At 39.8% G+C, this 243793-nt stretch overlaps 2 protein-coding genes across 11 annotated transcripts; one reads left to right on the top strand and one right to left on the bottom strand.

Moving 5' to 3' along the window:
- Window positions 1-6332: 6332 nt before the first annotated feature.
- ZFAND3 (zinc finger AN1-type containing 3) lies at window positions 6333-141503 on the bottom strand. Its single transcript, XM_030235827.2, has 7 exons — window positions 141303-141503; window positions 108362-108402; window positions 106424-106450; window positions 53557-53736; window positions 42760-42825; window positions 26008-26178; window positions 6333-8936 (listed from the first exon to the last, which is right to left on the bottom strand). The coding sequence occupies exons 1-7, from the start codon at window positions 141371-141373 to the stop codon at window positions 8782-8784; spliced, it is 711 nt and encodes a 236-aa protein (XP_030091687.1). The 5' UTR covers window positions 141374-141503; the 3' UTR covers window positions 6333-8781.
- A 165-nt stretch (window positions 141504-141668) lies between these two features.
- LOC108962386 (uncharacterized) lies at window positions 141669-208360 on the top strand. Of its 10 annotated transcripts, XR_007777085.1 has the most exons (5): window positions 141669-141806; window positions 142345-142526; window positions 148930-149290; window positions 189477-189580; window positions 206842-208360. XR_007777085.1 is itself a non-coding variant. In XM_030236415.2 (4 exons), exons 1-4 carry the CDS (start codon window positions 141669-141671, stop codon window positions 206880-206882), a joined length of 465 nt encoding a protein of 154 aa, XP_030092275.1. In that variant the 3' UTR covers window positions 206883-208360. The 10 variants fall into 10 exon arrangements, 4 of the variants coding, with proteins under 4 accessions (XP_030092275.1, XP_050828104.1, XP_050828103.1 ...); XM_030236415.2 differs by lacking the exon at window positions 148930-149290; XR_007777083.1 differs by lacking the exon at window positions 141669-141806 and having other exon boundaries at window positions 141988-142526.
- The last annotated feature ends 35433 nt before the right edge of the window (window positions 208361-243793 follow it).

Here is a 243793-nt window from a genome sequence, read left to right as displayed (position 1 = left end):
CATTCTTCTCACACAGTTGGAGGAGCAGTTATCTAGCAATGGAATTACACAGTATCCAGAAACTGTAGTTCACCGTTAAGCTCTCTCAAACAGAAAATTACACCAAGAAATCCATAAACAGTAAGAACAGCAAGGGTCAGACTGTCTAACCGTGAAGAATTATATAGTGTGGGAAGCCTATTGCCTTTTGGTTTTTTCTGCTGTTAATTCCCCAATCTCAGCTCACATGGAGCTTTCTGAGAAATCAGAAATGTGTTGTATTTGAAATGCATTGCAGTATTAGAATTCTATTTTGGCACGCTTTACACTAAACTGTGTAATCCTTATAGTAGATATTTAACTCTGATATGTTTTATCTGTGGACTGCTCTCAAAATGATTGATGCTCCTTGCCGTTACTCTGGAAAGCTGCTGAATGTTGGCTGAGGGAAACTGATCTGTGTTGGTGTTAAGTGACTGAATCAGGGCTGGTGTGAAATAAAAGCATTAATCTTTCTGCCTTGCTGGACGTATGCAGACTGCATAAGGCCTAACATTTGTTTCAGTTCCTGTGGAGTGATTTAAATTCCATAGGCTTGTTGAAGTTCCTTACCCACCTTACTGCTACCAGCCAAATCTGCTGAGAGAAAGCCACCCCGGAATGCACAATTCAATTGCAGGTCAGCATTGTGTTCTTTAATACATCACATCTCTTCATAAACAATTGTATTGTTTTGCAGAACAAACACGTTGGGAAAGAGGATGTACAATGTACAGCTTGACTGCCTTCAGGGACTCGTGGATGATAGTTCTGTGACTTCTGAGATCTTTCAGGGTCTGGGGCACAGCACAGAGCACCCCTCCAGCTGCTGAGCCAGGGAACCACTGCCACAGGCTGTGCTGCTGAGGCAGCAGAGTTGGCTTTACCTTTATTCTCCACATGGAGAAGAGCAAAGGCAAGGAACTGCTTCTGATTCATGTTAAGAAGTCTTGACTTGGGTCTGCCTGATGTGTGGTTTCTATGTCAGATCTGCCTGTTTCAGTAGTTAACAGTTGTCTTCATGAAGCTTGGTGTAAAGAAACCAAACAAACCTACAGTATCAACTACATGCTAAAAATCTTAAAGCAGTCACTGTGATTGATAAGTGTTTAGCATTACTTGGCAAATGAATGATAGCTTTATATTTTATCCACAGAATAACAATACTGGGTTAACAAGAGGAAGAAAGAACTAAAGCAGAACAAAGAGACAATTTTTTTATTCTTGGTCTGGAGGGGTGTTTCGTACTTGCAGAGGTGCTATTAAACACTGCCTGTGTATCTCCAGTGGCTGCAATATCAAGCTAACCTAAGGTTCCTCAGATGGAGAAAGTCCAGAGTTAAGAGCAAAGAATAAGGGGGTTAAATTGGAAGTAGAACACAGCCTTAATGTTATTTGCTACAGTGTATTAAAACAGCTCTAGGAGTTTCATATACTAAAGAGCAGAAATCATTTAACATTTGAAAATTATGTTTTCACTGCAGATGACAATAAAAGCCCCAGCACCTTTGGATATGTGATCTCTTCTCCTGTTGTCTTCACACAGACTCTGTCTCTGAACATGACAGTCTGATGTAAGAGTGGGGATCGTAGTCGATGAGGGGGAATTTGCAAAAGGGATGATGGAGAAAAGCTTATGGAAATCACAGCAAATCAAGAAATCAAGGCTGGCAGGGGTGCTAAAACAGGCTGATAAATAGGTATTTATTGGATAGTAAGTTTCAAACAGCACGTATTTACCTGCTCCCAGGAATTGCTGCCTTAGGGGCAAAGTATTTCTGTTAAGGTAGCAGCTGGAATACAATCAACATTACCTTGCTGATCCTGCACAGGTGCACGCTCCCATCATCCCTCAGAGCTCTGTGCTCCAGGACAGGGGGATACACACTATGGAAAAAGATCAGAACTGCTGGCAGTCACTCAAGCCTCCCACCTGCTCGAGGGGAGTGTTCTTAGTGGAATTGTAAATGAACATGATGGTGGTTCCAGGACCAAGATTATAGTAGTTGACAATGATTTAACTGCAGTTACTATTAAATAGGCAAATATTTAATATTTGCTGAGATATGGGGACAAGCTACTTTCCCCCAGAACACAAGCCAGACAAGGACTGATAGTACACATGTGGGTGTGCAGAAAGTGAAAGCTGGCTTATTCCAGCAGCATCATTCTGCTGCAGCCATTTGATGTCCCAGAAGATTCGAGTGTATATAGGTCCATGTACAGGAAACACATGTGGAACTATTATTTTTGACAGACCTAAGACCAAACAAAAGAAAACAAGGGGTATACAGAGTGACTTGAAAATAGTTAGAAATTCTACAGCTATACACCTAACTGCTGCTTATCTGGTGAGTGTTTCTATCTATAGAGATGGAGGGGTGGGTATGTGTAACACAGGGTAAAGTCTGCTTGCAGACAAGACAAAGGTCACACCTCTCTCTGCTGTGCACATGACAGACTACCTAAATGATGCAAAGCTCATACAGGAGGATGAGCTGAAACATTTCTAGGCAGCCATCCTTTTAACACCCTAGTGTGGACAAGAGTTGTGCTGGCCAACAGTGATTAATTTTCATTTTAACCTACTGGAGCTCATCATCTTCCTCTAGCTGCTGCTAAGTGCAGCGTGTTAAAAGACTTCTGCAGAAACTGGTGTAGCTGAAACTTCCAGGAATCTAAAGCAAATGTAGTATAAACACTGCAGAAGGAGGAGGTGGGGAAAAAAAGACAAATTATTGCTAGAATGAGTTTAGCTTAACTTTAGCTCACACTCTTCCCTCCCTCCTCTGAGTCTTGCATTTAATGTGCTCCTTTGAAAAGCAGAGATGAGACTGAGTATTTCAGGAGTCAACAATGAACCTTTCATTGAGCTGGCTTAAAAGCAGCAGTGCTGATCATGCAGACCCCTTTCAAAGGAAGATACAATGCTGTGCTTTTCTTTATTTTTTAGGATTTTATTAGGATTAGCTTTTTGATTCAAAAAGATCCTGAAGATTCTGCAAAGATAAAGACACTCCAAAATTTTCAAGTGTTCCTTCCAGGAGCCCTAAGGAGAGCTCCTTCTGGAGTTGCATCTCTGATATCCGTATAACTTCAATACTTTGCCATCAGAGATGTCAACTTTTTTTTTCTTTTTTCCTAAATAAACTTTAGTTAGAATTTGGTTTTCCATCCTCCTGAGCATGCTGGTAGAGGGAAGGAAAGTGTCTTCTGCGACTCAGAAAAGAATAAAGGGGACTCAGCAACAAGGAAACAGTGGGCATTACCTGTCCTTTTGTGTGAAGGGAGAGCCACAGACAGGAGTAGGTCTCTATAATTTTATTCTCATTACTTACACAGTCACTGCACCGTGCTACAAGTTATTAACTCAGAGTATCCTACTGCATGTTACTGGCTTTGCACATACCTAGCAGAAAGGAACATTCTGCTTATGGTTAAACCATTGCCATCAACACTAGCTACTATGTGAAGAACAAAACCATTTTGTAAGAGGATGCAGTCATCATCATCATCATCATCTTTAAAAACTATATGTAATTTCAGTAATCTCTTCCTAATGCTTCAGATGCACATATTGAATTTGAAATAATTTACAATTAGTCTTATAAAGTTCTGCTTGTTTTTCTTCCGAAGAAAATAGCAGCATATTGCAAAACAGGCAGGTCCAGTAGCAAAATATGTAGTTATTACTAAATAATCCATCAAAAATGTTTTCCTATTATGATGGTGCTGTTTCATATCTTTGCATATAACGTCTGTTGCAGAACTGACTCAGACAAACTCTACACAGGTATAGTCACAAACATAAAGCAAAATGGTTTTCTGTAGTACCAGGTGAAAAAAGGTGGTGCTGTCTGGCAAGTAATTACCTGCTTCTTTGCTATTCTATGATCCAGTCTGACTTGAAGAGAAAGGCAGATGTGATCACTAAGCATTTGTCACTTTGCCATCCTGTGCCTCCTGTTTTCGTGCCTTGTTTTGTCCTTACTCAACTTCAGAGTGGAAGATGAAGCATGCAGAGTTTTATGGGAAGATGTTTGTGAACAGAATCATAAAACTGAAGTTCAAAAGCCTCACAGCCCAAAATCCAGAACAGTGAACTGTGTTTGCATTATGTTTCAGTTAACTGAAGAAAGAGGCTGCTACTGCAGTAAAATACAAGGGAGGTCACTTCTGTAGACCAACACTTGTATTTTAATCTGCTTGCACTAACGTGCAGGGACTTGTAAGAACAATGAGGTTGATGGGTTTTTTTTCAGTGGAGAATACTGAAAAGCCAAAAAGAGGAACATTCAAGCAGAAATACTTTAAATGCCCAGCTGCACATGCTGACTGCTTCAACAAAAAGGAAAAATTAATGAAGATGAAGAAGAGTCCTTCTCACTGACATATATCAGGAACATTATTTAAGAGTGGCTCTTTCCAGCAGCAGTGATGTTTGTTCTCCCAAAACAGCTGCTGCTAGTGAGAAATAAAGCCCATTATTGCACCAGTTCACCATGTAAAATGTGCACTGCAAATACTTTTGAGCAGTTCAATCTTATGCACTCTTTTTTCACTGTGATCCTTCTGCAGTAAAGTATGTACAGACACAGCCTTAACTAACCATAATCTTATGAACTGGTTATACTAAAACTACATCCTTACACAGCAGCTCCTGCCACCACAGCCTTTGTGTTGAACCAGATATATTATTTTTGTTCTTTATGCAGAATTCAAATCATGTAATTGAGTAACAAGATAAACATCTGGTACCACTAAATATAGTTAATTTTTTAAAGTGTAGTCTTAAATGTTTACACTGGTTTCCAGGAGAATATGAATTTATTTTGAGTGTGAACTGGCTACAAGCTCATAGTTACATTAAGGGATTACTTTGCTTAAACCTTCTCTTGGCTGTTCCTCTGGTGATGGACAATATCAGTAACTACAATACAACAAAGAGAGAGAATGTTACTACACTTTGTCAGGGCACTTAACTGTCTACACATCAACTGTGAGGACAGGTGCTGTCAGATATTACACTGGTATACTTCTTGGAGTCTATTGTAAAATCTGTGTTTTTATGACACAGTTAATATCAGTTTTCCTCCCTGGTGAGTCTTTGTACTGAAATAATCATTGTAAGATTAAAAAAAAAAAAAAAGGTGTTCTTATCCCCTAGAGATTTATATCTAAGATGTAGCATAATCACAGAAGGAACTGCTGATTACACAATGAACTGAACACCACAGAGAGTACAAAGCCAAATATAAAGAGGACATTGTATTCACTAGGCCAGGGGATTGCAATTTGTCCAAAAGAAAAGTCATGCAAAATTTAAGTTTTGAATGTATTTATCACCTGCCACTGAGTTGATAAAAGCAGCTAATATAACTTCTGGATTGCAGGAATTGCACCAGGACTCTTTTCAGGGTGTTTCCTGTGCACTACTGAGGAGCAGTTCATGTTCTCAGGTACCTCACATTACAGATGTGCTGCTGCTCAGTCAAGACATGGAGCTGCTTCAAAACAGGACAGGTACACAACAACATTCCCAGGCAAAGTCTTATTTTTCCTAGAAGCCCTGTCTCACGCCTAGACACAGGTTTGAAACTGGATGGAAAGGCAGAGCTGTTTTATGTAACTTACCTTTACTAGAACACAGTCATTTTAGGGAATCATGCAGTTTTATAATTTAAAGTATCAGAGGAATTTAAGAAAAAACAATGGGTGAATGTGACCCATGAATTAGGCACAATTTCAATTCCAAATGATTTTTAATTTAAAAAAAAATATTAATTACACATTCTCTCTCCCTCTAATACAGTAAATTGTGGGGTTTTTAATTAGCCTTGCATTTTCAGCATCTAAATGTTTAAGAAACAATAGTTATTCCTCTGTTTATCCATTATGAATATAGCTCATTCTGATCTGGAATACAGCCACTCTAGGTGAAGCTGTCAAAGTGCATTAAAGAACATTTAAGACATTTAAGTGCCAGTGATACGGTGTACAGTATGCATTTGACTTGAAGAGTATGCACAACTTAGTCCTTTGATTACTGTATCTAACTTCAAAGTTAAATGAACCAAACTGGCTACAGCAGGTTTGCTTACAAAACAAATCCCTCAGTTCAAACCCAGCAGAAATACTATCCTTCCCTTCCAAACCTGCAGAAAATTCTGTCCACCCTTCACCAATTGTAAATTCACCTTGAAGTTACTGACCTAACCTTGGTCTTTTCCCCGTTCGTATTTCTTACATGAATTTACAGTAGAAATGGTGCAAAATAGCAAGACCTGTTAGAATAGGCAGAAAGGACTTCAAACTTTAATCTGATTGGTTTAATTTCTTTTAGCATGAGGAAAAAGAATAAAGTTACAAGATTCTTTTAATATTTTCACAATGTTAAACTAAAACTGAGCTCTAGGCTACATGTGTAAGTAAATCTAGAACAAAAAGGGTTAAATAAGATCTTCTTTTAAGATACAAGAACTTAAGCTTTCTTTACGTTTAACAAACTTCACAGAACAGATACTGCAAAGGAACAACCCCCTCCCCAACTTTTTGTTTAAAGTGAACATTGTCCATAATTCACATGAACTTTAAGTAGTGTCCTCTCAAGAGCCACCTTGAAACCGTCTGTGCACTTGTAACGAGATTAAAGAGAATATTAAGGAGGAACAAAATAGCATCTTCAGTATTAATGCAGAAAAGTCTTGTGTATCAATCAGAATGCCCATCAAATGCTAGGATAGGATTTTGTAGGAAAAGAAAGTGCGTATCACAGCAGCCGCCAAAATCCATGTATTTATTAAACTCCTCATGGCAAATGTAAATAATATCCTTGGACAGTTCCTCTCACCAGGACCACTTCCTGGAAATGCAGCCCATTACAGAAGCTTTTGCTGCTGGTTCATATTCTTGAAAAAGAACAAGGAAAAAAAAACAGCTTGTCTTCCAGACAGCTTGCATTTAAAATGATGGGACACTTCTGATTGGCTTCATGGTTAATGCTAATACAGTCAGATGCTGAGTGTGTGTGTGGAGAGACATATATATATGTATGTGTATATATATATATGTATTCTTTTTTTAATTAGTTGTCTAATTGTTAAATGTTCCTAACTGGCTACCAAAGTAACAGTATAATTTGGCCTATAAGGAGTTAATTACCTGTAACAAGTAGAATGGAGGATGACTCATACAAGCTGGGGTTTTCCAAGTGACAGGTTACTTCACCCCCAATGTTTCACATCTGCCCAGTATTTGAAGATGAGACAAAGTCGATCCCTCCCTCAGGTTTTCTTACAACTGTACCCACTTGTTAATAACTTACTAATCGACTGTGAAGTTAAACTCATTCAGGATTAAGCTGGGCAACATCAGCACGAATCATTTTTACCTGCAGAAGCCCTGTGTGCAGCAGGAGACAGCCCGGTTGTGGCGTTTGCTTTTATGTTTCCGAAGTGGCAAAGCTGGTGCGGCTCGGCTCAGCTCAGCGTGACACACCGTAACACAGAACCGAGGCTCTAACCAGATCCAGGTCATGCATTTCACATCCCCTTGCTATACTCACTTTGTGGGCAGGGATTTTCCTGGGCGCGTTCAGCTGCATAGAAGGAGGGCTGGTGGAGCCCCTTTGATTATCTCATTGACACTCTGAACGTGAGGAACACAAACTCATTCTGACAAAGGGTGTTTGTATTACAGGTTGTTCCCCAATACTGTTACTGAATTCCATTTGCTACAAAATGTCCTTTTTTCCCCAATATGTAAGTCTAGCTACAGAAAGTCAGTCTGTAGAATCCAGCCATGGCTACTGTGCTGTGAATTAGCCTTATTTGATCAATTATCAGATACCTGCACTTAGCAAAAGGCAAACAAGAGCCAATCAGGTTTCGGCCAGTGGGAATGGCTGCACTGCTCAAGGTATGTGGAATCTGTTCACACAACGCGTAGAATCTCTGTGGATGCCATGTAAAAAGTTATGCACCATTTACTGCTCCAGGATGGAGTTGGCTTTAAAGAGAGATCATAATTTAACAGAGAAGAAAGAAAAAAGAAGAAGGAAAAAAAAACAACCCTGATAGGTTCTTTATAGTAAGATACATATAAAAATTTTTCATAAGAATCTCTGTCCCCCTTTCTTTTTGGCTTCCTGGGAAGAACCGGAAAGGTGTTCCTACCCCAACAGAATCCCTGATGCTGGTGACACTGCCTAAGTCAAAAGCCACATGCGATGAAGGCACGAGTGACCAGTCAGGTCTTCTGGGCTTAAGCAGCTGCAGTTGCTGCTCCGAGTAGTATTTCACCTCCTCAGGATTCAGTAGCAGTGAAGAGGTGAAAGGCTGCACATTAAACAGTTTGTCCGAAAGCCATGTGCATAGCAAACTTTTACACCAGCTTCTATACAACTATTTATTTTAACTCTGCAGCTGGAATGTTTCCAGCATAAGGCTTTTAGAGTGACTCCAGCAATAACAGAAGCCTTTGGATTTTTCTTGCTTTGTTTAAATCCACTAGCCATACTCAAAAATAATATTTCTTCATGTTTTATTTTTATACGGTGGCTAGCAGGCACCTTAGTAACCAGCCAGAGATAGATTTCAACCACCATCAATCCCTAAACTACAGTACCAGGACGGTTGGCTAAAGGAAGGAAACTGATTGGCTGTAGTCTGAAACTTGCCTAGTACAAGGTGTCTGGCTGACTTTGTCCTAAATAAGGCTAACATTAGTGAACTAAGAGAACAGCATTTGGTTGCAGTCTTGCACTCAGGAACATCCTTCGCCAATGCGTTGGCAAGATCTCCCTACTTTCCGATCCAGTTTCACCATTTTCATGATGGCCTCCTCGCGCCCGCGGCCCATGTGGTCGAACGTGCAGTCGTGCTGTTCGGGCAGGCGGTGCAACATGCAGAACACGTAACCTGCCAGAGGGAGACAAGAGACATGGTTAGGGACTGCTTACAGAGGTGGCATCCCACCTGAACCACAAGTGAGTAACCCCCCCCCCCCACCGCTTCTGAGGGATTCTTCAGTTCTCAAAAATTCACACCACTTTAAAGCTTTTACTTATTTTCTTACAGGGTAATGAATATTTGATCATTTACTGCCTTTTGTTGAGAATTTATCAACACAGTCCCAAAGCTAAAGTCATATGAGATTTGTGGGGTTTTTTTGCCATCCTCTCATCTTATACAGGAAACCTCCAAAATCATCTAGGCTATGTACATCTACACAGTAACAAAGCTAATGCTTTTGGGTTTTAATCCCAAACCTTTCCTGAAATCTTTCCTACTTTTGAGTGGACTTTGTTATTTCTGAAACCCATGCCTGTGGTACTCTAGGGTGAGCTCCCAAGCAGATTTTCAAGTCAGAACTGTTAAATTTAAGCACTTTTTTTCCTCCTCACTGCCAGTGACAGCAGGAGAGTTCATTGAACCTTCGCTGTCCTGGTCTTCAGAATCTTCTCCCCATGAACCATTGTGACACTAACCACAGGGGGGAACAAGCATTTGACACAGGGACGTGGCATGCCACTTCACTTTGCTGTGTAGCTGAGAAGTTGAGGTTATTGTCTCTTTGTCTAAAGCTCCTTGATGTTACTCAGCTTTCCAGGGAGCACGTGACTTAGAAACATGCCAATACTTTTCCCTGCAGGTGAGGAGGGCATCTGCCATAGCCACCACTTTCTAGTCTACAAAGGAAATCAGCTTTTTCCTTCTTTGTCCCTAACACTTTGTAACAATAAAGAAACTGCCTCAAATTTCCCACCTCCAAAATGAATGTTAAATAGCAGTAGATGCTATAGGAGGAAGAAGTCACACAGATACTAAGCTCACCACTCCACTCTATACAAAACCAAGTATGGTTCATGTAATATTGCCTGTGCTGGGATATTTTTCCTGCCCGATGGTGTAAAGAGTAACACTCTGCCTCTTACTTGAAAGCTTTAGATTACTGCTGCTCCTTAAATGCTTGAAAGATATTCAACCCACAAAATTATAATATTTGAGAGATGGAAAAGGATAAAAATGAGCGAGGGAATGATTGGGAGAGTGTTTTGTGCACGTATACACATATACACATACACACACACACACACACATACATATGTGTATATATGTGTAAAGTAATTTAAGTTCCTGGACTATAAAATATCAATTGCAGGAGAGAACAAATTGCTACCTGTATATTAGAGTGATTGTTAAGAAAACAGAGAGAGGAAAAGTGTCATACATGGAATTTTTAAAAAGTGAAAAAAAATTGATTTATCTTTGCTCTTTGTTTCTGTAGCACCAGGCTATGCAAAGACACAGCTATTGTCTGTGTGTGGCTTTGAAACCTATTTCTAGGAACAAAGCCAAAAAGTCAAGTTTTCTGCTTTGGTATGTACAATTCAGAAATATGTATGGACACATGCAGATTGAATTGATAAGTATCTCACCCCTTGTGATCATTGCCTCCACTTCAATCTCAGTCTGGGTCATATCACACTCAAATGTGACAAATATCCTTCCTGAGGTGGCAAAAATTCAAGGTCTGATTGTTAAAATGAAAATATCCCTGTACTATAGTGCCAACACTGAACAGGCATTTCACTCAGTTTTCTCTCACAGAAAGCAGGGTCTGAAGGCTTCCCTTATCTCTTGAAATAAGATGTCAGATTGATGAACCAATGGCAGATACAAGAATCATAAATACCTACCTGGATGGGCTCAAAAATCAAGTTCATCACCTTATCTGCAATGAATGTCTAAGAAGCAGATGCAAGACACCACGAAGATATAGACTGGGCAGGAGGTGTATCAGCCCCTTCTAAATAAAAACTGGTTTTAAATCCTGGCAGTTTTACAGGTCCTTTCCAAATGTTTAAAAGTGTATGTAGAAATGCCATCTAATGTTACTGAAAAGAGGTCTTGAAAATTTATACCATTTTCTGCACTGCTTCATCAAGACCCTTTGACAATTCTGTAAATGTAGTAAGGAAGTACATATGCCACATGATTTATCACTTTTGAACATGACCTTTCAATTGCCCCATTTCTCCCCCTTCCAAAAGCCTCATGCAGACCAGCACAGCTTCATGATGTTCCTTTCTACCCTGCCACCCCTAATACAATCTATCCTCTGCTCTGCCTGATCTTTATTTCATTTTTGAACACCTTTATTTCTTTATAGAGTACCTGTTTTCATGCAGGAAAATCTGTACTATACACTATATTTATTCCACATGACACATTATTTTTTTTCTGTTCATCAAGGATTTTTTAATGCATTCTTGAACAAAGTTTCAGTAACTGCCCATAAAAGAATGGCAGGTGATTTTCATTTTTCCCAGAGTATGGGAATAGTATGTCTAATTCCAGCAACTAAATGATCTAGACCTGTTATTAATATATTCACATATGTATATATATTTAAATATGTACTGCTAATTAGAACAGATAGTGTCTAATGAAAGAATATCCAAGCTCATTTTGAATGTTACAAAAATAGTTCTGCATATATTGGCTGATTCAAGGAACTGGTCTTATTCTGGTTGAATTAGCAATGCAGATTTCCTGGAAGCTCTATTTCCAAAAAGAGAATTCAGATCTTTAGTCTCATTGCTACAAATGCTGAAGTCACTTTAAAGATTGGAACTTGGTTTTTTGTAGGTTTTATTTAAAATTTAAAGGCCTTTAAAACACTGTTATTCAGCAACTAATTGAGTGACATTAGTTCTGAACATTTTTTCATTAGCTCAGAGTGGGTATTTTCAATTAGGTTATTACTGCTGTATTCACTCCTTGTTTCTTCAATGGTTTGAAAATCAGAATGGACACTCTGTGGTCTGCACGTGCACAAGTGCCTGAGTTGCATCAAGGCCATCAGATTTTACAGCAGTTCCATTACTGACTTGTGTGTGCTGGGGCAGAAGGCCAATAGATGCATCTGTATTTTGATCCTTAATGCCAATCCATATTTAGAGGTGAAACCTTTTCTCCTGAGAACTCTGCTTCTACGGTTACAAAGTAGGTTAGATAAATGATCTCCTGCAGTGTATATGCTGTGAAGTTCATTATGGGATGGTATCAAATATAGGCTGTGTCTCTTAAAAGAATTTTCTGCAGAAATGCTTCTTTTAGCACACTATAACTAAAAGACAAAATAAATAACTTTTCTGCTAGTGTAAAGAGCATTGCAAAAGGGAATCCATCTGCCAACTGAAGTTCATTTGCCCAAGTCATCAACCTAAAATATGCCAGACTTCCACTCCCAGAGCAGAAGATTTCAATCTAGTAAATGTAATAATACATCTCACAGCTCTGCAATTGTTTTCTGATGTTAGAAGTAAACTATGAATCACCCACTCCTCAGGTCTCTAATGCAAACATCTTGGAAAAACATTATGTAGTGCCTCAAAACATTTGAGCTCCTCTGAGCACCACAGAAACTTCTACACAATACATCATAAAAAAAAAATCATTTCCATTTCATCACCAGAGCAAAAAATGGCTAAAGCCATAAAGCAGAGCACCGTCCCTGCCTTACAGAGGAGTCACTCAAAGGAAGCCCAAGACTGCACACCAGAAACTGTGAAGCTGTTTCATAGTTCCTGAGGAACCTGATGGGAAATGGATATTGGAGAGAACAGAAAACAGAACAGGCTTCTATATTCCAGACCAGAGAGTTATCACAGACCTACAGTGTGCTGTGTGTGGGTAATGAAAAACAATTGCCTTTTCTCCATTTCTACACTCAAGAGCCCTGGTACATTTTTGAGTTTCTGAATGCTGAGCTGTTCAAGTATCAATGCTGACATGGAAAGGCAAAGCCCTTCGTTACCAAGCACCATCAATCATCTTAATTGTTCACTCTAGACATTTATCCTTTCATTGCAGGCACCAGCTGCTTTGAAGGTTTAGCCTTCTATGCTGCAGTGACCCCTTTTGATACATTCAAAGAAACTCCCACTGGTAGGTAAGAGAAAGTGGAGTCAACCTTCCCATAAAACCCTGAGCCTCTGATACTTAAAAATCATCTTACCTATCCACTAGGATCAGTATTTGTTATTTTCATTTCCAAGTCAACAGGCAGAAGTTCAGAACTGTCAGAACTTGCAGCTTACACCATTTCCAAATTTTATTTAATAAACAACCTATGTTTGTATAGAGCCCTATACAAAGCCTATTCAAAAGCAGTCCTAGTAATGACACAGACATAATCCTGTGCAGAATTCTGTGCTGTGTGCTTTTACTTCACATTCTTCACAAGATATTTTACTTCTCTTGCAAATTTGAAATTTTAATCAACAGATGTTCAAACAGAATTTAAAAACACCTTGTGACTTAAGAGTTGAAGATACTGCAAAAATTCTCTACCAAAGGTTAGAAGTAAACTGTGTAAGGTTAGAAGAAAACCAACTACACCGAAGGTGTATTATCTAACACGGTATTGCATGAGTCTACAAGCAGATTTCTGTTCAAGAACAGATTTTAACATCTTTTAAGCAATGAACATATCTTCAGGCTATCACATAGCACAGCCAAACCAGGCAGATGAGCCTGCAGAGAAGATCAGCTCATGCTGCTGCACTGTTCAGAATAACTGCACACCATTCACCCCCAAAACAACATTTACGCATTTCCCCCGTAGCCCTTCCAACTGATGATTTAAATGTGCTGCAAGATGATTTAAATGTGCTGCAAATTATACTAACAATAAAACTATTTAGAAGTAAGTGTGGGAAGGAAATTTTTTTGTTTGTTTTTTTTTTAGAGACATGAAATAGGTAAGAAAGGAATGCAAGAGTAGAACAAATAGCTACCAAGACACAAAGCAAGATGCTAAGGGCTTCAGCACCTGAGAACTGCAGTATGACCCAGCTTGCTTCCCTATGTTTTGGAGGCCTTTTGGCAAGAACACGCGGTAATGGAAAGACGGGACCGTGCGCTACAGTCCAGCCAGGCAAAGCTTCCAGGGCAGCTCATACGCACTGCGCTAGGCAATATAAACATATTCCAGTCTGCTGGTCTCTGGTATTATTCTCTTTTAGACAGCTCCATTCTTGCATCTACTCTAATTAACTCTCCTCTCTCTTCTGTGGGAATGCTCTGCACTAGCATTGTCAGCTTTCATTACACAATTCAAGGAAATTTCAGGTTTACTGACATTTTCTGTAAAACCAAACGAAATCCCAGCAACGGGGGGATTTGGAATGAAGTTTTGGAAATAAGTGAACTAAACTATTCTGTTTCTCTTTCCCAGCTTTGCAAGTTGACATGGACTTTGACAAAGTGATAAGCGTATCTCAGAGTAACTTGGCTGGGAATCTTGTCATTCGTTTCCAAGGGGAAAGAGGAACACACTACAGTATGATGAAGCTTTTTAACCAGATAGATGTATTTATTAAAATGCCACAAAATTGAGGTAGTCTTTTCTATCCTTTCCACTGCAAATTGAGTGGATGGGGAGTGTTAACCTCTAGGTGCTCAAAGTCAGAAGTCTTTAAATATCAATGCACATTGTCTTAAGCACTGCCCTCTCAAAGCACTTCAGTTCCATGAATCCTCACAAACAGCACACAGCTGTATAAGGTTCACAAAACATACAGGAGATTGAAGTGTACTTTTCCTATTAACTTATTTTTCCAACCATTTGCTATGATCCCCGCAACTAATTTACAGTATTTTCTTCTTCATACAGATCACTGATACCTACTCACAACTACTAAAATGATCAACAGCTGAATCAGAGAGGAAAAGGAAAGAGGTGGTGTAAGACAGTGAGAATTTTTCTTTTACTCTGGCAATCTGTCCCTGGGACTGGATGGGCACCCTGGGACTTTCATCCTGCTCTCAGTCAGCAATTATCTCAGGTTTCATGCTGGAAGCATTTAGCTCTGTGATATCTCTGGTGCTACATAAGAGTGCTCATGAGATCCTACAGATTCATTTTGTATTTCTACTACTGGCTTTATACTTAGGAGAACAGAAAGAAGTAAGAATTTTTTTTCTGTTCTTCCTCTATTTTGCTCTCTGCCATAAAGAGGGTAAAGCAATGTGTATGTATCTGCATTAGAGACAGGAAAAGCATTTGTGGAAAGGACTGCCCAAGAAATAAATGGAAGAAGTTGTATACCAAAGAGAGAGGACATAATACTGTAACAGCCACTGGACAGGTATGGTTAAAGATTCTGCAAGAATTCTTTCAGCTACAAGGAAAAGACTCTGTATTTCCAAGTTTGGTCACATATACCCTGTATTTCAAAGTTGTTTTCTGTCTGTTTTCTTTAAGATCATAAGCCTGGGAAGCTGCTTTAGGAAGCACACAAGAGATGCAGTTTGGCACTGTGGAGACCCTGTAAACATAATCTGTTTTATCCCAATTCGTGCCAATTTCAAATACACTTTCCTATTTATCTGACTACTTGCACAGAAAGATGTCAAACCATTTTTTCCTACATGGAACGTGACAAATTTTGAACAGAGAATTCATATTACTTCAGGACAGAGCATGTGCTGCTTTTTAGGGGAATTTTTTGGATCAACAATTCTTAAGGATATTCTACACAAGGCCCTATTCTATTCCTTGTCTTTGGAACTAAGAAGAACGACTCAAAGTTTCCTCCTGTTTCTTTGAAGACATTGTATTTGGAGTGGAAAAAAATTAGATATGGCACTCTTCTAGATTCAATTCTTACTTTTGCTGTAGTGAACACTAATACCAGAGAAGTAGGGAAAATGTTTAGGAACAGAGCTGAGGTTTTCAGGAAATTATTTCTGAATTTCAAATAATCCCTCCTAATGAATCAAATTCATAAATACAGCAGATATTACTTTGTAATAGAGTAAGCTGCCATTAACAAATGTTTTCTATGGGTCAGCAACTGAGTACTGCAGGTCTCTAGTCAAGACTGTGTCCCAGTTCCATCATGTACCAGAAGAAGATGGTGGTTAAATAATTTGATTTGGACCAGGTATTTTTCTTGCTGTACAGAACTCATGCATTTGAGAGTAAACACTTCCACATCCCAACTTCTTCACCCACAATGGATTTGTAAGTTAAGGCTATTATCTACTGGGGACAGACTACCAGAACAATTCAGGTCCAGGATTACTCCCACAGATTCACCATGCAATCAATACTTCCTTCTAAACTGCTTCAGAGGCCTCAGAGGTCCCTGACTTACACAGTGGTGACAATGGCATATGTAGGCTCCCCTTCTGACCTTATACACTGTCCCTGGCTTTTGGTCTCAGCTTTCATCCACAGCAGTGAGGCACAAGCAGCAGCTGTGACACCACAAGCTTACTCTGCAACCAGCACCACAGCTGTTGGTGCTCTTGTGTAATCTCTGCAGAACTGGGCTCTGGTCCCAGTTCATCTGTGACAAAGGATGCAACTTCCCAGAAATTAGCATTTTAATTTGTCATGTAATCTGTTAATATAACTGGAAGAAAAATTTTTCACCAAATACTTGTGTGACTGTTGAAACACAAAAGCAGGGGAAAAAATGCCAAATAACCAAAACTGGTTAAACTTTAATTTAACAAGAGAATTTTTGGAGAAACCATTTCTCTCCAAACAACTTAGAGCATCAAGTGAGGTATCAGATAGTGAATATCAATGATCAACTTATTTGAAGGAGGGGAAAAGTAAGGTTCAAAATTAAAAGTTTAGACTTAGGTAGATGAAGAGTTTCCTTATTTAAACAATTGCGTGATTTTGCAATGGCACATTCAAGAGGAATTAGTATCACTGCTAGACTTGTAAAAGGAATATTCACTGCCACATTTGCACGACCAAGAACACACTGAAATAATACTGCACCTCCCAAATCACTCCTAGTTTCACAAGGTTATGTGGGAAAATGAAGGCAAAGAACAGGATGCACAGTAAAAAAGCAGAATTATGTCAAAAAGGCCTCCTAGTGGTCCAAGGCAGCTAATGAAGTAGAGGTAACTCCCAATAATAGGTGACACTATCACCTATCACTATCACACTATCACTAAATGCTAGTAATGCTATACAATTAAATATTCCATGGGTTATACCAGCTTATCAAGAGGCATTTGTTTCCTACTCAACATCTCTAGATTTGAGTGGTGTGAAACCTTAATTTAAGTGTCCTGAGAAATGGCAGGGGGATGACAGAGCTCTCCTAAGGTCAGAGCTGGGACTTGTGCAATATTTAACACTTTAAAAAGAGCTGTGTGAGCTTTAGTACTTCTAGAATTCTCTACACAAAACCCACCTGAGCTTATACACTTCTCCCAGAAGCTGAGGATTTAATTAAAAGCCGAGGTGTACCCAGAAAGTTAATTAAAATAGCAAGCAATACCTAGTGATTCAATAATGTATGTGTGTAATTTTGTTTAGCCCAATGAAAATGCAGGAAAGATAAGGCTACTAACAAAGAACTGGAATGAATAATGAAAGGGTCTGTACTAAGATCCAGTATGTGTTGCATTAATTGTAACAGTTCTCCTGGATTCTGCATGTACTTTGACCTCATCACATGCTGAATACAATTCCAGGTTTGACTTTCAGTCTATTTCCTGAGTTGTATTACTTATGCCCTGGGTTTCAGTAGCTTCCTAGAGGTTGCACCATAGTGATCTACAGTCTGAGAGCAGCTAGGCTTGCTGGCCAAACAAGAGAGAAGCAGCTCTACTTCTTTTAAACCTAAATAAAATGTGTTTTATGTCTTCATTCCTTATTTACACCTTCTGTTCAGGGTCTCTTAGATTACACTTTCTGCTCCATGAAAATCTTCTGTTACTGTAGCCTCTTGCAATCTGTGTCAAGAGTAATTCTTCTTCTAATCACAGGAAAATAGACCTCCATTCAGAAGTTCCATTTACACCACAAAGGAAAACAAATGCTTAGAGCAATGTACATTACCACTAATCCCTTTTTTTCTTTCTTTTGGTGTAGACTTACAAAACATTCCTGGCTCCTGCGTGTTCAGAGTGTGGCAGGACCCCCATAAATGATTTGTGCCTGTAACTTGCAACACTTTCATCCACTCAGGAGTGTTTAACAGCCCTGAACACCTCTGTAAGCATCTGCATTTCAAAATGTATAAAGATACAGTAAATAAATATATTACCTTTAAAACTTACTGAATATTCAGATGTGATTATAATATCCACTGATGCAGTTTCTCAGCTCTTGAAACTTTCCTCCAAGGCCAGTAATACTTCATACTAAAAGGCCCTGACACAGACAAATACTATTCTTTTTACTTTTGTGAAAACTGATGCACACTGATCTTAATGCCATTTCCTTAGAACATCAATACCCTTAAAACATCCACATTAAGTAGTCTCAAGTCTCCGTACCTACCTGTAACACCTTCTTATAACAGAATTATGAATTTAGGACCACAGATGGTATTTTTCTCTAAGATAAGATTTTATTTAAGGGCATTCCTTAAGGGGAAAATACTCTAGCTCCTGGAAAGAATTCTGACTTTTCAAGCAAATTTAGACAATTCCTTTCAATTATCCTTTTTCTCCTCCCAGTTCTGGTGCAGCAGTTGTGGCTATGTTCTTTCCCAACTTCTTCCAGTGAATATCTTAAGACTTTCATCAACAAAATTCACATTCCTCCCTACCTAAGCCTTACCTTGTGGGTCAGTTAACTAGCTGTTAATGTTCCTTCAGGATTCATCAGATTATTATGGCATATTTTTGGGCCTTCTGTGTCTACTTCAAGTACCAAGTACTAGTAGAATCAGTACTTCTGTGTACAGCTGTTTGTTAACATATGGACAAACATGTTCGAATAATTTTTAAGGGGGACTTATCTGTCCTTTTTTAATAAGAAAAAAATGACTCAGAGACTGAGCAAATACTTCCCTAAAGGTACTGGAAAAGATATAAGATATTCTCAGATAGATTTTTATGTTCAAGTTGACTAGGCCATGTGTCTCTTGTGCATACAAGACAATTAAAAAAATGCATAATCTTTCACTTTATGGATACACTTCATTCTTCTGTAACTACAATCCAGGTATGTAGGGAGGAGATTTAATGTGGCACGCTTGCAAAATGCTGATTTTTCACCTAGTACTGCAGTTTCTATTTGAAAATCCCCAGAATTATATTATAATTATAATTATATACTGATGGGCTTACCACATCAGTAATGTCAAAATAAAACCACTTTTTGTTTCTAGAAGGAACACCCTAACTTGTTTTACTTAAGGAGAACTTGGCGACTTAAAAGATGAGCAGCCCATTTCAATTATATGGACTGATTGGGACTACAGGAAGGTAAGGAACAGGCTCAGTACACATTACTAAATCAACACTGCAAAACCTTTGGTAGCACAATGGAAGAAATCAAAATCAGCACATCCTGTAAGGAACCCATGTTAATTGAACAAGCTGGAGAATTATATTGGAGCCTCTTCAAACAGTATTTCATGATTCCTAATTATAAGGAGCATGAACTCCATTAACACTTTTAAAGCTGTGGACAGCTTTTCTGAAACCTAGACACTAAAGCATTTTTCTGAGTCCTACACTTGCAGTCTATGATGCACCAATTAACCAACTACTTCTTCATTTCCACTACTTTCAGAATACATATTAGTCAGAAAAACCAACATTAACAGGAGTTAACAGCTCCTATTCCCCATCAATTGAACTAGAGTCTTGGAATAACATCTTCATAAAATACAACAAAACAAAACCCCCCCTGATCTGAGTTCAAGTTCAAACTTCAATAGACTTTGTGTTTTGTTGGGTATTTTTTTAATACTTGCAGCAATATAAGGTAAGATGCTGGACATTCCTGAAATGGCTGAAGCAAAAGAACTATTCTGGGAGCAACTCCCTTAGGAGAACAGCCAGCACAAGACAGCTGAATGTGGCACATCTTACAGGCTGACAGTAAGACTCGCCAGGGCTGTAGTAACCAGTCACTAATAAGATTTATTTTAATACTTCTTACTGAACTGGCTGACTCATACTCTCCAGAAGCAATGTGCATATTTCATCTTAATCAATGGAAGTACATCAGTTATACCAAGACATAATCATGCCCTGAAGCCATTTTGGCTTGTACCAGATAAACCTTATCCATCTAGAAAGTGAATTTACCAGCACCATTACAAATTCTCCTCCACAAAAAAAGTTTCCATGGAAATGGAACTATGATTTAATATTTGACCAAGTTTTAAGAGAAACATTAGTTTCAATACATGTTTGACAACTTTGTATAAAGATGGAGCAGCTTATCTATTCAAATTTGTTTCTTTTTTCCTGTCTTTCTGAAGATTATTTCTAAATTAACTGAGTAAATCAAATCACTCCAAATTTATTTTGGCACGATCCAAACAAAGTGCTTCATCTCCTGTGTTTATGGACCAGCAGTTCTGTTATCCAAGTTAAGAATCTGCAGCTGCTTTTCTTCCACTTTTTTGATTACTCAATGACAGTGAGACTTGCTTCCATTTTATCTGTAAGTACAGTCTCTGCTGTGTGGATGTATTTTGTTCCTGCTAGTGCTTGATAGAAGTCTGTTTTTCTCTCCCTCTTATCCCTGTGCTTAGACCAAAACAAAAAAAAACTGACAGTAACACCAAGAAAAGAATTTCAACAGATTGTTACAGATTTATACAGAACTAAACGAAAAACAGGAATGGGGAAAAATAAGCACAGTAACTAGGAAGGAAATTTATGCCCTTCTAAAGGAGCAGGCTGTGGTGGGCCATGTGCTTCACCCTCAATTCCAGGTGCTCAGCAGCCTGAGGTGGCTCTCTGGCTCAGTTGCAAAGCTTGACTCTTGTTTCCTGGCTCAGTCTTACTGCTGTAGAGGCCACTTGTGAACTGCATCCCTTCCAATCAAAAAGCAGACAAACATCAGTACTTGCCAACATCTCCCAAATTAAAATTGCAAACAACCACATTGTGCCTTCACCTCTGCCTGAGGTTAGTGCTTGCAGCAGCCTCCCCCAAGAGCAGCAGCGAGGGCACAGCTGTTAGGCCAGATGCATTCCAGGAAATTGTAGGTTCTTTCAGCATAACCTAGGCCAGTAAAATTCCAAGAGAAGATTTCTTATCCACACAGGCAAGAAATATGGCTAGCAAGTGTTTGATCAGAACACCAAATGACTGAGCAATTATTTTTCAAGTGTGATCAAGCTGGAAGGTCTCAATGTCTTCCTGTCCTCTTAAGTACCTCCTCTGGCCCAAGAACAGGAAAAACATTACAATTCCTATCTGAGAAGCACACAAACAAATGGCACTGCTGCTGGAAGCTACAGCCTGGCTTGCTTTGCAGGGCCTGTTATCTCAGCCACCCCACTGGCTGCCAAGAGGCAGGTGGAGCCTGAGGTACAGACACCCATAAAGATGTGGCCAACAAACACCAAAGTGTTCTACACAAAAGCTGCTGCAGAGCTGGCACACTACACTAATTTTTCTTTAACTGCTGACTAGAAGTGGATCATATTTCTCATGCAATTCCAACAACAAGATCACTACAGACTTCTGCGTGGTGGCTTGGTACCACAGACCCAGTGTTACCAGAACTGCTTTTTACTGTAAAACTGTAAGTCTCTTTCATAAAATTAAGTTTTGCTTTCTGTGCAAATAATTTCTATAGATTAAAATTTTACAGCTCAGTCTAGTCTTTTAAAACTGTACATAACTTTATTTAGTAGCAATATACACCTAGTCAAGCAATTAAGGGCAGGCCTAGAAATTTATAGGCCTGCAACTAATCAACCTGCCTTTTTTACAATACATTTCCAGAACTCAGTGTTTTATAGCTACTTCCACTTACACATTCAGAGCCCCTAGTTTTGAACCAACTCTCTGGTAATCACCCAGTTATGACACCAGTGAGGCAACCACTTCCTTTTCAGGAAGGAAGGATCACAGGCAATTGATTTCAGACTACTTGCAGAAATGCTGTATCAGAGTGTAACTTGAAGAATATGATTCCTGCAATTCTTTGATGATAAAACTGACTCCTAAATTTATTATGAAATAAAAAATATTTCAATACAATCATTACCCATTGTAAGACACTGAACTATTGGAAGGGCCATCCAGCCCAAACTACAGAACACTGCTGTCTGCAGGACTTGCCTAGTCTTACTGTCACCTACAAACAGTGCACAGGAAGCTGATTTTGTTTTAGTGGTGCTGATATAAAGGTTATCCTGTCAGAAGCTCAAAATGAGAATTCATTTTAAAATTTCTCTTTCTCACTGGAGCTTGCAAAGTGCATCAGCAATTAACAATTCCTATCACTTCTCCCAGATTGCTGTGTGAAAAGGCTCAGAACTCGTCTTACAAATTGCTTTTTTGAAGATCAAAGGGAAGCTGAATTTGTCTTGTGTGTGCTCTGGATGAGTTTGTAATTTACTGGAACTTTCAGAGGAGGCTTGGCAGCTCACTCGTTTGACAGCCCCGGGGCACAGGATTCAGGGGAGCTCTGTGACTCTTCCCTTCTGAGTTCCTTCCTTAGCTTTAATTGGCACCTCATTAGAAATTAATGAAAATGACATCCTCTGTTCTTCCTGCTCCGGGCATAGAATGCTACAAAAAGGCCCATCACAATTCATAACACATTCAATTTATACAGCAATGGCTCTTAAGCATTATTTATGAGATGTGAATTTCTTGTCAGCAGTTAGTAACTTGAACACAGCGGAAGAAGAATGAAAGAAGATCTTGAGAGTATGTGTGTATGAAAACAAACAAATCTTTCTACATCTGAAAAATGTTGTGTTTGAATTGCTGGAACTCCCTTCTCAGTAGTGAATTGTTGTTCTTCACAGCAAAGCCCTGCAGCACTGTCAAATCTGTCTAAAATTCCATGTAGTGTCAAGAGAACGAGCTCAGCAGCATCACCTTCCTCTGGACAAGGCTTACAGGAGACAGGAGAGCCAATACAGCAGCCTCCCAAAGATCTCTGAGCTGATGTAAAGCACCAGTCACTCTCTCTGTCTCCTTCTGAAAAAGGCTGTTCCTTGTTGGACAAGTCCCAGTATTTGCAGATATGTCTACATTAAAACCTTGTTCAGTATGTATATATTTTCCTTTCCATTATGTCTCACTAAAAATCTCACTGGAGGAATCACCAGGACAAATCATCAAAAAATAAGATGATTTCCAGTACTTTAAACATTAGGACTAGAAGATGTGCAACGGCAAACAAATCGTTTGTCTTTGGAGTGAATTTGGATTTTAACAAGACTGTTTCAGACACAGCTTTGGATCAACATTTTTATGCATTAAATCCTTTTTCCTTACATCCAAGCAAACACACACACTTATCATTCTGAAGATGTTGTCTGCCTTTTTATTGATCCTGATAACAGATTTTCTCTTAATGTTTAAAACTGGGAGGAGTTTCCCCCATTTTTTCCCCATTGCTTTGGTTCAGGATTAAGATGCCAAGAATTTAATATCAGTGGTTCAAAACTCAGATCAAACAATGTTCTGTGCTGATCATTACTTTTGAAGAGTATATGTGCTTATCTTACACCAGTTGATTCTATCTCATCACCTCCACCTGACCACATTCATTACCTGTGCTTCACATTAGGAGAGAAAAGTATAACCCAGTCCTGTGGATTTAGGAAATATTTTAAACAAATGACAATTTGACAGATTTGTTCTACTGCATTTCCCTCATGTCCTCTCAGGGGTTTTGAATGGGCTTGTCGTTCATGACCTAAAGCAACCTAATTTTACAGACAGCAGGGCAAGCTAGCAAGAATGGTTTCTCAGGCAGCATCTTTAAAACTGACCACACATGCTGCTGAAAATTGGTGAAGCAGTTTGGGTGATGTGAAGCTGAGGTGCCCAGTGTGGCTCAGTGGTAGCATTCATCTTGCTTGTTATTAATCTGACTATTAAAGGTAAGTGGCACAGGGCATGCCCACATTCACATCACATCAGAGCACAGATAACACACCCTTACTGCACACAGTATTAATGAAACACCGTAACTGCACAGAAACCAAAGATTTCCAGTTTTTTCAGCCCTCTTGGATACATGGAAATAGACTCCTGCCTTCTATTTTCTCATTAAAAGTATAGAATAGAAATGTTTATAATACAAACTATAAACTGTGTAGGATGTAATACAGGGATGCAAATTTTCATCTCCTCACTTATTGCCGAGGAATTCAGAATTTTTTTCACATTCATGTTTTATTAACATATTTTATGAACTTTAACAGAAGTACTTCCATAAAGCTATATATACCCAGTAGAAGAAAATGAAAGAATAATTCCTACAACATTTATATTACAAAAGTATTGAATTATGGAACCACTGCATGAAAACTTGAGAGGAACCAACCAAATGTATCTGTAGTCCACTTTACAGGAAAAAAAAAAAAGGCAGGTCTTATATAATTTAAAAAACATTACTGATCAATGAAAGGGCTTGTTAAAAGTTGCTTTCCACTTAATTGCTCTTACATAGCTCCAATATTGCAGAATGCAGGAAAGATTAATGATGTTACATAGTGGTTAAGCAATCATTTATCCAATCCACCCCAAAATTCAAACTCTCCCAGTATTTGGGACCATTCTGCTATTTCAGACAGGTGCCTGTGAGCAGCCCGAGTTGTTGTATACTTGACGACAGCAGACCAAGAGCAGAAATTCCTGCCTTTACCATCTGAGCAGAAAGAGCCATACCAAAATGTGTCATTGATAGCCTTGAATTTCTTCAGTTTGATAAAAACGTTACCAGACACTTCAAAGTATCCTGACACATGATTTCCATAACAGGAATTTCAGCATTACAGCTTTCGATTTCATGTTTGGTGGCTTTACAGATAATGTAAGTTCTGTGCCAGTGCTCCAATATCAAAACAAAGCCTTATCTCATGTTCAAAAGAGCACAACACAACAGTAATCTCTAGAGCCTGAAGACAAACAGATGCTGAAGAAGAGACCAAAGCATAACCCAAAATCTTTGCAGCTTTCTGTCCCTTCTTTTCACTTGGCATTTGGTATTCAGTATAGGATTAACTGTCTTTGTAACCACCTTAGCCCACCCTTCCTCTCCACACTGCTGCTAAGGACATGCCTTGTCTCCAGATAATGTATTAACACAAGATTTTATATTTCACAGGTGCAACTCACAGGTGAATTGCACCTATCATCTGCACAGATCCTTTGGAAATTAACCCCTGCCTGAGACACAATGGAGTAACTGAAACAAACTTCTCCAAATATATCAATAAAAGCACTGTCAGACAGTCCAATGCAACCTTCGATACATGATTATATGAAAAAATACTTAGCAGGTAAAACTACCTCATGCCATTATCACCGGGTCTAACAAGCACATTTAAACCAGTTAAGAATGCAATTGTTCCATGAAGGAGAGAGCATCTCCTTTGGAATCCAGTCACATTAATTATTGTTTCAGAAAGATTATTTGCATTTAATATGAAACCCTTAATTAGCTGCCTGCATGGGATTATTGTCTTCAATTCAACTACCTGAACAGTGTCATCAACTTTGGAAAAGCCAAGTTGGATGATTTTAAGTGTATGGTGAACAATAAGTCTTTCCCACACAAACTAAGCATGAAAATGAAAATATTTTCGGTTAGAGGGAGGTTTTGATTTAAGTTTTTAATATTTATGTAATTATAACATGCAGAAGCAGCTACTGACCTATGTTCCTTTACACTCTATAGAAACCTCTGCATATTTATTTATGTGCTTTGTGCTTCTTCTCAAGTGGGTATGATGCCCTTCCTGTCTTCAGGAGAACTTCTGAAGCTGAATTCATTAATATCTGCCATCTCTTGAGACAAGGCAGTACAACAAGGGCAAAGTTTTAAAGGGGAAATTTGAGGAACTAATTATAACTTTTTGCGACCAATGGAAGTTATAGCTTCTGTTTAAAGCATCTTTGCAAGGTGAAAAATGCAAGTGTTCTCTGTATTTCCATGTGTGACACAGACCAGAGGACGGCTGCATTTGAAAGCCGGATGCTACTGCCAAGCTGTACTCACCACAGCGACATGATCCCAGCTCCTGCTGTACTAGTTCCAGTTTTGTTTGGCACTGGAAGCATCGACGTCTACTCTTCTGTTTGGATCGACTGGTTTCTTCAGGCCTGTCGTTACTGTCATCCAGTAGCCGTGGCCGTTTCACAGGAGAAGCCTCACTCTCCGACTGTGAATCTGTTGTATTCACAACAAATATTGTAGGAAAAATATTAGACTTTCCTTGCTGAGGCATCCCTTTAGACAGACTGTAGATGTATATTGCTTTCAGCTGGGGTCACCACCAAGCAGTGTGATACCTCCCATCCTATTGCATATGCATGTTTTCTTAACAACCAAAATGAGCATCAAGTAAAGGACAAATTATCTTTGTTCCCTATAAGAACCCCTCCTGCTATCATTACTGAGTATAAAGTGAACTGATTAGCTTCCTTCCAGCCTTGGCTGGGTCATATGAAGATCCATGTAGAGCATACACCATCTTAAACAATTGCAGGCTTCATCTGTCATCTCATTTGTTTTCCCCTGTGCCGCCTTCGGTGTCCCCACACCAACTGACTGAAGTGATGAAAAACAACTGAGCACAGGTTTGACCTATTTCTTCCTTGGACAGGAGAGGGATTTTTCAAGCACAGCATGTAAATTGTATCTCTTATGACTGAAGGCAGTACATGAAAGCACCATACCGTGCTTCCCTCTCCTTCCACATGGATAACAATTTAAATGTAAATTAGTATACACCAACAATACAACCCCAAACAAAATAAGCATGATCTGTACATACATCCTATAAATTCCAAATGTATTAGTCAGAATACTATTTGCATTAATAACTTCATAAATTTCAGCTTGTAAGAAAATGGTGTGTGAAAAGCCTCTAGGAGTTAAAGTTTACAACAGTCTTACTTCAGGTAGATTAGTGCCTTTATTTTTTCCAGCCTTTCTTTTTTTCACAATGGAGAGTGGACTGAGAAGGGCTCTAGAGTAGCACACGGAATGCACATTACTGACCGAACAGTGAGACGCCCAAGCCTTGTTTTCGTGGCATGTCAGAGACACAACATTTCAGTGGATCTGCTGCTCTGCAATCCAAGTCAGGTCAGAAAAGACATTTTCCCTTCCTAGATCTGTTCACAGCAGAATAAGTGCTGTATTTCTTTGTAATACAAGCAAATAAATCTAATCCCAACTGTACTAAAAATTAAATTGTTGGTTGCAGTGCTGCAAGGAGCTGCTGAAAGACATTACTGCAATCAGTCAGTATTCTACTGTATGATGGTGAGCAAGTGAAAAAAAAGCCCATTAGCGGAGTTAAATCCCTTTACAACCAACATTAATCCCACAAATAACAGGCTAAATCTATCTTTTTGGCAGGATGGTAACCAACTGAACATGTCTGTACCATTATTCTAACATTCCATTGCTTATGTCTGCATTGTGCTGTCCTGGATTAGGCAGGAAAAGGTAACTGCCAAGGATACAACATTGTCTATAACCTTATTGTGTCAGCTATCTTACCTGAGCCACTGCTGATCAACATCATGACTTTCCTTGAGTAAACACCTAAAGAAGTCAGACTTGGAATACATGGTAGCTTCTCCCTTTGGGGACGCTCTGCTAACTTCTCCTGGTTTCTCACATGCAACACAGACTAATTCACATTTCTTACCTGTGTTCAGCCCTTGTGTCACAGTGTTTTTCCTGTTGTACCCCACTCTTCATGGCCATTACAGATAAACACCTTGCTTCACTGGGGCCTACTTTATTTCTGTCATACTGCTCTTAAGATATGCTGAAAATATGCCTGGCTTTCCAACAGTATAAAGCTTCTGTATCTCACATTTCATAGAAGAGTGAACTGCTTTCTGCACTGCATACAGGTGATAAGTTTTTATTAAGCTGCAATGATTTTATCTGATATGTGCCTCAAGACAGCCACCTTTTTGATCAGTGTCACAGATTACAATTTACACCTTACAAAATACATATATTTGGCTTAAACTAACATTCAGTACATAATGTACTCCACCTCTGCATGCCTGGCTGTGCAGGAGCCTTGGCAAGGAAAATAAAGTAGTGCATAATGCATTAATACAGCTATGGAACAACTAGTCCTGTCTTAAATCTCTGAAGAAAACAGTTCAAGGGAAAGATCCTCTGAACAGACTGCCTGACTCCCTGAACAGACATCCCAACTCATATTTCCAAGGTCAACAGTCCTGTCCCATGGACACTTGTTTTCAGAGTGCCTAGAACACCAGGCTAGGCTGGAGTGTAGAAGGACACCCCCTCCAACAGGCAGATTCTGTCCTGTGACCTGACTGAGCGTGCAGTAAATCCTGCTCCAGCCCACCTTGCTGCCTCACATGGAGGATGTATATCATTTGCACTTTGTTCATTACTCAAACAGACACACTGCCATTATGGAACAGCTGCCTCCCACACATCTTTGCTTTTGGAAATATAAGCCATTCTGGTAGTTCTCAGAAGCAAATTTGGTATTCTGAATTACGCTGATGGAAACATAGAGGTCTGCTGATCCCGAAGTCTAATTCATGGTGTGAGTCAAGCAGTGCCTAAGAAGTTAATGAAACCACAGGCCTTAATAGATACCTCAAGTCAGGTTAGTAGTCCTACAAATGAAAATACTTAATCATACACTTTCAGTTAATTGGTAATGATTAACTGACCATTAACATGAGTTGGTCATTATCATTGAAATTATAGATATCTCATTTTTTACAATGTGTATCTCTCTGCCATAAGCTAAAACACTCAGCACTGAAATAAACTCAACCTGGCTCTCAGGGACAGCACCATCTCTCTGATCACTGATTGCCCAAGGCCTTGAACTCAGGAGTCCAAGCTAATACTCAACACAAACCAGACCCACAGCTCACACACTTCCATCTTCCCAATGAGCAAGGAGAAAGCACAGAGCAGAAATAGACCTTTTAGGTCTAATTTCCAATTTAGTCCTGTGTGCATTTCTTCCAGATCACGTTCCTTTTCGTGATACTGACACATGCACTACAGGACACAAAATACATCTTCCAGCACCTGGAATCTTGCAACCTTAAAGTTCAAAGATCTGATAGCAAAATGAAATTGTCATACATAGCTTTACTACCTGGAGTGCAACTGAAAAAAAACCCCATTGGAATACAGGCTGAAGTGCTGCAACTAGAATCAAGAGTAAATGCCCAGCATGAACATTTGAGCAACCAAAAAAGGCTACAGAGAAGAGGATTCTCTCAGCCAGTGACTGACAGGGTCTTTTCTCAGAAAGTTGGTTAATTCAAAAACAGTTACTTCTTTCTTTGCTTGTAAGAAACATTCCATGCTCAACTTACATTTTATTATTGCACCTAAACCAAGAAATACCCAGACCGAGAGAAAAACAAAAATGCTCTTCTTTTACCCATAGATGTCAAAAATCATAAAACTTCTCTGTGAAAATGAACAATAAGGATGAGAAATCCCCAAAATTTCAGAAAGGGACCGCTCAGCAGAGTAACTGCCATTGACACATTCCCACTGCAAGTTTAATTCTGAGTTAAGAAGCAAGGATTCTTCTAACTGGTATGGTTAACTGATGGTGGAGATCCTTCTAATTGTGTATCAAACTCCCATTTGAAATGAGAGAACAAAGAAGTTCAGTTAGGCAAGGCTGAAACTGGAGGCTTGTCTGGAGTCAATAACCAGAGCAGTGTTCTTAAAATTATTATGTCATGAACAGAGACTGTCCCTGTTCTCATCTTCATTACTCATGCTCTCCCCTCAAAATTTTTCCAAAAAATGGCACCTGAGCTGATTTTCACTCCCTTGCTCTCCATGGAGAATTTGCAAGCTGCATGCAGATGGCTTCAGTTACCATCATGATGGCTCCTCCATGGCATTTTGGGTGAGAGTGGGATGCTCTAGGCCCATCAGAGACATGGGCTAACAAAACTTAACAGGGAAGTAGGAAGGATGGAAGAGATGGGAAAATCATAAGAAAAAGAAGATCTCTCCTCTGCTGCTGCTTTCTTCAAGATGAATCTGTTTAATCTCTGGTTTCATGACAGCTTTTGAGGCACTCAATCAGTTTTTTTCTTATCATAAAGAACCGATCATACAGACTGGTGTTTATGATCTCAGCTGTCTGTGCAAACACCAGAATAAGCAGTCTTTAATGAAGTCTCAAACATTACTGCCATCTCCTCTGAAACTATTTTAGAAGCAGTTAAAACCTCTGTCCATGAAGAAACTTGCATAGTCACAGTCAATAACAATGTAACATGGATTAACTAAAATTTGAGCTATAGCTTGTTGCCAATTTCTAGGGGTTTTTTTCCTTTCTTTTTTAAATTCATTATTCTGTTCTTAGATGAGGGATTACTTAACTGCCTGGCATGCTGATTATGCATTAAAAATTTCATCTAGAAAAAACTGCTTCTATACAAATCTTCCCTATCACATTTACCAGAATCATAATTCAAAATAATCTCTTTAGTTCAAATGAATCTAAAATTAACACAGTTGTTCCAAAACCCTTTTGTTTGTTGACTATTAATGAACAGAAATTCAAGATTAACACCTCATAAGCCAAGTCTGACAACTGTGACCACCTCAGCCCCTCCCTGTTGCTGCACAGTGCTGTGGAAAACGATATTCTGAAACTCTGATATTTCACTGAAATGAACATCTTATCTTGTCTTCTCACGCAATCAAAACTGCATCTCATGGCTGTGCACCTCTTTGAAAGCACTAACACTCATAAGAAATGTATTTCTTTTGTGAATTCACCTCAGATTTTTTTAAAAACACACAGACAGATGTTTCAAAAATATCTTACATAAGCCCTTTGGTAATATTTAACCACACAATCTCTTTTCTAGTATCATTGCAGGGCCCTTAGCATCATTATTTCACCGATTTATTTTTTTCCCCTCCATAGAGTTTAAAAGCAACAGCACTAAAACTCAATGTCCCTAAACAATGTGGAATAGAGAGACCACATGGGAACAGTCTCTGTAGAACTCACATCCCATCCGTTGCTTCTTTGCCTCAGGAGGCTCTCCATGAAATCACACTGGAGACTATAAATAACACCCATAAGTTGTATTACATAAGTTATTATTTCTCATCCATCAGCAAAACCATGCAACAGTAGTTGTTTCCAGCTCTAATGAGTAAAAAAAACCAATAAAACCCCCCCACAACTTTCAGCCTAGCTGTTTAAGACACATAAGTGGAAGAATTGCTGCAAAATGTTCCAAATGTGAAACATTACTCATGTGCTTCAAACTCTTGACAGAAAAATTCTCCTTCCCCCTTTGCAACAGAGCTAAGAAAAAGGATTTCATTACAGACCTGAAGTACTGGAATAATTAAAAAAACCCCAAAACAAACAATTAAACAAACAAACCCTCAAAAACCAAAAAAGCAACTAAGCATGTATACTGCTTTGGGTGTAAGTGTTATTTTCATGTTCAACAACAGCATGGCTTCTTTTTTCCAAAATGAGAGCTGGCACACATGACAGGTGTTGCTAGAAAAGAGGATATACATATACAGGTATCTATGTATGTGAGTGAATGGGTATTAATTATGATTTCAGGAAAACAGACAAGTGTGGGGGCATAACCACACATACAGTTTGGGTAACATTCCACTTGCACGTAAGAAAAGGCTTTGTTACTGTAGGGGAGACCTGACACTGGCACAAGTTGCCCAGGTGGGTTTGAGGAAGCTCCATCTGTGAAGGTACTCAAAACCTGACTAGTCACAGGCCCCAGCTTTCTCTAGGTGACTCTGCTCCAAGCAGGGAGGTTGGATCAGCCTCTGAGCTCTCTCCCACCTTCAGCCTTTCTTACTTCTAAGATTCATGGACAGGAAAATAAAATTAAAGATTATACACTAACTCCTTCCCACCATTCACATTTTTTGTTCCTTAAACACATACTGTCACCTGGAAAGAGGAAGTGTAACTTAATGAGGGTGCTAACTACCATCTCTAATGAAACAGAAGAGACTAATCTAATGAATGTTGAAAATGTATGAGAAATAGTGAACTACATAGGCATCTGCACGTGTTTTAGCTAAGCTATAATTAGAAAAAGTGTGAAAATGGCTATTATCCTTTCCTGTCAATAAAATTCATAATTGTTAAATTTTGTGAAAAGCTAATTAGTTTTCGTCTTGTATTTAGCCTCTCATACTACATCTGTTTTATATTGAAATTTTTGCATTACTTCCCCCACACTCTCTGATGTCTTTAGTTAAATGAAATGTTAATTTATTTCTCAAACATTTTACTTTTATACCAGATTGATTCAAACAAGCACATATCTAAATGTATTCAGGCACCTGTACTGTACAGTTCCTTTGATGGATTAACTTCAGGCATTTCAATTAGTTAGAACATTTCCTAAGGCAATGGCCACCTCTACTGCTGCTGGCTGACAGAAGGAATTTGTTTGTTCAGAAAACTACATGAGTGGGGTTCCCTTCCTGAATTACACCCATGGGTGAAGTCTGCAAACCTCCAGAGCCACAAGAGATGAGCTTGTGAAGAGAGAACAGGTTGGACAGTCCAGGCCTGCTGTTCATCTCATGCTCTAAGGGTAGACACCTGAAGAACATGTTTAAGAACAGCTGCTGACAGCATCATACACACACAGGGACTGCTGGTGTGTACAGGCATGAGGCTGAATTCCCTTGATTACTGGGGGCAATTGATGCAGGGTAGAAGTTTGATACTAGTCTAAGGATGCTAAGGGAAGGTGTTTTAGGTGGTTGGTGAGGGTTTTTGTAATGGCTCACATGCAGCATCTCATCTTCATATATTCAGACATAAATAATGAACCTTGAAAAGGCCAGAAGAGAAAAATGGGCCACAACACTACACTCAAAAAAATTGCAAAAAATATTTTATGGTGTCAATTTGAACATCTTTTCTTGTTACTAAATAATGTCCTTTAATAATAACAGGGTCAGGGCTGGGAGAGGGACAAAGGCTGATTCTGGTGACACTTGAAGTTAAAGAATAAATGACATCCTAAGTGGCCTGAATAATCAGAACAGGATTATTAAATGAAAGGATAATGTACACTACAAATATCTAAATGGAAGAACAAGACACAAGTAGAAAGAAAAAAGGCATAACACTAATACACTTTATGAAGAACCTATGAAGACAAATCATGAACATCCTGGCCATTCCTCAGCACCTGAAGACTACTTAGTAGTACTCAAATATGCATATTTACATATCTGAATATGTATGCAGAAATACAAACAAATAAGCTCACTCTGGTCCTGATAAAATAGGAAACTTGAAAGCATTCAGCAGTATCACAGTTTTGGTTTTGCTGACTTTAATGAGAACCTTCTTATGCTTTGTGAAATTCTCTAAAATATGATTAGCAAGAATAGATAATGTTATAAATATTTCATATTTGCTAGTCAGCTCCAGCGTGCATAAATGAGTGGTGCTGCTCTGCTTCCAAATCCTAGTGGTATACTCCAGCTATGTCCTCATCAATCAGATTGTATACAGTATTCAGGAAGGTAATTCTTCAAACTAATAGCCTAAAACAAGTTCTATATAGAAAATATTTGCTGTGTTATTTTTCATTCATACACAGAGTTTTCCTTAGTAGACCCTTCCCCCATTGGTATAATCAGGGTTTTCTAAGGCTAAGAGAGATATTCAGAAGAGGAATTGTAAAAAACTCCTGCCTGCTAGCAGTGGAAAAAATACTTACCAATATTTATCTTTCAAAAAACTAATTTGTCTTTTAAGTGGAGAACTTCAGTGATGTCATTGGTAACAGAAATCTTGCAATGAGAGGCTATAGCTCCAAGGATAGTACCTGATTAATGTCAAGGAAAAAAACCCTAAGAGCTCTTATATTTTGATAAAAATTCTCCTGAATGCATTTGTGAGAAGGTACATTCTGAAATGTACAGCTAATCCATCTTCAACTTGGTTTTAATTCCATTACTTTAAATAAAGCTTAATAATTTATATTATATACTTTATATTCTGACTGTGTTACTTTTTCTAGCAATTTTTTTTTTTTTTTTTTTGGGGGGATGGGGGAACAACCAACCCTGGCACAGGACACAATTCCTGTACACCTTGTTGGTGTCTACAGTACACCAGAAGTCAGGCTGGTTTACCAGGTAGTTCTTACTGTTTGGAAAGGAGATTTTCAGGAAGCTTCTACATAAACCTGAACCAAAGACCAGGGAGAGGAAGAACAGATCAATGATACCTGGAGGATGCAACAGTACACGCACTGTCTTGCATCCTATATCCAGCTCCTTTTCAATCCTCTTTTGCTCCAAGATGTTGGTGTCATTAGTTATTAGTTATTCCTCAAAATTCATGTTACAGAAATAATTTGGAACAGAAAGAGAATAAAGAGATCACTTGTATGTTCACAGAGCTGTCACGCAAACAACTTCCTCACTTTTTTGGAAGTTACACTTTCCCTGGGTATGTTCAACAGACTAAAGAATACTTCCAAAAGGCTTTTAAAAACCTTTATCTATTTTTGAAGTCCTTATGAAAATTATAATCTAAATGAAAACACTGGAAACTTGTTCTTAGAAGTTGTCTGAGAAGATGCTCACTGAAATAATTAGTCAGAATAGAGAATTTCACAAAGAGTCAGATGAAACCTTTGGGGCATTCACATCAAAAAGTACAGCAGGAATCTGATCATGGATTTGTTCCCTGCAAGTTACATGTATTTTAAAATAGTAAAAAAAAAATTGAATAAAAAGTAAATGTTAGTGTCTATTTGTTTCAAATATATTTCAGGCCAGTTATTTAACGCCTAATTTACTTTTAAAAATCTCCAGTGCAATTAAGTAACAGTTCTAAAATTATAATTTATAAGTTTATAATTATGAACTTAAAATTATGTGTATCATTTGCTAAAGCATACCTGTAAGGAAGATGTCTGATCTGAACAGATCAGATCAGGGTGTTGACTGCTGAGGTAAAATCAATTCAATTCTTCAGCCTGACAGGAGCCAGGTCTTTAAAGTTAATGATCTCAATTATTCTTTGTGACATTCTCCATATTGTCAAAATCAAAGCAAACCCTAGGCTCCCCAAATCCTCTTCCAGTAGAGTGCAGGTGAGAAATGCAAGACATACAACCCTGATTTCTTTACCCTTGACATTAAAGGAGATGTGCTTTGTTTAAAGTTATGAGATGCAATTTTTCCAGCAGCCTCTGGTTATAAAACAAGGAGATCAAAGCTGTTGGGAGAGCAATGTTAAGTAAGGGTAATAGATGTATATTCTTTCATAGTATATACCTACTGTCAGAGATCACTTAATTGACCATAGAGATCTTGAGAGTTCTGAAAACTAAACATGGCATGAAACCACTAAAAAGTAATCAAGGTAAAGCTGTTTCATTTTAATCAAAATATACATCAAGGACATAATATTTGCTTTCAACAAACTGAAGACAAATTCTTTGTCACAATTCCCTAAGACTTTGGTAAAAAGAGGTGGTAATATCTGAATTTTAAAAGACAATGACCTTTTAACTGCATAGTTTTGTATCTGGCAACAATTTCACCAACCAGACTGAAAAACATCAGCCCATAGAGAAAATGCAGTGAGAAAATGTTGAGGGCAGCAGCACATGGTTCTTCAGGACAGGAGAGTCTCATTTACAAAAGCACAGGTCATTTATCAGCTCATGGCCCAAGAGAAGGCTGCTGCATGGACTGCTCTCCCAAATCTTTGCTTTGCATTGACCATCCCAACTCTCCCACCTTTCCAAGAGTCTCTCTCCTGGCTCTTCTCCACAGAGCTTGAAGTGCTTCAGGCACTAAATGCTTGCCTGTACTTCCAGACTTCAGTTCTCATTAAGTGCTAAGAATGCTACTGAGGTTAGACTAAGTATCTCTAAAGACTCACATCATATTTGTTTTCCATTAGTGTCACTGAAAAAATTAGGTTGGAAGGGATTTCTGGAGGTCATGCAGTCCAACCTCCTGTGCAGTGCAGAGTAAAACATCAAAGAAATTGGATCAGGTTGCTCAGGGCCTGGTACATTTTCAAAAATTTTCAAAGACTAAGACATCACAGCCTCTGCGGGTACCTGTTCCAGTGCCAACTAGAGGGGAAAAATCTCTTCCCTTAATCAGCCAGCTATACTGTTCCTAACACAGTTAATCCAGACAGTGTTTATTCCTATCATCTAGTACCTTTAGTTTGACATTCAAAATAATTTCCTTATTGGCTGACAATTCAATGTGAACTCCTCTCAAGGATCATCCTGTCCTATTGACACAAGTACATTTTCCTCCAAGTGTTCTTTTTTATGGGATTCGGAATTTGGAAATGAAAACAGATGAAAAATTTGAAAAAAAAGCAGCAAAAAGAGATAAAGACATGTGAAAGCTGAGAAACCCAATAAGTCTTAAAGGGGTTATTTGGTGAAGAATAAAAAAGTTTCAAGGGCTTATCTGAACTGCACAAAGGATAAAAGAAGATGAATTTGGGTGATTTTAGAGGATAAATAAAGATAGTAGGAATAACAGTTTAAGTATTTGGAGGACACTTTCTGTTAGGATGCTGAACTTGAACTGACCTTAGAGAGCTGGGAGTACTATGAGGTACACAGAGGTGTGTGTGTGTGTCAGCACCTGTTGGGAGGGCACACAGGCCAGGAGGCCTTTCTTCCCCAGCCACAGAGAGATTCTGATTATTGTGTTTTAGTTCTGTTCTACTGGGTTGGGGTTTTTTCCTCCCCACAAGGGAAAAAATGGTTGATTCTTATAAACTATGAACATCTGAATAACCAAAATCTACCTGAATTATTGCACATTTCTGCCACTCCTCACACCAGCACATACCAAATCCCCCTTTCTCCATGATGTAGTGTCCTGGCTTCCACTGGAATTTTCTTCCTAGTAGCTGGTAGAGTGCTGTGCTTTGGATTTGGGATGAGAATAATGTTGATAACACACTGGTGTTTTAGATGCTGCTAAGCAGTGTTTACATAGCTTAAGAGGCTTTTCAGCTTCTCACCTCACCCCACCAGTGAGAAGGGCTGGAGGGCACAATAAGGTGGGAGGGGACACAGCCAGGACAGCTGACCCCCACTGTCCAAAGGGATGCTCCATACCTTATGGTGTCATGATCAGCATATAAACCAGGGGGAAAGCTGGCCAGGGGCAGCTGCTCAGGAACTGGATGGCAAAAGTTGGTTATTTCTCTCTCCTTTTTGCTATTTTTCTTTTTTTACAATTTATTATTATTTTAATTATTAAACTGTTCTTAAACCCAGGAGTTTTCTTTCTTGGAAATCATGTTCGACTACCTTACATGGTCTTAAAAGAAGTGATCTCAGTTAGTGTGGTTTTTGGGACTATAATGCTATAAAATGGGAAACATTAATAAGCATGTAAGTTTTCATGTTTATCTATTTATCTTATTCCACAACATTAATTTTATTTCTTAAGGCCAACAGTCCTTTCAAGAATGACTACACCAGACTGGTAAGAAAAAGGAGCTAATTCTAAATAAAAATTACTGGCATGTCTGTTCAGTATTTGTAATTTATCTATACAGCATGTGATAGAGGGCTTTCACAGCCATGATACATTTTTAATCCCTTTGGCCACCTCAGCTATCTAGCTTCCTCACTTGTTGATCAATGCAAAGAAAAGGTACAACTAGGAGCCACTAAGTGTGAAAGTTAATTTCAAAGTAATCCTGTGAAAAGTTTCCATTCATCTTAGTTTAGTGTACTTTACACAGCAGCAAAGGTATTCCTGTCCTAATACCGTAAAATGATAGAAAAATAATCTATTTATTTTATCCTGCCTGTGCTGAATAGACAGGGACAGGAGTCACCGCTTTCATATGCTGTCATGCTGCTGCATGCCTTTTCATTTCTGAATGCTGTGTTTTTTCCACAACTTGGAAGAAAATTCTCTTCAAAAGTAAACAGCATGAGTGATTAATGTATGAACTATGAAGATGCTTACAAAACTTCTCTTTAGTTCAAAGCAAATACAGACTAAAATGCAAGGCGGTTTTTTTCACTGCAGTTTATAGTAAAGCGATGATTTAGATGTCTAGCACAGAAATGTGCTAGACTGTGATAGATAAAAATCAAGAAAGACTTTTTTACAAAAAAAAAAAAATTACCAATTATTGTGTGCTAACAAGCTCTTATAAACCTTCCCAGGAACAGCTGAAGTTTTTAAACTCAGAGGCAAGGATCATCACAGCTATAGCTGACTTTTAACGAACTTTTTGATGTATTGACCTCAAACCTATCTCTTTGGATTCTCCAACTAGCTCAATTAGTCTAAAATCGTGGGATGCCCTTCAGTGTTAAAAAAAAAGTTCAGGTGAACCATATCCACTATTTTTAATGAACAAGGGTGGCCTTTGTAAAGCTGAGAAAGGCAATAGTGGAAATAAATCACAAAATTAGAGCAAGTCCTTAATTTTGTTTACTGCTATGACTATTATGATCCTTACCACTAGGAGGATTTTAATCTACAATAATCATAACACTTTGAGAAGGCTATTAGGTAACCAGGAGGAGAGGAAACCAATCTGTCCATCCAGATAGACATGGGAGCACAGAACAGATAATCCAGCCTGTCACAGAACTAGGCAATAAGCTGAGGCAGTAAAAAGCCATCACCATACATCATCTGATCATGGTACAGTGTCATCTCCCAGCCTCCATCAGCTCCTGCCACATCCGTGCCAGTCCCAGGCACTTCATCCTGTTTGTAATTGCTGATGAGCAGCAATAAGGCCTCCATGCCTCAGCTCCCGTCCGTTCCACTTCAGCACCCACCTATTAGGTTGTAACTTTTATTTACAGCTTTGCTTGATGTGCTGCTCTATTAGTGCAGCTGGAAACTGAGCAGAGGGAGGGGGAAGAGCATCCCTAATGGGCACTATTATTGCTAGGGCTGGGTGATTTACTATGCTGCTCAAAGGCTGTTCTATCATCACTTTCCTGTTGGTGAGAGAGCTCCAAGAAGGCTGGATTTCAACACAATGCCCTCCAGAAGTCAAACACTAAAGAACACCTCAATAGTCCCTTGAAACACCAATGAAAAACAGACCCCAAAGTTGGTTTAGTGCTATAAAGCCCTCTTTGGTAATTTTTTGTGTGTTTTTTTGCTCAGGAGCTTAACACTTTAGAGCAATTAAAAAAGAAAATCTAATTAGTGGTGCATGAAGTCCTTTTGTCCTTACTCAACACATAAGGATTGATTAAAAAAATGATCATATCAATGTAATGATTTCCTGGTTTTAGCTTAGGCTCAAAATCTGCATACTTCTATTTTCACAACCTGACCTTCCTATAACTCCTCAAAGGCTGTCCTCTCAATTGTGGTGGTTCAATCTCAATGCATTTGGATTCCTGGCACTGTTACAAGTAAGCACATATCTTAGTACAAGAACATCAAAAAATTCAAAACTTCAAAAAGTATCACAGCACTGTTTAACCACTTTACTCAAGCAGTGAAATAATTATTTCCATCTTCTAGGCTCAAATTTTAAACTAGAAAACACACAGAGAAAAGAGATATATTCTCATCTTGTATAATATAAACACCATCACACCAATCTACAACAGATATTCTCATAAAATGTGAGCTATTTACACATATAACTATACAAAATATTACAGATGCACATCTCTGATGAACTGCTACTGAGAAATAAAGTACTTAAAACCTCACCAACTTTATGAATATAATGTATGAATTGATTGTATCATTACCACATTTTATCTGCCTGTTTCTACCACCTTCTCTACTGCACAATTAAAAATTAAGTGAGCACACTCACACAGTTCCATCACTTTTCCCCAGGTTTCTTAAAGCTGCATAAAAATGTTATAAAATCTGGCTGTTTAGAGTTGTGTAGTAAATCATCATTAAAGCTGTACAGCAGAAAAACAAGAGTAATATGTTACTTGGTACTGCACTTTCCCCAACATGGGCACCTGACACAAATGGGATGTGGATGCCCTGTACTAGAGGAAGCCCATCAGTACCTGCCATCAATCATCACATTACCCAACCATTAGGAAACAAATCAAAATGCATAAGAAGCTATACACTGGGCCACACAGTCCCATCTTTCTTCCTACAAAATCTTCAGACTGCCAGCACTCAGAAGCCTTTGAGGCATCACCCAAACTAATAACTGCAAGGCTTTATTCATTTTTTTCACTATAATCCCTGTCCTGTGGGTACACTGGAATAAAAATACCTTTACCACAGTGATGATTCTGGCAAACAGGAGGAAAACCCCCACTATTTGGTGGCATAATACTATTTTTTATCAGAACAGCTCTTACAGGATGCAGGTTGACAAGTACATTAGGTACAATCTCTTTTTTTCTATTAATACATTTCCTTTACCTTGGCAGATTTATTGTTTTGATCTTTCTTTGATTGTTACACTCATGCTGATAAATATGAAAGGTTTGTCTCCTTCCTTAATATTCTGATGGAAACTTACATATAAAATAAGTAGGTCAAATTTCTAATTTTCTGTCTCAAATGCTGATCTAGGGAACTTTGGGGAAAAACTATGCTTGAAGGGTGTACAGAAGTACAAAGATAAAATCCAATGCAACATTTTTTCCTCAAAGCTCTTCCAAGCATAAGAAACGTCGGATACTTACAGAAAATAGGCTTGAAAACAATGTGTAGTGTTGACAAATACTACTTGCATCATTTAAGTAGCTTCCTGGGAAGCTGAAGTGATTCTAGTGTGAAAGAATGTGCTGGTTTTGGCTGGGATAGAGTTAATTTTCTTCACAGTAGATAATGGGGCTGTGTTTTGGCCTTGTGGTTAAACCCTGACAAATGCTCACCTACATAGTATGCTGCTCATGTCTGAAGATGTCACAGCACTTCTGGATAATATTTTGTAGCCAATGTTTTCTTGACAATTCCCATGACAACATGGTAATTTATTTTAAAAATGAAAGTTTGCTGAAAATTCAAGATCTGGAGAAGAAAACTGATTCCTGGTACTAGGTTTATTTGTGTAAGGGACTATAAAGATAATATGTAGATTACTGAGCAAATAATGAAAGAACTTCAGGGGAAATTGAAGTAATTCAAAATCAGTAGATTTAGCTGACCAAAGATTACACTTGTGGTACCAAATTAAGGCCATCCCCTCCTTTTCTTGCAAAACACACTAAATGAAAAACATAAAAGCATGTACAGACCAAACAAGAGCACAAACTGAAAATAAAAGAACTACTGAGCAAAGTTAGCCAAGACATTTTTTCAATATGTCTTGTGGTTTCATCTGCTTTACTCCAAGGAGCTTTTACTGGTGTATTTCACACTCCAAATAATGAACTTACATTTCTTTTTGCTAAGCACACACACACAAAAAATTCCAACAGTACTCTCAGTTTACTCTATCTGAAGCACCACAGCAAGCTTTTAAATTACTCTGCTATGAACACCAGCTAAACATTACAACAGCTAACATATAAAGAAAATACAATTTAGAAATACCATAAGCAAAGCAGATTTGTTTTCAAGGCATATAGTGGTAAACATTCCATCTTGTTTAGATACATGTCCATGGCTACACAGAAAAGAAAATGCAGTCTCCCTGTTTGGAAGAACTGTCTTGCAGTTTCAAATTCAGTTCTTTGGCAAAAAACACTCACTATCACAGATTATCATGAGCTATTTGAGAAGTCTGCACTTGGACCAAGAGCAAGCTAACGCAGTTTCTCTGTAACCTTCCTCACTGCAGAACAAGCCAACTCGTATCACCAAGTTGTATCATCACTTGTATCTGCTGCAAGCTAACAACACTCACCTATGGAGTAACTACAGTTCAGCTCAAACAGTAACTTGAAAGACTTTTTGAAAGAATGACTTCAGAGGAAATTTCCCTGTAACTCCTTAAAGAGCAAGGGCCCTTACTCAAACTGGAATACCCTTCCTTTCTGCACATCAATGCAAATATAGGCCAAAATTATTTTGGAAACACAGACTGCAAGAACATTACCACTACCTACACACCCACCACTCCCCAGGAGATTATGGCTCCCAAGAGTGGTCCTGATGGAAAGAATCGTGTGAGTTCTCCTTAATCTGCACAAAACCAAAGCCTGCGGAAGATCTGAGCCAGTGCAGGTAACTTGGCTGCCTGACTGACTAAGTGCAGGTGTGGTTCTTCAGGACAGATCTGATTGAGAAGCAGTGACTTCAGCCTGGTAATGACTTAGCATGTCACTCCTAATACCAGCTCTGTGAGACATTATCCATCTACATCCTGCATATAGAAATAAAGGCATCAAAAGGACCCAGAGCAGGTAAAATTTAGTCTCAAAGAAAAGATCAGCTGTCAATACTGCATCTTCAATCAGGTAAATTCAATGTACTCGGAACAGTTTTCTACTCAATACTTTGCATTTCAAGGGCAGGATTTCCAGAACACTGTCACGATCATTAGACTTAAACTGATTACTCCTAAAGGTCTTGTTTTTACAAAGATTAACTGAAAACAGAGTGTATTTATAGAATTATCTTTAACAGGATTCTCAGATATACTATCTGCCATACTAATCCTTTTATACATACATTTCTGTCAGCAAAGCAACAATAATTATTTTCATTTGGCATTTGCCAGGTATGGTTATTGCCCTTTACTATTAAACTATAACTGCTACATACAATGCGAAACCTAATTTCTTTATCCCACAAAACACATACCTGAGTCACAAGATCTTTTGGTTGGTGTGGTTAACGAGGCATGAGCTGTACCTGTGCATGGCCCACCTGGAAACAGAGAAATTGTATATCTCAAAACACCACCTATATTTAACATTTACAATCACATCAAGATTATACTTTAGAACATAAAAAACATAGAGGAGCACTTGTCTTTGGAGAGCACATATGGAAGTAGTTCTACTCTCAGTACTTCTTTCCCAGCTGAATGTGAATGTCTTGTTGTAAAAAAAAATAGATGAAAAGTTGGGACAAAGTTACACTTTTAAAATATACTTTATAAATATTTCAAGAGGCATTTTTAGGAAAATATACACTGTAACTGCAATGCCAGAAATGTATTTAAGTGACCCACAAGTAACACAAGGGACAAAGTGATCACTTCTCTGATATCAAATCTTGCTACTGACTCCATTGAGGTAACAACTTTGCCTCTGATCTTGTTCTCATTATGTGTTCTAAGTGTGGCACAAGCATATGCTAACAAGCTCTTTCCATGTTTAAGGTTTTTCAGCTCTGGACTCTTGCCCACTCATCGGGTATCTGCTTGGTAGTAAATTGCTTTCTGCCTTTTTTCTTAACATGCATCATCGTTGAGGAGTTCTCCAGAGATCTTGTTAAAATAGCAACCAATTGAGTGTACACAGTGACTTGCAGGAAAAATAAATAAATAAAGATAAACACCATGCAGAGAAGCCAAGACAAATTGACAGGAGCACTGCCATTGGTAATAACACATCATAGCTTTGAAAACTGAATATTATAAATGAGAAGATGCTAGAGAGCCTGAAATTGAGTTAGACCTACTAGAGTTTGGCTATCAAAATACCAATAATCAAGTTTGCACTAACTGCTGGTGATATAGTAATACTTGCTGGCAATACAACAGAGCTTAATATAACAGGATAACCTTTAACATTATGTCTTCATGCACTGAAAAATATTAAAACTACTTCTTCCCTTTTTTTTTTGCCCCCCAGTCTTTGCATATCTGGGAAGCAGCACTGTGACTGTGGCAATGTTTTCCCCTTTGCCTGACTTGTTAGTAAACTGTTTCTTTTTGCTTCTTTCTGGGATACTCCCCCTTGAAGCTTTCCTTTATTTCTCTTTTTCACTAAGTTTCAGGTCTCAGGCACTTTTGTCTACCCTGAAATACTCATAGCATTGTAACTCTTAAAAAAATAAAATAATTCTGCAGTTGAGGGGGAAAAATGTGAACTTGTTTTGGTGCACTTGATTTCAATGATATCCACTTGGGAGCAGAATTTTACACTCTCCATATTCTAGAGAAGGACCAATAAACTTGATGAGTTTATTGTTCTCTCAAGAAGTTCCTCCAGCAACACGCACCATTTCATACCTGCGCACGGGGCAATCTTTCAGTGTGTGGTTACAATGGCCAAGAAGCCAGTTCTTGGCCTGCAGGCCAGCACTGAGGGCACTCAGCAGGGCCTGGTCAGAGGTTCAGCAAAGCATCAGGACATGGGAAACTATTGAAACTGACATAACAAATTGCTGCTTGTAATAGGCAACAGTGGAAGTAGCTGGCAGATGTTACAGACAGTGTTGCAAGGCACTGTTGGATTCTCCAGGCTGGTAAGGAGGGAGCTGGTGAGAAATGGCTGAACTGCACAGGTAAGGGGAGGGGGGTGGTGGGGACCTCTGTGCAGGGTCAAGAGACAAGCTTGCTTTTACAGTGAGAAGGACTGGGAGTCCCAGGGTGGGTCCTTTCCTAGGCAAAAATAAAGCACCCGGTATCACCAAAGTGGCATTGGCTTCAAGCCTGACTGCACTGGCAAGCAACAACCTCTTCTCAACAACTAGAAATGGTCAAGTAAGCTGAAGTAATTTTTTGCACCATAATATTTTCAATTTTTTAATATTCTGGCCTAGAAAAAGTTATCTTGATCTATGTTAGCACTACTGCTGCAAAAGGCTCAAAAGATGCTTAGTGTAGGGGTTGGTGCATTTTTGGGGAAGAAAATCAATACTGGAACAGAATCCTTACCAAGTTTTCTAGTGAAACCTTCTGCATATTCAAAAACCTACAAAGCAGGTCTGTTAAGCCAGTCTCTACTTTCAGATACCAAGTATTTGGTTTCAATATAAAATGTGTGTAAGCAATACATTCAAGAGGGTACAGAATTTCAATGAACTGATTTTAAATGCAGCTGCCTCTTAAAATGCAGCAGCTCTTCTGTAAATAATTTTAGTTACATTCTCCCAGTTTTCACTGAATAGACAGTGAGAGGCATCATCACTGTGGACTAACAAATAAGACTAATCCTTTCAATTACTGTAAAGTAAATATTTACAGTAGCTGATACTTTCAGCATCCAGCAAAATGTAAGAACTTTATTTCTCACTCTCTAAAGTACAATAAGTTGGTATGCATTCTGCACTTCCCTTTGTCAGAGTTTTCCTGTTATTTATTCTTCCCTCATTAGGTATGGCTTTCATACAGCTTTGATTTGTATAGCACAGCACCAGAGTTTCAAAAGAGTATCCTGGGATTTGCATGCATGTACACTAGTGCCTAATAACCAGTGAAGGCAGAACGTACTTTGCTGCATTTCCTTCTGCTACTCCTTTTGTTCCACCATTAAAAATGTCATGCATAATTCAGTGCTGTGGGCTTGGCTGTGCAATTCTATGTGGAAGTCACTACATGGAATATTTTGGTATACATAACTGCTAATTCCAGCATCTTTGTATTGTTTGAAACAGGACAGTATATTTCTCACAGCTTTGATAAAAATTCTGTGTGTGAAAAAGAAAAGGGAAGTCATAACAATGGAACACCAGTCTATCTTTCTATTCACAAAGGTAGACTTATAACTTTGCATGATTCAGGATGTATCTGTATTTTCATTGCCAAAAAAGTAAATTTTTTAGGGTTATTTAACTGTGCTATATAAAACACTTCAGTGCACAGTGAAAGGCCACACATGTCTAGCTTCTAACATAACCCACAAGGTTGTAGAACTCTTTTTGCTCAGCACAAACAAGACATTAAAATGGAAGAAAAGAAATATCTTTCAACTCTACATCCAATTAACAGATAACACAACAGCTTCTGCTCCTATTTTTTCCAGTGTATGGTTTCTGACATTTGCAACTCCTCTTTCAAACAAAAGCAGTCACTGCCCAGGGGTAATGTAATCCCAAGAGAAGATGATTATAAATGCAAAAATACTAAAAGCTGCTCAAGAAATTAGAAGAATTGTGAGAATTTTGAGAACCCTCAAGTTTGCAAATTCAAACATAGAATTAACAAAGGACAAAATAAGATAACTTGAACCTGAACAAAGGACAAAATAAGATAACTTATCATATATTAATACAATAGGTCTTGTTAATGTAGCTACTATGTTTTTGGCTTCTGATATCCACAACTTTCCGTAACTTACTGTTAGCTGTACTCAAAATAGATTGATTAGACAAACCTAATTTCTGTAATTATCCAAAGTAGTACAATTTTATATATTGCTTATATTTCTATGGATACATTAATATTGCTATTATTTACTATTGTAGACTAAATTCTAAATTCTGTATGTTTAAATTGTCTTTTAGAATGCCCTTCTGCATTGTCCATCTCCCTTCCTGAACTATGTTAACTGCAGCCAAGCAGTATTTGTCCTGAGGACATCTCTGAGTCAGGGCAACTTGCTGCTTCCCTTCCTGAACTCTGTAAAGTGAAGTGACTCCACTCAGTCGGAGCCTCCTATGCAAGAAAAAAGTTCAACACTAGGGTGTTTAACCCCCTCTTCTTGCTGTTTGGAGAAGCACTAAATTTGAGCCCAGAGGACACACATCAGGTGGGTTTGAACAGCACTCAGAAGCACACTGTGCAGAGAAACAGATGCAGAGTGGAGCAAAACTAAGTTAACACATGAGTAAAAAGTCTAAATTACAGTAATACACTGAAACAATTTCAGATGCACAAAACCTGCAAGCTAGATAATGAACAAACATGAAAAATAAAAGGAACCTGAATCTCAGTAACATTTGATCACAGTAACATAAAGACAGAAGAACTCCTCTTTGAGCTTTTGTTACTGTGATGGCTCCTGCCCAGATAAGCCACACTGACCCCTTGAATGCAACAGGCTGGCAGAAGGTAATCTGTAAGAGCTGAATTTCCTTGGACAGCGGTGCTCTAGCTAGGACAGGAACAATTCCATGGCTATTTGCAATACAGGAAAGAACCCACCTTGGAAAACCTGTCCAAACCAGTAACCTAGTTGTACATTTCCTGAACTGGGAGAGACATAATCTAATTAATCTACACAATTGAGTATGAAGACAGTCATTGATTATGAACACCAATACATAAACAAAAGGAAACAAATCTCTAAGTTCAGTCTGCACAGACAGGCTATGCCATTTTTAAGGAAAAAAGGCAGAAGAGCTTTACAACACTTCAGAACTGCTTATTTGCTGCAGAATGGACAAGATGCATGATCATCTAAGTGATGTAATTACTACACAGACAAGAGGATTATATGACATAAAAATGCTTTCTTTTTAAAATCTAATTTTATAAATCAGCCTTTAGGTGCTTTTGTGGCTTTTTGTCTGCATGAAGCTTTTGAACAAGGAAATGAAACCTGGACTGCTTTGTTGCTGAATAGATGGTAAATTTAACAACTATAATGAAGTAAAGGGAGACAGGATTTAGATTCCATCTTCTCCCCTATTATTGTGTTACCTGCTTTTCCTCAGTAACAGATGCTATATTCTCTTACTTTGTAGATATAAGTTGAACCGTAAAATGTGCTTTTGAAACCAGCAGTTAAATAACATTTTTATAAACAATTTTATTGAACCTCAATAACTGTGCAGCTCTAACCTACATTTTTCCAATGTGACTGTGTTTTTATTTTGTGTTCCACAGGGTCCTTTCACGCTAATAAATGGCACTCTAGGATACACGGTCTACTCTGCATGTGAAGTGACTATAAATCAGAAGGAACAATTAACAGTGGTAAAACATCCCTGGTCTTCATTTATGTTTCAAAATTATCATGCCACAGACGTGGAAAGATGTGCTCATTTCATAAATCTTTGTGCCAGACCTTTGCTTGTCAGAAAACACAGATATGATCTTTATATGAAACTGAGACTGTATGGAATAGATGGAAACTTACAGAAATACCTTCACCGAAGAAAAGATGATGATGATGACACTTCTTATTCAAATTTCTAACTGCCTTTATGTTCTGTACTGGCACCTAATACTTGTGGCATTTCTCAAAAGAAATAGCCCACAACTCAATATGGTTTTACATTTTCAAGCATTCTTACAAATTCCCAGGAAAAAAGTGCATGCATTGATATTGACATATATGTATTTTGTGATAAATATTAAAAAAAGTCAGATTCAATGATAATCAAATTTAAAAATTGAGTTAGTTAATTTTACATTAAAAACAGTACCAAAAGACTATTTGTAAATAGGTTCTAATGAAAACAAGGCTAAAAATTAAAAAATCCCAGACAATGCAAAACAACTTTTACTGTTATCCAGTTTAATAAAAGCAAAAGCCTGAGAAAATAGCTAGTTCTTGTTCTGTGGCATAGAAACCCAAAGATGTCTACATCAAAAACCAGACAGGTGCTTATCTTGTATTAAGGATGTGTCCACTCTTGCTTTGATACAAGACACAAAATTGAGTACAATGAGAAAGAACACATGACAATCTTGTGAGTTGATAAAGAAAATTAGAATTATTCACCATCACCCAGCTGCATGTTTCTCAGTTATGTTTGGGTATAAGTTTAATTTAATACTGAGTCATGTGGGTCACGTAGGTTTCACTGTAGCCCAGCACAATTTTACCAGTTACTGCATTCTTTTGAATCAGAGAAAAACACAGAAATTGGTATCATTGAGAATAAACTAGGTTAGCAACAAAGTAAATTACTTTCTACAACCATTTGTGACAAGCAAGACAAAACCAGGCAGCTAGCTTGGTCTGTTTATACATTTACTAGTTACAGAAGGGGCTATGCATATAACCTTCAGTCAGAGATTAGCCAAAGCACAAAGCTCCCCATTGACTGACTTAGGAAAAAAACAAACCAAACTCAAAACAAAACAAAAACAGAGCCCCCACCCCCCAGGAAAAAAAAACAAAACAACCCAACCTGAAAAAACTCAAAACAAATGAAGACAGGAAGTACAAAACTGACACCTACTGCAATAAGCAGCTGAATTCTTAAAGTCAGGTCATTTAAAAAAGTATACAATGAATAACATCCAAGAACAACTGTCATTTTAAAAATCACTCTCAGCAAAAAGCACAAATTGAAGTTAAGGATGTCATCATAATAACTCAAAATATGAAGTATTTTCAGAGCAAACATAGAAAAGCTGTCATCTAGAACTCTACTCACAAACCCAGGCAAAATACAAAAACCATGAAGTTGTTATAAATTGGTAGAAACCTTTTGCATAGTGTCAGAGAAAGGGCCATTCAGCAAGAAAGAAGCAAAGAAAGAATGCACTTGTTTATCCATTCTTCACAAAGTTATGTTGAAAAAAATGACATATATTTTTATTTTATTCCAAAGAGAAAAAATACCATTACTTTTTGAGTGCTATAGCCTATGTGGCTTTTTACACAGTCATGCTTCAGCAAGCAATAAAATTCAGAGTATAAACATCCAATAGGCGCAGTAGGAAAAACAATCTCTCACCTTTCTGCCAGATATCACTTATAGAAGCCTAGTGCACCTTTGTCTCAGGACCAGTACACTTAATGTACATTAACTTCACTAAAATTACTCCATCATTGGGAGTATTTCAGTGCTTCCACAGCACACAAATGCTTAATAAAATAAGCAATGTTATAAAGCATTTTCCTAATCTTATCTTGCAAATTTAAATGTTCAAAACAAAGGTGTTTTCATTTTGATGTGCAATGGCTCAAATTCTGAAGGGTATACAGAAACTAGCCAAAATTTAGAGGCATCCAGTCATGAAATACCTTTGTATTTGGCATCTAAAATTCAGCCCACAGAGAGGTAAGGTGTGGTGAGTGATCATCACCATTTTTCTGGGCTGAAATCTCCAGTGTATTTTCTGACATTCACAGAAGTAACGATCTTTGTTTACCTTCTTATAAATTCTTCAACACAGGAATAAAGAGCATTTAACTCTTATAGAAATAGCAGATATTCCTTTTGTCCTTTTTCAATTGTGGTTCTTGCTATTCAAGAAGGCCAAGAAAAGTTAAGCACACAATTAAAATAAAATCCTGTCATCCGAAGCTAAAAACTACTGAAATACCAAATCTGATCAAGCTGCCACAGTCAGTGTTCTTCACATTGACATTTCTCCTGTCACATAACAACACAGTTAATTTCAAACCTGCACAGAACCAGCTTTAGCTCTGCTCATACAGTGACAGAAAAATGATGTGACAGCCCCAAAGAAAGCATTGAAGGCCTGAAACTAAGCAAAATTATTCCATGTGCAGTGTGACCTTTTCTCTACCAAAATACATAGAACCTTGCTTAATAAGCTGCCTTTTTTTTTTTTTTTTTTTTAAAGAATGTTGGTGGCTGAAGGTAAGGACATAGAGAAGTGAGGGCCATTGTCAAATCCATTTTTTCCTGTGTGCTAAAAATAATCAAAAACCTTGCCCACGCAATATGAAAAGGAAATCTTTGACAGAGGAACTGGCTGATATAGTGACTGATGATAAAATAACTACCATTAAGAGCTCCTAAATGAAAGGAGGACATGGAAGGAAAAATGTGAACAAATTAAACTTATCTGCACATAAAGTAGCAGCAAAACAAAAGTTAGACTAATTTAACTACCTGTTAAGAAATGGATCAGTAAAATCCATGCAGCTGTAAACTAACTAGAGCTATACCAATATCAATATTACTCTTTGTCTGCAAGTTTATTTCAGAAAATTTACTGCAACTGGTGAAACCTGAAAAGTTTTGGATAGAAACAGACAACTCAAGAAGTATATGTGAAGGGGGGAAAAAAAGGAATTCCATAGAATTCCCCCCTCACAGAACATAATTTTTAAAAAATTAATGATTAGTAATATATCATAAAAGATCAAACACATGTGAAGGAGGGGGAAAAATACTGAAGTTCTGTCATTGTCTCTGGGTATAAATTTATAACACACTTTTGTTGACTGTAATATTGAGAACTACCTTTCACCTATAAGGGGAAAAGATATTAGAAGGCACAGCAGCCATTGTGGTAGGTAACTCTTCAGAAGTGAGGCTGGTGGGAGATGGAAAGTCACTACAACCTGGCTGCATATGTAAGACACTCAGGAATGCAAATGCAACTCTCACATAAAATCAGAACAGTAACAAAAAAACACACAAATACTTGCATGCTGTCAAACTGAACTCTTGCAAAATATAGTTTAGGAAATTTTCTCTTATATAATTCATTTGTGATAAAAGGAAATAACTACTTAAAGACAAGTACAAAAACCCCTTCACTTTCTCTGATACAGAGTATGAATCTTACCACATGATTTCTATGGTTTTCTTCAGTTGTTCTAACATGAATGACTTTAATTGCCTAAATGACTTGCTGCAATTTTGTCCCCTCTGTTTACCCTGTGAATTCGAGTACTGTGGCAAATGCCTTGATGCAAGACTCTCCTCAAAATCTTGAAAGGAAAGAGAGGTGAGTGGAATGAAATATGAGGATCCTCCCTGATTAGATCAATTTTCCCACACTTGGATAAGGATGACCACAGTGACCCCATACAATGATTTCTGGTGAATTACCACAATTCCATTCGGAAGAGAACACAGCTGTACGTCATCACATGCAGTGAGAAGTATCAGTCTTTGAAGAACACAGCTGTCCTAAGAGCAGAGCATATTTTACAGAATATGCTGCAAAATAAATAAATATTGCACAGAAAAAGATAACCTCAAACTAAAATCTAAAAGACATTTAAGTCTGGGCATTCTTCATTAAAGGAAAGAATCTTGCACAATGAGGTCAGTATCCATCAGAAAATCTCCATCTGTACATAATTATTTCTGATAAATGATATTAAGCTTCATTAAAGAGGCAGTGAGAGGGGATGTGAGAGAAGGCAGAGCTGTAAATAAATCTCTCCACTGTATTTCACTTAAAAACATCCCAGCAGGAAGTCATAAAGAGAGTTTTTTTAATAGGCAATATTTTCAAATGCTCTGCAGGCTGTACTGCCTAATATCCATCAGGTTCAGTGTATGCTGACAAGCTTGCAGCAATTCTCAACAAAGGACACTATTTAATTTCTTTGCCGTTTCTGTAATCACCTTCCCACTTACCAAATCTTTCTCAGTCACAACAGAAACACTTTGTTGTAACACAATTTCAGTTCTACCTGAACAAATTTTCAGGAACGGTGACCCAGTAAGCACTACAGAAGCACCCTGTGACACTGGCTAATAAGCGAGTGAGGCGCTCTAAGACCCCTGCACTGTGAAGGCCCAAATGTGATGCTGAAGCATAATTTGCTTTCCTGAATTCCCCGGGAAGCTTGTTTTAAGGCCTTGTTTTTACAGCAGGCTACAGGTTTCCCCTGAAGAAGCAATGAACAGAAGGAAGAGATGGAATGGTGGTCAGCAGCAACTGTGTACACAAAGCAGAGACAAGAGTTACATGGGCAAGTTTAGTCTTATGACAAGAACTCATCATAGAACACCCACATTTGAGCACTTATATTTCTCACATTAGTCTCAAATAAAGAGATACAACAACATCACAGTTTAAAAATTTTACTTTAGTTAGTCCAATACTTTGTCCACAGGCAACCTGCATAATTAAAAACTCTTCACACCTGTACACAGAATAAATACTAGGACTACTCAGCAAAACCATCCTAAGCAAATAGTTAACACAACTGAAAGCGAGATGTTTTAGTCCTAGTGCTTTGTCAACATTGTTATTTCCAGCAGTTTACTAAATGTTCAAGAACCAGAGGAGCTCTTGCAAATTTTCTACTGAAAACCAAGCATTTTCTTGCAACGTGTAGATCTATTCACTAGCCACAACATAAAGTAATCTCAGCTCAAGGGGGGTTTCTCTCCATTGAGCACCTTCTAAAAGAAATCTACAACTGGAGAAAAATGTACCTACAAATTACACACTGGAGCTTAGGTTGTAGAATGCAGATTTTACAACTCAATATATTAGTTGCAAGATGAACTTTATACAGAGGTTTAGAATAATTTAAAAGTCAATTTTATCACACTGTGTTTGCTAAGCATTCTAACTTACCTTCAGGGAGAACTTTTGCCTGACAGTTCAATAAAGACAAAAGATAGGTCATGAAAGAATAGATAAATTATCACATGAAAAAAGTTATACACAAGTAGCAATCTAGACAAACACGCATTACAGTCAGTGTCCTGTATGGCTACAGTAATTAAAAACCAACATGTTTTAAAGTCAAATTTCATAAGATACTGGTATTGATGCTAGAATATACATACATACAAATTTACCACTAATGTGAGAGGGAGTTTCTCACAATTAAATTCTTTCCCACGCATCAAACGGCTTACATACACATGAAATACAATATATCAAATGTAAAGTTAGTTAAAAATTCCTATTTGTTCTTCAGTTAAAGCCATCAATGTCTATTTTGTGAATACCTTCTAACCTTCCTCTTCACCCCAAAAGCCAAGCAAATAATTTCCAGAGGAAATCAGTGAAACATAAACCTGAGAACAAAGCAAAAAGTTTATGCCTCCTTTGCTTCCACTTAGGACTCGTGCACTTACATTCCTCTTTGCTCGGTGAAGTTACATTCAGTTCTGTCAAAAGTTGCTGGTTGGAGTTAGCGGCCTGCGTGGTTAGAGAGGTATTGCTGTTGTCACTGTTCGTTTCCCCAGAGAACAAATCTGACTGGCTGTTGCTTGTGCTGGGAGTAGAGTCATCATCTGGCTGTTTCTTCTGGAAATCTATCAAAACCAAGATTTTATGTGTCACCACACTTGCTCACTCTAATCATCAAATTTTATGCAACAACCCCCCTGTAATAAAAATAAGCTCAAAACACTGCCAGAGGTATCATCACTTTGATAAACACTAACAGTGGCCTTTGAATATTTATTTCAGATTTAAAATAACTAAAAAGTTATTTGTTGGAGAAAAAGCATTTTCAGAATTACACAAAGGTTTTGTTTCCCCAGCCACCCAAGAGCATTCAACAGAAACATAAAGGGAGCAGACATCCAGTGAGGGAAGAACCAAGGCATGTAATACAGCACTATGGGAATGTCACACTTTTCACTGCAATTATACTAAATCCCATCAGAAATAGTTTTGGCAAAGCCACTGTAGACAGCTACAGTGCCAGATTAGCATGGAGAGCTGGTGAGGGATTGCCTCTGCATCATTGGTTTATGGCTATTTGGGGTGAGAATGTGTGGGAGGAAGTGGGTGGAAGCTTGGGGTCTGTTTCCTCCTTCCTTCACTTACTCCAACACTGGCACTAAAAGTTGCCCACTGATCTAAGAGCAGAGAGTTAGGTATGGAAAGTAAATCACTAAAAGACATTGAAGAAGTGTACAAACAATTTGGCTTCAAAGTCTTCTTTTTTTATCAGCAAATGCCAAGTCACACTTGTCTCCAAACTGCCCCCATAGTCCAAATCCCATGTGTTTGACAAATGCATCCTCTGGCTTACCTTGCCTCCAAACCAGATCCAGGTTTGAGGGGAAATATTTTCAATTGCAAATTCCCCACTGAAAGCTTCTTCCCACATGTGCAATCCTGATACATGATTGATTATAGCATTAGTCTACCAGCTACACAACTGGATTTCAGTCTGGCATGCTCTGCCTCTGAGAAGCGCACCTGCCAACCAAGTGAATTTTGGTTTGCTTAGCATCCAGTTCTCTCATGTCTTCCTTGTAAAAAGACAGCTGAAGATGAAGTGCACCACCACTTGGTATCTAAGTACATTTTTTCTAAATTACATACAAGGGCAGAATTTATCCAATACATAAATAAACAGATAAATCAATATTTGGTTGCTCATTATTATGTCATGACAGAGAAGAAAACAGAGCAGTCTATAAATATTTGCAGATGATGATGTGTTAGAAACACAGGTTGCCAACATGACTCACTGGGACTGGGAAGCACTACAGTCAAACAGTCCCTGAATGCTGATTTAGGATTTAAGTGATTTGCCAGAAATTAAGCCTTAACTTCTGCTGGGAAAGAGTCAGCCAGAAGTCCAGATAGGAGAAGAGCAAGCTCAAAGCCAGGGAGGAAGAGGGGGAGGATGAGGATGAGGAGGGAGAAGTAGGCAGACAGGAAATCATACACCTCCACAATACAGCTCTGAAAAACTAGTAGGAAGCTTTTTGTCAGGGATGAGTTACAGGACTCAGGAAGATGTTCTACTCAGGCCTCACTAGGTATCAACAAAGTCTAACCCACAGTGGGCTTCTGGATTTTATTTGTGTGTTTGTGCAATCAAGAAGGCTTCAGACACTTTTCTGCACCAGCCACAATCAGGCAGCTGCAGCAATTTTAACAGTTCAGAGCTTCTGCAGCAGCAAAATCCACCACGGCAGCGAAATGCTCTTTGCCTCCCTAAACCCATGACCTCCTGTTCAGAACTAACTTTTACTCAGACTGCAAATCAATTAGCTTTCAAAAAAGTTTTAGCCTGCTCAGTTGAGTGGAACACAAGAACACGGCCTGCCCCTGTTTTAGCCCCTTCTTCATGACAGACAACAGTACTTGAGAAAAGCCTTAAGACTGATGATCCCAAGCACCCCAAACACAAGAACTGTAACTGAAGCTTGCCTTTGCATGTCATCCATGTACTGGGGGGGCATTTCGCTTCTGTAAACCAGGACTCTCATTAACACAAATAACTTGCAGATCACCTTGCTCTTCCTGCAAGCACCATAAAAGTTGGCAGTATTTCCAGGAGAGCGGAGCCTGAATAAATCCAGCTAAGCCTTAACTGCTTAACAAATAAAACAAAAATACACACATGATACAGGCTAGACCCTGGCAAGTTTTGAAAGGTAAGCTTTATTCTGATTAAAATCAGAATGCAATTCTGTTGACAGAACAATGACCTCACCTAATAATCTCAACAAGGAAAAACCAGAAAGAGGGTTGGCAAGACATTAATCACCATCTGCAGAAGTTCCTATTTAATTGGAAAGGCATGAGAAACACATTAATTTAATTTTTAAAAATTTTTCCTGAGACTTTCACTATACTAGCAAAATCTGTGCCAAAAGGCACAAGAGTCACCCAAAGTCCATGAAACATGCACTGTCCATTCCTAGTTAATGAAATGCATCTTTGCAATTTTTAACACAAGTCTTCTCCATTTGTTAGAAAAGATGATTTCTTTTTCCTCTCAACATTGTCTCCCTTTGTCCACTGCCTTCAGGTTTGGTGGGTTTGGTTTTTGGGGCTCTTTGGGGTGGCTGTGGTGGGGTTCTTTTTGTTAAACTGAAAAGTATCCTCTTGTTAAAAATATGGTGGAGTCAGCATCAAAATAACACATGAAAATTTGCTATTTTCTGTAAATATGAGAAAATAGTAGATGGAAAGATCTATCAATAAAATGCATGAAATACTGTCAATAAACTATCACTGCTTGGTAGAAAAGCTGCTAAGAATAAGCAGCTGTCAGCTGCTTCAAGCTCCAAAATCCTTTCGCTTTGTTGAGTTCAAGAATTACACACCCAGGATCTCAAATAGTTGAGCAAGAACAGAATATCTCAGAGCTTTCATGCTCTGAGATATTAATGCTAACACTTTTATTTTTTGTTGCTTAGTATTTCTTTGTAAACAAAACAGCAACTATGTGAATGGACAGACATGATTCAGTCACTTCATATTCTATATGTATACAATGAATTCTAATAGCTTAGACTAAAGGAAGGCAAGAAGTTGCATTTGTTTCCAGACCTCAGGTAAGACCTTCTTTTGCAGGACAATCTTTTGCCCATTTTTATTAATAAGATAACATTAAGAATGAAAGCCATTACCTTTACAGCTTCTGATTCTAGCCCATAAAACTGGAGCTGCCACACAAAATCACTCTTTCTGCACAGTCCAAAACCTTTCAAGGTCAGGTGTCCAGTTACTGTTACCAGGTTATGGTGAGCAACCTGCAAGAGCCCATCTTCCCAGCATATTCATTTCACCCATTGCCTCAAGATCAAATATTTAGGACATCCAACCCCTTCCACCACCTAAAAAACTTGATTCTATGACAAAGAAATCAGACAGTCCCAGTTCTAGTACATAACCTTCTTTAGCCATCACTATCGAACCAAACACTGAAGAAAATCTTGAATTCTCGACTTTTGCTTAACTAAGGGCTCTGTGACTAAGCAAGAAATGACCCTTCACAGCTTCTGGCAACTTCTGTGATTACAATCAGTTAAAACTTAAGGCAATGGTAAGTATGAACATTATCAGCATATCACAAAGGGTTTCTTCTGATGAAGACAGACATGTCAAAGTACTACATGAAATGACTTAACACTAAGCCAGACTGTTTCTTCATTTGAACTCCTGCTATGACACAAGAAATCACGCCGTCTCCAAAAATCTCCTTTAGGAGATCTTATTTTCAGAGTCTAAGTTACAAACAATTCCTATTCTCTGACCTAAAACAGATGTTTCATTAAAAAGAATAAGTTCATTCAAATATATGATGGAAGAGGGTCAGAGTAAACAGCATGCTAAGGGGAGAAAATCAGAGTCTTTAAAGTAATTATTTTAACCAAAAGGTAATATTATACTTCCTTACTCTTCAATCCTACAGTTCCCATAACATAGCAATGTGAGCAAGCAAAAAGGTTATTTAGAGAGTGCTAGCTTCTTACACGGCATTAAATGCACAGTCTGCATGATTTTTTTATTCCCAGAGCAACTCGTTCTTTTACAGATGTTGGTATAACATCAAATGTCTCCAGTCCATTAGTATCCCAATGTACACAACAGACTTACAGTATTCTTCTCAGAAAACAATTCCAAAATTAAAAGAAACTGCTTTCTAAGAGTACTCCATGGGAAGTAACAAATGTTACGACATTGAAACTGCTACCGTTAAATCTTTAAGTTATGGCTTTTTTTTTCCTTCATGTGTCTGTTCACAGAACTGAGAACAGAGAGGCTGCTCACATATGGCCAGGGAATAGTACTGAAAAGCCCAAAGATTTTATTTACCTGTTGAGAACTCTTCACTAACTTCTCTGGTTCACAGCTTACTGAAGGCATTTCAAGTGTCATTCATACATAACTACTTTTTGCATAATAAAATAAGGTGAGATGGATAAAACTTTCACTTTCAGTACATACTGAATGTAATCTAGAGTTCAATAATGGTCTGGCAATAAAACTCCACTTGGAAAGAAAAGTTTTTGCTTTTATCTTTTTAAATAACATGCAGACAGAAAAATGGATTAGCCCACTTGGAGAATAAACACGGATATCTGGCTATTAGGGGAATGCACCATAGAATACGCACAAGCACTTGCATTAAAAGGTGACAAACAAAGTCATAAAAAGGTATCAGAGGTATGTATTAATTATAGTAAATTATATTTATAAATATATAAATAAAATATGTAAGACTTCAAATTACAAAATTACAATTGCAGTATATTCTTGTATGAACTATCAACAGATCTCAAAGTTTTCACAGTACAAAGTACTAAAAGAATTAAAGAGTAAAAATACTAAAAAGGTGATTTCCTGTAAAACAACTTTATTTAGAGTTATGAGCATGTATGATACAGGAAAGCTATTCAGCCTCTTAGGGGTTTTATTCATAAATACAACCTTTTCTCTTTTTTTCAGCTTTTTTCTTCATGAAGAAAAACTGAAATGAGTTCTTTGTGCTAGGTTATCCTTTATGATTGCTATACTTTTTAAATTTGCAGCACATTATTAATACGTTTCAAGTAACACAGCTTTGCATATATTTAGTTTTTCATAAGCATTTCATTGTCTTTTAAAATAAGCAGAGAAGTATTACAAAGGCAAAACAAAAAAGATGCATCTGCAAGGGTGGCAAACACTGAGACAACACAGCTGCAATTACATGCATTTATCACTCAGTAATAAGGATCAAGGTATATAACACCACCTTATTTGTAAAATGTACACAATGTATCAATATTTTGGGGATTTAGCTTGGTTGGGGTTTTGTTGTAGAGTGTTTTGCTTGTTTTGGTTGGTTGGGTTTTTGATGCGTGGGAGGAAGTTTGATGATGATGTGTTTTGACCAGGTTTTATCTCAAAAAAGACACTCCTTGCTTAAAGATGACATTCCATAATAAACCTTATTTCCCTTGGCTCAATAAAATGATTCTTCCCCAAAGTTACACAAGAACCTCTAGATTTGACTACCAGATTTTGCCTATTATTTAGCAAGAAAATTCATGAATAGCTAATAAGCAAAGACTATCAAGACAACAAGCATAAGATTGTTAGAGATGACCTTCAACTTAAGATTCAGGTCATTATTATATATGCAGACATGTTTTTAAGGAAGGAAAATGCAGTTTTGTACAAAAGAATCTACAGCAACTGTATTAACCAGGCTTATAACACATTGCACGACAGACATGAAAAAAATTGCCGTCTTTTACAGCATATGATCCCATCATTTTCAAAGCAGTTGTGAAATCCTAAATTGATGAAATAGGAATTTCATTATCATCTACAAAGTATCCCCTGAGAATGGCTACCCCACAGAACAAATACTCCTTGCTCTGCCTGATAATGACAATTTGCTTACTGTAGCTATTTCAGTACAGGAACAAGGTCACTGAAAACTTCTGTACCCTGGTGTCACAATTCCCATTCTTACATAATGTAGTAGGCTTACATTATTCCAACTAAAATTACATTATTCCAGAAAATTCACCAACATAAAAGAGAATATTATTGACGTTTACAGGATCCAAAGTGCTGAAGCCATCTAAACTCTTATTTTAACAATCCACTTGAAATTTCCTGTTAGAGAATCCCTAAGATCCACAATTGGCATTTATACTTCAATTTCTTATAGAGCACATACAATGAAAAAGCTCTACTTGAAGGTACTGTTACATTGCAAAACCTAAAACCAGTGAGGGGCTGGCTTATACAGCACCTGCATCTGGTAAAACTAGGACATGAAGACAATTTAATACACAACTAATTGACATTCTATGGATTCCTGAATCTGTATCAAAGGGTATTGGTAATAGACCAGTGCAAGGGTAAAGCATGAAATTTAACTGAGGAAGACAAAGAAACCACTCCATCATGACCGCAAGAAATATTTGATTTTTCAAAGATACGTGGAGTTGGGTATTTATTAGGAAGGGCATATACTAGAGTGGACTAGTAAGAGTGGGAGCTTGTCAAGGACTCTTACAATGCTCCTCTGCTAAAGATGGCAATCTCAACAATTTTACCAACTCCAAGAAACAAGACAAGGAGCTCCACTACATAACAGCCAGGAAAAGTAAAATTCTGAAGCCATTTGAAGACCCATCTGGCACTTAAAAAGAACAAACATTTAACATGATCTGAGGGTAATACAGCAGAGATATAGCAGAATTAACATGGGAAAATTTTTTAAAAGTACCTGGGGAAAACATCTAAGCAGCTGTGATCTGTATAATTTGCTCTCAAAGACAACTTGGAAAACGTGTGACGTGGGCGGTTTACAACAGATGAGACAATTCTAGAAAATGCTCAAAAATGCAAACATAAAACTGACTAAGAGCAGCACACAACCCATAAAAACTGCACCTCTATTATTCCCCTAAATTTTGGTATGTTTATCACTAGAATTTTTCAGTGTTACTATGTTACTATCCCTTCATGAAACAACACATTAGTAAATGTACAAGTTTGAACTAAATTCAGAGTGATGAGACATCAAAACTCACACTCCTAAAGGGGGAGAAACATTTGCTCTGGTGGAGGAAACTGACCCATGAACCCATAAACCAAGCACTTTGCAAAAGCAGCAAGTCCTATGAAACAAACTAATGAAGTGAACTTTTCAAGGTGCGTTTATAATAAATGAGAGATCTTGAAAACTGGATTGTTAACTGACAGAATTTAATTACAACTCATATTTATTCTGGACACATAGGAACTATTATTTTAATAAAAGAAATGTTTCAATTAGCTTTTCTTATACTGGAGCTATCTTTCAAGTCACCTTACCGTGCCCTTTCCAATATCTAGAGAGAACCTTCCAATTTCAAGACACATGTCTATTATTTTTTAATTAATTCCTTCAGTCTAATTTATGTGATTCCAATTAACGTGTACATTTGCCTCATTTTCTGTCAATAACAGTCACATTTATGGTTCAGGCATTCCCAAATGTTTGACTATGCCATAAATTGACAGGATTTTCACAAGGGACCAAAGGCCTCTGCAGTAGATTAAACCTTGCTTAGTAGTAAACCACTCATCAGTTCCCTCGCCCTTATCTTCAGTTAGGGCACCTTAATAACTACCAATACTGAAACTCTCAAAACATCTCCCAGAATCACTTATTTATCAGATTCTTTTCCTTTGAACAGCCCAGAGGCTGTTCTAGAAGAAAAGGGAGAGCAGGCACTCCCATTTCCTGGCCTCATTTTCCCAGAGCTAACCAAATACTTTGAAAAGTGTGTCTGTAAGGAAGATTTAGTATTTTCTCACTATTTAGGTTTTACCACCAAAGCAATGAATAATGAAGTATAAGGGGTAATCTTCCTACTCTTCTCAATCTTACTGCAACCTATGCTTCTTGTTGTAATACAGGTCTGCCTTTCATACAAAGTAGCTACGGGAAAGCCTGGAGAGCAAACTCCCAGTCTGACCGTCCTCAGTTGTTGGGGCAACAACTTGGCAATGGTTAAGAGTTTATATGAGCAATCTGTAGCTTCAATAATCTACAATAATATGAAGAAAACTGAAGGAATGTTTTAATCATACTCACTGAAATCTATCTGACACCTTGCTGCCTTAACCTCAAGCTCCAGAGCTTATTAGCTATGCAAGGAGTCCAGAAGCTTAAGGGAGTAGCTGTAGAATCCCACTTACTATCCCCTCCACCACATTGTATAATCATATAGAAATGCTGGAGAGTAGTGTTCAACCTGCCAGCAACAAAAACGAACAAACAAGCAAAAAACTCCAACAAAAAAAAAAAAAAAAAAAAAAACCAAACCAAAAAAACCCCAACAAAAAAAACCAAAATCCAACAAAAAAAACCCCCAAAAACCAACAAAAAAACAAAATCCAACAAAAAAAAAACCCAAAAACCAAAACCAAGAGCTCAACGACAAAGAAATGAAAAGCTGACTTAGGTTTACAAATCCCAAAGCTCAAACATTGCGAACTCTCCCTAGTGGAGGTTGCCACAAACCACCATGTTACATTAAATTTTGACTAAGGAACACCATAGCTCAGAAACCAAGTCTGTACTTAAGCATACCATGCTGATTCTCAGTAAAGTTTAAATATAAATATTTATTTTCCAGTCTTTTAGGAACAAAAATATCAGACAGAGACATCGAATGCCTACATAAAATAAACATTGCTTGGGTCTCTCTGTGAGCAACAAAACATGATGAAGTTTTGAATTAATAAAAAAGTTTCTTTATTTCTTATTAAAACTGTCTTTTAGAAGAAGGCATTAGAAGTGTTGAATATGAGTCAAAGATAACAATAATTTTCATTATTAGCAAATTGGTCCCAAAGAAAAAAGCTGAAACACATCTCAGCATTTGAAATTGGTACAAAATGGCTACAAAAAAGTAATCTTTTGAGTTAATATATGAAGTTCATGGATTTTTAAGTGTTTTCTTACCTTAAAAATGCTGACTACTTTGTTATTGAAAGAAACTAGAGAAATGTAGAAAAGTAAAAGGAATAGAAAAACTGCTCTGCTCAGAATGTTGGATTCCTGTCCCCTCAGTGGAAAACACAGATAAATACACTGCTACTCAATTCACCTTATTTTTAAGTAACAAAGACATGAGAACTTAAAGCATCTCTAATGATGATGAAGTGATCCTTCTGCTTGTCAGTGCTGGAAGGATCATTGCTGAAATTGCTTAAAACACCACTCTTGTCTGTCTATGTCTGTATCTCCATATTAAGACAAAGTACAATAAAAGAAGTGTAAGAAGAAAACAATCCTTTTGCTTCTCATATCCATGATTTGTCATTTGATGCGATCTGACTTCCTGTGCTATCACTTCCAAGCTAACGCAGATATGGAAAAATAACCTTTCACCAGTGGAGTTTCCAAAGCTCTGGCTTGCAAAGGGTTGTTAGCTAGCACAATAGGCGTGGAATCCCTTAAAGGGGAGTCTACAGCACCAAAGCACCAACCTGCAAATCAGAGCAGTGATGTGCTGACCTTGAACAACGCATTAATTAAATGCTGGTAATGTTGGGATCCTGCACATAAGAGCGGGCTTCTGTAGCCAGTCCTCCATGTCTAAAGTTTTGTTTCTCTGAGTTTAACAGTGTCACAGTCATGGAATTAGGACTCCTACTCATGAAAATGTCCCAGATTTTTTGCTTTTCAACTGGAGCCTTGGAGAAGATTTACAAGGTTTCACAGGTTCTTTATTAATGACATACAAAAAAAAGCTAAAAGCATTTTGAGTGTTCAGCCTGGATGGAGGGGATAAGAGCAGGTTTCACTATGCTGAGAAAGAACAACAGGAAAAATCATTATAAAATGCTTACTAAATAGAAAGGAAAATGAAGATCAAAAACGTTATTCTCACACATTCTGCTAGTTTGCTACATTTTCTGAAGCATAATGGGCACAAAAAGCAAGGAACTAAAATATGTCTTCAAGAAGCATTTTAGAGCATTCTTGTTATGCCTAAACAGAGCTAGAAATAACGATTCTACAGGCTCTTTGGGAGCTCACATGCCTGATTGATAGATTAAACCCAACCCTAGTCAGCTGATTTAAAAAAAAAAATCTTTGAAATAATATGTTTCTTGGCATTATTACCCTACAAGACAAACTGTTAACAGCAACCCTTCTCCTCCAGTTAAGGTGTCTAATTGCGCTTCAAGTACAAGTAATTATAGATATTTCTTTGGAAACTAACTGAGGACTGGCACATGAAATCAGACCAAACAGTTAAATATGAATAAACCAAGAAATTAATGAAATTTTAAAAACGAGCCAAATGATTGCTAGAAGCTATGAGCTGTTTCATGGATACTGTTCTGGTTACCTGCTTAAAGCATCAACACCCATAGAGCCTATTCCTACAGCCCAGCAAAAATGGCAAAATGCAACCAATCCCAGCAGCAAGATGGGAGGAGAAGTAAGTATGGGTTACCTGAAAAATTCAGAGTGAAGGGGGTCAAGCAGCCTAAACCTCCCCCCATCATACCCAGGCGGGAGGAAACTATATATGTGATTCAGTTATCTTTTTAAAAAGTTCTCTTAGCTCTTCAGTAGCAGTGGCATTCCCACCATGAAGGGTCCAGTCACGGTGTGACCAAGCACACTGAACTGTAGTATCTACCACCAGAGGGAGGTGTTCTATTAGGCTGCATTATCCAAAACCTTCCTTCCCTGCATTGATTTCTATTCTAATCATCTTCAGCAGAAAAAAAAGCTTCCTTATTTCTGTAAAGACACTTTTAAAGCGTCTCTTTTTATGTATATCAATTTTAGAATAAGTAGTGCTGTGGCAAATTTGATTATTTAACAGAAGCAACTTGGTAACTAAATCCATTCTTTTCATCTCAAACAATCAACAAAATCTTGATCCTCTTTCTGACACATAAAACAAAGACAGCAGAAATTCTCGTCTTCCGTATGACTGGGGACCATTACAGATTTTGTTTCCAAAACAAAAACTTCTACTTTCTTCAGTGAGAAGGGAGAAGAAAAAAAAAAAAGAAAAGAAAAAAAGGGGGGAAAAAAGCAAAGTGGCACCACCCTGCTCTGCAGCACATTATCAAACTTGAATGATAAATTTAAAATTAAATAGGAGAAAAAGAGATATAGTTGCAGAAGCAAGATTGATGTCCTTTCATCTTTGGTAAATTCTGCTGTATAAATCTGTAGGAACAACCAGTAATGTAGATTTTTAAGAGACAAAGGAGTGGTACCAACAATGTCTAACTGCAAGAATTTAATTTTGATAGAAGTTTGAGAGGACTGAGGCAGACACCTCTGGAAAAACAAGAACATTCAGAATGCCAACACTAGCAAAAAAACCTGACTATAATATACAGTGCCTAAATGGCTCTCTTGAAATACCCATTTCTACTGACTACTGTGAGCACCTCACCTATGCATGGAAAAAAAAATTCATCTCACAATCCTGCCATCTTGCTTTACAATTTCTCCTGTTCTGCCTAAGTAATAAAAACCAACCCCCTGTTTAAGGAAAAAAAAAAGACAAGTGTTGTATGTTTCCTACAGAGCTGAACAGATAATACATGCAACACTCAAACCAGCAAGGAGAAATGCAGATGAAAAACAGAGAATGAGGACTTCCTCTATCACTTCAAATACAGGGTACACCAATATCAGTCTTCAGGAGTAGAAATCTGTCATCCATTACATTGACTATTTCTAATTAAAGTCTGCAAGTTCTTCAATATATGAACACTAGATGGTAACTTTTAACAGGACAATCCCCAATGTTAAATCTAATCTTGCTGGAGAAACAGAAATACATCTACGAAAAAAAGGGAGGGAGGAAAGCATTTACCCATTCAATACATTTGGCTTGGAAACAGTGACAGTAACTAACTTGTAATGCTCTGTGACTGATGTTCCAGTGTTTGTCCTCATCTAAAATGCTTTAAGGTAACATTTCAATCCTGCCTAATTGTCTGTGCATTAAAATATCAGAGGCAAACAACTTCAGAAGTTACATTTCTGAAGTACAGATTTCATTCTCATAATCATATACTAGCACCATAGTGACATATACAGAACCAGATACATTTTAATGCCTAAATATAATATAAACTTCAACAAAAAATATATTTAGCACAGGTAAAAATGAAATAATTTTTTTTTCTACATGGGACAGGAGCAATGGAACCATTAATTTTATTCATACTATGGACTTGGGTTATCTCGAAACAGTGGTTAAGTGCACAAAAAGATGCTTTATATGTTTATTCAAATAAAAAATAGGCTGCACTATATAATCTGGAAGATAACATCAGGAAACATCTGTCTTTCTATTAGTAGTCCAAGGTTTCTGTAAACATTAGTACATTGACATTCACAGCAAGTAACAGTGGCAGCTCAACTGAAAGCAGAAGTAAAATGAAGGGATTTCAGGTAATTAAATCAATCCAGAATCAAATATTTGCATTTTTCTTTTCCTAGAACTAAATTCCAAGCTGGTGCATGTTTTCTCCAAGACTTTTAATTAAGAAATTAATTTGTAGACCTGCATCCTAACTATACTGATATGCCATAGAAACTCAAACTCTGAATCTTAAATCTTGTTTCATAAAGGCAAAGGCAAATCATCTGCAGATCTCCTGCACTCAATTTCACAGACTCAAGAGAGATGCTGGTTATGCCCTATCCTCTTCCTGCCAAATTCAGCAATGACTAAGAACATATTAGCACTACAAACCTTCTCATATGAAGCCCATATATTCAATTCCATCAACATACTCCCTTGCTAATTAATTTGTGACCTCTACAACGCACTCTGGGACTTCAATCTATAATCTCCTCCAGCTTCCAGTTCAGAACATAACTCAATCTTGACTGCAACACTGGTCTGGCTTCCTGCTTCCTTCATTTCCAAGTTCCCCAGGCTATACTAGAATGTGTCAGCTACATCTGAGATAAACAGTATGATTACAGAAGCTGAACTTTCAATTACAAGATTTCAAGACCTCATATTTAATTTAAGCAAGAACACTCATTTTTATGTTTTGCAGACATTTACAGTAACAGCTGTGCTACTTCTGCTTTGCCTGGTCCGTCTCAAGTTGAATTTTGCTATATTAAATTACCAACAAACCAAGTTCTGGTTGTAATGCTACTTTAATTAGCATATTAAAATTTGCACATTTAAAAGATTTTTTTAAAAACAGAGACAAATAAATTAGTAGCTCAGAAAGGACCATGGTGGCAGAGGTGGCAGATGAAATCCAAGCATCTGTAGTATATTCAACTGGGTTAGTTCAAGCTGCTTTACATTGAACTGCACACCGTTTAGAGTGGAAAATGCCACATGCTGTATGACTGAAGGTCAAATTAGTGTTTACTGTTGAGTGATCTTTTCAGCATTATCAAATACACTTTCAAGTACCGTTAGTTATATTTTCATAACCATTTTTTAAGGGTATCCAACTGTCTTTAGAGATAGAGAACAGCTATACATAAGGAAAATTAAGCTACTAGCCCAATTTCATGCTGGAGAGGCATGACAAACTTGGGAAACCAACATACATTTCAAATTTAGGAAGTGTTTCTTTGTTGAGTATTTTTAGAAATTTTGAGAACAGCTTGCCCTATTTGCTTAGTCTGGCACCTTGGTCACAACTGGTGAGAGGGTGCTGATTAGTCATAGCTTTGGCTGGCCCTGTACAAACATTATTTTATTAAAATAATTAATTATTTAGGAATTGCTCACTTGTGCACAGGAAACAGTATGAAGAGAGCAAGCAACGTTGCAGCAAAAAAAGGAGCTGAGGAAAGAATGACAGAAAAGAAATAATACAGTTCCTAACTGTATACTGTGCGAAGAACTCAATGTCACAAATCAAGTAATATGAAAAATCAGAAAATAGCAATTGTGCTTGTGAATTGTAAGTCTTGTTGCTTTTATCTTGCTTAATTATCTTAATCCTTCTAGACAAAAAAATCCTGTTTTTAAAAAACATTTTTGAAAGGGAGATCACCCAGCCCTTCTGAAAAGAAACAGCACTTGTAACATTTTTATAAACATAACACAATACTTAAGTAGCTTGTTACTTTGCTAACAGCAAAGTGACTAACATAACTTTAAATGTAGTAATGCCACAGCTGACATGTAGAGCTTTTCAGTTCCTGACTTTTGCTCTCCTTTTCCAGAGAACCCTGAAGTAGCTCATTATAATGTATAGAAAAATTACCGCTGTCTGATTCTTGAGCTACTTTCTCTTATTCTTGCTTTATCAAACCTGAAATCTCTTTCCTTCTCCACACTCCCTCAAAAAAGTAGTTTTAGAAATGTGAATCTTATGCTCCATGGTCAATTTAAAGATGATTTACACAGTCAGTATTTCCCACCAAACTTGCTTTACAAGAAAACTACACAGTCATATTGATTCTCCTGGCAATGCCAGGAGAAAAACTGCATCAGTCTGAAAATCTGCAGCAGCCCCTCATGTTGAAGACATGGCACTCACCTGAAGTATTTTCAAACTAGTTTTCACATCAAAATTTGGTAGCAGAAAAGTAGTGACTTTTTTAAAAGCATTACAGTCACAAAGATGGCTAGGACCAGGCTTGTCTGTAAAATGCTGGATTCTCAAGCTTTTTGTTTAATTCATGCTAAAGACTGAGGCAGACATTGGCCATTGAGGAGTGATAATTGTATGTGCCCAGAAATGACATTGCCAGCAGCTTCTAAATTCAAGACTTGTGTTTGTGATTTTCTGCATTAGCTGCATTCTAGGTTTCTTTCAGTGCTGTAAAAGGTATTTTTATTGTAGTGATACATGTCTTTTCAACATTTATTTTTAGGGAGCAGTATCAGATGTTAACCTGATGGACACTTCATGCATTTTCTTTCCCCTCCTTTTTGATAATATGCCCAATCAAATGATATCTTAAAGACATTATACAAGAGGAAAGTTAAGACTACTGTAGGTTGTATTTGCATTGTCTTCTCACGTGAGCAAAATTCGACGTTCCTTTTCTTTAGGTCATTCTCTTACTTCTGTTATCAAGCACAAGGGATAAAAAAAACCCCATGGCTAGAAGCAAATTAGAGCAACTTTATTCTCAACCTGCTGAGAGAGCAAACACATTAACACCAAGCAACTGCAAAGCAGTCCCAATGCAGCTGAATCCTGTCAAAGCAGAGCATGCCAGAATTATCACATTTAAGAAGATCTGAAAGTTCAGTAAAGGTACAGAGCTATTTTTCTGCTGTTCTCAACTTGTTCTCATAGTTTCTTTAGGGAAACAAATCTCAGCCTGCTATTGCGATGCTGAGAAAGGAGAGTTTCTATTCTCTTTTTTACCTGTTCAGTGACAGCAGAATGAAAGGCTTTCATCAAATCTCATGTGGTGAAGAACAGAAAGCTGTAGCTTTCCACCTGATGCCTGATTAGTACTAAAATATCTTCAAAGACATCTGCTTTTAAAAATAGAGGTTGGTAGCACAGCCTCTCTACATTAATACAAAATTGCTGTCTAATTGAAGTTCAAATGAAAGTGATCCAGAAGTGCCAAGCTAAAACTACTCTGCAGACTTTTGTCTTGCTTACAAAGTTTTACCATTTTTCACAAGAAGAGGAGACAAACTCTCTAGATGTGTTATGTCATGGATCTATCACTGATGCCTAGAAGTTCCCTGGGGACCTACACTTGCTCAGCTTTTCAGAAGCCGTCAGATGTGTAAAGTCTATAACTATGAATTTCTGAAAGTTTTAAGTAAGAGGTTACAAGACTTGTTTAGGCAAAATGCAACATCTAGTCTGTATTCATCTGCCAACAACGTATTTCTGGAAATACTATCTGAGATAAATAACTAGAATTTGCATCAGAAAAGTAAAGAACAGTTGCTATTTCTTGCAAATGTTCAAAGTATATAACAACAACTTATGAGGTTTGTTTAAAAACACACCAGACTAATGAATAATTGAATTATGAAGTGATTAGAAATCTGTAGATGCAAATGAAAAAGCAGCCAAGATTATAGCAATTTCACATATTTTATCCAACTAAACTGTAAGTGCAACCAAAATATATTTATTTGATATTCTATTCAGCAACTACATATAATGAGAGAAAAGACAATAAACAGAGAATGATTAGCTTCACCATAAGAGAAAAGATGCTCTTTAGGTATCATGAACCTGAAAGTAATTTTATCAGAAAATAAAAATTAAAAAGAGATATTGCAATAACAGCATGCAATTTACATACTGCTTTTTAAAATAATACTTGTCATCTTTAAGAAAGCACTCAATAGTCCTAAGCTAATCAAGATTCAAAATTATTAGAGGAATATATATATATATATATATATAAACACCAAGCACTCACTAAACTATTTAAAAAACTAATTAAGTAACAAAAATTTCTAACAAAAGCACATCTACAAACAAAATGCATCTAAGGTAAATCTATCTTAAATCTAATGGTATTTATGCATTTATGCTGCTCTCCTAAAAATGATTCAGTAAGAACAACTTTTGTGAGGAAACCCAGCAGGTCCATTATCATTTCTGTTGTCCCTGCAGAGACAGCAGGCTGGGACCCATTTCCTCCTCTAAACTCTACCACATAGTCCCTCTTTTCAAATGCAAATGTTGTGTGAGAGCACAACTATTTAATTCACCCATTTAATCCTCTTAATACTTTAAATATGCCAGAATATGGTCACAATGAAGAAAGCTTTTCTCTTGTGGCACAGTATTACCTTTATCTACTGTATTTTAGTATCTATTTTTCATGCTCATTCACACTAATTAGGGCTTTACTGAGCAAGAAGGTAGCAATTACTGTGTTCTCTAGCCAGCATAACATTGCTTCTTCTAATCAACATGTTATAAAAAGACAAGACAAAGAAAATGACAAAAAAAATCCTGAAAACCAAAAAACATCAAGTTATTTTAATCAAGTACCATGACAGGCAGTTATTATCAGACACTGTGATACACAGTATACTGTCAAACTACATTCTTAGTAAATACATGAGCTAGAATTAGAAGACATGCCACTCTGCCCTTTTTAAAATAAAAATCCATACTCATATGCAAAATCTGAATTTTCTCAGAAGTGAAAAGAAGAGCAAAGAAGTGCAAGAGAGACAACTTGCATTAGGCTTCAAAAATCTCTACTACATAAATTATTTTAACTGACTTCATGACATCTTATTACTGATTAAGAAATCTTCCCCTTCAGTATCTATTATTGGTTGCAAAGTCTCTGCTAACAACAGTCTTTATATAAATAATACAAAAGCAGACAGCTGTGAAAAATTTTATTCTTCAAAACTTCATATTGATTTTCTGTGACTTCACCTATTATTATATAAATTGCTTTAGCTACAGAATTACACCAGGATTTTAAATCTTTGTATGTTCATTAATATTTTATGTATTTGATTAAAAGGGATTTTAAAATTATATACTTTCAAAGTGTTTTATATACAAAAAGTATGCTTTAGGAGATTGTGTGTCAAAGAACTCTGCAATGGAACTTTAAGATGTTGAGGAAAACAAAGCCTCCAAAGTGCATTTTATTTCTGTTCTCTTAATTGCACCAGACTCAAAAGAATGAGGTAACTTCCCAGTTGCCATTCACTGTTTCATGACTTACACAATTCATCTGCAGATTTCTGGAATTTGAGAGCAATGTAACTATTCAGAACATCTTTTGACATTTACATTTAACATAGTCATAACATGTTCACAGCACTTGCTGAGTTATTTTCTAATAAAATAGAAGGAAAGGGGAAGGAAAGCCGTTTGGAAAACACACAAAGATTTTGATTCTACTGATAAAATTCTTTGTGTAAACAAGTTATTGAACGTGTCTGACATTTGATGTCAATACTTTGAGATCTGACCAGCAATTTTCAAGTTATAAGCAGTAAATAAATGGATATGAGTCAGACATCAGTTAAACATTAATCAGATTTCAGTTAAAAGTATTTAAGCAAAGAAAGGCTTAACTGGAATTAATAGCTTTTCAATATGGAACAAATACTTTTACTTGTGAAGTAGTTTGCTTCTGAGTGCTAGAGCCTCAAAGATCTTTGATTTACGCACTTGTAATTTTATGGTTTGCTATTTCTATGTTAAGTGTTAAAGTCTAAATTTCTCTTGTTCAAATCTTCCATAGTTCAAAATGTCCTTCAAGCCCCAGTGAAATTCTGAACTTATAACATAATCACTGCATAGCCCCAAATATGTATCAGGCCTCAGTTTATAGGGTCAGGGGTAAAAGTCTGGAATAAAGGAATATATTAATATATTAAAGGAATATATTATTATATTCTTTTTTCCTGCTTGTTTATTGCAAGAATAACTATTTTTGTTTACACAATTCTCTGATCTGAATTTTCATCTCAGATATTTAAATGCTATTGATTCCTCATAAATATGTATTTGACAAACCAGGCATCGTAGAAAAATTACATAATTTTGTTTCGGGTAGTGAAGAAAATTTGTGGGAAATTCCAAACTTATTCCACATCTTCAGATCTGGTTTTTTTCCTACTTTCATGTCTTACTTTTTAACATTACTTTATAGACTTAGTTTTGTAGATAATTAGTGGATGCACAGATCTATATCTATATCCATGTATCATCACATTGTAAGTAAATAAAAAATACAATACCCTTAAGTAACTACAAGCCTAATAGCCCTCACAAAGCTGGGTTCTACCATCTTCCATGTAAAGACACCTAAAAGTCGCTTTTGAAATTGTGATTTTTTTGGTTCCTAATGGACAATTTGATTGCACTTAAAGGAGCACTGCTTTCACCTCCAATGGACTCCACTGATGGGAAACCATAGTTACTGCTGTTATTTTCTCCTGGCTAAAGGAATTTTTCCCATCTCAGTGGCACAGAGTGTTGTGGAATTGAGCAGATCTTCACTTTTGATATGGCTACCAAAACTGTTGGAATCATATTCAATAAGGCCAGGTTTAAAAGTGTTCTGCTGGAGATGGCACTGACATAGTGGCTGACAGATCTCTGGAGTAATAGAAGATTTTTTAACTATAAAAGTCAGATAGATAAAATGGAGGTTCACCAAAACCTGAAATGAGCTCCCTCAGGACAATGAGAGACACACAGGTCAATTCATTTCTCTATATATGCAAAATATGGTTTTTATATATATTCCTTCTAACATGTAACATACTTATACACACATCTACCTGCCCAGTCCCATCCCTTCCCCAAAACCTTTCAAACAAAAAACCACTTACATAGCCAGCACAGGATTTTTACCCCTGGCAAAAGAACAAGGGAACTGTCAGCATGAAAATATCATACTTTTTCAGCACTGTCAGGGAATGATCAAAACATACAGTGACACATGGTAAAGAATCCTGCATAAAATGTTATACAGATATGCCTTAGAGCTGACTGATTTGATTTTAACTAATGGGCAAGATGGAGCAGTAGACACTCCAAAGATTTTGAGAGGCAATAAAAAAACCACAAAGAATTTTATCATTTATAAGAAAATCTGAAGCACAAAAGTTGAACATAAGCATTTCTAGAAGGGATTTTTTTTTGTATTCTTATTTTGGATATTGGTTTGTTTTTCACATTTTCATAACCATCAACATTTTATCAGCAACAATGCAATAATTACTAAACAGCAGAAAGGAACTCAAAGTATTTAAGGTGGATGTTGACCATTACTTTATAGTACCACTGTCAAGTGGCCTACAAACTACTTGGAATAGAACATCCCTGGTAATAAAGCTGATTTTATTCCTGCATCAGGAATAGGTTTATCTAACTCTATCTGTACAAAGCATTGAGATATTGGGTAAGAAGAAATACTGCATAGGGATAAAACAGAGAACACAAATTTTTGTGAGAGATGGTAGTGAAGATCCTGATCATTGTTAAAAAATGCTTGTTTCACCAACATACTGACCAGTGGAAGTGGGCCAGCAGGTTTGAAGAGAGAGATAAGTGGGATCAACCACTGGCTGCCTGAAAAGCAGCACTGAACAGCCCACAAAAGACCAACTCAATATATTCAGCCAAACATATGAAAAAAAAAAAGATTCTGAAGAGAACATCTCTGGGTGAAAAATTTACAGTCCTTCACGGTATAAGAAGACACAGAGAGCAGAATGAATAGAACTTTTGGTAAATTTTAGAAGACTGGGCCACCCAGCTTAGAGGATACTCATTTGTATCAAAGCACTTGGGAATTATTCAGCTCTCCAACACTTGTGTTCTGGGTGATGTTGAACAAGTCACTAATTTCTTTCAGCTTTTTCCATATGCTGGTCATGTCAAATAAGTTTGTAAACTCATTAACACAATGATTTGTTCTCAAAATTCATCTACAAAGGATGCTCCAGAATGCTAAATTAAAATGAATTAAAGTCTGAAGTCTTTGAGCATAGGGCTAAGTATAGTAAAGTCTCACATAAATTTCTCCAAGATAAGCCTGAGATTAAACTTCACACCTCCAGTCACTACACTTTAGTTTTCCTACATCTAGCACCGGCCTCCCACTCACATTCAGCAGTAGATTTCCAAAGTAGTATTTTAATAAGAGCTTGGATATACAAAATTACTGCTTCTCTCCTTATTATTTACTATTGTTTTTACTGCTTAAAGTAGTACAAAGGGATTTTCACCAAAAAAAAGATTCTTTGTCTTAAGAACTAGAATCAGAATTTCCTAGTCTAAAAAAATACACCACATTAATATGCAGCAAACTAGCTGCAGCCCATCAAATTAAGCTAGCACACCTGCATATGAGTACATTCATTAAAAAGCCTTATTCTAATAACCCATCTATATACTGACTTTCATGGACAAATCACTAAAATTCCCTACACTGCTTATCTCAGGTAGGATAATGTTTGATCAAATCCTAAAAGATTTTCATTTTGGAACCAATTGTAAATCTCAGCATGGGATTATATACAACTTCAACAAGACAGTAACATGCAAGAATCTGCTGACATACACTTGTTTAGATTTGCAGTATTTTCCTTTTGGAGGTCGGAGCTCAAGGAGAAAGGTTAGTTGAAAAAAGAAAATTTAAAAAGAAGTGACACTTCTTTCCTACAAATCATATTGATATGACTATATATGAAATATGACTTAACTGCTCATGGCATTTCTATTTACCTTTAGAAATTTCAAGACAAACTGTGCTCTCTGCTTATAGGTGCTTTTCAGTGCATCTACTGAGTTGCAGAAATTAATGCAAAGCAAGAAAGCAGCTCTGTAAACCTGCTGACAGCCATTTAATGGGAGAGGTGGCAAGTGGTGGACATGTCCTGGCAGTGTGCTTAATGGATACACAAACACCCACAGTCGTCAGCCTAAAGTGATACTGGCACAGAATTAACTGAGAGATGCAAAGCACATTTAACAAAGAAACCCAAAGCAATCTGGACAATATAAGGCCTTGTAAAGGTTGGAAGAAGGAAAACAAGATGCATTTCTTCAAGGAGTTGGCAGTCTTTAATTTCACAAGTCACTTTACTTAGCCTTGTCGCTTCAGTGCAGAAACCACTGCCTCTGCTTTACAAAGCAAATGCTTTTGTACAATCTTTAAGTCCCCTGGACAGAGCATGTCACAGAACTGCTTGAGTTAAAAGCAGATTTTCATGTTAATAACACTGCCACTATATCATATTTTCTTCAGACACTTCAGAACGTGGCTGTAATAGAAATCATAGTCTCTCTCTCACATTGCAACCATGTCAAAAAGCAAACCTCAGCCACTGTCAGACCTTTTGCAATTACTGACAGAAAAGCAAATCAGTATATTGAATTATACCAACTACTGGCGCTGGGAAATAGAGAAACCTACAAACAACGATTACAAAAATCCCAAAACACAAATTAAAAAAAAAAAAAAAAACAAAAACCAAACACCACAAGACCCTTCTACACAGTTAAATAAGAAAAAATCCCAACCCAATTCTTTACCTATCCATCCTGCAGTAGTAACCAGCTGCCCAAACAAGTCAGGGCTGCTGTTTTACCATACAAGGGGAGCTGCAAACAAAAGAGAACACGCAAAGGCAAAACTGCAGAGAAGCGAATCTGCAATGTTACAGAGAACTTCAAATAACAGAATAAAATCACAAATTCAGTCTTCTGTAACATTTCTGTGGGATTCTGTCTTAGTGGTGACTAGACATACAATCAAACAAAACTATTTTATGATCTAGTATAAAGGGCAATCATCCTCTTCATTAGTATTTTTAAGCAACTTTCTGTGGCACTTCTTATTGCAGAGCAATGAAATTTCAAGTGCATGAATCCCTTGCAATAGCAAAAATTAGGAAAATATCATGCTCTCTTTTCTGGGACCTGACATTTCCCAACACAAACCTGAAGTGAACTGTAAATCCACTACTCTTTTCCTCCAAACCTTCTCTTTAAGCCATCTGTACGCCAAAAGCTAGAATAAAATCTGCAAGTCCCTAAATATTATAGCAGGATAATTAAACAGCATTTCCTTAGGTTTTACAATTATGCAGCTAACGGTAAGCCTTGCCATCCTCCCTTATTATGTAAAACTAAAAGAAAAAAGACACAGTATGTAACACTGCAATAACAAAAAAAGTTCTCTTTAGCTAAAGTAGAACTTCTTTCATTTTTAAAACGTAATTTTTGTAATTCAGTTAATCCAATCTCTAGTTGAGACTGAATAAAATTATTCCTCAAAGAAGAAAAAAAAATCCTAAACCTAACCCACCCTATTATCTGCATGAGCCAGAAGTCTGAAATTCTGTCCAATGAAAAAATAACCAAAGTACTTTCCATCCAAATGGTATCCAAAACAAGATGACGGCATCATTAAAAATTTCATCTTGAAGAGATAAACATGCCAAGGTTCAGAAAGCATTTCTTCCAACAACTGTGCCTGTTTAAGCAGCTTTCCCTGTGTGTTCCTCAGGCAACTGTCCTACACCAGTATGATAAAACACACCAGAATACTGGATGTGGAAAAAATACACCACCTCCTCTCATCCTAAAGAGCTGCACATTTTTGTTGACAATTTTTTTTTATTCTGGTCAACATCACTTACTCTCCAGCCCAGGTCCACAAAAGAACTGAGGGTGGGTGAGGAGGAAACAAACAACAGTGAGTCCTTGAAACTGTATCAGTTGCAGAAGAAATGTACTTGAAACTCTGACTTCAGTTTCATATATCTGTAGAGTAAGCAGTGATAAATTTTCAGAGCAGTTGTGTTCTCAGTATCCAAAAACTGGCTGCAAAATCAACTAACATAGCTACCTTTGCTTCAGCAGCTATGTGGGAAATTCCTTAAATTATACCCTCTACCTCTAGAGGCATATATCCTTTAGTATCAATAAATGGTTCCACACCTGGGATAGTATGTAAACATCCTAGACCTATCTCCCTCCCCTCTATGCAGCTCCATCAATTTACTAACAGCAAAACTTTAAAATACCTGTTATCTTTTGGTATGATAATCTCAACTAAGATTTTCAATATATTTTCCTTAACTCTCTAAACTATAAGCAAGTACTACTGTCTGACACAGTCAAGTATTTATAACAAACATACTAAATGCAACCACACATCTTCTACAACTTTCTCTTCTTCCATTTCTTTTAGCTAAAGAACAGAGTTATTTTCTTTGTAGCCAGACATGTATTTACTAGACATATCAAGGGAATCAACATTTTAGGCAGATTTAGAAGAGGGAACATAGACAATGCTTTTATCCGAAAAGATAAATAAATTATAAATTAAATCCTCCTGCTTGAGGAAAATCAGTTGCCAACAAGGGTCAAAAATAAGCCTCCCTTTGCTATCAGTTACTAGACAGTTGTACATTTTGTGTTCTAGATAATTTTTTTGCTACTTTTCTTAGTAAAAATCCTGGATACCTCCCACTTCAGACAAGATTTTAAATGCAATGCAAGTCAAGTGTAATTTCCATGATATTCTGAACTTCTCTTGGCAATAATGAAGGGAATTCATAAATTTATTCTTATCTGTCAGCTTTCACTACCATATTAGTCTGGTTGGGAGGCACCTCTAGGCATTGCCCTGTCAAAAATATGTAAGAACATGCCATTAGTACTGGTTCCTTTATTCTAAGATGCAGATAACAAAAATCAAGGCATCTCTACTTACTCCTAAATTAATTGTCAGACAGTTTAATAACATATTCTTAGTTTGAAATTAGTTTAATAATTTCAAACGAAGAATATGCTAACTCTATGCTATTCTATGTGCAACTGAATGCTAGCTCATGTGCAATTTCTCTCTCTCTTGTGGTCACAAAGTTATTTGTGAGGTAGTGAAATACACTGAAATACAGAACTCATCCAGGTGTTTGCATTTTGATGGCCATCTTGCCCCTAGTTCGATCTGCTGTGTGGCCAAAATCACCACATCCACAGAAGGAAATATCAAATGGGGCTCTCTAACTCAGTTTACCTAAACCAGTCCATATTGATAGTGAAACTCCATAGTGAGTTACATTTGAGGTAAATTGACTTCAAATCATCTACACATAGAAAGCTTGATTACCTACAGCTTCAGATGAAACTTCCAAACACTTAGGCAGGAACCAGCCACTGAGAGGGTACAACACTGGTCCAAATACAGACAAACTTAATAAAATAAAAACACGGCTGAGCAAACTGTACAACTCAGTAACTGAAGCACTTTGAGGCATAGTTGCTGTTGGACAGGCAAGAATGGGGAAAGCAATACCTAAAGCCTAATAAAGCAATCTATACCACCATGTGTCTAATTCTATATGACCTTTAAGATGATGTCCAAACCAAAATCTGAAAAAAGTCAGTTTAGAGTACAAAACATACTAGATAAAAGCAGCTATTAAATCAGTAGACAGTACAAGCCTTCTAAAAGGGATTTACAGAAAAAGTAGTAACCTGGAACATGACATTATATCTCTAGAGAATGGTTTTATCTTTGATATAAAAAAATTGAATACATCATCGTGTCACTTCACTGTCTGCTGAGAAATCTGTATCCTGTCGTCTGTTCAACCCCAAGAACACTAGGAAAAATTTCAGCAGTGAGTTCCATAGCTTTTGAGAGGTTATGTGATTTTCTGCTCTTGCTTTCAGGTTAGGCAATTCTTACAAAGGTGTGGAATTTTGTTTTCCTCCTATTGCTCCTGCACTGTCAGGAGACAGGAGAAAAAGGTTTAAGAAGAAATATACATTTTAGAATTTATCTTGAATCCCGGTATGCACAAAGTAGAAAGAGGCACTAAAGTGTTTTCAAAAGCAGGAACATTGATAAAGTGGATTTAATCAGATCAAGCTCTCAGACACTATTTTTTAAGCACTGAATACATAGCTGGCTGGGTACACTATTAAACAACTTCAAACACCAGCTGAAGGAGCTCTCTAACGAAAAGACAGCCTAACTGCATAAAAGCCCAGTAGGAAAAACAGCTTATTTTTCCACTACTCCTACCTGCTTGTCCACAGAACCCACAATAGAAGTCTTCACTACTAGCCCTGTATTTATTTTACATATTGAAAACTAATATACACAAAGTTGCGCAAGTGGAACTTCAGAACTATTTTGTGTAAAGTCTTGCAGCTTGGGTTTTATTTCTTAAAAGTGACCTGTTGTTTTGATTGATTTAGGAAGTTTTACTGCTGAGAAAATAAAGTCACAATTATTTAACTATTCTGAATCTAGATAAAACATTTCTTAAGTTTAGGAGCATTGTAGCAACCACTTGCTTTTTACTCTCCTTATATCCAGAACAGTGAGAATGACATCCCTATTATTTTTCACCATGTCTACAGGAGTTGTAAACCACATATATCCCCATTTAATTGTCAGCCTGGGATACCCAAGCATGTTCTCACTGGGTATGGTGCAGTACTTCAGTTTCTTCAACTATTTTACTTATCTGAGGCCAACAGATGCTCCTATGTTAGCTGATAGAAGTAAGAATGTAAAGATCCAAAATATGTGTCCCAACTATCAATGCACAGTCTAACAAATACAGTCAAAAGAAATTATTTTTAAACCATTAGCAGATGTAAATTTAGAGATGGAACACTGTGAAGTTTACAGCAGAACCCAGGATGAATATCTCAGTTCCCTAACTGTAAAGTCATTCCTGCTCTCAAGAATCTCCTGTACTGTCCAAGCCATGGGAGACACATGGAAAGCAAGAGAATTAGCACTCAGTAGTGAGAACAGAATTATCTCTTGAACATATGCAAATTCATTACCATACTACCACTATGTCCAGTGCTGGCTGCCACTTGAGTTAGGAATTCTGTCTCCTGTGAAAAAACTTTGGGAGAGAAGTTCTCTTTAACAGTGACAGAAATTTTAGAAGTTGTTATTCTTCATAGTTGGTGAAATGTACTTGCAACCAGCATCATGCAGAATTAAAAATCCAAGTAAGCAAAGCAGTACAAACTTCTGTTAATCATCCAAATATTTATCACATTAGTAATAGGAAGCCTGGGACAGATGAGGAAGCTGTGCTTTCCTACATGGAAAAAAGAACTTATAAGACCACAACACAGGTCTCAAAGCACAGAAATTTGCTTTGGCAGGCTGCTACAAAACCAACAGAGGTAAAATAGAGATTTAAAAATGTTAAATTGTTTCATCTATTACTACTGACAGCAGTGTTAAATTGTTTCACCTGTTATCTCCAACTATATTTGGTGAGGTAGGAGACACGTCCTGCTCTCAGCTGATATAAGGCTGTGTTTTGGAAGAGACACCGTGCCACAGAGACAAATTGTGAAATACCATCAATACTAACAAATACTAGTGTGTGCAAGAGTGATTATATAGGACACTGCTTCTGTCACTTTCACGCTGGACATAAGCAAATACTTTCCCCGTTGCATGACAAAGAAGACATTAAATAAAAACAACTGTTTTACCAATGATGTTTGTTCATTGTGTTGGAAGGCACATGGTGCAGCTGCTTTCCTACTCATTTCTACTACTATGACTGTAATGTACAGTAAAGGAAACTCTGAATAACAAGTGAGAAATAATCAATAGCAATTTACCTTAATGAGTTGACAAGCAGTATAACCAATGCTTCATTCTCACAGAAACACCTAAAAAGCAGACCTTGAAGCACTTAAATGTCTTCTATTAGACACCTTCATCCCCATTATCTTTTATTAGGAAATAAAAAAGTGAAGACATACCTGAGAATTTGTTCCTATAATTTTCTACAAAAAGATAATTCAAAATAAAGGACTGGCAGACATTACCTGATATTCTTGATAAGTAGTTTTATTCTTTAAGTATTTTAGGCCAAATAAATACAGTATATTTTTGCACTAAAATTTTGTTCAGTCAGAAGATAAAATAGATAACTGAACAATTACACCATCAGGATCCAGCCTAAGTAATGCCATACTGTCTTCCCCAGTTGCAGAACTTGCACATAATTTGAAGTCACAGAAGCACTTCCTATTCCTCCTTCAAGAAGCAGATATTTTATTATGCCTAATACAATCATCAGCCTATCTGGAAAAGGGCCAAGGCCATGTCCTCTCTCCTTAAGAATCAGACAAGGGTAACACTTCCCACCACCCACGATCAGTGATTACCAAGTGGCACAGCTACCCTGCACGGCTTGGAGAACATTCCCATACGTAATGCACAGTGGCCAGAATTTAGTATTTCTAATGCCACATATCAAGTCACTTGTGGATCACATGGATACACTGTTGTGAGGCTCAGGGAAGAGACTAGAGCAATAAAAACATGTTTAGGTAAACACATGTAGTAATTAACATCCTTAAATGGAAGATAATGTTATTTTTTTCACCCAAAACCAGCAACACGCTATTCCACGTAGCAACTTCAGTGTTTCTGAACAAATAGAGACAACAATGCATTAATTTAGGATTAGTTTACTATCTCATGCAGCCAATTATGTGGACAAATTCACTAGTTTAAAACAGTTCTCAAGAATTATTTCATACTTCACCAAAAATACAGGCTGTGTTTTTACTGCTATTTTACCCGGTCTTAATTACTTGATACAGAAAAAGAGAAAATAAAGTTCCTTATAAGAGATTATTTTCTCAATTACAAAGCACTTAAAACTATATAGACAATTAAAAAAAAAAAGGAACTACTGAAAATTAAATTCAAATTTATGCCAATGCTAGATTTTATGTGTATCAGTCCCTTATATATTTCACTTGCATGCATTTGCATGATTAATAGCTCAGATTCAATATGGGATAAGATAAACCATGCTCACAGCACCTCTCTCTATATATTTATATTTGTGTATATGCACACATACACCCCACCCCCTACTCCCCCTCCCCATATGGATGGGTTTTCATTTAATTCTAGATATAGGGAAGAAGTGAACACTATTTTCATTATAACACTTCCAAAGAGACTTTGTAGCTAAACCATTGATTTTTCCCTTCAATATATGTCAGCTTGAGGGCACTTTTCAACTAACACACTGATCCCTGAAGCAACTTTGATTTTAGAAAGTGTTTTTGTATAACAGTCAGCAATCAGCTTCTCATGAGGGCTCTCATTTATGGTGCATGACTTCATTCTGGACATTTTTCAAATTAGCTGACACCAAGATGCTACAGCTTCTCATAATGAGGAAGCGCTATTTATTCCATTAGCATATGGTGCAGCCTTTCTGCTGTCCATCGCAGAACATAAGAGTTGCCAAGGGACGCTACCACTTCATAATTATTTAGAGCCTCTCAAATTAACACCTTCATCCCCATATCTTGTATATGGACCTAATTTTTCTGAATACCATATGCTGATAATTTCTTCCTGAGGATCTCTAGATAGCCTGTGACCTCAAACACCTCCAGAAACACATGTAAAGGCAGATTACCAGGATTTTTAAGAACTCTGCAGCTTTTTATTCAACTACCCCAAGACAGGCAACCCAGGACAAATCTAACAATCTTCAACTAATCTTCTAACAAATGCAAATCAGTCAAGGAATGAGACAAAGGCAACTCCATAGGCACCTCAGGCATCATTTGCAATGAAGTTCTGTTTCAACTCAGTTATGAAGTAATATGCTAACCCTTCAAGGCTCCACAAAGACCAGGGAATGAATTTTGGGACTTAGTTTGATTAAATCTGGGTTTACATTTAATTTAAAGAGGGTATTTTCTTAATCGTGAGAGCCTTTTCACACTTTTCACACTTTTTCAGATTGTTCTAATTGTTTTTTTGAAAAAAAAACAATTAGAACAATCTGAAACAAAATGAGTGAGAAATTTCTCCACCGTCCCACATGCCACTGCAGCAAATGCGAAAACGTGTAACAGCTGGCCAATTTAACTTACATTCTCAGTTATTACACCCTACCTGAGGTCCATTAAATTCTTTTCTACTGGAAACACAGTATAAAGTACTTTGTATCCATAATGCTAAGGATTAACCTGACCTTTCTATAGGGCATGATACATTCTTGCTCCAAGTCAGTAAAATACAAACCCAAAATTATTTCAGCTGTTCTTCTAGTGTCACATTCTAGAGGAACATCTTTTTTAAGTGACTTGGAGAGTGTCAGTCATCTACCTTATTGTTCCTTTATGAGAAACACCATGGAGTTAATGGATGATAAGGGAAAAAAAAACCAAACAAAAAAACCAACCAACCAACCAACAAACCCCAAAACCTCAACCAACCAAAAAAAAAAAAAAAAAAAAAATCAACCAAAAACCCCAAAAAACCACAAACCAAACCAAACCAAACCAAAAAACCTACAAAAGCACATTGACAAATCAAATTTCTATTACACAGTCGTAAAAACTCGGAATTGAGAATCCTGGTGAGCCCTTGAGGGAGACAAATAGACATTAGTACTCCTTCACATGACTGGTATCTGTGCCCATTGTATGCAAATTATATACAACTTTTACCTATTCTTATAAAATTGCTTCAATAGCTCTGGAAATGACAAGACATAACACTGGGACACTGCTTTTAATTCTCTGCTTGGAAAAACTGAGAACTTGGCCAAATATTGATTTTACCCGAGGAAACTGCTTGCTATATGACAAGCTACAAATTCTTTACTTTGTATAGCACAATAATTGTATGCAAATTAAGATGATTTCTGAAATCCATCATTACAGCTAACCTAATTATTTAATGCATTATAATCCTTGTAAACAACACAGATAATGAATAGATGTTTTTTATCATTAAAACCTTAAATAAATCTACTCCTGCTTCAAATTTTGGGAGGTATGAGGCAAAAATTCTCCTGTTGCTTCCTGTCATGTGGCCTCTAACACCTGGACAGTAAAGAAACAACAAACTTTTCATCATTTTCAGGAAGTACACTTGTGCTAATTGAGCTCTAAGACACAAAAGTTAAGTGAAACGGAATACTGCTATGCAGCATAGAATGGAAATTCAAAGATATATTTGGTTAGTAATACCATTATGCATTTAGATATATGACCATGTCGAAGCAAACAGAACTCCAAAACAATACTCTTTCCCTGTAATAACTTCTACACACAACAGCCCAGGGAAAAAATGAACATTCCTTGAAGCAATCTGAACTATTAAAAACCTAATTATATTTTCTTTCCTTCTTCACAAATGTTTACTTTGGAATGGCAAGAGTACTTAGACTAATTGCTCATCCTGCTCCTTCCCTCTCATTCCTTCAAACACGGGCAATGGGCACAAACTGAAACATGTGAGCCTCCATCCGAACATGGAGAAACACAGGAGCCAAGGGAACAGCCTGAGGTTGTGTCAGGGGAGGGTTTGGTTGGATACTAGGAAAAGGTTCTTCTCCCAGAGGGTGCTTGGGCACTGGAACAGGCTCTCCAGTGAAGTGGTCACACCAGCAGCGTGACAGCGTTCAAAGAAGCGTTTGGACAATGCTCTTGGGCACAGGTGATTGTCAGGGATGTTCTTATGCAGGGCCAGGAGGATGATCCTTGGACTCAATGATCCTTGTAGGTCTCTTCCAAATCCATATATTTTGTGATCCTGTGAACACTTTTCACTATGACAGCAACTGAGCACTGGCACAGGTCGCCCAGGCAGGTTGCAGTCCCCATGCTTGAACCTATTCAAAACCATCTGAACACGGCCTTGAGCAATCAGCTGTAGGTGGCCCTGCCTAAGCAGGGGGCTTGGATCAGATGACCTCCAAAGGTCCCTTCTGACCTCAAGCAGTCTGTGATTCTGTGAAATATGCAGCAGTCTGACCAATGACAAGAATCCCTCTCAAAATAAAGCAGTTCTCATAAATTGCAGATAGAGTTACCTGCGGTACTAAGACTGTGTTCCTGATGCTGCTGTTTGAGAACAGGAACAAACAAAAGATTTGGACAGCATATGGAACACCAAATCAGTGTGAAAATCACAGGTGGTAACAACCTGTAAATAACCACAATCTAGAGGTAAATATGATCTCAGAAAATGGCTGCTGTAAGAGAAGTTGCAGCCCAGCTGATGGTGATGATCTGGCCTGAACTACATTCAACTTCAGCATACTCAGGATGCTCTACAGCAATGCTGATAGTCCAAACCCTCAGGGAGCTACAGAAAGAGCTGAAAATAGCAGTCATCACCATACTGCCAGTAGCACATGGAACCCATCCAAACCTTTATCCTGGCTTCTCAGAGAGGAAATTCAGGTGAGATGTCAGATCTTATCTTTGTGATAAGTGTTATCTGCCAACATGGTACTAGAAAGCATCTGAAGAAAACCATGCAGAATACACCATAAATTGCCTAAAGCAAGGGTAAAGCTCACCTGCATAGCACAGAGTTCCCCAGAGTCAATTCAAGTCTCTGTGATGGATTCCTACAGAAACTAAACCCACAGCAAATATTATCAGTATCTTCTCTAAAGGCAAGCTATACTCTGGTGATGTAGCTTTCACTAACAAATATAGAACAAAGGAATGTATTTAGCAACAACCCTAGAGCACTTACCTTGGGGAAAAAACAAACCACCCATAGCAGATTCTAATCAGATTGCTTGCTTAATTTCAGGCATTATAATAAGAGAACTATATATGAAACAATAATCCACACTAAGAAGGTAAATTCATTGGAAAATGTCACAATTGAGCCAATACAAGCAGCATTCAAGAACACCGTGTATTTAGGGCAGACAAGCAGCTAGACTAGAACACAATCCCACTAGAATCTCACATAATGCCACGGAGAATTGAGAGAATGCCTGAGAGCTTGCTGAATAAAACATTTACCATGAAGGGCTGCCAACAGCTTGGAAGTCATCTTCTGTAATATTTAAATACACTTTAAACACACTGGGCATAGGTTTTTGCAATCCTTACAACATTCCACAATAAAGATGACTTTAGTATTAACAGAGCATATCTCTGGATTTTTCTTAAGGATACCATGCAATATTACTTAATTTCTCTCATGAATTTCAAGACGTTTCCCTTTTGTTTAAAAACATTCTCCTTTTAAAACTAATTTTATGGGGGTTTTGTTTCACATCCATTACACTGAAGACTAACTCTCATTTTTGCTTTGTAATAATGACAAGCATTAAAAGTATATGGAGTGTAAGGGTAAGATTGAAGCCTCTCCCCAATGCAAATATTTGTGCACATTTACACTCTGGGACAAAATGTATTCCAGCCCATATTCTACACTCAAAACTAGGGTATTGATAAATTAAAGGAAGTGTATTCATAAAACATTTGTTTTCTTCTCACATAGACACTATTGCATAGATATAATCTAGTATTAACCATGAATAATTTTGTTTAGTTCAGTAAATGCAATGTATAGTTCCATTATTATTCTCTAGAGCTACCATATTGCTTTGAGATTTATTGCATGATTTATTGCATCAGCCACTGTGATGACAGTGGCTGATGTCCTCTTTTCCATCACTATTCTCCTATTTCAGCTAATGAAAATTTTACTTTTGAAACAGAATTTTATAATCATACAGATGTAGTAACTCTTAACTTATTAAAGCAATTACTATCTGCTAATTTTTTTTTGTATTGTGCTATCAACACAATAAAGACAAGTACCATATATGAAATGAAGAAAAAAAATTAGAGATAATTTAAATGAGAAATTCACAGCAGAATGCAAACTCCACATGGAAACCATGTATATTGAAATATTTAAATATTGTGAAATTAGTTTGAAAGCTATCAAAGTAGTGCAAGATCTATTGTAATCTGCTGCTCAAAACTAAATAGTAAAATGCATGGTTTTACTTATATTATTGTTATCAAGGGAAAAGCTGCTTTAAATGATGCCTTTTTATGTCTTTAGATTGGAGATTTTCTTAGAGAGAACGAAAGTCTGACTTCATACTGTATGTCAATGTTCTTATGCAAATGGAAACTGTCTTTTTCTTCCCACTTGGGTAACGTACATTTTCTATATTCCACATCTGAATTTCGCCTTCCAAAAGAGAAAGCCTGTTGGCAGCTCAGATGTACATTCACACACAGCAGAGTAACTGCATGCTAGAGACAACACCAAACAGAACTCAGTGAGGAAATTTCTAGTTTAATTTGCCTAAAACTATTGAAATAGAGATCTATTTCTAAGAACTTGAACCAAAACTCAGAAAAAAGCATCAAAACCAAATTAATTTTCCTACATCAATGCAACAGAGGCAAAGGAAAAGGCCTGTGTCACATTAACAAACTAAATTTCTACTAAGAAGCCTCCTAAATTGAGAAAAATGTGGTTAATGGAATCTCTGCAAGAGTCAATGGATTCCACTATGGCCCCTACACAGGACAGTACATCAACAGAACTAATATTATTTCAGTAGTATCTCCAGCATTATGGTGCTGCCATCTTCCCTTTTTTGTTTTCACCTCTCAATTTTCCACTCATTCACTGTCAAGCAATGCAGCTGATCAATTCTCATCTCACTATTAGCAATGGAGAAATTTTCTACTTAGAACTGTTGAGGTAGTAGAGAGCACACTTCAGACCATGGTGAACCCTCTATTTTTAAACAGGTGCATGATGTTCTTAGATGTTTAATGAGCCTGTCACCAGGGAAAGAAAATAAATTATGCACAGAATATGCATAAAGTAGAGAATGTTCTCTTGCAAAGGTCCATCCAGACCTCCAGTAAGAGGTGAACACATTTTGTTGCTCTGTCAAGTGTTTCATGTATGTTGTTAGAAAGTAGATGAAAAGGTATTTTACTGATTAAGCATTCTCATTACCTACAATGACAAGTAACAAGAACAAAACGATTGAGTAGTTACTCCTAGAAAAGAGCGTATCTTCAATCAATGAATAAAATTTGAAATGAGGAATGCATCCTCTTTCTACTGAGACTGGGATAGGTGTCACTTACTTCTACGGCAAAAGCCGAAACAGGAGGCACTTAGCATCTGAGAAACTTATATAACTAGAAGGGAAACTAACATAAATAAATGGCTGTACATGCATGCACACAGTCTTCTTCTCTCTCCTAAGACAGCCACAACCACATAATATAACTTGGAAACCAGAAAAAAAATCTATTTCATCAAATTATGACAAATGAAAAATCTTTGTAAAGAATCTGCTCTCAGAGTTAAAAACCAATATATTCTGCCCTAAGAAAAAAACCAAGCAACAGTTTCAATGGTTTGCCACCATCAGTATTTCCAGAAGGTATTACATTCAACACAGTTTTACAGGACAAGCATGCCTTTTACAGCCTCAGGCAGAAAACCCTTCCCCACTGCCACCTAGACTGAGTTCTGCACTTCCACCTCTCTGGTAGTTCCTTGTCTTGCTTTGATAAATGCAAGAAAATCTGAACATTTACTAGAGGAGTTTCTGTTAGGAAAGATAATACAGGAACAGTTATTTTTAAAGCAGCTTGCTCTCAACAAATCCAAAATATACTATATATGGGGCCATCTGATCAAGAAAAAGAAAATACCCTGATGTGCACGTGCATACATACTTCAGAAGCATTAGCTCAACATTTTTGCTCACAACATTCCAGGTTTTATCTTGTGAGTAAAAAGCCTGCATCCATACAGAAACTTCAGTGAGTTCTGTGTGCCCTGCTTTAACCTGCACTCACATTTTTTCATAATCTCTTCCTCTCTATGACACCAGAAGTTAAAAAGGAAGAGAGAAAATTCTACATCCAGGTATAAAGAGGGAAGTATCTGTAAGGCAGTATTTCAAACCAGACATACATTTGTCATCAAAACATGCCTCACTGTCCCACACCATGCAAGGAACTCCCCTTAAAAGCCCACATGAGCTCCACATTGAGAAGAGGAACCAAAACTCATCCTTTCAAAAAGCAACCTAAGCCTTTTTCCATACAATCTATTCAGCTATGTATTTCCCTTTCCCATACTACTTGCTCAGGATCACAACCTCAGACAACATCAATGTTCATTGAACTATGCCAATAAAGGAACAGTGTGTAAGCACGGTGAGTCCTTAGACTGAGGTCGATGTAGCACCAGACCCCTCTTCCCCTTTCAATGTTAAGAAAATTTACTTTGTGCCTCGCTTTTATTCATACAGGACACAGCTCTATCTTTCACTGAAGCACACAGAAATTACAATGGCTAGTGCCTAAATAGTGGAAAATCCACACAGTGAAATTCCGTAAACACTTTTGCCATGGTAAAATGAAACTGAAATTAGCATCCAGGGGTTTTTTCAGTTTTAATAAGATGACCTATAAGATTCATTATTGTGACTAGAGCACAAGGGAATAAAGATTTTTTTCAGACTTTTCATCACAAGCGGCATCACATGGTACCACCAACTTATGCAGACTCAATTGTTTTTAAATTTACTAAATACTGAATAGCTTTGCTGTGCTCCAAGAGAGTAGTGTGATTTTCCAACCTAGATGCCAACCCTACATAAGTAAATACAGTACCATTGTTTAATGCTTTTGAGAAATTTGACAGGAATGGTGTGAAATACTGGCCTGTTGAAAATAAACAGCAATGCAAATTATGTTTAAATCTAATCCTGAGATTTAATATAAATTCTCAAACTTTTATTTTTATTTTACACCATTCTCTCATCTCTTTAGCCCTGTGGATAGAGCTCTGAATATTCACTGGCTACTGGCAGAAGAAAAGCTACAGATCCAATTCTCCCAGAATGTCCAGGGGAGACAGATACAAGCTACTGAACTAAAATTAAAATTAAATATTAATGATTTTCAAAAGGGAGCATAGTTTCTCTACAGATTCTCTTCCAGTTAGCTTCTATACCTTTCACAATTTGTCTGTCAGTACCTAGTAAATTAACCTTACCCTAAATTTTTAATCATGGAGCACTCCCATATCTCTCTCTCATACACATACACACACACACACACACACACACACACACATACACACTATTGCCAGGTTAGAGTTAAGATTAATTTTCAGTTTCTTTGGAAAAGTAATAAGCATACATGCAGAAAAAAACACTTACTCCAAGCATAGCCCAGTACATTTCAAGCGTGAACATATCTGAATGCTTCAGTCAGAAATGAAAAGAGTTTTGAAATCTCATTATAAGAGTTAAAGAAAAGACCCAATCAATTTAAACACCAGACAGCACAGATGCAGAAAAATCCTTAAAAAATGCAGCTTGCATTTACCATTTATATCTACATGGAAAAAGGTGACAGGAAATGACTTACCAGGTTAACAAAGTATAAAAATTTTTAAGGTGTCACTTATTTTCTCTCAGTGAAAAACAGTAGGAGCATGCTGCTCAAAATGCTAATGCACATCTGCCTCTCAGAGAATCTTCACAGTATTGGTTTTACAGTTCCTGAACACTGTGGGTTTGATTTCAAGAATTTAGCTACCAGAGAACACCTGATTTGAAAGGAACACTTTCCACTGATCATACAAGACAGGCAATGTATTGTATCCTAGGGTTTAAAACTGCTTCTCAGAAAGCTATCAGAGAAACAGATGCTTTCCTTTAACCACTTTGTACTGCACTCTGTAAGGTATTTCCACAGCGACAGATGTGTCATCTTCTGAACTAAACCAGGAAACAAAAAAGGTGGAGGGACAGGGACATTACAAAGAACTGTCTAGTATAAGGGAACTGTTTCCAGCAGACACCTGCAGACATGGCAGCACAAACTACTGCCATCTGGAATACAGACATCCCAAGCTCAGTCCCTCTTTGGATGAAGGCTTTTCTATTCAAACAGATTCCCCATTTTCTTTTGTGCATTTCTGTAGATCAAGTTGAATAATACAAACTTTCATGCAAACCTTTAAAAAGAAAATAAGGTAATGATTCACTCTAAGTTGGGCACAGTCACAAGTACCTTCTAAGGCAGGAGCTGTGGCCTACAAGGCCAAGTTAGAAAAAGCTAAGTTAGACTGACAGCATTACAAGAATGCTTGAAAGAAGACAAGTGCAAGGTAAGGTACATGCCTCAGATTCTTCATGCTTATTCGGGGCCAAGCTACACCTGATATTCTGTGATGGTCTCACCTCTGAGAAGGAAGGAAAATAATTAAAAGGAAAAATATAAAAAATTACAATCAGCATTACCTATAACTTATTTTAAACCTAGAAAACTCACACTTATGTTTTGTGCTTTATTGGTAAACTAATACATTGAAAAACATTATGTTATTATTTAAAAACCTCTACAAAATCCTGTAGGAGCAAATCTAGCTCAAGAGCAAAACCAGTGTTTGACAACATGCCTTTTTTTTTGTATCTGCAGTGCCATTGTCAGATTTTAAGCATATGTATTTCAGCTCCTCTTGGTATCTCGTTTGGTAGACATCAGTGAAATCAGAGTTTTCCCTTTGTTCTTTGAAAAGATGAAGCAATTCCTTGAATCTATTTGGCTTTAATCCTCAAAGCAATTTCTACAGCCCACACCAGATGCCAAAAAAGGGTATGAGAAAAAAGAGAATGAGAAAAAAGAGTATGAGAGTATGAGCATCATCTACAGATGGACTAGGCAATCAAAATGGTTTTACTACACCATTTTGGTGTAGTAAAGTACAAAAGGTTATGGCTTCTGTAGAAGCTCTCTTCATAAGTGTAAAAACAGCAAGAGTCAGTCCCACTATATGAGCACACAACTTGGACTTTCAGTAGAAAGTTTCCAACTACTGCTTTTGTGATCTAAATTTGAGTAGTATCAGCCAGATAAAGAAACTAACCCTAATCCCAACTTTCCCATCTCAATCTATCACTCCATCCTGTCCATGACTCCACTTTTAATTTCTGGTTAAAACCAGCAGTTTGCACAGTTGTAAAAGTCTCAGGCACAACACTATTAAAACCAATGTAAACCAAATTTCATTTTATAAATCAGCCAGTTGTGTATCATTTGAAGACATTAACTTTAACCAAATGCATTAAAAGAATACACCTTATACGATTCTATTGTTACTTTTATAAGAGAGCAAGCAGATGACAGGGCACTAGAAAAACTCCTGGAAACCCACAAACTGAAGATTATTTTCTTTTTCCTCAGCTGTCATGTGCTGGCCATCCCACTAGGACAAAAAACCCATAACAAATACAAAATATTAAGAGTAAATCCCCACCTGCCTAAGGAATGCAGCAATTCTGAAATGCTCAGCTTAAAAACTATCAAAAACCTGAGTGCTTCTGTCTAGGGCTGGTAACTGCTGAATTGTTTTCCAGTCACCTTTTCTGTTTCTGTAAAACTGTTGAGTGGTTTACTTGTACACATCATCCCCCTTGGCAGGAGTCTGTGCTCCACCCCTTGTCAAATGCCAACTCATCTACATTTATACCTAAGCTTTGTCTCAGGGCTGTAAGCCTTCAAGTAGGATGATTAAATTATCTTAAAAGCAAAACAAATAATTTCTTTCCACATCATGAACCTCTAACAGGTTACGCTGAGCACTCCAGCTCCATCTATATGAATCTACCTCTTTGCTTAAGTTAAAAGCAAATGCTTCATCTCAACTATTCTGAAATTTTTACAAAGTATTCAATAGAAACAGAATTATAAAGCCTGTTTATCTTCCATAGGCAAACAGAAATCCCTTATCAATAACTTCTAGTTAAGGCTGCTCTGAGCTGAATCAGAGCAAAAATCTATAGTGAAAGCATCTGCAAAATGCCAGTTCCAAATCTGCACCCCGTTTTGTAAAAAGGCTCTGTTCAAAGTAAACAAACCCAACCACCATGATTGACATTTAACATCAAACAGCTTTCCCACCTTTCCATACAGGCATTATCATGTTCACTCAAGGCAGAACTCTGAAGAGTTGTTTTCCCTTGGACTTCTGACACAGATGGATAAGAGTATCTCCCCTTCCTCAGGAATTTGCCCTTTTCTTGCTATGATTTCCACTCATCCTTCTCTTCTGCATTCCCCTGCTGCTTTGAATGCTTCACAAGCACTTTTTCATACATGAAAGCAAAACTAAATCATACATTGATTTTATATTATAATCCTTCTAGTTGAATTCTACTTCAAGAAAAGTATTTAAACAATTAATTTTAATCTACCAGCAATATGATTTTTTTCCATTATGTTCCAATCTGAAGACAAGAACAAATCCAGTAACAGAATGTCAACATTAATTTAAGAGGAGGAGAAAAATTACTTAATAACACTGCAGAAGGATACCATTCTTCAATAGGTCATGGAGGCATAAAATTTTCAACATATTCATTCTTGTACCACTGTATATTCCTGCTAATAGGCCAGGCACAACTGAAGAATTGTTAATACCTTGCTGCACAAACTTAAATAGTGGAAAGAGAAACTACCTTTTATAGTCTGTTTCCCTGATCAGCAGTAAAACTGGGGAAAGAGGCAGGAAGCCTCCTACTTGCTTTCCCTTGAGCAAAGGGCAGAAAATGAGTTGCAGTTAACCATGAAATGCAACTCCATATTCTATTTAATAAGTGATACTAAATACTACTATAAACATGTTCTAGTGAAGAAAGCTGGGCACCTAGAGAGCCAGAACAGCACAGAAAAGCAACAAGAATAATTTGCTCCTAGTTTCATCCAACCAACTGGAACCTGCAAGTACACTAAAAACTCAGGAAACTTTCTCTTCAATAACCCAGTTATGGAGAAGTGTTTTGTAAAGGTGCTCGTGTCCTTACTAGAATACAGTACGCCTTGCTGAATGCAATATAAGGCACAACATAAAAGGAAAGAAGAGTTTTCTAACACAAGGGAGGGGAGAAAAAAAAGTCTGTTTTAGACACAGTAAATGCCATGTCCCTTTAACTTCTCCACCTGCCCAACCCTGAGTCTTTCAGAGAACAGGGAACCAGAGAGAGAAGAAGGTGGCCCAGACATATGCTAAGCTAAAGGCCTTCCACTGAGAGTCTAAAACCCAAAGCTCCTTTTGGCTAAGCAAAAAGTACAGCTGGGTAGAAGCCAGCAAACACCTCAACCCTTGCAGTTAGATGCTTACACAGCTTCTACAGCTTCTCAGCCTCAAACCTGACGGAGAACACACAACAGAACATGGGATTTCTCCGCCTGCTCAAGTATACAATCTCACTGTAACATGATTTTGCTCAGTTTTCAGGGCCTGACTTCCTTTGAGTTTCACTAAGAAAAGAGAAATGGAAAAAACAGGTTGAACCTGGCAGCTCTAGAAAGAGTTTTCAGATTTTAAACTTAAAAATGTGATTCTAATCCTGATTCACAAGGATGCATTTTAACTAAAATGTTTTATTATTTGGTGAACATGTTTAAAGACTGATCTTAGTCACTGTTAATATTTAATAATGAAATTTAGAACTTTTTGTTAACTAAAAAAACTACCTACATACACTTACAAAATAATTAAGCTTAGTATTTGTCCTGTTTGTTGGACACTTACTGTTTTTTAGTTCATTTGTCTATTCATGGTTTAGGAATACAGCAAACTGGAATTTCATAGAAGGTTCACTAACCCAGGAACTTAAAATTGGTTACTTAGTTGAATAAGAAGTTATCTCAAATGCTTTGTATTTATTTAGAGACACTACTACTACAGCAAAAACTGGTTTTATGATAATAAAATATTAGTAAAAATTTCACAGAAATCATCTTTAACTTGAATTTTTATAAATTATGTGTCATCACATCAACACAATTATCTGCCTAGCTTTATTTTTAATAGAAAGTAGCTAGACTCTAATTTGAACACTTTGCTAAGTCTAACTAAAGAACAAGCTGCCATATGAGAATACAAGATTTAGTACTTTAATTATTTTCTGAAGTGTCCTAAAGGAACCTACACTCTCAAGTCCTACTGACAACATCATCTTCAGAAGTCTGCAGTGAATGAGCCATGAGTTTCTCTTCCTTGTAAGTTAAGGCACAATTAATTTCTCAGGCCCAGGTGTGTGGATGGAGTCACAACTGACCGCTCCATCTGCAGGGAGTTACTGCAGCTTGCTCTACGAAAGGAAAACAGTTTCAAATCAAAATAATTACTCTTGCTCTCCTGTAAATGGACATTCTCTACTTTGCTGCAGTACCTGCAGAAAAGACCACAATTAGTATCTTAAAATTCCTTTCACCAAGGCATGGTCAGCTGTACACAGTGCTGCTCACAAAGTCAGATGTTTATGCAGTACTAACTCACAATAAATATCTTATAAATCAAGTGCAAAATAGCTTTCTTTCTGTCAAAAAAAAAAAAAAAACTCAAGTGGAAACAAATACATGAAACCTGACCTTTACATGAAGAAAAGCTCATTTAGTTACTACCAAGAAAAACTGGTTCTGTTACAAAAACTTTCAGCACTCTGCATTTCTAAATCTATTAGATGAATATTCCTATATATTCTTTCTCAGCTAGAGCACACCAGGACCCTGTCAAAGAAAGATAAAGAAAAAAAAAAAAGTAGGGGAAAAAAAAAAGGACCAGAATGCTGCACTGGAGACCTACTGCTACCCACAGCTCACAGATACATTGATTTGGAGAATATTACCTGTCATCTTGATTTTGGACTCAGACATACTCCTTTTACAACTTAGTTGTGCATAGATTTAAGAGCTCAATTAGAAAAAAAAAGAAAATATTCATACTGGAACACTAGCTGCAGCCACATATCAGCTATGATTTTCATGTGCTGATTATCAAAACAAGTCACTGCTATGTCTATCTTACATTAAACCTTTACAGTCAAAAGTTTCCAGCTATACAATAATTTTAACTGTTTTGAAATAATAATTATGAACACTAACAGAAGCAGTGCAGAATGAAGAATAATGTTTCAGCAATTTCTTACCTGCGCCAATTGAGTAGATGTCAACATTCATTATATGCATTTGCATTTTTAGAATTATTTACACCTACCACAATTTTCTCTAGATATTACTGAGTTTCTAGGGAAAAAAAGAAGCCAGCACTGTCAAACTCTAGCTTTCAAATTGCTCCTCAAAGTGTTTCAGCAGATGGCAGTTCTGCTGAGAACTTAAAGCTAAGCACTGACTTTGCTGAGACACAGAAAATGTCATGGTAAAAGACTGCATTCACCTACACTGGGATCAACTTTCCATTTCTTCACATATTGCAGGGCAAGACAGGTCAACAGAGGAGAATGAAAGCTTGTCTATGAAGACCAGTAATGCCATACTAAACATTGCTAGAACACAAAGGTAAATAGCACAGTGTATTTCCTTCTCAGCCTGGAAATGAGCCAGACTGGTATTTACCTCCACAAACACCCTCTAAAGTGTTTAAAGTTTTAGGGTGTGTTTTCCTATTCTGAAGCAAAACACAAGATGGAAGACCAAATTCCAGTGTCTTTTATTAAAAGAGCAAAGCCTGTAACTTACAGAATTACCAAAAAAGAAATGAGTCTTTTATTGCTGATTGAGCTCACCACAAACAACTTCCAGTGAATACCGTGTCAACTTTGAGCAATCATATGAGACGTAAACATGTACTTTTGGTCATTTCTAATACTTACCAACTTCCCAAGACATCTATTGTCTGCTCATAATTTGCTCTCCACTTTTATGGGACCTTTTCCACAGAGCTGGACAGAAATGCCCTAATCTCAAAATATAAAAGCTCCAGTTATGTAGGAGCTGAAACCTAATAAAAATGCTACCAATGTTGCTAAACTATTCATGTAGATAAATGCACGTAAATACAAAATAAATGTTTAGAAAGCTCCAAGGTTCTTCTTTATGCACCGGATCATTAACCTTGCACATCATGAAATTTATCTGTTCGCTTGTTCAAGTAATGAACAGCTAGGATGTGGGTAACATTAGCAGTTAAAAATATACGAATCAGAGCCTCCTCCCACATTTGTCTGATCAGAAGCCTTAATGCACAGGCGAGAGAAAAAAATCTCGCATTATGTTCTGAAGACTATTACTAGAGCTGCTTTTGTTGAAGCAAGAAAAGAGCAATCTCAGAAGATGGACTCTACAGAAGACCATAATCAGGTTGTTCATTCAGCTTCAGCACTTCTGATCAACCATGAGAGAACATTTGTGCCCAACCTGACTGCAACCCAACAGCTCAGAATCAACACCCCTGATTCATGGTTTCCAAATACTTTGGCCCAGTAACATGTTAATAATTTCACATAATTGCATTTATTTATACCAGAAGATTAGGGGTGGCATTGCAGGATAGCAAAATCCTACACTGAGCTTGAAAAAGTCAAGCAGTCTGAAATAAAGAAGTGCCCGATCTAATCAATTTTTTACACTTATGATCTGACCTCTTTATTTAATTTTAAATTACTTTCATAATGCATGCAAGTCACAGAGCTTCTCTTTTAGAGGACCCTTAACTTCTTTACTGGATAGAATGAAAGACATTCAAAATGTGCAACTGGAATTTTACAGAAAACAAAGCAAAGCTGAGCTCCTTTCTGCTCTTAACTTTGTTTTAACTCCAAGGACCATTCCAAAGAAAAATCAAAGACAACTAAATTCTACTTACTTTCTCTGCCACAGAATTTAGAAGACTTTTGCAATGTATTTATCATATTTATTTTCAGGATGTTCAAAGTTATTCTTAGGTTCACCAAGAGAAGCATTAAATACCTTTGCAGTTCCACAGAGTTATGGAGGTATGTATTTTTAATACTTAAAGCATCAAAAAATTTTATGTCTTAGGGGAAGGAGATTAAGAAAGGACTGCAGTTACAAGGCTTCTCAAAGTTGATACCAAATATCTTTGGATGTTTAGCATATGTGCTTTAGATTCTTATCTATGTACAGTGAACAAGAGTATCACCACCTCTGACTCATACAAATGTCAAGATAGTAAATTACTTATTTTCTTGAAGCACTAGGGGGCTAATGAGTTCTTTAAAGAAATTCTCTAAAGAAAATAATTATTCTCTATTCAGCTCAATGTGCAAATGTCATCCCTATAATGTTGCAATTAAGAAGACATACCTTAATAGTACTTAATAGTAAAGGGGCCTATTAATAAGAAATCCTACCGACCATGGTGCATTCAGAACCCGAAGCATCCTCACATCAGGATAGAGCAGCTGTTTAAAGGAGAAATTTTCAGCAAACAGAGCTTACCTAGATGTTATTTAATGACTTGTGATTTAAACCAGGAGATTAGGCCAGTAATCTTGTGCTTTACTGTACTCTGATCCTTTTATCATAATTAAAAGACAGTTACAATGCATACACACAGATTGGCTTAATTATTACAGCACTGTAACCTGTCTCGTCATTTCCTTAATCTTCAGTGCCAGATTTAGTCAACAGCCTATGCTTTTTCCAAAGGAAAGGAACAACATTTTACAGGTTGAACTACCAGAGATACAGTTATTTCAGATGACTTTTCAAGAAAGGCCTTATCTGTATCTTCAGCATAGGATTACACACACACACACCTGCCCCCATAACAGTCATCTACTTAAAATTAGGGATAAAGATATTCCCACTGAAAGTTGGTTTAAGCTACTTTTTTCTCCCTAAGAGTTAAGTGATATTTAATCACTTATTTAGTAAAGGACATTTAATCTGATAAAAAGGAAAAGGATTATCTAAAGGAGTATTTTTCCCCCAATTCTTGCAAAGTCCAACAGTTAGTCCAACAGTTTAAATTTTACTTTTTAAAAATTCCACCTCATTCAGTGTAAAATCATAACTTTTTTATCTCTGAAAACAATAGTCATTAAATTTCTCATTTAATTAATACTACATGGAAACTCATTCGTAGACTGTTGGGCCTTTTTTAAAAAGGCAGGAAATTATAGTTGTATTGACTAAATCTGCATGAGCAGTTTGCCCTCTGGTGACTAACTTTGTGAGAATGTTTTGCAATACATATAAGAAGACTGGTATGAATAAACAACAACAGTCATGTTTGCAGGCTCCATAAGAAAAATCATTAAAAATTTTAAAATAAATGGTATGCATTGATTGTACCAGTGAAGTATGATTTCCTTTACATTAAGAGAGAAACAAACTGGACTCAAGATAAAAGTGTCAAGAAGATGAAGAACAGAAATTCAACCGCAGAAAAGACACATACAGAAAAGAACTGAAATTCCAAAATTTTGCCTAAGACTTCTGAAGGCTAAGACTAAATAAAGGAACAAAAGGTCCCTATTTGCATACATTTCTCAAGGGCATGAAAGGCAAGTCCAAAATCAGGCTGTCCAAAATCAGCAGAAAAATAGTATCATCTCTCAGTAAATGATGAGGAACAGAAATGCAAGACAGAAAGAATCCCAACTTGTCTAGTATCACAAAGAAATCCTCATTGACTGTGAAAAGGAAATCAAGTCAGGATCTTAGCTAGATCACATTTCTTTCATATGAAATGGGTAAAAAACTGAAATGTCATCAGTTACATTTCATTCTATTATCCAGATCACATTTGTCCCATACACCTGCTTTCCCTAGCAGCTTAAATCACCTTAGCAAACAGCTGTACTTCCCTTACAGCTAGATGCTCAACAAAAAGGTCTTCACAAGGGAGGTTGTTCTTGGTCTTGCCCTGCTTGTGTATGCAAGGACTGTTGAAATGTTGTGAGTCAGCTGCCATGACTGTTCACCTAAATTCTTTCCCACTGTCCTTAGCTAAGAGTTGCTGTTGGACAGTAACTAACAACTTCCATTTGGAGAGGCTCAAGTGGGAAAGAATTTAGGTGTAGATGGACAAGTTAATAGTAATGACAGAGGAAAGGAAACGCTGGGGGTGAAATCCAAGAAAGAATTGCAAAGTTGAGCTAACTTCCTAAATCACTGTTGTGTCTTGCTCGAATTCACCAGGAGGTTTTGTTAGTTTAAAGATCAGTAGAAGCTGGATAATTTTTGAAATGATCACAAATATTGATCATAAACACACATCTTCCCAGCTACCTCAAAATAGTACACCTAGCACATAGCCTTTGCACTCTAATAAAATAAATGGTGTCTCTAGACTCCTTTCCTTGTAAAATACCTTCTGAAATCAGCTCTTTCACCATCTGGCATTCCTCCTGCTCTCTCTCAGCCTCTTGTGTGGCAGTACAAGGGAAAAGAAAAAGGTAGCTGCTAGTCCTGTACAATTTTGATGTGGCATTAACAATCAGAATCCTAGAAAACATGCAGTCAGCTCGACAGATATCCTTATGAATTTCTAAATACTCCTCAGGCAGTAGTGCCTAACATCTCCAATGGCAAACTACATTTTATCTAAAAGACAAACCATGAATCTGTGTATTACTTTTTAAAGGAATGAGTTGAATGTTTCTAAAATGTGTACTCTGATATTGCCCTCTCTTCTCAGGCAGAAAGAGTTTAATATCCTCTTTTTATTCCCTGAAGGCTGCTGGTCCCACTCAGAGGTGCCATGTTTTATTTAAAACATGCTCTCTCTCAGTAACCACTTGTTCTAATTGGCAAGGCAAGGCTGGCTCCCCAAAGCACATAGCTCGTTAGATTCAGTTTGGATTACAAAAACACGATGAAACAAACTGCATCGAAATGTACAAATTAACAGCTCAGGAGTGCACGACACGGACATGGAATTAGATTGTAATATGGAGCAAACTCCGCAGGGAGGCTAAGGAACAAATCACTACTGTCTTTATAAACTATAGAAGGGTTCCAAATGAGCAAATACACAATACAGAGCACAGACTTTTCCATAAATCAAGCAAATTGCTAAATTAGAAAAAAAAGAATAACATTTCTTCTTCTATCTTATGCACACATTTGTAAGGGAATGGAGTCATAAAAAAGTTAAATAAATTAAACCCGTGGGTTGCACATCCTCAATAGGTAACTCCACTTTCATGCTGGCAAAGTGCAAACATCATGGCAATTAAGTTGTATTTCCAAACATTTTTTTTACATCAACACAGAACCTATACACAAGGGACTAAATTACAGCTGGTGCTTCAACGAGTCATTTGGAAAGGTTACGAGTTAGAAGGGGAACAAGATAATAAAAAAAGAGAAAGAAACTGGCTTTACCATAAAGAAAAAAAAAACATACCAGAAAACAAAGCTATGAAAAATTAAAAATAAAGTAAGTCTGAGGAAAAAAAGGGCTTGAGCACTTTACTTTGCTTGTAGATCAATCTGTAGAATGGGACTGGAAATCCACTGAGACAAAAAGAAAACACATGAAAAACATCAGTGATGTTAAGACTCTTTCACAGTCTTTTCAAGTAGCCAGTACTGAGAAAATGTCATATTTTTGTGTGAGTGTATTTTATTATTTTACCAAATGAGCCGCAGTCTACTAGATTGAATTTTGCAAGATGCAATCCAACAACCACTAATGTCATACAGGGTAGTTTGCTGAGAGGATTGATTGACTGTAAAATGATAATAGTTATTAATTAAAAGGCATTCAATTTTACTACACTGTGTTGGTGAAAAGACCCTTATGCGACAGGATAATGCTCCACTAACTTAAAGAAGCCATAAAGAAGAAAAGAGAAAAAGAAGAACCTGTTCTACCTCAATACACAACATCTGAGTGACAGTTGTGAAAGAAATTCTTTCTTCCACAAACAATTGCACAGAAACTTCATGAGTCTGTCCTCCATCAGTGCTTGCCCCTTCCCACTATTTCATCCAGGGGAACTTAAAGGAGGATGAAAAGGGACAAAATAATTGAGCACACCAAACCAGCAGCTGAGCCACTGGCCCTGTTGACACCCTTCACTGCACTGCTGTGTACACAATGCCTCCACACAGCCAGGTCCCGGGAAGGTGAGGGTTGTGCCTTCTACTCAGCGTCTTCCACATCTTTTTATACAATGAACAGCCAAATCACATCAGTATTGACACTAAGCAACACAGGAGCACTGTAATCTGCAGCTTCCATGCCATGACAACATAGTTATGGATACCTCAAGTTTTACTAACCTCATTCAAAGTGTGATCTCTACTTCAACTCCAGCAAGGCTAGAAAGCTTCAGGTATCCCTATCTCCCAAATTTCCAGTTCTCTTATATATACTAAGACTTAGGAGGGTACTGTATAAATATGCTACATGATTTGGTTGATGTTTACTTTTGACACATGTAAAATGATTAGTCCTAAGCTTAGATCATACAACTGTATTTAAACAAATTAATTTTCTCCTGATTTGTAACCTTTAAGAAAGGTTAGGGTTTAAAGGAGTCAACTAAAAATCCCTTCCCTTTCCACAAAATATTGCCCTGTTTTAACAATCCAAACAAACAGAGCTACTACTCAGATTTTTAAATTTTTTTAAAGCCAAAGTATAACGCGTACTAACAGAGTAAAAGGAATGATTGGGGTCAGCAGTGCGAATCAAGCATATAAATAACTGAAGCAGTTTATCCAATTTTTTTTCTTAATTCCATTTCATGAAATTAAGAATTAATTCCATTTCTTTTTCAAGCTTAGCACACATCTCACATTTCAAGCTTACTAATTATGCTAAGACATCTTTTTTCCTACCAAGTTTACCCATTTAGAAATTCTTTGGGTACAGAGTAAAAGAAATTGAACGTATGCCAAAAAATATCAATGGTTATATCCGAAATGTTACGTTCTTTACTAGAAGGTGCTCTAGAAATATGAAACATTTTTGTTGCCACTGTTAACAGCTATACAATATTCCAAAGAAATATTTAGCTGCAAGCTTGACTGTGTAATAGAAATTAAAGATGAAGCTTGACTACTTTCAAGCTCTAGTCAGCGAGGGCCATTTTTTGTAGCAAGCAGTCCATGTACTTCAAATCACAAAGATGTGAATACAGCAGCAAATGCCAACCTAATGAAGCAACATTTTGAGGCACTGGCTTCTATTAAGAGCCAACAAAGGGAATACCATATCGAAAAAAGAAATGTCTTGTGTAGTGGTAAAGAAAACTAGCTCTTAGTGATGTTTTCAAATTTCTGGAAACACTTCTTGCTGCTTTTCTAACAAAGTACTAAAACTTGTGGATTCACATCAGAACTTACAAGTGTATGAAAAATACAAACATAATAGATTTGTATCATTCATTTAGGACTGAAAAGTATGAAAGCAATGCTGAATGAAGCATAATTTAGTAATTACCATACAACAGGGTACAGAACAAAAAGCATAATTTGAACTTGCAACATGCAAGATGCACCTGCTGAAAACATTTCCAGTAAGCAAGCTGAAAGCTTGACTAAGAATCAAACCAGCAGTTAATTAACCGCAAAATCTATTTAGGCAGGAACACTGATTTTTGCCAGCTCATGCCTACAATAGGAGTCATTACTGCCAGACGTGGCAGCAATAACAGACAAGTTCTAAAGAGTTCCCAAGATTTACAAAAACTGAGAGAAAAGGAAATTGTACTATTCAATAAGTCTGAGACACAAAAACCTGCCAATTTTGTAAGCTCCAAAAACTGCAAGAGATTTGAGCATGACAAAATAAAGACCTGCTCAACAAAGGAGGAAGTTTAAGATATGCAAAAATATGAAGTAACTCCATAGTCAGATACCTGAGTTCAGGCAATAGGTGAATAATCTGACACTTCCAGATTCAGATGATACATAGTACATATTAATGCCTATTTTTCTTTTTCACTCCTTATTAGATCTTTTCAATTCAGGAACAAAAAAAATACTATCAACGTTTCAAAATTTCATAAAAACCTAGCATAGAGTTAAGGATACGTATTTAAAATACAGATGCAGATCTAGCAATACTGACTTTCTGCTAGTATAATAAAGATTAAAAATTTCTAATTTTTTACTCATCAAGAATCCAGTAATTAAAAAAACATGTTTTACTTCAACCTAAAAATGAGACCAAACTATGAGCTGAAGGCCCTAAAACTCAGACAATTCTTGGGTCACATGGCTGAGTTATTTTTTCAATTTCAGAGACGCTGATCTAGTTACTTTACACAACATGAAGATAAATATTGCACAGCTGGATTAAGGATAGATACCCACCTCTAGAAGTTTCAATTACAAGTTCAGACAGAATGCCTGTGATTTCGATTCACAAATCCATGAATACTCTAACCATATTTTACCTTCTTCCAGTTTTGCAATTGCATCTCTCCACCAAACCATCCAGTGCTGCACTTACCTTCAGCTTTGTACACTACTGAAAAAGCTGAAATCCATTTCCTGTACCTCTCTTTCTGTTGCTGATAGAACGTAACACAAATTAAGCCTTCCAGGCTCACAATCAAATGGATTAAAGACAGACTGCATTTTTGGGGGGTGATGTAAGTAGAAAGTGCAGTCTTATCATTTTATCTATTTAAATTTTTGTTCTTACTCTGCAATAGTTCATTCTGTGACTGTTCCCAGAGGTTCCAATTAAAATTGAATTCTTGAGGTACCAGGTGCTGTTTCCATGAATGCAGTATTCCTGCCTGAAAGATTCTACTTTATCAAGTGGCATTTCAAAAGGTACTCAAACAATGTCCCTACCTGAAGTTGATACTAGAACATCCATAAACCTAATGGGAGCAAAGATAGGTTAATAAGGAGTACTTTTGAAACTTTTAACTCATCACTGTCCTATAATAATCACTCAGAATTCACATTTTACCATATTGAAAGAAGAAATGCTACAGCATTTTTGAAAGATGTGGTGTCATTAAGGGAGATACTGTGGCCATAATTTACATTTTTTTACTTACCAGCCTATATTCTGATCAAAAAAATAAACACCAAAAAAACCTCTGAAACCCACACCACTTCACTGCATTTGTATTCTAGATGCATGGGAAGTCTGAAGCAACTATGTCTTCACCATCTAAAGAGCATATTTATTTGAAGCACTTCAATATGTAGGGTTACACTTGTTCTGTATCTGGAGCCTCTGAGGCATTGATAACACATGGTCAGCACTGAATTGGAGACAGAGTGTTGTGAAGTACTTTGCAGAAGTACAATTAACTTGAAATTATTTCAGAGAAGCTCTTGAACATTTTAGAGTCTGTTGCTTCTACATGGTTTAAGTAAAGCAAGTCAGGTATTCCTTATTGGAATAAGCAGATGGTGTGAAGAGGAGGCAAAGACAGCTGAAGAGGGTAGCTAACTTCAAGCTCTTCTGAAGTATTTATCAGCCCTTACCGGCAAGCTAAGAACTAGTCTGTGGCAAATGGACAGCAATTTTGTGGTTGTACAGAACAGCTTAGTGAACTTTCTGGATCTAGATAAGAACACTGGGCAGTTAGAGGCAAAGGGCTGCATGTATCTGTGCAGTATGTGGCTCATTCTTGCCACACACTTATCATTTCTTGCCAACAACTTATCTCTGTAATACCTACTCTAGTCACTAATAGTGAGCACTATTTCCACATTTAATGTAAGAAGAAAGTACAAAAGATAGCCAAAACAAGGAATGTCAGTGTCCCTGCCATATTATATGGTTGCTTTTGCAGTTTGTCTCATCTTTGGACAAATGTGGATGAAAATTCAGTGAATTTATTTTGATAATAAATTTAGAAAGCAGAAGCACTTGGTCAAACAATAAGGCAAACTGACATTACCCTTTGCTCCAATTCTGGGCTAATTAATCTGATTTATGTCAAACTTGATCATTTCTTCCCCAAGGGATAGGTGTCATTGTTTAGGAATGGTATTCCCAAATTTAGTGCCCCACTGAAACTCCAAACCACAAGCTGCTCCCTCAATTCCCCCTCCCTTAGTGGCAGGCTGGAGAATTGAAGGCACCAGGGTAAAGATCTCAGGCTGAGATAACAACACTTTACTGGAAACAGCAATGAGATAAGAAAAGGAACACCAACAGCGACAATATTAGTAACAAAAATGTACCAGAGAGGGCAGTGGTTCACATGCAAAATGCTCAGAACTGGCATTACCCAACCCCTCCCTCTGCCAGACTTTTTTGACTGTGAGGAAAACCCTTCTCCCTGGAGGAGTGTCCCTTTCCCCCACCCCTGGCAATGAGGTGAGATGGTACAGAATAACCTTGTGTAACCTACACAAAATAACCCTGTCTTGGCAGAACCAGAACTATGGGGAAGCCAGGAAATGCAGAAGCAAAGAAGACTTCATGATCATGTATTTACAAACTTGTTGATAGTTCAGAAAGTCTGAAAAACCTTCTAAAATAGGGAGGTTCCATGAGTAAATTATACTATACTTTCATCCCTTTTCATCCTGGTGGGGCACTTGTTTCACTCCTTGAGGACTTGTTGCCCTTCTCCCCTGATACATGTAAGAAAGGAATGCTTACACAAATCTAAGGGTCTTTCCTGCAGTGTGTGTCTCAAATCAATTTTTTTTTTTAAAAGGAAGACTGGATTCTTCCATCTAGAAAAATGAATAAAAAAAGTAATTTAAAGAGTTACTAACCTTTTTCATTGTGTGGATTTCTTTTTTCTGAAATAAAAGAAAAAGGAAATGATGGTCAAGAGAAATAGTCTTTTGAAATTTTCCCTCTGCTTCAACACATTTGAATAAAAAACCTGCCATTTTAAAAGAGAAAAAAGAGGAACTAGTTTTCACATCCCTTCTCTGGAGTGCCTGAAACAGTGAAAAACATCTTTCAACATCTTACTTGGCTAAAATCTTTCTACCTGTGGTGGTTCAATTTAGAGAAACAGGAGTACATATATTTCTATATCTATATATACATAGCTAGAAATCCAGTATAGAAAATATGCTAAAAATATTTCAGTAACATCAGGGGAAAAAAGAAAAAATAGAAAACCACTTTTATGTTGGAATGATGACACTGAGAGGTTTTGAGTTATGACTCCAACAGAGTTGGAGTAGTTTTAATACTACTTGTTGAAGGAACCATAGTTAAGATCTAAATAAGATAGACTTGTCATTTTCCACAGTACCTTCTACAGTACCTTTATTCCAACCACTAGCAGTTCTTTAAGTTACTGAAACTCTTACAAAGACTTGTGTCATTAAAATAAACAGGCTCTAAGGAACATCTTCAAAATTTAAAAACATAAGCTCTCCCACCCCCACCCCACCAATCACACAAGGTCTCATCTTAAAATTTTACAGCAGAGAAAAATTAACTTTATCAGAGGTAATGGCATTTCAGAAAAATTGCAGAATAGAAGCCAAGAACTTTTCTTTTCTTTAAAAAGAAACAAAATTCCAAACAAACAAACAAAAAAAATCCAAACCAGTAAAAACCAAAAGAAAAGATGCTCTGCCTAATGCCTGGTCCTGCTGGCTGTGAAGTGTTGGGTACTGCTAAACTCAGCAAATGAGGGATGGGCTGTTTTGTTGTCTCACAATCAGAACTCCTGCATTGCTGATTACAAAAACACAAGTCACTTACAGTGCTAATATGACCGTAACAGTCCTACTGAGTCAAATCAAAGACTTGTCTGTGACTGTGGTCAGTAGGGAAAGAGTACAAGAAATGACTTATACTTTCTTCAATATACCATTTCCAGAGACCCATGCCTTTGGAAAGCAGCCAGAGAAATACATTTTGCTGAACAACATTTTAGCAATCTTTATTTCCCAGGTATTTGTTTAATGAAGTGATGCTGAACCCAAGATCTGAAATCTAAGTTAAAATTCTTTTATTCTTTTTTTTTTTTTTTTAAATGCTAAATAAGTTTTAAAGTTAAAAAAAAATGCTGGACCTTTTAAAATTTTATCTGTTGCACCAAGGCAGTTAAAAATCATCAGCTATGACAGGACCTTAATTACAATTAAAAGCAAGCTTACAATACTAAGTAATACAAAAAAAATAATTCAGAAGGGCAAAGCTAGAAGCTGCTAACAGGAAAAGGTCAAAAACAATTCCTAGGATTTTACACAATAGCAATGACTTTACAATAAGAAAATAATATGAAGTAATTAGAACAGCTTACCGCTGACTTACTGATGATTTACTATTCAAGGGCTGCAAGTTAGAGGAAATGGAACAAGGTGTTCTATACCAACTTTTCCTTTTAATTTTTTTATCCATTCTATACATCAGAAGTTATTACAGAATAAATCTTACAAAATTCCAAATTATAATTCAGACTTATGTGTTGTAGAAATCACATCATCCATACAAGAGCTGTGCTGGCAATGGAGCTCTGTAGTACAAGGATGTACCTAAACTCCCTAAACTTCAAGAACTAAGTTTGATAGGTACATTTACACAAGAGGTTCTTGATTAGCAAATAAAGGAAGCACTTATGTGAGGAAAATCTGATTACGTGTACACACTGAAGGAAAAGAAACCCATGCACAAATCCTAAGGGAGATGCCAACAATGTGGTTTCAATAATCTAAGGGAAACACAAAACCTTTTACTGCACTTACCAGCAAAGCATTTGGAACAGAGATTCATAGTCTTGCTGGACCTGGGGCAAAAAATAAAAAAAAAAAATAGAGCTAAAAAATTCATTGTATTTCTAATCAATACAGGAAAGTTTGGGGGGCAATGTAGCAAGGGTAGAGAAGGTAAGAACTTAAATGGCTAGGAATCAAAGTTAAGTGGCCAGAAGTGGCTGAACTAGAAACGAGAGTATAGAAAAAGACTTTGTATGGTAATCTCTTTCCAAGAGTTTCCAAATTATGACTTCTACACATTTATCTCATATATGAAAATAAACTTACTTTACCATTCAATGTATAAGTTACACATTCATCACTCAAATCTTTGTATTGCAATGTGATAATACTGATGGATAGGAAGCACCAATACATTCCATTTGAACAGTAGACTCCCCTTGGCCACAGCTCTGCAATCCTGACAAATCCTGAATACAATACAGCAATGGAGAGGTTAAAGTATTGTACTTATAAGGACACAGGCAGATGTGCTCTTGAAGTCTAGATGGAATGGTTTAACCAGTTATTACATCAAGCTGTTCATTACTACCCTCAGCTGCATTCAGCAATAATTTAAAATAACCCGGCTGACTTTGCACTGACATGGACTAGGACAGTTCACATGATCCACAAGGGTGGCTCAGCTTTGAGGGCAGTAACCTTCAGCTGAGAGAAAAACAGCAGGAGAACAGCAGCAATATCTTAAGCCTGCCAGATGTCTACAAAGTGCATATGCAATTATGCCACAGGTGTCCAAAGCTCAGAAAGTCAGCAGCAATACAAAAAAAAAAAAAAAAAAAAAAAAAAAAAAAAAAAAAAAAAAAAAAAAAAAAAAAAAAAAAAAAAAAAAAAAACCAACAAAAAACCAAAAAATTAAGCTTATAAGACCTCTCTAGGGCTCCCATGAAAACATCCGAAGCAATATACTACGTTTCCTCCAGGTTTACAAAAAGTTCTCTTCTAACATCACATCTCTCTTACAAAGTGACCTGGGGAGTATTCTCAGAAGTTCTCTATGTGTCGGATTATTTTTAGGTAAGAATTAACTGGCTTCTGTGCACACTGCCCAATATTTGATTTGCTCAGCATTCCTGAATCATTATTTACATGCATTAACACCAGCCTGGGCAAGTCTGAAAGCACCTATTAACAGGCAGGGTTGCACCAAAACTGTCCATGCCCATAAGACCTTTTTTCCTCCCCAGGGCAGCCTCCAGCTGGAACGTACAATTTAGCCAAATTAATTGCACCTTTCTCTCTAGAAAAATACATACAAAGAAACAACTGAGACTACCAAACAGTTGTTTTCTACCTCCAACCAAACAGGAAGGGAATTTTGAGAGGAGATCTGAGTCTAACAACACATAAATATAAAAAACTGCTTGTTACCTTGAGACAAAAAAATTTGATAACTTTTTCAAAGCAATTGTATCACAAATGAACACATATCAGAATTATAGATTCCCCCTGACTGAATTTGCAGATGGTTATTTTAAATTACTTTCTAGTAACAAAGTAAATCCAGACCTGGCCAATCATATCTTAGTATCAGTCACACCAAAACATTACAGATGCTTTTCAATTCATGCACATCTGAAAGCTGGTTTACATCAGGCTCAAAAATTCTACAAGAACACATATCACTGGAGATTTGAGACATAACCATTTGCCAGCTATAGCAACAGCCACAGACACATGACAGCTAGTTTTAAACACAAATAGTATGTGCAAAGAAGAAGAGTTAAATCCCAAGAAAAGAAAAGCAAAACAGCATTTGTAGCCATATAAATATATCTTCAGATTGGTAGATACCCAAAGATTCGATGTGTTGACAGTCTACACAGATTATCTTCCTTCAAGAGAACTGCAATTAAAAACAGCATGGTGAGTCAATACCTACAGCATCAGAGTGCTGCAGTTCAGTACTCACTGCTTAAGGGTTAGACCTTTTGGAGCAGCTCAATATGCCAGGCAGAACCTTCTCTGCAAAGCCACTAAGCCCCAGGGGCAGCAAAGAAAAAGAAAGGCAGGGTTCAGCTGGTTCATACTGATGACATTGGAACGGGCAATGACAAATGTTTTCAGTGGTATAATCAACCATCTCGGCTGTTAAATATCAATCCAAAGCCTCATATAATATTTACTTATCAGCACAGCAACAAGGGAAAACACAGACCCAAACACAACACAGAGCTCTGTGAAAAAGAGAAAAAAGGCTGCCATGCACATCTAACCACAAAAACCTCATGAAATTTTCTGGAAGGACAGCACTATTGGACAAGTGACCTTGTAAGCCAAGTAACACTGTTACAGTTTCAAGGATCACCTTCCCTTCAATTCTTGTATACGCCTTTTCAAGGCATCCAAGTCGGTCTGAAGCTGCTCCTAGGATGAGAACCCAAACTTTGAGTCTTTTTTTGTTAGTTTCTTTTACATAGCCATTTATGTGAGAGCAGATACACACAGCAACACTACACTAGAACTAAGGAAACAGCAAAGACAGAGTAACAGCACTGATCAACAATCAGCTTCTTATGAAAATGCAATATTTAATTAGAGCAGAAGTTTTATAAAGAAAATGGATTACACAGTGTATGGACATCAAATTTTGTAGGTCAGTGTATCAGCGTATGTCAAGTAAAATGTTTGACAGCCTTTTGCTATACTGTAAGTCACTCCTCTCGCTGCTAAGATCTCCTTTTTTCAGCAAGCAAGGGTTCACTCACCAGACTTAAAACTGAGCAAACCTGCATACTGCTGTTTTCTCGCAGACTACATGTTAATCATATCACTGGTTTAATTATTTCTCAGTAACTCCAGAATTCACCAGAAGCTCATAGTGCCAGGGAGGAATACAAAAATGTAAAATTTCTTTGTTCCCAACAACCTTCTCAAATATATCATACATCTGCAATATCTGTTATTTCTAAGGACAATTTTATCTGAAACACTCAAAGTTCTGAAATATCAAAGTCTTAATCACAACACAGCCTTCTGTTTCCACTTCATAGGAAAAAGAGGGTCAGGGATGACTTTTAGGGAAGGCAATACAATTCCTGTTTCTAGGAACACGTAACAATACCATGACTGTAGTGGTGTATAAGGCACAGCAAAGCTAGAATTCTAAGTTAGTCCTGGCAATGAGAATTGCATGTTTTAGACTGCAAGTCTTTAGGCTGCAGCACTTCTACACCCTTCTGACGTAGCTGCCTTGGGATATGCTTCTGAATCAGTTATCAAATCACCACAGTTTTCACCTGCCTTTATTATAGTAACTCCTAGATTTCCCTCATAAAAAGTCAGCTTCATGTTGAACAGCACCTCATCCAGAATTACTCACAGTATACATTTTATATGTACAATATCCCTAGAAAGTCATTTTTATACAGATAATTTATAATCTCCACTTGTACATAATTTAAGCTGGCATTCAGAAAGACATTCATATTTATAGATAAATCAAGTCAAATAGAATGGCATTATCGCTGAGGCAGAATATATAGTTAAACCCTCTTTGGAGGTACTTCCATCTGTCAAAAAGAAACCATTTAACTCAAGTGTAACACAAAATTGTTATGTAGATTGGAAACCACAAGGTGAAGCAGACTCAGAAGGTCAAGTGGCAGACTAAGTTAAATGCAGAGGATACTTCAAGCCCAGAGGCTACAGAATGATTGCATGCAACAGTTCTGCAGGGTTTGGTCTGAAAATAGTGAGGGTATTTAAACTGCCTCTGCTGCCAAAGGAAAAAACCCACTGCCTCAACAACATAGCCATGAAAGCAACAGCTATGACACAGGGACTTTGAAAGAGAAGAAATTTACAAAAATGGGAAATCCTGGAAGTTCTAACATGTTTATACTTTAAGCAGGAAATAAGTTGCATGTAGGGGTAAAAATAAAATGCGCATTTGAGGCTCTCCAAACCATCATCCTTTACTTGCGCTGTTGCGCCTACAACTCGCCACAGCAAAGGGAACTATTTGAGCATTCAGACACCTGCAAACAAACCACTATAAGGTCCCAAGCTCAGAGAGATGCATACCTGCATCTCCAGTCAAAGGTGCATAATGCAAACTGAGAGCCAGCAATGGGTATTAAATAGAAAAAATACTTCAAATCCTACGTGCTCATATTGTGTACCACAATTGATATATAACTAATTAAGAAAAATGAAGAGATTGCCTCCCTGATTCCATTTTCATATGGTACTTCCATTACATTCTTATGAAGGTGTGAGGTGGCTTTATCTGCCCTAAGAAGAGCACTTGATCTTATAAACTCAATTTTATGCTCTATCCTATCAATTACTCCTTTTATTCCCTGCCATTTTACAGTATTTCACTGCAAGGTACCATCCAAATCAACACACATTCTGTTCTGTCTTCACTAGAAGTTTGGTTTTCCTTCTCTCTCTTCCAGTAATTGACTACCAATACAAAACCACATTCAGAGAATGCAAGTGAATTCTAGCCCTAAATGACAAAGATACAGCTGTTAGATGAACAGCAGCTGATCAGAATAAACAGAATCAAAAGACAATCTCACTCAGAAGATTCAAGAAGAAGTCACATGTGGAAATTTTGTGCAGTCAGAGAGTTAGAAAGAAGAATATCAAAACTTGACTGATCTCAAGATACTCTCCAAAAACAAACTTCTGCCAAGAAACGTAGGCACACCTAATAAATAATGAAGGTTTTGGTAACAGAATCCTCCATTTTCCAGCAGATGGTCAGGTGCTTCATAGCTTCCGCATCCCATCTTTAAGACAAAAAACAAAAGGAGACCAGAAAAACTAAATCTAATACTAGCTTTACTCTACACAAGTGCCAAAGGGCAGTACAAAATGCTCAGTTTCACCTGTATTAGAATGCCACCTAGACTTTTTAAGGTAATGGTGAATTACTATTATTAGTGCAGATGCTCACCAATGGCAAGAATTGTACAGCTGCCTTAGAGTCAAAATTCTACTACTACATACAGGTATGAATTCTCAATGCCTGAAAAACAACACTAGAATAATCATAATTCTTTAAACTAATTGTTGTTCATATGTCTTTTGATGACGGAAGAATGAAGATTTTGGAGAAAAAATGCTTTCATGCAGCATATGCGCACTAGACATTTAATTTTAAAGACATTAAAAACCATAGATGCTAATTAAGTATGGCTATAAAATCCCAGGTTCTGCATTTTTATTGGAAAAAAAGCCTTCCAGCATATCTAGTAATGGTTTGTTCCGATTCAGAAGTTGCTATGACTTGGTAGCAGGAAACCGTATCTACTTCAGTGTCCCTGTAATTGCACTGGTGATTAAATGCAGCATGTTAAATGCTTCTTGGTCCCCTTCCAGCACAGCAATTACAGTGGGATCACAGTGCCACTACAGTACAAATCTATCTCAGCCTCTGAATGATACCTGTCCAACACTGTCAGGGGCCCTATGTTTGAGAAAGATTAACATAGTATGAATCATGTCATTAATTAGTTAAAACCACAAAGATACTCTCTATATGCTCAGCACATACTGTGTCATGCATTTTGCAACTTAGGACGACTATACTCATGTTAAATCAATGCATTTGTACTATTGCAGTTAATGATCTGTCACCATTTCCATTAGAAAGCAATTTTCAAAGCCTTAGACCTCTGCTAAGAATTCACTGTGAGCTGAATCCTGGCACAGGGCAAAAGCAAAACCACAGCAGATGCATTTACTTTCATCCAAATAAATTAAAAGGATTATTTATTATTAAAAGAAAATCGATCCAGTTCTGTATTGCCCTGACACTTTTCATCATTCTTTCAGAGCATCTAATGCTTCACCTTGTACAGGAGGGAGGTTAATTAGGCTGTGTTAGTAAGATCCTCAGTTGTTCTTTGAAAGTTCTATATATCCTGTACACTACCTTCTGAAAAAAGCCATTTTTACTTTTCTAAACCAGAAGTCACCTCAGTGATTTCATACGTGTTGTATATTTGATATTTATAGGTCCTTTGTAATTTAAAATCTTGTTACGGGAATATAGGCAAGTTTTTTGGGGCAGTTTAAACAATTATTAATATTTTTAAACTGAGGTAATTCAATTATTCTTCATAAATTATGCATGCCAAATTCCTTTCAAATAAAAGAGCAGAAGTGGAGCATGGCAAATGCAGGTGGACCTACAGAAAACTTGGCAATGAGAAAGCCACATGCATTCAGAAACAGATTTTTAACTGAACTAAGATCTGAAATTAAATATCCCATGAATGCACTCAAAATCTACTTCATCATCTGTTCTATGCCTATATGCTCAGGGTTAAGAACTTCAATTAGAAAAGTGTTATCAGTAACATTTTTTACAATTACAGCTACTATAGGGGGTTGTGCTTTAAAAACGTCGGTATTCTGGGGCTGGACTTCTCATTTTCACTACCAACAATTTAAATGTTGCTTATCAGCTGAAGATTTTTAGTAAGCTGCTGAAAATGATGCTTCAGTCAGTGAGCCACACATTCTTACCTCAATCTGAAATGAAACGGAGGGCAAACTTTATGAACTTTACAGCATACTAGTGGAATGTCCTTCTGGCAGCTTTCCACACTGGAAAGATAGGCTGATGTGCTGATACCCCAATGAAGTAGCTGGATCCTAGTTTATTATTTTTTCCAATGGATACACTAAAGCATCCTTTTTAAACTCTATGACTGAAAAGCTTTTTATGCTTTAAATACATAAAGACACTGAAGTGCTCAGTTGACAATTAGTCCAGAAAAGAGCACAAACACACAAGTGGTAAGATGGGAGAATGTGGAAAATACACAGAGCAGTAGCTGAGTCTTACAAAACACACAAAAACACTGATAGAGTTTCCACTGAAAGCCTTCTCCAACAATTCTTAAAATAATCTGCAAAAGAATCCAGTGCATTTAAACGAGCTAAGACAGGTTGTAAGATCTGATTCATCTGGGTTTCTAGCTGAGCTTACAATGTCGTTGCCCTCCATTTAGTCAAAGCTAAATGGTTCATATTCCCATGAATACACAACTCTATGCTTTAAAAAAACAATCTCAGCAGCAAAATCATATACCAAACATTCCTCTGATAACTCTTCAAAACCTTTTTCAAGAAGATGTGTAGCCTACTATTTAAAGGATAATTAAAGTTTGGGATTCTAAGAGTTGAAGAAGCCTATAGTGAAGTAGGAATAAAACTTGAAAGTTGTGATCTACCCACCTTCTACCAGTTTCTCAAGGATATTATTTTGCTGTATATTGCAGGTAATAACTAACATTGCCCTATGACAACACAATCATCCTCCTGAAATTTACAATATGAGATATTAACTTTATCTTTTTCTTCAGATCAGACACTCCAATAAATGTTCTGCTGATAAGCACCACTCAAAAATCTATTCCATTTCTGTTATTCCTTTTATTACAGGATCAGTAAATAGATACTAAATAGTAAAACATTCTTAAGAAAAAAAAAAAAGGCAACTGGAAGAAACCTCAAAAAAGAAACCATTTTGTCCCTGGACTTAAAGGTATAGGTAATTACATATCAAACCTTGCCAGGGAACCTCCTAAAATAATTCCTGACCTGAACTGCCAGATTTAGCATAGAAAGTAGGAAAATGTTTGATTCTTGCTGATTTCTCTTCTGTGTTTCTCTTCAGTGTTTCTCTTCTGTATACAGATGCATAGCAAAGCATTAAAATTTTTAAATCAAAGTTCTTTTTCTATGGCACAAGTATACTTGGGATTGCCTGCCATTATGATGGCTTCGAATGGTTAAAATATTTGAATTCTTGGTGTGGGGGGAGAGGGGAACAGCTTTGCAAAGTATTTCCAAGACTGCAGGGTTGATGTCAAGCAACATTTAAAAGTACAAGGTACGTGAACTGGTTTTAAAATGCTGTTGTTGCTTTAGTATTAACAAATCACACCAATAAAGTCTGGTATAAATATTGTGCCATGTGTTTTCTCTCAAAAGCTAGCAGAACACCAAAATTATAAAACAAGGTACTTTGTTGCAGAGCTCTACGTTTTCTGCCTAACAAGCCAAACAGTAATCAAGCAAAAAGGAGTTTCAAGTGTTGACCATCCCAAACATGGAGAGAGAAGGCACTTGAAGGTGCACTATATGCAAAAGATCTGACAGAATGAATTAGAATCCCAACCATTATTTTGACTATTCATTTCTATGAGTTAAAAACACAGGAAGCTAGGTTCAGAAATAAAGCAGCCAAAACCAAAAGGAAAGAGTCTCCCTTTGACAAGGCAAGAAAGATTATTATTCTGAGATGGGTAAGGAGCTATGTGCTATTTAGTATTGACAAGGCTGTCCAGCAGGATCTCTCACCTGCCTAACAACCCCAAAAAGCAGCAATGAAAGACATTTTGCGAATGAAAGACAAACTCATTTTTATGGTTCTCTGTACTCCTTGGTTATTGAATACTTCTGGAACTGCACACCATGATAGAATTGTGGCACTTCTTGAAAAGCAGCTGAAGAATTCTGACAACATGCCTGCAATCCCATCTTACTACATTGTTCATAAACACATCTGAAAGAAGGTACCAGTATGGAAGTTAGCAGGCATTTTTGCATTTTTCCTCCTCCCCATTTAAAACAGGTTTCAGTAGTCCCCAAAAGTTTACCTGGATGTTCACCATGGGAAATTCACTTCCTTTGATCCTAGCCTGCCTTATACCCAATTGTACAGTTAAGAAGCAATGGGACTCTTACTCTGGTCACTGCTGCCTCCACACCTAACTACACACAGACATTTTCAGTTCTCAGGTGTGAAAATGCAGCTATGTCTCATAATCCTATTTTAGAAAACAGGAGTACTTCAGCTCATCCTCAAGAATTTGAATTGTATTAAGATTAGGAGCAATCTGCCTACACTAGGAGCAATCTGCCAGTTAACTAAACAAAACATTCCTCAAAGCAGATCTACTTACACTCTCAGAAAACAATTCTGCCCTGCTGTTACAATAGCAGAAAAATAAGACTAAGAAAGTAGGAAAAAAACCCACATAAAAAGTCACTTTTAAAATTGGAATGAACCACTCAAGACTATCTTACTCCTAGCAAAAGCAGGTTTACATGTTCATCTTGGTCATTCCAGAATTTTGGTCAATTTACGAACAGCTCTCAGGTGGACGCCTGTCCCTGATTTTTTATCAGGTATGAGAGGCTCCCACCCTCAAAAGAACCATCCCAGAGTAAAGAAACAGAGTGTAACTCTCTTGCTATACTGCAGAAATGTTTTGAACTAATGTCTTCACCAACACATTATACAAAGTCTTGGCTCAGAATAACACTTTGGATGTTTAACCTTGAGAAGAGATATCCTTTCATAGGCACTTTGGAGTTTTCTAACAGTTCAGCATCATTCCAACCAATACAGCATTTCTAACCAGAATAAAACTGCTTATAAATAATTCCTTCACAAAGTTTCTGTGTTAGACATTCAACTTCTAAAGCATCTGAAAAAGTCTAAATAAAACAGGTAAAATTTAGAACAACAAAGAGTTAAGGAACAAACCAACACAAACATGTTTGGTAACACCACTTCAAAAAGCAAACAAACCCTCAAAAAAAAGTACAATTAGGCAGATAATAACAAAGACTTACACAAAGCAAGACATGAATCTGAACACAGAAAAAGGTGTGATTTTTTTTGTTTCCCACATGTGCACCCAGGCACAAATACAGGTAAAGAAATACAACAGCAGTTATACACTAACCACCATCAGTTCAGTGAAAAATGATGTTTGACAGGCTGGGACCTACAGCTCCATTGATAGCTCATACAAAGCAGCATCCTCTTTTCAGCAGTGTTTGGTACAAAGCTGCTTTCTCAGGAGCTTCTAAGACACAGTGGATACTGGCCATGGTAAGTGTCTTCAGCCCCAGGATCCTTCACTTACTGAAGGGGTTTGCTCTATGAAATATCCCAAATCAGTCAATTCAAAAACAAATCCAGAAGTGGGAGGTGTAGGAAATCTGCACAATTAAGAAATCCAAAACGAAGTGAAAGTGCTTGAGAGACTTGAGTAGGTTTTTTTTAGGGGGAAGGGGAACATTATTTTGGGTTTTTTGTTTTGAGGTTTTCTCAAGCTGTGATTAAAACATTAAACATGAAAGATATTTTAATATCTGAAAATCTCAGCTGCTCCCTGCATCTTCAACACAATTTCCAAGACCTGAGCTTGACCCAGGGAATGCTGCTCAGTGCCATTCTTTTTTTCAAGTAAGGGATTTTGGAAAGTTAATGAGTTAATGTTGTAGAGTTCAGTAACTGAACTGCAAGTAAATATGCTCTTTTGGTCAAATCCTATGATTCATGTGCCCAGGAGGAAGAGATACCTTTACTCTACTTTATCAAGCTATGTTATCTGAAAACTCTTCTCAATTTTATTTTGAATAAAAAAATGCTTAAAATAAATTTAACCAGGCTAATGAAATACACATTAAAAAACAGATTGTAATAAACATCCTGAGTATATGACTCAAGCCAAAACGTCCAGAATTTGTGGTTGAAAAATAGGAAACAACTTTAAAATAATGTCATGCATCACAGTGTCTATGTCTTGCATTTTCCAGCATTCTGAATGCAAATACATGATCTCTAAGAGCAATTACAATAGAAATAGTACTCCAAGTTTCTTCAGAAAGAAAAAGCATCTTAAATAGCCCACTACAATTCTAGAGGGAGATAAAAAGTTGTTCACTAAATGCGGATTTTAAATCTGCCTATCACTGATAGTATGAAATACTAAAATAATATTAAATCTTCTTATTACCTACAGTTAGCTTATGTATCTGGCTGCTGTTCTTACAAATTGGTTCTGCTATAGAAGAATTAAGTTCATTAAGTTACTGAAGTAAAGTTTTTTCAAAACACAGATGAAGAGTACCCTTATGCATTCTTTTAGTAGACAGTATTCCAGTCTTTGCTATTTTCTTTTATCACATGTTAATTCAAGTTAACATGCAGCTTACTGAAAAAAACGGACATACTACCAATCTATGTTTATTAACTTCTTCACAGACAAAAACTGAAACTTTTCAAACAAACACCCAATAAAAGAAGAACTCTCTGTTATGGGAAAGCTTACTGCATAAACTTTCCACATTTAACTTTCTCTGTAAATAACAAAACAAAAGGAAACAATTTAATAAAAGTATTTTGAGTCTTAATATGTAAATGTTAATAATTATACAGATGCCTTTCCTTGTTTCTTTTACATAGGCCATCATCTTTCCACTCTCTTTTGCAGCCATATGGTCACTACTACTGTCATGGCATTGATCAGGGAGTCAACAGCATAACAACTGAAACACAGTGAGCGCAGTACACAAAAAACAACCTAGACAGCATCAGTGCTGAATTGAATCTATCAGACAAGTGTCACAATGTCCTAATGGAACACTGGCATTTTTATGCTAGATTATTCTGAGTTTCTTATTTTTGCACCTTTCAACTCTCTATAACTTTTCAAAATATTACACAAAACTACATTTCTCAAAATTCTAAAAGGAAGCAACAACATTTGTTTCCACATATTCAGATTTTGTAGTTAATATAGTTATCCCAGCCAAACACTATTATTTAAAATATCCAAGTGCTGGGGTTCTTGTCAGAGTCCTCAATTGTTTTGTTTCTGACTGTGACCAAGAACTGTTCTCTGTGAATGTTCAACTGCAGCATGCCTGAAAATCAATCCCTTATATTCCATTATGAGCATCTGTACCCATAGAAGTAGAGAAAGATCAGTGAAAAGAACAGATTCACAGATACATTTTAAGAATCTTTCTCCATACAGCCTGTCATTTCAGGCTTAAAGGACTCACTGTTAGAAATTTTAACTGACACCCATCACTATAAATGTAGCTGCTGTTATCCCTGACACAGAACAAATTATTCCTTATGCTGTCAATCAGCACTGCTCACAATCTACTACAAGCATATTCTAATCACTTTCGCATGGGCTAACTTCCAGCTACCACCCATCATACCTGGGGACTTGTTAAATCACTCCTAGGATTTGTTAAATTGGAACCAATGGCATAAACATCAAACTCTGTTATTTACTTGATTACCACCTGAGAAGACAGTCAGATCTACAACAAAAATACTCTCTAATCAGAAGTTTAATCTTTATTTTCTTAAAGGTATTGTGGTGAACTGGGTGCAAAAGAAAGGTGTTGTGATATGCATGCAACTACAGCCACCTTCAAAAGTATATTGTATATAGAGTTCCTAAAATCATTTTTTTTCCTGAGAGAGGTTTATGGAATGAGCTCAGCATGTGTTAAATCAAAAGCATTTCTAAGAAAGATAAGCTGAGTCCCAGAGTGTTCCCTATACAGGAGGTTATTCATCAGTAAATATTCTACCTGGTTTTTTTGAGCACATCCTATGAAGAACTGGCAAATTGTTCCAGTAAATCTAATTGACCTACTAAGGGAAAATGGACCAGACTCCAAATATCAGTTTAGTTCTTGGCTGGAGTTTAGTTCTTTTTAAAGTCTGGAGAACTTAAAAAAAAAATTAAAATATCAGATAGCAATATGGCAATAAGAAAGCAGCAAAGGAAGTTGGGGAGAGATTGCTCATCTTTTATTAGATGGTGCTCACTTCCCCTTAACCTTCACACTTAACCAAGGTCAGAAAATTAAATTTACTGTTTGTTCAACAAAAAAATGTTAATGACTTTCAAATATACAAATGATCTAAAATCCATGGGTTGTACCAAGCACCCTTAAAATGATGTGGCATCATAGAAAAGTACCCACAGAGGTAGGAATTACATAATGCCTATCTGCTGCATTAACAAAATCTGTACTCCAGGTCTCTGCTAGTTTGCACTGAACATTTATAATTCTCTAAGTACTCTAACATCTGCAAAACATTTTACAACTCAAACTATCAGCCCACATGGGCTTCTGCTGTTGTAAACACTGAATCAGCTGAACTACTAGAAATACTAAAAAGAATTTAATGTATAAAGGAAATGCATTACAGAGGCAGGCTACCACACTCCAGCACCAATGGGTGAGTCACAACAGGACTTACAGCAATTTCAGAAGATCTTCCCTCAGCTCTACAAAATCCAAGTTAAATACATAACCTGCTTACACTTGCATTGCAAGGCTCCAGTGAATGCCATCTGCAGTGGGCACTACTATATGATAATTTTGACTGCAAATGCCCATGTCTGCAAATAAACCTATAGGGAAGAAATACCACTCACCAAAATTAGCACTCAGTAATCAAATACATTTATTGATGTGGTAGTCTTTTGTGTTATTAGAAGGGGAAATGCTGAATACTGTATTAAATGAAACTGGATCAATATAACAACTTAGCATATTACAGGATTCAGTATCATGTAAGCAAAACAACCCAGAAAACATACCCAGTATAGAAAAGTAAATATCTGCAATTACACAAGCGTGTATCTGTTTGCCTCCTTTTTACACTGTATTACAAGAACCCTGGTCTACTTTTTTCTGCTTTTCTTTTGGCACAAAAAACTAGCAAATCAGAAGGTGAGAGAATGAACACATTGGAAGATATTATTACCAAGGAAAGAATCTATAAAAACAAATATGAATATTTACTATATTTAAATAGAATGAGAGAGTCATTCACAAAATACTTAAGAAATGCTGAAGTGAATAAAATCATAATTTTTACTCACTTCCTTCTCCCTCAGGAAAGGTTTGCAGAAACTCCCACTTCTGCTCTTGAGACTTTAGTAACTTCAGCAGAAGCAAAGAATTAGTTTGACAGGCCCACCAGATCTACTGAAAAATTTCAGTCTTTAAGTGTCTCTATAAAGGCTAAAACAACGACAGAATAAAAGCAAGTGAGACTCTTTCTGTAGTCCCTTTTGAAAAAAGTAAGTGGCTCAGTATTTTCAAATGGCTGGGGCTTCAGATTCCAGAATTTTATTTTCCTCCAAATTTCATTTGCAGGTTGTCTCAGAAGTTTAATTATTGGACTTTCTAAACATAGATAAAGCTTCTGATTTCTGTGCATCACATAAGGAATTTTGTTTCCCTGTATCTTAAAGTTTAAAAAAAGGTAACACAGCTTCTTTCTAAAGTCAGCTATGACAGATTAAGTGTTCAATTTACTAAGAAAACACAAAGGTCCATGGCTCCAATGAGATATATAGATATACAGAAATATATGTACACACATCACAGAATAATCTGAGTTGGAAGGGAACCACAAGTCCAAGTCTTAAAGTGAATGGCCCACACAGGGACTGAACTCACAATCCTGGCATTATTACCACTATGCTCCAACTAAGATAGAAATCTCAGTTCTATAGATAGACAGATTAAAAAAATTTTAAAAATATATATATATTTGTATACTGTTAATGTTGTCAGTTTGTGGCTTGTGAAATGTGCTCTCTGGAAACCTGAAATTGACTAGAAACCATAAGCTCAAGCAGTCAGCTCTTGGATTTTGTAATGTAAGAGTACAAAGCAATATAAAGATATATTGCTTAAAAGTCATTTTCTCTAGACAACTTTCTAAACACATATTAAACCTTTGCACTTAATATAAAATGCCTTAAAATTATGAAACAATGTTCTTCCCTGTTACAATACTCACTCTAGGAGAAAAAAGAAGAGGGAAAACCCTCTTCGAAAACAAAAAACAAAAGCCACCCAAAAAACCTCAACAAAAATCCACAAATCCTCCTATTTCCCCATCTATCTTATGCTATTTTTGCTAATAAAGCCTATTTTCTTACTATTTGTGAACCAGAGACCAATACTTTGCTAAATCTTCAAGATGCAAATAGAATTCTAGCTTGCATTTAACCACATCACCTTTTATAGTTTACCCACCAGCTACAGGAACCATCACAGTAAGTAGTTTCAGAGGAATAAAATTTATATTCAGTTTTGTATTTTTGATACTGTGCAAGAAAACCATAACTACACTGCAGGTTTCATTTTTCCTTTGTAACACCTATACTAAAACTGGTCACACAATGTGGGCAAGGTTCGTTCCTGTAATACAGTGTGAACATTTCATCCCAGAGCATAGGGTCCAGAAGCCTCCTCAATAATAGTGACAAAATGGTCCAAAGGAAAAAAAAAGTTTTTGAACTACCTGCTTCTTACCTCTGAGCTGCCAATGGGACAGACTGTCATATCTGTCTCTCCATGTTCTGCTTTTTTGTTCCCTAAAGGTAAGTGTCTAATTTTTAACCATCACTTTCAGCTGGAATAGAAGTATTACATCTATGGTTAAAAAAAAAAAAATCCTGTGAATTGGAATACTCAGTTGAATACTCTGGTCTTCATTCTTCAGTGTAGTTCCCTGATGCACAAAGCAATGCACTTATACATCAGGCCCAAAGGTTTCAAAAAATTTTATCTTACTGCTGAAGGTCAGTGACTGCAGCTGTACTTCTGGCATTTATAGCATAATAAGAAAAAAAAGCATGATTTTATAGAAGTGTCTCAAATAATTCAAAGGGTGCTTAGGGGAAGGCAAAACACCTCCAAAAACATTAGCCTTCTCCAAAAAAGCTGTTTTGTATGAAAGCTTTACATTCTGTTAATACCACATGTAATTACAAAAGCAGAATTTATGTGGATGGAGTAATACGGGTTTTTTCACTACTGACTCATCTTCCAAGTTACTGAGGCTTTTGAAACTGTATTAAATCTAACATCATAGCCTGGAACATCAGAGCTTACAGCTTGTCTGGACTCACAGACTATTTCTCACCCAGTCTAGGTATCCACATATCACAGAAACTAGAGGGGCTTCTTTGGGTACATTTATTATAGCAAACACTGTTGGTAAATGCAAAAAATATTCCAAATACCTTTCAAGCTCACAGGATCAAATGTCAAGCATACATACTAATGACAGCTATTGTCCCTGCCTCTTTGCCCTGCCACCTCTCCTCCAAATTTAAAAAGGAAGTATGGGAATTTGAAAAACTGCTGATTCAGGATAACCAAAGTTAAGTATATTTTAAACACCTTTTCTTTTCCTGTTATCATCATCTAAATTATTCCCCTCACACTAGTCAATGTGTTCAGTAATCCTGTCTTGTCCCCTACTTCAAATAATTTATTTGATCACTCTGTTCAGGAAAAATCCTAATGCTACCAGTGCTGCCAGATTCCATGAGATACTCAAACATATTGCACAATGAGGCTGCAGAGAAAATCTTATACGAGTTAAAATGCAACAGAATGGACCCACTACATTTAGGATTTCCAAATTCTTCTCTCAAATTTGTAGACCATTTTGCAGGCTGTAAACATGCTCATGCAAAAAATACACAGAAGAAAAGTTACTGTATCTTTTTGAAGCACAGCAAATACTTGAAGGAATTTCCAGCTCAAAACTGAAAATAAGTCAAACGATGCAAAAATGTGGTATACTGCTACAGGGTCTGTCAGAAAAATAGTCATAAATAGAATGTGAGTATAATGCTGATGAAGTATTTCTTCCAAAAGAGTTTTCAATCAGAAAAAATAGTAGCTTACCGTGGCCGTGGTGTGATGCATCTTACCAATGGGGAAAACATTTATATTTTTGTACACACACAAGATGATCTCCGCCAGTAATTAAACACATAAAAGAGTAACCAGTAAGAAGTAAAAAAACCATAGCCTTCCTTATGAAACTATTAAATAATTATTGTGAAGTTACAATGAAAACAACTGCACTCTTGTCCACAGCCACAGAAAAACATTTCATATGGATATTCAAAAATATTAATGTCACTATGTATTTATTACTTATTTTCAGATGTGCAAACCAGGGACAGAACCATAGATGCATCTTATTTCATGGCAGTCCTTTAAAACATTCTGAATTTTTAGTACAAGACTGAATGTGAACTACAGATTGCATATAAAACAGTTTTTGCTCTGTTGTATTGCCAGTTGGGGAAAAGATTAAAATGTAAAACTGTATTATTTATTCCTACATGTAACTCCTTTCAGAGTTGTTTAAAGCTGGTTCAATATTAAACAGGTACATGTTTTCTAAAAGAAATGGACTACACACCTACATTTTAAATGCACTTAGGTCAAGTCATACATAAGCCTATCCAATGCTGACTCTGCCACTGAAGTAAATCATCCCACTAAGATATTCATCACAGTTCTGGCTCTGGATTCAGTCCTACAAACCAACAATCACTGTTTGATTGCATTACGTAAGTATGGACAGTAATGTAACATTTTCAAAGGCTCCTGAGTGCCAAGGCGGTTTAATGCACAAATAATTTAAATGATTTGAAATAATTTCTTACATTTAGATTTTCAGTGAAGGACACTCAGTTACAAGAACTATGTTTGGTTTGTTACTCATGAAAGATAATGAGGTTTTTTGGGTTTAAACCAACCACTTTATTTTCAGGGCATCTCTAACTGGACAAAAGACCCTCCCAGGAAATCACTCAAAACTCAAGCTGCACAAGGAAAAATAAATACAACAGACTCTATGACTCTATATCAGAATTCAGTTGTGTTTCCATCAGTCTTTAAGCTTTTCAGTACTTGAAAGTGTACATAAACAACCTCAGCAATAGAAACACGGTAGACAAGACTGCAAGACTCTCTAGAATGAAAATACCCATTGTTTCATGATTTCTATCAATGTAAAGTAGTATTTTTCCATTTTCATGCTCCAAGGTGTAGTGAGAACTTCTAGCTGTTTTTCTCACAAATCTCTTTCGACCTTACGCCTTTCAGCATCATCCTCACTCCTCTTAATGACCTAAGAGAGGGAAAACAATGCTTGAGTTCTTTCTTACCATTCGTCTCTCAAAGATGGAGTTTGATAATATCCATCCACTGCAACAAAAAGTTGTTCTGTGCTTCCTCTGAAATTGAGCTCAAATAACTCCTCACAGGTTGTACAGTGTGCAAGCAACCCTGCCCTCTGCTCTTACCCATGCAAATTTTGCTCCTCTAAGTAGAAGTCACCATGCAAATTTTGCTCCTGTAAGCAGCAAATTATATATCCAGTAGAGATCATTCAGCATTCTTCATACACACCTTCCATTCACAAATCTCCATTTATGTTTCTGGTATGATAACAAATAATTTGATTTTCAATCTCCTCTGCATTTTTCCCAACTTTTTACTTTTGTAGCTGAACTCATTTGTATCTCTACTAGATGCAGGTATTTCCTGCTCTGTGTTGTATCACACTTCTTTTACGTGCCTTGGAAAGCAATTCCATTTTAGGATTTTGAACTACTCTAGTGCAAAACACACTGATTTATTAACAGTTGATAACTCTGCATAATGTCAACTTGACAAATTGTTTTTCCAGTTTAGGGAACTTTTTGTGTTCTAAAGTACAAATAAATATTTTCATGTGATTGGTGTTCCAAGTTTAGGTTTAGTAGAATGGAAGTATTAAAAAAAACAGTATTTATCTTACATTTCAGTCTCTCTGTGGCAGCTCTGAAAAGCAGGACATACATGGTTATCACTTGCAAATTGTAAAGAATCACATAAAACTCAAGAAACAAACAGAAGCTGTTCTTTTTTGAAAAACCCAGCATTTCCTATTTATCATCTAAGTAATGCAGCAGTATAAGAAAATGTTCTTCAAGAATCTAGCAAAACACAAACAAAACCTGCTAATCTCATTTCCTCTCAGCATCAAACTAATGAGAAATGCAACTAAGTAAATACTATGCATGCTAAATGACAGGGGGGTTAGTTAAGTGTTTAGGTCAATCATCAAATGTGCTATCAAACAGCAGTGGGTCTTGTTTGGAAACAACTTTGACATAACCAAATCTGTTCAGCTAATCAGTGACCCATAAATCTAAACTCCCAAATTTAAACAGACCAATCTACATCAGGCCACTTTTGCATTTTAAAGATACAAGTTCTGTTAATTCATACAATTAATTGAAGAGAAGTATTTCAAAACTACATAAAACCCATCAGCAGCCTCTTTTAAGTAAAAAATCAGAATCTCTCAAACATCTTAAACCTTACCCTCCGATGTCCTACTGACTCCATCAAGATTTAAAGCAAAATTGTAAAAAGCATTGGTGCTTACCATTCTGTAATGTGTTTCTTGCTGTCATAATTCAATTGCACAAAGCAGTGAGGTTTTTTTCTAAAGAGTTTTAAGCCGTATGTGGAGAAGTTTGCAGTGTCTACATAATAAGATAGATCAGACTTTGTGACTAGCCACTTGACAATTTCCTTATAAATTTATAACTAAAGCCTTTATGCAAGTGCAGCAGAACTAAAATTTAATGGCTGAAGGACAGACAGAACAAGGTCACCCAAAACTATTATATTCTTCCGTTTACAAAAATAAAAATACCTAGGTTTTTCTTTTGTACTTGGAGAATTTAGAAGAAAAGGCAGTAAGGGAACTAAAGGAATAACCAAAATACTGCTTTATCCTCTCCCTTCCTATCTCCTTTAAAGTTTTGCCAGCCTAAATTTATTCTTGAGTGTAGATGTTTGCAGACAGTCTTTCTCACATGGTGCCTTGGAAGCTGAGTCAGGAGCTCTTATTCCACTGCTGTTCTGGTGAAAGCCCCTTAAGTAAGACCACAGCTACTACAGAAGGCAGTGTGAACCAGCTGTAGGGGCAGCCCACTCTTCTCCACTATGTTTGCAATGGTCATCTCTGATGGGAAGTGGAGGAAATAAGCTGCTGCACGTGCCCTTCAGGGGCTGACAGGTCAGGGAACAGCACTTTTTAGAAAGGGAGTCAGTCAGATGTGAAGATGGGATGAGACCCCCTATGGAACGCATTGTGCATTTCTCCTATTTCACACAGCACACTTCCCAGGTCTCAGACAACTGCATTTCAATTACAAGGGTAAAAATAATTCACAATGCACATTTTACTTTAAAGTTCAAGGGTTTTAAACATCTAGTGAAAAAAAATTATCCTTCATCCTACATCCTTCACCCCAGGATAGGAGAAGGAAACCCTTTCACAAGGTGATATTTTGGCTTTTCCATCTTCAGTGATCCACACTACTGTAAACTGTAATCTTCACAGCTGTCATTTTCACAAGGTAGGTTTTACTATTTTCTAAGTGTTAGAAGCAGACAGACTAAAATTACTTACATGAACAAAAACAAGGGCATCACAGCACTCAGAGAAACTGCTATTAGTCTCACCATTTTCCTATTTTAGAATAACATGGAGAAAGTGTGGGAACAAGCCTCAACTTCTTATTTTCCTCTAATAATGGAGACTGAGGGAATAAATCAAAATCAGTACATTTATTCCATCCAATTCCAACAGTGGGAAATCAGGGCCAAGCTAAATATTTTATTCTCATGCATGCAAACAGCAAAGGCTCTTTCATTAGAGCAGCTTTTTATGCATCTCTGAAGGCAATCTGAGGCAAAGGAACAGTAAGCAAGCAGAGTGATCATTAACAGCAAGTAACACAAATGAGCCCCGAAACCTTACCTCATCCTGAACTCTCATCCAAGCTATGTGTAACCTTCTCAGTACACAAGAACAACAAGCAAGTTTTAACCACTGGGCCAGGTTGCAGCTGCAAACTGCAACTCTACTGCTTCATTAACTATGTCAAATTAATGCTGAATCCTAAGCACAAGCCGGAGTTGAAATGAGCTTTAAAAATTAAGCAAGCAACAGTATCAGCCCATAACTCTTCAATCACCTCTAGTTTTCAAGTAAAATAAAAAAGAAAACCTGGTATTTCCACGATTTTGCCTGACTTTAGGCTTATATTCATAAAACTGTGCACCTTCTTCAGCTGCATCCTTCACACATGGAAGACCCCTTATGAAAGGAACCCACAGAATCTTTTGTCACTCTCCATTTACAATAATACATGACAGAAGTCTAGGAAATTTAGTGACATGTAACAGAACTAAAAAAAAAAAAAAAGTCTTCACTATTAGCTATTAAACTAATGAACAGCAAATTTGTAAATTACTAATTTCATGTACATTGTTTTCTTGCCCTCTTACTTCCCCAAACTACCCAACATCTAACACTGTGCAAACAGTGAACTGGCAGATAACAATTTTGGATTTTCAGCTAAGCATCATTTTTCTCCAGTCAATTCATGTAGATGATTTTGCTCTGTTTTGGGAAAGTAAAATACTACCTATCCCCACTCAAAGAAAATGTTTACACTTGCCTAATTCAACTAGACACAAAGCAATTTCAATATATCTCTAGCTTTTTTCTGATGGTACCAATTGATCAATTCAATCTTTTGTGGTAAGGAGAATACCATATTTAGTGTTTGCTACATATCATGCCAGAAATAGGGGTTTCTGAACAACATACACATGAAAATAGCTGAAAAAATACAGAAACATTAAATCAGGCCTCCTGTCCTAGCAGATAGAACACACTTGTCCTTCATGTCACTGCTGAAACCATGATGACCTAAGGGTATGGGCAAGACTGATTTTGGGGACAGAGGTAATATCTAGGTAATACTTAGAAAAAGCAGATTAGCCTTCCCATACACTGAAGAAATGCCTGTGCCTCCAAAAGCTGGTCTACTTCTTCCAAATTAAGTAGTCAGCTGTGCTACTAAAAATGTAACACTTACCTTCAGAATTTGCCCTGCAGAACGATGAGGGACAAGAAAACTAAGCCAAAGAAAGTTAAGCACCACTGATTAACCAGCTAATAATCCTGAGAAGAGGATCATGCTCACCATTTCCCATACCCTCTTCTGTAACTGCCTTCATAGACACCCAAAGAACACAAGTCCTTGAAGCCTCTATTTGTGTCAGAATTCTACTAGGTAACCTTGAAACAGTACAAATCCATTTGGACCATAAACTGAGTTAAATACACACTCGTTTTTTAGTGGCCTTAAATAGTCTTAAAAATAATAATTAAAAAATAGAAAATATAATAATAGTCCTCAAAAATAATAATTTTAAAAAATCTCTTTATAAAAATTTGCAAAAAACACTTTGCTAGCAGACGTCAGCCACTCTAAATCAGCAAACTGAAATAATAAGGTCAAAAAGAATGCTAATAAGAAAGCAGCTAAATCACTGTCTCAATGGCATCTAGGAGTGTGATGGAAACTTGATCTGAAGGGAGGGGGAAACACAGAAAGCAACAAATAAATTAAAACAATCTCTGAAAGCTGCAGACTTAAGTTTCTCAAAGCACTGGTCCAGTTCTGTTTACCTTGGGATTCTAATTGCAGCAGTTTCAACACCAACCAATACTTTCTGCTATTTGAATTTCAGCTGCACTTCGGCTCAGGCAACTGAACTTTAAATTGTAATGCTGAAGTTCTTGTTATACCACTGAGTGACGGCATTTTCAGTATAATATAATGCATCAATTTGCTATATAATAATATACATCACTGTAATACACATCAATGTGGTTTTGTTTTTACCTTTTGAATCTCTCTTTGCAAGTCACTTGAGCAGAACAGGAAGTGTTAATTATTCACCAGAAAGATTTCTGGTCTTTCCTGAATTAGTCACACAAGAACTTTAATAGTCAAAGGAGAGACTGCATCACAGAATAATGGATAATAATGGGGTCCTATCTTCATCAAGAGAGTGCTGCAAAACCACCTGAGACTCAGAGATGTGTAATGCAGGCAGTTCTTGCTCTTCTAATTGCATAGCAACTCTTCTGATTGAAAGAGATTTCCTCCACCCACCACAAACACTTCCTTCTAAATGAACCACCTGGGAAACAACATGTCAATGGGTCAATCTTGTCCTACAGCAAGTTCTGATTTAAAACAAACACCTATTTCTAAATGAAAATACTCCTAGCTCCTAAATAGTCCTTGATACAACATCTCTCATCCAAGGCTCATAAAGTACTGTGGAATTGAATGAAGAGGAATATATGATCACAAATGAAAACAGAGTCCATGCAGAGAAAAGCAAGGACTGACTGTCACACAGTGCATCAGCTGCAGAAATAGCAATAAATCCTTTCCAAACTTAAGTGTGAGAAGGAGACTTCTATTAAAAAAGGAACATCCTACTACCAATATCTTTACAGGTTAATAGTCTCTAAAGTCTTGTAATAAAGAGATGTTTCAAAAAAAAAAAAAAATCAGCACAAAAGCAAAATGTCTAAAGCAGTACCCAAGAGAATGTTAAACAGGAACACATCCAGTGTCCTAAATAAAACAACTGCTAATAAACTACAGTTAAAATAAGAGAAGAATATACAACAGTGATATTCAGCAATATTTAGTGATATATTTGGTGATATACAATGATATAGTGATATTCAACACTATATGCAGAGGCATTCTAACATCTAACTTGATGATAGATTCTGGAAAGGAATTATACTCCGAAATAAATATGCTAGGAGTTACAAACACTCCATGTATTTGACAACACCAGGATTACACAAGCAGCAGAGTTAGTCCACTTTCCTAAATTAAAAGGAGTCAACCTGCTCCATCTTAATTATTATTTCCAAGGCAAGTTTAATTTCAATTATTTTGCCAAGACATACTAATCACAAAGCCTGAATGCCAAGAAAAATATATTTGAAGTGTGTAAATATTATTGTTAATTGCTTTCTTTCAGAACTTCAAAAATGAGTCAGCACCTAGGGAAGGTACTGAGTATATATGGACTAATCCTAAAAGCTCTAAGTTATAGCAAAAATGATCATTCATTCACACATCTATGTACAAAAATTAAAAAAAGACCCAATATTTCAGCTTCTTCAAAGAATTTAAAATGTAATTTTAAATTCTTTGAAGAAGAAGATTGTAAAATTCTGAGCATTTTAAAAATTAATTGTAAAATTCTGAGCATTTTAAAAATTTAAATTACAACTGTTTTTTCCTATTAAAATGAAGTAATTATACTAACATGCTTGCAAATTAAAACTAGAGAGAATCTTCATTATGGAAACACACTATATGATAATTGCTTAAATTCCTTCATGGAAGTACACAGTCAAAAGTTTATTCTAAAAATAGAGATGAATAGATTTTAAATTCATAAACACGTTGACAATTCAGGGGAACATTTGAAACCTATCCGCATGAATAAGCAAGCATTTGTCAACACCCAGACAATTTTGGAAACCATCACTGTCCATTAGTTCACTGAAGGAGATCACTAAGGAAAAGGTAACAGTAGAGCATTAAGCAATGAACAAGCATTACTAACAGCTTGTCCTGAAAACTGATGTCAGCAATACCCAACCTAGAACTCTTCTTCCTTCAGGTAAAAAAATGCATTTCACTGGGTAACAGTGGATACTTGTTAAAGAAAAGTTTCAAAGACACTTAATTGATTTATCAAAAAGCCAGGCACCTTAATATTGACATTATCTTGGACCAAAATAGCACCTAATCAATAGTTAGAGGACAATACAATTTCCAATACTGAGGGACTCTTGCTAAATCACAGCATTTTGCATACTTTATATATGCAGTTTCCTCTGCGACCTCTGAATAATTAGAGATAAAAATGCTGCAGTTATGGCGACAGAGCTGATGTCAGTCACAGTCATATTGTGAAGGATGGTTGTGTTTTAGCAATTAAGTCAATGAGGACATGACCTTGGATTCTGCTTTTCCAAGGGCACAACTAAGTGGTTATCATGAAACTAGCCTGCTTTTCGTTTTTTTAAATACTTCTTGAAATCCAGTGCTCCTTTCTCCTCCCCCTTCCATAGATGCTTAGTATTTAAATAGGACTTTCAACTTAAATAATACATTCAACCAAGCAGAAGTTAAATATATACATTACTAAGACAGGCCTTCAAATAAACAACTCACCCAACATTAGACACTATATAATCTAAAGAGCCATAAACTAAAGACAGTAATCATCAACCAAATTCTTTTTCTCTGTTTGTCTGACTGCTTATTAAAATTATTTTAGGAAAACTGGTTTTTATCTCCATTCAAAATTTTTCATTACTTTCAGTGAGTCTCTAATTACACCACACAAACATTGGAAAGCCAACACTAGCCAAAGTACATTTATTAAAGGACATAACACTGATGAAAGTAATATTAGAAAAAAACTTCCTTAACACACTAATAAAAATACTACAATATTTACAAACTGAAATTAATCTTCCTTGCATTGACTTATATTGTTCAAGTTCAGCGCATGCAAATGGTGGCCAGATTAAACAGATGGAATCAAACAGGATACCTAAAAGTTTTTCATACAGAGCATGGAGCAGCATTCTCTGCTGCAGGGAAGACGCCAGATGACACACTAAGTGTAAAAATCCATCGACAATTTTCTAACACAACTTCTCTGGACAGGCAAGTACTGCACCCACCACAATGCTACTAGTCAGATGCTATAAACAGAAAGTGAACACACTGTATTCACACCTGTTAACATCTTCCTTCTCCTCCTGGAATACTGCAACTCTTCAACTACTATATTTTCCTGAATACAGGTAAGGAATAACTTAGAGTTAATGGAGGTATTCATTACAATACATTGTTTGACATTTAAGATTTCAAAAAAGTGTCAAAAAAACTAGAAGTTTAACCCCACACTCTTTAAGTATATAAACTTTCCACCATTTCAAACAAAAGACCCATCTCTATTACAAAAATAGCTTTACATCAAAATCTTAAATTAGAAGATAATGATTAGGCATTTTTGCATAACCTAAAAATACCAACCCACTACTTCTGTACATTAATGTCAGCCATAGCCTGAAACCATTGTGGTCATTCACATAAATGTTTCTCTTGTCAGAAGCATTTATTATTCAATGCATATAGTATCCTACACAATATTTTGTTATGTGGCCTTATCAGTGTCCTGAGGAGATACCACTTTAGTATCTGTAGCTACTCTAACCTAAGTTTCTTCACAGATCTATCATTGAGAAAAGTTGATTCACGCTGCAGCTACTGCCTGATTTTCAATTCTTCTTCCAAAAGCAAAAAAGGGATTCCATCCTAGTGAGCCCTGCCTGTTCCAAATAGACAGGAAATATTTCTGACACTTCAGTTTTAAAAGGAGAAAAAAAGAGGGAGAAAATATCAATGGAATTCACTAGCCTAAAGTGAATATGAAGTTTATCTTAACCCAAATAAGGGTTTCAACATAATCAAGATCAGATACTATCCAACACTCACAAGACATTTGTCATAATTTTTAAAGTACAATGCTAATTACATCAGTCAGGCTTACATATTTGAGGGAAAGCATGAACAAAATTTTTCACTTTGAAGAATATAAGCAGTAATTGGCTGAGAAAGTATATCACATTCATAATTTTTACCCACCGGCTGTAAAGAAAGCCTGTGCCTATTTATATTCACTAACTTCAAATTTGAAAAGAAATTAAAATCCAGTAATGGCATAGCATGTTAGTGAAAACATTCAAGTCAAAACCAGACATCTCCAATAAATACATCAATCAAGGATCATTCTCTCTAGTTCACGTTTTGCATCACTGATATCAACAGAGTCGTGAGGGTTCCACCGTGAAACTTCAACAGCTGTCCCACATGCAGCAACAATATTAAATCAAAATTCAACAGAAGTGGTAAATTGTTTGAAATTTATGGAAATAAAATCAGCAGCAGTATTTCCCCAAAACTGATACCTATATAATAACGCTCTGACTGACTGGGCCTGTCGTCAGAAACTTTTGATAACCAAAAGCATCTCCATCAAAATGAAGCATTATACAAAACACATCTATGGTACCATACAACATTTTACTAATTAACATTAAGACAGGTATTTCCCAGCACTAATTCTGGAATAACTGCCAGCACTGCCCAAACAGTAATAGCTTTGACTAATCACAGTTTACAGAAGACACGATAAAGTTCTGTCACACAGCAAGACAGAAACTGGGAAGGTGACCTAGACACAGTAACTTTTAACTCCTCCAAGTTCAAAAAGGAGGACAATCTACTTCTTCCTTGTTTGTTCCACTTGCAAGAACAGCAGCTACAATAGTGAATTTCATTCTGACTGATGAGGAAGTTACAATTAGATTAAAAGGTGTTGGATATGCCTGTCTATAATTAACACAGCACCCATTTAAAATCAGAAAATATTTATAAAACATTTTATATACAGATTTTGAATAAATTCATGGTTTAAGCAAGAGGGCTTTTTCCTCAGATTCTGGCTGCACTAAGTTAACAGACATTTTTAATCAAGCAGGACTATTTTTGGGTCTTCTTAAATAAAACGCCCTCAGACACCAGCTGTTTGAATTTATTCACTCCTTAGAATTATCACACAGCAAGTTTAAAGGAAACAAAATCAATTACTTTTTTTTTCCCACAGAGAGAATGGTTAAATTATGAAACATCTTCCTGCAGGATATTCTAAAGGTCAAGAGTACATATGGCCTCACCAATTCATTATGCAAATTTATTGAAAAATAGGTAAGACCTACTAAGCTGTAAATCTATAAAACAGAGGACAACCTTATGTCAGACTGCCAGAAGCAAAGGAGGTATACCGAGATAAGCATCACTGCATGCTTGCTCCGTCCTTTGCTTATTCCCTCAGCATCACTTATCACCCAAATCAGAAATAGGGCTGGATCTATCTTTGGTCTGATCCAGAACAGCTGGTTTTCATTAAGTAACAAAATCTCCTTTCTGTTTTGTCTATTCCATTAAGTACCGCAAAAGAAAGCGTTGTTTTTACATTCCTAGAAAAGAGCTTATTACAGTTAAAGTATTAAATCCAGTTCATCTGCTTTTACTTCAAGTGCAAATAAGCCCCATTTCACAAGGTAAGCTTCTACAGCAAATGGAAAACTTAGCAAAAATGTGGTACCTTGCAACTGCAGTTGCAAGAGGCAAGAGCTCACTGTACAAAAAAGTGGATAAAATTTATATTTTTTGACTTTATTTGACATGTCCTTCTAGTTGCATTATGACTGACAGAAATCACAACTAATCATTCTTTATCCAGCATAGTTTTATTCAAATGGAGAACATGACAAAGCTCAATACCTCACCACCTCTCTCTCCTCAGGCAGAAGTTTCTCTATCTCATAATTCTCAGTATCGTCTAAAATTAGGATCTAGGCAAATAATTTCAGTGCCTCTCCAACATCCCTTATCATACACTGTAGCACTTTGTAAGAAAGTTGTAAATAAATCAATTTCTCATCAATCTTTGTTTCTCAGTTAAATAATCTGTCACTTCTATTTCTGCAACAGACCAATAGATATATTATTACAGCAGTTAGTGCTGGATTTAAATATAAACTGCTTCAAGTTCTTTTACCCAAGAATTTAACAGAGTATTATATAAGTTCATGCATTATATTAACAAATTAGAATATTAAGGTATTTTTAGTCTTAATCTAAGAGCAAAATAGAGTACACTGTCTCACATAAACTGACAAATTCACGGCTTAGTCCAGCATCTGATGCAAAGTGCCAGCCAGTGAAAGCCTGCCTGAGGAACTGCATGATCCAAGCCCAGTGAAAACAGATTCTCAGAGGGAAAGATACATATTTCAACAGTTTACTCAAGCTTCATTTAGGAACATCTACATGAGGTTGCAACAACAATTAAAGCAAAATTAGGTTTAGGCAGGCATTATGCATTCACAATGACCTACACTGCCTGTGAGATGAGACAGTGTTTATTAAAACCGAACACTGAGAGTTCCTATGGAATGAATAGTGGTGATCACCAAAAAAAGTAAAGAAAAGACTAGTCAGAAAAGAGGCTTCTAAATGGCACATATATATAACCATTGTTTGTTTAGAAGCTAAAAGCAAGCTTTGGTGATATACACTCACAAACTCATCATGCTTAAGTTAAATGATTCACCGTTTCATCAAATGTTTAATTTTAGCAAACAAAATTGAGGAAAGAGCCAGATTGGCATGACAAGGATCTGATGATACAAAGGTGACTGAAAAATCCAGGCTCAGAAATAAACTCTGAATTGGGCCTGCACAGAATGCTTGGGGCACAGTGTCTCATCACACATACGATGCATGCAGTGCCAGAAAAAGGCAGACCAAATGGCAACATCCTGCAAAAGCCCTGCTGGCATGTTCTCAAAAAATATTGCTATCAGTTTTAGCTGACTACCATACCTTATAGTTGCCAGAACTAAGATGAGATGAAACTAATCATACTGTGTTTTCAATCAACTTCCTGCTGGCTGCCACCATTTCAAGAATGGAATTCATTTGTTTTATGTCTATTAACATATTTCCTTCTTTTCTGGTTCTCAGGCACTAAATGCAGTGGTACAGTATCAGTCTGGACAATAAAAATGATAAGCAGCAGTCACTACAGTACAAATAGAATTGTAAAAGTATTACCCTCTCTGACATACTCTTTTCACAGTATAGGCTAACACCAGCTTACAAGTCCCCTCTATGGGACTATATATAACCATTTAACAGTAGTATCCCAGGCCTCTGATGGTTTCACTCACAAGGGAATCCTTCATGGAGATCTTTAAAAGTCAAAGGGAAATTGCCAACATGTAGGCCATTAAAGAATCAGCCTCGTCTCTAATAAGCAAAAAGGCTTAGCTGGAATATAATACATCCAGTAATATTTTAATGTATTTATAAAATCTTCAACCTTGAGCTCATATACACCATAAGGGAAAGGCTTCTGAAATCCAGTAGTTTAAGAAAAAATAAACGTTACACAATTCTATAAATATCTGGTCTGTTAACCAGGAAAATAAGAAAGCATTTTCCAGGTCATAAGAATCAGAAGTTAAATACAGCATACTTCAGATGAAGAAATATAACATAACTTGCATACTGAACCCTTTCCAATCTTTGTATACTAAGACTATTCCAGTAAATAGTGAGATGGTTCCTAATGACTGAAGTTGAAGATATAAAAATAGGGAGAAAGGAGAGCAAAATATTTCCAAACACTAAATTGTATGAATTTTTCATAAATAACATGACTACTGATGAGGTTTCCCAATTGAGATTATCTGGGTAAGTGAAATGACTCTGTAAAATACCAAGATCATCTCAGTGCTCCATTTAAACTTTACTCGAGCAGAAATAACAGACTGGAGATTCTAAAAAGAAGGGCGAGTCTGCAGATTTAAGGATGGATACCATGATCTTCAACAAAAGGCAAGCAAACGTTAGTTGTTGACCTTAAGCAGATGTTTCAGAAGTTCTTAACAGCCTCACTCAAAAGTATCTTCTTTCAGCTGTTCATTTTTCAGTCTCTTAGATCTTGAAACATCAAGAGTTTAGTAGTTTTCCAGTCTCTAGAGGTTCTTGAAACTTAGAGGATCTGAATTTCTAATATAAACCCAAGTCTTCTAAAAGAAGAACCCCTCCAACTTCAATGCAATAGTACATACTAGTCTGCTCCTGTAATCTCTTTGCATGCCATCACTATCAACACGTGTCTCTGGAGCTACTTCTATCCCTGTTCAAACAATGGGCAAGCTTTAGCGCAGTAACCTATAGCTTACTTCAATTTCAATAATTCTTTCAGTCTTTTCCTTAATATTTCCTGTCATTATGGCTTACTGCAGAAAGCATGCATCTTACTATAAAGAGTCCTATAAGCATTACATAAAATCAATTTAAAAAAAAACAAAGGCATCATCTTTTATATTTGGTAAAATCTAGACCTTATTGTTTGACCCACCAGATACAAAATTGCTCTGCTGCTTACCTGGCTTGGGCTCACTCAAGAAGAACTGTGAAAGGGCTCTCAACCATTGCACTGACAAGGACCCAAAAACATAAGGCAATACTGCTCCTCTACACTTCATTACTTACAAATTCAATGGAAACTACTACATCAAATTACAAGTTTCATAACTTTTCATAGCTTTAAATGTACTGGCCCTGTTGTTCCAAAACGTGACTTGACAGACATTAAGATGACATGAAAGTCACAGGTAAGATGCTGTCTTAAAACATGTCATAACCCTACCTAGAGCAAGGGTTGCTTAAGAACTCCTGAGAATGCAACTTCAATAGAAGGGCATATCTGCACTGATTTACCAGACAATCCGTTCAAGCACTAGCAAGGCCTAGGTAAATAAGGTCATGTAGTCACTTAAGCTTTTTCAGGACTGAAAAGCACAGCAATCAACTCTGGAAACTGACAGGACCATTTTTTAAAAGTGGAAAAATAGATACTTATTTTGTCACTGTGTATTGAAATGCACCTGGCAGACACTTGAAGAGACTGAAAACAGGCTAATCCATTCACTGTATTAGTGGGAAAAGTGAGGGCTTTGTTCCACATTGCTTTCTTTCAAAATTATGATACAAAAACACCCCTGCACGTATAGCATTCAGAAGGAAAAAAAAAAGGGGGGAGCAAAAAAAACCATTTGATATGTGCTTGTGCAAAGGAAGCATGTTTAAAAAAAATCAGCTTTAAAGGCAATGGTTTTTCTTGAGAGCCTCCTGTAACCATTAAGCAGATCCTTGAACACAAAGCACCAGATTTTCTTCTCATTATCAAAACATGCTGAACTAGCCAAGAAGTCGAGCCCAAAGAAAAAGTTCACTTTCAACTTTCTACGATTCTCCCATAAGTATCATGTTACAGAAGTCAGTGCACTACATTAGAGATAGCAAAAACTTGTTCTCCACTACTTTACAAAAAATATCAGACCCAAATATGGGAGCCTAGCATAACAGAAATAAATAATTTACTATGTATTTATAATCTGTCTTGCAAGATCACTCCCAACAGGGCCATGGCATTTGTTGCAATTCAGGTTTCTGTCAATACTAAAAAATGGGATTTCGTTTAAAATCCTGCCACTTCAAAGAACCAACCAAACATACAGTGACATCACTAAATCACTCTTATTGCATCTTTTTTCTCTCAGCCTCCACTTCCCCAGAGTACCTTAAATTGCATGACATAAATCCCAAGAAGGTACTATCACAGACAACTGTAAATCTCAGATGGGCCCTCAATAGTCTATTTAGTCACATACTCTATGAATTTTCCATAAATAAGAACATTAGGGACTAATGTTGCTGTGATAGACACGTAAGACATTTTACAACGATGTGATTCTACTAGAATACCATCTCCCATGGTACAACTGATTTTTTTAAAAAAATCAGTAATGGAAATATCTTCAACAGACACGACCCTAGAGGTGGCAGTTTAGGAAGGAACAGATTTACTTTTTTTTTTTCACCTTTGGCAAACAGGCATGACCCCTACTTCCTTCTTCCTAAAAGGGTATCAGCAAGCAGCTAACAAGGGCCTTATCTATTATGGACCACTTCGCTTTCATAAGGTGGAAAAAGAAGTATGTTTTTGTCCTCAGCCTTTTTTCCTCATTAGTTATGCTGCCCTGCGTGAATCGCAGCGACAGCTCCCGGTTCCCGGGCACAGGGCAGGGATGTGTCAGGGACACCCGTCAGGGCACCCAGGGGCCCGCACTACTCATCTGCGCCTTTGAGGAGCTAAAGGCAGGCCCCGGAGCGCAGCCCGCAGCCCCAGAGGAGGGGCGGCCTCTCCAGGAAACCTGCGTGCCCGGGGAAGCGGTCAGGCCTCCCCCGCCGGGCTGCCGGGAAGGCCGCGGTGTCCGTGCGGCGGGGGGGCCGCGGGCGGCTCCGGCACCCCCTCCCCCTCCGCGCCCGGGGGCAGCGCAGCCGCCTCCCCCCGGGGCACCCGCTGCCTCTTCGCCAGCGGCCGCAGCCAACACCGCGGTCCGGGCCCCCCGGAACCCGGCACCCACAGGCACGGCGACACCCCTCTTCCGAAGGGGGGAAAAGCCCCGCGGCCCAGCCCGGCAGGGGCTCGTGGCCGCCCCCTCCCCGCGGCGAGCTGCGGGCTCGGGCCCCGCGACCGCCGGGGGTTACGACCTGGCCCGTTCCCCCCCGCGCCCGGCCGCGGCCCCCCGCCGCCTCGCCCTTCGCCTGGCCGCCCGCCCCCCTCCGTCCCTCCCCGCCCCAGCCCAGCCCCGGGCCCGGCTCACCCCCAGAAGCCGCAGGGGCAGCGCGGGGGTAGGCTGGGCGCCTTGCTGCGCTCGCTGCCGGCGTCTCCCATGGTGGGGCCGGGGCGCGGGGCGGCGGCGGGCGGGGGGCGCGCGGCTCCCGGCCGGGATTCCAGGCCGGTCAGCTGGAGCCGGGCGGCACCACTGGGGAGGCGGTGGAGGGGAGGGCGCGGGGGGGCCCGGCCGCACCCTGCCGATGGGGCGGGCAGGGGAGCGGAGACGCGGCGGCACGAGGACGCGGAGCTCCGTGCGACGGCGCCGCCCGCCCACCGGTGCCGGTGACCGCCCCGGTACCACAGCGGCGCGCGCCTGCCCTCCCCGGAGCGCCGCTCGGCCCCTCGCGCAACAATGCGTGCCCCCCTACGGCACCGTGGCTCCCCCCGTCCTGAGCGCGATGGTTTCGTCAAGCCACCGAATCAGCTGGGAGCGGCATGTACCACAGCACATCCCCGGGGGAAGTTGGGGCGGATCGCGTGCGGCAACTGGGTGAGAAGCGAGTTTGGAGGGCACCCATAGGCTCGAGAAGAGAATAGGATTCTCAGTAACAAGTCCCAGGCGGGGCTGAGGCCCGCAGAGCTGCCTGGTGCCGCTGCCTTCTTTTGTCTCTACCCATATGTTGGGCACACAGTGGTACAGCCAGGGACGGCCGGCGGGGTGGGGGGGGGGAAATGCCGGTGCCTCTCGCACATGCGCCGACGGGCCCCTGACGCGGAAGTCTGTTGGAGGGAGCGGGTCCCGGGGGCCGAGCCGGGCCCGTCCCGGGCTGCCGCTCCCGCTGTGCCGGGACCTGCTTCGCCGAGGAGGGCTATTCAATATCTTTCACTTGTCCTGGTTGCTGCCAGCGCAGTGTGCCGGGGCCAGGCCGGTTGTGCGCGCTCGGGAGCTCTCCCTGGAGGCCGGGCGGCTCTGGGGGGCTCCGGTGCGGTGCAGGGTGAGGACAGGGACTTGTTCCCTTTGGGCTCCGCTTGGAGAGAGGTCTGGAGGGCCCCGAGGGCGACGCTTGGTCTTCTGTTTGTCTTCTTAGCTTGTAGATGTTCGTCCTCGGTTCCCTCAGTGCGAACAAAAGCCGTGTACGTGTTTGACGTACTCAGGGTTCTCCTGGCCTGCGGTGAACACCAGCAGCTGCGTGAGGACGCGGGGCTGTGGGCTGGCCGCAGCCGGGAGAAGGCAGGCCGCGCCGGCCCCGTTCTCTGGGACCTGCAAGAGGTAAGGGATGGCATGGACACATGAAGAACACAGCTGGCACGGTCATTACTGGCTGCCGCCCTTTGACGGACAGGAAAGGAGAGGGGAATTTCCAGCACCTGGACTCGAGGGCTGAGTAATGGGGATTGTACTTCTGGTTTAGCCAATAGTATTGAGCAAGTTACAGCCTTGCACTCTCTGTACCCTGGCTTTGTTTGTGAAATGGAAATAGTGCTGACCACCCCCACCCCTCCCTGCCAGAAGTTTCAGATATGAGTGGGAAATGTGTAGGAAAATACTGGTGTGGCATTAATGAAGGGGAAATTTTGATCTATTCCTGATTGCTGTTGCCTGTCGTATACTTTGACTTTTGCTTTGCACTTAAAACCAAGGTTATTAAACTTTGAAAATAATAAACATTCTTAACAAAGTTCAGAGTACGTGAATCTTTGTGAACAACTAATTAATTCTGACAAAGATATTATGGCTTTGGTATTAAGCTTCCTAAAGCATCTTCTGTCAAATAAATTAATGACAGAAAAAAAGGAATGACAAAGTACATATACACACATGCTTAAAACTTTTTAATAAAGTTGGAATTTAATTGAAATCATGCAAACAAGACTTCTTGTGAAAAGGCTGGTTCATGACAGTTTACTAATGGTGGTGATTTTTTCAAACCATTCTAGTCTGGGGTTACCTGGCTCCCAACTGCAACTCTCTGCCTTCTCAGGAGTGTCTGTGGCTGCAAACCACCATGTGCACTGACCAGCACCAGGGCTGTCCCTTGGCAAAGCTCTCTGAGGACAAAGCTGAACTGCTGAGGCAACACTCCTGAGGGTATCAAGAGAAGCGAGTATGTGCAAAAAAAGTGTCCTATGCCTTGTTAACTCAGCCCTTTGAGCCACTAAGTCAGCTGGAAACTGAAATGGTCCCTTTCGTGCTGGTTACCTGCACTATTACCAGAGGCTCTAAACTGCCCTCAGATAAGAAGTGGCTTCTTAAAGATGATCTAATAGGTTTTATGTCTATAATTTCTATTAAGGTAAGCTCCTACTGAGTTAGCGTTCAACTGTTACAAATGTTGTGCAGAAGCAGTCTCTCTACTCAGTACTTCTGCATCGCTTCAAATAAACCTTGGCTTCCATCACCTGGAGGGAGCCTAGAAGAAAGATGGAGTCTGTTTACATAGGCATGTAGGGACAAGAACAAGGGGGAATGGCTTTAAACTGACAGTGGATTTAGATTAGATAGTACAAAAAGAATATTTAACTGTGAGAGTGGTATGGCACTGGAACAGGTTGCCTGGAGAAACTGTGGATGCTCCACCCCTGAGAGTGTTTGAGGCCAGCTTGGATGGGGCTCTGAGCAGCTTGGTCTAGTGGAATGCATCCCTGCCTGTGGCAGGGGGGTTGGAATTAGATGGAATTAAATGATGTCTCTTTAAGTCCCTTCCAACCCAGGCCATTCTATAATTTTGTAAAGTGATGTTGGGATTATGTCAAAATTCCAGTTTCCCAAGCAGTTCAGATTTTTAAAAACCCTGCAAGGGTGTGGTACTTCACTCCAAAGTTAAACACAAGAAAAACATGAATTTAGGGACAATGCTGTTACACAAAGCAAACACTTATTAAGCATGCTGCCAGTGAAGATACACAAACAACTAACTGGCTGCTACTAATGCCCTAAGGAAGAATAATCTCAGGGACACACATGATAGGCTTCAGGATTATAGTACAGTTGAATACTATGGGATCCAGAAGAGGGAAGGATGTGCTTTGATTTCATGCCATGTTTGTAATAATGTATTTGGCCTTTTTTAAGTATGACCTTTGCAACACTGGTTTTGTATATTTGTGATATTTCCTACTTTGTCTAGACAACAGAAAATTACCAATGTATCAGTTCAGCATTGTTTCCTGAAAATTCAGTATGTTAATCTGTGTGTGTTTTTCTAAACCCTTTAATGTTTTGATTTGTGTCATGTGTCTGCTAATCACATCCATCCATTTGCAACCACCAGAAAGTGTTTTTGTGTTGAAATGTGGCAGCAAGGGGAAGTATGGCTGAGCGACGCTTCTTTAGAGGCTGGCAAGGAGAAAACTGGTTCAGCTGATCTAAAATTAATGCTGTCATGAACAGGGCATTGCAACCTCCATTCAGATCCAACTTCCAACAGATCTCCTCTTGAGCCAGGCCTCTGGCCCCTGAGGAGTTTCTGTGCTGATATTTTCTCTGGCTTTTTTGATCCAGATTCCAGGCCCTGGACGCTTTCTCAATAATGTACAGGCATCCACAGACAAATGGATGAACAGCACTTAGGAAATACATAGAGGAATAGGTAGCATATTAGTTGGTTCCAGGGCTGGGAATATTCATATGCAGAAAGTTATCAAATGGTCCAGATACAGCAAAGCATGTTTCAGCCTCTGGAAGCAAACATGCATTGTAAACATACATTAGGTGGGGGGAAAAACCTCCTGAGTGATGGGAAGGTAATTTGGAGAAGAGTGATGCCTGGAATAGTGAGCAACAGTTTTAAGTACATAACAAGAGAAACAACTCATGCTGTTTTAGTTCTGTGCATCTGAATGCATGAAAGAGATGTGGAAGGTGCTAATCCTTTTTAATGAGTGACCCTGCAGCTATTCTCCAGGCATATTTTTGCAGACAATTCAGAGAATACAGAGAAAAGCAGCCAAAATACAGGCTGCAGATGCTGAAATACTTGAAAAATCTAATGTTTACTGTCTGGCCATTTGGGGAGAGATTATAATCATACATTCTTACTTAAAATTGTCGCCAAAAATAGAAGGTATTTACTAGCAGGACACACAGAATTTAGTAAAAAATAGAAACATGTTTCTAAGGAGATAAATACTTAGGACACATGCAGAAAGTGTTCTCATGGTAAAGTCTGATTTTAACCTCTCGCTGAGGTTCATTTCTAGCTCATTCTCAGCAGGACCCCATTGCAGGATTAGATGACATAATAGACCTCACAAAATCAGGAGGCACAACTCCACCAAATTTAGAAGCATCAATTAAATACCATTGTTTCTCAAGAGCTCCCTTTTTTTTCTTACTATGCTAGAAAAGTTTGTACCTGTATATAATCAGAACATTTGGGGGTGGTTTATTTTAGTATAAACATGATTGCCTGACTGAAATACATGTGCACTACCATAAAGTGGAGCAGGTGGAGAATGTCACAAGTATTGTACATTTTCCTTCTCATCTTGAGATCTAAATTACCATGAAATGATAAAAGTGACTCGTGATGCCAGTTTGTTTGAGAGACTCTTGAACTGATTGAAATAATCACCACTTTTTAATTCCTATTCAATTGGCAGATATTCTTAGTGAAGTCTTTTCTTTTGGAAGATCATTCTTGTTAAAACCTGTACTGAGGCTGCAAAATAAAATGAGCATGTGGGAAGGGGCAGTGGAGAGGACATGTCTGAGCTCTAGCCATAGCAAACAATAAAAGTGAACAATTATGATGATTCACTAGAGCCCAGGGCACGGACTGCAGACCGTGAAGGCATTAACCTGCAGCAAGTCAGCAACATAGATCTGATCCCAGAAAAAGTGACTGATCCATGCCAAAGGCTGGCTGAATCAGGACTGAGGCTGCCAGGCTTGCAAGTGCCTGCTCTTTGCTGCATAGCTCACCTCATTTTCTCCATTTGAAACACATACCTTGGGTTTTCTATGCACCTGGCCTGGCAGGGTGTGATCCAGCTGAATGCTTCAGCCTTTGCTTACTCATTCAGTTTAAGATAGGTGTCAGTGCAATCTGTCTGAAGAGAGAAGTGCCCGCACCTTAGCCTCTGGCTTGGCCTCAATGAATCCAGCTCAGTTTTCTTTGCTGCTCCAAGGAAGTCTCCAGATTAAAAAAAGCAAGTGAGCTCATCTTGGCTCTCAACATTGCTTGTTGACAAAGCAAAAAAAGAAAAAATCAAAATATCAGCCATGAATTATCAATTTATGAGTCATGCAAATTAGGAGGTTTTTGTAGCTGTGTCTTTTTAAAGCATAAAACATAAGCTTGAAAACTAAAGGACAAGTTTAAATAGTTACAACACAGAAATTGGAGTTGGGACTTTGACATTCTTCTGGTTCTTTTGAGTCTCTCTGTGCCTCAGTTTCGTTTTCTCAAATGGAAACAATAATCTCATCAGCACTCTGGTAAAGGAGTCTTTATTGGATGGTGATTTTAGAATGAAAAACTGCTGCTGTTGCTATTACTGTGACTAAGAGAGTGACATTTCTTTGCAATTAATGGCTGGATGGAAGGTCCAAGGTTAAAGAGAAAATTCTTAACCAGTTGCAATTTGCATTATTATGACTAACCCAGAGGCAATTAATAACACTATTTTTTTTCAGACATGTATTTCTTCCCCTTCCTGCCTCTTATGTAATCTAGGGCACTTGGAAAAAAAACAAAGGTGGAAAAATTGGAGTGCAATTAAACAAACATTCTAGGCTAGTCTAAAAATGTCAGATAATGTATTTCAAATTAAAAAAAAATCAGAACATTAGATATGATTTAGTAGAAGGAGTGAGGATGACTAGAAAAAAAATTGAGTAGTGACCTCACACAGTATGGTGACAGCAACTAATACTGGAGTCACTCACACAAAAATAAACCTGCAGGTGTTAAAAGACGTGTAGATGTGGTACTTTGGGATATGGCTTAGCAGCAGTGCTGGATTGATCATTGAACACAATGATCTTAAAGGTCTTTTCCAACCTAAATGATGCAATGGTTCTATGTTTTGTATAAGTGAGACTTTCATTATTGTTAGAGAAGCCATGAGGCTTATGAATCTGTAATGATGCTGAATTTGTCCTAGACATCTAGGCATTTCCTGGTGCTGGATGGCAGACTCAGCAAAGACCAATCTTAGCCTTTGAATGTTCTTTTTAGCAAATGATATCCAGTACTTCTTAAAAAAAAAAAAAAAAAGGTCAGCATTGTGACAACAATTTTACCAGGAGGAAAGCAGCTTTGGAAAGTGAAACAAGCTGCCTCGGGTCACAAGAAGGCACCTGCAGATCTAGTAATAGCATTCCCATTGCTCAACTCCCAGTATAGCAACCGATGCAGAGTCTGTGCTGTTCTGTGCTGTCTTGCAGAACTCATGCCTTGGGTGCTCCTATAAGCACCTCCCAGGACCTGCTTCTTCTGCCACAGTGTCCAGGTTTGCTTAACAGTGGTGTCTCATATCATTGCTGCAGCTACTTGGTTTATAGATTGCAGGGATAAAAAAAGAATAAAGCACTATACATGTCCTTCCATTTATAAAAGCAGTTTAGGCCGAAATAATATGGTTAAATGGAAAGGTAGAATATTAGTAATATTTATATATTTTTTCTGTTTTCTTTACCTGTCTTCAGGAATTTCGTAATGCCTTGTGCAAAGGGATCTTGTCTGCACCTATGTCTTCTGAGTCCTACTGCAACACAGATAAAGAAGCATTATAAAACTCTCATCTTGTATAAATATGAAAAAGTTCACCTTCATTAGATTGGAAGGTGCCTGCCCCTGGTAATCTGTTTGAATATAAGCTATTTCTGCTCTTTCCTCTACTGCTCTGAAGATGTCAGCCCCAGGGACGCAGCAACTGAACATATTTCTTGGCACCTCGATAGGTTTATTAATTCTCTGACTTCTGACCTGGTGTTTCTGAGCATGGCTGAGATGAGCAGTAATTCTCTCATAAACACTCCAGTGTCAGAGAGGCTTAATTGCTTGGCGTCATGAGAAAGTGTTTGGTAGTTCAATGACAAAAGGTCTTAGAGAATGTGAAATGAGAGCTGACAGTTCTCCCTTGCTGCCCCTGCCTGCTCCCCTCCATAATGTATCCAGCATTTTGCTTTTTCAGGGCTGTGGCACCAACGTTAGCAGAGCAAACCCTGATCACGCCGTTTATGGTATCCATGTGATCACAGCAAGATCAGAAGTTAGAAGTCATAAGTGCCGCTCGGGTAATTTTGTAAACAGCAGCAGCACCAATTTCTTTTACAGCAAGGAAAAAAAATACATTGCAACTGGAAATGAAGAGCATACAGAGCAGCTGTTTCAAATTTGTCTGATCCTGTTATAAAACAAGTTTAAAGTGTTAACAGTTGTACCCATGGCACAGTTTCCCCTGCTGTGTGCACACTGACAGCTTTCCTTTATGCCATGTAACTGAGCTACCACATTTGTGCTCAGTTCCCTTGCTGTTCCTCTGAGATGCATTTCTCCTGCTGTGGGCTGGAAATGACAGGGGAGACTCCTGGATTTGCAGGAAGGTTGTTTAGCCAACCACAGCTATCATGCCATACAGCAACATCTGCTAGGCTGACCAGTGCTTGTGGTGGTCCTCAAACCTTCTGCCCATCCTGTTAAATGTGTGTCACCTTCTGCCTCCAGGTGGGGAGTCACACCTCCAGAGAGCCCCAGGAGTTTCACACTCTGCCTGTCACATCAAGTTGATGGCAAGATACAAGCAGGAAAAGTTGGAGGAGGTGGGGGCCCTGACCAGCTTAGTGGTCCCCAGGCCAGCACAGGCCTTGAATAGATACTGAAGAGGAGGCAAATTGGTGAGGGGCTGCTGGAGAATCCTGTCCTGCCTCTTGAAGTAACATACCTGGGGCAGTGTGCTCTACTCTCCTCTCCCTGGGCTGAAAACACTGAGATCTGAAGGAGTCTTCACCCGAAGGGCAGAACTGCTGCTGCAGTTTGGAGGAGCTGGAGTATTTGCCCAAGAGTGAGGAAATAGTGCTTGTTGAAGGTAAGGAGAATGCTGAGGCTTTGAATTTTCCTTAGAAACTCAGCAGGGGATTTCTGTACCCCCCTCTGTCAAGCTGCAAAGTATTTCACTCTAGCAGACTACTGCTAAAGCCCGGATGCCACATTTTGTTTCAGTCAGTTGAGAAATTTGAGGAGAACCTAGACAGCAAAGAAACAGACAAGAAATCCAAGCAGCAAGCCATGAAATGATGGTTTCCAGGGGACCAAGGGAGTTAGAACTCACAGTCTGGAAGTGAAGCATTATTTAGGGAGATGCTTCTGACAAGATACCAGCCATGGTGACAAACCTTGGCCCAGCTGCAAAAGAAATTGATCTGCACAACAACACTGTAGTTGGGATGGAAAGTGGAGAGCAGTCTGGATCAGAGACAGGCTGCAGCACCTGAACTTCATGACCACAAGCTCCAGTGGGAGCAGCTGGGAAACTCCAGCTGCCGATCCTTACTGTGCTACTGCACAACTCTGTTGATGGTACCAGCAGTGCAAAAAGAGGAATGGTCTGCATGGTGTGGGGCCACTGCTGGGTGGAGGAAGGGAGATGCTATCTCCCCATAATACAAGGAGAAGCCATCCTTTTCCTACCCAGAGCAGCAGGCATGGCAAGCCTTGTCTCAAAGTCTTTGGGACTCTCATCCCAGATTTCATAGCCTGTAACATAGCAAGTACATTGGTGGCCCCAGTCATACAGCTACTGTGAGAGAGAGGATTTCCTAAGAGCAGGTGGGAGGGTTTGTCAGTGTTTGTGTATGGGTGAGGGAGGTAGAGGTCTCAGAGTGGGGAGAGGAGATGGAAATGGGCCCACTGCAGCTTCTTCATTTTCTGAAGGTCAGCTTACCATTCCAGCAACTCAAATGCATCTTTGACTTCAGCAGTGAGTCTGGCCTGTATGGGCTCCAAATGTGAGGATTTGTAGGATAGATTGAGGGTGTGAGTGGAGTAAGAGTCTGGCTAGAAGACCAGTGCAAATGCCTACACTCAAGTGTGGAGCCGAGTGCTGGCACAGGAATGAAACACAGGGTGGTCCTGTATGTCTAAACTATGCATGCAGGAGAGAAAGAATAAATCTCTGTTGGGGTTTGCATATCGGTTTCAGGAAGATTATTGCATTTTACAGACAACTTTTCAACAGAAGAACAGCTTACAGGGTACATCTTGAAGATTGCTGACAGGAAGAGGTGGAACATGGGGCAGGTCAATGGTTAACAAGCTGAAAATAGTTCCGTGAGATCCCACAGAGAGAAACCATAACAATGGAGAAAGGAGTAACAGGAGGATAGGAAAGAAGAAGTTATCAGTGAGGACTTAGCAAGCAATACAAAAATGGAAAGACTTCTGAGCAGGGATCCTCCAGCCCTTACTTGTCACAATTAGCCCCCTGAAGCTTGTCTGTGTTGCTGGGACTGTCACTTGTGTTACCTGCTGAGTTTATTAATTTCTTTATTAACCCCCCCAGCAGTGGTTAACATGAGAGGTTTAAGAAGACCAATGGAAAAGCGGTCAGAGTGGCTTTGTCTGTAATGACTTCTATTTCTGAAAAAATGTGACAGTTCAACACCTCAAAATAGGATCTGGGACAAGCTGCTTTGTTTTCCAATTCTATTATCCATTGTCAAGGCTGGATAAAGACTGTGTCAGCACAGGCCTAATAATTTCACTAAGGAAGAAAGCTTTCTGCTGTCCTGATCAAAGAAAATCTTGAAAATCTTCCTATTCAGGAACTTCTACTGCCTTTTGAAGGCAATTTATAGACAACAGCTCTGAGGTGTGAGCTGCCTATGCTTATTAGTGAAGTACTGTTGCTCATTCACTTCTGTGATCAGTCCTTCAAGAGCATGACTGGGAGTAGGTGTTGATAGCCATTACTCACTCTCAGAGGTGCCTCTCTGCCTTTCTGGGATGGGCCCATCACCTCCCTACTTCCAGAAGGCCACACAGTGAGACTCTGTCACACTTTCTGGCAATGCTGATTTACTGCAGAGGGGGCAATAGCTGCTCTCACTCAGGGTCGTTCCCCAGGCCCTTGGCTGCGCTGGGTAAAAGGGCTCCAGCAACCAGGCAAGGGAGGCTGTACTGCTGAAACTGAAAGCAGGTTATTTCTTTTTAAAGAAAAGCAGACTGCATTGCTTTGGTCCCAGAAGTTAAATGCTGAAATCTAAGTACCTGGGAGCCAGTGGTTTTCATATTTTGAGCTGCTGCTAGTGCACACATCTGGTGCACTGAAGGCATGGCCATGCTGCTAGCAAAGCCCACTGGAAACAGCTCATCTTTACTGGAACACAGTGCATCTGCATAACATCTATGAGAAGATCAGATGTCTTCAGTAAGGAGTTCAAAGCTTTGCTAGTTTGTACACATGCATGGGCAACAGGTTTCAGCACCTGTTGACTGATCATCACATGAATGAATAGGGAGAGCTTGCTGGCAGCTGTTGGACATTCATCCTGCTTGTGAATATCAGAGCTTGTCACAAATTTGCCCTCTGGTTAAAAAAAAAAAGGTAGGCACACTGTCAGTAGTCAGGAAGAATAAGGAATAAAGGGAGTGAACATCCAGGTAGTGCTGAAACCAAGAACCAGAAGATGGTTAAAAATTATTTCTCCTCCAGCTTTCTGCATTATTTCCAAATAGCAGACTGTGAACAATAACCTTTGGAGACTAGTATTCCTGTCAATGTTTTCATTCAGTATAGCCCTGGGACCTGTAAGGGACAATGTTGCATCACTGGTATCAGCACATCTGGTTAACAGCATGCTGACCTGCTCAACAGAGATGAACTCATGTAGACCATGGTTCTCCATTTCCTGTCTTATGCTGAAAAATACATCAGTTGCTTTATACACAGCTACAGATCCAGCTCTGCTGCTGCATTTATTCTGAGCGCATTCCCCAGGAGATCTTTAAAACACAATTATCTCCAGCTCCACTTAATCACACAATCTGTCCCAAGGTCTATTCTTGTTTTCTTGGTCCCCCTGTTGCCAAGGGCTCTCACAAGGACTCTGCTCTCTCTGCTTTGATCCTGTTTCAATATTTGTCATTGTGCCTTGTCAGTCACCATGCTCTGGGACAGCTTAATGGCAGCTCTTGCTGTTGTGGTACATTGCCTTGTAAAGCAGATAGTGAGGTGGTCTAATTGTATTTAACCTGCCCCAAAGCAGGACATACATCTTCCCAAGCCTTTCCTTTACCATTTTCCCATGCAGGTGTCAGCATGCTTACCCAAACCACTTTGTTTCTCCTTCTCTCACAAGTGAGCACCCAGGACTGAGCATACAGCCCAGCAAGTAGTCCATTCAGGTAGTCTCTTTTTAGGCTGTTGAAGAGATCTGAGCAGTGAAGTAATGGAGAATGTTGTGATATTTTGGGTTTCAGCTTTGCTAGAAACAAGCAGGTGGCTTCTAGTAAGTTGGAGGAAAAGCAGGGGCAATAGAGAGTCTGGAAAATACAGGCTTAGGAGATGTGATGGCATTGAAGGACTACTAAAATTAAACTCTGCTGTCTAGGTTTCAACTGTGTTCAGTTTGGGTTCAGCTTACGCTGAAACCTAGGCTCTAATTTGTACCCCTGCAAAAGGTCTATGTCTAGCTTTCTCTTTTTCTGGAGATTGAAGTAAAATGCATGAACCATGTGTAAGGCAGTACAAAAATGGATGAGAGACAAAGTACCAGTAGTTAGCTGTAGCTTAATCCATAATTATTTACTGCAGAATCTCTTGCACCCGTGTTAGTCTCCTGTATTCTATTTCAGGCGACAGGCTGCTAGACGTTGGTTAAGCAGGTGGCTTGCTGATGACTCCCACATTATATATTGATCTCTTCTGGCTCCCTGTCCTGGCTGGTAACTTTATCAAGGCAGAACTGCCTATGTAGGTTATGTTGTGACAGTGCCCAAAAGTACTGGGCTCCTGAATGAAACACATAAAATCCTCTACAGGTACAAAACCACTAAAAGCCCCAAGCTAAAGTACCCATTTATTAAACTTCCTTTCCCCTCTCTTGTTGTCCCATGCCATGCCAACCCTGGACAAAACCTAGCAAAAAACTGTGATCATTCATTCTCCTTCCTGCAAGCTGCTAAAGCTGCTTCTCAGTCCCCCACCAAACTCTCTGCCTGGGGGGCAGTGTCTCTCAGGAAGTGCCACCCTATTAGACATTGTCACCCCTATAAAATACTACTGAGTATTCTTTGTCCCCTTTGCTGTCTGATCCTTTGCTCCATGACCTAGCCTAGACTGATCTCCTCCTTTATCAGAACCAGCATCAACTGCTTCTTGATGACTGTTTGCCCCAGCTTTGGATATGAAAGGTAGCATACTCTTTCTTTTCTTATGATGCCTCTTTCCCAGCTCATGCAAGCTAATGCATGAACCAAGGGGAGCTTGACTGTGCCTCATGTTTTATGCTATATCTTTGTGGGGCTTAGGCATTTGGGATGACATATCTCTTCATCATTTTCTCATCCAAATCCACTAATACTTCATATCTTGGATCTGTTTAATCCAAAGATGTACCTTCTTCATTGGATAGCACTGTCAGTACTCCCATATTTTCATAAAGTGACAGAACTGGGCCTTTGATATTTGTTATCTGACTTACCCAGCTGTATTGTCCCGACAGCAAAAAAAAAATAGTAGGACAGCCCAAGGGCACCAAGTTAGCATTTTGGTTTCCACAGTCAAATGCTCTGCCCTTATGTGTAAAGAAGTGATGCTGCAAATTTGTGGATTAGGTGAAAGGTGCGAATTGGTTCCTAGCTAGACATAGCTCAGTCAGAGATATTTCCCTCTTCACACCTTCAATGAACATTCAGAAAAAGATTGTAAATGGACTTCATAGGAGGCAGAAAGTGAGAATGACCTTGGGAAGGATGGACCTCCCATTTTGGATGATAAGAATAGTTTGGATCCCCAGACTATTTTTTTTCCATTGAGTTTGGTTATAAACTTTCTCCTTCAGAGAAGAGCTCTTTTTTCCCTTTTTTTGGTGCATACTTTTTGCCCAGTCATACCATTTCCTTCCAGTAGCTGATTTTACATGTCACGTTTTGCCTGCCAGCAAAATGTCTGAGAATGGTTTGAGAATCATGGAGGACAGTCTTACAGCAGAGAAATAAAAATGCCTTATTCCAAGCTCAGTTCTGCATAATATCAGTAAGATGCAGTTACTTATGCTGTCTGAATCAAAAACATTTATTGCCATTATAAAAAAAATATTCAAGGAGTTTCGAATGGGAGCTTGTAGCTTGATGCACAGATTGGTGCTCACAGATTTATTAGACATGTGATAAGTAACTTGAGAATAAGAAAATAGCTATAATCAATTGAAGATGCATTTAACTTTGAAAGATATGGAACTAAAAATAAGTATCTATTAGTTGTAACACTAAGTCAGCATGTGCCCTGTTTCCTGCTGGAAAGTGTGACCTGTTTTGAACTTTGTAGTCACTGTTCAGAAGCAGTTTCCATCAGCTCATGCAGACAGCTAGGAAATAGCTTTCCTCTTCTGATGAAATGAGGTAAAATCTTTTACCAGGATCTGTTTAAATGTGTTTATAAGTGTTCTAAACATTTCAGCATCTCCTTGTATTCTTTCTTCAGGTGGTCTGCAAATTGTTCCTGACATGTCTAATTTATTCCTGAAAGACTGGTCTGCTCAGAAAACACAGGATCTGGTTCTTCTGCTTTCTTGTCTTTCAAAGCACAGGATCCTACTGATGAAAGGAAATGACACCTGCTTTATACCAGTTAAAAGCTTCAGTTATTAACGCTGTCTTAGCCTTAATAACACCTATCCATCCATTCTTAGGATTAGGACCAAAGTGAAAGAGAGGTTATTCATGGAACACATTGTTCTCTTGGAGTTTCAGGAAGCTTTGTTGACTAAGTGACAGATGGGGAATCTGAGAACCTAAGTTCCTGAGTTTCTGCTATTGGTGCTACTGTGAATTAATTACCACAGATCACTTGATCTTTATGTGTCTTGGTTTGCAATACCTTTAATGTTTTTGCTCTCAGAGAGATGTAACCTCTTAAAAGTTGTAGAATGCTTTGAGACCATTGCATAGACGGTACTGCATGAAAGCTCAAAATGACATACAGCGAGTCTGACTTCAGAGTTCTTCTTGCTTTCCTGGATGACTGATTTTAATTGCAGTGGGTTAAACAGCTGTAAACATGCAATTGCTGCACATTGAACAAAGGTTTTCATTCCTGGGTTCCCATGTAGGTGTGTGGCTGTGACCTGACCAATACTATCTCTGCTGATCCTTCCCTGGTTTCTCCCTTGCAATCGATTCCAGCAGTGATGAATTCACCTCTTGAAATTAATAATGTCAAGTTTGTCAATATTTTAAAAGCTAAACCTAATTTTGTTCTCTTGAGCCTTGCCTTTGGCTTATGAAGGCAGAAGCTTTATACTCTATTCTTTGGGAACTCTACTGGGAAGCCTTATTGTGGCAGGTGCTATATATAAGTTTAGCACTGCATCACTATTGAAGTCCATTAAGAAAGATCTTTCTGGAGCTGTCAGCACTGTGCAGATTAAAACCAGAAAAATAAAGGCACTCAATAAATGCTGCTATAATGGTTCAGATAGCTGCAGAGAGAGGACTTATCTTTGGCTTGTGATCAGTTTGCTTCTGGGTTCAATGTAAAGGTTTTTTGGCTTCCTGTATAAGCTCTGAGAAAAAAAAAAATCAATGTGGAGAACCTTGGGTGAGTGCCAGAAGAAATATTGTACTGAATCCAGAATATAGAAATCCTTCACAATTTCTATATTTTGCTCCATGCAGTCTAGCAAGAACTAAGCTTTACTGTCATGACTCCAGTATCACTGCAGGGTTGTACAGGATGTGAACAAATTGTAAGATTTTATTTGGTCATTTAAAAATGTGTATCAACATCCCCCACAGAGATACTGTTAAACAGGCAAGGTTGGTAAAAAGTGAGAGGAAGAAGCATCAAACACCTGCGCAAAAGAACTGGAAACAAAGCATAGGAATAAGCGTTCAGTTTTAAAGTTGGTGAAGATCAGCAGCAAGACACCTCCTTAATCCCTGCCATGGCTACTATTTAACTGTTTGGAGCAATGGCAGAGGCATCCTGCATGAGCAGGCATAGGACAGTGACTCTGGAAATGGTGGTAGAGAGAACCCAGGCACTTGCAGGGTTTTCCAGGAACTGTAATGCTTCAGGAAAGGAATTGTGAGAGTGCAGTGGATTCTCCTGCTCAAGGCATAATGCTCAAGTTTGCAGATAATGCCAGTCTGCTCAGAGTATTGGCCAAACCAGCCTGCAATCGTGGTAATGCCTTTGGTTGGGTCAGTGGCACAATCCTTTTTCCCTGCTCTGGCTTCTGTTTGGTAAAGATGAATTAGGCTCTCAGATACAAGAGGCAGAAATTGCAAAGTGATCTGAATGTGGTGTTTGACTGGGGAACATCTGGAAACACTGGAAGTTGTACATCAGAGAGGAGGTCCCTGACTGGGATGTGAAAAATGTGGGTAGTAGAAAGAAGGAGAAATAGAGAGAAATAGTATTCATGCTCCCAGAATACAAGGACAAGGGAACATTCAATGGAAATATAAGGCAGCAAATATAAAACTGTTAAAAGGAAATACATTTTATCCAATGCCTAATTAGCTCATTCCCATAAGATAACGTTAAGCCTAAGAGATTAGTAGGATTTAAATAAAAGGATTAGACATTTATATGGATAATGTTATTGGGGATGTTATTACTAAATAGAATACATATTTTCTTTTGTTATGGAAGCCCTCTTGCTTCAGGGCGTAGGCTAGTTGCTAACTGATAAGAATTAAAAAGAATCTTCTCCTTTTGGCAAGTTATTCCCTACTTGTCTTCTGCTAGGATCCTTGTACTTAATCTGAATTGTTTCTACAGGCCCTGTCACAGCAGGATTATTAAACTATATGGTCCATTTGTTTGGTATAGCATGGCAATTCTGTTCCTTCATAATCAAATATCTCACTGAAGGATCACAAATATCTCAGTGGTCTGAAAATTCCCTTTTTCTTCTGCTAGTTCCATAAGAGGATTGACCTTGAGTGCCCTCCTATTAGACACCACCAAATCAGCACCAACAAATCTCACTTACCTTTCCTAACAGTGATATCTTCCAACTCTCATTCAGGACTTTCACAAGCTCAGTTAGAGAGGTGGCAAGACACAAAAGATCCCTCAACCTTCACCAGGTGGGCTGTCAAGCATTGGAACAGGCTGCCCATAGTGATGGAGTCATCATCCTTAAATTTATTTGAAAGATGTGTAGATGTGGCACTTAAAGACATGCTTTAGTGTTGGACTTCACAGTGTTGGGTTAATGGTTGGATTTGATGGGTGATCTTGAAGGTATTTTCCAATCTGAATAATTCTATGATTCTATGTCCTCTCACAGATGTGAATGGGAGTGTCTCATGGATGCTGCAGGCTGTCAGAATTTGGAACAAAACCCAATGATAATCAGAAGGAAAAACTCATTCAAAGTTCTTCCTTTCACTTCCAGGCAAGATAAGAAAGTTGCTGCTAGTAGTCTAGTCTTCCCATTAAAAAGCATTAGATGGCCTTATCTAACCTGGCTAAAATCCAATTGTCTTGCATTTTGTTTACTGAAACATTCTTCTCTTTGGTCTTGCCAAGCATATTTTCAGTCTGTGCACATCCCTGCAAAATACTGCCATAAAGATCATCCTCCTAATCCATCAGTTTGAGGATTTTGCACATTCTTTGCTCCTTTCTACTACATTCCTCTTCTTTACTCCATCAAACACAAGCTATTTGTCTTTCCTGTCAAGCCCCTTCCCACCCTGCCAAAGAGCTCTCCTTTGCTATGACAATGTCGTCTCCTTCTCATCATTCTGTCAGTCTCTACTTCTCACTTGTTAACATTTTTATAGAAACAACTTCTGGATTTTTTTTCCTTGCTGCTATTGAGAAGAATCTTGGTAAAGAGCAGCAAAATACCCTCATTATCTTTCCAAATCTCTGTTGAAAACACTCCTTTACTGTGTTGCCTCTGAAAAGTTTGCCAGTGATGTGTCCACTCTCCATCACACTGACAAACAGAACCCAAACCAAACAATCCACTGCCCTGTGTGCCCAGATGCACCTGCTGCCCTTTACATACACCTGGAAGGTAGGGATGGTCTATTTGGTTCTGGAAAGTGTCTTCACAACAGCTTCCCCATCATTGACTGGGACTTCTGAGGGCCACTACAAAACATTGATCTTCCTCATTCTTTTTCCATCACTTGAAGAGTTTAACTGAGTGCTGATGCTTTTGTGCCAGTGAAACAGCCAAGTTAGGAACTGCTTTCTGTAGGAGCTGTATGTGTGTGGTCATCATGCTCTCCAGCCAATGTCTCTTCTGAAGGCACATGCAATTAAAAGTGGACTCCAGAGAAGAAGTGTTCAGCTTAGCCCAAAGCTTGGCATTGTTGCTTTTCCCTCATTGGATAACAACTCCTGCAAATCCTCCAGTTCAAGAGGGTGTCTTTTGTGTACTAAACGCTGCCATTATTTATAAAGCACTTCTGCTGAATGTGCCTAAAGTCAGTCCTGCAGGACAGTTTCAATCAAATTGTGTTCAATTTATTCCAGCTGAATAACTCTGAAACATGAATAAAATTAAATTAATGGTGTTGTATTTTGTATTGTGTTACAAATGTAATAAGCTTGAAGTAATGCTGACTGTAAAATCAGATGAAAACTACAGAGTAAAAATCAACCCCTAGAAAACAGTGCAAAATTTGATATCAGGCTTGCAAGAGCAATCAGGGTACATGTAATCCAGAAGGTATTTTTAATTATACTTGTTCATACTGTTTCTCTGCTTCATTCTAATAAAATACAATAAATACTCCCCTACAGTGGTTCTGTTTGGTTTGACAAACACGCAGAACACCCTGTGTCTGTTCCTAGCTGACTGTTTTGGGACTTACAGAGATACTGTTACTAATAATTATCTTACATTTAGAGGACACCTTTAATCCCAAAACACATTATAAATTAGAAATGAGGCCCAAAGTGCTTACATAGCACTGTCAAAATATGTGTGTTTTCTTCCACTTATTTGGTGACACTCCAGATTTGGTCCTAGAAATTGTAAATATTGATATGTACATAGCAGAATATCTTATCTATTGAATACCTCCCCAGAAAATTTACTCCCTAGAAGGTCTAGGATTCCTGTCAGTTAGATATTTGGATAATTCCTGGTACAAACATTACTGAGAATCAGTGGGGAAAACCCAGCTTTTACCAAGAGTGCTTCAAAATATGTTGTAGGCATACAAAGCAAGCACAACTTCAGGATGTGGTGTCTTATCTAAAGCATTAGAAACAGGCAAATACGGGAATAGCTGGTTGAATGGCCCTGTTGGAACTCAAGCCTCTGGCTCAGGTATTTTGAAAGCTGCCATCTCTTCAGCCACAAGTTGCACTGCTTTGAGCTGCCCAGGGAGTAGTTTGGAACCCATCCAGTCTCTCACATACCCTTCTGCTTATCTTACAGGAGCATCAAGGCTTCATGGTGTGCAGACAGAGGATTCCACAGACTCAGGGAAAAGATGCAAACCTATCTGGGGCAGCACAGGTGGAAGAAAAGGGAAAGTGGGACTCAGCTGACAGACACCCACTGCCATCCCATCACGAGTTATGCAAACTGCACTGGGGAGGGGTGATCAAGCCCCTCAGAGCCATGGGGTTGACTTCACCCCTGTTGGTTCTTTTCCAAAGGCCTTAAAGCACAGTGCAGTAAAGTTGTTCCCACAGTATACAATGCTCTAAACCTTGGAAGATCTCAGTTCTTCACCAGGACTGGCAATACCTCTATGTATGAAGCAAATTCTCCTTGGTCAGGTAATCCCTATCAGGTTACCAGGGGCAGAGCGAGGTTCTCAGTGGACAAGAAACCCTTCTGACCTGCTAACAACACACAGATATTAAGGATATCTGGTTTCCAAGACATTTGTGACCTCAAAATGCTTGGAGAGTCTCCTCTGAAAATCTGACAGATTGTCTATGAATCCTTGTGTTTAAAGTGATACAGAAAATACTAAATCAGTGTCAGTGCTGAAAGACTCAAAAAACCTGATGCCTTAATATTCCCTGACTTTAAAAGCTTGCCTAGAAATCTTTCCAAGTTCATTTGGACTGGAGTAGAATTCATGAAGCTGCAGTCATACTGTTCTTTCTATTTAATTTCTGCTTCATACATTCATAACTACTGAGCACAGTTATGTGGCCCCAGGAAGAGAGGGCAAAATCAGCTCTATTGTAACGGGGAGAGTCTTGGTAGAAGGCACTGGGATTATGCCAAGGCAATGTTCATTCCAAAGAGTACCAACCCAAAGTGCTGAATTAAGGTTTTCTTAATGTATCATCCAAGAACTATGGAGGTCTTTCAGTAATCTTTTATTTCTAATTAAACAAATGAGCAGTCAGTGGGTTAAATAAATTCTGAAGAGCAAGAAGCTCTAACATTCCCTCTGATCCTCCTTTCTTTTGTGGCTCTCTCGTATGTGCTGCTCACGTGCTTGCTTCAGTTATTCACAGCCACATGACAAATGCTACCTAATGGCCAGCTTATTCTATTTGTGCTTTTGTACTACCCTCTCCTTACAAACCTGAAACACTTTGAATTCACACAGTGAACTACAGCAAGTCAATGTTCACTTTTGATACACTGGATTTATTTTAAAAGTGGCTTGTGCAAAAATCTTTGGATGAGCTACGGTGTATTAAGTTTTGTGCGGACACATCTATACTTTGTGCTTTTCTACCTGGCCTCTTGCTGATATCCCATATGATATTTCTTCATGCCAGGGTTGTTTCATCTGCTTACCTGTAGGCTCTTGCTGGATCAAGGGCCAAGCTAATGGGATTCAGCTAATGGTGCATGTACCCAAAAGTAGCCTGTGAATACATACTTGAAATCTCATGCGCTATTTCACACCTCCCAGTCTCCTTGCCCTGAAAATGAGGAGTCATCCAGGATTCATAGGCCATTATACACCCAGGAAAAGCAGGCTGATCAGACATGCTGTGAGTGACCTGGAGATATAGGAGTATATACTAAAATGATGGAGAAGGATGTACTTAGGATATAGCTCATTGCAACAAGGATGGAATAAAACTGGCAGAAATGGGAGAGAAAACTCTGAGTCTGTAAACAAGGTCTCTGTCAATGTTTCATGTACCAACTTCTTCCCCAAGGCTTTGTGTCTGATATTTGGTGCAGAAACTTGTGTGCTGTGACCTGTGCTGGTGGGAGACAGGAGTCTTGTCCTAATTTAGTGAGGGCTACAAGAATGTAAAATTTCTGTAAACCTAGGACCTCTCCCCTGTGGAAAAACAAACAAACAAAAACCCTGGACAGTCCCAGACAAGGATGATCCTTAAACAACAGCATAAATTTGCTGTATAGCTACAGTAAGAAAGAGCTCAAGATGGTAGTGGTAGACTTCACATCAGGCGTATATTGGAGTTATAGAGGGATGAGGGAAGGCACACAAATGTGTTCTGTGAGCCCTGCAATTGATGTCATTTTAGGCTAAAAGAATCAGGCAGCTTCTTTACTTGTTTGGGTTGTGGATTCTAAGTCTGCTGAAAGCAGCATCCATGCCAAGGAAGTTTTGTTTGGTGACGATCATTCCTCTAAAATTTGCATAGTAATTGCACACTATCACTTATTTACCATCCCTATTCTCCCAGCCTTTTGCATGTTCATACTTTCCAGGCCAATCACCGTGGTACATGCCTGCACCTCAATCAAACTAATGACAGTGCAGCACTTTCAGATGGATAAATACTTAATATAGGCATTCAAGTTTACTGCAGCTAGGGAGAGCATGGGCAATAAACAAGGCACTTTGCTATTTGATGGACACTGTCAGCTTTCAGATCTCATGGCATTTTATGAGGTATATTTCCCAAAACAAGATGTGTGGAAATGGAAGGAGATTAAATACCCTTAGGCTGGTCACTGTCACAGTCACACTCTTGGCATCATCAGAGTTTAGGTCTAGTAAGGTTATTGCAGGACTCGACTTGGTGTTGTGCTTGTCCCCTGGTGGAATAAGGGAGAACAGCGAGCAAGGCTGTGCTGCACCTCCTCACCAAGAGTGCAAGACAAAGCAGGTCCACAGGGGTCATTGGTGAAGTGATGACCTGTGAGACGACACTCTGGTTACACAAAGGGATCACATCTCCCTTGTCTGTGCTCTGTTTTCAAATAGCTCCCTTCTCTGCCCTTCAGGGCCTTGTTTAATGAAAAACTTTTGAAATTTAAATACTGTGGTTGCAACGCTCTTTTTGCTTTTCCAGAACCGAAATATCATGTCTGTTTTGAAATGCAACTGTTTAAAAGACAACAGTCACTCTAGGAATAGTACATTTACACCATTTTCACTGTGTTCCTTAGAATACATAAAAACAGTGCAAAAAGTACCAGTTGGAAATTGCAAACTTTCATGCATTTAGTTTTTTATTTCTTCCAGTATTCTAGCAGTGGTTATTGGTATTAAGTCTGTATGAGTATTAGGTCTGTTTCATTTTGATACATCATGGAGCAAGCTGTAAATGTAAGTGCAGAAATAGGGATGTGGTTTAGCAGTGGATTTGGCAGTGCTAGGTTAACAGTTGGACTCTTGAAGGTCTTTTCCAAGCTCAGAAATGCTATGATTCTATGATTCATGGCAGGATGAACTTCTCCAGCATAAGAACAATGTGTCTTGATACACAGGAAAGGCTGACTTCGTCGTCTCCCCATTCCTACTCTTTCAGCTTCTTAGTGCATGGATTTCTCTTGCCTAACCTCCCAACGCCTCTCATCCCCATCAACTTTCCAACTTTTTAGGGTTTCTCAGCAAAATGGAAGCAGCATGGGAAACATTTTATTGTTGCTACATCTTCCCCTGCCTGGGAAGAGAGACTTGGGAATGGCATTCCAGAATCCTCCTTTTGGAAACGTTGTCATGGCTTTGATCAAGATCCCAGCTGCCACAGTAATGACCTAATCTGTTTGTCAGCCTGTCCTGCTGCCACATCACAGTCTCCAAGAAAGAGGAGAGCAACAATTGCAAAGTACCAAATTGACCTCCTAAGGAAGAAAGAAAAGGGAAGAAAGAGATCAAGTGTTTCACATCATCTTCATGGTACTGTGGAGGAGGAATAAAAGAAAAAAATGAGAAGAAGGGAGCTCTCTGAGTAGAAATACAAGAGACCTTTTTACTTGAAGGGGGTGTAGGAGGGAGAGAGATATGAACAGCAGTAAATGAAAAGCAACAACAGCAGCAAAGAGAAAGAACAGCCCTGCAGAAGGGGCTTCTGGTTTGGAGATGGAGCAGAGAGCTGGTGAGGCATGTGCTTGTGGCTCAGTCCTGTGCACTCTCTCAACCCCAGCCAGCTGTGTTCTGGAAAGCAGAGGTACAAGTGATTATTATGGGCAGCAGTACACAACACAAAGCCTAACATGAGGCAGAAGCTCGTTCCTTCCTTCTGCAAAAGCTGGCGCAGCAAGGCCAGCAGGCCTCTTACTTGTAGTCAGGCAAGGGCGTCAGACAGCTGGGAGCATTGCAGCCTTCCTGCATGCACCCAGCATCTTTTCCACTGCTTTACAGCATGGATCACATTTACAATGGATTTTATTGATAGTATTTCACAGATTGTTCTGTGGATGAGTCTGTACCTTGCCTGATAAAAAATTCTGCCTGGATTTTTCTGATGGGAGGCTTTACTATTTGCATTATTTGATTTCCAGCAAAGGCTATTTTTGAAAAAATTGTTACAGTTTCATAAATTTATATGCTCTCATAAACATCATAAAATGCCTTTTTGACAAATCTAATAAACATAACAAAATGGCCTTTCAATAAAATTGCTGAAATCTTGCCAAGCTGCATAATAAACTTGCATTTTAGCATGGTTAGCATCTGGGCTTAAAGAAGAAGTGTAAAACCACCACACCTTTGAGCTATGACTTTCTGAAATTTGCTGATCTTACCATGTCCAAAAACCCTGCGTTTCACCTTTCTACCAGCCAGTGAGGCTCAGAAGTAGGTTAACCTATGGGGCAAAAAAAATGCAGTGGGTTTACACTTCACAGGAGCAGCAATTGCTCAGTAGCCTCCAGCTCTGTCATGCCTTCGTCAGCCTTTAAAATATATATTTCATTTGCATTACACATTAACTCTTTGTAGAATGGAGTGGTTGTTGTACAAGTGCCTCAGAAAAAAAAGTTTCATGAGCTGGGGGAAGTTGATGGATAGATTTTCTTAGAGCAGGAAAAAGTCACAACACCCTTGCTGTCAAAGTGTTGTTAGGAGCGAGAAGACCATGTGTGACTCTGTGTGTATGAGTCTCTGTGTATGTGTGTGTGTGTGTGTGTGTGTGTGTGTGTGTGTGTGTGTGTGTCCGTCCCCAAACTCGGTAGTTATCAGCTTGTGGTACCTGGTAGTGGTGAACTTGCATTTGTAGTGATATCCACAGTGACAAGCAGAAAAAGAAAAAATCATCTGGGATACATGTCCAGAATTGCAGAGCTCCCATTTCTCAAGACCTGCTACAACCTCGTGGTGCTGTGGAGACACACTATCAGCCATGCCTTTCCTTTGATCCACTGCTCATATGGACACCTCTCCTGAGATTCTGTGGATGCATGCCTTTCTTTGTGCCTTTGCCTCTCCATTGGGGAGGGATGCAAGGCACCCATACTTACTTCAGTTTCTGCTGCTTGCTTGTGAGTCAGGCATCCTGTTTCCACTGTTTGCTATCATACAATTACCATTGTTACCATACAGTTACCATTCTCCCCCTTATCCAAGAATTGGAGGAAGGTGATAAAAATATGGGAAACTGGAGAGAGAGGAACATGGCCAGACTGTGATAACACAGTCCAGAGGGACACAGGCAGTGCTCGGGTGAGTGCTATCACTTTCACCCACTTGATTCATGTATGAACTTTATGGCCTTATTCTTAAACTGGAGTAGCTTTGGCAACTTCCAGAATTTTTTAGGGAAACAGAAGACTGTAACCCTGACACTGCTAAAGAGCCAGGCTCCTATGGAGGCTGCAGGGCACTCTCTTAACATTTCTGTGCCATGCAAGCACTTGTCTGGGCCCTATTTCACCCTGCAGATGAACTGTCCACCACAATGTAGTTGAGAGAGGTTTGGCAGTGGCACCCCAGAGCCATGGAATGCTGTTAGTAGCACTGAGCTCTTCATTGCAAGGAAATTTTCATTTTCTTCCACTAGCCTGATGAACTTGGTGTAGCATAACAATGGTAGGACAAGTGTGACCACTGAGCTTGCTGAGCTGTGCTCTCTCATAATGAAACCAGCGAGTCCTCTCTAACTTGTGTCTTCCCTAAGTATTATCTTCTGGGCGTTAGTTGCCTTCCACAAACACTTGCCGAACGGGCATGGAAATAATTTGAAATTATGTCTTGCTCTGACAGACGAACTGCCAAGTGTGAAATGCCTCTCCACTGGTGGTGTTTATTAAGATCCTTCTGGAAATGACATGCATCTTCCAATGGGCTCTAGGTTGGCAGCTGATAACTGAACATAAACGTGAACTCCTGCTCGCAGAGCTGAAGATAAACAGCAGGAAACAAGAAAATACATCTCAGTCCCACAAATGAAGTGACATTCTTCAGCATTCTTTTCTGCTTTCTCCAATTTAATGGAATGTATTTAATTACTTTCGATTATAAGTGAGAATTAAATAAGACAAATGCGCTTAGAAATCTTTTCTTCATTGCATGGCTATATTAGCTTTGTGATGTCACAAGTATCAAAATAAAACATTTACATTCTTCTCTTTATTGGTTAAAGTTCATCTATCATTGTAAATCCACAGAATTCAATTAAATCACACCAGATAGCAATTTGATTCTATTTGTTTAGGTTCTGTGGTGAAAAAATTTACTGATGGCTCTAATTCCCTTATTTCTAGAGTTAGTTATCAAATTTGCTTAAATGATATCCTGCCTTCAGTGTCATGAGAGCTATTACCAAAAGTGGAGGTAAAGGAGTGATTTTCCTTTCTGTGTTAGATATTCATGGCATTACCTGAGAATGCATCATGACGAAAGTGCTCAGCTTTTGCTTGGCCCCCATCTTACCTAGATTCTCTCTTAAGACTGATAAGTCTCTACATATGCTTCATCCAATTTCATATTTGATAGGTCAGGCCATTTATCCACTGTTTTAGATTTTACAACCCACCTAATGCCTTGCTGTATAGGGCAGTGAGATTTTGCTGATTTTCACCTGCAAAGTGTGACTCTTCTCTGGCAGCCTTTCACATTCATTCACAGCTTTAGTTGGACATGGGGGTTTGCTGGGTGGTCAGTGGGTGATGTGGCCTTCCAGAGCTTCAGGCTGAAATGCACAGGCTCCAGGAAAGGACTTTGCAGTACTGGGAAGCAGAACGGGCTGCAAGTGCTGGTTATGAAAATACCTTTAATTAATATGCTCATGTGCAACAAAGGAGAGTCAAAGCATTCCACCAAAGCCTGTAAACAGGTTCTCTCACTGGTTCCTTTGGGATGAAAGGTCCTACAGAAATGTAAGATGTTACTGCAGTGGTACCATCCATATGGCTTGGTGTGGGAAGGCATTGTTTAGTATGACAATACAGGTTTGTTTAACCTGGTCAAGTCATGCCTGTTCTGGAGCTTTTATGGGGAGTCTGGAGAGGTGATGAGAAGTGCTGGCTCTAGCCATCTGTAGTTTCCTCCCTCCAAATGAAATGGACACGAGTTATATGATTTTATCAATATAAGTCTGCAGTATCACAACTAAATAAGCTAAAATAGTCTGTACTGCTACAAAACTGCTGAAATTTCAATGAATTCCATGGATTCATTCCAGATTTAATGTCACTAGGAAAATAATCGGTCCTAATTGTTATTCACTGACTCATAGGGTCAAAAGTCCACTTTGTCCATGGGAATCTGCATTTCCAGGTACAGTTGTGTTACTAAGCCAGCTGTACAGATGTTAACACTGCAGTGGTGTAACTGAAAGATGAGCATTATTAAGCCAGAGCAGTCCAGAACACTGCTTCTGGAAGATGTCATTATAACATATTGCATCCCTTGGACAATTATGTCTCTTTTGACCTAGATCTTAGGCGTCCAGGAAAACACTTCTTCAGAGTTCGGCTTGGATCTGCTTTCCCCTGCAGCCAGTCTTTTATTGAGCAAAGTTTCCTAAGCTCATTTCAATGAATATTGAGTGGATATGTCAGAGAGTTTGTTTCTGAACCCTCAGAGATCTCATTTGCTCTGGCATCTCTAGTCTCCATCAATTTTACTTTGTCGAGGCTCAAACATATTTGTACCCATTCTTTCACCTGCTTGTACATAAATAGAGGGTAATGGCTGAAGAATGAAGAAAATTCCAGAAGAAACATTTCATATTCTGTTTATCCATTTCCTTTTTACATGCCCATTATTTAATTATCATTCAGCTCTTTCTCCAGAAGAAGCTTGAGTAAAGACTGATTTAACACTGAGCTAGAACCTCACAAAATTGGGCAGCACTAAATGCTTTTTATTTTCTTTTACATATAACATTCCTGTATAGTGTTGGCACCAAGGAAAACTGAAGTGAGAAACTGAATAGAGAGATTGGAGCAATGTGGCTGTCAAGTTCTTCAGTACTTTCCAAAACTATTATGGACCCCAGCCCAATCCCAGAAAAGCATTTCCTTTATTAGTTTCTGGGTATCTGTCATTTTCTGCTATTTGTGTTACTGCTGATTGTTATCCTCAAGTTCTTTTCAGGCAAAAATGAAGGGGGAAAAGGAGAATAATCGAACAGGAAGGCAGAAGTGGCCTTAGTGTCTTTTTCAGCATCTTCAAACCTATGCCTAGAATAGCCGGCCTTTCCAGAATTTTCTCCCAGGCTGCACATTTTCTACACTTCCTCATGCCAATATGTCCAAGGGAAGTGTTTCACATAAGAAAGGAGTTTCTCAAAATGAACAAGGGAGCCCCAGGAGGTTTTTTAATTCAAACACCCAAAAGTGTAACGGTGCCCTAAAAGAATGAAATGAACTTTGGAAGTTTCTGAACACTCTCGCTTTCTCACCAGTTGCCCTAGACTGGGAGAGACTCTTTCTTCCATGTATCCTTTTTCCTTCCATGTGAAGAAGAAACCTACATCACCTGCCTGCAAAACTCTCAGATCACTAACTAGGTGGATATCTGTGCATTTTCATCCTTCAATAGCTTGCTGCTTTGTTGTTTCTTTAGTCCTTGCTCATAGGGTGATGTCAAAAATGTCATTCCTTATGAAGGAGGAAAGGACAATGTCAGTGTGTGATGTGTAGGGACTGTGACAGGGAGAGAGGCCATAGATATAGGTCTAATGTCACTAATAATACATGAGGCAGCATAACGGGAGGTCTCTGGAGAGGAAGGTAGCACTTAAGAGATTTTGGACATGTGGAATTCAGTCCTCCTTTGGGGGTTAATTATACCATTTGGCCCAATATATCCTGGCGTTTCACCTTCTTTCCTATATTAGATTTCAAACATTTAACCTTGTAGTGACAAAGCTGCTGTGGCTTTTCTTACATGGTCTCGCTTAATGAATTTAGACTTGGGTGGGTCAGCTTGAAGTCTCTGCCTCTGAGTCTTGCAGAGATGCTGGGTTTATTGCCAAAGGAACCTTTCCAGCTAAGGCACAGACTGAAGAATATCAGTTGTGACCCTGATAGTACAAATTTTAAACTATTCTGGTTATTGGTTCAATATTACCTAAAGTTCTCATTCTCTCAGCCCCCAGTGACTTAATTGGGAGTGCAGACTGAGCGCTGCACCTGAGATACACAGCACCCTGCATGTCAGGTAACAATTAGACATTTGGGGGTACTGCCATTGCAAAAGAGAAGAAATTCCAGTAGGCCCTATGCCAGCCAGACCCCCTTCCTATCCATCACACAAGGAAAGCTGCTAGAGGGAACATAAATATGGTAGAACAGTGATTTTTGTGTCCTTTTCTTGAGAGGAGACTCCAAGAGCCCAAGCACTCTTGTAAGTAAGTGCTGTACAAATATTGGTAACTAATTTGCATTCTATTTTGTTCTGATAAAGCAAACAAATAATTTTGTCTATACACAGAGGCTCTTTCCCTACCTGGTTATATTAAATGAAAGTTTGGGTCAAGATCATTCAATGTTCTTTAAATTAAAGTGAAAATATGGATGTCAGATTTGTGATTGAATTGCCATGTGAAATTTCTGATTGTGTTATATCAGTAGGATTATATTAAAGCACAGGGTTTATTTTTACACTGCTTCAGGTCTCTCACAGGGTGGCCCTTTGGCAGAGAGTTGTCAAGACAGACAGAAAGATGGTCATGGGATGTTCTGCTACAATGACAGTGAGACAACCAGCATGATCCATGATCTCCTGGTACCCCCTTGAGCCAGCTGAAACTGAACTCCCATGCTCCACTGCAGTGTTGGTGCTTTCCTGGTTACCACTTTTTCCCTCTTTAGTACTCTTGCCTCCCAGCACCATTTCTAGTTCACACCCCCAGCAGGGTTCAGCCCTGACCCTAAGCTCCTTTGAGAGCTTCCTGGCATTTTTCCTGGAATACTATGAGAGTTTGGCCATGAAAAATGCCTATTCCAAAAAGCTGAAAAGCCAGAGGGCAGTGTTCTTCCTTTCTCTTGCTACACCAAACTCGGCTCCACCAGGCACAACTTTGCTTCAGGTCTTTCATTTTGTTCAGTGAGAATCAAGCTTCAGCAATTGTATTCCATTGAAATCAATGTCAGGCACTCAAAGGCAGCTCTAACATTTGGCATCTGAGCAGGAACTCCCCTATTTACATGGGGAAAGCACTGGGCAGCATCCAGCTTAGAGCTCTGCTTGCTGCACAACAAACAAACACAGGCTTATTTAGCTTTCAGTAGCCTTGGAGGCAGGCGCTTATCGCCAGATGCAGCCCCTGTTGGGTTGCACTAACCTTGGAGAAGGCTCTCAGCAAATCATGAGGTTCTTGTTTGCAAGACTTCTGCTGCCTTTATATCTCTGTGCTGTGTTCAGAGATATTGCATGGGAGGAATAACAACAGCTCCAGTGGCATTTGCCAGGTCTCCTTGACAGCTGAGCAGGGAAGCTGGTGCTCCCAGCGGGCTGACCTGTGTTTCTCTGGGTAAATCTCTGAGAAGGTAAGGGCCCAGGGAAATAAAAGAGGAGGGTAGGGGATTTTATTTTGTATCTGGGATGGGCCACGGGTATGAACGACAGGTTTTGCTTTTCATTTAGCAGCCCTCACCTCTGGGGTCACAGTGTCATTCCTTGTTTCTTCACACTGCTCCCACACTGGTTAGGAGGTCACTCCTTCAATCCCTACTAGTAGGTGAAAATGGCAAAGATTAAATTTCAAGTGCCCTGTGTTCAGCACTAGGGCTGCTTCCTCTCAAATAGGGCAACTATCACATGCTGATGCTGCTCATTGAAAGCCCTTTACAGAGCTGATCCTTGCAATAACCCGGGCTTGCTTCCTTCAAGTTTAGTTTGACCATGTGTCAGCACCAGACACAGCTCAGCTTTTACAGTCAGTCTTTGTCAGAGAGGGCTCTGGCATGAGGAATTCACCCCACCATCACTCCTCTGCTAAATCTATCTAAACCCCATTTTCTACACTGTGCTTTGAAACAAAACCATTGTAACCACATATTTATTCCCATCTGACATCTCCATGGCTTTGCCTCTCAGGAACTCAGCATGCTTTATTTGAATTATAAGATGTTTTTAATACTGTGTTTGTATTGTGCTTTGAAGCATTTCTATTGTTGTTCTGCAGTGCCCCAAGTGTTCTGGCTGCAAAGTGCTGTAAGTACAACTGGATTATTATTTTCTTAAGTAAACATCCGAAAATAGGTTTAGAATCATAGAATTATTTAGATGGGAAAAGAGCTTTAAGATGATTGAGTCTAGCCATTAACCCAGCTCTGCCAAATGCACTTCTAAGCCATGTCCCTAAGAGTCACATCTACATGGCTTTTAAATACTTCCAGGGATGGTGAGTCCAAGACATCCCTGGAGAGCCTGTTCCAAAGCTTGGTAACCTGTTCAACGAAAGTTTTGGAAATTTTTTCATTTCCCATTTGAACCTTCCCTAGTGCAACTTCAGGCCAGTTTCATCCTGTCACTTGTTACCTGGGAGAAGAGGCTGACCCCCTCCTTTCTACCACCTCCTGTCAGGCAGTTGTAAAAGGAGTAAGGTCACTCCTGAGCCTCCTTCTCTCCAGGCTAAACACACCCAGCTCAAAGAGTAAGCCCTGAATGTATGTACACACACCCATGCCAGAATTCACATAAGTAATCAGCACATACCACATATACATACTCACACACATATACCACAAAGTTGTATTCATGCACTTGAACATCCAGAAGATGTCAAGGAATCATGTTGCAAAAGATCAGCTCAAATTTCTCTGCCTTTGAGGTGTGAGGTAATGTTTGAATGCAAATCTGAGCTCATTCATTGCATTTCCTGATTTCTATAACAGCCTTTTTTTCTTTTGATTACTTTTATGCAGCTGCCTCAAACAGTGAAAATAGTTCTCACTTCTGGCTTGCATAGCCTCTACCCACAACAATGGGCACGTGGAAAATCCTGTTAAACCAAGAGAGTTTTCTGTCCTTGTGAGAGAAAGCTGGGGGAAAATGTTCCTTAGCTTGTGGCAGCAATAATTCAGAAGGCAAACCTAATCACATTGGGAGGCACCTGGGGCACTCTCTCATTTACTTTCCTCCTCCTTCCTCTCTATCCCTGTGAGGCAGGAAAAGCTACTAGCAGCCAAGTTGCAGTGGGCCATGAGTGAGGATGCACAAGGAAAGACATCAAAAGTCTATTCCTTCCAGGCTGGACAAACAGGCAGACTCACTGAAGAAAAAGGCTCCTTTACTATACTGGTGGTTGCTCATGTAATTACAATGATCCTGACACAGAAAAAGACAGGTGCTGGAAGCCTTTGCCTTTCTACAAGCAGATGATGACAGGAGCTTTTCAGTTCAGTGGGGGGAATTGGAAGAGGAGAGAAGAAAGCCAGATTTTAATTCAACCTAATTTCTCTGCTCCTGGCCCATGGCTTTTGAGATATTTTTGAGATATTTTTAGAGATTTTTTTTGAGATATTTTTCAGGTATACCATATTTGGCCTATTTTCTCTGAAATCCTTAAGTTAATTCTCTCTCCAATTTAACTAGGAATGAAAGCACAGGGTTCAGGTGATCAATAACAAAAGGAGCACAGTTTATCTTAGATTGCCAGGACTTATTCTTTGATTTTATTTTGCCTTGTCTTGTTTATTTTTATATATGACTGTGCCTGCAGAAATCCAGTAGGAAATAAAAATACCTTCCAAAGAGCTTAACACTGTCCTTTACTGAAATTTCTGGGACCCTGGGCAGCAGGATAGAAAAAAAATCCTGTTCTATCCCTTTGTTCCAAAGCCTGAGTGATGGACAACAAATATGAAGATTTCATTATTGTGCACCGATTAAGGGTCTCTTGTTTACCAAATTATTAAAGTTGAACCGAAAGAACTGTAAAGTTTCTTAATTTCTATAAGCAGAAAATAAAGTTGTATTTTTACCATCTCCTCATGAGAACCAGATCATCCCCATCTTTTGGGGCTCTTTGCTAGGCACCTTCAGCATCCTCCTCATTCCTTTACATCTGCTATACTTTGTGTCCTGGCTTAGTTGGCTCTATTATTCTTTATTTACAGCACCCAGCTCTGCTCAGGATGCTTGGAAGTCCAAGTCCAGTTACATTCCTTTGTTTTGGTAGACCCAGCTCCACAGCTGGATTTCCACCTGGCAGACCTCTGATCTTGTCTGGGACACTTCATCCCATATTAGAGAATTTTCCTCAGTTCATACTCAACAATGTGTCCAACCTAGCTGGTTAATCATGGAGCTTGTGCCACAATGCTTTTTTTTATAGCTTTGTTTAAGTCACAGTTGTCCACACCGTGAGATCTCCCAGTGTTCTATTACTCTGTGGCACTCCACCAAGGGATCTTGGTGGACCAGTCCTCCACATAAAAAAGGATGAGGACTGGCTCTCAGGGAGAGTTTTTACTTGCTGAAATGGCTTCAGCTTTGGATGTCAGCAGTGATAGACATTAGGTGAACCAGCAACCCAAATTCTTCACCATAAGAGGCATAGCAACAGCATTATAAATCCAATCAAAGTGTTAATTGTTTTTCATAATTTATTTTCTTTGCACATTTTTAACTCTTGTTATCCGCACTGGAAGTCTCTGTGGAGCCACATCTTTCTTTGCCTTTTAACAATGCCTAAGTCCATGGCTACAAGCACCCCTCTCCAAACATCCTTTTGTAGCTCAACACCTGGAGCTGAGGATTCATCAGCAAATAGGTAGTGGAGCTAAAAAAGACCCCAAGGAAGATCTGAACTAAATCTTTCAAAGCTCTCAGATCACAGTGCTTTAATTAGCTAACAGACAGCTAAGCACTCTGGAACCTGCAGCTTGCTGCCCATGTGGGCTGAGAGCTTTACACTAGCAGAAATTTGGGAGATTTTCATCTCTTATCTCTTGCAAACTGCAAACTTTGCCATTGGATTTTGAATGTGATGCTTGGTAATGTAGCAACAGTACGGCATTTAAAAAAAAAAAAAAGAAAAAGAGAGAGAAAAGAGGAAAAAAAACCCTCTCAGACTCCAGAGAAGAATAGCTCCTGCCATTTCCCTTTTGTATCCACTGCCGAGGTATTTGAAAAGAGCAGGAGATAAGTAACCTCATGACTACTGCAGATTAGCAGGCTCTGAGGCACAGAACAGGATTGCTGTTGCTGGGAGTATAATGGCTATTGAAATTCACATTTATACAGACATTTTCATGGTGGCACTGCAAAGAGCAGGGTGTACAGGAGGCTACAGACTATAAATGCTGAGGCCATGCAAAATAGGACAAGGCACAAAATCATTGGGAATCATTCATTGGGAAGCAGCAGGGCACTGACCAGTTCCTGCCGTGCAAGAGACCCTCTCCAACTTCAGATTATGGATCTTCCTCAGAGACAAAGAATACACAATAGCTTGGAAAATTACTGTCAGAGGCTTTCTATAGGGAAGGGAACACAAGTCCCTGACCTGCAATGCTGAATGACAAACTGCCATGAGGCTCCTGCTGTCCTGCCAGGCTCTCCAAGGCATATCACAGGCATGGAGGAACTTCTGCCAGGGAAGCTCTGGAGGACAAAGGTACAACAGAGGTTCTTGTGGCCTCTGTTTTTGTTTGTGGTTTGTTTTAAAGAGCTCACTGAACAGGGATAGGGCTTTATGCAAGAGGTGGTATGGCTTTTCACTGTTGCAGAGGCAACCTCAAGTTGCATGCTTGTCCTTGACACAAGGGCTACCGTGTGCCATGTCATACTTTTCCAAGGTGTGTACATCAGAAAGTGCAGGCCGTTTGCTCAAGGCTGGTTAAAGCAAGACTGGCTTTTGCTTTCCTTGCTTTAACACTGAAATATGAGAGGATCAAAATCAGCTGCATTGCGGTTGCACCAGGACAATGACACTGTTAATTCTAACCCATGATCTGTGATGTAAATCGTGAAGCATTCTGCGCATGTGTGAATTAAGGTTTCCCAATCTCCTCAGCATCTCAGTAAGGTCAGTACTATTGTTCCCATATTATGGCTGGAGAGATGGATGTACTGAGAAGAAAAGTGTTTTTTCCACCATAACCTAGAATAAATACCAAGGACACACTTGGGAAAATAAAACAGACATCTTTCCTTCAAGTCTCCTGGTCTGATGCATACATATGCAATTTCCCAATAAAGACACGAGTCAGTTCTTTTTTGTATTTCCTCATACTCTACAACATCTATACCCACAGCTTCTGAACACCTTTCAATCATTTGCAGTGTAATCCTTCCAGCATCCCTGTGAAGGAAATGCTAGAGTGCCTCCTTTTACACCTAGCAAGTAACAATTCAGGGTTTTAAGGCTTGTCTCATGCCTTTGGTTTGAACAAATCTGAAATTATATGGAAAGCTGAACTGGTAATAAGCAATGTTTGCATAAATTTCAGAAGAAAGCACTTTAATAGCCTGTTTCCTGATATTTAGTTGCAAAAACTTTAACTCCTTGTCTATCAGGGAAAGGGGGATGGGAGGGTGGAGGCAAGCTCTTAAACAAATTTTCATGTATGCACCTCTCTGGAGAGTAGAATTGGCACATAGTCATTAGATGTAAGTTATATCCACACATTTCTCTCCAGCTGCTCTTGTTACTGAGGAGAAAGCTGATGTGTTGATTTTCATCTCTTATGTACTTTTGATTAACTGATCCCCAAGGAAAAGAGGGATTAAAAACCACATCTGCAGGTTCCAAAGGATATGTCCTGGACGGAGCTGTTCCTCCCACTCCCTCCCATCCTGCAGCTTTCCATCTTCTAAGTACAGGGAGGTTTCCAAACAAGGTGAGCCATTCCAGCTGGTGTGATGGTTTTGTGTTACACTGATTCCATCACAAAAATGAGTTGTGTGCATAGTGTGGGCTGCTTGATGCTACAATAGTAGGGCCTGTGGGTCATGGCTGAGCAGCACTGCCAGAGATGTGTGGGGTTAGCACTGGAATACCAATGTGACCGGGCAGCCAGAAGTGAAGAAGATGGTAGATTTTGGTCTGTGACAGATTTTGATACCAAATACCTTTGTGAAAGAGGTATGTTCTTACTCCAGTAGAGCCTATTCATTGTGTCACTGTTTCTTCTAGCATTGCTAAAATTCAGTAACAAACTAATAAGGGTTAAAAATAACTCCACAGCTGTGTCTATTACTCTTTCAGTAGAGTAAATGTTTACTTTCTTTGTATCTATGTTAGTGGCACTGGCCAAGCCAGCATTCAGACACAACAGAACTGAATGAGTTACTGCTTTAGCCCCTGGGTCACACATGGACATGATGCAAGAAGCACATAACTTATTTTTACTGGAGGGAGAATGTGGAAACGATCCCCAGGTCTGCAAATGGAAGGAGCCAGTTCCATAACAGCTAAGGACACCAGGCTGTCTTATTAAGGCCAGATCTGGTGTGTCATCGTGAACGTAATTATTCTACTGCTTATAATTTCAGTACATTTGAATCTGAATATAAAATGAGGCAATTTTCTTCCTGGGGATAAGAGAAATGTGTGCCTTTGCAGAGCATGAGACACAGTCACTCCCAGACTGGCCAGCTTTATTTCTTCCTGATGAGCTTCTGACTCCCCAGGGAATAAGCTGAAAACAGTATTTCCAACAGAGAGGGCAAGATACAAAAGAGGAAAGTTTTTCTTCTGCTCTCAGGGGTGTTGTGCTTGGATGGTGGCCTGTTGCTAAGTGGCCCTATGGGAATGATTCCCAAAAGGATCATAGTTCTGTGTCTGGGGATTTCATTCTCTTTAGACTTCTTTCATCTCCTCATTTAAATCCCACTGCTGAGATTGACCCTGTAAGCTATTAGTTGCCTTCAGCTACCATTCTTTCCATTTTAAAAGCAAGGCTGATAGGAACACTAAAAAAAAAAAAAAAAAAAAAAGGCACTTCAGCCCTGGCAAATTTTATCATTAGGTAAGTGCAAAATACTCTTCTTTTTTTTTTTTTTTTCCCTTCTCTTTTCTTTGTGGAGTGAATGAGATTGGATTCTTTGTTGCCTTGCACTTTACACTGAAATTTATGCTTGTGCCAAATGCCTATAACATGCTGCCAAATCCAAAGAGTAGCATTTTGTATGTTCTTTGTTCAAGCATGAATGCCTTGTGCAAGGTGCAAAGCAAGACCAGCTCAGATGCTATAATAGTTCCAATCACAGAATGTTACTAGCAAATGCTTAAACATGGTAGCACATTTCCTTAGTTCTTCCACCTCTTGTCTGAAGACAGGATTACTGAGGCTGAGCACAATCCCCACGCAACAAAACTGGCATAAAGTTAGAAAGCTACTAGGTATAAAATAGCATTTCCCGTGACCTTGTTCATTTGCAACCTGCAAACAAAATTTAATTTTTCAAAATCTTAGCCCAAGTTGGAACTATAACAGTGCCAGTTTGCACCCTCAATAGTTTTTGGGTGTCCTGTGATCACCTCTAACTGCAGCACATAATGGACAACAAAGGATTCTGCATGCACTCACAATTAAAACAATTGTGTGACCTCTGATCCATTTCATACCTCAGAGAGAATGAAAGGCCTTATATTATACTGCACATTTGGGTTTAGTTTGTTTGGGTTTTTTTCTTTGAAATAGTTTCTAGTCCTATAAAAAATTCTGGGTGACCCTCCCTACAGGATTACTCTCACAGCAAATGCTCTCTGTTAGAGGTACAGGGGCTCAGGTTATTAAGAAGACAGATATTCTTGGGGGATGACAGAAGGAAGTAACTGTGGAAGAACCCTGACATGAGAGTATTTCCTGCCTCTGGAAGTGAGGTTGTTTCCCTCTGGTGTCCTCAGAAGAACATGTATATACTCTCTGTCAATTAGAATCCATGGGTCTTTGATGGCACAGGTTCCTGAATTGCTTGGTGTTGTGGGCAATTATCCTTAGGAAATGAGCATGATATATGTGATCACAGCATTTAGGAAGAAAGACCTTACCTGTAAAAAGACACTACTGGTGCTAAGAGTCCCCAGTGTTCATTTTGGATGAACCCAGCTCTGACTAAGCCAGGCAGTGCTGAACATGACTTAGGGAGGTTGCATTTTGGTCTTTCTAGTTCTCCTTTCAGCTCCTTACAGCAGAGACAGGGAGAGACATGTTCTGTGGGGAGGAGAAAAAAAGGAAGTTACATTCTGCTCCTTCTTGAAAAACAGAAGCTTCATTATTGAGTTTGTCCAAAAAAGAGTGAAGCCTAAATTTGACATCTGCTTCTTAGTTTCCTGACAGGAAAGACCTCCTATCTTTGCCTCTAAGCTCCTGTGTTAACTTCAGGGCCACTTCTTCGCCTGATCCACTGTGGAGGGAGGTTCTAACTTGGCACTTTGTGAGATGGTTTGAAGCCTGATATTAGAGTATAAAGAAACTTCCTCAGGAAAAATTGGTGGACAAGGATCCTGTGATTTCTGTAAGAACATGGTGTTTAATTACTGCTGAACACATGAATAAGTAGTGATGGGATTCACTGAGAGCATCAGTACCTACCATAGCATCTTGCTGTGCTGAGCTCAGTCTGCAGCCTCTCAGGAGATCAGCTGGCATTTAATTTTGATCACTGCAGAAAAGGGAGGCTGAGCTTGCAACAGTGACTGACTGAGCTGATGTGTGTGAAAATGTTATTAAAATGGGAAAATGTCTCTCCAAATGGATTTTGCTTTGCCATTTAAAAATCCCATGTAAATGATGCACATAGGATTTAGAGTGGGAGAAATATCAGAGATAATATTAAACCCTTAATGCAAACAGGTCAAGTTTCACTCGGTGGGATTAAGACTCAGTCATGTCTCATTCAGGACTGTAGTATTAAGCCGTCTTTCAAACATGACAAGATTTATGTTTTCCCTGAGTTGTTTCCAAATGAGGAGGGAAATCTCAATTAATTTAAATTATTGCCTGTTGTCAGTCCTGCCTCCATGGATTTTGGAGTCTAGCCTGATGCCATAACCTACAGCAGCAGTGATGGGTGTAGGTTTGCCATTGACAAGGAAGCAATAAGTTCCAGAAAGAGGTGCCAAGCAGGGGAAGAGTTGTCTGAAGACGGGGCACAAAGTGGAGTGGAGGACATGCTGCCCCATTCTCTGGGAGTCATCGATGTTGCCATAGAAATGAATTTGAAAGAGTGGATTATTTTACCCTCAGGAAAACAGAAGTTTCTTTTTTCCCCTAACGCTGGCTGCTAGAAAATCATAGCTATACATGGAAAAGACAAAATCACCTTCCCTCTAGCTGCCTCTGGACAGAGCAGCTATCAAATTGAATGTCAGTATCTCAAAATTGTGAGTTCTACCCCTGTTCTGGCAATTCTGTCCCTTGGCTTGGTAGATTGCACTATTAGAAATTCTTTTTTTTAAAATGCTACTTCACTTTTATATCCATCTAAGTAGTTGAATCAGGGAACTCACCTGTAATGTATTTAAGATGTATGGCATGTGTGAATACTCATTGTATTGCAGTCAGATCCTCTGACTTGCTTAGCACCATACAGACCTGTTGTTATATTTAGGTACCATTTACACTGCCCTTTTTCAAGTCTAATCTTCAAATACATGCAGGAAGTTTCTTTTTCCTCCTTAGATGTCACTTAATAAAATTAAATGACAGCAGCTGCATTCATGTGCTGTAGTATCTGTGCTGTTGTCATTATCCCAAATATTCAGGGATTTAGAGATGTACTGCTTTAGCAGGATGAGATGTGACCATCTTTCATTTGTGCAAAGAAAGGTACCACCTAAACTCAGGATACTTCCACTCATTATTGCTGTAGAAATATCAAATATTTCAGGGATTCCTTTAATTAACTAGCCATCAACATTTGTGATTTTAAATGAATTTGCTGGGATTGTCCTTGCTTGGGATAACTCTTCAATTTATGCAAAACATCTCTCTGAAATGTGTCTCATATCAAGAGATGTAGGCTCAAACTTCTGCTTTTCCCACAAGCTGATTCCTCTAGTCCTCTGCTGTGATGTTTGCAAGCCCTTTGTTGTTTTGGGGCGTTATTATCATTGTCCCTTCCATGTTCTCCTGAGGGAAGATGGAGGCCAGACCCCCCTGGAGTGTATGTGCTCATAGAAATTTCAAAAAAAGGAAAAATTTCATCCTTTACATTTTACCATGAATTTTAGCTGGTGTGTGATTTTTTTTTTTTTTTGCAATAGAGTCTGCCTTTGAAAACCAGTGTTAGCAATTAATGAGGCACAGCAGCTAGGGATAGAGAAGCATATTAATCTATCTAGAAATCTATACAAAACCAGCACTCTTTTAGTGCTGAATTTTTCCAAAAACACCTTGTGAATGAACTGTAGATTTTGAATTAATTAGCAGGTTTTCAGATCCAATTTCAAATGGTGAATTAATTTCAGAAAAAAAAAATCTCAAACCTGTGAACAGTCGTTTTGCAATGACTAAAGAGACTATAAGATAAACTACATTTAAGAAGTTATTTATATTAAAAAACTTGCTCAACTCCCCTGAGATTTGGGAGTTAACCCTTTTGATTCTAGTCCCATGGTCTCACATACACACACACACACACACACACACACACACACACACACACACACACATTCTGTCTCTCTCTGGACAATTTAGCTCTTGCAACATCTTGTTATTAACCATAATCATTAGTGCCATGGTCGTTTTGCTGTTCCATTTCCTCCTCTCTCATTTTTCATGGTTCTGCTTGTGCACTACAGTGATTCCTCTCTGCCTTGTAGAATTAATTTTAAACATGGAGACTTACATGCTTCAGTCTTTAGATGGCACCAAAACTGAATGCACTAATTAGGGAAGCTTTATGGTTTCTATTATTTTCCACTCACAGAAAGGCCTGGTTTTTTTAGAGCCTATAAATGTTCTGGCTTGGCAAGGCTTTCTAGGAGTTCCACATATGCTGTGTGTGGTTCAAGGTCTTGTGTTGATTAAAGTGCACTTTCTAAACAGAAGCAATTACACCAGCAGCTTTGAAGTGCAATGTATATTGGTAAAAACAGTACTGAATTGAGATGCAAGAGTCTGGCAACAAAAAATGATCAAATTATTGAAATATAAAACTAAATGGTGAGATTGTCTGATGTTGGTAGTGGTCCTTTCAATTCCTTCCTGCTCAAGCATATGAAGCAGTCAAATATTTTCTTTTCATCACAGGGCATTATTACCTTTAAGGAGCTTGTTTATGTAGTGACTTCAATTTGTCTAGATGGTATTGACTGAAACAAAGCAATGCATGAAATTGCATTTCTAAAGAACCAGTGCAAAATGATATGAAATTAAAATAGATAGAGACATTAAGTGCTCCCCGAGGGCAATAACACTGGTACTTAATGGTCAGAGACAAAACTAGGAGTTATTTACTATTTAAAACCTAATAGACAGACAAACTTCTGATAACTGGGGCTGTGGTGAAGGAAGGTCTGAAATTGTTGCTTTCTTTCAGCCATAAGTCTGGGGTGGTCACAGTCCACTCAAAGTGATCCCTTCTGGTCCTCAGCCCTTGCCATATCCCAATGCTTTTTGCTTATCTGATTGCTGCTTTCAGAGCACCTGTCAAAGCACAGTCAGATGGCCAGAGTCCTGGAAAGCTGAATGGGTAGGAAATATGAGCCAGGGTAATTTTTCTTGAATTTAAATTGTGTTATGTACACTATCTCTTATTTCTTTACTTATATTGCACTTCCAAGAAGCGTCTTCTGTGGCTTTTGAGCAAGTGGCCCAGAAGATTTGAACTTTAACATGTGTGAACTTTACTGCTAAATCTCAGACTTCAGAGGCTGTTCAAGAATTACTCAAACAAAAACTGTAGTGTGTGTAACCATGTTGTACTATCTATTCACTCTGTCTGGATCAACTTGAGATTTCAGCTAGCTGAAAAGACACACTTTTTTTTTTTAATATTCTAAATACACAACTAGTAACAACAAAAAGTAGAAGACAGCCAACCCAACAAGTCCATTTAATATTGGCCCAGCCAACAGCAAGCTTTTTATCTTAGATGTTAGTAAATTTGACAAATAATCTACATGTGTATTGAAACATCTTAGAAACATCTCAGCTTTCCCTGACTATTCAAGGGTCTGCTGCAATCTCCTTTCCTTCGATGAGGAAGGTCTGAGGGACCACCATGGTCACAAGAGAAAATGGTGACAAGGTTTGTGAAGTGAGGGGCTTGCCCAGGAGCTACAGCGAACCTCTGACCTCTGTTAACTACACTCAAACTAGCAAGTGGTAACCTGAGTTTTACAAAGATACATTTTCTGAAGGGTTTCATGCCTGACTGCTCACACAAGCATCAGCACTCATTCCAGTGAGATCTCTTTCAGCAATGGCTCAGCACAGTTTTAATGCATCCACCTTGGCACTGAAGCTGGCACAACCTCATTTGTTGTTCCTCTGACCTGGACTGCTCATTGCTGCTCATTTCTGCCTGTGCACCCTCTGTGACTGCCCCCTTGAGTGTACTGTGGACATGGATCTCTCAGTAAAGTCCTGGAAAACATTATGGGACAGATGGAAGGAAATTTGCTGCAGCCATGTTATCTAGCAAAGTAGGTCTGTGTAACACTGTAAGACTAATGAAACATTGGTAGCATGATGAGTGATAAGTGAGTCCCTAAACCCTCTTGGTTTTGAAGAGCAGTGTGGCCAGCCCTCTGATGAGGGATGCTCTGGGAAATGCTGGGCTCACAAGAGCAGCCCTTCAAGGCAAATTGCTACAGACCTTTTTTCCTCCTCTCTGCTCACCAAGGCTGTACAGGCTGAGTTACACTTCCTGAGGAGTTAGCATACTTGATGTGCTTTGTAGGTAAATGAAAGCCTGAAACACCAATTTACCAGCTCCCCTTCTGGGCCCTAAAGTTTTCTTGGGTAGATGCTGAGCCCGAAGCAAATAGCAGCCACAAAGCAGCCTACTTTCCATGTTTTGCCTTGAAAGGATAGCTCAAGACAGATACTTGCCACAAACCCCTTTATTTGCTTGTGGTATTAGCCTGTAAGTTGTGCAGTTCAGCACTGGAACATGTCTCCAGTGAGGCTGGCATCACCATCCTTGCAAATTTTCAAAACTTTTGGACAGAGCCTTCAGCAACCTGACTGCTTTTGAAGATGATTTCGAGCTTGTGCTTTGTTTAGATGGATTCCTAAAATCCCTTCAAACCTGAATTATTCTAGGTCTCCTAGAGTAAAACTCCTTTGTGTTGGTTGTTTGGACTCATTATCTCCTTTCATTTCTTTGCTATCTGGTCTCCCTTAAAAAATTCACTCCCTTAAATATAATCGCCTCTGACTTGAAGAAAAAAAAAAAACAGGATCCACAGAAAAACACAGATGACCTAAGTGGAAATTTTAGTGATACCATTACATCAGAGCAGGGCTTTAATTAGTAGGCCTGAAGTAAAGATAATCAATTCTGCCTGTATCTGTTACAGACACATGAGAGGGATGCTAACCAGATGGAGACTGTCATTCGTTAAAGTGAAAGGTGTCTTCTCTAACCTTGGAAAGATCTCTATTCCAACACTGTGCTTCCCTTCTTGAGCAGCTCAGCAAGGCAATAACTGTGAGGGGAAGAAAGAAAGAAATGAAGGATTCAGAGATGTAGAACTCGAAGAAAGCTACCAAAAGGAAAGCTATAGTCAAAAGCTATCATACCTGAAATATCGTTTTTAACTTTTACATTGCTGGTGGGCTCTTTCTCAGGAGCTGCACAAATTTACCTTGGCCTGTGAAAAACAATTTCATTCCTAGTGGATTTAGCCAGGAAGAAAGGCATTGTGTCAGGAAAGTTTGGGCACAGAAGGGAGGAGGCAGGGCTACAGGTATGCTTCCCATTGGAAAGATGATTCTTTTACAGTGATGCAATATGGTCACAGGGGCTGCTCAACGTGGCTCTGGATCTGTGTTGCCTCAGAGAAAGCTCCCATCACAGAGAAGAGGGGAAAGCACTGTGGAGCAAGGCTCCACCTGTCCTCAGGGTCACCAGTGTCCCTTCAACAGACATGACAAGGAGACTTTGGCCAGGCCAAGTACTCCCATGTTCACAGATGCCCATTACAGGGGGAACAGCCTGAAGGATGAGCAGCAATTCCTATGTCTGTTCTAGGAAAGCAAAACTGGGACCATTGGGGAAAAAGTAATTAGGGACATCATGGTAGGATTCCAACCTTACACTGTCTTTTATTATGAGGTATTTATGATCCTGTTTTCTAAATATGCCTTGCTGTTCACTGTCTTGGAGAGTGGGAGAAGTCTCAAAGACACCCCAAAAATGGCAATATGGTAAGAAGAAAATAAAGGAGAAAAGAAGTGAGAGAAGAGAGAAGAGATCAATTTTTCTTAAGTGTCTAAGGGACTTAAGAGACCAAATATTTGGTAAATTTAAGTCACTTGAGGCACTTCTGATAATTTACCCAATTTACCAGGAAAAAAAAACCAAATTCTAAAAGCCTGGCACTAGTTATTCTGGAGGCAAAACAAACCTTATTTATTATGTCTCTCACTACTCTGTATATCCTAAGCTTGGTGGAGGATCCCCAGGGAATTTCCCCTTGAACACATCCTGTCTTAGCACAGAGCAAGTAATGTGTGAGAGTGCCTAGAAGGAGTCACTGTTTTTGAGTGACAGCATGTAAACAGTAGAGTCTCCTGTAGAAAGGCTGTCTGCTGGTATTTCAGTTCTCTGGTAGAGATTCTGTTTCCCCTGTAGTCTGGCCTCTCCTTGTCTGTTTGTTTTGTTATCATTTGTATGGAGATCATCAGATTCAAGTACATTTGACATATGGAGATAACAGTCAGGAAAGGAAACAACATATGGCAGACAATTCATATCCATCAAGATCTGACATAAAACCATTTTTAGCAATAGAAAAAGAGGAGCAGAAAAAGACAGCAGGTTTGAATTTAAAATAAGCATGCTGCTCTAAAAAACAGGAGGGCCCAGGACTTGCTTTTCTCAATGAGACCATTGCTTCACCAAAGGCAGCACCTGCTGATGCTTGAACACTGGGTTAAAATCCTCTGTAGTGCCCTGGCCAGCTCCTTGTTGACCATCATGACCAACGAATGACTAATCTCAATGCCCAGAATGAAGCCAACTGCACTACCTGTTTAGCCTGTTGAATCACTGCCTTGGGCTACTTCTGGGCTAATTCAGCTATTCAGCCCAGGCTATGGGGAGGAGGGAGAAAAGGAACATGCACAGGTGCCAAAGGAACATGTACATGCTCTAAAGACTGGGAGGGTGCAAGGACCCCAGAGCACGATGCTGTCCTCACTCGCGCCCTGGAGCAGCATAACATAATTGATTGGACAGATGAGATGGTCCAAGTCCTTCCTCACAAGGCACTAGCATTGCCTCTTGGAAAGGTAGATAGGACTGAACTCAGGATGAATTCAAATCATCTATATGGGTGCTTTGGATGTAGAGTCCTGGGTCTCAGGGATGTCCTAGGCTTCAGGCTGCTCCTGGGACTGACCACCTCAGGTAAGGTGTGGATGTATAGCACAAGAATGGTATTTGAATTCTTTCATACAAAATAAAAGCTGGTCTTTTGGTTTGGCTGAATTGAGCTTTTGGGTACAGAGGAGCATTTTGAAGGACTGCATTTAGTCCAGATATGGCTGTATGTGTATTATTTGGATATACTGGGAAGTTTTAAAGGAATGAGGATGCTTTCCAAAAATACTGTGCATGTCACTAATCTATGTAACTTAGTAATAAATGGAATTTCTTCTGCAAAATGTTACAGCCATTTTTCCCTAAAGGAAACCTGGCCTTTTACCAAAGAAAGTGGCTTTTTACTTTTACTTGGTTTCCTTTTTGTAGCCCTGTGGAAGAGTCCTGCAGGACAGAGATGCTAATTTAAGGATGAGAAAACCTCTACAAGGGAGTGTTTACATTGCCCACCCTACAGAGGTCTCATAGCATCCCTCCTGTGCCAAGAGGAAGGAAGCTCCTTCCTTCAGCTTTTCAAAAGCTGAAAAACAGAGGAGAAATAGACAGAGATATATTTTTCAGGGAGGATCTTTCAGTCTATTTTCCTGATGTTCTTTTATATAGCTTCTGGTCAACCCCCTTTCTCTTCTGGCAATTATCTTCTCATCTGTTATTTTCTCTGCTCTAGAAGCAGAACAGTTGAGCTGTAATGTTGGGCTGTAACAGTTGAGCTGTAATTTTGCTCATACTGCATCTCTGTAAATAAAAGGATAGAAAATCTTGTGGGAAGAAACAAACAGTCTCTGAGATGGACAAAGCTTATTTGGTGATTCAGGGAACCTTGCTAGGAATGGAATCAGTAAACCTCATCTACAGGCTAAACACTGACCTGAGTAGGGCTATGTGAGAGAGGAACTTGGCCAAATGCTTCTCCCACTCCTGTCTGGGTGAGCAGGGAGGATGAAACCTTTGTCTGTTTTAACAGGGCATGAAAGCCTGGCCCTGTCCAGAGCCTCACCACAGTGGCAGAAGAAGGAGGTATTGCTGTTGAGCACAGCAATCCTTTACACATGCCAGCCTGGGGGGGTTTAAAAGGCAAAATGGCATTTCAATGTTCAAGAATAGCAAGTAATTTGATGGCTGTAACAGAAAAGCTTCCAATAGAGAAGCAATGTGTTCCAGGGCTGCATAACACTGCTGATAAAATTGCCTTTGGATTCCTTGTCTAATATTCCAGCCTTTCTCTTGCTCAGCAAAACACAATAGCTTGCACTAAGCCTCCCTGAGAGGGCAGCTAACAGCACATTTACTAGACACTTCAAACATTTGATCATATTTCTCCTGAGTATATTTAATATCTGTTAATGTCAGCAGCCCAGCCTGATCAAAATGCCTGCATTGCTGGGAAAAGAGTGTTTAATATAAAAGATGAAATGGGTAAGCAATCACTTACTGATGCCTTTAGAAATGGATAGGTGACTACTTGGGCTCACTCTACCCTACTTCTTCTGGACCCCTGTCCCCAGCCCTGCTCTGTTACCACCCTGTTGCTGTGTGCTGCTCTGAACGCATTAGAGTGGTTATTCTGAGTATGCAGGAGATGCCAGGAATAGTTTCAGGTTTCCTGCCTCATCAAACCAAATTCAATCTGTAAAAAATTAATACACCCAGAAGGAACAGTTAAAAGCATCTCCAATCAATTAATGTTAAAACGGGGGCTAGAAGGCTGATTTGTTAAAGGAAACCCAATCCAGCTCAGAGCTCAAGAGGCTACTGAGATGAGTTACAGTGATGAGTCAAGCTGCAGTGCTTCAGAGGAGGGGAGCAAATAAGGTTTAGGTTGAAGCAATCCATGTATCACTCTCAGCTGCTCATTGCTCCAGTCTGGGGGACCCCAAAGGCACACTCTTTTTGGGACAGGCCAAGAAGTCTCAGCAGGACAAGTCTTCCTCCCAGATTTCCCACAAGGCAGGAGGTGGCACAAGTCTAGGTGTTTGCACAGGCCATTCAAATCTTCTGTCCCTTCTCCTAGTGCAACTGGAGTGAGAGTAAAGGATGCAACTAACAGCCTTGAGAGATCTGCACATTTACAGCAGCCCCCTGTGTACTGCAGTCCTCACTCCAGTGACTCAAAAGACAAGTTGGTACACCACCCCTTCAAAAACCATAAGTCAAAAAAGAGATAGATGAAAGTTGTGAGGTTCTTTATTGATATCTGAACCTTGTTGACTTTCAGTGCTATTTTGTGATGGAAGCTGAGACTTATATAATCTCTTGACTCCAGAGCCTGGAGCTTCAAGATGCAGTTTTAAAGGCATGTGGATAAGTTTCAAGAATTGCCAACAAAGATCCATGTGGTGTATTTAAATCTATGTAATTTACAGACAGTGGGTTCAATCTGCAGTTCTTGACAGCCTCTTGTCTGGTGGGCTAGTCTTCATAAAGCCGATTTTATTTTTTATTCCTTGAATGATGCCTTGATTGTTTCCAAACAATAGAAAACTTCCAAATCCCGTCTGAATCCACATTTGAATGAAACCTTTTCAAGCATGTTTTCTTGATACCTGCTGCCTTAAAAATAAATAAATATATAACTAACCAAATAAATGAACAATTAGGTACACAGCCAGCTGAAGCCTTTTGTCACCACTTTGTTTCTGATTAAGGTAGGTCACACTTTTCTTCCTTCCAGCTATTAAGTATTTAGATCCATTTATACTTTAATCTCTTGTCTTTTTTCCTGGTCCTTTGTTGCTGTGTTACATCCTCACAGTCAGAGAGCATTGAACTAAGTGGTAGAAAAATGGGAAGAGGGAGTTAAGGCAGTAATCCAGCTTTGAAATAAAAAATTGGCCTGAGGTTAGTGCTTGAATCTAAAGAGCTTACCAAAGGCAGAAGGGAAAAAAAAAAAAGACTGACAAGAGAAACTGAGGCAATACAACTGAGCCAACATTAGTGCTTTTCTGGATGGGTTACTTGAGGAGTCCTCATGACAAAGGGTTAATTAAATTGCATTTCCCTGAGTGTTGACTGGGCCAGGGCTAAGAGTGAGAGATTTCCAGAAGGTTATGATACAATTGTTAGGGTTGTTAGGTGAAAATGTAGTTCAGCTGGTACTGGGCTATGCTGCTTGTGGGCTGCTCTGTTCAGGGAGGGCTTCACACTGCCATGAGGAGGAATCAGAGAGACCCCCATAAGGCTCTGAGATGGGAGGCATTCATATTGCACTCCTCACTTTCCCTTCTATCCTTTTGTTCAGGCAGAGGAGCACTGCAGAAATATGGTCACTTGGTTTACAAATCATTGCCTGTGAGATTTAGAGTGTGTTCTGGGCTTGGTCTTTTCTGAAAACTATATTTTTATTGGAGGCGGGAAGGAAATTTTGTGGACACAGTGATAGCCTCATAGTGATGAAACATGTCTGCCTGTTAACTATCACCTTTTCTATATTCTTTATCTTTGACAGTAGCAGCAACCTCTCCTCTGGTTAAATTAGAAGAACCTGGCTAGAGAGAGCTCAGGTAAAGCCAGACCAGATAGTCTTATGTTCACTAAAAGAAGTTTACACAAAAATACAATTATTGGTCTCCTCTGTCAGTAACCAGGCATGCCGATTCCATAATGCCCTAGGTTACACCTCTAGTTCTTTGCTGCTTGAAAGCCAAAATCAATTTCTCCATGAAATTTTGAAAATAAAATACCTATTTAAGGGCACATTTTGGGCTCTGTGTGTGCTGCATCACAACAAGATATAAACTGGGTTTTGCTGAAAATGAGCATTGTTATTTCATTTATCTAGGTCTGGGCAAGAGGAGTGATGTTTCTGCAGTCAGATATAGGAGACTGCATGCCTCACTTGTGCCCTACACTAAGATACAATAAACACAGTGTGGTGCAGCTTTAATTTTAATTCAAAATAAATATTTCCATAACCTACAAAATTCCTCTAATGCACTTATCTGGGAGAACACAAAGATTAAAGAAATCCTGCTAATTCCTTTATCTTTCAGATACAGGGCTGAAAACAAAGACATCCAAACCTTGAGCCATTTAGAAGAGGAAGAAGCCAAAATCTGTGCCAGAGGTTTGACTGCTGGGATACTCATGGCTTCAGGTAAGCTTCTTTCCCTGGGTTGTTTAGCATTTCAGAGACCCTCTGTGTTCCTCAAGGAGAGCTGTGGATTACAGACATAAAGCCGTGCCTAGCTTGCAGCCAGGGCAGAGCAGGGGGAGTACAAACAAGCTAATCCAGGGTGCCTTCCTATCCAGCTGCCTTCCTCTGACCCTGGCCAGCACTACATGCTTCAGAGGAAGATGTAAGAACCTCACAGCAGGCAGATGTAGGATAATCAATCCTTTCAACCTTGCTCTCAAGCCCCATTAGATCTCATCCTGATCCCAAAATAGTTAGAGGTTGGATTAAGTCTTGAAGGATGGCATTTAATACACTCTAAAAATTGTTGTTATCATTAACTCCCATGACTCTGGAAACAAATGTTATCCATAGACAAATACATTTTCATTTTGAATCACCTTGTGTCCTTGGTCTACTATAGCAATGAGTACATAGGCTTAAACACCTGTTTGCAAAAGGTATTTAATATTTCTTTCTATCTGTGGTGATTTTGCTGTGATTTTGTTCACTGCATGTCTCTTTTCCTGACATTATGAGCTAAGGAGGACGGATAAAGTGAGTATACTCTAAAGATTACACATTCCTTCATCATATTATTGTACAAAAGGTCTCAGAAAATGAATTATTTCAGCAGCTTAAGCATTGGTTTGGCAGCCAGCCTCGAGCCCCACTCAAAAATATAGACAGATTTGCACCTCTCCCAACACAAACTCTGATCCACACCTCAGTCCAAACTGCTGACCTTGGCTGACTTTTGTCCCAGTTCTCCCAGTCATGGTCAGGATAAGCAAGAGGTCATAGGAAAGCTATTTTTGCAGACCATCCATCCCTTGGCAGCCCTTCCCTGCCCTGGTCCAACTCCTGTCTCTCTCTCAACACTAACCCTTCCACTTACCCTTTTTGTCAGCACAGCCTTACCCAGGACACTCAGGCATCCTGGAGCTGGAAGAGTTGTCAGTCCAAAATGCTTTTCCAGCTTCCCTGCTCCTTTGGCTTCCTTTTCACCCTGCACCATTTGTAGCACTCCTATTGTAGTGATTTTTAAACCTAACCCTTGCTAATAGCCTTGTCTTCTGCTCCTTTCCTAGGATGTCTTAAAATTTTGCTTTAACAGGAACCATATCCCTATTTAACTTGTACAGTATCTCTGAGGGAGTTTTAGAGCCTATGAAGAGATGTTATGTGTAGGATTTCAGCTAGATTTCTAGTGCTTACATAGAATTGCTCAAATATTTTTGAGATTTTGAATTAATTTTAGCTATCTGCTATTGTTTATGTGCATGGATATATCTACAGTGATGACTTGGACTGTCTCCTTGTGTCACCTTTGTATCTTTTTTCCCCTTTTCCAATGTTCTATATATTTGCTGTTTTGACACTGGAATTTGGTTACCTGAGCCAGTCATCTGGTCACCTAGGGTCTTCCTGAGTGTCATCATCATAATAATTCTTCCTACTCACCCACCTAAAATTTGTGGCTGGTGCATTTTTGCTATTTCAGTTCCAGTCCCTTCTAGATTGTTCATAAACACAAGCAAATTAACAGTGTGGAATCCAGACTAGAACCTTGAGGCATATGATGTTTTCCAGGGTGAAAATAGGCCATCTGATTCTTCACTTTTTTTTCCCTTTATTAAAGTTTCATCAAAATAATAGTTTTCTTCCTTCTCTGAATTCCTACAGTTTTGCTTTTTTGTGATGTTTGCTCAAAATCATTTTGATGATCTTAGTAGGTCATGCCTTTCCTCTGATATGGCCAGAAAATTATGAGAGATTAGTGAAACACTTTTGCCTTCTCTGGCTGTCATTTTAAACACCCTGTTACTATTTTCTTCTCATTCTTAATGTTATTTTCAAGAAAGGATGGCTAAAACATTTCAACCAAGTGCAGCTTATCAGGCTGCAAAAATCTATTTCTATTACCACCCTGACCACACCACCCCTCAGCACAACCAGGTTTTTAAATATGGAGATCAGTAGTAATTGGAAGAGCATGAAAAAGGGCAGATTTCAAGAGCTTCAGGCTTGATTTTCCAAACATTTTGGTACTAATACCTGGGACTGGAGTTTCACAGACCTAACTCAGTGGGAACAGAACTGTGTTGGAAACCTGACCCAGAGCTGTGCTTTGGCCCCTCTTAACAAGCTGATGAGTCTTCATGGCACAGTGCAGCGCTGTGCAGGTAACAAACTCAGCTTCCAAAGATCCAGCAGACCTATCAGTGCCCAGAAAATTAGCCTTTCAGTAGAGCAAAGCAGCTTCACAACTATTCGCCTTCCAGTCTGGAGGATAATTAGAGCAGAATGAGCTTGGTGGCCTTTGCCCTGTGCGTGGTTGTACCAAGAAGACAAGTTTATACTTTGGAAGTCCTTAGAAAGTGCTGGGGAGAGAGTATATGCTCATCCTCCATCTCAGACAATGAGGAACCCTCTTTCTGCAAGCACTTCTGCATGGGGTGAATCCAAAACCTATGGAGGTTGCTTCCCTGACATAGAGATACTGAGGAGGTGAACATGCCATTGCCTCAGACAGTCATCAAAATTCCCCTCTAACCCCCTCCTAGACCCTTCTTTGGGACTAGGAGACCTCTGAGATCAGGCTGCTCATGTTCCTTCTCCCATGGAAGTGTAGCTTGTCCAGTGGGACATGTGCTTCACTGCAGCTGGTCCTTCAGGCTGTCGTGACTAACAAAGTAGCCCTTGACTGGCTGCACGTGTGCATCCCTGGTATTCTATTATTGCCTAACTCTACTGAGACAAAATGGGTGCTGCATTTGATGACTTAGCCTGCTCAACGGACACAGTTCCTGGAAGAAAAACCTAAGCTAAAGAAAACAAAACCCACAGAAATCAAAAGAGCTAGGAAATGCTGCTCCATATAATCCCAGCTGTCCTGTCCTGCTGCTAAGAGGAGCCATGTGGCTGCTACAGACACATGCAGGAAAACAATGTTATTAGAGGCAACAGGTATTTGTTCAGCAGGCTGTGGGATGCAGCCATTCCTTGGGCACTCCAGACGTATTTACAGTATTAAAAGGTCAAACAATCTTTTTATTTCCCTGTTTGCTTCAGAGGGTTTTGTTGAACATTCTCATTATTCATTGTGGTATTTCTTTGATTTAAGAGGCTTTCTCTACACAGCTGTAGTTATTAGAATGCAGTGTGTGTGTGTGTGTGTGTGTGTATGTGTGTGTATGTGTGGTGAATGTGCTATTACAATAAAAAATTTCTCCTTGTAGTAGATATTTATTTTGAGAGCAAAGCTTTTAGTTCAGTTGTGCATGTGGCAGTAAAGACAAGATGCACCAGGTAATTTGGAAAACTAAAAATGAGTGAAATGGAAAAAGATACAAAATTAATAGTTCAGTGTGATGACTTTTGTCCCTGTCTTTGTTATGGCCTCGGTGCCAACTCTTAACTAACTTTTCATTACCTTTTTCTGACAGACAGAAACCCTGTACAACAGCATAGAGACCCTGAGAATGGGAATTTTCAAACTTTTGTCTTCCCATAATTTCCTTCTAATTGCAGGCAGGGCTTTTGGCCCCATGAATTGCAGAAAGCCTCTGAATCCCAGAGCAGTTGTTAGGCATCCTTCATGATCCCCCTCCAGAACTTGCCAGCTGTTCCTTGACCACAACACCCTTACGGGGGGGTGTAAGAGAGAGGGAAGAGGCAACAGAAAAGGGGTTGCTGGAGCGGGAAGCAGCTAAACACAGCACACAAACCCTCTGATTTAGTGAGAGAAGGTAGAGGCAGGGAGGACTATCTGCAGGTTTAGAAACAGTAGGAATGCTGGCATTATCAGCCAGAGATAATTAAAGATACTGTAATGAATGCAGGGAGTCAAATGCATTGTGTCATTATTTCCACTCCATATTTGAAAATCCACAGCATATGGACTTGGATAAGGCTGATTACTTCCCAGAAGAAGTAACCGAAGAGTCTGCTAAACATTATCTATTAGGACAAAATATATCTAGGAGCCTTGAGAGGGTTGGCTCAGAAAACATCTGGTTTTAATGAGCCTAGGAGTGCTGGCAATATTGCAGATGACTGCAAAGGTCTTAAGTTTTTCCAGTACTTTGCCACCCCTTCAGATGGGTGCAACAGGAGCAGTTAAGGTAGTTATAAGCTGAACAACCTGGAATTAATACCTGGCAAAATAGTGCACAGGGAAATATGAGATTCTAACTGGAAATATAATTAATATCAGGTAACTTAGCTTTCAGGGAGGTAGAACCTATTAAACAGAACCACTTTCATTTTACAAATTCAGTTGTCAACAGAGACTGCAGAGAGATAATGTGCTTTTGCACTGTGTTCAGCATGCCCCAGCACAATATTTTGAGTCAAAAGAGGTAGGGAATGCTGACTGATGGGAGTGAGGTTTTAGGAAATAGTCTGTGTCCAGTGTTATTTCCATTTCTATATTTGTGATCTTGAAATAAATATAAAATTGCTGCTGATAAAATCTGAAGATGACACACAAACTGAAGGAGTAGCCAATAAAGATGAGGACAGAGTTGTTACACAGAGAGATAGGATGGTGCAGTCTGTGGTGCCCATTTAAATAAAATGCTTTTTAATGTTGCCAAATGCCAAGTCATTCACCTGGATTGCCAGGAAACCAGTTTTGATACGGTCAACTCTCATTCATGACAGCCCTAGCACATGATTTGTTTCCTTTTCTTTCCCTTTTTTTTTTTTTTTTTCCCATCTTGAAATATCTGTTAGGGTAATACATTTGTATCTTATCACTGACTGTTTTGCAAATGTTTTTTTTGCCAGCACAGATTGTTTTTAGGTGGTTGCATATGTTAGTGCTAGTCTCCTACAGGTGAGGTTGACAGTGTTGTACCAGCAGTGAGTGAATCAGAGTTGGTGGAGGTGACTGTTGAGACCTACTCTGTGCTTAGCACGTCATTCTGCTGCTGACAGTACTCTTCTCCTTGTGTGCTTTTTCTACCCAGGGGCAAGCTGATTAAAGCGGCTCACATCATCCCTGAGATTGGTGCTCTGCTTGTGACTAAAGATTCATACATTGGCTGAAAAATTACACCAAGTCAAATGTGCATTTAAAGTTACTTGAAGCACTTTCTTGGACAACTGCCCTTCCCAGTTCATTATTTGGGCAGTCTCACACCATCTGTCCAAGCCACAAGCCCAGCTTACTGCAGCTGGGTCTTCATTAATAGACTCTCAAGTTTCAGTCTTCATGCTGAGAGGTTTGAATGGTGATTAGCATCTCACACTGTCTTGGGCAGGGTATGGAAAGTCACAGTAGTAGAATTTCTCCAGCTTGTACTTGCTTAATGCATCAAACCCCCATATTTCTACAGAATAATGCAAAAGATGATAGAGGGGGTGTCTATTTCCAGGTAATTATTAGGAATATCTTGATTTCATGCAGAATCTCAAATGAAAGTAAAACATTTTAACAGAGAAGTGGCACATATGAAAATGGATCCATTGATAGATGCTTTACTTTAGTAGATTTTTCCTCCTTGAAATCAAACATCACTTACTCTAATGTAAGTCCACAAAGTCCTGTGGAAAATTTTATGGTCACAGATTTAGAGTACATAGTCTCCACATCTCTTTTCATGGATCACTACACCAGGCAGATGTCAACAAGGGTGCTGGGCTCAAGTCCTGATTTGCAGGACCAGTTAGCTCTCCCCCGCCCCATCACTTCAAGATGCTCCTGTACATGCTCATGGCACCCCACTGAACACATTCAAAAAGCTCCTGCCACTAAGCTTGTGAGAGCTGATGAGATCACAACCTGGGAAAACAGCTTTATTAAAATAGGGTCTTGAATATTGAACCAATTTCTCAGACGTGCTTCTCTTGCCATTTACTCTGACAGATCAATGGGTTTAAATTTCTTTTTCTAATGTGCTTAGCAAGCTTTGATAAAAAACAAATGTATCTGTGAAGTATTCTCTCTTTCTGTCCAGGAGACTGCTTCTTGATACATACCCAGTTATAAACACCATAGTGAGTGTTAAGAGGTTTTTTTCCCCCTGTGCTGATTTCATATTGAAAGGAATGAGATACTGTTAATTGTACTAATCATGCATCTTTCAGAACTTATTTAGTGGATTATATACTGCCTCCTCCTCCCCCTGCTGAGTAATCAATGATATGGGCATACTTGCCTTTGGACTCTTTTTTAACCGCCAGAACCTGCAGGTGGTTCCCTTCTTGCTGTACTAGAAGGGAAAGAAATGATGTAAAATGAATTTTTGTGGTGCTAGCAACCAAGGAGTTAGTCCCCTTTCCCTAAAAGTCCTCAGCCTATGGATGGTGTTTCAGGTCTACTTACAGGAGTACTGATGACTACAAGAACTATAAAGGAAACATGAACCTGTTCATGTGGTGATGCAGTGAAAAATGAGATGTCTCTGGAGAGCTGGACCTGAACAGCTGTTCCAAGGTTATGGGGGCTCCATTTTGCCACTGCCTTCACCAGCCTGTGAGAAAGAAACAGGTACAATCTCCTTAGCAAGAATGACCCAGCGGGGAAGAAGTTTTTTCAGGCTCTTACTTCTTCCAGCTCTTTTTAGCAGATGTCAGGAAAATTGCATTTGACCATCAGCACAGAGCCTGGGGGACTTCTTATACTCTACTCCTTCTCTCTGAAGCTGATGATTGTGAGGATGACTACCTCTGCCCTCTTCTCCCTTGGGATAAAACTGCCTGAGCTCCTACTTAGGGCTCTTCTGAGGGACCTCCTAGGCTTGCTTTGTCCAGTCTCATGACCCCCAGCAAATAGTGGAACATGAGTCTCTGGGTAATTTCATTTTGCTGGGGGTCTTGTGTGAGCTGTAGTAGTCTCAGAATCTGGGCTTGGGCAAGGGTAGGGGACAGGAAAGTGCATGGCAAAGGGACATGAGGTTCAGGTGGCAGGCATATGAGAAGTGATTTTCAAATTTACTATGTCCCCTTCTCTGAATCTTTTTGGGGCTCTCGTTTCCTGTGACCATCCTGTACCATTTCAGCAGTTGACACCCAGGCTGGGCATGTGGTGTTTCTGCACCACAGGGGACTTTGTGCACAGACTTGGGGCAATGAGAAAGGAAGGATTAATTTGGCTTGTCCTTGCAGTGTTGGCTTTTAGGTTGCCTCTCTGTGACAGAGAAATTTCAACATCTGTAAATAATTCTGTCCTCCAGAGAAGTGATTGCCTGTATTGCATTATCTGTGAAAAATTCTTGCCCCAAAACCTTATTTGTGGCTCCATTAACCTAAAGAACTCGTCTGAATGCTCCATTTGCCTTTTAAATAAAGAACAAGTGATTGCTGAGGACTCACATCCCTATCATTTTGTGTTGCTTTCCTCATTATGAGAGGAACATAAGGGTCCCCGATCATTATTTCTGACTCTGTCATTAGCAAAGGTCTGGAAAGCGTGTTTTCACTCCATTAGCCTTCAGAAATAAAAAGAATGATTGCATAAGTCAAGAATAATTATTTCAACCAGCTCTTCTCAATGTATTGCTGTGGAACAGGCTGGGATCTAAACAGGAGCTGACAAATTAATTTATATTATTTCTATTTTCCAGAAAAACCACCATGTTCAGGACTGATTTAGAAATACAAACAGCTCTATTTGAGGTTTAATGTGCCTCTTCGATCACTTATGACAAACATCAGGAACCTAATCTTTTCCTTCATGACTTCTGCCAGGATTCCTGCAATTTACCCCCAGAAGAGTGGTAGAACAGAGATACCCAGATCTGTCACGGTCCTTCTGTTTCTCAGAAGTGTGTGGATACTTATGTTATTCAGGATGGACCTCCTTCTGTAACGATACCCTTCTGTGATGATGTTGAAGTTCATTGTTATATGATGGCATCTGAGTCCAGGCATGGTCCAGATGATCTGAATAGGGCGCTTTCCATGTTCAGAGCAATTTCATCTTTGCTTTTGAACTTTGCTTTTGAAAGAAATGATGGAATGCCCCCACCCTTCTTTCTTTAAAATAACAAAATGCAGCCATTTTTCTTCTAGATACAGTATTAAAACTTGCTGGACCTCTGATGAGATCTGTAATTCCTTAGCAAGGCATGCTTACCACCAAGAGGGGCTCATGCAGGACAGCCTCTTTCATGGTGTCTTCAAATGCGACAGCGAGAGTGCGTGGGAGTGGGCAGTGAGTCAGGGCCAGTGAGATGGAGTCTCTCTGTCTCACCACTGCTTGTTGTCAGCAGGGAGACAACAAGAGAGATGGAGTCTCTCTGTCCCACCACTGCTTGTTGTCAAGCTGCTTCACAGCTAAGGAAGGCAAAAGACAGTAGGATGATATGATAATTCAGTCTTGGATAGACAGTACTACAGAAGAAGCATAATTTCTTATTTTGACTGAAAATGTTCTTATTCTGCTGCAGATAGTAAAGTTAATTACAATGCAGCTGAGAGCTTGGAGTGAAACTGGATTGAAGGAGATTATTTAGTCCCCTTTTCCAACTGAAACAGACTTTTAAACCTTTTCTTAAAAATTACCAATATGCCTGCTAGCATGAATGAAAGTATCTCCTATAGATCTGTGCAGCTCCTTTCACCACAAGTTTCTCAACTGGAGTCTTTGGTGGAGGTAGGAAAGATCATATTCTCCTTGACAGTGAAAATTTGTGAGCTATTGTATTAGCTTTTTTTTTTTTTTCAACAGGTGTATGGTTGCCAAATGAGATGTGGATTGCAGCTTGAAAACATAGGTATTCTGTGCACAGATGCCATTCAATAAGAGACAAAGGTGATGAGCACAGGAAAAAAAAAAAACCCAGGTGATACTATGAATCATGATACTGTGCCAGAATTTTATGTTAATTGCACACCTTGTTTTCCTCACCTCTGAGTGTGCTAGTTCCTAGGAGAGGAAAGAGTTCAAAAGCTTGACTCCAGCAAACCCACAGAAAGCCTGCAGTCATTCACACTTCACTATTAACGCAAATCATAACCTGAAAGACAAAGAAAGATGTCCTCTATCTGACAGTGTTGTAAAACAATTATCATGGTCCCTTTCTCCTCTGAACAATCTTCATGGAACCTAGCCAGAGCATCTAAGATAGAGGAGTCCTCTGACCAGTAGTGTAAAAAAGACAGCATCAGTCCTGAGACAAGGAATTCATCTCAGCAACTGACCTGAACTTTAAAGGATCTGAGCCCAGGCATGCAAAGAATAACAATTGGTGCATGCCACAGTGCCTTGTAAAAGCAGGCTCTGTGGAAGCTGACATGACCATCACTTTTGCTGGAAGATTCATGGTACAGGTAAAACCCCATCAAAATATCCCAGAGGAACAATGGGGTATGCCTGGGGAGCTGTGAGATATGGCCCAAATCTACATGAGATGAGCCTTGACCCCACTCCAGAGCTGTGACAGAGACACATAGGCTGAGGAGATGTTTTGAAGCATTTGGGTGATAAGCCCTCAGAGCTCCTCACAGACATCAAGGCTAGAATTACTGCCAGACAAAGCAGAGTGGAAGTAAAAGTGGAAGATGAGATAAGGAACACCATGTTAAGGGCTTCTAGAAGGGCTGTGACAAAGACTGCAGGTTCTCATCTTCAGGTTGCAGGACATGTCCCTGTGAGCTTTCTCTACTGGGGAAGTCACATACTGGGTTGCTGAAACAGCTTGCTGAAATGTGGCTGTGTTGTAATTAATAAATACACTAATAGAGTCTTCATTGCATTATTAGGACATTTAGAATTTACTCTGGGAAACCTTTCAACTCCATTAAATCCACCTTTGTCACAAGATAAAGTGCCGCTCATAATAGGCTCATTAACATGCAGACTGCAGTTCAGCCCCATCCATTAACAGCTGGCAGGCAAGAATTTCCAAAAAGACCCCAAGAAACATTTTCCCTGACCAGGGGCTGGCTTCCTCAGCATGTCTGTTAGTCCTGTGTAGGATGTTTCATGTCAGGGAGCTTTTCTGCTACCTCTCTGTGCCATTTAAATGTACTGCCAAGACCAGCCGTAATCAGGTAGGGATCTGGAAGAATCTGCCAGGAGTTCCCACCCTGCTGCTGGGGTCTTTGACTCAAAACTGCCACGAGCAGAAGATGCCAGCCCCGTGCACGAGCCGTTGGCATTTTCCACCTCTCTCCCGCTTGGCTGACTCTCATTTGGAGCCCAAGTGTCAACTGGTCTGATTAAGTGCATTGGAGCCAGGCGTGATGATTAACAGTGAATGATAACAATGGCATTTCAACGGTTCCTAATAGGCTTCCAAACTTAATCTCTCAGGTTCTCACAGAGATAAAGAATAGATAATTCTTCCAGCAACAATGACTACACAATAAAGTTTGCATTTGCTCTGTGCTGATGAGCTATGGTGCCCGGTTTCACCCAGTGGCACTTTTGAGACCCCAGGGCTGGGGGTGGTGCCAGCTCAGGATTTTACGGATTTCTGATGTCTTGCAGGTCTGTCTCCTGGAGCAGGGAATTAATGTCTTTGTTCTTTCCTTCTTTCTAAAGCCCAGATCTCCAGTCAGCAACTGATAGGGAAATACAGACTATGGGAAATTGAAGTTGTCCCTAAGTAATCTATCTGAGCTTACAACTTTTGGACAAAACTCACAACTTTGGGGCACAATTTATTGATTTGAGTTCTGAGGATTATCATTCTGGGTCTGGCACATCCACAGTAGGGGAGAGAGCTATAAAACTGGCACTGGGCTAAGAGGCTCAGCAGAGAAGCTAGATTGGGCTGAAAGGATGACTTTCTAAACACTGAGAGCAGCTTATCTGAATGAGATGAAAGCCTGTCAGTGACTGAGGTAAATGAGAGACTTGACATGAAGATTTGAGACTTCAAGGCATTGCATTTCAGCAGCCTCAATGCCAGGACACTGAGACTTAACAGTCCACTCAAGCACAGATTCAGTGAGTAGCTGAGCTTCAATTAAACTTTCTACTGGATAGGATCCATGGACCAAAGCACACTGGGTTCAAGAGAGGAAAACTTCTGCTGAAATTGTAAATGAAACATGGGCAGCCTGCTTTCTTTTAGGACAGTGCCTGCCATGAGAAAACCCTCATTCTCTCTGACCTGTCCCCTCATCACATGGTGCAGACAGCAGTAAACTGTGGGCAAGGCACTGTGTCACTGGAATTAATGAGTGTCTCATAGCTCTCTATCCAGGAGTTACTGCTTGCTGTTTAAATTCTTACAAAAGAAAAACTGTTCCTTTTTTAATGTCAGTCTAAGTCTTGTCAGTGTTGCTCCTGAACTGCCTGGCAGGAGATCAGCTCTTTCAAAGATGTTTCTCACATCCCTGTTGACCAGCCCTAAATTCAAGGTCTAGAACAAGAACTGTACAACCAAGTGGCAAATTCAGTGAGAAAACTCTAGTTTCAGGGCAGGCAGTGCAGGTAAACAGAGAACACATCCCACTGCTAGAGAATAATGTGATTTAGTGGACAAACAGCAAGACATTATGGTTGGATTTTGCAGCTGCTAAATGTGTTAGTCCTTAAACAAACATCTAATGGGACTTTAGCCTTCATTATTTTGAAACATCAGGCTTCAGAGGACAGTAATTTTCTTAAAACATCCAGCATTGTGTTTTCAGGATAAGGAATATTATTTTTAAAAGTGATGACACAGTTCATCCCTGATGTATTAAGCCTCATTCAGTTTATATTTTTGCATTTTCCCCTGCAATGAATTCCTCCTCCTTTTCACTCTGCCTCTGGTATCCCAGCTGTTCACATTTCCTTTGCTCAGGCTTTACGAAATGAAGCCAAGATGTAGATTTCGGTAAAACCAAGAAAATTTGCAATTAACTCCACCTTTTTCAGAAAAAATATTATATCTGTGTCTTGAACTATGCTTTGTGTAGCAGCATGGCACAGTTCCTGTAATTGTGTCCTACCAGTTTGTTGAGCCCCTATTTTTATAGCAACTGTATCCCTACAGATCTCCCACAGAGGAAACAAAAGATGTTCATTATAATCACAGTTGGGCTGTCCTGAACCCCTCTTTGAAAATCAAAGCAGTCCAATGATTCTTTTTACTCTTCATTTTTACCCATTTCTGTATTGCTGGTTTTATCTAGGGTACAATATGGTCATCCAAACACAGGTCAGGGCTGGGAATTACTCTAGGTTTATTTCTTACAAGACATTGAAACACTTCACTAGGTTTTGGCACTGTGTTATTCCCTTCAAATAAAGATTTTTTTTTTCTTCCAGCTGTGTCTAACATCTTCTTACCTTGCATGTATCATACCCTGAGTTGCTTTAACTCACTAAGATAGCAGAAACCGCCCCAGAAATTAGGATCACATCCTGCCAGGCTAACGATTCATATAGCTCACTGAAGGCTTTGGGGGGCAACAAGAATGGGCTCAAAGGGCCAGGAGAAGGAAAGGTTATCTCACTGGATGAGGGGAAGTGAGAGGTAAAGAAAGACAACAGGGTGTGTAGGAATGTGCCCCCTGTTGACGGAGTGACCAAATTATTCTTTGTCTGCTTAAAAAGGCAAAAAGCCCAGAAGTTTCTCTCCTCAATCTGGCATAAAAACACCTCATAGGACCTTTGGGACTTCACCTCAGACCTGGGGCTGCCTGACTGGACAGAGGCCAAGAGGTCCTGCCTAGGTAATTCACTAGAAAAAGAAGAGAACAAAGGAAATAATCGCTTTTGTGGAGTGTTTTAGCAGGAGCAAGAACCTCTTGCCCCTGGCTCTGGTTTTCTCTGTAAGAGCTTTGTTATTTTGCCTTTTGTTAAACCTTTTTCTGTTTCCAAAACAACCTCAGATGCCATCCTGCTAATTTTATGCCATTCCGGGCTGTAATGGGCTCCTCTTAGAGCTCCTAAGACCTGCCTCAAAGAGTAACACATTAAGGGTGAGGAAGACAATCCCCTCCTTTAAGCAGAAAAGGCTGTGTGGGCTCAGCTGACCACGTACCAAGACTTGGTCTTGCCTATGACAGAGCAAGTTCAGCGTCTCCTTTTGGATGCATGGTTCGTTTGGAAAAGCTATTTCTTTTTCATGGAGAAAAGGTATTTTTTTTAATTTCTGCGATGCTAGTAGAGACAAACAGCAGTCCCACCTGCACACCCCTTTTCCCACTTCCCTTTGCAGAGTCAGAGGCTGTTCTTGTTTACAGGTGGCATCTGAGAGAGGCTCTGAGGTCTGTGTATAGAGTCTGTTTAGCCCTCATAACTGGTCAGACTTTTCTTCATTCTAATTGATCTGCAATTCTTTTTTGTATAACTGGGGAAGCAAAATGCCTCTACCTCAATAAAACTCTGCTTCTCACACTCAGTCCTCCAAGGCTTTAATTTATTGTATGTACTTTGTTCCTGCCCAGGCTTCTCCTCAACACCCCATGATGTCTATTACTGTGTATAAAAATGATCTGTGTTGACACAGGACTGAGTGGGCACTTTGCATTATCAGCTCCAGCATTTGCCTTTGTGCTTTATTTCATGCAACAAAAGCGTAATTCACAGCAAGGTGATTTCCTGAAAGGCTTTCCACTGACAATTTGTCTAAAAAGAGGTGCTGCTTGAGAAGTCAGAGAAATGTGTTTCTTCAACCCATTCAGCAAAGTTACTGAGAAAATCACTCAAGGCTTTGATGTTACTGCTGTGGCCTGAGGTGCGTGTTGCAGTTCCTGGGCTCCCACTGGTATTTCATGAAAGAAAATGAAATCTTACTAATTCAATGAGTTGTATTTTGGTCAGGTTTGGTCCATTTCACTGCACTTCATGTCATCCTATTCCATTAACTTGTTTTCACTTCATTTCAGAATTTTTTTAAAATGTTGATTGCCATTTATTTAATCATAATTCCTCTCCTGTGTGTTTTGTTCACTTCATTCCTGGATTTCAAGATTTTATTTCCTTTAGTGAATTGAAGAATTTTCATTTCATGAAAGAAAATGAAATCTTGCTATTTCTATAAGTACTATTTCTGCAAGTTTCAGTACATTTCACTGCAGTTCATGTCATCCCAATCCATTTAATTCTTTTAATTACATGTAGTTTTTTTTAAATTGCATTTCATTTCATCATAAGTTCTCCTCTGTCTGTTCATTTCACTTTGTTCCCCAATTTTGAGATTTCAGTGAATGTAATTTCAGCAATATTTGGAACTTTTAACTGCACTTCATGATATTCCATCCCATTTAAATGTTTTCACTTCATTTCAAAATTTTCTTTTTTTCTTTTTGATTGCATTTCATCATAATTTCTGTCTGATGTGTTTGGTTCAATTTGTTCCCTGATTTTGAGATTTCATTTCCTTTCATGAAATTTCATGAAAGGAAATGAAATCTCAAAATCAGGGAAAAAACTGAAATGAACAGACTGGACAAGACATAAGATAGAAGGAAATGCAAATTAACAAAGGAAATGAAATCTCGCAAATTCAATGAGTATCACTGTGGCCAGTTTTGGTCTGTTTCACTGCACTTCATGTCATCCCATTCCATTTAATTATTTTCATTTAATTTCAGAATTTTTGGGTGTTTTTCAGTTGCAATTTATTTCATCAAAATACATCTCCTGTGTGTTCATTTCACTTTGTTCCCTGATTTCGAGGTTTCATTAAGTATGAGTTGGGTAATTTATGGTCCTTTAATTTCAACTCATGTCATCCCATTCCATTTAAACATTTTTACTTAATTTCATATTTTTTTTTAATTGGAATTTATTTCATCATAATCCCTCCTCTGTCTGTTCATATCACTTCATTCCCTGATTTCGAGACTCAAGGTTTTTTCATGAATCATAACTGGGGCAGGGAACTACCCCTCTTTTCATGATTCCGGGAGCTGTGGCAGTAAGCTGCAACGTTTCATCTGAGCTCTCTGAGATCACCACCAGTCTCTGAGCTGCCCTGCCTTTCCTGCAGCCTATCTCCTACCTGTGCACACCAGGCTCGCTGGTCCTCACTAGCCCACGTTGTGCCACCCGAAGCAGGGACGCGCTTGTTGTGCACTGTTCTCTCTTCTGCAGCAGCAGAGTCTTTCCACTGCTGCTGGCTGAGCGGTTTTTAATTATCCTCCTTGGACTTTTGTGCACCATAATCAACAGCTAATTGCAAACAATCAGACAAATTGGTGATCTAGGGAAGCAGAGTGACAGAGGAGAGCAGGGACTAACGCAGGAGCTGACTCCAGCGGTGGGCATGGCTGATGGCAAACAGCTGTTTGGAGTAGAGGGGGCTCCGTGGAAGAGGGGCTGCCGTGAAAGCCAAAGCGTCTCTTCTCTCCTCTGTCCCTGAAGCATCTTCACTTCGCAACTCACTCCTGGCACATCACCTCCCTCGTAAGACAATACAGCTTGGTTTTGCTGGCAGCACTGCTAGGTCCCACTAGTCTGTGGAAAAAAACAATATGCTGGAGGATGGCAAACAAGGAGACTTAAAAGTCACAGCACCAAATCTTATAGAGTTTGAGAAGCGTTTGCACAATGCTTTCAGGCACACGGTGTGATTCTTGGGGCTGTCCTGCGCGGGGCCAGGAGCTGGACTTCAGTAACATTCGTGGGTCCCTTCCAGCTCAGGATAGTTTATGATTGCACTATAAGCTAGCAGCACCGCTGCCATTTTCCCTGTAGTTATCCAGAGGTTCCCTACATCTTGGAAGAGTCCTGCCAGGCTGGAAATAAGCTCCAGGAAGGTGCCTTGAAAACGTCACCCTAGCAAGTGGTGCAATCCCAGCCACAGAATCTTTCCAGGACGACGAGACAAGCACAGGAAAGAGCTCCTGGGCTTAAGCCGGTATTTTACCCCCAGTGCTCAAGGGCTGCCTTGTTTTAGGTTATTTACAGTTCCACGCTATCATTGGCAATGAAATAAGGGGTTTGTGTCCGTTCAATTTGCCTCGCTTGCCGGTTGCCTCATTCTTGGTCGGGGTGGGTTATTTGGGATTTTAATTAGTGAGGGAGCGCTCTCCCCTAAAAGGACGGCGGCTTTTTCAAAGGCCGGCGGCTCGGGGCCCTGAGGGCGGCCTGTGGGGCCGGCGCTGTCCCGCCCTCGGCCCGGCGGGAAGGGCGGCGGCGGAGCGGCCCCGCGCGGCGCCGGCAGGGGGCAGCACTGCCCGTCCCCGGCCGCGCTCCGGGCGCTCCCTGAATCCCGGCCCCGCTCCCGCCGCCTGCCCTCGCGCTGCTCTCCCGGCGCCTGAAATATTAATTAAGAGAAGGGGAAAGGGGAAAAAAAAAAACAACCAAACCCCAACCTTTTACAATGCGCCACTATATTAAACTTACAGCGCTATAAATCGGCACCGTAAAACTGTAACTCAGGGGCTGGGTGTTAGACAAACCTGACACGGTGCTGGGGGAACGGCAGAGATCTTAACAAACTGCATCATATACAAGTTTCTGCAATGTACATAAAACTTACTATTTTGTACCCCTATTAGCTGGTTTTTACAACGTTTTCAGGGACCAAAAAATAAAAATGGCAAGCCATAGAAGCAAGCAAATCAATTCAGAAAAATAAAAGTTGACGTGAGCTTGCATCCAAGAAGTGAGTGAAGGCTCAGCCTATTTTATTTGTTTGTTTGCCTGTCTTAGGTGGTTTGAGAGATCTGGGTTAATTTAAAAATATTTTCCTTCCAGTTTGTTTCATTGCTTTGTTTCCCGTAGGTCAGGATAGACACTGCTAGATAATGAAGGCACGGTGAAATTGGTTCTTCTTGAATATATTTACAGTCTGATCTCCAGATTTCTACACCTCAAATGAAAATCAGCTGATTTGATCCCTGCTGCTTTTTTATGATCAAAGATGATCTCAAGGGATGTGTTCTCCTCATCTCTCACCCCCTCCCCCAGTGAAAAAAAAAATTCTCCTGGTTTGTCCGTTTGTTTTGACCTTCAAAGCCTTATCTCCTGTCTTTCTCCTCTACTCTAGAGGAAACCTGACAAGAAGTTTTGAGACCGTAAATAGTCATGTCATTGTAAAGCAGTAACATGGGCCACAGCTCTCCTTCCTTGGGAAAGGTGAGCAAGGGTGTGCAGCTGGTTTACCTCCTTTTCTGAGAGAGGGAAGGGAGAGCTGCACTTCATTTTGAAGCTTCATGCGACATTACAAATCAGGTTCCTTGGCAAAGAGGGGAAGCAAACACCAAATATGCTGAAGTGAGTAACTACCCTGAGTGAAGAGAATCCTTTAATGTGAGCACAGTGTAGGTAATGCAGTATTTATTTACCGCAGAAAAACTGTAAAGAGCACAGCATTGATTTCTTGGTTTTTCTTTTTCAGGTTGGTCTCACGGGGCTCGGTCTGTTGGGAGGATTTTCTGAGATGCATCTGAATAGCTCACAGCTGGATGGCTTCAGCTCTGACCCCACGACCCGAGTGAGGTTTCCCACTCACCGTATTCCTGGAATGACACAGGGGCTCTGGCTGGAGTCAGGCCAGGACATTAGAGGAAACTGCTTTTGTGGCACTTCTGTGTTTAATACCTAGAGGACAGATTTCCCACTGCATCTCTCTGCAGCATTTGACTCTGTTGACCATGAAACTCTTCATGTCCCTGCTGAGGAGGGGATTTGCAGTCTGGTGGTAGTGGTTCAGTGGAACATACTCAGTTATTAGAGATGAAAACATACTACTTCTAATGCCTGGATGTGGTGCTGTCCCACTAAGACTTATGCTTTTCCCCTTTTTTGCTGACCCAATTGAACACAAAGTCATTGGGGTGTGGGAGACATTGCTGCAGCCCAGAACACTTCAATAGCTCATGCTGGTTGTGCCATTCCTTTCTCTCGTGTTTTAAGATAATACATAGTCAAGTTCAAAGTCTCAGTCCTTGAGAGCCTTAGTAGTCTGGATCAAAGTATCTAAAAAAGTAACCTTATTAGCACCATTTGATTTGTATGAGAGCCTTGCCATTTTCCATTGCAGCAAAAGGAAAGAAGTGGCCCTCTGATACCCTCCTCCAGTAGTTTTAAGCATTGCCCAGTATCTCTCTGAAATGTGGTAAAAAAATAATCTTACCTGAGACTAGCACTTCTCTTACAGAGATTACCACCATGTGCAGATTCTCTTGCACTTCACATGAACAGGGAATGTTCACTGCCTCTGGAACATGTGTGCCTCCAGACAAGCACAGGGCAACACAGTGTTTCACCAACAGAATGGTGGCTGGCTCCTTGGAACAATGCCAGGAGTGCCTGGTTATCTGTGCAGTCTATAATGTCTCTCCCTAGCCTTAATACACACACACATTCCCCACATACATAATGCTTATCTTTAATTTTCTGTGTGCCCAAACCATACAATTTCTAAAGAGAGTTAAAAATATCAAATTAATTCAGAAGACAGAGGTGAAAAGGATAATTCTGAGATATTCACAGGGTTGGTAGTAGTAACAAGAGAGACAGTTTCTGTCTTTTTTTGATACTGAAGTTAATTGCAGGCATCTAGGGTTTAAAGACCTTGTGTTATTAATGGGAGTGTGTTAGCAAAAGGGGGGACTCTAACATTAAACTGAAATTTAGCATGTACAGTAGGTTGTCAAGAGAAAAAACAATAAGAACAAAGGGGACTGCTATTATCTTTTATTATTATCTTTTAATTCCCCCCCATTTTCCTTCTGCATGCTCTCTCTTTGTCAGCCTTCTCTCTTTCAATAATTACAATAATCAACTTACAATGATAACAGAAATAATCTCTTGCAAGATAACTAAACAAACCACGTTATCTGTACTGAACTGTGCTTACTTACAGTAGGTACATCACTTATGGAAAAGCCAATAAAATTTTAATTAAAAAAGCATGTATGTTGTCAGTTAAAATGCAAAGAGGGTGTGAAAACACATTCAAAGTGGTCCATAAATTGCTTGGTATTTGATAGAACAAGGAGGAGGGCAAGCCCACCCCAAAGAGAACAAAACAAAACTAAAGCCCACCAGGTCTGAGGAGCTCTATTTATGTTGTTCTATACAGAGCACTGATTGCTTGGGAATTCAAAAGAAGGGGGAGGGGAGAATCCTCCCTTTAGCAACGATCACATCCACCCACCTCCACCAGGGCTGGGAGCGAGTGAGCAAAAGTTAATTAAAGATTTTGCATCTCCCCACTGCAGCTCTGTATTGATAGCTGTGGATCCTGAGATAAACTGCAGCTCTCCCACACGGTATCGCTAATACTCCTTCAACCTTGCCCTGGAGCACCACCTCGGGGGATCAGGTGTTTGGTTTCCCTGGTGTACTTGAGGATTGGCCTTTCTGCTAGGACTGAAACTAGGAGGACTGATGAATGCCAGCCCATAGGTAGGTGCATGTCTCAGAGGAGCAGGGCTGTAGGTAATTACCCAGTGATGAGTCACCATGGCTTCAGAGGATTCCAGTCCTGTTAGTTGTTTGCTCTAAGCATAGAAGACTGTTTTACATAAAGGCTACTTGGCATAGGAGAATTTCTGCACAGGTACTGTGAATGCGAAACAGTTCTCAGGTGACTAAAGCAGAAGGTTTTCTGGAGCCAGCTATGACATGAAGGAAGTCCTCAACACCACTCAATGCTCTGAGTTTGTCCTGCTCCTCCGAGTCTTTCTATTTTTGGGTCTGGATGTGAATGCTGGCATTTTCTTTTCATGACCTGTGTGCTCCTATGGCAGGCTGGGAATGGTGGCTTCAGGGGTCCCTTTAAAGAAGAAGTGCATGTCCTTCACCCAGATTTTTTCTCTGAGCTCTTGCTGCAGGGCATCTCCAGGAGGAAATCTTGGCAGTGATATGAGCAGCATGGATCACCAGTTGTGCTTTGCACTGTTCTCACTGGGTGAGTGAGCAACCACTCCTGGGATTGCATTTAGGGCAGAGAAGGCCTATTTGATATAGCATGATATGTGAGGAGTCCCAAGACAGTGCCTTAAATTCCTTCCTCTTGGTTCAACCTTCAGCTTCAGCTGTAATGGGCAGATATTGTTTTCACAGGCTGCCCAGGAGAGCCCTTGCATGGAGAAAAGCAAGGCTGGGAGGTGGAAGGACCCATTTCCTTGGGGAGCACATTGCTCTGGTATACCCGTTATCACAGGACACTGAGTTTTGAGGTGATTACAGAGAGATAATGCTCACATTTAAAGAGATCTATGGGTTATACCTAATTACAGAACCACAGCAGCCTGGCAAGGCAGGACAGCTAGTACCCACCTCCTTTTAGGCTGGAAAATAAGACAAGGGTATTAAAATGTATGACCAGGGTTAGAGAGATAAGGTCAGTAAGAAGGCCAAGGTTAAAATATCACTCTTACATATTCCCAGAGCTGTGCTTAACATGAATCTCAGCCAAAGAAATTGATGTTAATGACGTACTAACCCCTTTCACCTGAAGATCTCAAAATGTTTTATGTCCTGATTTGCTTTCTCTGTGCTGCTCTGTTGAAGGCTGTTGGTCTTTCTCGGGGGAAAAGTGCAGGCTGCTCCATGCTGTACTGTGTGTATCACCTTCAGGTCCCCACAGAGTGGAGATGGCTGGGGTTAGTCACCACACTCACTGGGGATTAGCTGGGTGATTGTGCTACAGGAAAGCAGATGCCATTGAGGGAAGGTATAGGAAGATTGGGTTGGCTGGGTATGGATTGAGATGATTTAGTATAAGAGGTGGTTCATGTGACAGGATGGAAGTTGCACCTGGTTTTAGGGGTATCAGGATGCAATGGGATCCCTACAGGGAAGGGACAGCAGGAAATGAGGCTGATGGATTGTCCCTCTTTAGGGAGAGCTGGACAGACAAGCTGGTCAAGAAGAAAACCAAAGCTCTTCCTTGTTGATTTCCTTCGGAGAGAACATTTTTGAAATCACAGCTCTGTGCCAAGCAATGAAGGAGACACAGTGGCAGGATGGGCAGGATGAGGCCATCCCAAGGTCCCACAGAACAAGCCATGAGAGGTCTGTGGGCTGCTCTGCCCCACTGCATATGGCCAGGTGCTGAGCAGGCTGAGCAGAGCACCCTGGCACCAGCATGGGTAAGGGTCCCCACAGAGCTGACAAAAGCAAAGTGAGTTTGACTTTCTTAAATCTCATGTCTCGGGACTTGAACACTGCGGAGCTGCCAGACCATGGCAGAGACTGAGGGAGAGGATTAAAAATGACACATCAACTATAACGTCTGTGGCACCACAGATCCTGGAGGGGAAACTGAGGTATCATGACTAGTACCTTAAGGAGCCACAACCATGGGCCAGAGGGTCTTTGCCTCATTAGTGCTTTCTCTAACGATGAAGCAAGGCACCCTCTGGCATCCAGAAAGTCATGGCCATTAGCCACAAGTAGACAATTGGAAACTGCTCAGACCAATCTCCCAAAATGAAAATGGAGAGACATGTACAAGACTGAAGCAACTGCTGACTGGCAAAGCAGGGAGGAGCATGGTACTGCCAGCTGCCACTGGGAATTGCCATGGGCTCCCTCTGAGTCCCACACAGGGGGTTTGCTTTGGGCGTTCTCAGGGAAGCCTCTGCAACCTATGACCTTCCTGCAAGCTCTTGCATGAGGACACCGTATGAAGTGGGGACAGTTTCCCCTACAGCAGCCAGTGACTGGCAGCTCTGACTTTTTTTTTTTCTTCTCTCCATTTTTGATTACAGAACTGCTCTGTTATTCTAGCAGGTCTGAAATTAGATACAGGTGCAAATTAACTAAGTCACAAGTGCATTACATTTGGTAATTTTTCTGTCAAGAGTCATGTTGAAGGGTTGCAGAGAATAATAAGAGCAGCCAAGAGCCAAGTGGCTGGTCCAGGTGTGCCCGGCTGCTGAGTGTGCCTCCCTGACACAGTGGTTTGAGGCATGGGCTCTATTTTCACAATACAGGCTGCAAAATCGCCTGCTTCCTAATAGTTTTCTACCTCTGATTTTTGTCTGCTATTCCTCTCCTCTGGCTGCAACTGTCTTTGAGTACTCAGCTCCCTGATTTCAGAGCTGCAGTTGTCATGGCTATGTCGTGTTCCTGGGATTTCAGAAAGACAGTACAGCAAAAGCCTGGATCCTCCTCCTCCTCCTCTTTTTTCTTACGGTGCAGGCCTTGTGTATTTTCCAGAATAAGGGAGAGAGTCTGTCAGTCTGCCCAGCTGTGACAGGTAGGTGAAGTAATCCAGCTCCATCTGCCACCAAAGAGGTGCACAAGCATCTGCTGGCCCTCCTCAACACCATGGCCTCCTCTCTGCAGCTTGCAAGAGAGCAATGATTGTGGAGGCAGCTTCCAAGCAGGGGAGCTCATCCAACCAGTTGTCATAAAGCAACCATCAGACACTTTCTAAGGAGGTGTGAGTGTCTTGTGTAGAGCACAGCATAACTAACTAAAGTGAGGTGGTTGGCAGAGGACAATAAAACAGTGAGAGAACGAGTGAAAGTGTTATTCTGCTCACAGATGCGGAGTGCTCATTTTGTGGAGGGGCCTTTTCTGGCTCCCTGTGACAACTTGCTAGTCACTTCAATTCCAAAGATGCCGAGATTTGAGCACAAGAACTGAGATGAGTCTCAGTACCAGCTGCACTCTGTAAAAACTTTCTGCCCTGATGTGCAGTAAAGGTCCAAGAGAGATTATGAGGTGCCTGAGCCAGGGAGCTGAGCTCCTTTCTACAACTCCTCAGATGAAGCTGTGCACTTATCTGTCAAATCGAGGTTGCAGTGTGCTGGCAGGTCAGCATGTGGATAAAGCTGGTCCTGCTGCTGTCTCCCAGATAAGTGGAAAGCTTCATTCACCAAGCAGTTAATCTGGAGGGTTTTCACTGGTGCAAAATCCCTACTATTTATTTAAAGATTAAATGAATGGTTCTATGCAAATTTGCAAATTAGTTAATGACATAATTGCATCAAATGATAATATACTGCTGCACAAAGCTGGCATGAAACCGTTTCAGGCCTGGATTTCCCTTTGTTGTGGCATTTGGACAAGTCCTCACCCAAGTGGAGCTGAGCTCTTTGCCTGTGCTGGGGACATGCATGTGGCTGAGACAGGGCTTCACCTCCCTCTCCCTTCCCTGAGGGCTGCTGCATTACAAGGAATATTGCTTATAGCCATGCAGGGCATACTGTAAATGCCTTCCCCATTTGGCTCCTTATTTTGATATATGGGGAAATTTGCTTCAATTTTGATCACTTTTTATTCAAAAATCGTATGTTTTGTAACTGAAAAAAGAGGTCAGCAGTTGCAGACCTAGTTTCAGAAAGGTGTTTTTGGAAGTATCAATAGTAAACATGTGCTCTTAGTGCACAGTGACTGTGAACTACTTATACTGTTTCCTTCTGTACTAAGATCTTCCCTTTCCAGCTTATGCAGTCACAGCTGCCTTCCAGGAATGGATCAGGACACAACCATCCAAACAGCTGCTCTGGGTGAGACCCAAGAGCCATTTCACTCAGAACCCAGTGTCTGGCAGCAGCAATGGCCTGGAGAAGAGCACCAGAGATAAGCCACTAGACAATGAAGCTTCCCTGGTGTGCTCTCCTTGGCTGCCTGTGGACTGCAGTCCTGTGACCTCCTGAGTCAGAGGTGGCACTGAGGGGCAGTGACAAACGATTCTCATGCAGATCCTATGTTATGCCCCATTTGTCTTTTGAAATAACTTTATTTTCTCCCTTTGCCCTTCCTAAAGCTTCCTTATCCCAGCAGATTTTAGTGGATTTATGAAATATTCCTGCTTCTTTCTTCTTGATGTTAAATTGCTCTCTAAAACATTTTAGGTGTAGCATATGGGGTATATGGAAACTTTTGAGGATTACAGAACATTATAGGCAGCAGCTAGGCACCATTAATGCTGGGATCAACCCCTAACTCCATGATGCAAAAAGAAATCACAATTCTCATGTGTCTTTTAGAAATCAGAACAGTAGCAGTCATCTTTCATGGGCTGAAGGGGTGTGCTTCATAGACACAGGAAAACACAGGAAGTTTGGCAAACAGTCACTGAACTTGATTAGTCCATTACAGCTCCAGGTGGACATCCCAGTTAGGGCTCAGCTCTTCTGAGTGGTAAAACTGCAAAGGTTTCTCACCTCACCCCACTTTTGTTTGGAAAAGCGGTTGTGTATGTCAGGATGAAAGGGAGAAAGGGAAAGTGATACAGAGAGTGGTAAATAAGAAAATAATAGCTACAAACTTTTGCATGGGTACACCCTAGGCTTGCTAATGCCTCTGGAGTTGGTCCTTTTCCCACCACAGTTCTGCTTTCTGAATCAGCCTTACCGGGCCCCTCCCTGCCCAAGAGTCCCCTGGCCCCTGTTTATTAGCACAGAAACGCCTCTGAGCAAACAAAACTCATTCTCTACCCAATGTCCTGGTTCCTGTCTTCAAAGCTGCAGCATTTCTAATCTGTTTTCACTTCTGTCACTGATTCCACTGGGGCTCTTGGCTAATCACCCAAACTGTTTTGTAACCTTGCCAGCTCTGTCCATGCTGATAGCCTTACAGCCCTCACTGACTCGTACCCACTTCTCACAGCCCTGGCTCAAAATTGAAAGGTTAATCCTCCAAACCCTTCAGTGGTCACACCTCCTCTTGAGAAACACCTTTTCAGGCCATTCTCCACTGTACTATCACAGTGCTAGGAAAAATGTAGAGAGATGCCCTTTTAAGATAGCAGCATTAAACTTTAGGTCTAAATTCATTTTACATGACACAGATTTTGTTACTGCTCCAGCAGAATTTTCCTATTGATTTCTCTGAAGCATCTCAAGGCATTCTTACAAAAAGATTTACGAAGGTGAAAGAATGGAAAGTTTTCTTGACCTTTCTGACCATTGCTCTCCTCTGAGCGTGCTCTCTCTAGGTAACTAGTCACTAGGACACACTCATCTGGCCAAAAGGTCACTTAAAGGGTGTACAGCGCTTATACCATTCTAAATGATTGTGTTTTACCTGGGGACATGATCTACTGGAGCAGGAGTTTGGGTCACTGGCCTTTGTTGCAAACTGACAGTGTCAATGGCCTTGTTCCTAGTAAAGAGTGTCTTGGTGCTAAAGGGAATGGATTATAACCCCATTATACTGCAATTACACAAATATTTAAACTACCTCTTATTCTAGAAAGAGAAACATTTACTACCTATCCATTCCCTTTTTATGACAATGTTTTCACAATTTTAATATAGCACCGATTAAACAAAACTGTTCCTTGGCTGTAGGCCAGTAATGAACTGGGCATGTGTAAGGAAGAGTATTATAATACCTAAACCATGTGTGTCAGAGATCCCCACAGCACAGCATCTTTTATTTGTCAGGAGTAAAAAGTTGGACCTTTCAGAAAATATGTAAGACCAGTGTAAGTAGATAGTGGTAGCTCCCCTTGTCTTCTTCAGCCTTCTGTGGCTCAGCCTTTCTAGTGCCAGATGTGTTTTGTATATATTTGTTAGTTTTGAAAAACTGAAATAAATAGTACTGTCATTTCAAAAAGAACCCTAAGACATTTCATAAAGGACTTTATTACTGTTTTGGGGACTCTTTCTCAACTGTCCACAGTGTCTGATTGACCTCAGTGGTAGAGAGCTGAGTTTTTCTATGCAGGGCAGAGAAGACAGTGCTGGGATTTGAACCTGCTGCTGTGGGTAGTCTTGATGCTCAGCTGAGCAGGTCACCTCCTTGAGAGCGAATTAAAAAGCCGACCTGCAAATTAGCTATTCATCTTTGCTGCTAGGAGAAAAATATTCATCTATGCAATGCAAGGAGATCTGGCAGGATCTTTACAGGTCACGTACAAAGTAAAGTTAGGATTGACTTTTTCTGTTTCTGAAGGTGTTTCAGGACAGAAACCAGAGGTCTGGAGGGGATAAAAGCACTGTATTTAACCTGTCCTCTGAAAAGACAAACCCAGCAAGTGCTCTTCTTAGACATACCCTCCCTTTCTGTTCACTTGATTTTAGGAATATAATGTGAGCATTCAGTGGACTAAGGGAGTGACCCATTATCCTGAAAAGCTGAATCTCTGTGCATATGTGACCTAAGAATTTCGAGAATGTGTTTTCCTTTGAAATGTGCATATGCCCCAGAGTCTGGGCCACAGGTCTGTACTGATACAGCAATTTCCATGTTTCCTTTCCTGCTGTTTCCTCATGTTCTTTTGGATTTTCACAAGGACCAAAGCAAGCTGTCTTTAAAGTCTCTGTAGTTAGCAGTTCTCCCCAGCATCACAAATTTAACTCTGTATATAAGGAATGCAGGTTGCCTCTTCAAACAGCGTAAAGCTGCTGCATCTTTAATCTCATGTTACACAAATGCCCAGATCAAAATAAATATGTGTTTCCCCCTGTTACATCTCTTTCAAATTAGAGCGCTAGGGGCCACCAACAAGGTTAGATCTTGGGGAACTTTAAAAGCCCCCATTTCCCTGGAGAGGGCCCTTGATTTTACAAACTACAGGATTCACACCGCAGCTGTTTAATTTCTAAAGTGTTAACTGAAATTTACTACAAATGCAATTTTATGCCAACACATTTTTTGTTGTTGTTGTTACTAAGGCAGCTATTCCATAGTTACTATTTTGGTTCCCATGACGACTGCACTGCTATCCGAGTTGGAGATGATAAAATTGGTATGTTGACAGACTCTGATTGACTGTTGATACCAGTTGGCAGAAGAAACGAAGGCTTTCCAATAGGTTAATATGTATATTTTCAGGGGAAAAAAAAAAGGCTTATATGATTTTTTGGTACAGTTATGTTTTACTAGCAGAAAAAAATTAAAGTTCATTTTAAAAAAGCCCTGTCTGCCCGGGGCCTGGGGTGGGGGGGGTAGAGGGGGTAGGTAGGGGAGGGAAGAAGAAAAGGAAAAAAGGAAGAAGGGAGAGGAGGATGAGATGATAGCTGAATTTACAGAGATCTCTATACTTTGTTGCCTGTAGCCCACTAGAAGGGTGGAAGAATGGATTGAGCTGAACAGTGCAAAAAACCCCAGAACACTGGAGGATGATCTACTACCAACTTACTGGGAAAGTGCTGAACACCAGCCTTTTATACATGAGGAAGGCACAACCAGAATATCATAGGGATCTGAATATTGGCTGATGTAAGGGACTGCGGAAATAGCAAGAGAAAGGAAACAAATCTTGGGTGGGAGGCTGAAGAGAAGCCACTGTGGGATGGTGGCACTTGCTATGTGACCTCTTTTTGGCTGCACTGCCACTATGACCAAGCTGGTCTTCACTATGCTGGCCTCTTGAAGGGATGCAGACAACAGGCAAATGTGCTGAGGGAGTCTTTTTGTCTGGAAGCTGTGGTGAAGAAATCCTGGCCATTTTCTGATGTACACAATTGTTTTGGGAGCCCTGAGGAGGTTTGCAGTGGATAGCTGCAGTCCCCAGGTAGATAGGAACAGTCCTATAGTGGAGACCACTCTGACATTCTCAAAAAGCTCTCCAGGTTCAATTTTATTGCACTTAGACATTGCTGTGACTGAAATTACTGTTCAGTAATTCAGGGATTGCCTGGATTGTGGCATTTTCCCCTTTTTTTCCTCTCGAATATGATTATGGAAATGTACTTATTACCACATCAGAGTGGCCAAGCACATGAGAGGGACCTGGGCTCTAAACTGAGCCAGAAGAAAGGAGGCAAAGCATGCTCTGTGAGATGTGACATGCAGAGGGACCTTGTCCCCCACTGTATGCTTACAACTAGCTGGTCTTAGTCAGGACCAGGATGGTGCACCCAGAGAGCCTGCCTGTGAGCAGTAGCACACACAGTGCCCTAGCAAATATTTGGGTTATGAAAGAGCCCAGGTCCTCACAGCAACACCAGTGGTGGGGCTGATGACAAGGTCAGTGTTATCATATTAACAGTCACATGGAAAAGGATGGAAGGATGGTGAGGGGAAGGTGGAAAAGGTTGTCGTCTCCCTGAAAAACATCTTTCCATGCATACAGTGCCTGGTGCAGCCAAGTTTTTGGCTCTTGCCCAGCATTCCTGTGTTCTACCACATTAAAAAACTATTGGGAAAAGGGCAGTCTCTTTATTCCTGTACTTCATGCTTCCTGTGCATGGTAACACAGGCTACTGCTGATCTATCACTCAAAAACTTGCTCAATGTTGATGCCAGTGTTCACCAGCATTTGTCAGAGTTTTGAAATGACTATTCCAACATGCATTCACTGTCTGGACTCCTTGTTCCTTACAATCCTTGATTATTGCTCTATTTTCTGGTTTTGGTAAATGCTACAGTGCTTTGCTGCCTGCCGCTTCCAATCTCTTCCTAACCTCCCTGCAATCTCCTTGGCAGTCACTGTAATTTACTGTGAATTAACCTAGTCACCAGGGAGCTCCTAATGGCCATTCTGCAGGTTCACAGATTATCTTAAGCAACTGATATTTAGTGAATAAAGAAGGAAAACTTCTAAAAGATTTAGTAAATGAAAAGTCTATTACAGAGCTCAGGGCTTTTTTGTTTTTCCTTTCCCCCCTCAGTGCTTCTTGGCTTTTCCTGCTTCAGGTAGAGGCCAGCCTAGGCACATAATGAATCCTTGTGGAGAAAGGAGCACGAAAAAAAACGAAGGGAAACAAGTGTGCCAATGCAGAGGAAAGATGCTAGTTCCTCTCTTGAACAGCAGCAGCACAAAGGGGAGGTATCTGTTGCCTGCTGAGGCTTCCCCTGCACAAAGATGCCTTGTTGTTCTTTATCTTCCTCATGTTACTTAACAGCAGGGCTGGTTTGTACAAACCTAGATTAGAGCAGATAAGAAAATGAAGCTCTGAATTATTCAGCAGAGGAGGGAGGAGAGGATGTGGCTGGGGTTACTGGATAAAGCTGTGGCATCCAACAGAGCTTCCTGTCCCTTGGGTTTAATATCTAAATCTATTTGCTCTGCTTAAGCCTGGTTGTGGAAGAATTAAGATGACGATTTCTTTTATTTACAAAGAGGTATCTTTGACAGAAACTGCAGAAAAGGGGTGTAAAAAGAAAGTAATTAGATCTGCTGGCCCATTCTCCTACCCCTGCAGGGTTGGTTAGAGCTGGATCTCTCCCAGGAGACGTGCCCATACCAGAAACTCCCCAGGCAAGGTTAGCTGTGCCAACATGTCCTTCTGATGTTTCTCCTTCAGAAGCTTGTGGGCCAGAACCCGCTGTCAAAGCCTCCTTAAATTCTTTTCTCTTGGATCTCCCAGGCCTGCCACCCCCTGTTTTGGGATCTCCTCTAGTTCAGGGAAAGCACTTGGTGCTCATCTCTCGGTTTAGTTCTGTTGGAATGTACTTGTTCAGTACCTCTCGGAGTTGAGTTAGGCAGCAGAAAAGATGATGTTTGGATACTGCTTGCCCAAGAAGGGACCCTTTCATCTGTTGTATGTCTCTGCTGGTGCTTTGCAAAGAGAGGTGGCAATGTAGAACAGACTGGGGGTTTCTCCTCTTTGCTTTGGTCTCTTTGCTCCCCTCCCAGCCACTGAAGGGTAATCACTGTAGCCACAGTGCTCTCTGCAATAGCTCCACACAACAGCTGCACCAGCTGTGATGCTTTCTCTGAGGGCTGCTGCTCCACAAGTCTTCCCAAAGAGTGAGCACAACTTCCATCTCCACAGCTGTTAGACAACACACTGATTTTAGGTGTCATGGTCCCCTAGAGAAGCCTCTCTTGTTCTTAGAACTGGGAACATAATTTACAAGTCCCATATGGCCATGGCAGACAAAGCTTTAAATTGCTGTCTTTACTGCTGCTATTTTATGTGGGATAGCTTGGACTGGCTGATTTCTTCTACTATAACTACACACATATAAGGAGGAACAGAGACATCCAGAGACAACAGAAACCTGCTGCTGCTGTGCTTGTGGGTAGGGTGTAATTACATCATAATTTACTCAGAAGGCCGACTTAAGAAATTTCTGCTCTCGTAACACGTTTTGCAGCCCCCTCAGTTATCCTGACACTGATGATTATAGGGCTGTGTTCTGTGTTTTGATAAGAAGATCGAAGTTAGCTTCTCCAGTCCTTTTCTGGAAGTCTTATTTTTAACCAGTGTCTTTTTGTTTGTTGCAGAACATGCCACATTGTGCAACTCCCACTTGAATGGCAAGGGAGTCTATTCTGCTCCCATTCAGAAGAAAGGACCTTCTGTGCTGTGATGCTTCATCAGATGCGAGATGCTGGGCTAGCACCCCTGTTCAGAAATGCTGCAGCAGGGAAAGAAAGGGAGAATCCTGATAGCCCATTCCTCAGCTGTGCTTTCCTCGACTGGTGCACAAAGTCATGTCGGGCTACCACCTTACTGCCCTCCCCAGCTGCACAATGGCTGACATAGCAGAGACCTGACCAAGAAACCCAACCACGGAAATTTGAGGCTTTTTGCCAGGCACCTATAATGCTCATGCAACTTAGGATGTTCTCTTTGGGATATGGTTAAACATTACTTTTACACTCATTCAATGCTTCTCCATGAGCCCTTTAAGTAGGAGGATCAGTCCCACCTTCCTGGCATGCAGTGCAGTCTTATTCCACTGTGCTTGTTTCCCTCCAGCACCAGCTCCCTTCTCTTCTCAGCACAGTGAAGCATTCCTGAACCCAGTTTTGTTGAAGTCCCTTTAGGATCAGAGACAGTTACAGTGTCTGAAACTCTTGTTATTACAGAGGCAGTCCCCAGGAAAGCAGCCTGATATTCCTCACACTTCTTCCAGTTCAAAGTTTACTGTACAGCCTCCAAACTCCTGTGCAAAGAAACTGCTCTCAGCACCATCATCCATCTCCTTTTTGACATTGAAAGTCAGGCCAGGGCTTAATGGGTTGAAACACAACTCCTGCTCTCCAGCATCAGCTCTTCAGGGCCTGTTAGAGCCCTCAATCCACACATTGGAAAAGCATTGGCTTTCACTGCTTTTTTTTCTCCCTCGTCAGACACAAATTAATGACCTTCAAGCAGTGCAGTGATACTCCTTGAGCCCGCTACTCTGCTGAGCCGCTTTGCTCTCAGCTGCAGAGTGCATTGGATCCAAACATTTTCAAATTTCCTGGGGGGGTATCACGTTTGCCAGGAACAGGGCTCTGAGCTCTCTCACCACACCCCTGCTGAATTACGCTGTTGATTAATAGTACAACTTGCAGTCCTCTTGCTTCTTGTAAACAGGATCTCGAGCCCATGCCATTTAACAGGGGCGTGGGATATGCGAAAAGCTGAAATGTCACCACAACACAGCACCCATTAATCATAAAGCTGCTCTAACAAAAAAAAAAAGAAAAAAAAAGAAAAAAAAAGAAGAAAAAGGAATTATCAGAAATATCAAGGAGCCTATTTAATTGAGGCAAAGACATGCGTGGCAGCTGCTTTTTAACTTTACCTACATCTCAATTAGACAGGGTTGGAGTTCTCTTTGTTTCTGCTTTTGAAAAGTCTAAAACTCTGCAGGTTTGATCAATGGCAAGGGACAGAGAGGAAATGAGCAGGAGACGAAAGGGCCGAGTTTCCCTAGAAGCTGTCATGATAATTTATGGCCCTGGCTGATAAAACTTTTAACTAGTCAAATATGAGCCAGGAAATAGCAAAAGCAAAATGAGCCTTGGAGGAACAATGCCAGCCAGGTAAGTCTTCTGGGAAGCACCACCTGGGATGAAGAGTTTCTTTCCTGGGAGCTTGGGAAAACCGCTCTTGACTCATGCTCATCTCTTGGCTTGCTGTGAACAAGCCTTGCTCTGGAAGAGCCAGCGGCTGTGATTTTTTCTTAGTCAGGTCTGATTCAACTGGTGAGAGCAATCTCTCTGTGTGAGATATGTTGGCCAAGGTGGCTGGAGGGTGGTATGACCAGTGTTAGCAAGAAAAAGTTACAGGAAGAAGACAAGCATATGATGTCCCTCGGGCTTCTGCTTCTGACCTGTCCTATAGAGTTAGCAGCAGCAGGATGTGTCAGTGCCCCACTATGGGAAACTTGACTGCTGTGGGAAATGGCTCTGGTGTTTTGCTGTGTCTCTTCTTGCAGGAAACAGCTACTCTCTGCTATTTGAATCCATAAAAGAGTTAGCAAGACCTGGATGAACTGTACAGCTAGGGATATCTTTAATCCCTGGCAAATGCCACAGCATTTCTTCCTTGAACAGAGTACCAGCATCCTGGACACATTTTAACCCACTCAATTCATTTAGCTGTTTTCAGACTTTCTGGCTGGGAAATGTGCAGTGCTTTCATAGCTGCTGTACTGTGCCTGACCTCTGTCTTTGATGGTGAGGAGCAATGGATGTTTGCAGAATGAGAAGACCACCAACTGGACACCTGCTTTCTCTATGGGGCGCCTCAAACCAACCTGTCCTTTTGTTTTGAAACGGAAATCCATGAGAGGAGCAAGTTAATGGGGTCTTCTGGTCTGTTATCCACACCACTGACATTCATGGAGTCCTGTCACCCCAAATCCTGTGTCATATAATAACAGTGTTAGCTCCATGGTGCAAAGCATTGGCCAGTGTGTTTGCACTTTACACATCTTTTCACGTACCTGAGACTTCAGACAAAGCCTCTTTTTTGGCTGAAGGCTGCCTTCTACAAACTTAATGACCTTTCACCTTTGCTAGGTTGGGAAAATCCCTTCTTCCTTCCTTTCTCTTTCAACACCCAGAATCCTGTACCTGACCTTTTCATGATACTCCAAGGAGAGAGGCAGTCAGGTTTCAGAGTCCCACAGGGAACTAGAAGGGCAGAAGGTAGCACAGGCAGAGCAAGGCAGAAGGGTCAGAGAGGTTGTCCTTCCAGTCCTCAAAGCAGCTCTGTGAGGGCCTTGGGACATGCCAACATTCATCCACCAGCCTGGTCCAGGGCTGAGTGGTCCCAGGGCTCCACTCAGCACAATTCATTCAAGGTAGAAAGTTTCTCTGGAGTTCAGTGAGAGTCCAAAGGATAGGACACGGTTACTCTCCTCTCTCCATACCAATTTCTTTAGAAGATGAATGCACAAAGTGACTTGGGAACCTTTGTGGATCTTGGTCATGAGACCAAAATGCCTCCTACCCATCAGCAGTGAGAGGAGAGACTGCACAGACAACCTGACAGAAAAACATGGGCTTTGTGAAGGCTGAGAGTTGTTAGAGAAACTTCTTGCTGGGCAGCTGTTGTTCTCTGACTCTTGATCTCTGCACTGCCTTCTCCTCCTCCTCCAAGCCCAGGAGGGACAAGTTTGCACCCACAGGCACAGGGGAGGTGGTCAGAGGGGAGTGCTGCCCCTGGCAGTGCCTACCTGCACGTAAGCTGTGCATACACCAAACCCACAGTCCTCCCAGTTTTAAGTGTGGAGGTGATTAGCCTTGCTGCCTGTGGCATTTTTCAGGGGTTAAAAAGTACAACTATGTCATTGCTCACAGTCCTGTCCATCTTCCAGCATGTTCTCTTTTCAGTTGGAAGAACACCGACCTCTTTCACCAAATTATCCAACATTTGAGCCAACATTTGATCCAACGCAGTTAATACATAAATCCCAGCGTGACTGGCAGCTACAGATGGGTGAACCAAGAAATTGCTTGACATATTTGCTTACACTGCATATGAAACTGCTTATCTTGTACAGGAAGGATAACTCTAAATTATCAGTAATCCACTGGATCTTGGTGGTAGTTGAAACAAATTTTAAAAGATTTGCCAAAACTCTGGGATATCAATGTGGATAAATTTATGGATTTATACATGCACATACACACTGTGTCACTGAAGGTGTCACTTGCATGGTGCCTATTTCTCTCACAAGCCTGGACTCACATTAATTCACCCATGTGTGAACAGCTTGAGCACTCTCATCCCTGAGGGCTATCCACAGCCATAAGCTGGTAGAGGGTTATTTCCCCAATGCACCTATCAAGGTCACATTTGCCATCCTGCCCTCTCACTTCCCTCCCTTTTTGACCACGGAATTTCTCCTTCTCTCCCCCTTTCCAGGTGCCTTGCTCAAAGACTTGGACCAGTGCTGTTCTGTGCTGTAGGGGAACACTTTGGACCTGATTCTCATTTACACTACAGCAGGTTTTACAGCACTATGGCAGTGGAAAGAAACCATGAGATGAATATAGATCACTCCAATTTAAAGCTCCTTTATGTTATAAGGGAACACCATGAAAATGGAAATTGGGTCCCCTATTTTTAAAGCCTGTGGCAGGTGCCTATAAAATGAGGAAAGATACTTTCATTGCCTGGGCAATGGGAAATTACATCCTTCTCTGCATTCCTCTTGGCTGTGCTGTGGGCCAAGTAAGGAGCAGAGTGCCTCAGAAGAGACCTCTGAGTGACAAATTGCAGGTCAAGCTTGGATACTACCTGCCTGTCAGAGGATGGGATCCATGTGAAGGAGGATGGTAGTGGGCTCACTCCCAAAGCAAAAGGCAGGTGCAGTAGCCAAGATTTGTATCCAGTGTCCACTCTCTGTTCCATGAGGGCAAGGCCAGGCCAGGGAAAATGCTGATTCACTGCTACAACTGATCACATCTTGGCTCTTCTGATGCCCCCATCACCACTTCCCATCTCTGCTGACTAACACATGGTGCCAGTGGCCATGGCTATCCAGAAGTGAGGCATTTCCACTGAGAATTCCCCCACTGGCAGCAATCCCCAGGGACCAGTGCTCTAATGCTCTGCTGTGTGGTAGTGAGGATGGTGGAGCTGGCTCTGCTTTGCAGAACACTACCCCTCCACTTTGCCTTGCTGTCCTTACTTTCCTTCTGAAACAGGACTTCTGCTGTCCCTGCTTGGTCATTGGCCTTTCCTGAATGTCCTCTGGATTTAATCAACCCAAGTACTGGAATGAACCTGTGAAAGCTGCATGGCATCTGGGGCTTCCTGACTACCTTGTTGTTCCCCACAGGAACTTGATGTCACCCAGGAGTACTGCTTCCCTCTTGGGCAAATGAAGATTTATTTTGTTCTTCATGTCTGTGGTAGTGGAAAGTCTGGGCTTGGAGGCTGATTTCCTGTAGATCCTCAGCTGAAGATTTAGGGCAAACTGCAGGAGGAAGGACTGCATTCATCTTCATCTAGCACTGCTCCCAGCAGCTGGTGTGGGTCTGCATACATGGGGCTGACTGAGGGAGTCAGTCCATGAAGACAGGGAGCTGACAGAAAATGTGACAGGTGGACAGAAATGCAAGGGATGGAAAACTGATAACCCAAACAAAGCCAAAAATCTGTTTCCTAAAGACGTGGGTGCCATCATGGGCAAAGAGCAAGGCGAGGTAATTTAAGTTGTTCGGTGACATTGCTGTGTCTTCACTTAAGGGAAGGAAAAATGAGCTTTCCAGCACAGAGAACTCTATGGAACCCCTCCAGTATGCAGGAAGGTGGTGAAGCAAGGCAGAGAACAGCTGGAAATGTGAGAGGAGATCAACTATGTGGTAATGCCTTGATATTGTTAGATGGCTTGCTTTTACCTGCAATATTATACTCTGCCCTGGAGATCCGTCCACAAAAGCTGTAGGAGAAGTAAAAGGAGCTGGAAGTCAGGCAGAAAAAGGGTGAAAAATACTGGATTTTTAAAATCAAACACAGGAGATAAATAACAAAAACATGGTAGACCAGACTAAAACAATAGATGGGTTATACAAAGTGTACTGGAGGCTCATAATAATTTTCTTTCCCAGAGATGATTCATTGTATTGAAAAGCTGCTCATAAAAAGCTAGGAAATTATTTTTGTGTAATACATAGCTCCAGGTCTGTAGGAACTCCTTGCTCTCAAAAATTAATGTGTCCAAAAAAAAAAAAAAAAAAAAAAAAAGAAATATGCATGAATACGTAGTATGGAAATACCCTTAATTCTCTGGATTTGCTCCTTCCCAGTTGGATGTGGGACTCTGTACACACTGGCTGTGCAAGCAGGTGTCTCCCAGTCATGCTGATCTGTAGCCACGGGTCCAATCACTTTGGCAACTCCAAGGTCATCCCTCTGCCATGAACAAGGTAGTTACTCATCACCCAGGACATAACTGGTGGGCAGCACAAAGCAGGATTTGGCCTGGGTAATGTAACATTTATTCCACAGGCTTTCAGCTTCTGCAGCCCTTGTGGGGGCTACTGTAGGTGAATGTGGTGCCCTTTCTGTTATGCTGAGGCTGTCAAGAATCCACTCAAGCGATGTAGCCAAGTTTATTGGAAAATCATTGGAGGAAATCAGCTTGCAGGTTGTCTTTAAAGGCGGATGAGCCTCACTCCCCTTCTCCCTCTTCAGCTGTTGGAAATGGGAACTGGCAATGCTGGAGGCTGGGGCAAAGGTCCATTTCCCAGTCCAGCTGCTGACTCGCAGGCAAGTCTGTCCTCCTGCCTCCCCCCAGGCTCACTGCCTGTGGAGCAGAGATATTTACTTAGCAGTGAGCACAGCTCTCCAGGCAAAAAAAGCCATCGAGCTGCAGTGCTCATGTCCCTGATTCTGGGGGAGCAGGCAGGGGGCAGCTGGCTGGTAAACTTGCAGAGAGACCCTTTGGAGTGGCCCAGCCCAGCAGCCTCGTGGGGGGGAGGCTGAAGTGTTCACAGCCCTTGGCTGGAGATAAGGGAAGCCAAATGACTGTAACAGCCAGGACCAGTGTCAAAAGCAGTGCCTCAAAAACCTCTTCAGCTTCTCCCGAGAAGCTGCATGGGCAGAGCTGCAGGTCCCCTGCAAAGCCATGGGTGGTGCAGCAGTTTGAGCCTGGGTTCACATCCTGACTTTCCAGCCCTGAGCCAGGGAGGAACCTCTCTGGCCAAAGGCAGTGGCTGTGTCTCTCCCCTGCTCCTGCAGCAGCCCGACAACATTGTTCAGAGCTGCTCCTGATGTTCCCTCATCAGCACCGAGGGGGTGAGTGGGGCTGTTGGGGCGCTGCTCTCATCTGAGGGATCCAGGCAAGCAGCCAGGAGGCTTTTAGTGTGCTGTGCCTGACCTGACCAGTGTTACTATGGAGCGTGGGCGGCTGTTGTTCCATCACCTGGGCAGCTCCAGCTTGGTGGATCATTAGCAGGTAGGATATATATAACTGTCAAAGAACTGGAGAGCTACCTTGTTGGGTGAATGGATGAAAACATTTTAACTCCCACAAAAGAGGGAGAGGTGGTGATTAGCTGTGAAATGACAATATGAAATGTCAGAGGCACAGACAGTAAGCACAACTGTTCATTATTATATTAACAGCTTTAATTTTCTGCCTTTAAACACCAGTTTCCTGTCAGTGCAATTAGATTGTGTCTGTGTGTTTAATTTAGATCAATATACTCCTGTGTTTGGAGTTTTCCACACACATCCTCTGTGAGGCAAGAAGCAGACTAGCCAGCAGGAGCATCTTTTCTTACGTCCTTGAGGTGAAAGCCAGTTTGTGAAGAGGGTATTTAGGTGATGCATGTCCCCTCGGCAGGTGAGTGTAACCTGCAGTGATTTATGAAATTTCCACAGATTGGAGTGGGGAAGAGATGATGGCATAGGAACACCTTGAAGAGGCAGGCGGTACAAACAGCACATAGTAATATTTTTAGTGAATTATCTTATAGACCACAGAAAATAATAGGAGAAACAGGGGGAGGGGAACAGACTCTCATGTCAGAAATTATTGAAGGCCTGATTCTGATTGTGGTTACACCACTCTAAGTCTGAAGTTCCTCAGATGATGTTAATGCTACCTTAATGCCTGTAAAAGTGGGATCAGTATTGGGCTAGATGCTAAGTGCCAGCAAACAGTGCATTTAGGAATGGGATTTCCTTGATTTCTCCTGTTTGGACAAGTACCAATATTTTTACCTGCTAGGCAAGAGGATAGGAAGCGCAAGAGAGGACAGAGCTTCCTGCTGGTTTCAACCTAGATTTTCTCTATGTCAAGGAATTTTCAGTGTCTGTTGAAGCTGGTGCCACATCCCTGTCTCTTCCTGCAGACACAAGAGTGCCCTTTGTGCCCACCAGGGCAGGATGATGTGCAGCTTCCATTGACATTTGTGCCTTGGTAAGTGCTTGTGACAAAATGACACTAAAACAGAGACTCCTGTGAACTTTGCCCCTCTCTCAGCTTTGGCCCAGGATTTCTGTACATAATTTCTCTGTGCATTACACAGGGTATTTTTCTCCTGCATGGGCTAATGCAGTATGACTCAAGGAGCTTTGTTTTGAGTAGCTAGTCACGTTCTTTTGCTTTATTGCTCTTATAGCAAGGATCTCTGCAAAATCTTCCTTCATTCCACTGATACTTCTGGATCATCAAGTTTTGTCTGTCAGCTCAAATGTTTTACTTTGGTTTCTCATCTACTCTATTCTGGCCTCAAGAAGCCTCCAGAAGCTCTGTTGCTCCATCCTCATCTCCTGGACAGGAAGGAAACTTACTGCTGTGGGGAGACTGATCTTCAAGCTCTCTGTCCAACCCAGTCTGCTGTCCCCATCGTGGAGAGAGAGATAAACCTCAGAGGATGGGTTGCTTTTCCCTCCTTCCTGGAAGAGGCTTCCAGGCATAAGAGGAGATGGTGTCCTTTCAATCTTGCATCTCCAAGAAGTCCAGCATGGGAATAAGTGAACAAGGGATCCCGGACCTGAAGGGATGAGAGCAGGTGATCCACTAACCTTGACAGGAATCATGAGGAACCCTGCTGCAGCACCATACCCAGCACACGCCACCTTCTGAGGGGATGCCAGAAAGACTTTGCCTGCCATGGAGACAGGGAAAAATGGCAGTGCTGGGTCCAGCACCCACCCAGCAACTCCAGGCAAATGTGGCAAGGACTACAAGCAGGAGCCCCAGCACTGGGTACCAAAACCTGGCTGTTGGGCTGAAGATGAAAGCCTGGGGTCCCTGGAAATGCATCATGCATTACAGAACACAGGACCTGTCATGTTAGATTAAACAAATGGTTCGTCTGTCTCAGAGCTGGACAGCCTGGCAGTGGTCAGTTGCACAAATTCAGCCTGCAGAAATGGCCAAAACAAAGCGCTGGGCCAGGATCCAGAGCTGGGCAGGGATCTGATTTCCAGTTTCTGAATATTTGGTTGATATTCTGATGTCATATATACCATCTAAAAAGCTCTTCCTTATTCCCATCTCTAGGATCTACCATTCCTCCTCTTCCATTTTGCTGAGACATCAGCAATTATAAGAAAATGAGGACACCTGGACTGAAGGCTGCTTCAGAAGAAAGAGCCAAATGGCTGATAACCCTTTCTGCCTTGGGAGTGGTGTTTGGTCTCAGCTTTTACTGATACCTGGCAGAACTGACTTTCCTTACTATCCAGTTCAGGGAAATTTTGAGACTGCCTTTAATCTCTGATCTCTTCCTCCTGTAACACACAAGATTATAGAAAAAACATTTCCCTGGATATCTAGGCATCCCTCCTGCTCTGCCCTGAACCTCTGGCTGGACAGTAATTCTCACAAGGAGCTGTTCTCAGCATTTCTTCAATGGCAGACTCCTCCCTTCCCTTCCAAAGTTAACAAAGTACATGAGCCTGCACCTGTTAATTTCTATCAGGAGCATGACCCTTTCCACTTCACAGGATGGAGCATAAACATTACAAATGAAATCCCCAATGGGTAAAGAAGGAACAATCACTTTCTTAATTTTTTTTAAAGGCACTTTAGGGCTTTTATCAGCAAAGCATTGTGTCCATTAAGAAACAAATTAAGTAGTTCTGCAGGCAAGCTAAGTACTGTTCCCATGCCAGAATTAATACTGCCTCTTTCCACCAGGAATGTTTAAGGGTCCTTCCCCCATGCCATGGGATTACAGCTGCTTTTAGTTCATAGATGGAGGATTAATCAGTGGAGCTCCTTTGCAGAGCTCCTGAAATAGAAATCACAAATCAGGGAGAGTAGGAAGGAGTCTGGGAAGTGACAAATGTAAAATTACGTTGCACTTTGTTTGGCATCTGTGCAGGGGAGATGACTGTGGGATGCCTCTGGTTGCTTTGGGAGAAGACCTAGAGTTTGGGAGATGGAAAAGCAGGGTGGGGAGGGTGGAGGGGTGGCTGCAAACTCCAGTATCCAAACAAGTTTTGAGACTTGACAGAACCATGTGTAGGAGAAGATAGTGAGAGGCAGTAATTGAAACCAGCATGTTGTTCTCTGCCATCAAGAGTAGAGATCCTGATTCATGCTGGTGTGACACCAGAAACTGTAAGTTCCCCATTCTTTTGGGACTTTCTTGACAGAGTATCCCAAATCAGACTCTTCTAGATTCCTTTTCCTCAAACCCACACTGACTCTCAGTTTGTTCCATGAAGTGCAAGACCAGGGTGTGAGGTGGTCTGCCTTGTTAGTATCACCTGCCTACGCCTGAACACATTTTAATTTGTCAGAAGAGTTTCAGTATTTCATGCCCAGTTCATCCCCTTGTGATGTTGCAGCTGTTTGCATGTGATACAGGTGTGCAGAGAAGGAAAAATTAATGCAGTTAATTTTCATGTAAACAGTACCATTATAAGTCCCTTTATGCCAGTTAAAGTGTGACTGTGGAGGAGGAGGGAATACTACTTTAATTACATTGGCTTTGAAGATAATATCATTAAGTCAGAATGAAAAATTATGCACAGGCTATTCCTAAGGGTCTAAATTGAAACAATTCCTATTGAAGAGAAATTCTAATAGAGAAAATCATTGACAGAATGGTGTAAAGGGATAAACCTTCTCAGCTTCACACTCAGTACATTTTGCCCAACTAAAACTGCTGTATGTGGCTGTGTTGTGGAGCTGAACTCTGATAGCTTGGCTAAAGGGAACACAACTTGACAGAGCCTATCTTGGACATTTATTTTGATTTTATTTTGACATTTATTTTTATTTAATTTTTGATTCCCCATGGGTATTACTTAGAGAAGGATGAGGTGAAAGCCTGACCCTTAATAGAAAAGATGCACTGCCACAAAGGTTGCTAATTAGGACTCATGATACTGTCAAGAAAGTCAAAGAGCTGCTGCTCTTGATCTTTACCTGACCCTGTGTTGGGCCCCAGCATGTGTCCTATTAGAGCATCAGAGGAATTTTGCATAACCTGTTGGGTTTCCCCACAAACTTCATAGAATCATAGTGTGATTGTGGTTGGAAGGGACCTTAAAGATCATCTAATTCCAACATCCCCTGCCATGGACAGGGCCACCTCCCATGAGACCAGCTTGCTCAAAGCCCCATCCAATCTGGCCTTGAGCACTGCCAGGGATGAAACATCCAGAACTTGTTCCAGTGCCTCACCAACTTATGAACATCTCTCAGAAAATCCAATAATGAAAATTTTCCAAAATTATTCTCAGTCCTCAGGGTTTTATCAGTGCAAAGAAGAAAAAGAAAATTGGTGGGAATTGCCCTCAGTTTCTAATAGTCTAAACTGCTTGTCTCAATAGATGCATTAATATAACCCCTTGTCTGGGGCAAGAAGGTGTGTTTGAAACATCTCCCTTCCCCCAGAGATGGTTTAGGCACAGAACCAAAACACCTCAATGCGTGTGCTGATGGCCAGGCACGATTCCACCCTGGGTCTAAGTGCAGATGCCCCACCTAGCCTTGACTGCCAAGGAACTGGGGGCACTGTGATGTGCTCTGTCAGCTGCATGGCACACATGTCCATGCTGGGTCACGACGGGAGGCTGCAGCAGTCCCCATCACCCCCCTTTCCCTGCAAAGGACAGTGGAATCTAGCCAGCAAGATCCAGTTTTGCATGGGGGAAGATGGCCTGCCTCTTCCTTCTCCCCAGAACCCCCCTTTTAAGAGCAGGTACGAGACAGGGGCACATGTGACCCCCAACAGAGACTCTCTAGAACAAAAGTCACGGCACAAATGCAAAAGTTTTATTATTTTCCATGGGCTGACCCTCTTTAAGGCAGCCAAGAGGTTTTTTCCAACTGTGCACGTTCAGGCCAGTAACTTCAGCACATCAGGGAGACCCAAGTGCACCATGCCCCAGAGCTGCCTTGCTTTTGACCATGTTTTCCTTGCTGTGAGAGATGCTTTCCTGCAAGAGAGGCTTCAGAAAACATTTTCCCCTGTCTCTGAAGCAGTCAGATATAGGGACAGGAGGGGAGAGCTTTCTTTCTAGCCTGTATGTGAAGATATTAGGCAGAGGGCTGCTCCCCTGCTGCCCGACCCACATGACTGTCCTCTTAGACTTTTTTCAATCTGTTAGACAGCTGCCATCCAACTCAGACCCTAAATATTTATCTTACTTCTGAGGTGTCATCCTCAAAGCAATCTGTCTTACTGACATGAGCACTAGGGAAAACAGCCCCACACTGACATCAGACACCAAACTCTCCCACCCCAACAAGCCAGCAACAGCGTCTGACCTTTGAAGATTTGTTGCTTTTCTTCTTTGTAGCTGGAGACTTGGAGAAAGGTGTGAGAAGTGAAAGGAGGGCAGGGGAGCGGTGCTAGAACTCAGCTCAGATGCTCTTCTTTTATTTAGGAGCCCCGAAGTACAGTTTACACTACTTCCAGCCCTCTCTGCTGTGGGAGTGTCCACCTGCCTTTGTAAATAGCTGAAGGAACAGTAAATATTTTTATTTGCTTTTTCTGATGTCTAAGAATAGGAAAAAAATCTAGATTGTTGTTTACTTCTTAAGAGGTTGTTGGGGAAGGGCCCCTGTGGAAGTCAAACATAAAAAACATGAACTTCCATATGGGAAACTGAGCTTGAACCTCAGATTGTACAGACAAGAGGTGGCTTATATGGTGTGGAAGAGAGATAGAGGGGCAAAGGAGGTGAAGGCTGTCTCACACAGATCACTAAGATCCCCATTATCTCTAGCTGAGCACCAGACACTGTGTGCAGAGAAGGAAATGACCACACGGAGAGGAGAAGGGAGCACCTCTGAAACACAGAGCTTTGATAGCATGGGCAGTGTCCACCCCGACAGCTGGCACTGCCCAGAGGTGAATAGCCACAGAGTATGTTGCCTTTGTACTGCAGAGACACCAAGCTGGGCACTGCCCAGCTCTTTCCAGAGCACTCCCCAAACTTCATCACAGAACTACAGCCTCCAAACCAGCCTGACCACTTTGAATATTGAATTTCAGGTGAAGGCTTAGTAATGCTTCCCATTTCTGACTCTGTTTCCTGATAAGTTTATGCTGCCTCTTCTTATTCCTCTGTTCCTTCCCCACGTCCCTCTTTGCAGTATTGGGAGGGTGCTACTGTGGGTGGAGAGCTTTTGGAAGCTCCTTGGTGTTGCTATTCCTACCTGCTGAAGGAGAGAGGAAAATCCAAAGAAAGAATTATTTCTGAGGCCACAAGAAGCAGCATGTCCTCGTTGGCTCCCCAGCCACAGCAATGAAGCATACCTGGGAGCACAAGACATGTTTATTACCCACTATATGCACCATCTGGGAGATTTGTTCATGCCAAAACAAAAAGTGGGGTCAGGCCCAAGATAATGGGAGCTGTGATCTATGGATGCGTGCCCAGCTTCTGGGATTAAAGGATTCTTGTCCTCAGCAACTCTGAGAAAAGACTTCAAAGGCAGAGAAAGGTGAGGCACTAAAGCAGCCACCCTCCACAGCAATTGGCTTCAGTTTGGCTGACCCTGCAGGGAGTTTAAGGAGTCTCCTATCCAAATGTGCCAGGACAAAGGACCTGGGTTGGCTTGACCCTTGACTGGAGCGGACTGGTTTTCGTAAAAAGACTATTTTAATTTTTATAATGCTATAAATGTACATGATGCAGTGCTATTACAAACCATGGTTGAACTGTCACAGTTTGAGGCAAAGGTTTCCAGGAGCAGACCCCTGTTGTACAAGTGCTGGTCCTCAAGGCCCAAAGTGAGTATGGCATGGGCTATGCTTGACAGCTCCCCAGTAGGGAAGGTTATGCTTCGTAAGCAATACCTGTGATTTTTAAAGGAGCATTTGTTTGAAGACCAAATGCTGTACTGTGAATTAAAGTTGGAAAGAAGCAGCATGGCAGCTTGTGAAAGCAGTGCAGGCAACTACAGTGTTAAATGAGGTTATAGACCCAAGCTCTTGGTGGTTCAGAGCTGGCCCCCTGGAGGTGCAAGGAGCAGCCCAGGCACCTAGCAACCCCCACAGTCCTACATATCCTTGGCTAGATGAAGGGACCTCCTCAGCTCGATTTTCTGCAGGCTTTTTTCACATTTCAAGAGCACCAAAGACTATGTTAAATAGTGTAATCCCCTGGTACTAAAACTTACTGTATCTCACTAATGGTGTTTAACCATAATGAAAATTGGTCATTTGTTCCTCTTGATTTTCTTTTGCTTTGCAGTTTTGCTCTAGTTTATGATGTTTCTTTGCCTCTAGCTACTTAATTTATGCAATTCTGTCTTAAGAAAGACTTTGTCAAAAGTTCTGTAGGAATCCAGTAGCCTGTAGCAAACAGCTCTCCATTGCCTTTTTATCCAAAGTACAATCAAACAATGAAACATGATTTTCCTGTGTCGAAAATTTGCTTGTTAGACCTTAACGTATCTCAATCACTGGCAGTGTAATTATGTTTTAAATTTTCATTACAAAACTTGTTTATCAGAGTAATATGTATTGATTTGCATGGAATGAGTAATCCTGGTGTTTCTGAAAATGGCAGACTTGGTGTTTGCTATCTTCCATCTAAGTAATTTTATTGAGAGATTATGTATTTTCCTCCAAAATTTCTTTCTTAGGTGCTTTCAGAATTTTTTAATCTGGGCCATCAGAGAGTGGTGATTTACAGCTCTTTAATGTAGTGCATTAACAATTTTTCTTTTGACACATCAGTTCCTGACAGTGCCTCATCTTTACGTGCAGGTTGTTAGACTCACATATAATTAAGCCTGTCCAGCACTTCCCATCACAAGGTTTTACTTTGTGATATGTAAGATCATTTCTGGGCAGAGATTTTTCATGGTTACTCACTCTTCCTTTTTGGGATACATATATTTGTTACATCCAAAATGATGTAACAGTTTTCAAGAATGAAGCCAGAAAAATAATTATGCCTTTGTGCACATTAAGAAATAAAGGTGACCTTTTCCTTTAAAAGTTCTGTGTTCAGCATGCTGTGGAAATAAGACTTGAAATTGAGCCCTTGGGTAGCCTCTGAGTCAGGAATGCGCCTTTTGTCTCTCTATGAACCTGCCCCAAATGTGGTCCCCCAAAAACTGTGATTTGCACAGGAATTACTTGGACTGTAGTAGCATCATTTCCTCAAGTGTCCTTCTGTCCTGGGCATGTTTGATGCCTCAGGCTATGCAGAATTTGCTGTTCAAGGTCTGTAGCCAAGTGGAGTCAGCTTTTAGTGGCTGCTGGGCCAGCAGAGTTTCACAGGAGCCTGGTGAGGTGCGGAACTTGACCTGGGTAAGAGCAAGAGGGAGAGAGGGAAACCAGGCTGGGGTCTGGAGAAGGGTGAAAGACTGAGACACAGTGAGCAAAGGGACTGGGCCTGGAAAATTATCTGGGTGAGGGAAGTGGGATCAGGGAGTCAGGCTGGGACTGAGATTACAGAGGCTGAGACCGCATCTAGGGGCCTGTGTGACGTCCCCCTCCTGGCCACCAGTATGGCATTTGACTTGCACAGCTTTGCGGGCTCTGTTTCTGTGTACAGCCAGTGGCACTCCTAGGGAACATTTCGACTGACTTATATTAAGTGCCTGCTTAGGATGAATCATGCTCCAGGACCACTGTGTTTTCTCTGCCTTGACAACAAAAGGCTCACCAGATGATGAGCTCAGATGGACACCTCTGCATCTGATCAGATGGGGCCTGGGCTTGCAGCCTGCAAGAGGGACATCAGCTGCTGAGCCCTCCAAGTGATTTAAACCTTCCCAGGCTGATGAAAACTGGGGATCTGCCTGTATTGCAGAGCCATGGTCCCAGGCTGGCAGGAAAACCCTCTGCAGGGTGTCTCTCCATGTCACAGTCCAACCCCTGCAGCTCCTGGATGCAGTGCTGACTCCTTGGTGCTTCCCCTGGGGTTGATGGGGACAGGAGGGGTAAGGGTTGTATGGGGGGCCAGTCCTCGGTGACCAAGGTTGTGTGGATGGGGAGATAATGGTGGGACCCTACAGAGACAGCAGCCACCCTTGGAAAGGAGTTGAGAGGATGGAGGGGAGCAGAGACAAATGTGACAGGAGGTCTTGGAGGCACTGATGGGAAAGGGCAGCAAGATTTGGTGGAGGGGCTCTGGACTGGAACACCAGCAAGGGAGGGGGACATGACTGGGAGCACAGGGACCGAGAAAGCAGAAAGGGGCACAGGAGATGAGGAACCCAACCGTGAAGGCAGCAGAGCAAACACCAAGGAGAAAGAAAATACTGAAATGCTATTTATTAAGTTTGTGCTGCCTACCTTGTGCAGTGAATGAAACAGGGCCCTGCGGGGAAAACACTGTGTAGCCACATAGTTAATGCATAAGGGAGCAAACTAATGGTTGCCTGAAGATCCCTGCCTTTTCCTAATTTTTCAGTGTTTGACTTTGTACTGTCATTTTAATAAGTTTTGTTATGTGTCAGATGTACATACTCTGCTATAATGTTTCTGGAATGAGTGATGTGCATCCTCATTTTCACCCTGTTGCATCTCACAATGTTTCTCTGTTTAATGCTTGGTCCAAAAAGCAGCTTACCCCTCCAGCTTTTTCCTGCTTTCCTACTAGCAGGTATGAGCTTGAAGGAAAATACAGACCTTCAATGCTGCTGCCTAAAGGCAGGAACATTGCCCACTGAATTTCACTGTCATTTAAAGCCTTATCCTGGATGCAAATGCTCACGTGGTTTTACAGAGCACACACTAGAGCAATAAAAAGCAGGCAAGGAAATCAAAGACGTATTTCTGTTCTGGCTTTGTGTTACTGGTTGTGTTTAATGCAGTGCACTTAAAGTGCCTCTAGAATACATTAGGGTGGTTTTGATGGTAAATTTAACTGCCAAACTATTGCCTGACTCACTGGGATTCCTTCCCATCTTCAAATCCATATACTCCATGTCTCACTTCACTAATGGGAGAAGGGTGACATGTGCTGCCAGCCTAGCAAGAGCAAAGCCTGAGGAGCTTGGAATCATTCCTGGGCTGTTCAATATCACCCAGGAGACAAGGCTCGTGCCTGTGCAATGAACATGGCCAGGTTAACGCAGAAGGACTGATGCTGACCTGTTATTTTCTTCCTTGGCAGATCTCTCTGAATCACACGGAGCAGAGGTTCACCTGGTGATTTGAGAATCAGCGGCCGTGATACCGAGCGTGGCTGACCAGAAATGGAGATAAGAGGCTGTCGATATCTGTTCTTCCCTTCATGCACATTGAAAGCCTGTGATGAATGTTTTAGGTTCAGTAACTGTGGCCCAGGGGCCACCATTTTGAGGGAAGCTCCAAGGCTAGGGCTTAACCCTCAGTCCAGGTTTTTCTTGCCCCATAAATACCACAGACCAATAAAAACATAACACAGCAATTCATTAAAAATTTCCCATGAAAGAAATGTTCCTAAAAACAAGGAAAAATCCCCTTTTGGAACTTGCAACACAAATGTTACTCTGTTAGTGCACAAATTTCTGAGTAAACCTGACTAGAAACTGAAGTGAAAGCCAGACGTCTGTTTCCATTGTCCATCAGAGAGAAATGCCAAGGAACAAGGAAACAGCAGAATGTGAAAAGCAAATTGGATTATAAAAAGCCTTGCAAGGATAAGCTTTTGAGGGATCCTCTATAAATCTGAGTACGCAATGTTTAGCATGCCAGCATCTATTCAGGTTAATTAGACTGGAGTCCTGTGCCCCAAGCTGTGTGAATAACCTAACACACAACAAATGAGTGAGTGGTGCCAACATGTCAGGGGAGAAAAAATACAAATGTGAGTGCAATGGGGCTGGTAGGGTTTGCATCTTCACAGAAAATAAGGATGATTCTTGCATGCAGTGGTCACTTGATTGTGGAGGAAATGAGTCTCACATGGACAGCACTTTCAGGAGTCCCAGAGACCAACCTTTCAGGCTGTACTGGTCACTTTTTGCCTTTATTATTAACAGATGCATTAGGAATTGCAAGGGAGAGCTGTTCTGCCTGGGTAAAACCTACCTGTGAGTGGCAGGAAGGGCCTGTCTATGGCACTGCAGAGAGGAGGGTGAAATGCCATGCCTCTCTGAGTGCCAGAGGGAGCTGAGCAGTGGCAGGACTGGACGCCAGGTCTTGAGGACTCTGCCAGGCTGCCCAGAGATCTGAGGTGGCAGGCTGGGTCTACCACAGGGGAGGGGAAGTCACATAACCCAAGGATCTTCAAAAGCAATTGTATTTTGACTAGCAATGAGGAAAGGAATAACATTTAAAGAAGTTACTGCCTTGTTACAGTAAATAGAGTTTTAATCATTGTGGAAGTAAGGTGGACAGAAGATCTGGATAGCTCAAGGAAATGGTCTGAACTGAGTCAAGCTCAGCAATGATTAAAAGCTGCTACCACTTACAGCAGTTCAGGGGATATTTGAGATGAGCCGATAGATTTCACACCACAGGCATTCACATCTTTGCAGCACCACCTAATTGGCTCCCATGTTGGCAGTCTCAGCAGTGATGCCGTGGTTTAAAGGGGTTGTGGGGAATAAATCCACTGCTCTGGGTGGGGAACAACCTGGGATGCTCTGGCAAAACAGGGGATGGAGGCAAAGGTAAGCTTGTCATGCCAGCGGCTTTTTTTTTATTGCTTTGAGGAGAAATAAAAGCTCCCAGCAATTCCAGCCATCAGCCCAGTACTGCTCAGAGAACTGAGATCTTTCCAATAAAGCAAGCCAACAGCAAGGCAAGAATTTGTAGCCTGCTCCTCTAATTGCAAGGCTCTTCCCCAGCCCCATTAATTTCCTGTGAAACTGAGAAGTTTAGTCAGCATTAAATCTGGGAATGTTGCCTTCCACTGGGGCTCTCTGTTACACAGCAGACAGGCTTACATTTTTGCTGTGACAAATATTTTATTGACATTGATACAATATATACATTGCAAAAGAACATTCAGGATAAAGTATTTCTCTGTTTCAGCGGGGAGACATGTTTCGTGTACAGATGGCTGGAGTAAATCTGGCCTCACAATTAAAATCTGTTTAGAGTTTGTAGCAAAGTGACTGATGGGTTGGGCTCAGTGCTCCATCAATCCCCCCTCCCCACGTCTCTCCATAGAACAACACTGATGGCAGGTCATAAATAGCCATTTGTACAATGTGCAGGAACTCTTTAAGTATCATTTTATAGCTAGTATATATATTCCAAGTGGCTGGCAAAATGCAAAATGCTAGGGGTCTTTAAGTAGCAAGGGCAGCATACCGTGGGTGGACAGCAATACCTTTCTATTTGTACCAAGGGTGGCTATTTGAACCTTATATTTGTGCTTAATATAGGAATGGGGATGTTGTTAATACTCTGGTAAATTCTTTATTTGCTGCATGCACAAAATTCAGTCCTTTCTAAAGAGAGAGAGGCACTAAACAGGGTTTTCCGGTCCACATTGATGCCTGTCTAATTGTATGATTGTTAAATCCCCCAAACACTTCAGATCAGTGCAGATTTTCTCTTTGTTTTTTGTCCTGTATTCTTGCATAATTTTAGTGGACACCACAAACAGCCTTTTTCTCTTCTCCACAAGTTTTTTGTCTCAAGGCTGGAGGAAAATCTGGCTCTGTTGGAAGATTCTACCAATTATGAATTATTTCAGTGGTGCTTAACACTGTGATGGAAGGGGCCAGTTGATCATCAAGCAATGTTAAAACTAAAACCTGGATAAAAATGTAAAATGCTAAGGTAAAAGCTCTCTGCAGTAACAGTAGCCACAGGGTGGGCAGGGTGGTAGCAGAGGCCTGGAGCAGAACTGTGATGCAGCCCCTTGTCCCACCAAGCACAGGAGCATCTTGAGCAGCCCCAAGCAGGGAGAAATGGCCTGGGCACCTCCCTTGCTGCAGCAGGACTGCTGTGTGTCCTCACACGTGCCCCTCTGATTAACCTGTTCCTAAAGGCAATCTTGGCCAAGAAGGCATCTTGGCAGTGCCCCCACAGCATGGCAACTTCAAGCACATGGCCACGGGCTACTGCTGTGCTATAGATGGGTGTTAGCAGGGCGTGTGTCTCCCCTGGTGGGACACCAGCCAGGTTCCTGAGCTGCACATCTTCTGTCCTGCTGACAGAGACCATGGAGAGTGCCCTCAGCTGCCAGAGAGAAGCCTGCAACAGAGGAGGCTGAGTGCTGTGGAAACCTCTCCTTCCAGGGTTTGCTGTGCAGAAGCAAGGTTCACATGGCTAGGAAATGTCCTTGTGCTCACCTGAGATGTGAATCCAAGAGTGAACTCCTGGTGATCAGAGCCTGAACAACAAGGTAAGGAGCTTTTCAAAAGTGCCTATGGTGGAAGAGGGCTGTGGATATCACCAGCTCCTGTTGCCAGCATGATAGTGGAAAAGAGAGCTTCAGAAGGAGGTTGTGGCTTTGGTGAGGAAATGATCTTCTGTAGAACACCACCTCACTCACTAACTCCTCCATGCTTCAGCATGGAAACTTATGGGTTCATCTCACAAGCTCAGTGCTTCCAGGCACATTGTCCCTGCATTTGCCCCAAAAGCCAGCAGTGACTTTAACAGCTTCCCTATTGGGTAACTACTGAGGGGTCTGACGTGAGAGAAAACCTCAGGGAAGTTATGAAGATTTTCATGTTTTGTAAATTAGTAATGATATTCCAACCACTTGTAGTTGAGACAGAAATTAAAAAATACTAATTTAAAAAGAGGGGGGCACATCCTTTTCCTGGAGGAAAAGGAGTTCTGCCATTTATTAATTTTCTGTAACAGAGAGTAGTATTTTCTTTGAGGCAGAGAGAGAAATTTTCCTCCCTGACCTGTTATGGCCTGACAGCAGCAGCAAACCTTAGCTGCAGAATAAACAAGGAATTACTTATTTGTTCTTGGTTCAATTAATTTCTGGCTTGGAATCTCAGTGCAGAAATCATGCTATTTTCACATGTCCATTGTAGTAAAATGGTCTCAGGCTGAGCCATTCCTGGCAGTACCTCCTGCCTGAGAATTAGGAGGGAACCACTATATTTGGAAATAGACAGAATGCTGTTATGGCACTGCAAAATACATTCCCCTTACAACAGGATGCAGAAGACTCCAACAGTCAAAAGCCTAGGAAACCTGATGCCAGGAAAACCCATCTGCTTTCCTCGGATTCCAGTCCAAGGCATAATCATGGTTGAGGTTAAAAACATATCTGCAGAAAAACATGGAAACTGAGTTTTAGGTCCTGTCACTTTTAATCATTTTAGCCAAGCTCAGCTGCTCAGAAACACCCTGGAATCTGTCTCCAACAAATGCATCTCTTTTTAATTTGAATATTTTTATTTTAAAAGGATCACTTTTTTGTTGGTAGATGAACAATTCAAACACAGGTGTGGGTGACCTCGTCCTTACACACTTGGTTACAGAGAAGGCTTTAGAGATGACACTCATATGTGCTGGCAAATACCTTTCTTGCATGGAGGAGAAGGAGGATTGGGAGCAGAAGGCTCCATTGCTCCAGTGATGGCTTTCAGTAACAGGTGCTTTTGCACCAAAAACCTGGATTTACTGCTTTTCCTTGATGTGAGAATGAAAATCAGATTGCTGTGCTGGTTTTCATCCTACCAGAGTCAGCTACATTCTAGTGAAAGGAAGAAGTAGGGAAAAAGAAGGCAGGTCATGAAGGGACCAAGTATGAGGAAAGACTTGTACAAGGACAGGTTGGGAAGCCTTCCAAGAAGAGGTGCAGATGTATAGGATGCACACTCACCTGCTGCTTTGGTTAACAGGCAGAAAGCACTTAGTCAGATGCTGGTCACCTTTAATTCTGCTCCCAAACCATACAGCAAAGAAAAGGCAATGTGACATTGACCTGAGCACTTCCAGCTATGGTAGAGAGCTGTCTTAATGGGACCTGGTAGCAAAATGGTCTCAAACACTAGAGGTTTTGGAAGTTCACATAAAAAACAAGCGTCCTAAACAGCCCCTTAGGTTTATCTTTGGGAAAAAAAAAAAAAACCAACAAAAAACCAGCACACACACACACAAAAAAAACCAAACCAAAATCAAACCAAAACAAAACCAAAACCAAACCAAAAACCACAAAAACCCAAAAACCAAAAAAAAACCCCACATTAAAAATGCTGGCAACTCTCTGGGTCTGAGGATTCTGGATGGGTCACCTGTCCATTGCTATCACTGAGGTAACCAAACTTGCCTTAGCAACAGTGGCAAATTTGGGCCAGAAAGGCTTTGGACAGTATTTGCTACCAGGTATGTTGCTTCATGTTTTTTCAGGTGATAGACCCTGAAGGAGCCAGGGCAAGGCTCACAATGGTGCTGCTGCTGCTGCTGTTCATTTCAGGCTATTAGCATGAACAGCAACAGCCATTTCATGCTGATGCCACAAGATTTTCAGCCATCTGTAACATTTAAGCCTTTCTCAATCCACTATGAAAAATAGCTCAGGGAAGACAGGTAGGGGAACAAATCCTTCAGCTCATCGTAACAGCTAGGAAAAGGTGATAAGGCTTGGAAGGAAGGGTTGCAAATGCTCTTCTCTCCTGTAATGCTTCACTTCTACCAACGCACTGGGGCAGAAATCCAACTGAAAACCCCTCTAACATCCACAGTTGTTAGTAAAAAGGTCATCTCTCCAGCCTGCCAATTCCCAAGAGACTGAGCTCCAAGGGATGAAGGACCCTTTATTCTGTCTGCTCGGCTAGAGGAGGAATTGACTCTGACTATTTCCATTTTTATGGATTCCCTACTCATAGTGCTCTTTGTGACAGGGCAATAAACCACTATTACCTAGGATTATAGATTTGTAAGATAAAGAAATATTGATTTTCAGTTGCAGAGAACGTTTGTGTTTGGGGGTAACAATTAACTGCCCACTCACCATGTCTCCCTGGATGCAGGTAACAGGCTAGAACTGCTTCTAACTTGGAGCACATTGTGTTTACTCATGTCTTGCTCCTCACCTGGGAGCACCAAACCCTTGATTTCATCGATCTCAGTCCTTGCTTGGCTAAGCACTTTTAGCTTTCATCCTCTAAGTTGTTGCTGCAGAAGATATAAATCAAGGAATTCAGAGAGCCAACAGAGATGGAAAGCTTGACAATGACAGCTGTTACAGACTGTAAGGTGAAAGTTGATGGTCAGGGCATTGTGAAAGCAGAAATGACTCAGGCAAATCCTCTCTGTATGAATGCTAATTGGGGTGAATAATTAGCTGGATTAGCTTTCAGACAGCAAAGGCAGGTTCTTCTGTGGGAACCTGGCTGGTATGCCTAGTCATGAGAGGGGTTTGGGAGATGGGTGTCCAGAAGCCCTAAGGACATCCTTATCAGTGTACAAGAAAGTAATTTGATGAGTTGACTCTGTCATTAGGGATCCTGGAAAACTGGGGGTTTAAGTCTCTGCTGACACTGGATTTTCCACAGTACTCTGGATTTTCCTCAGATTGTGCGTGTGTTCTTTCTCTAAATAAGATTTTTGCCCTTGAAGAGCTAACGTCAAGGGCCAGAACCTTTAGCTTTATGATCATCAGGACTGCAGTGAAAAACTGGCTTCTTTTGGAGGGGCAGATTCACCACCAGAAGGAGGAGGAGGGCTTGGTGCCAGGCAAGCACTGGCCAGCAGCAATGGTTTCCTCCTTTTAGCAAAAGATCCCAGAAGGTGTGACGTGAGGAGGTTTTGTCTGGCCTCCAGGGCTGAAATTCTGGCCAATCTCTCAACACTTGATATTACACATGGTCAGAAAACATCACTGAAAATGTAAGAAATCTTGCTTTTTATTACCCTGCTGTTTTTGGTAACAACTGTGCAGTAGCCCTGGACAGAGACATATGGTCTACAGTAGAATATCCATCTACATAGATTTTTCCATGATTATTTATCATATTTGTCCTTTTCTTAGCAGCACAACCATCAGTTATAAGCAATGTAAAGGAGCAGGTAGTAAAGTGCCAAGTGCAATGCTCTTGTCTTGCCAGCATCAGGACTGCTAATGGGACCATCTGGCTCCAGGGCCCTGTTTATTGCACTGGACACCAAGGGACACCTCAGGATGAAGGTTAAAATCCCCAGTAATGGACAAGTGTGAAACAGCAGGGCCAAGGCAGGATGGTGGCATTCCTGCCCCAAGCCCTCCAGGCTCAGGGGAGTGATATTGCAGAAGATGTTACTGATCTGTTCTCCCCTTCTGCCCTTTAAAGACTTCAACACAGCCTCTCTAAAGGTTGAGATCAACCACAATTCTGGTAGTTTATAATTCAGACACTGAACATTGCCTTTAGAAATCCCAAGACAAGGTATCTCAAAACAAGCCCATTTTTTCCATCTTCTACTGCTCATCCAGTAGTTCTTCTACCCCGGTTTTAAAAGGTCATGTGGCCTCTCTGCT

The sequence above is a fragment of the Serinus canaria genome, chromosome 3 (genome assembly GCF_022539315.1).
Source record: "Serinus canaria isolate serCan28SL12 chromosome 3, serCan2020, whole genome shotgun sequence".
NCBI classification, from domain to species: Eukaryota; Metazoa; Chordata; class Aves; order Passeriformes; family Fringillidae; genus Serinus; species Serinus canaria.
The sequence above is the reverse complement of the archived record's forward strand: the minus strand, read 5'-3'. Positions and strand labels throughout refer to the sequence as shown.

Coding starts and splice junctions, on each gene's coding strand:
- ZFAND3 (XM_030235827.2), bottom strand. CDS start 141,373: ATGGGAGACGCCGGCAGCGAGCGCAGCAAGGCGCCCAGCCTACCCCCG. Junction 106,451..108,361: donor CTGTTCCAAATGCTTTGCTG/GTAAGTGCAGTA, acceptor CTTTTATTTCAG/AAAAAAGAAATCCACACAAT. Junction 53,737..106,423: donor AAATCCACACAATGAAAAAG/GTTAGTAACTCT, acceptor TGGTTTTGATAG/ATTTCCAGAAGAAACAGCCA.
- LOC108962386 (XM_030236413.2), top strand. CDS start 142,008: ATGCGCCGACGGGCCCCTGACGCGGAAGTCTGTTGGAGGGAGCGGGTC. Junction 142,527..143,194: donor TTCTCTGGGACCTGCAAGAG/GTAAGGGATGGC, acceptor AAACCATTCTAG/TCTGGGGTTACCTGGCTCCC.